At 39.4% G+C, this 213,501-nt stretch overlaps 2 protein-coding genes and 3 long non-coding RNA genes across 8 annotated transcripts; all 5 read left to right on the forward strand.

Moving 5' to 3' along the window:
- Positions 1-18,700: 18,700 nt before the first annotated feature.
- On the forward strand, positions 18,701-44,697 carry LOC121888270. Of its 2 annotated transcripts, none has more exons than XR_006093176.1 (3): positions 18,701-18,757; positions 21,233-21,421; positions 44,381-44,697. It is a non-coding gene; the product is annotated as an uncharacterized LOC121888270 (long non-coding RNA). The 2 variants fall into 2 exon arrangements; XR_006093175.1 differs by lacking the exon at positions 44,381-44,697 and adding an exon at positions 40,550-41,631.
- A 23,272-nt stretch (positions 44,698-67,969) lies between these two features.
- On the forward strand, positions 67,970-149,489 carry LOC121887978 (E3 ubiquitin-protein ligase HECW1). 3 transcript variants are annotated; one of them, XM_042399176.1, is made up of 30 exons: positions 67,970-68,236; positions 76,528-76,585; positions 80,381-80,696; positions 82,362-82,469; positions 84,797-84,891; positions 93,052-93,127; positions 95,646-95,815; positions 109,330-109,472; positions 109,815-109,915; positions 112,327-113,333; positions 114,552-115,137; positions 119,754-119,852; positions 124,638-124,791; positions 125,762-125,865; positions 126,153-126,259; positions 127,018-127,203; positions 127,595-127,729; positions 128,424-128,517; positions 128,750-128,846; positions 132,288-132,371; positions 132,514-132,620; positions 135,039-135,153; positions 137,188-137,301; positions 138,235-138,387; positions 138,806-138,904; positions 139,493-139,622; positions 139,803-139,949; positions 140,195-140,309; positions 140,705-140,903; positions 143,290-149,489. In XM_042399176.1, the coding sequence occupies exons 2-30, from the start codon at positions 76,559-76,561 to the stop codon at positions 143,399-143,401; spliced, it is 4,980 nt and encodes a 1,659-aa protein (XP_042255110.1). In that variant the 5' UTR covers positions 67,970-68,236; positions 76,528-76,558; the 3' UTR covers positions 143,402-149,489. The 3 variants fall into 3 exon arrangements, with proteins under 3 accessions (XP_042255110.1, XP_042255112.1, XP_042255111.1); XM_042399178.1 differs by lacking the exons at positions 67,970-68,236; positions 76,528-76,585 and adding an exon at positions 79,336-79,435; XM_042399177.1 differs by lacking the exons at positions 67,970-68,236; positions 76,528-76,585; positions 80,381-80,696 and adding an exon at positions 81,937-82,192.
- A 2,061-nt stretch (positions 149,490-151,550) lies between these two features.
- stk17a (serine/threonine kinase 17a) lies at positions 151,551-187,007 on the forward strand. The gene is made up of 7 exons (XM_042399707.1): positions 151,551-151,994; positions 166,346-166,558; positions 181,371-181,518; positions 181,879-182,005; positions 182,100-182,148; positions 182,835-183,014; positions 183,617-187,007. Exons 1-7 carry the CDS (start codon positions 151,813-151,815, stop codon positions 183,993-183,995), a joined length of 1,278 nt encoding a protein of 425 aa, XP_042255641.1. The 5' UTR covers positions 151,551-151,812; the 3' UTR covers positions 183,996-187,007.
- Positions 187,008-194,772: 7,765 nt separating this feature from the next.
- Positions 194,773-199,587, forward strand: LOC121888593. The gene is made up of 3 exons (XR_006093280.1): positions 194,773-195,933; positions 197,502-197,699; positions 197,785-199,587. It is a non-coding gene; the product is annotated as an uncharacterized LOC121888593 (long non-coding RNA).
- Positions 199,588-199,716: 129 nt separating this feature from the next.
- LOC121888594 lies at positions 199,717-208,632 on the forward strand. Its single transcript, XR_006093281.1, has 3 exons — positions 199,717-200,252; positions 206,755-207,087; positions 207,727-208,632. It is a non-coding gene; the product is annotated as an uncharacterized LOC121888594 (long non-coding RNA).
- Positions 208,633-213,501: the final 4,869 nt, after the last annotated feature.

Raw genomic sequence — 213,501 nt, forward strand, 5'->3', positions numbered from 1 at the left:
TTTGTTCCTGAAGTAAAGCACCTTATTTTAATATTCATTTAGACTGTTTTTTTAAAATGTTCTCTTGGAGCAGAAAAATCAATCCTTGGGTGCATGCCTGATATTGTCACTGGTGTGCACTAGGCAACAGAATTGAGGACCCAAAATGTAGAACTGGTAGTTCAAAGGAGAGATCAATGTTCCAATAAACAGGCTTACAGTCAGGCAAGAGAGGGCAGTCCAAACAAGCAAACACATCAGAGGGTCAAGGCAGGCAAACAGGTCATAAACAGGCATCAAGTCAAAACACAAGTAGCAGGTAACAGGAACAGGGAAACAGGTACAGGTGGCTGGAACACAATCACACAACATAAATGACATGACGATCTGGGGAAGGGAAAGTGCTGGAGAGCTGGTTATTTACTGAGGGACTGATGGGATAATGAGAGGCAAATGAGGATGATTAGGGAACGAGAACAGGTGAGCAGGTGTATGTGGGAGTCAGGTGACCAGGATTGATGGGAAAAGTCCGAGGGCATCTGGTGGACAGGTGGTGAATGGCAGGTCTGGAAAGTTCCTCACAATAAAAACAAAATAAAAACAACTGCAGCAGCCTTGTTGACAAATACATTATGGTTGCTTTATAAAACTTCAGGGTATTTTTCTGTGCAAAAAACAAGAATGTACTTACAATATTAAATACAGGAGTGTATTGTTAAACAATCTACTGCGCATCATCTGATATATTACTGCAGCAAGCTCACTTTTACAGACTTATGTTCACATTTGTAATGACCTTCATGACTGGCTTTGATGTTCCTTCTTTTTTTATTCGGTTGGTGGTCCACCACTTTGGTCCAGACTGAAATATTTCAACAACTATTGAATGGGTTGCCGTTTTTTACAGAAATACATGGCTCCCAAAGGAGAAAGGCCCACTGACTCTGATGATCCCCTGACTTTCCATGCAGCACCACCCCGATGTCACAATGTCTCCTTGGTGGAGCTCTGATTTCAGCCTGTCATCAAATGGATTTAGCAAAGAAAATCATATCCATGGAGACTCCTAACTGAGCCCTAACTATCCCCCCTCGCTCACTCAACCAGTATTTGTCAGAACTGTGTGGTAGACACAGACAGGCTGAAACACTGAGGGAAGTTATTCTGGAGTCGACATTGTTGTATGCAACATTAAAGTACTCTAATTACTATTTTTAGAATATCTCTGGAATGCTGCATTCTAGACACTTACTTTAAAAACTGTTCTGAATCGCACTTTTCATCCGTTACAACAAGCTGTCCCTTGTTCTGATAATCCATCAAGGAACCACTGTGTTATTTTTGAACACTTTGGAAAAATTATAAAAGCAATCATTTTATGTTTTATGTACTTATTTATCTAATATCGTTTTGGGGAATGAGATCACTGGCAGCTTTGTTGGCGGTCTTTCATCCAATCACAAGTTGTGTAATTGGCTGGTGAACTGTGCGCAAGGAGCTGAACCAATGACAGTGTGTTTTTAGTGTTTGGTGTTCTATTCTGTTTGCAAACTTATTACTGAACAGAAATTGAAATTAAAAAAAAAAAAACAAACAAACATAAAAACACACCAAGAAAAGAATATGGACAGTTTTGATAAAAATGTAAATAGTTCTGTTTTTCTGTGTAATAGAGACTATGAATAGAGATTTTATTTATTTTTTGTTTATTCTTCATCTGAGGCCTTGGTCTACAAATGTGAAGACAGTACACATTTTCACATAGTTGTTTGTTGTAAAAATCACCCAGAAATGAATATGGACAGTTGTGATAAAAATGGAAATATTCTGTTTTTCTGTGCAATTGAGCCTTTTTTTTTTACCTGAGGCCCTGGGCTACAATTGTGAACATAGCAATCATTTGCACATAGTTTGTTTTCGTGGAAAATGGATAAAATGTTGAAAATTGAAATTCCATTTTACTTTTTCTTTTGACTTCTTGGTCTTATAACTTTTTATTATGCCCAAATTCTTCAAAACTCAAAAGGCTTCATGCAAACTGGTTTTCTGAATGAATAAACCTCGAACACACACACACTTACACTTCACACTCTTGTAGCACAGATCCTATTAGGCTGGCAGTTGCTATTCCCAGTGTTTCCTCTGACATATTGTTTGGATCTGTTCCCTGCTGTTTTTTACCAGGCACATAGAGCAGAATGGCCAAGCAAAGACATTGCGCCCTTCTGTTCTTTGGCCCTCTTGGCCTCATTTATGATATTGCCCTTCCTTCTGTCTCTCTCCTACATCACTTCAGTCCAAAGCACACAGGCACTGGACACTGTGCCTCAGGAAAACTGCCCCTATTCTCTATGCAAATCTACAGACCAGTGGCAGCAAGACCATTGTCCTAATTTACAGCATCAACATAACAGAATGTAATATAATAGATTCACTTGGCACACCACAGCCTCCATGCCCTGTCAAGTGATAGCACATCTTCTTCTATGGTGTTGTAGCTGTCAAAGTGGACAAGGTGAAACTCAGTGCTGGGTCAGAAACATACCTAGACTTCACCAACCCACCATAACAGCATTAGAAAATATTTTGAGAGAAATGGCCTGGAGAGTCAAGTCCATGTGAGGAATCAAGTAAAGATGTAACAGAGCGAAAAAAATCCAGTACAGTGTTACAGAGTTTAATGCTACATGTCAATGTGTTTTTGCTTGACACTGCATCCTGCTGGTGCTAGTTGACACAATGCTACACAATGCAGCTATTAGTTTTTACACGACTCTCTTTTCTATCTTTTTTTCTTACACCTTTCTTACAGCACTGATTACTCTAGACTTGTGTGCATCCTCGAGGGGGCCTAATAAACATGATGAATACATTTCCATCTATCGATTCTTAAATGCAGTGTAATTCTTAAAGTTACTACAATGTACTTTCGTTTTGTGTTGATTGCAGCAGCCCCTGTGGACAAAAGCAGTAGTGTTTCCCAGAATGAAGATTGCATTTCCCATGAGCACCACCACCTCGTGTCATAAAGATCTTGGCTAGCGTGTTGTGGCGATCACTCCCACAGAATAAAAAAAAATAATAATAATAAGGATTTGAAAGTTTTGTATCAGTTTGGTATCTGTGCTATGTTCGTGACTAAGCAAATACCTTACATTCATGCTTTAAATATATGTTATGTTTTGGTATGCGATTGCCCATTTTGTTTTTTGTTGTTTTTTTTTTACTTACTTCCACACCCCACTAGTCCAGTCAGCCAGTGAGTTAGCTCCACGTTACCACTCCCTCGGACTCCAGCCTCTTCCGTTTTTCGTACCAGGAGATTTAATTCAGTATGGCGGGAGTCGCCGGCAGGTGAACAGCAGGAGAGAAACCCTTGTGAGTCATCCATGTCCGTAGTAAGCCTATCCTTGGCCATCAGCGCGCGTTTCAGTCCGCGTCGTTAACATCCACCTTGGTTGCCCTCGAGCCGTGGATACTGCAGCCTCTCTTCTTATCTCCACGAACACACCGAACCGTCCGTCCGTTTTGGAAGCGAGTGGAAGAAAGACACAACTTATTTTTAATACTTTTTCTTTTTTAAACATTTCTGTTTGCAGGATGCATAGCGATAAGGTAATGTAGCTGTCTGTGGCTATGTAAGATTAATAACTGTAATATGATAATGGTGAAGCAAAGTAAACTTTGTTTTAGTACTGTACATACACCTGGGTTACATGTAAGGCTGCATTCACACCAAATCCGGCATTGCTGCAACTTCCCACAAGGTTGTGCGGAGGTGTGGGCGTGTTTATTTGTGCTTTAGAACATAACCACTGTGAAACAATCAGAAAATAACGTTTTATTTCTCAGATTCACCCCTCTGTTCTCGCTACCGCCGCTCCCTCTCTTTATTCACTCTCTGGCTCTCACTCTTGTCTTTTTTAAAATGTGTCAGGAAGTCGACAAGTCTAACTTTACTTTTAACAAACAAAGAAAAATGTTCTCCCCTAATCCCAGTAATGTCTCTGTACTCCCTCATACTACAGTGCAACATGTAATGTAAACAAAGGCTCTTCCAGTCTTCGTGCCGCAAATAGTTTCATCTGATTTCACAGGGAATCCGACTCGGTGACGGACATTTAGAATAACTATATAGAAATAGCTAGTCTTCTCGTTGATGGTCTTGTTTGCTTCTGTAGGTCATATAGAGGCATCAGTATTAAATTGAGACTGTTTCATAACCAGTTAAGAGTTCGTTGTAGTAACTGTACATTTTTGGAAGAATTTTAAACCTTCATTGTTTACTGTACCTCCATGTTTATTTGAGTAGCAGTTCTCTTCTTCCCTCACTCTTGTAAGTGCATTGCTGCGTTTCATTATCACCAACTGTAGATCAATGGATCCATAGGCAGAAATGTGTATCGCACATGTGGACAAACAAAATGTGTGCCCACTTTTAAAAACATTGGTCCACAGGGCCACCACTGGTCAAATGTTTTATTATTTTCTATTTTGATGTATGTCAGCAGTGCTGTTGTCTACACTGGACACATTTCAGCCAACAGGCACCTGTTGACACACTGAACATTTAAACCATCTTTCTACACTGGCTGTGAGATGGCTTGTGCTTCACATGCACTTTACATTTGTAAGTGCAACCTGGAGAGTTGTTTTAGAAAATAAATTAATTCCTTAAATCTGCAACATTACTAAAAAGAAGTTTGACTGATCAAGAAACATGAATCAGATGATGGTCATTCTAGACGTTGGAAATAGCAGTTGAGAAAACAGTCTTACCACGAGATCCAGTTAGTAGCTGTCAGGGAATGAAAACATTGGAAGAGGAGTCTGTAAAGTGCTCAGATTTTTTTTTTCTTAATTTGAACATCTACAGTTCCATGACAACTGGGCAAATTTCATCTGCTGATGAAAATCATGATATGACCGAAATCTCCAGAACAGCTACTATATGGACTTTCAGGGGAGATATTTTTTTCTCAATTACCCAAAATGTCTGTTGTAAACATCCATCACAGTTTACAGACAAACCTGCTTCAACTTTAACCTAATGCACTTGGCATCATTGTTTGTGTAATTTTTCCTGTGTAATGAGGAATTATGACCGACATTCATTTTCTGCCATATTTGACTTGTAGTAAATTCACTGTGTTTCCAGATCACAGATACAAATTATGGCCTAAACTACAAAAATAAGACCCATGTTGTAATAAACTAGAATTAAACATCTTTTTTTACCTCATTTTTCCACTTATGCACATAAGCACACATTTATGTATCAGACTGTAAGGTCTGAGTGCAGCAAAAAGCTTCTGTGGAGGACTTGCAGCTGCTGCTATGATTATGAAGTGCTGCATTCAAGGCCAATGTAAACAAGGTTACAGTTCTATGTAGGGTGTGGAGGTGGTGGAGGAGGATGGCAGAAGTTAAAGACTCCACATCCTGTAATTAATAAGTGATTTCAGCATGAATCTGGGGCCTTTGCATTTTGTCCTTGAATATTAATAAAGTCTTGTTCATATGACATATCAGCCAATACAGCAGTGTTGACCTTTCATGATTAGACATGCTGAAGTGTCATGCATGGACATGACGCAGTTTATTCATCACATATTTATTGCAGAACTGATCAATGCTACGGAAGTTGTTTATGAGACGACCTTAACCTAAATTGATTTTTATGTGATACGCTGATTGGGTTCCACATATGTTTTCTCATTATTTTCTGTGAGGGAAATTTTGAATGCTTGTACTGTTTTGGAAGTTGCTTGGCATAAAGAAAGACACATTTCTCGATGAACACAGAAATGAAATAGCAGTTATTGGTAACTTCAGCACAAAAAAATATCAGTATCACCTTCAAAAGCTCAAATTCCCTGAGCTCTTTGGCAAAGTGAGGCTCGGGATTGCTGTGGTCCATACTGATCTCTTCAGGGATGTATATGGTGTACAATGTGTCAAAACAGTTCCTCACTCAATCACAATTATCCCAGGTCATCCTAGAGTCTTTGGTTTTCTCTCACAGCCTCCTAGCTCCATCTATTGACTGTGATCCTCACAGGTTGGGTAAAAGGTGAGGATCACAGCAATGAAAGTGCTGCAGAGAAAGACACAGAGTACATTTCTTTCAGAAATAAACCATGGCTTTACTCTCAGAATAGAAAATCAGTTCTAACCGGTCAAATATTCTCAGAAAAACACACATTTCTGGACAACAGTTCATTCCAAAGTACAAATGAAGTGAATATGAGGCTTCAGCCGTCGGAATTCAGACCAATCAGATGGGTTTCTTAGTGCTGATGTATACAGGACCAGATTTTTACACTCTGAGAGTAACTGACATTTGCATCTATTTTTCAGGTTCAAATACAACACTTTCGCTTTTTTTCTCTGCAGGGTAGAATGAGCAGAAAGTGTCCAGCAACTGAACTCCGTGGCAATGGCTGTTCATTCCTCTGATTAGGTTGATAAAAATTTAGTACGCCATGACTCGAACACACCCTGAAGATTTTATTTGACACTTGCAAGGTGAATTTATAAACATGTATATCAGCAGTTGCCGCTGCAGTTGGCGCCAATACACCTTTTTAATTACAACTCACCATTTTACAACGCTGCAAACACCACCGCTGTTAAGTGTCAAGTGTAATTGTTAAGCATGAATTAGAAAGTTGCACTGTTCTTGTAAACCTGAGTGTGTGTCCTCCTTCCGGAGAATGAAAACACAGCAGCTCTCAAATGATGCACTTACCAGAAACTGAAATGCATTTTTCACCAAAAAGAAGCACTCAGCCTGTTAGTGTTGTGCTGGTTAGCTGTATTCTGCACTCATTGTTGATCTTCAGCTGAATAATCCGAATAGAGTCTATTTGGATTGTTCGGCGGAAGCTTGTGGTGAGGAAATGTGACCCTGAATACATTTAATTTGGATTCATAATGGCAGGCAGTGATGCTGAGCTGAAAGCACAGTGTGTTGAATGCGGTGAAATCCTGTCAAATGAGTCACTAAAACCATTGAAGCTCCAGAGACACTTAAACACAAAGCACCCGAGATGTGTTGGAAAGCCAAAAGAATATTTCCTGAGGAAAAAGGACAGGCTCCAGGCACAACAGAAAGTCACGACAACATTAACAACTCAGTCAAAAGCCACTTTGAAAGCTAGCTGTATGGTTGCTGTTTGTGAAGCAAGAAACCTTTCGCCTAGCGCAGTGGATCTGTGCTGGGAGTTAGTGGGGGAGGCAGTTGCAACCAAAATTCAGTCAATATCACTCTGCAATGACACTATGAGCAGAAAAATTGTTGACATGAGTGATGACATCGAATGCCAACTTGTGGGACAAATAAAGGAAAGCCCATACTTTGCCATACAGCTGGATGAGCCGACTGACGTTAGCAATGCCACTTTATTGTTAGTTTTTGTAAGATACTGCAGGAACAGTAATCTTCACGAAAAATGTCTTGATTGGAAATACTGTACAGGTGTTTGTATCAATGACAGGAATACATCGTGGTGTCGTCAATCAGATCCAAGAGAGGGCACCAGACGCCAAGTGGACGCACAGTTTCTTACACCGGGAAAGTCTAGCAACAAAGCAGATGTCACCAGAACTGCATGAAGTCATGAACATGGCTGTGAAAACTATTGACTATATTAAGAAAAATGCACTCAACTCAAGGTTTTTTGCTGCTCTATGTGAGAGACCTGATGCAGATCATTTGCAGCTCTTGTACCACAGTGAAGCAAGGTGGCTTCAAGAGGACCTGTGCTTAATCTCCTTTTTGAACTGAGAAAAGAAGTCTACACATTTCTGGAAGAGCAACACTCCCCTCATGCTGAGCATTACACTGACGGTAACTTCTGTGTAAAACTGGCCTGCTTATCAGATATATTTGACCAATTAAATCAGCTCAGTATATCAATGCAAGGCAGAAACAGCACTGTTTTTGGTTTCAGACAAAATTGAGGGCTTCAAGAAAAAAAAACTCTTCTTTGGAACAGAAGAGTCAAGGAGAGACGATTTGACATGTTTTGACTCGTAAGTGAAACTTTGGAAGCCTCTCCTCATGTCAACACACCCAGTGCTATAACCCAACATTTGAGTAAGTTTTCACTTAAGTTTGCAGGCTACTTCCCAGAGGACTCATGACATGGAGACCTTTGGTTTTTGGACCCTTTCTCTGTTGATCCTGCTTCAGATGACATGGCTCTGTCCACTGTGTTGGAACTGATGAATGAACTGATGGCAGCAGACAGTAGCCTGAAGCTTAAACTCACACAAGTTGACCTTGCTTCATTCTAGACACTGGCTGCCAGTCAATAGCTCTGTCAAAATGGGCAATCAAGTTTCTGTTGCCTTTCACCACCACCTATTCATGTGAGTCAAGGTTGTCCATTGTGATCAAAAGCAAGGAAGAAAGTGAAAGCAACTTTGAATGCTACTGTGTGTCGGCCTCTCACTCACCCCCACATGGCTTGATTTTGGTCATTACAGCTGAAAGTAGCATGACAGATATTTACAGCCCAGTTTATTTTTTCTCCTTTTTGTCATGTTATGTTTTTTTCTCACTTCTTTGGGAAGGTGGTCCTCTGAATTTTTTAACAATCAGAAATGGGCCTTGAGTTACAAAAGGTTGAGAATCCCCGGAACAGAGGATGTTATGGAGATAGGGAAAGTTGACTAAATATACTTTTCCTATTCTAGCTAACAGCAAGACCTCAGGCTAAAGTGCAATGGCAAACCGGCTCCCATCCCTTCTTCTCTGCTTCCCACAGGTTGTCACTTTTTTTTTTTTTTTTATATTTCATACTTTCTAAAGTATACTTTTTCATACTTGCAATGTTCAGATAAAAGCCCTAGTATTACAATGTACACTATTTGAGAGTTTTTGAGATGTTGTGCAAAATAAAGGCCAATGAGAAAAGTCTTAAAAGTCTGCTTTTGGAGTGAGGAGTTGTAAACGACCAAAGAAAGACTTCAGCCTCTCTAACAGGGCACACAGGGAGAGCAGTTAGCGAGCTGAATCAATATTAAAGCTTTATGCCTCAGGAGCAGAGGGAGGAGAGGAGTGCAGAGAGAGGGATGAGGAGGAGTGGCTGGTGATTCATCAGGAGCAGATACCTTTGCTGGGTTGGATGACTTTTAAGGACTTCCCTATATTCTCGTTCTCCTCCTTGGGAAAGCACAGCAGCTGTCTGCACCATAACCTCCAATCACGAGCCATGGGTGTGTGCCCCCTCACTGTTGTCTCGCAACTCCACTCTGATGAAATCTGCTCACTTCAGCATTTGTTACCGGAGCAGAAAAAAAGTTCCACAGTGCACCTGAAAATGGTTATTTAAAGCGCTTAACTTTCCCAGCAATGTTTTATAATTACCTTGTGCCAATGAAACGTATCTGTTAAGTTTCTTTCCGTGAAAATCCATTCGCTCTAACTTAACAATTCACTTCCCAGCACTTGTTTCCCACCTATAATTTACTGGGTGTTGTTTCACATCAGCAGCTCCTCTGCTAACAAGCCGCCGCTCTTGATTTGCAGCCATGCATGAGGATGTCAGGCCCAGCTCCTGACAGTGGAGGAGGCCACTAACAGGCCCTTTCCCTGATACCTTCTCACCAGCCCTTCACAACATGAGTGTCACTACAGAAAGTCACACTTTACTGCTGTAGAGAGCACTCGGCAGTATGAGCCTGATGAGATTCTATATTTTTCTGTCAACGAGTCTCGTGTGCTTGTGTCTTGTTCCTCTGTGCCATGAAGCTCCATTGATGTCCAAAAACTATTAAAAATGAGCCACACTGTTGCAATGGATGAAATGTTCCTTCACTCAACTGATAAAACCTTTTGCTAATAACACATGATCTTCATCAGCAGCTGAATTTCCTTATTTTTCCTGCTTTTCGGAATATGTTGGCTTTAAAGTCGTATTTCAAAAGTACAGTTCATAACACCTGAGCAAACTCCATCGACTGATAAAGATCATGTGACATGAAATAAAGCTTGAAAACTCCAGAACAAGACTGTCCTCCCAAGAAAAATGACAGAATCAGTCTCTTTATAGAATAATGTTGTTGTGCCTCCAGCTGACCAAACTTTAACCATAATGGTGTAAGATCAGGACACTAAATTATTTTATAAAAGTGATTTGTAATGGTGTTGGACAGGCACAGACAAACAATGTCATCGTGCTGATAGGAACGTCAGTTCAGAAAACACTTCCATGTATCTTTCTGGAGGGTAATGACGATGTACTTTGAAGGACTTGTTGTTCAGAACGGCTTCTAAATGTCAAAAAAGATCTATTAAAAAACTCAAAATCAATTTTTATTATTTTTTATTTTATATTGGCCCACATACGGTTAAGCAAAATTTAATTGGTTCACTTGTTTTTCATCCCAACCTCAATTATGAGCTCTCTGTGAAATCACTTGTTAGTCCTATTGACAAGTTATTTCAGAATATTTAATATTAATATTAAAAAAAGTCATCTGCGCTTTTATCCTTGCCTCAACTGCTGTAACACCTTGTTCACCTGCCTCAGCAAATCCTCTCAAGTTTGACTTCAGCAGGTCTAGAACTCTGCAGTGAGGCTTTTAATGAAAACAAATGTTACGTCAGAGTGGGTAGAGACTGAGCCTGATGGTGTTCAATTGCTGCTTTGTGTCTTTCTTTTCCTGTTCCCTCTTTTCATCAATGACCAGAAAAGTGCTGCCTTCATGCAGACATCCTAACATCACAGGACAGTGTTTCCCCTTTTTTGTAGCCATGGCACCCTTCCATTGTGATTTTTTTTTATTAAAAAACGTCTAAGCTGCGAGCAACCTCAAGTTTGTGACCCCATTTATCTGTAATGGAAGCAGAACTGTCTGTTTAACTCTTTCTCCATCTAATACTCACTCTCCTCTTAAATCCTTGCTTCCTCCAGCTTACTTTTAGGACATAGGTACTTTTAGGAGGATAGGAAGCAAGCAGTAGGCTAAGAAAGACAAATGGAACGCACCCCAGTGGTGGTTTAATGTGCCCTCTTTGACTTGCCCTGAGCATTCCTCCTCAAGGGATCCCCGCTGCCATCTGAAGTGCTGTTCCATTACTCTGAAAACTCCAGTGAATTTCCCTGAGATCAAGCCTTCAAGGGCAGAAGGAGAGAGCCGGAATGCTTTGTCATTTCCTCAGCACAATGCACCATGGGAGATCCAGTGATAAGTGGGCATATTAAAGTAAACAAACATTGTTTCAAGGTTTCAAACTCTGGTAAATAACTCATCTGCAATGTTGTACTTCTTGTTTTTCTGGGTACGTTTTAACGTTATTCATAATTTCTTAATTCCTATGCATGCTTAAATGTAAGTGCTTAAATGTAAGTGCATTCCCCATCATGCATGATGTGCTGCCACTATTACCAAGTGTCCACAGGAAAATGGAAGACATGGCAAACAACTTAACACAGCGTATACACTGGTGTCAGGAAATGGAAAGTGTTTTCTAGAGAGCAGCAGTGAAGAGTGAAGAGATACTGCATTAAGCTGTAGCATGAGGATGAATGGGAACCTAAGTGGCAGACAAATGTGTAAAAAAGGATGTAAATCCACCACACCAGGGGCCAGATGCATAAACGATGTATACACATAAAAGCCATGCATACGTTATTTCCAGCACATAAACTGCTATTTACAGTATAAACACAGAATGTGTGGTGAGAGTGTGTGCACCTCACGCATTCTTCAGACCAGATGTACACATGTTTTTCTCAAGCGATTTCAGGGTGATGTGATGAGATGGAGATGAAAGATAAGGTCAGAGATGGAATCTTTTAGTAAAACCTTGTAAAATGCTAATCAAAGGCGAATTTACAAAGGTAATACTGATGAATTATTTTTGTGTGATTCATTTTATCATTCTTTTCATTTACGTATGTGTCAAGATTTTATTTTGCTGTTAATATTCTTTTCATTTTATCCTCAGTTGCATCACACCTTGTAAAGTCATTTTAGATGTGAGAGCTACAAACTAATCATTGATTACATTTCTGAGATATCACTGCTGATGATGGTTTACTGTCCATGTGATGAATTAATGATATGGATGCTATAAAGAGGCCGCACAGCCATGTGTAATGACAGCTGTTCTGGCTGTTGGAGAACCTCGCCAGTGCAACACAATCGTTGAAACTGCACTTCTTCTTTCCTGTTTGTTTTACACAGCTGGTTAAAGGCGTCTTCATCCATTCATAGCTAAATGTGGGAGGGGAAATGAGGCTTGAACACGTGCCACCAGTTCCACAATCACTGAGATTTATAAAAACATGTGAACCATGTGTACACACGGTTTTATAAATCTGGCAATGCGTATGCATATTTCTTGCTTTGTGTGAACACACAGTTTTAGTCATGAATCTACACAGAGTTTTATGCATCTGGTCCCAGATGTTCGACAGTCGGTGGTGGTAATGCACCAGCAAACGTAGCAACACTGACAAAGGCAAGGAGGAAGAATGTAAGCAAGCAAACATGAATATAAACAATTCAGTACTTCAAATATTGTTAACCTTTGTTTTGGTGGGAAGCAATGAATGTATTTGTGTTTATAAGAAAACTCCACAGGGCACCTTTAATATTTTCCTACCATGTTGTTTTTTTAACCATCCATTCCTTCCAGGAGGTACCCCCACTGCAAATCTTGTAGTCACACCAGATAAACATATTAACTACATATTTTCCCTTCAGCTGAGATATGATGCAATGATCATGCTGGTATTGAGAGCATCCTCACCTTCCTAATAACTGTGTGGTATGGCAACACAGGAAACGGCTGAACAAAGTGGTGCAGGCTGCATCAAAAATCACAGCCCAGGAGCTTCTTATCCCTTCCTGAAATTTACACCGCCCCAGGTTTCTGTAACAGTGCTTATCCAGAGGCTGTTCGCCCTCTTAACTCTCAAACAGTAAAAATGTTATTATACTAGTCCACAGGAGGTGATGGTATCTAGAAAAATGGTCACATCATGCTGGCTTGTGGTGCTTAATTGTATCCCTATTTAATTTATGGCATATTTTTTTATTTTATTTATTTGATTGTGTGACTATGGTTGTTTTATGTGTTTATGTTTTCTGTCACAGGCGAGAACGGGGCAGACTGGTGTAGGACCCAAAAGCAGACTCAACAGACAGACAGGTTAAATGGAAAAGGCTTTAATCATCAAAATGCAAAAGCCAGGCATACAAGTCATAACAGGAAGTCAGTCAAAGAGAGGTGAACCAATCCAAAAGGATCAAGGCAGACAGACAGGTCAAAAAACAGTGTGAAGGTAGAAACCACAGGAAAAGCAGGAACAGATGGGAACAGGAACAGGCAGGATCAGGATCAGAATAAGGTTGGATCAAACATACGAGTCAACGGAAGCAACTATGACGAACTGGCAGGAAATGGATGATTGAGACCGGTGTATGTCCGCTACTGGGGAGCTGATGTGGGAATAGGTGAGCAGGTGGGTGTGGAAAACAGGAAGGAAAGTCATCCGGTGGACAGGTGGAGAATGGCGAGGATAAGGAAGAGAGTTGGGCTGATGACTGAGACAGAAAGGGCAAGGAAGACAAACAAGAATTGTGACTGTTTTGACTGTCAGTGTGGTCATGTGATGTACTGGAATTGTTTAATATGAGCACACCAAAAGCGACTCCTATCGACTATGTTGAGATAACGATAAAATATTGAATCTTTTGTTGTATTACATATTTGCAGCAGTTCAATAACAAGTGAAACCAGATACAAACAAATAATTTACAGCTTCTCTTTAATAACCTGAACTGATTCTATTAGTGTTCATGTTATTTCCACTTATTATTGCATCTTGCCTGCGCATCGTTCCTCTGTTAGTCTCCGGGTGTATATGCAGGGTTTCTTGTAGCCATGTCATCCCAGGCTTCTTGTTGCCGGTCACCCTGTTGGTTTTTTCATCTGACGACCACCAATTCCTGCTTAACATGCAGTGTCACAGCTACAAATCCAAAGCTCAAAACTAGGATTTAACAGCTGAGAGATATAACCCTCTCTAGTCCCTCTCTCTCTCTCTGTCTCTCTCTCTCTCTGTGAGTTTACCGCATGGCCAAAGGGGCTTGACACTGCAACTCATGAAAACACGTGCAAATGGACAAAGCACTCACAAAATGAAGAAAACGTCTTCACAATACCGCTCATAATATAACTTGTTAATGTAAATGTAGAAAACATAAGCAAAATACAGAAAGTCACAAAACAGACAAGACACCTCTGACATTAAAATGTAATTAACACTCTAGTAATAAGACCAGTGTATAAGAAATATCTAAACAAACAATATAAGCAGTGTTACCTGTGCAACTTGCAGTGTTTCTGTATTTTCAGAAATGGTGAGAACGGTGGTGAATTTGTTTCTTAATTTGCTTGGGTGTTATACTTTAATGTTTTTCCAAATTCAAATCTTCCAAGCCTCCCAACACCTGCGTGTTTATACACTAAATGTCACCTCCAAAATTGCAAATTTTCAGGATGTCTCCTTTGCTGTTGGTAATTCTTGGCACTCCTGTATATTCAAGATTGCTGCCTTCAAAAAGCCCAGCAGCTCTCTAGCCTCTGATGTTCAAACTCTCCCTCCTTACACACACACACAATAGTGTCTGTTTCACCGTGTGTAATTATCCATTCACTTTAATGTCAACATTATCAAATGAACAACAAAGTCGATTTCTGATCTCTAATAAAATTGGCAAGTTAAATAAAGATTATAATTTCACCAACATTTAACAGAAAAAAATTACACTTTAAAAAAGATATTACTGTTTGTGTTGTTTTACAGTTTTCAGCTGTGACAGACATTTTTCAGATTTGTGTCGAACACAAACACCAATCTGAACTGGACAAGCGGGACCACACACACTCTCCCACGCACGAATGCACACACAGTTAGTCACTGCCACGTGGATTTTGTGCAGTTTGGTTGTGCTTCCAGTGGTAATATAGCAGGTTGCATTGTGGGTACATGCCCTCCTCCCATGTCATTTCCACACCAAGCAAATTATTCTAATATGGGAGCGTGAAATTATCCCTTAAGGGAGAGACTGCATGTACTCAATCAACCTTGCTAAGACAGCAGAGCGGCTGGCTGACCCTGTGTGTGTGTGTGTGTGTGTGTATGTGTGTGTGTTTCCATACATCCCATAGGTTTTCAGTTCCTGCCTCTTCATCCATCCACACTAACCATCAAACAAAATACACATCAAACTGTGATGCTGCTTCTTGTATAAGAAGGATGTGGAGTTTTTTGGTGATTATAAAATGATGATAATGTAGTACAACTGTGAGAATTATAATACACTATGATCCTCAGTGAGTGACCTGCAATTATGAATTATGATACTTGATCTTATGTCATTATAAAATGTTTTATAACTGTTATGAAGCATTATTAGTGCTTATAACTATAATTATACAGTGGTATAAGCAGGTTATATCGCATTATGAGTATGTTTATAATGCATTATAGACATGGGCATCATAGAAAGTGTTACCTTTTTTTTCTTTTTCTTACTCTACAGAAGGATTTAACAGTAAAAGACCCCATGAAACAGAAGTTAGAGCGTCTTTAGCTTCTGTACTGTGATGTATTTCCCAGTGAAATGGAATATTTGAGCAGTGTACTGTTACAAGAGGGATTTAAATCAAATCCTTCGCATTTGATTGGACTGCTAAAACGTGGGTGGGGCTTACAGAGTTTAGCGCAGTACGGAGCCGCAGAGTGAAACAGAGCTACAGAGGACTGTTGGCTCCACACACACACACACACCTCCCTCACCTGTTGTTAGATCAGGAGGAAGAGAGAGAGAGATGAATGAATTATACTTCAGCCATATTGTTTTGGAAATGAAAACAAAGCTTTTGCCCACTGATATCCAAACACACATCTCCTGCTATCTTTCTCCATATTGCTCTGATAGCTACTACGACCCGCAAACAGTGAATCGTGGTGAAGGTAATCAACAAAGACCAAAGATGTATCTTGCGTATTCTTTCAATGGTCGCCAGAAAAATGATGACAATAAAGTGGATGAAAGTACTCTCACCAAACATAACTCAGTGGACTCAAAGACCGAAACAAGTGTAAACAAGGAAGTATATGACAGCACATTTATAAATGAAGATTTACAAAGATGGACTGCTGTGAGGATATACTTGGGACAATGAAGGCTTAAAAATGTCTGCTCAGTATTAAGAAATGTTGAAAAAATAAAGGAAAAAAAAGAAAAAGAAAAAAAAATTTAAAGTTAAAAAACTGAAAAGAAAATTGGATTGTAATCAAAATTAAAAAGTTTTTCAAGTGTGAAGTATACATTCTGACTTACATATCAAAATCTGCAAAAATATTCTTATCATATCATGATATTGATTTCAGCCTCGTCACTCAGCCCTGCAGTATGTCACATGTGTTTGTGTTTCTAACAGAGTTGTGAACTTGAGATCTTTTTAAAAGGCAAAACATCTTTGTTGAGAAATGTGCTTCTCTGTGTCTGTTAAGCTGCTAATGCTCTGTCACAGGACAACCTTTCCCTGGCGTCCTCCACTAATGTGAGAAACAAGCAATCCGCTCTTAATGAACATACAATACAATCTCAGGTTCAACTGATGCAGCTTGTCAGTCTGGTCTGGTGTCATTTTGGAATGAGGCTGCCAAAAGCTGTTAAGAGAAAAATACTTGACATGTGTGGAATTTCATTAAAATTTCCCGCAAGAATCAATTCAGGTTAAGGACTTCACACACACACAACCACTGGTCAATTGTGCTATAATGCAAAAGTGAAACAGCATCATGTCCACTATGTCAGAGGTGGAGGATGTTAACTAGTCTCGATCCGAGTTTTAATCAAAGCAGAATAGCAATTAACACATGAGCTCGTTGCAGAGTAGCATTCAACCCAAACATCAACGTGCATCAACAACACGTGTCACACATGGAAGATACAGGACATGTGACACACACCCTTAGGCATGCACATACACATACCCGCAAGTACACACAATGTGTCCGTTTCCCGGCTGAACATGTAATGTCAAGGTGACTTTGAATGAGGATCCCATCATACTGTCACAGCACTGCAGAATTCACGCTGCTCCTCTTTAAAAGCTGATTCATTCACAGCTGGAGATCTCCTCCATCGATCCGGCCAGCGTGATCACTTTACTTTAAGTATATTTGATAGAAGCACGGCTGCACTCGGCTGATCAGGAAATCATTGTGGAGCAAACAGACTCACCTCTTAATTGTTTGTAGGGATTTTAACCTCTTCGACTCTGATTTTGAAGAAGTTAGAAAATATTTCCCCAAACTGACATCATGAGATATGTCCTGCATGTTGCCCAGCTGCTTTTTATATTTTATACAGCAATATTCTGGCTCGGTATTCTGTGTTTGTATTATTGTTTTTCAGTGACCTATTTTCATGACCATTCCTGACAAACTAGTGCACCAAGACCACCTCCACCGACCAAACCAAGGACAACAAACAAGGACACATACTACGTACTCAAAAAAATATTGAATAAAAGAAATTTACTGAATTGCAAATGCAGTTTTCAACTAGCAGCAGCACTTTAGAGGCCTACTCCACCTGAAAAACATCCCTGGAGTAGAGACAAAGGGCAATGTTTTATCCCCAAAGCAGCTCCTCTGGAAGCTGTAAACGTTGCTAATGTCTTAACTGGCCCTGATACTGATGCTGTGGAGCATCCACATGACAAGCTATTCACACACACTTTATCCTTTGGGCTATCATCAAAATTGCAATTAGTTATCAAATATAAAACTATACATCTAAAATTTCTCTCTCCTTTCCTTCTCCTCTTTCTTTTTTCCTATAGTGTACCACAGGGGTTTTAGATCTTTTCTTAATGAAATAAATTAATCCTCCGATATTCTAGTTTCAAGGAACTTCAACTCATATTCACCCTCATTAAGTGAGGTAATCAGTCAGTTTTAAACAGCACTTGGCCTACAGCGCTACAACTATCCTACACACTCACACTCCAACTCAACTGGCCAGCTGTCATCACTCACGCTGCAGCATCACGGGTCAGCCATTTCTCACACCTAAACTGTGTGTGAGGAGTGGAGTATAGTGTCACCATTATGTATAAAATAAATTGGATATCACTATGACTGAGGCCTCATTTACACCTGGTGTTAACATGTGATCTGTATCTGGATACACTATTGTCATGGACTCTGTTTCTGGACTTTTTGTATTATGGGGTTTTTGGTGTTGCTCTGTGTGTGTTTTGAATGTGCTCTGAATTACAAATTGTTTGTGATAACTGTGTTTCTTTGTGTAGTGCTTGAGCTTGGTATTGTTTTTCCTTTGAGTCCAGGGCTCTGGTTTTCTTTAGTTTTATCTCTGCCTTGCTTTTGTTTTATTCTTGACGGTTTCTAACCTTATGTTTCTCATGTGTTGCTGTAGCTCTGTTCAGGATGTTTTCTCCTGCACACCTGTTCAGACTTAAGTCTCTTTAGCCTTGCCCTGTTTGTTGCCTGCCACACCCTCATTGTCTTCACTGTTAACCCTTGTGTTTCCCTCCTTTTCCAGTGCCTGCCCCACTCCAGCTGTGTCTTGTTCCGTGATTAGTTCCTTGTGTATTTATACCTGTCTGTTCTTTGTCAGTACATGGTCAATGTACTTTTTTTTTTTTTTTTTGCTCCTCATCTTTCAAGTCAGCCAGTTGTTTTTGTTTTGGTCTGCCAGTAACCAGAGTCTGGTAAATAAGTCATTATTTTCTTCAGTTCCTGTAACTTGCTTGTTGTTTCTGCATTTGGGTCTGCTTGGTCCTCTAATGCTACTACATGCAGATTGCATTATTATGTTAGGTGTGAATGATTTAAGACCCAATTAATATCTAAATATTAACATGTGACATCTGTATATTTTATCACAATAGGGTAAAACATATGTTAATATAGGTGTAAATGTATGCAGAATATGCTATTGGATCATCCAGACTACATTTGGAGGTGGTCTGGCTTTCCCAACTCCAAATAAAGTGCCAGTGTAGTCTGTACAATGTGACCACAACCTAATGACAACATTTTCTCAAGTTTAAAGGTCACCTAATTCTTCTGCAACAAAAGAATTTTGAGTTGTAGAAGTATTACAAACCACTATGCATTGTTTTGGCATCTGATAAGCCTTTATATGCAATAATCTGTAACTCCAACTCAATTTTCTGGATCATATTTCATTGTCTCACCAGTACCTTAAACAACAGGCCCCCACCACAGACAGCAGCCCCTGTTTTAACACGGGGCTGTTTTCGGTCTGAACACTGCTTTACAGACGTGTTTGACTGGCTCTGTCACATGATTTTGGCCTTGCATGTTGTGGCGGTCCCTTATGTATAAGTCTTCAGCTCTGCCTATCCAGTTGGCATTTTGAGATATGATCAAAATGCATGCAGAATGGAGATCCTCTTATTAATACCAGGTGTCAATGCAAAGGCATGCGATCAGCTGTCATTACAGATGTATCAATATACAGATTGCATAATACCAGGTGGCGATTAGGTCTAAATGTTGATGGGAAATCAGTTGGAACAGCCCAGTACTTTCTTATACTTTTGCACTTTATGTATTTTATTTAACAGTAATGTTTTTAATCAGTGTTTATCTGTCCTTTTATTACTTTTTATTACACTGTGCTGTGCACAATGACAATAAAGCTATCAATCACCATATTTCATTTTGGAACCTTGAAGATCTTGACTATAATAATGTGGGTTTGAACAATGCTTGGCACACAACACATGCCAAAATACTTGTAAGTCGATTATTATAGTAAACCTATACTTTCCATAAATATTGTATAGTAAGTACTAGTGGCAACTCAAAGCTCTCTTAGCCCCATACACTACAGACACATGATTGAACATAACATATATAGCTTTTAGATTCCCTCCTCAAGTCCCTGTGGATTTATTATACAAAACCCCCCTGTAACTTTAAGCTGCTGTATATGTCTCATGTATATACACTGACAAAAGGCAGTCCAATCTGTGGAAGCATATTTAGCCAATAAATTATGATGCTAATTTTGATAGTGACCCTGATGTGGTGCAGGGTCCCTCATTACTTTTGCTAAATTTGAGGTTAAATAAACAATGTTACTGATTATCACGTCTATCAATTTGTGGATCACCGTCTATGGTCTCACAGGGTCAAAGTTTCTCAGCTGTTCCTCTAATTGTGTGTGTGTGTGTGTGTGTGTAATACAGGGCGCTGTGGTGATAGATTTTTGTTGCTGTTCTGTGTTCTTTCTCACTTCCAAGTGTCACCTCTGCTCAGTTTTACAATGTGCCAACTACTAATTTCACCTCACAAGGACAATTCAGGTTTATTCTGGTCCACTAGGAAATCAAGTGAATCACTCATTTTGGATAATAGTTCAATTAAAATAGTAATTTACAAAGCTAGTTATTTTTAAATGTGCTCAAGAATTCACAAATGAAAAATGTCAAATTAAAATGGATAATATCATTGACCAGTTACGTTTCTCCATGCCAATCATGACACATCAGGTAGAGACAAACGTGTTTTGCTACTGTTAGCTAGCTAACATTCACTCAGTTAGTGACACAAAATGGATCATTTTTTGAAACAAAAATGAAGTGATAAATTTGGATTCATAATGGCAGGCAGTGATGCTGAGCTGAAAGCACAGTGTGTTGAATGTGGTGAAATCCTGTCAAATGAGGCACTAAAACCATTGAAGCTCCAGAAACACAAAGCACCTGGGATGTGTTGGGAAGCCAAAAGAATATTTCTTAAGGAAAAAGGACAGGCTCCAAGCACAACAGAAAGTCACAACAACATTAACAACTCAGTCAAAAGCCACTTTGAAAGCTAGCTGTATTGTTGCTGTTCGTGTAGCAAGAAACCCTTTACAATCGCAGGGGAGCTTATTTTGCCTTGTGGAAAGAATAAAGGAAAGCCCATTCTTTGCCATACAGCTGGATGAGTCGACTGACGTTAGCAATGCCGCTTTATTGTTAGTTTTTGTAAGATACTGCAGGGACAGTAATCTTCATGAGGATCTACTGTTTTGCAAAGAACTTTCCACAAGACAGCAGATAATGTTATGTGCTGCCTTGATGATTACTTCACCAAAAAAAGTCTTGATTGGAAATACTATACAGTTGTTTGCATCAGTAACAGGAATATATTGTTGTATTGTTAAACAGATCCAAGAGAGGGCACCAGACGTCAAGTGGACGCACAGTTTCTTACACTGTGAAAGTCAAGCAACAAAGCAGATGTCACCAGAACTGCATGAAGTCATGCAGTCAAAGTGCTCCTCAGAGAAGCGGGTGAAACAGGGCTGCCGATCAACACACAACCAGGCGGCATCCAACAAGCTGAGTTTTACTAAGGTGTGTGTGTGTGTGTGAACAATAGGGCTAGTACACCTGTAACATGTCCAATTTTGCAGTTTGGTGATTCACTCAGTTTATTTGACAAGACAGACTTGCCCACATACATCCACAGATATTCTCCCTACACTACCTACGTGTCTGTGGCAGGGGGATACTTTATCAGACCCTATATCAGAGCAGTGGGATTTCCCAGAGTTAACAGGGTTGCTCAATTTGAGTGAACTTTATGAGCTCTTTTTAAATACTAGTAATTTAGTACCAGCAGGACAGCCAATTCACTAGAGGATAACTACCCGTCACACAGTGATGTTGGGGGACTTGTTGTGGTAGATAATGAGTCTGACAGACCAGATGGTCTGTGTAACTCTGTTAATACCAGATTTGAATAATTGGACTGTTCAGTGGATAGTAAAATCTCTGACCAGGGGACAGGACATTGTAACCAGTTTTCTTACCCATCTTGTGAAAATGGTAGATTTAAAATAGTTCTTTGTTTTGTTTTGTTTTTTTTAATCCTATAATAACTCTGCTTTGATCTGCCTACAGGTGTCATAATAGGTGTGTTATAGTGGTCAACTACTAGTTTGGTAACATGCCCCCACCTCCTAGGAAAAAGTTCAAATATAGTGATGGGTCTGGCTGTGATACAAGTGATAATCCTGATGATGATAATGATATTTCTGACTCTGTTGACAGCTGTCATGCTAAGAGTGATCAATATGCTAAGTATCATAATATGATTATATCACCATATAAGTGATGTAACGTAGCATTGTCCAGCAATCAGCATGGTGTTAGAAAGGGAAGTAAGGTAGTCAGGTAATTCTATTGTCCCTGCTGTTGCGATTGCTGGATGGCCTGCAGGCGTTAACGATGTATAAGGTTAGTGTTGCGGTAGACAATAATCTAGGACTTCTACAGTACATGTACAGGCTGTTTAAACACTGATGATGAATACAATGTAGATTTGTTTATAGATTTATTATATAGAAGAATTTCACAAGTTTTACAGTGTAATGACACATGACGGAATTCAGAGTTACGGCAGCACAGGGTAGAAGTGGTGGTGGTGGTAATCGTTTAAACCTGGGGAACATCCCTTACGATGAGATTTTGTCTGAAGGGCAGTTTTTGTACAATCTGAAAAATAGGGGAGACAACAATCTGTGTTTCTCTCTCTGTCTTGCACCTTTTGTTAATGCTGACATGTCCTGGCATGGAAAATTGGAATATGCAAGACAGTTGCACAGCGCCGTTGGTTTTGAACATATGCACAAAGTATCATTCTCTGACGTCGCTAAGTTCGAGAAACACTTGGATGTAAAAATCAGTCTTCATCATAGCTCTGGGCATAAACACCTGCAGTGTTTCCAAACATATGACGCACTACACCCACGAACAATTTGGCTATATTTACGCAATGAGCACTATTATCTGATTGAAATCCAGACAGGGTTTTTAAGTGCCTCCATAAGTCTGTTCATATTGCTATAATACATATGAAACGCCACTATACCACAATTCTAAGCAACGATGCAATGTCTGTTTTATAGTGTCGCAGCCATCCTGGCAATTGTAAATGCGTCTGCAGATGTAAATTCTGTTTCAAACAACACATGCTACCAGACGCTAAACACAATGTCATACATTGTTACAAAGTAAAATACTGTGAGGCATGTGGAAAAATTTACACAGCTGAAAAAAAGTCACATAAGTGTGCACCTGCTGTGTGTTTACACTGTTGCAAACAAAAATTTGAGAGCAGTGTGCCACGAGTGTTTTATTCAGCTGACTGAAAAAAAAACCACAGAGAAAGTACATAATGTTTGATTTTGAGACTCAGTATCATAATGGTAGGCATGAGGCAAATTTTGCGTGTGCAATGGACACTGAAGGAAACAAGTTTTGTTTCAGTAAATCGAAACGTGTGGGTGCTTTTGTTAAACATTGGACAACCAAAATACTGCAGTTACACATTCATTGTCCATAACACATTCGACCTTAACAACTATATTCTGTTATACTTTGTAGAACATGGTATCACTCCCATGGTGATGATAAGGGGTAGCAGGGTCATTCTGATGTATGACAGCGCATTCACTGCACTGTCATACACTGCACTGGATAGATTTGTTCAGTTTTCCTCCCATGCGTTTGTCAAAAACACCTGCTGCCATGGGGTTTGAGGATATGGAGAAAGGGTATTTTCCCCACAAGTTTAACACTAGAGAGAACGATACCCTGATCCTTCCTACTATGGGTATGACAGTATGAGTGACAGTGAGAGAATGTTTTTTTGAGGTGGTATGACACAGTCCGTGAAGAAAAAAATTCATTTTCAAGCAGAGATTCGGCACTACTGCATTAATGATGTGGAAGTGTGGCGCAGGGTTTGTATGATCTCTCGAGTTCACACAACTTGATCCATTTGCCCTCACCACTCGAGAATCTAGCTGTATAGGTAAACACTGTTTCTACCCAAAGAAACTGTGGCTCACATGTATGAGGGTGCATACACCAAGCAGAATAAGACACATTCAGAAGTGTCTATGCAATGGCTCGAATACGTAGCTCATACAGAAAACATTGAGATCAAACATGCACTCAATCATGGTGAACAGCAATTTGGACCATACTTTGTGGATGGGTATAGTGCAGCTTCAGACACCTGCTATGAATTTGCAGGCTGCTTTTTTTTCATGGTTGTGTCAAATGCCATGTTCAGTCTGATGTACATCCTGTCACTGATGTCTCCTATGATGAGTTATATCGCATCTTCAGTGACAAAATAGCCACCTTAGAAACACGTTATAGGGTTCGGGCTGTACAGATGTGGGAGTGCGAATGGACGTCATTAACAAAATCAAACCCTGCTGACCAAACGTTTCTGACCAGATAAAAAAGATTGGAATGCCTCAACCCTAGAAAGGCTCTCTTTGGTGGTTGTACAAACACCATGAAGGTATATCACAAGGTTGAAAATGATGAGGAAAAAAATCAGACACTACAACTTCACTAGTCTGTATCCAACCATTCAAGTGAGAAAACAGTACCCATTTCGCCAGATTATCCATAGGGATTTTGATTCTGTTTAATTATTTTGGGTTTGTGAAATGTACTGTGCTCCCTCCAAAAAGCTTGTTCCACCCTGTACTACCCTACAGGTGTCATGACAAGCTCATGTTCCCGTTATGCAGAAAGTGTGCGGAAGATTTGAACCAGATGGGTGAGTGTATGCATAGTGACAGAGACAGGCGTGTGGGTGTCGTTTGAACTTCAAAAAGCGGTTGAAAAGGGGTACCAAATTTTGGCTATTGATGGAGTGTGGCATTTTCCCCAACAAGACGGAGACATTGTTCAAGGATTATGTCAAAACATTTCTAAAATGCAAGCAAGAGGCTTCTGGCTACCCCGGGCATGTCAAAACACCAGATGGGCAGAAAAAAATACATTGACAACTATTTTGAAAAGGAGGGCATTAAACTAGACCCTGATAAAATCTGTCAACAAGGCGGTCAGGAGTTGTAATAAACTACTCCTAAACTCTGTGGGGCAGATTTAGCATGAGGAGTAATGTCTTTGTGCGAGATGATCACTGAGCCAGCTAGATTTACACAGCTGATGTTCAGCGATCATTATGATGTGTAGCCATTGTTTCATCTCAGATGGCGTGGCAATGGCGTAATGCAGACAGTAGGGGGTCAAGAATTAGAGATGTAAATCTCTTCATAGGGGCCATGACAACTGCCCATGCCAGACTCATGCTTCATGACTTGTTGGATAAATTGCAATTGCAGGAACACGTGTTGTATTGTGACATAGTGTTGTTTTTACATCGAGGGCTGGTGATTGGGTCCCACCCCTAGGTTTGTACCTGGGTGATTTAATGGATGAAATAAATGACTGTGACATGTGTGGCCTCCCCGAGGAAGATTACATCAGAGTTTGTATTAGGGGGTCCAAAGTTCTATGCCTATCGCATGCAACGTGGTAAAACACAGGTCAAATGCAAAGGTGTGACATTAAATGCTAAAAACACATTGGTAGTCACTCACAAGTCATTGGAGGGTCTAGTACACTCCTTTGTGGCCAATCAGAACACTGATGCATTATTTAAGATTCAGAACAAGCTTGCTGTCAGATCAACTGTTCTGTCCCTAAAAAGCAGAAGGGGTGACAATGTTGTTGCGTGTGCATAGGAATTTGTTATATAACTTATCACTAGATTAAACATTTACTCTGTTGTACACGTAAAATTATATCCATGGCATGCACCAGGCTGTATTTTGTTAACACATACAAACCATAGCATCATTACAATCAAGATTAGTTCCATACAAGGTACACCTTTTTGTATATGACATAGAAAAAACACAAATATGAACCACAGGTTCCAGCATGATTATTCTGAACCTGCCGGCTAGAGTAAGATACAGCCGTACAGTTTTTCACAAGGAAATTGTTTATCCTCGATGGAAAATCGTAGTCTGAAGGGTTTCATTGCTATGCAGATGATACCTAAATATATTTATCAATGAAGCCAGATGAGACCAATCAGTTAACTAAACTCCAAGCATACCTTAAGGACATAAAGACCTGGATGACCTGCAATTTTCTGCTACTAAACTCAGACAAAACTGATCTGTGGAACAGCTCCCTGTAGCCTCTTGTAAATCAGCATGAGGTGGAGATGATGGAGGTCTCCGGAACAGCAGTGGAAGAGGATCTGGTGATGCTAGAGGTGTCCATGCTAACAGTGATGGATGAGGTGTCCTGTTGCACAGGACGTACTCTAAAACACCACATTAAAAAGGCAAAAAAAAAACAGTCAAATAAGTTTATCACACATACATGCTTGCATTCTACAAGCGGACAGGATATAAAACACACAAGTAAGGAGGCCAGTTTGCGCACCAAACGATATATCGTCAAAAAAAAAAGGCATTTTCTAATACTTTCATAAGCAGCGTTGATTCTGTCTCTTTTGATATCCTCGTCAACTTCAATAAACACTCTTTGCAGAGACTGCCAGTCGCACCACTAAATAAAGAAAAGGGTTTTAAACCATGAATCATATACTTGAAGAGTAACAGGGTACAGGGTACAGGGTACGTAATCTCCATTCCTCACGGCCTCTAACCGCAATCACCCTCTCCCTATCTTCACAAACACTCATTGACTCATTGTGTCTCAGGAAAACCACACTGGTCAAGGTCTGAGCAGACGACAGAATGAAACAGTTTCCAATCTTCCGGGCAAAGACCCACTCAATGTTTCACCATCCACAAAACCAAAGCTTGCACGGCTACCCACACTCTACCTTCATGCCCACACACATGCCCATTTTCACACGCATGCAAGAACATACCATCTATACACTCAGTGTTTTTGGTTTCAGACAAAATTGAGGGCGTCAAGAAAAAAAAACTCTTCTTTGGAACAGAAGAGTCAAGGAGAGATGATTTGACATGTTTTCACTCATAAGTGAAACTTTGGAAGCCTCTCCTCATGTCAACACATCCAGTGCTATAACCCAACATTTGACTAAGTTTTCACTTAAGTTTGCAGGCTACTTCCCAGAGGACTCATGACATGGAGACCTTTGGATTTTGGACCCTTTCTCTGTTGATCCTGCTTCAGATGACATGGCTCTGTCCACTGTGTTGGAAAATGAACTGATGGCAGCAGACAGTAGCCTGAAGCTTAAGCTCACACAAGTTGACCTTGCTTCATTCTGGACACTGGCTGCCAGTCAATAGCTCTGTCAAAATGGGCAATCAAATTTCTCTTGCCTTTCACCACCACCTATTCATGTGAGTCAAGGTTGTCCATTGAGATCAAAAGCAAGGAACAAAGTGAAAGCAACTTTGAATGCTACTGTGTTTCAGCCTCTCACCCACCCCACATGACTTGATTTATTTTGGTCATTACAGCTGAAAGTAGCATAACACATATTTACAGCCCAGTTTATTTTTTTCTCCTTTTTTGTCATGTTATTTTTGAACTAATTTATCTTGGAAGTTGGTCCTCTGAATTTTTCTAACAATCAGAAGTGGGCTTTAAGTTACAAAAGGTTGAGAACCCCTGATTTAATGGATTACCATATGTGGTCGACCATGGAAAAAAGTCATTTACTACTTTAACATGCACACTATATCTTGATTGGAGCATGGTTGGAAGTAACCTCATTTATCCAATTCACTTTTAAATTTGGAGGATTTTATTACCATAAGGCACTCATATGATCATACATTTTGTGTTGAATATCATACATGTTGACAGTGAACATGGTGTATTTAGTATCATTACTAAATCCAGCTGATCATTAAAGCTGCTTTTTGTGTTTGTTTGCTTGCTTTTGTTCACTTGGAGGCAGAATAATGAGAAAAATGGCTATTTAGCTGCAAAGTTCTCTACTATGTTCAACAGCTAGTTGCTAACTGTGTCTGTCTGCTGTTTGGTGCTGGACTGGCAGTGTACAGTGGGTTTATCAGAGCTTTTTCACTGAAAACAGCTGCCTTCTGCTGCTGGAAAAGGCACATCCTGATTTTGTTCCATAGTGAATTTATTCCAGTGCATGATCATCTTTCTATTCATGATACTTAGTTAGAATTGATACAACAGCCTGCATCAATATTATTAGAGGTAGATTTAGATGCACATTGAGGAGCTGCTTGAAAAGAAAAATAGCCAATGAAATGGTTGGTTGTTGTCATTTAACTGACGGGAATATATTATGTAATGAATGGGCTTCAACATTCAAGATGGACAGACACATTTCATTAAAATACTCAACCGTCAGAAAGAAACTAGATGAAAATTCATGAAGATTCAGAGGCTCCTGAGAGGAGGCAACTGATAGAGGAACTGAATCAAAGAGAATGCATTTGTGATCAGAGATCAAATCTTTCATAACAGCTGAGTAACAAGCTCAGGGTAAACACAAGATTAAGGCAATATTCAAAGGCAGCACTATTTAAGGGATTGTTCATGGGTGTAGATTTGGGTATGGATGGTACAGAAATGTCCCAACCAAATGTTAAGTAGCTGCTAAACTGTCCTTGCCGATATTTTTATTGATCTCAAACAAATAATCTTGTCATTTTAACTCCATACTGTTATTAGTAAGGTCTATTCAGAGTAGCCCTGTTTATTTTTTTACACTTATTGAGATAAGACCTTCATATCTGCAGAACTTTCCCAGGCAGCACTTTTTCAATGCTATGCATCACTTCAATTACCTTCTTCAATTGACTATTTTAAGTAACACTAGAGGCACAGATCTCAGGCAATGTCAGATGTCTGTTTATTTCAGTCCATCACTTTGGTTCAGACAGAAATATCTCAACTACTATTGGAAGGATTTTCATGAAAAGTACAGACTTTTATGCTCCCTGGCACCAAAAAACAGGTAGATATTTATGGTTTTGAGTGACATTTGGATGGATTGCCATGAAATTTGGTACAGTCATGTTCCCTCATTATACTGGTGATCATTTACCTTTTCATTGAGGGCAGTCATCGGGTCAAAATTTGTATGTCCAATACTTAATTTGTACAATGCTTCATGACCTGCTAAATTAATTCCATTCCTATCAGCCCCAGGAGTACTCAGTTTAGCATTTAGTGCCAATTGGCTAAATGTTACCATGCTGTCAGGCTAAAGTGAGATGGTGAGATTAGTAAACATTATACCTTGCTATATGTTAGCATACTAACATTTCCATTTAACTCAAACAACTGCAGTGGCTAAGTACAGCCTAACAGAGCTGCTAGCATGGCTGTGGTCTCTTAATTCTTGTTAAAATGACCAAAACAGAACCATTTATTATACATTATATATATATATATATATATATATATATATATATAAAACACACACACAACACCACATTTCATTTTCTTGTGCAGTGATACAAAGAAACACTTCTTAAATAACTGCACACTTGACTACCTGCACAGGATTGTAATAATACCTATGAGTAGTGTATTCCTGAGACCCACACGATTGCTTAATTCATGATTACCATCATTGTCATTTTCAGTCTTTTATGGCTCCCTTTCACTATTCAGTTACCACAATCAATTGCTAAATAATACAAAAATGGTTAAACTCCGTCAATCACAGAAAGTCCTTGAAGGACTGAGTAGTTCTGTACTTGCCCATTTATACCTTACAGTGTCATTGGGCACTTCAGTGGTCTGCACACATACATCATGGCTAAGCAAACCAACTTTTCCATCCTCTCTTCTGTCAGCTCATGGAATCCTCTTGCATTAGTTTCAGTGTTGGCTGGCACCACATCAAGACTGCTGGACACACCAGTGCCAAAACAGTTTTAGGTTGGATAAGTCCTATCCTCAAGGGGTTCCAAATCCACTGTGTCATATCTCTTGTTTGGATTGCAAGAGTTGCTGAGGCACCATAGGGACAAACTCCAGACAGGGTGGATACAGTACATCTGTTAGACCTGTTCATTGATATTATGGCCTTGGTGTCAGCCAGGGTTAGTTTTAACTTGTTATGGCAGAGAATAGATCAGTTTTTTTTTAATTAAGATTATTTTCTTGGCACTGTAGCATATCAGAAAATGAAAAATTGAGGGTCTGTTTTTCTCACACTCACCAAGAAAACTCGTAAGAAAGATCAGAAGCCACATTCTGAGAAACAGTGAAAACATTTAAAATGAAACTCGCATGCAAATTTGAGAGTAGTACCTTGAATTCAACCTTAACCAACGTTTTCCAGTGTGATGGTGGCAGCGTGATTTTGGCTGGGCTCCAGGAGCTGTCCTTATGTAATTAAAAACACCCTGATGTGGCAGACCTTCCACTAACTGTTGTGAGGAAATAGTAATACGTGAAATTTGACTAAATCTGAGTGTGGAACCTGGCACACTTGATGTGCATGAGAAGAGTTACCACCAGAGAACGCCAAACAATGGACAAACTCTCAACACCACCTCTGCCTGCAAGAATCCTGCATCCCTGGCAAAATTTATTGAAGATGCACTGTCTGAACATTTTCAAGCAGCAGATGGAGTTGCTAAAGAACAATTCAACCATCTGGAGAGAAAAAGTGACACAATGCAGTCTACTCTGAACCACCAAGCTGAGGACCTGGAATCACTCAACACCACAGTAGGGAAAATTGAATCCCATGTGGCAAAACTGGAAACAGACTGTGTGCAATATCAGAATAAATTGTCAAAATATGAAAACAAACTCACCCAGTTTGAAGATCGAGTGAGCAGATACAATTTTCTCCTTAAAAAAAAAATAAAAAATTGGCTCACACCATCTCCTCTCAGTGTGGTATAAAATCCAAACCAAATAGGCAATAAACCAATTATTTTTCAGACACTGTAGGCCCGCAAGGGCTACAGCAATTCAGAGACCTCCAAACCAAATTTTACCTCCAAGGCATCTCCTTCCTCTTTAGATCGTGCCCTTACAGTCCATCCTCTACACAGCCTTTAAGCTAATAATCAAACTAAATTTAAAGGTGTAGTCTCTGGAATGTACAATATCCTGGTGAAAGCCTCTTACAGGCCCCTCCCTTTAGATACACTGTGAAGAAAGGATGGCACTTTATCCCTGTTCCTAAACTGGAAAGTTATATGGAGCAATATATCCTTGTCATCAAGTAACCCAAAACCACCAGATGGTACACTATAAAGTTATCCACAGGGCTTATCTCTCTTCTCTGTATACTATCGCCATGTAATGGTTTGCATCTGTTTCGTCTCTCCAGATCTAATTGTGTTGCATCTTGTCTTCTTTATTTATACAATAAATAATTGATCACAAAAAACAATCAACCTTAAATCATGACCACATGACAGTCATTCATATGTAACATTTAAAACAAAATTGAAACTTATTTGGAAATTATAACCTTCACACTCAAAGCCACTTAATGGATGCTACACTCCTTGACCACTAAGTAGTTAAGTACAGGAATCCTCTGAAGAGACCTATTCTCAATCAAAGGAAGACAATTGGAACACAGATCAAAGTATATATTGTTGGCAAATACAATAGCGTTATGTCTTAAATAATAATGTAATGACCTCTGTAGGGAAATCAGGCTGCCATTATAAAAGTTATTGTTACAGGTTACTAAGAAATCCCATCTGGCCACACTTCAGTGATAATTTTACAGCTGGCCAGTATCAAACAGCATAATGCCAGCAGCATGAGAAAATATCACACCTCCTTTTTGTTTCACCATTATTATATCCACACTCCCAATTCCACACACAAGAGTAGGACACCCTTTTACAAGCTGCAGACATATTTGACATACAGAAGGTGCTGGTAACATTTGCACATTTTCAATATGTCAAGATACTTTTTATTATTCTTGTATAACCCATGAGAAATTGAATTTAATTCCAAAAAAGATATTCACCATTTGAAACAAGTGATACTCGTACCAAAAGGTCGAGCATGTCATCTCGTTCAGCATGCCACCCATGAAATTACTGGCACACTTACCAGCTCCAGTTTCCAGTCTGCTGAGCACCAGCTTCATCTATGAAATACCAACCAGAAGATAACACTGCAGTTCATCACTGCAATCTTTCATTAATGTAATGCACCTCATGATATATACTACATAGGACAAACTGAACAGAAAACAGTTTGTATAAAATGCCTCATAGTCAGTCATAGATTGACTAACTATACACCCTTTTCACTGTAGATATTTTGAGTTTATACACAACAAATTCACAGATAATTAACATTTATGATTCTGTTTAAGTGTCCCAGTAAGCATGCCACTAAAGCATGTACAATATCATAGCCCAAGACCTTGTAAACGGAAATGGACTGCAGCAACTTTCTGTCTTATTAATTCAACCTGTGGTTTTCCTATGACATGTTAAAATGTCTGCAGTGAAAAAGATCTACTATAGAGCAACAATTAACTCCCCATTAGATATGCATTTTTGCATTTCCCGTGCTTTGCATTTGCCTAGTACTCCTTGATTCTTTGGATGTGTCATCAGACATTTATTCCTGTTGTAAAAAGCTTCTTTTTATTGGTACAAGGTACACACTAAACAAATCACAGCATGCAATTCTTTTTTTCTGTAAGCCAAAAGCAGTTAATGCTATGTTTGCACTGACTTCATTGTGTACTTTTAGTGCTCTGCTTTGGATGACATTTAAGACTAAATCCAACCTGAGTGGGCCTAGGTGTTCAAATAAATGAGAACAGGATAGGCTACTGATTTTCATAATGGCCTTTTGCTACAACTATATAATGTCAGAGGAAGGGGAACAACAGGAAAATGTCAAAGGAGTAGCAGGAGGTGGACTCAAATGCAGGACAATACAGCCAGAATGAACTGAGGAATGTCTCTTTAATAAAGATTCAGGTGTGCAGGCACAGCAAAATAAAAAAAAAACCAGACTGAACAAAGCAGAACAGAACAAAACAAAGGATCCAACAAGACTAACCTGAGGGCTGTACTATGAAGCAAGGTCAACATACCCAGGCTTTCTTTGTGTGAGCTGGCTCGACAAACCCTAAACCCGCGATCAGAGATAAGTGGTATCACAATGGTGGGTGTGAACTTTCTTTGTTAACTCAGGCTTTCTGCTTTAGGCTCTGTGCACGTCCCCATGAAAGGGGGCGTTTGGCACGTTTTTTGACTCTTTTCAGGCACAAAATGGAAGGATTGCATGCCAACTGCTTCAGTCAGGAGGAACAGGTCATTATAACGGAGAGCTATGAAGAATATAAATACATTATCACAGCAAAAAGCAACACTGTCGCTGCAAATAAGGCAAGAGAGGAACGCTGACAGAAAATTGCAGATCGTGTAAATTCATTAATTAAAAAAGTAATTCGTTAGTTAATTAGTTAATATACTTATTTTACCACTCAATGCACTCTCAATGATTCCCACAATCAGAGATCTTAAACTTTAATCTTGATGTAGCAGATTTAAACATTACACTCAAGAAGTGCATTCAGGTCTGACTCTGTCCCATAATGAAGGAAATCACTTTAGGTTCTGGCCAAATCAAAGTGAAATTAATATTATAGATTGAATATTATCTGTGATAAATACCAATAGACTAATCAATTTTTTTTGTTCAAAGTTTTACTTCATACTTCTAGTTGTTTTTTTTTTTAGAATTTGAAATACAGTTTGATATATTGTAACAAAATCCCATCCCACAAGTGACCCTAACCTATTGCACCATTACAAATTTACAGTATGACATATCAAATCAATGGTAAGTATGATAAAAGACTAATCAGTTCTCTAATCGTGTTCTAATAGCTGCAGTAGCAGCAGTGTTAAACGAATTTGGCAGCAAATCAGGTAGTTAATGAAAGGATGGCGCTTTGTATTGCTGATTTACTCGGAACATGACCTGCTCCGGACCAGGTTAAGTTTGCAGTATAAGTTACCATGGTGATCTAGTCAGGTTAAAAGAGAGCCACCTTTGTGACATTGAAAACCCTGGCTTTAGGCTCAACATACCTCGCTAACCCACTAATCTCGCTTCGTAGTACACCCCTCTGAAAACCAGGACTTAAATACAAGCTGAACTAATGAAACAAAGAACAGGTGGCAAGACACTAGGACAGCTGGCTGGCTGGGGAAGACACAGGGAGCAACTAGTGTGAAAGCAAACTTCAATTTTGACTTCAAGGGCCTACTGACATTCACTCCAGTTCAGCAAACAGGGCAAAAGTCAGAGGGCAAAGGGCAAAAATCCTGCGACAGAACCATTGCAGAAAAACTCCTGTTATTCCAACTTGGAATATGTGATGATCATGAAGTAATCATGCATTAGTGGCTAACCAGTATGATGGACTACTTTAGGTAGTATTCACACCATCAGTAGCTCCACATGAAAAAACACAGCCCTCTCATTCATTTGAATGCAGGCAGTGCTAGGATCACTTCCCAGAGTGGTAAAATCCTGCCTGTGAGTATTAGAAACTTTATATGCATAAATCTATAACTCCAACCTGACTTCCTGGATTGTATATCATTGTCTCACCGGTACCTTAAACAACACACCCCTACAAACACTTTCCCTTGCATTGTTTTAATGCAGGACTGTTTTCTGTCTGAATGCAGCCTTACTTAAAAATTGGCTTGTGTGGCAGCTGAATAACAGGCTGTAAACACAACATTGTCATATTTTCTCCTCATCGAGTTGATATGGCTAACTTGCCAGCAAATAGTTGCTTATTTACACATCCAGCAGATACAAAGCAACAGTTCTTTTGGAGTTTGTGTTGTGAATGTGAGTCTCCTTTTACCTTTGGTTTTTGTCTCCCACCAACTCTTGACCACCTTTCAAATCACACATTTGACCAGTTGTTATTATAAAAATATTGATTATTGCAGCTTTAAAGTGATTAGTATGTATACTGGCAGAAAGTTTATCACAATATCTAGCAGTCTGTTCTTAAGTAACTTCTTATATAGTCCTAGATTCGGATTTATCAAGGAACTACTTGTTAGCTCTTCATGAATTAGCAGATCTGTTCCTTAGTGGCTACTCTGTATACTCAGAGTTTAACTGTTACCTTTGCAACACATAAGTAGGTCAGCCTTTCATTAATTCCAGAGATGCCAGATGGTCAGTCTCCTCCATCCAGGTGAGTCAGCACACAGTTTTCACAATATCTACAGTCCCATAATTATGCCTTTTGTACTTGAAACAAGTCATCATTCTTGGGAATATTCAAATAGTCTCTGAAAAGGCCTAAATTATACTGATTCACACTGAGCAGACGCAATTAAAGCCCATGTGAATATTACAGGTCAGTGGTTAGGTTAGCTACAGATTAATGGTTAGTTTTATCTCGAGTAGATTCATCTCATTTTTCAATTCACACATTTCACTGAGGTGACTACCCCTTAACTGTTTACACTGTGCAATGCCCAATAAATATAATGTGGTGTGAAACAGGAGGAGAACACTGCTGAAATAATAATGATGAGATGATTAAATATAATTTTACAACTACCATTAGACCCATTTTAACTTTTATTCAGACAGATTCATTTTGCTAAGCATAAAATTACTTTTTCAGGAATATCCTGCTTACATGTGCACATAGTTACACACATTTATACCTGAAAGCTGCTGCAGGGGATTGAGTGTCGTCCCCATAGCAGGTCATTGATGAGCCGAGCACTGCTTATTGCATTCTCCAGCAGTGCACTCCTGTAACACTGTCGGACTCAAGATGGACAGTTTTTAAAAAAGGATCAAAATGAATGCAGCAGAACAAGAGATATCATCTTTTTTTTAAATTTTTTCAAGACTCAAGATTTAGTTTATTGTCATTTTCTTGTTTATTTGCATACACACACAAAAAAACAAAATGCTGTTCCTCCCAGCCCACAGCAGTGCAACAACAATAACACAAAGGATAAAGAAAGTACATGTCTCAGCTGGATGTAGACAACTCTTGCATGTCAATGAGTGACCAGCAGTGATGGGAGAGTGAATCCATTTTGCTGTCCAGAGAACATTAGGCAGCATTATTGTTGGAACTGCCAGTCTGTATGGGTTAACAGTTAGCCTAGCTTGCACTCCTCCGTGCTTGCCCAGCTTCCACGTTCTGTCACACTGTTTTCGATGTTTCCTCTCTGGTGCAGCTCCAGGCAAGGCTGTGGTCTCCTCTGGGTCCACTGGTCATAGCAGACCAAGCCTGCTCAGCTGATTTAGCTCCCAGCCCGTATTTCTCGTAGCAAAAGTCTTTGTTACAAATGTCCAAAACAAACTGATGATCATAGACATGTTTCCCTTGCACTCCACATGATGACACAGACATAGATGTATTCCACACATTCTTCTTCCTTGTCAAAATCTGGTGCCTACATTACCCACAAAACAACTCAACCGCAGACAGTTTAGTCAGAGATTCGCAGGGGTAGCCCATGGCATAGACTAGTTTCTCTCAACAGGGGTGGTACCGCCCCCCAAGGGGCACTCAGAGAACACCGGGGGGTGCTGGAAGCAATAGTTTTGAAAAGGGAGCATTGAGGTGTTCTTGGGTGCGTTTGTGTACATCTGTTTTTAATGCCAATTTAGTCCTACATTCAAATGCACATTTTCACAATTTTATCATTAGACTTCATGGTTTTCCTATGTTTTTTCACAGCGCTGTCAAGTCTACTTTCCTACAGCGCACTTGCTGACTCCCGGGCCACACAGCTTACCTCTGTTTGAGCAGCGCGTGTGCACCAGTGAACTGCCACAGCTCGCATACATGCAGTGTCCACACATACAACTTTGCTGCTGCTGATACTGCTAGTTCTATCTTTCTACATAGAGTTTGACTTTGACAATAGCCATCAAAAATAGAATGTTTGATATTATTTCATTATAAATTTCATTTATATTTAGTTTAGACAGAAAAAGGTTAAGAAGTGTGTGCTCAATTTTGAAAAATAAATAATTTGTGAGGTGAAAGCAGCTTTCTTTCTGACAGGCATGGTGGAGTCTGGTTTGGGTTACTTCTGTGTCAGACAAATACACTCCTCACACAGGACGGGTTGTTTTTACTGATTCTATTGATTATTCCAGCAGTTAAACCCTGCTGTCACCGCTCCAAATGAAGAAAATCCCTCCAGACGACACCAAGTTCCCCAAACAAGCCAAACGCACTCCAACAAACAAACCTCCAAACTAGCTGTCTGGAGGGAAACTGACAACAAATACGGGAAATAAAACCAGATCTCCGTCTGGAAGCAGGTTAAATAACAGGCAGGAGCCCCGGTTAGAACTAATATCACAGAAAACGAGCAGGAGTCAAGAAAAGAATCTCCGTGTGTCACCAACTCTCCACGCTGGAGTTCCCCACCAGAGGGGCTCTGTGCCCCGGCATGCACCATGCAGGCTGACCCACAGTGGTGACACTATATTTTTCTCAGGTCTGTGACATATTCTACAGATATCGACATTGAAACTATAGTCACAGATGAAAAGCAATACACACTCGCAGGCAGTGTGTCCCAGGCCTGATGCTGCTCTGCTAAACGTGCTCTGCTTTCCATGTAGACACAGAGAAACTATGCTGAGTCTCTACTGCGTTTTCAATTTTTGTCATGCTAGCTTCTCTGTCCTATCCTCTACTCTATTTATCGGTGTTTTTGTTTAGCTTAGTTTGTAATGTATATCAAAATTTGGCAAATTCTTGTAAACTTATCTACTGGCTGAAACAGCCCCTCCTCTCAACAGGAGGAAGGACTGATACTGTCTGTCTGTGTTCTTCATTCTTTCTAAACTTCACTCAGTATTTTGATATCAGGATTATTATTTATTTTACTGACAGTTTTTATCTCTTTCCAGTGAGATGCTATTAGATTTATATAATGACTTTGCTGATGGAAACATTACTGTTGCTGCTGTAGAACAATATTTTGTCATATTTAAAATATAAATCTGTTCTAATCCTGTTCTGAACTCATTCTTTTTAAAAAAAAAAAAAAAAAAAAAGATAATAAAAAAACGTTTCTTTAGCAATGAAAAAGAACCAGTAAGAGTACTGATAAAGAACCAGACTGAACTAGAACTAGGCCTATGGATAAGATAAAGATCAAATTTGAACCATACCGTCCCTACAGCTGGCTAGTAGCTACAGCCTGACTATGGGAGGATGAGAAAATCACTGTTCAAATCCATTCACTATAAGCCTGTTTAACCAATGTTCTGTGATTACTATTTTTTATGACACACAGTGCATTTTTTTATAAATATTTTAATGATAATAGTCCAAAGTTATGTGAAAATGCAGTTTTTAATCAAATAACATCAAATTTCTTGGGGGAGGACCCCCAAACCTCATGACCAAAACCCCTGTAAGCCCTTGAACTGGGTTATTTTATTTGATGCTCTCTACCAGACCACTGCCAGTATGGTTATTTAATCAACTGCATAGCATCATAAAATAACAACAATCATATCAAATCATCAAAATGGTGCTAAGAAAGAAAAATGCCGCCAGTATCCCATTGAATACTTCAGCTATGGATACATTTCCTTCTGCTTTTTTCCAGTAGCCTCAGACTTTTTCCCAGGTAGACTGCTCTTGTTTTGTTAATAAGAATGCTTCTTGTTTGGCACCGGCACCAAATTACCACTTTCTGATAGGCTGTTATTTTGTGATCAATAACGAGGCCTAATTAAAGTTTGAAAGTCAAATTTCTAACAGTTGCATTTGTTTGTAAATGTAATTTCTATTCACATGGTGTTTTTGCTCCTTGGGAAACTAATGATAATGATATTCAGACTGTCCATTTAAATCAAATCTGTTTGGCATTCAATGACATGCTTTTTTAATGCTACAGACAAACAGAACAGAATAATAATCAACATTAAATATTCAGGGGAGACAGTTAGCCTACATTTTAATTGATGAGAGGCAGTACACAGGACCAGGACCTGGATAATAGATAGGGGGCACTGGCCCAAAAAAGGTTGAGAACCACTGGCATAGGCCACATAGGTGGTGGCCTAGGGCACCAAATGAGTGGGAGATTTGTTTGTTTTTTTTAAAACCATCATTGTTGCACTTAATTGTAGTGTCAGCTTTTGGGGGGCTCCAATTTAAATCTATCGGGGCTCCAATCTAAAATCTTGCCTAAGGCTAACAGCTAAGTAAAGCTTTATTTATTCTCATCCTCCAGTGTGTGCAATAACACTGTTAAAGTGCAATAGAAATGTTTTGCTCATGATTACAGTATTGAGCAAAATAATCATTTTGTTTATTATCATGCAGCCCTCCTAGGACTGGAGGTAATACTGATACACTATATTTTAGTGTGAATCCACATTTGAAGTTGTAGGACTGTTGTAACATTTTGTTCTATTCTTGTGTGCAATTCCTGTCGATTTGAGTGTTTTTCATATTCAAACTGACTTCAGTGTTTTCTATAATTATATAAAAGTTGTTTTTGTGTAACAGTTCTTGTTGCTGTAAGCACAATTTTATTTATTATTACGTCTACTTATTTAGCTTACCTTCTTTATTAAATTTCAGTTCATTTTGAAAAGCAAGTGTTGTTGCAGTGTTGAGGAGCGATGGGGGTTTGAGGTGGCGGCGGGGGCAGATGAAGTGGGGCTCCAATCTAAAATCAAGCCTAGGGCACCAAAATAGAATAGTCAGGAGATTCAGGTGTGTTATGCTAGTCGCCTGGAGGTGCTAGCCTCCAGCAGAGATGAAGAGCGAGCTACAGAGGTCTGGTAACCTCACTTCCAGAGCCGGCCCTGACCAATTTGGTGCTCTAGGCAAGATTTTAGCTAGATGCCCCTTGCATCCCAGCCAATTCCACCACCAATGTTCATACATTCATAAACAGCACAGCTTTATGTCTTTGAGATTTTCTTTGTTTTTACTTTTGTCTTTTTCCTGTTTTTCCTCCTCTTCTCATCTTTTTCTTCCCTGGACACCAGCAGGCTTTGGTCTTTTTGACATGATATATTTGAATTAGACTACTGATGTTAATCATATCACTTTTAGTCAGTGTCACCCACTAATTCAGATAATTTGCCCATCCCCCACAATCAGGTCAAAGTCTGACTGTGGGGGATGTCCGGGGGTGGGGCTATTTAATAGGCTATGCTACGTAGTTATGGTGTAGTGGGCTTTTTTTTGGTAATATTTAGAAATAATAGTATTAAAATAGTATTATTAAAAAATAGTAAAAGTTTAAAAAAAAATTCTTCTTCCCTCATTTGTGGTGCCTCTATGTATGGACGGCGCCCCTAGCATTCACCTATAGCGTCTATGCCACAGGCTGTGTCTGCTCACTTCTTTCTAACTCCACACACTCAGATTTTTCTCATTTTCAAACTTGTAGTCTTGAGCCCCAACTGACGCTGACTCAAGTGACATCACTTGAGGCAATTTATCAGGTTTAACACAGCTGCCTCTGAAGACACAAAAGGCTTTATAGTACTTTTTTTTTCCTATGCAGTAGTACTCCCCAACACCTGGAAACAGACTTTTATCTGTTTCCTGGAGCTCCCCTTTAACCATATATTTTACAGATAAGAAAAGCTTTTATTTTTGTAACAGTGATTTGTAACAGTTTTGCAAGGTACTGACAAATGATGTCATCCTACTGACAGGGGCATCACACCAGAAAACATCATATTTTGATGTTTTATCTGAAGGACTTGCTTGGATGAAGAGATGAGGGCAAACTCTGCAGAGAGAGCTGGAGAGGAGAGATCTTCACTAGAGTGAAGTGGACTTCAGCTCAGCCGTGGCTCTGCACTGAAACCTCATACTGGATTATAAAATATTAGTTACACATGGTTTACCCAGTTAAATCATTTTATTATTTCCTCTGCTCGCACATGTGATGTCAACAGTCCTGAAAACTGAAAATCAAATATTTAAAATAATCTTAATATGACTGATAGGCAGCAACAAACCATTAGAATCCCTAAACACTACACACTGGGCTGGAAGCTTGGCATTGGTAATGGCTTGATCCTTGACACTGTATGATTTCATCTCTCAATTTTCAACACCAGCAGACCCAGAATGTAACAGACTTGGTCCAACTTGGTCCAATCAGTAGTCACGCCTATATATGATGAACCCAGCAAACAACATGTGTGTCTCATTTATATTGCATTTCCATGGCATTTTGTTGACATACTTTAAGTTTCTCATATAGTCTTTGACCTATTCGTGAACATTAACCTGATTTGACGCATAACTTTTTTTTAATCTACATGAACTCATTTGTATTCATTTCTGCCCTTTCCAGCACAAACATCCTCCCACCACTATTTGCAGTTATACCTCATGCTGTCAGGTGATAGGAGGTTTAGGACTTTCCTCTGCTATACTGAGGCAGTGAAGGTTTTTCTGATGAGTTGTGGTGCAGGGGAGAGGAGGTGGAGACCTGCCAGTTAGATCAGATATGAAAACTAACCTGTAGTCCATTTTTACCTTCATTTTAACTGCAATGTTGTGAGGACAGTCATCACTACAATAAAACACTGAACTGTAAAACTGTCAAAGACAAGAGTTGGCTTCTCACAGAGTACCAGGAGCGTAACAGCATGCCAAAGACTGTGGGCTGAGCCAACCACAGGAACTGCCAGCTCCAGTCTGCCACTGACTCTCTTCACTCACTGGACTCAGTTAATCTATCCTGCTGCATACTGTGCAGGTTAGATTTCTTTGTTTGTTTTGGGGTTTGCTATCTAAATCATCGGTAAAAGGTGTCTAGTTTAGTTTAATGCCTGCACAGTGCTACCTTTATACAACCAGAAAATAAACAGAACTTGAAGGTCATGGAAAGAAGAGGTGTAGTGTACACATACACAAGCACAAACAGCACAAAGGCACAAAAAGTTAAGAAGACTCACTGTAGGTGTATCATGGAAGATGGGAGCAGTTTGTTTATCTGCCATTTAGAAAGGTGTTACACCATTTTGTATGATCCAGATGGGCCCGTTCAATTTGACCCTGACCCATATGCCCAGTTGTAAAAAGGAAAATAACAATAATGGTACTGTAAAAAAAAAAAAATCCCTACAAAAGTTATGGAGACATGCTTGCAAGCAAGCACAGAATCATACTATCGCTGAGGTCCTACTTGACTGCTCACAATAATGTTATCTGTGTCTTAGTGGAATAAACAAACACAAGTGTAGGTTTGGGCTTCTCTCTGTCGCTATCTCTGGAGGAGCATGTTGGCTAATTAAAACATCAACAGCATCACATCTGTTTGTGTATGTTTATTCTTATCAGTCCATCCACAGTTTCTTGTGAGGTTATAAAAAGAGAAGCCAGCTCCTCAGTTTGAGTCAGAAAATTAGACTCAAATGTATATCATCCTGTTAAACGTCAAGTGAAGCAGCCAGAGTCTGCAAAAGATAACCGCATCTAATGAGAGAAATTACCAAAATCACAAACACTGTCTTGATTACTCTAATTCAAACATATTCTATGAAAAGCTAAAAAAAAAAAATCTTCATGGGATCTAGTGTTGACTTTCACATAATTAAAATGAGACTACTGGTGCATGCTTGGAGGCAAAGTCTTCCAGTATGTGCTTTTAATTTGTTTAGCAATCTGTTTCACATTTTTTACTAACCCAACACCCTGGCCGGTTCTACTTTGGTTGGCCTTTGATATAGCTGATCATCAACTTCTTCTAGATCTCTCCATTAAGGTCTTCTGTTGGTTTCTCCAAAAATATTCATGACAGTTTTCCAAGCTAATTCCTAGTCCTTCACACTCTGGTTGTTGCTCTCCCTGCAGTGCCGCATGCAATGAGAATTTGATTTAACGACTAAGGGGCTCTGAAAATGTCCTTTCTCAGATTAAGACCTATTCAAACTGCAGAAGTGTTTCGTGAAAGAGTTTACAATGCCTAGGAAAAAAAAATATGATTGTCACTGAATGTAATTCAGAGTTTTTTTCAGAATTGTCCAATGTCAACGTTATTGTGTGACAGTAGGGTTGATGATGTCCTTGGTTCAATCCTGTCTCTTAGAAAATGTTTATATACTGCTAAACTGCAGCAGCGAAATATTCTGAAGGACACAGAATGCCACTCAAATTATGTTCTCTAAATAAGTAAGACACTCAGTGACAACATATTTATTTATTTATTTAGCTAAAGTATCCCATCTTGCAATACAATATCCACTGGCAGCACTTGGTAAAGGTTAGGGAGGGATAAAGGAAATGTCCACAGTTGTTAACATACAAGTGAAACCACAATCTTTTACTAACCTAAACCAAAGTGCTTTTATTGACTTGGGATTCAAACCGAGGTTGTCGGTCGTTTTGTGTAGCATCCACCTTGATCTCCTCCCTACAACTTGAGTGCGGTACGTAAATATAGTGCTTCATTCTGTTCAAACTTTACATATGAACATAATCCAGGCAGAGATTACATTTGTTAACACAAATTCAGTAGTATAAATATTGCTTGGTTTCATGCTATTCCACCAGTCAGTAGTTGGTGGCAGTAATATGAAGAAATGCCAAGAAACAGCAATTCACCAACAAAGGGCAGGGAAAAGGAAGATTGCTAGCCAGTGTAAACATGGATTAAACTATCCATGTTTCAAAGTATTCAAAAATTTCAGCTTTGTAAATGTTTTATGGGGGAGGAAAGGCATTCAGCACAGTTTTAAGGCCTTGAGGATACACACAATGAGTTTTGTCAGTCTGTTGCCATATTTCACAATAAGGTGTTCACATGACCAAACTATGTAACTTTGTTTGAAAAGGAAAGTAAATTTACCCTAACCGAAAACAACCGAGTAGCCAACATTCTGTGAGCTCACTGTGTAGTTTAATGACAGACCTGCCTGTGGCTGGATGTAAGACATGAGGTTCCACAGTCTGAAGGGACACCCACTGTCTCCAACCAATAAGTGACATCCAGCTGGGACAAGATGCCTCTCCATCAACAGCCTCAGGCCACTCTCCAGCAGGACGCAGGAATTATGAGGTCGACCCAGCCAATGTCAAAAATGTTGTCTCTACCATCAAAAACCAACTGTGTGCTGATGCTGTCTTTTTTGTTGTTTTTGTTGTTGACATCCACATCTCGTATGAAACGTCTCATGTGCTACATTAAGAAACCTGTGAACTGCAGAGACAGCAAGCAGGATTCTGCACAACTTGTGTGAGCAACACAGCATCCCGCAGCCAGAGGAGCAGAGAAATAATGATGACAATGCTGATGATGATGCAGTGGATGCTCATGTATACATGTAGACTGGCATTCAGAGAACACTTCATGCACAAATATTATAACATTTTATCTGAGTGAAAAGAACCTCTGAGCATGACAGACAACACAAAATCATCAAAAACAAAAGTAGTGAACACTGGAATATTTCTGTATTCTTTAGGTTTTCTTTCTTTTATCTTCAGTTTCAAAGACTGAACTAATTTAAAAGCTCCAATTTATTTTACAGTATGAGATGCTGATGGAGCAGGCCTGACAGAGGCGAGGTCTGGAGAGAGAGGTTCTGGGAGGAGGAGCAACAGGATCAGGAGGAAGAGCACCAGCAGCAAACGCTGAAGGCCGCAACTGAACTGCTGGTTTTCAGGGAAGAGTTATAGTTTTCAGTACTTACAATATCCTGTGTAGCCTATATACAATATCTTCCAATACTTGATCTTCAGGTATAAAGATTGTTAGTTTGTACCTCAGCTGTAAATCAGGTCAGGCTGTTTATATTCTATATTTTTCTTATTGTTAACTAATCTCATGTGCAGAGCCAAACCCACAATGAATTGATCTACTTACATTTATGTTGTGTGTCCAAAGCCTGATATATCTTATTCCTCAGTGCCGTAGACCTCAGTTGTTGTCCAAAAGCTATTAACATGTCAATGAGACACAAAATGTGTATTAATCCAGCACTGAAAATAGTCCTGTTACAAATGTTACTAAGCCTTTTTTTAAAAAAAATAAAACTGGTAAGCTGGTTTTCAAGATTTACGTCTTCAACAGGAGTCAATGGGATTGGGGCTTAGTGTAGCAGGCAGGGTAGGGAAGTTTCATGGGATTACTTGACAGTATCCTTTAAATTTAAGTGTATGTATCTTCCCCTGTGAGTAAAACATTGCTATTAGACGGAATAAAATATGCAAATATTCTATCACCTTTGGCAAATATTGATCTTAAATTCTGCCAGCTCAACCTTGCATGCTTGTTCTTCAAATTCCTGTGAGTACTGACTGGAGAGATGGCAGGTGCATTTCTGTTTTTAATTTATTTGTTGTTGCTCAGGAGGTGATCCAGGCATCACATTTTTCTTTACTTATGTTCCTTTATAATAATAGGCAACAAGCCTATTACTGCCAGCCAGGTTGTTCCGGTCTGTTCTCTTCTAAAAACTGGAAATACACACTGTCATTGTTGTTTAAATACATACAGTATAAACACTTTACTAGGAACTTTGTGTGCTTACCTTTGGATAAAATATGAGCATGTATCTAAAACCCACAGCTTGTCTGTTTAAGGCTTTTACTGAACAATGGTCAAGCAACATTACACCTCTTGTGAAATACAGTTTAAAGTAATGGACAAAGACAGCATGCTCATAAAACAGTGTGTGTTGGCACTGTCTGCAATGACAGTTGCAGTCCACAGATTTATGTCTGACAAAATGAAGCACTTGAAAAAGCAGCATGTCTCTTAAATGGAGGGGAAATATTTCTGCAGCAGGAGGCATCAGCTTAAACACAGAGCACAGTACACAAAAGAAAGTGTGACATTTATCATGGGCAGTGAGATAAAACGTTGATATCGGTAATCACATGCTGTCTGCTCTGCTGTGTGTGAACTTTATTTTACTCTGTTCACTTATTCAAATATAATAATATAGGCTGTGTATTCTACTCTGTTATTAAGGAATAAAACATCTCTGCTGTAATCACAATGCCAAATTTTTGACCAGTCCTCCAAATGTTCAATCATAATCAGAAATATATTCATGTAAGCATGTTGCAAAATGGTGATTCAAAGACCTCTCCCCTTAATTCTCTCTGTGACTATTTTATTTTACATCTGTCCTTTTCAAATTTTCATCAATTCAGGCTTTTCTACATTATCTCTTCTGAGGATTTCTAACCATGCTATCAGCTATCAACTAAAGCAAACAATTTAACATAGGCTAATACCTAGACATGACTAATTCTAACCTGACGTGCCATAGATATCCTAATGGACATACATAGCAATATTTCAGCCATTGTGTAGAATCGTCATGGGATTATTCTGATGGTATTTTTGTTTGTAGAAAAATTCTGCATCAGTGTCATGAAGGTGAGTGGAGCAGGTGGACCCAAACGCAGATGACAGCAGGCAGGATCAGATGCAGAAATATTTAATGAAATAATTCAAAACAGTCACAAGGGACACAGGAACATCGACCATGACCACAGGAACAAACACAGATGACTCGACAAGAACTGAACTCAAAACTGGACTATAAATACACGCCAACCTAATCAGGGAATGGGAAACAGGTGACTAGACACAAGGGCAGGCTGGGAGTGATTGGCTGAGGGAAACACAGGGAGCAGGGCAGGGCTGACGAGACTGATACAGGGCAGGTGTGGGGAAGACACAGAGCAGGGCAGGGCTAACGAGGGTAATGCAGGGCAGGTGAGAGGAGGAGCACATGAACACAGGAGGAGAAAACACACAAGGGAAACACAGAGAAAACCAAATCCAGGCTACATAAGTGCAACACAAATGAAAGAGTCCCTCAAAAAGTCCAACTAAAAACAGAAAAAGTCTGAGGGCATCAGATGGATCACAAAAACCAAGGACGTCAAAAGAACAAAAACACAAAGAGTCCAAAAAACACACAAAAGTCTATTCAGGGTGTGACAATCAGTGTATTTGCTGAAACTGCTAGAAAGCATCAACATACATGTAGAGGCTTAAAGCAAACTCAAGTCTTTATTCCATTTTTTTTTTGGCCCCTTGGGGGCAGCGCAGCAAGCTGTTAACACAACACTGACACATTATCACCTTATAGAGTTGATACTGTGAATGTGTTAGCAAACAGCTAGCCATTTACACACCCAGCAGACACAGAGCAACATTAGCTCTCATCCGGAGTTGTGTTTCTGGTCACTCTTCTTTATTGCACAGACATGCACAAACAATCTGACATCAGTGCAAGGTGGAAGTAGAGGTAACATTGCAAATGAAGCATTCATAGCAGACTGAAGCCCTGGCTTTTGACTCGAAGGGAGCATTTTTAAATACATGCTCCTTAACAATTAGTTATAACAATGTATTCACAAAGATAGTTGCCGAGATCTGGGAACACAGAGACACTGAAGTTAGGCAGAGCAAGAAACAAACAATTTCACTGTATACTTTCTGCTGCAACCAGACTTCATTATAGCAATTTCGCCTTCCTCCAAATGTCATTGTTACCAACAGGAACAATTCAATACCAAGAAAATAAGAGAGTCAAGAAGAAGAAAGAGTCAAGGTGTAATAAACCACAATTATCCTTCAATGTCAGCACAACCATTTCTGTAAAAGGAAACGCATTTCCTTTTCTGGGACCATTTCTGCTGCCAATAATTGGATTTACCATTGTACAGAAGAAAATGACTTGTTTCCTGCTTCATGACTCCATGCTTTTGTAAAGTTAACTATGGTTTTGTCCAAATTTTTGAAAGAGTACAGAGTGAGTACCCCCTCTTAAAGGAACCCTGACCAAAGTTTATAAGTAAGTACCATAAAACATATATGAGTGCCATGCCTTTGGCCTCTTCTAGCTCTTCTGGTAGACCAAACCATTAGAGTTGGTTTAGCAAGAAGGGATTTGGAATTTTTTGTACTCCGGAACCAAATCATAGCTTCAGATCAATGGATCACACACCAAGCTTCATCAGAACGCTGGATAATCTGTGTACCTTTGTCCCAATCGATTTCCTATTCTGAAACAAGAACTGGAAAATGAAAAACAGGGTTTTTTAAAAAAGATTTTGTCCCTCAATTAAAAAAAAAAAAAAAAGACACAGAATAGAATTTATAGAAAATGGCCCGAAATTCAGTTTTTTCATTTTCAAGTTTCATTTTTCTTGATAAGAAACCCCCTATCTAGGTTAACATTAACCCTAACCCTTCAACATAATTAATTAACTACAGCTACAACATTGACAGTTCAGTTATACGTAGGCTGTGTCCAACATATGAATAAGCACAGAATGACCCACACAGAATAAGTGCAAGACAACAGTAGTCTGCCTGATTGTCCACTGATTATTTGGTTGAAAATATGCCTGCTGATAAAAGCTGCTCACAAAAATTATCTTCCAGCTCTTGCATCTTTGCGGGTGGAAAAATTTCCCGGTCGTAAGAAATAAAAACCTTGTAGCCTACATATTAACAGAACATAGGCTATGGTTTTGGAAATATTAACTCAATATTATAAATTTTATGTTAGGATGGCAAGAAAGGAGTGTAGAAGTGAGAGCTTGGGGTCACACATGTCACATGTGTTTCACTCCTTTAACCTTTATTTAAAACAAAACCCTATTACAGGATACTATCTGTATCGGTCCATCATCCCAATTCAGCTAAATAGTATTTTAACTCAACTTTTTATGAATTATGTTCAACTAAACAAGTATCCGATACCAAAGTCCTTCAGGTACCTCAAAGGGTGGCTAAGCCATGTTGACGAAACAATAACTAGTGTACAGGTGTTTCTAGAGTGTGCACTGAAACACCAAAACAACTGAGCGTCGTCAGTTGCTGACGTTTCTGTTGTGGTGTGCAGTCGCCTTTATTCATCTTGACAGTGGAAAATAAATGCTCATACACAGAAGTGAAGGCATCGCAGGGCAAATATCATTGCAAGGATATTAGGCACAACCTTCAGTGCCTTTCGATGTGCTGTAAGAACCTTAAAGATCATTTGCTTTTGCTTTGTGGCCTTTTTATCCATTTCTGTGCCACAAGGTGCACACACAGGCAATGTTGTTTGAGCTCAATGTCTGCCTGTATGACCATCATCTTCCTAATTTACATCTTGTCTTGAATTCACTACCAGAGGAGAGCGGATCCATTTTTTGATATGTATATTTACTTTTGCATATTTAGATAAATAGCCTCACAACTACATGCATGCAGTCAGAGTCCTTGTAACCTGTCTTAACTATGCTCTTGTTATTTGGGTAGTATCTAACCAGTTATGTAAAGAAGAGATTTTATGGAAACAAAATAATTACACTTGATTAATAAACCTGATACTGGTTCACTCTGTGTGTATGTGGGGCAAGCATTAAGTTGGTGGCATGCAATGCACCCCTCAGTGCAGACACAGGTTATCTTGCCCCGACTTGCTGCTACTCTGGCTAAAAATCATAGCTAAAAATACTGACAATGAATGCTTCTGGTTCACCATTTGATAACAAACATAATTTAAAATCGCCCCAATTTTGCATTTTGTAATGGAAACTGGATTTTTTGTGTTTGACTCACTATGTGAAAATCCATAATAAGGAAACAATACAAAATTCTATTGTCAAGACAAAATTAATTGGAAAATGGCTCTATTTCCATTTTTAAAACATTGTTACAAACATTGATAATTTAAAAAAAAAAGATAATTAAAAGATTCTAAAAATTTGTTGACCAACATACTGAACACTTTTGTGCAAGAGTGACATCTGTGGGGCAATCAGGAATAGTACATGAGTGGTTGCTCATGGAAAAATCTTGGGCATTTTGCACACTGCCGTTAAATACATTCAAGCTTGGTGAATGGCACAAAGACAACATTAGGGAGTTGCAGTGCTGGCTCTTGCAAATCAAGCCAGCATGCACAGGGAGCTCAGGGGACACCTCTAGCTGTCAGGATGTTAATGCTGCTCAAAGTTAGGCCCAAACTCAAAGTCAGCTAGATACCTGTGGCACACAGCAAGCTGCTGCAGGAATCCTGAATGTGGATGTTTGATAATGTTAGTAGCCTGTAGGGAGCACTGCTAAGACAGGACAGAGCCAAATGGAAAAGGACCAAATGTCGCTCTGTTTCTGCCCAAAAGACACTGAGCCCTCTTGATCACATGGAGATCAAGAAGGCGCCGTAACAGACTAAATTAGTTCTGTATTATTTAGATCAGGAAGGAAGGTCCAAATTCTGCCATTTGGCTTGACAAAAATCAAGCTTTTTGCTAAAATGTTGGCTGCTGAGGATAAAAAGAAAATACAGCAGAGTCTTGCCTACACTTGAGCAGATTCACACACAGTGTAAGTCACATTCGTTGAGGATGTATTTGACATCCAGCCACTGGTGACAGGGGAACAATTAGTGAGTCAAATGCTTGAATGAATACAATATACACAGTAATTGTATGGCCACGTCACATCATCATAATGGACAAAATACCATTGTTAATGTGCAGTAGTCAATGTAAATTTGATTTGAAATTGTGTTTCAAGTGCAGCATGTGACCAGTATGCAAATGCTGTGATATCATTCATGCATCTATTCAACTATTTACAGGCTAATCTTCCTTAATTTCCCTTTAATTCCTCCCTAAGTAGCTTTACATTTAAGAACTGTGTTTGACATGTTATGCTCCATTGTGTGAGTGAAGTACTCAAACTCAACATGCTGTTTTTAATGGCACAAGCATTACATCAAATAGAAAATGCTTGATCTCTTGTGAATCACTTTAGACACAATGTGAGCATGACTTTTATAGGAAACTGGGTCTTATTCACATTACTGTCTATTCTAACTATGGCTTATGTTAACTTTGCACCTACCACTTATGTTGTAGAGATTCGGTTTTGACTGACTGACAGCAAAACCATGTATGTCCAGGAGCAAATACTGAAAAAGATTTTTGGCCAAACTGAAGGATATTTGGGAAATAGGTCTAAAGTTTTTCATGTCTGTGGATTCCAGGCCAGGTTGCCTGAGCTGCAGTTGAACACAAAATGTCTTAAATGGTCTGGTACACATCCATAAGAGAGAGCTATTAATAATAGAGATCACATTAGAGTGTATGGCTATTATCTCTCTGAAAAGTCATGTGGGGATAATGTCAAGGGGACTGGATGGGGGTCTCATGTGCAATTCAGTATTCATGTCTGATATTCGCCTAAAGCAACTCAACAAATTTAGAGAGGATTCAGGTGCAACAAAGGTCCACTACAGAAACAGGAGTTGTGATGTTAGCCCTGATGTGTCAATCTAATGGACAAAAAGGGTAAGAAGTTTTTCCACAACTAGTAGCAGAGGAAGTAGTTGTGACCGGCAGTTTACCGGACTCAGTTCTTCTGCATGTTCTTTAAAGGCTGCAAAGACCACAAGAGAGGAAAGAACAAAAAACAAAGTTCTGATAGACAAATCTGTTTCAGTTTTTGGACTTTTTCTCTAATCTTCGATTTTTGGTGAAATATTGGATCATTTGAACATTTATTGAAATTAAAGCGTGTGAGAAGTTTAGAGGGAAAAATTACTATTTGGAGGAGCTGTTAATAACTCATCTGAAATGTGACCCTGACTACACACTGCTTTTTGTAAGATGTCAAAAGCCAAAAAGGTTGGAAACCACTGGTTTCATCTTTATCAATGTGTTGTATTTAAAAGCTTGTTATATTATCAATTGTGTCAAATCTTCATCTGAAAAGTAACTAAAGCTGTCAAATAAATGTAGTGGAGAAGAAAGTACAATATTTCCCTCTGAAATGTAGTGGAGATGCAAGTATAAAGCATCACACAGAAATACTCAATACAAGTACCTCAAAATTGTACATAAGAACAGTGCTTGAGTAAATGTACTTAGTTACTTTCCATCACTGGTGATATGGTCTAGCTGTATGAGACGATGGGTTTGCCATGTTTCTACCACCAGTTTGTGATAATGCATGTCATAGAGAGGTATAAGTGTGGAGATGTCCTTGAGTAAAAGGCCAGCTTGTACCTGGTGAGGGATATGTTTTTCTCCCATCGTACATTGGTTCTTGTTCCCTTGTGATCTGTCTGTCTTTTAGAAGATCACGCAGGGTAGCTGTTGTGTTATTCCTTACATTTTGCCGGGGAAACAAGAGCAGATCAAGGGAACACATCAAGGGAATCAGGATTGGAAATGTGTTTGGGTGTTGTGTTGACTTTGGATTACATACAGTATATTTGACTGGCTCAGACACATACTGATATGAATATGTTTTAGTAGCAGCAGAAGCAGTATATGTAACAGTTATAGGGAGTAGCTAGGAGTTATGGTCACTATGCACAGGAGGTGTGGTGACTGCATGACTAGACTATCTCCATCATTACAAATCATCTATTAAAAATATCAGTGTTTACCTAAGTACAAATGAAACACACGTCTACACATTAATTTACAAATAAATTATCGACACATTTCTAATTGAAATGATGATGCTTTGATAGAACTAATTGGTTGTTGTGGTTATATTCTCATCACTTGTTACTGCAGGAAACAAATGACTTCCGGCAGTAGGGCTATTAGCAGTGGTAGTATTCAAGATACCTCTGTAAGTATGGAATCAGATTGGCATAAAAGACACTAAGGATATCTACTCATTTGACACAACAACACAGGATCATTTTATGTTGTCTTATCTTCTGGGTGCATTTAAAGTTGGTATTTTCTGCCTTGCTAAAGACTTTTTACTCAAGCCCTGGTAGGATCAGAGAATGGTGTTATATACAGACGGGTGACAAATTAAAGGAAAACCCTGAATAAATGAGTGGAGAAACATAATGAATGCAGATGCTTCCAGACAGGTGCACTGCATGGTATAATTAAGCAATTAACATCCAATCATGCACTGTGGCATGTATAAAAATGCTGAGCAGACCCAGTTGATGCCGATTTTGTATCAACATGGCAAGAGAAAAAGATGTAAGTGACTTCGAAAGAGGGTTCATTGTTGGGGCACAGATGGCAGGAGCGTCAGTCAGATAGACTGCTCAAATGTATAGTGTTTCAATAGGAACAGTCTGCATTTACATCTATGGGAAAGACATCAGTAAATAAGGTCGGAAATGTGGTCGACAGCACACATTTGATGACCATGATGCTCATGCATTAATGCCATATATAAGGAAAAACAGGGGAGCAACTCTTCCTCAGGTGACTCAAGGAAACTATAAAAGAAGGAAGGGTCATTAGGTCATAATACCAATGATCTATTGCTTTGATTGGTGCCAGACTTTGGTACCAGTTCTATTGAAGCCTATGGGATAAGCATGGAGAAGCACACTAAAACCCAACATATCTACATCGTAAGACCTTTGATGAAGAAATGCCTCTATCAAATGAAAGAACACACTTCAGAGAATTCTGACTGATTTTTCCAAATGTGCGCATTTTTGTTCAACATGGCAAATAAAAAAAAAAAGTTGCAAGTAAATTGTCCCTTGAAAATATTGTCGTTTAGTATAAATAAATATTGTTAACAAAATCTGTATTCTTCATTCCTTCTCTCTTCCTTTTATTTTGATCCGGAGGCTGCATTACATATGATTGGCAGGGATAATAAATAGCTAATGTTATGGGAATATCACATATTCAATGAAACGTTTACAACCTCCTCTCATTATTAACTTTGCATCGGTAGGCTGTGAAGTGACCCTTAGCTATAAAACAACAAAGTCATATATTTCATGGCTAATCAAAAACTTTGAGATAAACTTTAAACAATGAATTTGATCATTAGAAAATAATGCATCGTAATTATGAATGACGCAAGCTCTGCTGTGATAAAATCAACACCTGGGCTGTAATCCCATTTGTCTGGTGCCCTGCTCTCCGCCTGGTCATCATATCAAAAACTGTAGGTTATGTTACACAAGGTTAGCTAACAGGCTCAGAGAATTTAGTTAGGGTATTGTCACAGTTTAACTAATTTACTAACATCAGTCTATGACTAACCTTGATCACATATGCATAAAGAGCTCCAATCCGTTATAAATCTAGCAAAACATTAACGTAACTTCCATTCAAATAAATTATTGAATTTTGTGCCTTGAAAACACTTGAAACTAAAGCTAAATAACAACACACCAAAATGCTGGGTGCCTCCATCACCCAGATTGACAACCTGAGAGGGGAGAGATGGAGGAGTGGTCTGCCCATTGACCACTACGCTAACTGCGCCGAGAGCTTTCAAGTGTGGCACCAATGTGCGTTCACGTGCTACAGTGACGTAATGACCCTTCCTTCTTTTATAGTTTCCTTGAGGTGATTGAAAATGTCAATGCAGGACGTGATCGGACTGTGTCAGCAAGAACAGTCTGTCGACAATTACATAGAGAGGGATATTATAGTAGGGTGGCAGTGCATAAACCCCTCATTACAAAGATGAATGCACATTTGAGAGTTCAGTGGTGCAAAAACCATTGGCACTGGTCTGCAGAGATGTGGAAAAAAGATATGGTCGGATGAGTCGTCCTTCACCCCATTCTCGACAAGTGGGCAAGTGCAAGTCTGGCATACACCAAGAGAACGGTACAGGCCTGAATGCTTGACCCATACAATGAACAGATCCAGTGGCTCTGTTATGCTGTGGTGGTGCAAATCAATACAAAGCTGTTCTGAGTGATAACTTTTATCCTATGATGAAACATTTCTATCCTGATGGGAGTGGTCTCTTCCAGGATGACAATGTCCCAATTCACAGGACACGAGGGGTCACTGAATGGTTTGATAAGTATGAAAATGATGTGAATCATATGCTATGGCTTCACAGTCACCAGATCTCAACCCAATTGAACACCTATGGGAGATTTTGGATTGATGTGTCAGACAGCGCTCTCCACCACCATCATCAAAACACCAAATGAGGGAATATCTTTTTGAAGAATGGTGTTCATCCCTCCAGAAGAGTTCAGAGACTTGTAGAATCAATGCCAAGGTGCATTGAAGCTGTTCTGGCAGCACATGGTTGCCCAACATCTTACTGAGACACTTTATGTTGGTTTTTCCTTTAATTTTTCACCCATCTGTAAGTCTGGGGATAACTTTATGACTTCTACCTCCTGTCAGTGCATTTTTGAAACATGATTGGATGCCCACATGGAAGTCAGCTTATTTGGGGGGCTCAGAGTTAAGCCTCTGTCACACCAGAAATTGTCACAGCAAAATCATCTCATCCTTGTGTGGTGACATAGTTGTCGCTGCCCGATCTGAGTAGTTGCCTGATCTGAGTAGCACATGCACAAGTGCATCCGCCATCTTGGACAAACCACATACACATGCCTGACTCAATCATGATTCGCGAGCACACACCCCCTGAACTTTTGACATAGCCTGGCTGCTTTCCCCCTGTTTGTACAACTGAAGGCTTGTTAAAATAAGGTAAATACAACAACTAACCACGTGGTCATATTTAAAAAGTCACACATCTTAACATACTATATTTCTAAAAATACAAGTAACATAGTTTTCATTGTTATTGAAATCAAACATAACTATCACAGCCAAATCATCTATCTTTAACTCATACAGTCTATGCTTTCGCTAGGTTAGCACATGCGTTCATTATGCTAGCAACTTGTAGTTAGCAATGCAACACACCTCTGCTTTTCTCATGTAGAGTCAATATATTTGAATGGACAGCATTTTTCTCACAGGATTGTACATCATCAAGCTTTGCAAGCTGATAAGCTTGCTAACTGTATGTAACATATGGACAGAAAACTTTTCAAAAGCAAACATTATTAGTGTAGAGTTAGATTTGTGTTTTTGGAATTTGTATTTGGAATATTTACATTTATTAAAGTTGGGTTGTATTTATCTGTGAAAAATGTTTAACATTTGTTCAAATTTGTTGCTTTTTTGGAAATCATGTTTTTATTTGTGGATCATGTCACCAGTATTGAGATCAATTTCTCACCATATTTTTGCCCCTCTCTGCTTTAAACTGGTCTATTTTACACCATGGCTAGGCTCAACAGGTATTAATGTCATGTGTGAATAAAGGAGTATCTCAACAGTGAACAACTGTGCTACAGGTTGTCCAGGCAGAAAGTAGTAGCAGTGTGATTCTGTATCGCTGAAATCAGTCATGGGTGTGTGAGGTTACTAGCAGCTGCATTAAAACGAAATTCAACTTCACATGTCCTATCAGTCCAATCAGTCCATCTGCATCAGCAGCTCATCAGTTTGCTTTCCCAACTGCTGATATTATCAGTATCATGAAATAACCCTTCTGCAACTAACTTCTGCAAACTGAGTTGTTCCATAGAAAATCTTTACATGTGTACAGACATCTAAAAAGGCAAAGTACACTATAATTTCAATTGAATCAGTAGAATATGTTTCAAACTGTGACTTTCATGATATATTACATTGTCCTTCAGCAGCAGAGCATAACTCAACACTTTATTGGGTAATTAGGACACACACAACAGTATGACTTTGCAGGGAGCTCACATGTCACAAACAATAAGAGGAACAGATTGATAAGGTGATCTCTCCCAACTCAGGCTGTAGCTGTTGGCAGTGTCCAACATCATTCTTAAAATAATCTTACAAATCTTGAAAATGAAGTAGTAGTAGTAGTTGTAGCAGCAGTTGTAGCAGTAGGAGAACAAACAGAATTCTTAGCAGTAGCATACGAACACCAAGGCAGTGCAGACTGAATAGTAGTAGTCCAGTGTGATTGCCTTCCTTTGTGAGTCTTGACATGGCTTTAGAGGCCAATCCTCGACCCACAAAGTTTACTGCAGTGTGGATGAATGGTGCTGGTGGTGGCAGGTGGATGGGACTCTACATTCTCTGCTGCATTCCTCCTCATGAAGTGCAGAGGAGGTTTGTTTACTGAGCAATGTCCTCCTCCCAGTCAGTGGTACTGATAGAACAACAGTGGTAGTACTGATAGCAGTGGTACTTAAAGGATTTGTTCAGGTTTTTGTTTTTTTTCTCAAGTCTTTCTTAATGCAGCCCTCACATGTCACATAAGGTGATCCCTTCGTAGAGAGACTACTCTGGAAGAAACGGGGGACAAAATCCACAGACTTTGTTCTGTGCAAGACTGCATTCAAAAATTAAGCTAATATGTGCCTTCAGAGTCAGCCAAACTAAGTGGGTGCCTTTGTGCTGGTAGTCACGTGTAACTTTATTTCCAGTGTTTTTTCCTAGTAACAAACCTTCATGCAACAACTAATAAGTATCCCGCTGCCACTGTTCAGTGAGGAAACACAGAGCTAGGACACACAAAGAGGTCATTTCATACTAAAACTCAGCTAAATCAGATAAAAGCAGTTCAGCTTCCACTGAACGAGGACTGTGTATTTCATCTCCAACCTTTTACTGCAGTTCAACGGTATTGTTTCATGGTCACTACTGTCAACAATAATGATCACAGCGACATCTTTCAATGTCCATGTGAGTAATGTAAGAAGATCGACTTGAAAAATCCCAACCTGTCCTTTAAGGCATCAGTGGCACTGCTAGTAATAAATACAGCAAAAATACTAGTAACAGTAGTCGTAGTAGTACAATTGCAGTACTGATAGTAGTAATAGTTACTGCATAGAACTAACAGTCATAGTAGCAGCAATGATAGAAGTTCTTCACCTTGGGATCAGTATGCATGACAAAATAATCACATCTCAAGATCTACTTAATAGCTTTTCACAGCTTTTAACTACATCTGACTGCTGAAGTAGAGCATGAGATGTGGTTAAAAGCCCAGAAAAACACTGAAACTTGAGTTGAGATTATTTGGTCACACAGTAGTAGTAGTAGTAAATACAGCAGTAGCACCAATAGTAGTAGCTAATAGTACTACTGTAGTAGTTAGCTATCTGCTAACAGCAGTCATAGATTTAGTGGCAGTTCTAGCAGTAGTACTAATATAGTTTTAGTAGTGTTATGAACTGGCTCCTTATGCTAAGGCAATCAAATCATAGCTTGGTCTGTTTTTAACTGAAAGTATGACAGAAAGGGAAAGAGCACTGAGGAATCGTCGGGCAGTGGTATGAACATCACTCACCTTGGTCGGCCCCTCTCTACACTTCTATTTCCATTCACAAACACTGTGTGTTTTAACTATTTCCACATTATTTCCATATGGATTCAACAGTCATTTACAACACATGATGTCATACACACTTTTTAAGTACCAGGCTACCCTCAGTGCTCATAAATAAGACAGAGAGGTGCAGAAACAACAGGAGGAGATCTAAAAGGAGAATTAACCCTACATAACAGTAGTTAGAGCAGTAACGCTGGTAATAGTAGCAGCAGTTGTAATAACAGTATCAGAGGCAGCAGGACTATAGTAACAGTAGCAGTACTGTAGTTCTTGGAGGAGTTGTAGTAGTAGTAATTACAGCTAGGAGTGGTAGCAGTGGCTGTAGTGTCAGAGGCAGCAACAATATTAGTCAACTATTCAAAGTGTCAGTAGAAAAATATTGGTATGAGCTTTGAAAAGCTGCTGTCAGTGGAAAGCCTGTTTGATTGTGTCACCTTCACAGCGATGCAGGATTTGAGAAAGAACAAGACAAATACAGAAGCGAGAACAGAGGGAGGGGAGCGGGGGAAAGCTGGTGGTGCTAGGAGATGCTTTGTTCATTGCAGCAGATGCCGTGCCTTACTGCTGCTGGCCAGCACAGACAAGGCAAACCAATACTGTGACTACTCTCTCTCTGTCACACACACACACACACACACACACACACACACACTCCTTCTTCTTATGTAAATACAAGATTGTGCGCTGGTGTGACAGAGGGAGATAGATAGAACCACATGATGTTACAGAGAGCATACAGCGAGCCTTCTCAGTACTTCAAAAACAGTGAGGGAAAAAAGTGTAGCGTTATCAGCAGTGGAGAATGACCATACTGCCCTCTAGTGGTGGGATAACACTGGGAACACTGCAGATGATTTCATCCCTCCCACTACAACAAGATAATGAGTGGTTTCTCTCTATGACACTTTGTTGTTGTTGTTTTCTGTCTTGTTTCTCTCTCTACAGCCTAATCCTCTATGGGTGTTAAAGTGTGGCATCTTTAAAGGAGTGGTTCTACACCCAAGGCTTGATGATAAATACATAAAGTATTCTTTCAAGGATGCCATTAACACATAAAATATCATGTACTTAGGGCTGTATGGGATGGGTGACAAATTAAGGTAAAGCCAACATACAGCATCTTAGTAAGGTGTTGTTCCACCCGAGCTTCCAGAAATTCTTTACTTCTTGTCATAAAATCTCCAAGTCTCTAAACTCCACTGGAAACACAAACAGCATTCTCCCAACAGATGTTCCCTCATTTGGTGTTTTTATGATGGTGTTGGAGAGTGCGGTCTAACAAAATCTCACATAGTAGCTCAGTTGGGTTGAAATCTGGTGACTGTGAAGGCCAAGGTATCTGATTCACATCATTTTCATACTCAAACAATAAGCCCTTGTGATCTGTATAGAATCATCTGCATCAATATGTTTCTCCAAACATTTATTCAAGTGTTTACTTTGATTCGTCATGCATCTGTAGACTTATTAAAAACTGGGATATGGCTCAGTATGTGTCATCCAGTTGTTGCCATTAATTAATTAATTTTAAAGCTACACTAATCAATATTTTTTTTATATTAACAATGGATCAAATGACTGTGTAATGTGAAAAGTGTCGTCCATAGTGAGAATTATAGAATTACCTGATTCTGAAGCTCCCCTGAAGCTATACTGAGCTTTTTAGCCTATTTTTGCTCATTGTTTTTGTTTGTCCCTCCTGCCAACTCCACTCTTATTAACCTTATTTCAGCAATGAAAACAAGCCCTCACAAACCCATTGTGTGCTAGCCTGTTTCCAGAAGAGAAGAAACAGTCAGCCAATCACAACTTTGTAGACGGGTTTAAGAATGGGGGCGTCATCCTCCTACATAGCTAGCTAGCTCTTTCGCTGATAAATGGTGATTTTAAAAAAATGGTTCAGTATCTTCAGTATCATAACCTTGACTAATACTAAACTTTTTTTTTAACATTTTCAACTTTTACTTTGAACTTTTTAAGGTAAAAAATAAAAAAATAAATCAAAAGTTTTTTGACTTTAAAGCCCACATAGCTTGTCAGTTCTTGGTTTTGCTCTGTCCCCAGGTGTCCCTTAATGGTTCCCAGAAATCTCTGGAGGATTAACTGTCTAATAAGGAAGAGAAAATACATTTTAATTACTCTCTGCAGTGCTTTGCATCAGCAGCCCACAGCAAAATATACAGGTGTCAATTTAAAGGTAAACAGACTGGGATCTGGCGCCTTTCACTGAAGTCAAATTAATGTCACTGCTGTAATTAAACCCAAAATACCTCCACATTCTCCACATCAAGGGCCTTCCTCAGCTCACTGCTGTTAGACTGTGATTTTATAAATTAGACAGTCATAGTATCTCACTGTCAGTGAACCCAACAAAAATCTTCAAAGTTTTTTGATGAGACTGTCGTGTTAATCTGGGACCAACCAATATGCTATCACACTGCATACAGTATGTAATATATAACACAAATATTTCTCTATACTGTTCATGTTGAGGAAATCATTCCAGCAGGACAGTGCTTATGTTATACTATAGATCCACTGCAAAGTACGGTATTTAGATCACTTTTGCAGTTTGATGTACTTTTCTTCTTCTATGGGTAATTGAGCAAATGACATGACTTTTTAGCTAGAGGAGTTTAATAGCAGAAAATGTTTCATTAATCCAAAACATCAAGGTAAATGGCTGTTGAAAGGCACTCTGGGAAACACTTCTACTGGAGTAGACGTGTGAGGCAGGGTGAGGTAAAGTGGGTAAGTCAAATAATTATCCCACTTAATCTCAAAGTAACTTCTAGAATAAATTGGCATCAGTAATATACACTGAGTTTTCCTTTAATACCACTAGTTATTATGGGCTCAAAATAGGGTCATAAGTATTATAGCTGTGTATCACCATATCTGAATGTGTGAATACATTTTGCATGAATACATTCAAATGTGCAAATGTATAAAAATATTTTGATCAACTGAATTCAAATGTTTGAATGTGTAAAAAAATATCCAAACAAATACATTTAATTTTTGAATCTGTAAGGAGATCTGTAGCTGTGCATGACATTTAGTGAACAAATGAAAAAGATTCACACAAATAATTTCCAATGTGTCAGGGCATAAAGAAGATTTGCACAAAGGTTTGCAGTTACGCATCTATCTGTTTGTGGTTGAAAAAAGTTCACACAGAATTCAACTGTAGGTGTGAATCCCAAGTTTACAGCTACAAAGCAAACCTACGAGTACAAGTAATTTTGTCCCACATTTGACGCCTCCTCCTGAATGGAGATGGTCTGATATACTGGGGGCGTGTCGACCGAAGCACTGAAAGTACACCCCAACTGAACAGCCTCTGAGCCTTCCAACTTAACGACGCCCATACTGAACTCCCTTGCTTGTTTGTAGGTGTTTTTTAGTTTACAGTTTAAAGCTTTATTTCAAAAAGCAGATAGGCAAAGATTGTCTGTCTGAATGCAGAAACTTGTATCTGTGTTAATTTATAGTATTTGTTGTGCCACCAAACAGGAAAACAGTATCGCCTGCTATTACAGTGCTACCTGTATACCATGAATTTTAAAAATGACAGTCTTACATACCTCATACATGATAAACTTTTGGGAAAAAACAGGACTTGCAACTATTGATGCCTGATATTTGCTTAAAACAAATAGTTGTGGAATAGCAGGGAGTTGAGGACTTAAGTGTAAACAATGAATGAGTTAGATGGGATGCAATGTCGTTGCAAGTCTCTGGAGACCTATGGTATGCATTTAAGAGTTAAATATTGTTTCGATAATGGTCTAACATAATACGGTTCTGGGGTGAAATAATGCTGAATACTTCATGTTTTGGAGAATGTTGCTAAAACAATTATATGAAAACCATTTCGTTCCATTATATAGCAAAACTGGCAAAGCTGAGTATAATCCTGAATGCACTTGCAACTGTAGCCAGGCAGTGATTTAGATCAACACTGCAACATCCTAACAGCTTTTCAATGCAATCCTACCACAGTAAACTAATGTCCTCTGCTGGCAGGTTACAGTGATGATTCTTTCTCTGCTGTTGTTTGCTCAACTGTATGAAATTGCCAGAGTCAACACAAAAATAGACAAGTTATAAAATGTGTGGGGGGACATGGTTATTATGTTGCACCCACTGACAATGTTTGTACTTTTTCTCTTTAACTTTTCTAACAATCATCTACTTTTTTTGATCATCAGCAGGTGCAGAAGCCTTTGGTTTCTATTGTAAAGATGTGCAGAGAATCCAGCAGTTGTCACAGATAGAGCTGCAACTATTTGTCGATTAATTGATTAGTTGATCAACAGAAAATCAATCATCAACTATTTTGATGATCGATTAATTATAGTTTGCCATTTTTCAAACAAAAGTGCTAAACATTTGCTGGTTCTAGCTTCTCATATGTGACAATTATCTGTTTTTCTTTGTCATATATGACAGTAAATTTAATATCTATTGGTTTAGCAGAGAAACTGAACCAAAACAGTAAAGTTGCAGGCTGTAAAACTAAAACAGTGAGCTGAAAGACACTAAAACACTTTCTCTGTGGGTGCATCACTTTGAGCATTGATCCTTTGTTAATATAAAAATATTCATTATTGCAGTTTTAAAGGAATGTTAATATTTTTGCATGGGTGTGTGTTTTCAAATGACTTATTAGAGTATGTCAGAAGTGTCACCTTCCAATCAACTGAACAATCTTCCACTCTGTCAAAATCAAACGGAATTGATTTCTACAGCTATGAATTTAAACTACTGCCAAAGCAAGAACAGCAGTGTTCAGCAGCAGTGGGTATGATTGTCTGGTTACTGGACATCACGAAAAAAGTCATCCCGACTTCCCCTCCTTCCTCCTCCTCCTCCTCCTTCCTCTCATGTCTCAGTCAGTGGTAAGATGAATAGGCAGCTGTTGCTCCTTGTGCTTCAATGAATCAACCTTAATGGTGAGGAGCTGACAGAGGGACCGGGAAAATGAAACCAAGAACTGGAAGGAGGAGGAGGAGGAGGAGGAGGAGGTGACATGTAAGCACGGAGAAGAGAGGGATGGGAGAAGACAGTGAGTGAGTGGAAGTGAAGAGGAATGAAAGGGAATGGGAGATAATGTGAGGGGGTGGAGTGACAGGGAGACGAGAAAATATCAGGAGACTACAAGCGCAGCCAACCCAGGAAGATGTAAATGTTGCTTACTCATTTACATTCACTCTCTCTCTCTCCCACTCTCTCCTCCCTTCTGTCTCTCTTTTCCTCCCACACAAAACCACAGGCAGAATATAAACGGAGTCCTTGCGCAGTGATCCCACAGGCAGCGGCTATTAAAGGTTTTGAGTGTTGTAACAAAGTTCATGTTGAATGGCCCTCTTTGTTAAAACGCTCCCATTGTACTTGGTGATCAGGATCAGTCTTATGAAGTGATTCTTGTTGAATCAATGGAGAGGCAGATGTTCAGTGATGTAATACAGAGGTAATAACAGCTTCTGTCCAGCAGATGCCACCAGAGAGCAGTCCACTCTCTCTGATGTCTGCAGTGAATGATAACAGTGATAAAACATCTTAGAATAAGGTCAAAAGCAGTGCTTCACAACCTTTTTTGCTTGTGAACACATAATGCAAAGTCATGTCTCATCACAGGCTGCACAAGTTGTGAGTGGTCCAGTGTTATTTCGCTTTTTAGACCATTTAATTTGGACAATTTACACAGGCCTGAGAAGTAAACCTATACAGTAATAAACTATACCCAAAGAAAAAAGCAAAGATTAAAGAAAAGTGTGAAGAATGAATGTAACTCTGTCTGTTTCTCTTGTTTCCAACTGAAATTCATTATATGTTGGGCTGATGTTGGATTATGTCATTAAATATTATGCATACAGAGAGGTACTTAGGAGAAAAATCAATTACTTTACACTGTCGACACTTTTCAGTTCTATGACCATTATCAGGTATTTCATATAATAAACCCCAACAGGCTGATGCATACACACCAATCCAGAGGATCAAGCAATCAACCACCCATAAAATAACAGCACTCTAGAAAGGTGAGGACGAAGAGAAAAGAGGATTCACCATATCATATACAATAATGTATGCTAATAATATAATCAACATCCTCAACAAGTGACATCCAAAAACAGAGGACACTTAATACCAGTCAAAGATGTTAAAGCATACTACAATAAGCAGAATAAATAGAATACAGCATAAAATGAAAATTAACATTTTAAATAAGAATAGAGTATTAAATATAAGTGGTTTGGCCAGCTAGTGTACATGTTCACCCCATGTGTCATTAGGTAGGTCAGTTTTGTTTTTGTTGACATCAGTTAAGTTAACCAGTCCTGTTGCTGTATCGAGCTTAGTTTAGGGACCAGTTTAGTCATTAATCACTTTTGCTTTGTTCTTTGTCATTTTTGGGGTAACAAACCCTGTATCATGTGCCTTGCTGCTCGGTCTCTAACACCTTATAAGAGGAGAAGTGCTGACAGCTTTGGTGCACAGTCCTTTAGTTGTAAACAGCACCCTGGGTTCACATTAAGTTGATGATATTTGTTGCCTGATACCTCTTTCTCTCTTACCCTTTCCTGTCTCTCCACTGTGTTGTACTAAATGTCATAAAATTACGAAATGCCTCAAAACATGCCATAAAAATGCCATAAAAATATAATGCCAATCATAGCGAGCTCTGTTTATTGAGAGTACAGGCAGTAAGTAGAGATGTATGAGAGGAGCTCTGTATTTTTTTGTCCTTGTATGTATTGTGTTCAAAGCCTCTGAGGAATGTATACTACTCAACCTGCAGAACTAAACATCAGTATATGTGTATGATATAATAATCTGAGGGACTAAAATTCAGAATGCAGTATTCTATTAGGAAATGTCACAGTTAAAGCCTGTTAAGTGATAATAGTGTAATTTATTGTGAAATATTGCAGTTAAATCTTGTGAAATCCTGGAAATAATTTACAGTGTAGAAATAATCTGATGGAGGAGGGCTGCATCTCCCTTAAAAGTAACTGATGGGATTCATCACCACTGCAGCATTGGGCATCTTTGTTTATTGGCAGGCTGAGCTGCAACATTGATGGTATGATGACCATGAGTACTGCAATGTGCTGGAGAGATGTGATGGTCAAAGTAATGCTGAAAGGTACATTTCATTGTGATGAAGACATCCAGTGTGTGTCCTGAACAAGCAGGAAAACACTTAATTATGCAAAATTTAGATTTGTGTCCATTTGTTGGAATGGAACTATTCAACTTGGGGACATACAGTAACCTACAGTATATCACATACTGAGCAGGCTGGAATACTGGACACAATCAGCTGTCTGTGACAAGTTACCAGAGCCCAGCTACTGTCTTAAATATCTTTTTATGAAGTATTTAAATGTTCAAAGGAGGCAGAATCTCACAGCTTTGCAGCAGCTTTACAAAGTCAGCAGAATGTTTGAGTTCAGCCATTTGCACACTTGTCTTACAGTGACCTCGGTGACCTTGATGTATTTGATTACATCTCTCATGCTGCCACGCTGAAGGGTGATGCACTGGTTGATATAGAGGCTATAAGTCATTATAGCAGAGGACTGCTTCAGTCAGGCATCCACTCCTCCCCTGTCTATCAGATCCACACACAGTCAGATGACTGCAGTCACACATTCTGACAATGACAAACTGAAATAAATGAATTTCTTCTCTAAGATTCTTCTAGGAATGTTTGACAAATTATTGTCCAATAAAAACTACATCTCTCCACATCTAGTGATTTTTATTTTATAACTCAACATGAAAGATGCCTTGTCACTTTGAGAGCTTATACAGCTCTCTTGAAACTCATTATCAATATCCAAATAAACCATCAGGCTTACAAAACTATACCTGTATTTTTGCATATTTTAGTCAGTTTACAGTGAATCGTTTGTACTTTGTTTTCTTTAAAGCACGCTGTTGAGTTCTAGACAGCTGCAGGGTTTCATTTAGTTTTCATACAATAAAAATCAACTTGCAGGGAAATTCACTTGAGACAGGTAATTACACGTACAAAAAAAGTCAAAAAATTTCAGTTAGTATAAGTTTACACAGTGTCATTTAGTTGCTTTGATCCATTGCTAATGTTATTTCTTATATTCCTGTTGGGTTATTTACACAAATTAACAGTATGGTTATTGTAATCCATCCAGTGTTAGTCAAATAAAGTGAAGTTTTACCTTAAAACTGTCACAAATATGTTGTTCTTGTACAAAATGATGCGCAAATGACATTCAAAACCTGTTAGTAACAAATAGTAGATACTAGTAGAACAAGTAGATGAATTATATTAAATCATTAGCCGAAATAAATAAAAATAACTGTCTGGGGTGGTGTTCTACCTCATGAATAGTGGGTAAAGTTAACCCAGTGTTGTGTTGGTGTTATATCAAACTGGGCTAAATTTTGACCTAGTAATTTTTAATGTGTATTGTTGCACAGTCATACAATTAAAACTGTCATTCATAAGCAATAGCACACCGTGATAACATCAACTTCACAAAACATAAACCAAAATTCATTATTAAATTTTTACAATAGGTTACTGAAACAACAGGCAAAACACCTTGTGAACCCCCCCACCCCCTCTGATTCCTGTCAGCTCTCTACTTGGACTATATAATAAAAAAAACTCTCCTTCAACATTGATAAGCTGGTCTGTTTTGTGAAATGAAGGAATTGTAGCACATAGCCAGTGCTGCTTGAAAACAGATTTACTATTTTCATCTGTCTAAAGAATACAGACACTTGAGTAAATTCGTGTTGAGTGCAGAGTCTTTGCATTCATTTCCTCTTGCAATTATTTTTCCATTAAAGATAACACAACAGATGGAGCCGCAGTATCCTCAGAAGCACCACTTTGCTGTGGCTGTATTGACCTGATCCATGTGCTGATCATTCTCTCTGCCTGTTTGGAACTTTCTCTGCCACTTCACCATATTTCTGTCTGTCTCTTCTGCTTTGTCTTTGTGTCTTTCCATCTCTGTTCGACCTTCTGACTTTTTATTTTGGTTTCTCCATATCTCCTGGTTTCTCTGACCCCACACCCTCTGTCCTTGGCTCATCACTCCTTCTTCTTCTTCTTCTTCCTCTTCTTCCTTTGAGTCTCTATATCACACCACCTCTTTGTTTCTTCTCCACCTCTCCTGTTTATTCCTTGTTCCCTTCCTCTCTGTGTCTTATTCACTGATATGGTGCCTCTATTTTTATGATTAATCCACCCACCAGTTTAATTATGACTGTATGTGCATCTTATTGTTCCATGTTAGTGGTTACATTACATCATTTTAAAATATTTTCCATTAAATAAGAAGCAATACCATTTCTGAACAAATATCATGTTTTACAAGTTGGCTCAAATAAAAATTATTACAAATTAAATTTAAAATACAGCTCAATATTATAATATGTCATCTTATCTGGCTTCTTTTCACAATAATAGGATTTGTTATCCCAGCATTATTTCACAACGTCCTTTATTTCCTCCATCTGTTTTTATTTCATAATGCCACTTTCACCCAGTTATGTAATTGGTTGTTGCCAGTAATGGCACATAAAATGCGTAGTAAGAAAACAGTAGTTTAAATGAAATATGTAATTAAAAATAAAACATTATGGCCACCTTAAGGCTGCGTAGTTTATTGTCTTATTCACCAGCTATTTGTAGAAGCTCGTGTTTATGTGACTGAGGAGAAGTTCCAGTAATATGAAAGCCGTGAGACGCGAGGAGAGCAGCGCGTTCGCTGATTGGCTGAGAGGCATTGGTACCCAGCTGCGTCAACTGTGACACATTCATCCTCAACATGACCAGAAGTGGGACCTTCAGCATAAAAGGCTATTTTGAGTTGTAGTCGCATAAATTGATTATTGAACAGAATTTCAGATGACTGACACCGTTATAACAGATGTATTCATCACGTGATAATAATAGAAAACGTATATTCCATCAAAAAATATTGAGCAGAAGCCGTTAACACCCTTCACGGTTACCGGGTGTGTAAAGGGTAATATCGTCAACGACCGGAAGTGGAACGCTGTGGTTTGTTAGCTTTACTGTGGTCCAGAGAAAGAGGAAAGGATGTGACTACAGCTTCTCTGTCGCACGCTGTTTATCTGTGTTCCTCCTGCTCTTTACCGTCGAAATGCAGCTGGTTGGAAATTAGCAGGCGTGCAGCTCTTCAGTTCTCATCCTCAGCTCTGGAGAATGATCCACCGGCAGCTTATTTTCTCCCAGGTATGTGCTGTGCAGTGTTGCAGTGTAGCGTTAGGTGATGTGTGGCCCAGCGCTCTGCAGCCCGCACATATCTATCATGTACTGACTGTCACTCTGTGGAGGAGGCGATACGCCCAGTCCTGTTCAAAACACGGGCTGATTAAACGGGATTTACCGACAGCACATAACAGTTGCTTCATAATATAGGTTGTCTAGGTGTCTCTATTCAATATGGAGCACATACCCCCAAGCACAACTTTAGTGAAATGGGTTTTTTTTTAGAGGTGATTCCCCCCGCAGCTTCATTTTCTACAACCAACACACGTCACTCTGAAAAGTTGGTTTTATAAGTAAAAAAAAACATCATTCATTGAAGGTTTGCGAGCTATCGGACGTGCACCGAATCAAACAGCGGATGTGAATCTGAGAAGAGCTCGAGTCATCTGTCATGTAAGATGTCAACATGCGGCAACAAGCAATGTATCATTTAAAAGAAGTCATTTCTTGAATAGGGTTTGGTTTGATGTGTCGGCGCTGGAGATGGCAGGGCCTGCAGCTTCGCCCCAGCTGCTCTTCATTTAGGATTTACTACGAGTCCAGATAGAAGGAGAGGCTCTCCCCCCTCCCTCTTTGTGTGGGGATTCCCATCCTCAAAATCCTCTTAAACACTCGAGCATCACACGACGTGTGTAGGCCCATTTTCCTTTTGTTTTCATCTATGTTGTTATCATGCAAACCGTAAGCCTATCATAAAAAAACAACAAACGTGACTGATAGTCTAAATAAACTAGTACTGTAATATAGGCTACATTTTAAAAGTATTTTCAGGAAAAGCAACATATCCCTTTACATAGATGTGACTTTCAGTTACAGGAGTAAATTATGGCTTTCAGTTGGTGCCCATTATAACACAAACCTCTACCAAAATACAGAAAATTTTTTAAATATTTTCAAATAAGCCATTTTCTCTTTAAATACCATTTTCCGTAATCTAAATCACTTTTACACTCTTATTTGTTTCTTCTGAAAAACTAGGCTATGAAAAGCTTACAGAGCATGAAATCAATTCCGCAAACAACAAGGAGGGTAAACTGGGTTTTGGTGGTTTTCCATTCCACTCCATTCCTGGATGCCACTGATTTCCCCTAGCTATTTTTAATATGCTCATAAATATGCATATTTTCTCTAGCTACGGTTTGGTACCAGTTCAGGATGCTATTGTGCAGTACATGCATTGTAAGTGAGATTTTTAGGGGGTTTTGTTAGTGTTAAGTTGGTCTTGATTGTTCGACTCTGTAATAAAGCTCTGCAGAGGTTGGCACAAGTCCCAGAGACACTCTCTGTTGTCTATGAGGAATATTAGTCCTATGACAATAGCAGATGCCCAGTCTCAGAGCTTTGTAGCCATTAAAATAGGTGGCAAAATAACACATTCACATAATCCCTGTAAGCAAGCAGACATTTACACTAAACAGTAGTTGACCATTGACATAGTTTACATTATACAGGTATGTGAAATAGAAATATTTAGTCTAAAGTTTTGGCACATGTAAATAATGTCTTAATCATTATGTCCTGAGTTGTGTAGATGAGATTGTTGGTGCTGCTTCTCTCTGTGCATTACCAAAATGAGAAAGAGCAGCAGTTTGACATTGACAAAGACTGTTTTCTTTGAGTGACTCAGCCTCTGATACAGAAGATACAGCTCCGATGTTTCTATCACACTGGCTCTCATCAGACTAGTGTAGACCCAATTGACAACACCTTTTTCCCTCTTTGTCTGTGTTAATGACAGAGTTGGAAGCATGATGAACAGACAGGTGTAGTGATTCTTAACTGAGACCCTTACTTACCTGAACCAAAACTGAGACTGGTCTCAAAGCCCAAGATGACTCCTTCAGATGTCTTGTTTTGTCTGACCAGCTATCCAAAAGAATCAGATATTCAATTTTACAATGATGTAAAACAGAGAAAAGCAGTAAATCCTCACACTGGAGAAACTGGAACCAGCAGATGTTTTGTATTTTTGCTTGAAAAATGACAGAAAGGATTAATCAATTAACTTGTAAATGATTCATTTTCTGTCAGTCAACCAAGTGATTAATCAACAATCCGTTTAAGATGTAATCAAAACAGTGCTTTTCAGTATTACATTACTGCATGTTTTACTACTGTGATCACAGGGTAGGATGTTGGGATACTGGGTGAATGGTTTGGGGGGGATTAGTGATGGACATAGTGATGGTTTGCCCAGATAGTTAGGCTGACATCAGAATGTGTTCAACATGGTTACAAATTGCTAACTTACTGCAGAGCCTGGCGTCAATCAACAGGATTTATGCTGAGTTGAAAGTAAAATAACACCAAACAAGAATTGCTGGAGACAACACTTTACTTTGTAGTGTGCTGATGAGGCCTGTATTGTAGAAGGTTACAGAGAAGCTCTTCCAAGAAATCTTTGGTGCCGTCCAGCTTGATGAACTAGTTGAGTTTTAACCAAGGTTTGAAGTTGCTCTGACTCGACATTTTGAACAATTCTTGCTGCTTTTTAGCATTGACAGCTGAAAAAGGCAGAGACAACCATGTGGTGTATGATTAAGAGTTATTATCCATCCATCATATGTCTATCACAGTGCACACAGTGCATGTTAAAGTCATATAAAGGAGTAGAATGTTTAAAATCTGACCAATTTATTGCAGAATCTAATAAACAGAACATTCTCCTAACACTTGGTATAGTCTTGTGAAGAAGTGACAGAGTCCTGTTACAGAAAAAGCACACATTAATACTTAGAGGAGCTGCCGGCTGCATTTATAATGCAGTGCTGTATATAGAGTTTGTATTGATTCACAGCGTGTTGCTCTGTGCAGCAGACACTCTGAAGCACAGAAGGGAGACCTCCTCCCTGTATGTTGGATGAGTGATTAGTGTTAGCATTTGTTTTATGTGCTTTGCATGTTTTATGAAAGTCAGACTTGTTGTTTTTGAAGAATGGAGATTTGATTTGTCAGATTAGCATCAGTGTATCTCTGCCTACAGTGTATAGTTGTTGTTAGCTGCTGTGGACGTGGAACAGCAGCTCCATCAGACACTGTCAGACTGTCTGCAGCCTGACTCACTTTTACCAACAGCAGACTAATATGGATACATCATTGTGTTTAAACACCATAAAAGAAGCCAAGACTTTAATTTGATATAATTTTATTTTCAGTTTACAGTTTTCACAATTTTAATAGGGGTGGAGGAGAGAACTTGATGTTTTGGTGTTTTTTTTATCTGAGTGACTGCTACATGAGCACCAGACTTACCCAAATGATTTTAGTGAACCCCTGACCTTTCTTTCTACTCCTTTTTTCCCATAATTTCCATAAATGCACAAACAAATGTTGAATATTCTAACAGGTCATTTGATGATGATGATGATGATGATGATGATGATGATGATGATGTCACCTTGTGCCTTAGGACACTGTGGGGTCCAGGGACCCCCAGAAGTCTTGAGGGGGTTTTAGGGGGTCCCCAGCAAAAAGGGGAATCATTTATTTTAACTATAATTTCATCCAGTGACAGAGTGTATGACTATTGTGGTCATGGGTTTCATACACTGTCTGTAATAAAAATATCGAAAAGCCAAAATCTTATGAAATGGGGGTCGGTGGTCTGATTTGTGTCAGTTTAGGGGTTCTTGAAGTGAAAAGAGTTGTGAACCACTGCTTTAGGATATTGTGACAGCTATCTTTCAGCGTTTTTTAATGTTTTATTGACCAAATGATTAATTGATTAATCAAAAAATAATGGTCAGATGAATCAATAAGGAAAATAATTGGTAGTTGCAGCACTAGATCAGCCTGCTCATATAAACAGTTATCCTACCAGTGAAGCTTATTATTATACAGTAGAAGCCAATTGTGTGGCTACTACGGGGAAATATGGGGCCATAAACACCGTGCACATAATCAGCAGAGTGAATGAGTGTTTCTTTCTCTGTTGTGCAAATTTTTTACACCTTAATATCTCTTATAAAACAATTGTTCTAAAAATCTCTAGAAGAAGAAGAACCCTAGAAGAAGTGAACCCTAAATTCACGTGGAAGATGTTTTCACTGTCCTGGGTTTCAGGGAGATAATGAAATATTTCACACTGAATTTAATACAGTCACAGTTTTTTGCTGCCAGCTACTAATGACTGCAAGGCCCTTCTGCATCGACTTCACGCTCAGCTGTGGTGGTTGCTGCTTGGTTGTAAACAATGACGTCACCCAGATTTACCCTGGTGTGCTTGCAGCTTGCGGTGGTGAGGAGCGCTGATTGGTCTGCTCTTCATACGCAACGGCTTTTCTCTTCATAAACGTATCCGTCGTCTGTGTACTGAGGTTTCATGTCGTGCTGGAGGCTGTATGTCTAGCTAACAAGCCACTTACAAACCCCTCTTTGAGAAGGGCTGACCCATAAAGAAATCAGTTAAAAGTAATCCCTGTAAAAGGCCTACACTCTAATGAGAAAGGGACGTTATTTTGTCCACTACTCAGCAAGGCACATAATAAATGGGACACAACAACAGTGAAGAGGTACGCTTAACCTTCTTTTCTCAAACCCTGTTCTGTCATGCTTGGTTGCAACTGAGTAGCAAAGGTTGTACTACATCATTCAGTCTGTGTTGTGGCAGATACATTAAAAGTCCTTTAAACCTGACTCTGAGTGCCCCCAAACCCATAATACACACTAATTCTAAGCAGGTGTTGAGTATGTAGCGTGGTGGAAAAGTGACCAAAAAAAAAAGTTACAGTTTGATTAATGTCTGACTTTGCATGTATTTTGAAATTTGCTGTTCGATATAAAATAGTAAAGTATGTTGTTTTGTTTTTTATACTAAAAAACAGTATACTATGAAGATTAGCATGTAGTACTAGTACACCTGTCAGCACCTCTAAAGCTTATATCAGGTTTGATTAATATACAGTGTCAAAACAACATGTTGCATGTTGCACACTGACTTCCTGGAATCTTGTCGTCACCGTGAGGTTGCCAGGCAACCAGGGCAGACTCCACAAGTACTAAAAAGGTATGCAGTGTTATGTGTGTTAAGTGTTTTTCTATAGAATCATGAAAATATGTATGGCACCATTAATCACTATCCAATAGCAACAAAATCTGATCCAATTATCTCAGAACCAGTTCAGGTTAAGTTCCACTGGCAGCAATGCAGTACTGCTGAAACAGTATATTTATGTGTAATACTTGCACAATGGTTTTCTTTTTAAGTTTTTTTTTTTTTTTCATGAAACACATCAGCACATAAAGTGCATATCAGCTTTCACTTGAAGTGTAAAACCACAGAGTCATATGGACAGCTGGATTAGATCATACAGTAGCTATGGTTACTCATCATTAGTTGAACAATAAGCTGAAGGAGGGTTACCTTTGGAGATCATTACTGAACCAGAGCACTGGCTGATCTCATTCCCCGGTAGAGGCTGTCCAGTCTCTCCCAAACCGCCTACTCTACATGTGCGCCGAATTAATAATCGCGTCGTCTTGATCGCAATTATACTGGTTAATTACGCGAGTGTCAGAGCAAGTAGAAAGGACAACTGGGATATTTCCCCGGAGATTATCAAACGTGTGTTAGTGTAGCTAACTATGGCACCATAGTAATATGGTACTACATGACTAATGAGGACTGTGGGGATTTGAACATGACCGAAGCAGGAGTATGTATAGTTACATATTTGCATATGTGTGTCATGGTGTGCAAACCGTTGTGTCTGCACATTTCTATTACCACCTCCCCCTCTAGTTATAGCTACACAACCGTTGCTGGAGTCTGTTAGAAGATAGCTGAAAGATTCATTCATGTTAATTGTTAGTTACTTAGTCAATATATACATCATGAAAAGGATAACAGGAATTTGTTTCTTGCATTGCTGTTCTAGCAGCTGATTCAGTTCTTATTATTATTATGTCAGGCCGTCCTCACACTTGCAACAAAGGATTTCTTGATGTTATTTTTGAAATAGAAATCAGAATACAGTTCAGTTCAAGCTGATTCATTTGACCTGACCAGTTTCAGTTGGCACAAAACATATCCTGCAACAACAACAGAAGGTATTGACCACCTATCATTGGTTAAAGCTCAGAACATTCAAGCCATGCTACCCGTGTTGCTTCAACATACGAGCACTGTTTCCTGAAAGGCTCTTACTGAAAAGCAGCATGTTGAATTTGCATTTTCGACATATTAATATTGAACACACCTGCATTTTGATCATTTTTGCACAGCAGCACTTTGACTCCATGATGCAATGGATTCAACATTTGCATTTCTTTTCCCCAAACTGGCTGATGCAGTGAAAAACACCAGGGTTAGAGTTAAAAGCGTTAAGAATTGTGTGTGGCGTGACTGTTGGGACGGCAGATGTTTTTGTGATTGTGTTGTTGTCCAGCCGTATGATAGAATTTGTTGTTAGTGGATTTGAATCTCATGTATATCTGACATGAAGACTGGACACGGACAGTGATGGAATGAAATAGAATAAAACAAAAAGCATTTTAATATAATCAGTAGGAGTTGGGAACACTGCTGTTGTGTGCAGCAGTAAGCTGAATTACTGGAACTGGGTTACATGGTCAGAAATGCATTTCACTTTGGGTGCTGAGCAGCGATCAAAATTCTTTCATACAGGAAAATGTAGAAATGAAAAGCATACAGTGAACTTGGCTATATTAAAACACAATATTGAGTATTTGGGTTATTTCACAGAAAATTTTAAATCTTAGGACAATGACAATAATCATCATCAATAATCAACATGGTCTTTATTGTTTTTGTATGGAAACACACTGTAGTTTGTGCTTGTAGGAGGGGCCACATGTATATAAAGCCCATCAGTTCAGTTCATAGCTGATGGTTGAGAGTTGAGTGCTGAGTTTCCCTGGTTCTTTTGTTTTTATACATTTATTTCTGTATATAGATTTTACTGCACTCACACTGCCTGTCCTGTTTGTCTGTTAAAAAAGCGTAAAGAAACCATTCACATGGTCGGGTTTGGCAATCATAAAATCATAAAATCTGTAGGAGCCAGAACCAATCATATCTCTGGAAGGAGGCGCCAGTGACAGACTTCACTGTTCTGCCTGACAGCACCCGCTAACAATGTTTAGGTATGTAATGGGGATTTTGTGAAAGAAAGTGAAGCTTAAACCATTCATGGTCGCTGGGTGGTGAAAGTGGTTGTGTGTGTGTTTGCTTCTCAGCTGATCATGTGTGGGTGAGCAGGTGTCATGTTGTAACACAGGAGTAATCAGATGGTTACAGGTTCACTAGAATGAAATACAACATCATACCTCTCTGTGTTTACGGTTGTGTATGAAGAGGCCATGTGCTCCTACTGGTCCTTTATTTCATTTATATTTACCTTTTATGTATTTTATTGGTGCCAGAAAATTACAGCATTTCCTACATAACTAACAACTGACACATCTTGTTTATTACTTCCTCTGACATGCATACACTACTGTATGTTTCTGTCCAAGCTGCTTGAGACGTGTATCCTCTTAGATTTTTTCTCTATGAAAACATATAAGATAATAGTGGCTGATTTATTACTGCAACATGAAATTACATCCATCCCCTTATCTATCTGCAACGCAGCTAATTATGGTCATTTAAAATCACTATAATGTATTTAATCTTTGATTTTGACAGTGTACTGAAAAATAGAATATTTGAATCATTTGTGAATAATATTATTGATGTTTTGATTCATTGCACATTCTGTATTTCATATGAAATCAACTGAGGGTTTATGTCTTCTCATACTGCAGTGAATACAGCATACAGTCAGTCATTCTGCCTCATGCCCTTCATACCAGATGTGGCTCACATTCACTGGACTGCTAATATTTTCTTCCTTTGCAGGCAATGCAAACCATGTGACCATCAACTGATGCACATGATAACTAATGGGATGTGTGTTTTGTTGCTGTCTTGAATATCTTTTAAGTTGAACATCATTAGCGGCTGTGATGTTATGTCTGCTCGTCGCTGAATATCTCTGTTCTCCATGTTTCTATGTAGAGGTCATAATGTCTTTGTCTCTCTGTGTGTTCCCTCTTGTTTGTCCATTTGCTCCTTCTCAATAATTCATATTTTTATCTGAAAAAGATGAAGTATGAAAATGATGATGATTTTTTCCCCCCTCTAACATAACTGCACACAGATGCCATACTTGACTTACACCTGCTGCATTCACTGCCTGTTTTTTTGTTCTGTGGTTTGTAACACGACATCCCTCTCCTCCCCCTTCCCTCAGGTTTTGGTCTGCTTTGGGTTGACTGGTCATTATGCTGATGCAGCTCTGTAGTATCAAGGTCAGTGCCCCCCCACCCGCCATCACGACCACCCAGCACCTGCCCATTTGCCTGCTTTCCACCACCCAGTTCCCAGTTTGTCTGCAGGATTCAACCATTATTGGGAAGGCTGGTGTCAGTACCAATATATATATAGTATATTTTATATATAGTATATTTAATACATTGTGTTCTTATATTCAGTATCTTCAAATCATGTTAATCATGTAATGTAAACTGACTGTATCATATCCTGTTTTTCACAAAGACCAATATTTTTCAAATCAATTAAAACACACTGTATTGGTATAACACTAGGCTGAATCCATAATGATGCTGTAGTTTCACTAATACTTCTTATCACATGGTGACTTAAGCAAGCACATGAAAATTGTGCTTTGCATGCAGACAACCTTTCTTCATCACTAACTGCACGCACAAAGTGCTTCAGCATTTCGACCAATCCGTCAAGGCTGAATGAGCCGTGCCATGAAGCTCCTTTCTAACTGGAGCATTCTCTGATCTGATCTGAGATCTCAGGATGGGGAAACTCTCCTTTGCATTTGGACTGGCGGGTAATGATGCTGCATCTTGTTGTGATCACAGCATCTATGCTGAGCAGACACTGAACTCTTAGCGGGTCATGTCGCACCTTTAAATCATGTTTACAAGTTCTGAAAGGTTCATGTTCACAGGTTCTTACAGTCATTAACTGAATCCTGTCTGCGACACTGTATTACAAATAGGATTACCAATAAAGTATGTAGATTAATAGGGACTGAACTACAACAGGAAAACATATATGCTATTGTGTAATAACCCTCACCCATAAGACCTTTTGACCTCATATCAGGTGCTGAATAATATTTGTCCAAAATTACCTCAAAGTTGTAATCATTAAAGATCCCCTCCAGACATGTATTACGACATATAAAAATACAGTAATGGAACAATAATGTGTGTCTGATATGGTTTTTCCACAAAATAGTATAATTACCACATTAAAATCCTCATTTTCCCTCATTAAAAATTCCAGAATCTATGAATATGCAAATACTTCACTGTAAAATCCATCCTCAGGGTTTGTGCACTGGAGGCTTCAAGTTTCCACATCTCACCTGTGTGAAGCATTGGACCGAGATTGGCTAATCTATTTAAGATGTCACAAATCATGCTCATTGGCATACACTCCTTAAAATTTGATTTTCATTGAGCACAGAGAAACTTTCCACTTTCAGCAGATGAATGTGAAAACAGCCCTCTAGTGTCAAACTACACAGTGAAAATCAAACATTCAACCATAAGAACAAGAAGAAAAACATATTTTTGAGAGGCGGGGGACCATAATATTTCAGTCCTGGTTGACTAGGTGAAACCTGGTTCCAGGTTCATGGTGCATTCCACTGACAGTTTAATTGATACGTGTATCAACCACTCGGGGCAGCAAACCTGCCTCGAGTAGCTAAACCGTCAGAAATGCAAGAGACAACAAGCAACTCACATGTTTACAATGAAGCTTAACAAACTACGGCCTGAGATTTTTCATCATGTAACATTGTTTTAATAAAGACTAAAGAAAGATAGTCACCAATGACCTCTGACTGTGACTGTTGTGTGAATTATGACAAACTGGCTTGCACTATAGGCATGCCAGCTTTGGTCCTCTGCATCACGTCCAGTACACCTATGCATTGTTTTCAGTGAATCCCTTGTGCGATGGTATGCCAAACCACCTTTTTCACAGCATTTTGACTTGTCATAGTAGGAAAAGCACAGGTGTTGCTTCTATTCAAGCGTCCCAGTATGCCGTGACAATGATCCAGTATGCACAATACCAAGACCCTGACACTGAGCCAGCTAAATGGAATTCAGCCATCATATATATTATCCTTTCTACCTGTGTTATTCCATCTGTGAAATGTCATAATGGTTTCTGTGAAAAAGGCATATTGACCCTTTGCTAAGCTCTGCTCCCCATATTTATATGCATCAGTGCCTGTCAAGCAGCAGTGCCGGAATGAGATTTGAAGTAGGAGTACATCCAGCTTTGGATGATGTAAGAGTCAGGATTGGACCGATACTATTTCAGCCATAACTCTAATGTATCTCACCTCGTAAATGGTCACATAATTAATGTTACGCAACAGCGTTTGCACTGCAATTTCTTTCAAGAATAAAACATGAGGCGCTACTTTTGCTGAAAAGAAAGTTTGAAAAGAGGCTATGATGAGCCCTGCTAACCTGACATCTAAACAGGCAGAATATGGAGTTATAAGCGACCAGTCTGATGTGTGTAGAGGTGTGTGTGATTATACCGTAGCAGCCTGGTGTAGTTTTCAGGTAATTTAATGTAGATAAACACAGTGAACAGCTGTGCGTAACAGCACTGCGCTCTGGCGCAGCACTTCTCAGAGACTGCAGGTTTATCAACATATCAGTCCTGCTGCCTTCAGATGCTGCAGGGATTTAATGAAGTGAAGAAGCTTTTCATACAGTATAAAGCCACTGTAAGAATCACCCACATTCATTTACAGATATATACAGATGCTTTATCCACATTAAATGTTATTTTCTGTGCCGATTTTAGTTGGAGAGTGTTTAATTGAAATAACTTGTTTATATTTCAAGCATTATTGCAGCACATCTGCAGCAAGTATTTAGTTTGCTCTTGTTGATAAAATCACCAAAGTGGCAGCAGAGTGACTTTGCTCCAGAAACAGACGTGGTTCTGAGACATTTAAGACCCATCCTCCACAAAAACACCAAGAACTTGCTTTGTGCTGCCAATTTGCGTGTCTCACCCCGGCAGTTCACCGTGCATGTAGCGCTGTGCACCACAATACCACACAGACAGGCAAAGCAAATTTCAAGGTCAGGAAAATACCAAACTGTCCGCTGTGTTGTGATTATGATTGGTTTTAAAGGTCCAACATGTTAGAGTAGACTTAGACATTATCACTGTGACCATAATACCTGGCTTAGACGTTACCACTTTATTACCATAATGCCTGAAAGTGGGGGGGACAAAAAGTCTATTCCAGTGCTAATGCTGTCAAGTTTTCCACTTCTAATTTTGCAAACAAATTTGTAGTTTACAATAATAATGTGGGAAGATTTACCATTTAAAATTCTTTTTAATTTTTTAAACAATGGCTATTAAATTTCCACAGACGTAAAGAAATCCAGGCTTCTCATTTGTAACTGATAAACATTGATTATGTAGGACTAACTCTTGTGTTTTACACGTGTAAAGCTATCTTGGGTTACTGGTTTGGCTGTGAAGTGTAAACTTCCACCAATCCAATAAAAATCAGGACAGAGGTGCTAACTTTACTCTAAACTCTATAGTGGCTTCTTGGCTCTCTCTTGAACCTCTACACTTCGCTCATGTATTAATGGTTTTGGAAAGACAAAAAAGACACAACCCTTCAAACTTCCAACTCCATGCATACTGCTACTGGAGAAATCCAACGCTTGTCAGGCTCGCTGTGCCAAGTTATGGTTACTATGTTAGGAATAGACAATCACTGTTTGGGTGAGGGTTTATGGTCTTGTGGAAAAGGCATACTTCACTAGTAACAATGAAAACTAGTTCATAGAGAGAGACATCTGTAAGTGCTGTACTTACAGATGTTGCAGTGCACTCAGGCATGTAATGTCATGTTTAGCTTAGAGAAGAAAACTCTAACAAACACCAATTAGGTGCTTTCTCATTTGATTTTCTTTATCTTCAGAACAAAGCCTTATGTTTTTATTTCTCTATGTATTTCTCTATTTCTATTTCTATTTCTCTTCTTGCTGTGTCTTGCGTTGTAGAACTTGTACCAGAATCGGTTCCTGGGCCTGGCGGCCATGGCCTCCCCGACCCGCAGCAGCCAGACCCGCCAGCGCTGTAAGGATCGTCACAGCTACGGTCCAGACACCTATGCTGTCAACGGTCTGAACCAGGAGGCCTTCATGCTGGGGCTGTCACGCTCCACCAGTGACACTGATCTGGTTTCCCCAGACGCTCGTTCCACCCTCACCATCAGCTCCTCTCACTACACCATAGGCCAGTCTGAAGACCTGGTGATCACATGGGACATCAAGGAGGAAGTGGATGCTGGGGACTGGATTGGAATGTATCTTGTAGGTAAGTGAGACATGGCATGATGATGAATGTAAAAATGGGTTAATTGAAGTATATTTAATGACACTAGCCTGAAAAGTATTTGGCCACAGTTTGTTCCATTCTTCAATGAGGGGTGACTTATTGTAATGTCTAATAAGGTAATAAGTATGTATAACACAATAAAAAATGTGATAAAAACTGATAACATAATAACATGCCCATAATGTAATAGAGGGTTGAGCACATAAAATGATAACATTTTTATGTCTAAGTAATTCATTGTGTGATGGTTATTACTAGGGATGCACGATATTGGATTTTTTGCCGATATCCGATATGCCGATATTTCCAACTCATTGTGGCTGATTGCCGATGCCGATACCCATATATGCACATATTTTTTTCCAGATGGCTGAGGAGACTATTATGCATGCAAGCATAGATTGTACTAAGTATGATCAAGAAAGACAATATAAGAAGGAAGAATTTAGGAAGATTGGAGTTCAGGAGCTCAGCATTAACACTTTAATGAACTTGCCAAGTGGATCAAGCAGTAGAGTTTTCTTTGAGTTCATTAGACAAACAGGATTAATGTGCAGGATTTAATCTCTGGTCTACAGTCCGGAGCAGAAGGTGGTGGTAATGCACCTAATGTGCTGGTTTCCAACTGCTGTTATAAACCAAAAAGATGTTTTTTTTTCCAAAGAGAATGGTACATCCTGTCAGCCGAGGTGTTTCCTATCTGTGCAGCTGAATTTAGCAGCTCCTCCCTTGTTTCCCACTGACGGTCCCGGTGTTTCCTCCGCAGGACTCAAGCTTGTCAGTCAGACCCGCTGCTTCTTCCCACTTTAAGCTGAATAACAAACCGGGGCTCCGTGCTCTGGTTGGATCCACATGGAGAGCTGGGGCTAACGTTAGCTGAGAGGCTAGCGGAGCGTTAGCCACAGCATGCCCAGAAGGAAGCACAGCCAGCTAGCCTCTGCTAGCCTCCACTGAATAACAAACCGGGGCTCGGTGCTCCGGGTGGATCCACATGGCGAAATGGGGCTAACGTTAGCTGAGAGGCTAGGGGAGCGTTAGCCGCAGCATGGCCAGAGGGAAGCACAGCTAGTTAGCCTCTTCTAGCCTCCCAGCTAACGTTAGCCCTGGCTCTCTATGTGGATCCAACCAGAGCACCGAGGCCCGGTTGGTTATTCAGGTTAAAGTGGAAAGAAGCAGCGGGTCTGACGGGCAGCTTGAGTGAAGTGGAGCCTGCGGAGGAAGCATCGGGACCGTCAGGGTGAAACAGTCTGTGGAGGGAAGCACAGTCAGGTGGCGGAGGAGAAGGCAACAAATCGGCTTCTCATAATTGGCAGAAATGGCCGATGCCGATATGTCATTTTAGAGCTTTTATCGGCTGATACCGATGATGTGCCGATAACATCGTACATCCCTAGTTACAATCGCTGGTTAAGATTGAATGAGATTTGTTGATGTGGTGTTGAAGTCATTTGAAGTTCAGGCACCTGAAAGCATTGGTACAGTAGCAAATGAAGGACACTCCACTGACATCTCTGCATGTAGAATCAAATGCAGATTTTGTTACTGAGTGTAATGGGACATGAAATATAAAAAATCTACTTCTTCAAAGAAGTGTTGAGGGTTGAAGTAGCAGTGTTGTTTCATCAGTTTCATCTCTCTTCCCAGATGAGGCTTTGTCTGAGAACTTTCTGGACTATAAGAACCGAGGAATCAACGGATCTCACAAGGGACAGATAGTTTGGAAAATCGACTGCAGCTCCCACTTCAGTGACTGTAAGTAACAAAAATTCTCCCAAGGAAACTTACCCCAGGGAAATTAGTTTTTCATTAAAATCAGATCAAGTTGAGGTCTTCCATAAACAGCCCATATTGTACTGTTCAATGAATTTGTACCATTTGATCCAAGTTGTATTAGCTGTTTTATAATATTTTTGCCAATTTCTCTTTGGAATTCTGCTTCTTCAGTTTTTCAGCCAGGTTCTATGAGCAGTCTGTCACGTCAGTGTTGGTTTAGTCATAAGCCATTAAAATCAAACCATCTGCGCATTATTCCTATAAATTACAAGTCACATTGTTATATGGAGACATTCAGTGACTGCTTAAAGGTGCCGTAGATGTTGCAGTGTTACAGAGTTCAGTCCGCTTTGTCAGGAATAAAGAGAAAACCGTTGCGTGTTCACACTGACTTACGTCAAACTAAGCTGTAAACATGAAGTCATATGGACTGACGGGTAACTCATTCATTGGACGGTTTTGGTGATGTCATCCTGCATCATCAGTGCTAAAATGATCTACAAAGAAAATCTAATTCTGGTGAATCACACCTAGTCATGCTGCACTTTACTGAACCTGATGTCTTTATGTATCACTTCACAGACATTCACTACTTGGGACAAATGAAATTATACCAAAAATCATAATGACATGAAAGTGTTTTCATACTCTGTATGAGTTGAAGCCCAGTCTGTGCTGTAACAGTCTCTGGAAAAGCAACACGATTGCTTACAGAGACACATCATTAGAGGGAGGAAGAGAGAAAAGGTGCGGGGAGACAGTCACAAATGGTGCACAGTTGTTGTGTTTAGGGACATGGGGGATTGTGTGTGTGAGTGGGAGAGACTATGTGGATGCACACAACAGAATACATTTATCAGCATGAAGCTGCCCAGGTGTTTCCATTTAGGAACACCAACCTCTATTTGACAGGTGGAAGTAGCTTATAAGCTGTTATGTTAAACTGTTGCAAGTATTCATACTTCCCCTGAACATTTATTCTTGTCAGCATGGAAAAGCATCTGAAATGGCATTTAAACGATATGACATTAAACCAACACTAGCTGCAAAGACACCTTTATTTTATTCAGGGAAGTTTTACTGAGAGGCAGCCTCTCTTTTGCAGCAACACCCACGGTTACACACATTCACACCTGCAAGCTGACTTGTAACCACAGTCTGATCAGATGGTCACTGAGCAGCTCCACTGGAGCAGTTGGGGGTAAAGGGCTTTGCTCAAGGGTGTTATTCGTTGATAAAGATAGTGCTGATGTCCCCCTGTGCTGCAAGGAGCATTACCTTTAATGACTAAAAACAGTTAGCCAAGCTGCAGTGATGCATCACACCAAATGTTCAAACTGTGGATCTGCTGTATATTTACTTTATTTTGTCACCAGCATTTAATGGTCTGATTAACCCTTCCCAGTGTGTCCTTATGAGGTTTTTCTTTTCTTTAATAAATCATTTAACGCTGTGAAAATAGAAATGATAGCTATATTTTTGCTCCTCCTCTGTTACACACTTGCGAAATTAAGACATACTTTTATACATTCAGTCACTTGCATGCAGTGTTGCTGTGTGTTTCCTCTCTTCTCATCAAAGCATCTGAGTATGTCTAGCCAAACAAGCAGAGAAACATGGAGCTTTACTATGACCTTAATCTCCTTGTGTCCTCAAGCCTTTTGCTGTTTTTTTTGCTCTACTTCCCCTATTTTCTAAGAGTACAGAGTCCCAGAAATGATAAATGTCACCAATCGACTATCACTGATAACTTCATAAATGACTGAAGTAAAATGTATAGATCATAAAAAAGGATTCGATTTTTTTCTTTGCCTCTAACTTTTTGATAAAATAAATAAAAGTATTAGCTTAAAACTGAAAATCATCATTAAAGAATAATATACAATTACAAAATTTCATTTAGTTCCATAAATGATTCAAAAGCCACTGAGGACTAGACAGACATTTCAATAATTACCTCTCTGTTTTTCTCTCTTTTCTTCATTTATTTTTCTCTCTCTTATACTGCACAATTCAATGTGCACAAATGCTTGTACTGATCAGTGATCACATGGGACATCAACAGGAAGTCATTGCTGAAAAAATACAAATGAAAAATTGAATACCACAAATAAATAAATCGGGGGAAATAATGTAAAATCATCACCATCAACCATGTGCGGTTTGTTGTTTTACGGGCACATTTTAAAAAGCAGGTAAAGATATGGTGAAAGATTCAGTGTTGATAAAAGAAACTAACTAGAATTTTGTCTCCATCATTGCCACCTCCCCCCCCCCCCCCCCTCCCATCCATGTGTCGTCCTCAGCTGAGACCCAGGTCTGCTTCAGGTACTACCACGGTGTCACCGGAGCACTGAGGGCAACCACACCCAGCGTAACCATCAAGAAGGGCTCTGCACCTGTGAGTCTCACCACATCTCATAGCTTAATTTTGACATGTGCCGCTCTCTGAAATTCGAACAGCTTCATCAGTAATCTTGTATGTATTTACATGAACAGTAGCATCCTGGTTACCTGTCTTTGCTGTCAAACTCAATGTGTATAAGGGGAGTGGGCATGTGGATGGTGTAGGGGGGAAAAGCACTCATCTACCACTGCAGAGACCTGGGTTCACTCCCTGGCAGCGGTGCTTACAGCTTGGCCAGGCAGCCCATTGAACACAATTGGCAGTGTTTGCCAGTGAGAGATAGTGTCCTTGTCGCTACAGTAGCTACTCCTACTGGTTGGTCTGCGTGAGGAGGTAGGGTTAACCTCTGTGCCTGTAACTCTCTTGTGGTGAAGCTCCGATACACAACTGCATGTGTGTCAGTAGTTCATTGAATATATTCTCTCTACACTGCTCAGAAGAATGCATTTATCTACTGGTATACAGATCAGTACCATCAATGAGTTCAAGGTCACTACATAAAGTAAAGTTGTTTTGTCTGGAGGTAGAAGTACTTTGTCTTATGGGTAATATAGGGCAAAGTACACAGGTCATAGGTCACCTAGTGTTGACAGTTCAGTTCAATTGAGCATTTCTTATTTCAGAATTCAGTGCTTGCCCATGAACAGGAACATAACCTGGTGAGCAGTTGAAGAGTCAGCAGTCATCTGCATAGAAGCTCATTGTCGTGTCTTTATAATCCAAATAGAATTGAATATCTACTGTATGGCTGTTTTCTGGTTTGGCATGTTCTTATTAAATGAAACCCAAAAGGATATTACCCTTGATGGCCACACAAGAGTTGCCTAATTTGAACTTTAGGTGCATTTGGTTGTTTTTTCTCTTTCTCTACAGGCAGAGTCACCACATGCAGTAGCTAGGTCATATATTGTTTTTCAGAATAGGTTGTGTTATTCAGAAATGTCATCCATCTGTATGCAAGTTGTACTATACACGTTTTAGAACCATAAAGTATCACAAAATGTATCAGTTGTTCCCATTTGCATTCTGCAACTGGTCTTAAAATTAAGTTTTGTCTGAGATCTTTACAAAAAACTGGACATCAACACATCTTTGCTTCATGTTTTTTCCTACAGGATCTCAGTACAGCTGTTCCAAAGTTGGATCTAGCAAGTTGTTTTTCTACAGAGATAAACAAGTTAAGCCTGTTTGTGTCATGTGTAATCATTGCAGTTAGGTTTGAGACTTTTGCATCAGTAATTAGATTATTACATTACATGTAATAATCCCTGCCAAATACACCAGTATAAAACTGAGTGTGTGTTAGTGCAAGTGAGCTGTTGTTCCTTTGTTATTTTAAGCAGATTTTAAACAGAGAGAGTTGTCAGTGAAAAAAGATATATAAGAGTGTGTACGATTGTGTGTAGTCTATACCCATCATTGTACTGCATTTGAAACTGTGAAGTTATGAAGGGTAAATGTATTCATTTATGCACAGATCTCTATATGTTTCTATCGATTGTCAGTTTGCATTGAGGTGAAGAAATAGTCCCATGGCTTTATACCACTAGAGATAGATGAGATACTTCTTCATAGCTTTTTTGTTTTGTTTTGTTTGAGAAAAAACAGAAAAACTAAGTAAAATTGCTGATTTTTAAAAAGTACAAGTACATCCAAAGCCTTTGCAACAGTTAATGTAATTTGTTATGTCCACCCCTGCTGACTGGCTGATTTAGTGTCAGCTGTAGTCCATTTGTGGAGAGTCAGCACCACAAACAAGTGACAACACACAATTAAATTGTGGTGCACCATAGGAAGGCTGTTGGTTTGATTTATCATTGAGACTGTGGTCACAACCATACTGTCTGTTGTGGGATATCGCCATTCATTTTAGATGAGTCTTAACTCCCACAGTTCAGTCAGCTTCCACATTTTCTATTAATCATCTTGGCTTATGCAGTTCTTGTCCAACCTTTTATCTGGCTATGCATATATTTTGATAATTTCAACCACCACTCCCCACCAATAAGACAAATATAGACTATTGCCAGCTTTATCCTTAAAAGGTTTGTGCATATCAAAGATATGTTACCTAAAGTAAATACATATGATTAATTACAAGACAAGTATCAATTGACAATATGTTCTGACTTGACACTTAGTACTTAATATCTATTGTAACAAAGGGGAGAGACCTGGTGATTTGTCCCTTTGAGACTTTTGATTCAGTATGCCTCTCATTGCTTGAGGCATCTGACTCTTTCACAACCTTTGATATCTAAACCTGGTCCTGCCAGATAGTGCCTGGCCATTGGATAAGCAGGTGGGAAGTGCATAGCAATGCTCAAAAACCCTGGGAAGTTGTCACAAAAAGAATTGAGCAATACCACAGTATATCTATATTGTCATTGCCCTTCTAAAGCCTAGATCAGTCAGACCGTGGTGTCAAGCAGGTGTCCAGCTGGGCGATTGGATTTCCATGTTTGCCTTCCCATTCTGCTGTTGTGGGCCGCTGGAAATGCTGATGGGCCCAGAACTTGATCTGTTCTTACTTCCTGAGGACAAAGGAGTAAAAATAACCGCTATTGGAAGAGAGACAGGGAAGGAAGAGAGGAGCAGTGATAGCAGAGGAGAGGCCAGTCCGGGTAAATCATTCAGGTTTTTGGAGGCGAGAGGTAAAAACCACCGGATCAAACTGCTGGAGTTTGACACAACAAAAGGAGAAGGTGGAAAAAATAACCAGAGAGGAGATGGACAGACAGGAAAGAAGTGCAGCAGATTTGTCTGGATTGACTGTTGTCTACTCAAGCAAGTCAGAACTGTCAGACGCTGCAGACAGAGAAGACACAGCGTTTGTTTGTGTATGTATGTGATGGACGGCATGTGTCTCCAGCTGGGACTGCTGTCTCCCAGCCATCCTGAGAGGAGGAGCGGGAGGAGGACAAGGCTCAGCTGGATAGCCTGGGTAAACATAAATATTCACTCATGTCTTTCTCTTTATTCACACATGCATAAACATGTGAAAACTCCTGCATGTGTATGATTCAGTTATTTCCTTTTTTTCTTTAGTAATATTGCAGTAGCATGAGAGACATGAGTCTGTAAGCTGTCAGTTAACAGAAAAGAAATTCTCTATGTAGGTTTCTCACCATTATTAAGTCAATGAAACAATGTGGAAAGGATAAATAGGTCTTTGGCTGAATTGTGCAAGCAGCCACTGCTTAGTTTTGTGGTGTCACAATCCAAAAATGTAGAGTCAGTCAGTCTAACATTCAGAATCTAAACTAAGCTAATCTTCTGAAGTATAATACTGTACAATATATGATAAAATACAGTAGGTTGATAGTTCCTCATAAAAAGTAGTGTAAGTTTATGATATGCTACTGTAGTAGCATATCATAAAATCATAAAATGTCCCTACATTGTTAACACTGAACTATAGCCCTTGTTAAGTAGTCTGATACATCAGTTCGCTAATACATCAGATTATGAATAAAAAGCTAAGGTGAGACATGAAATTAATATATTCTGGGAGTTGTTTCAATATAAACTAAGACTACAGCCATGCTAGCAGCTCTGAAGCTGTACCTAGTCACAGTGGTGCTTTGAACTAAATGCTAACGTCATCATGCTAACGTTCTCGCAGTAACAATATTAACTTGCTGATGTTTAGCAGATAATGTTTACCATGTTAATATTAGCTAATAAGCACTAACCACGATGATGGGAATGTAATTTGTTTTGCAGATATTTAGTCAAACACCAAAGAGTTGGACGGATTGAATTTTTGACCTGATGATGGAGGTACAGGAAATGTCAAAGTCATTAGGATTCATCTTTTGGGAACCAAATGTTTGACTAACCAACTGACACTGCTATCCCCAGAGCAATGCTGCTAGCATGGCTAAAATTTACTTTGCAATAGACTTTGCAAATCGAGACTTAGGGAAATCATTTGATTATGATGTGTTCATAGGTTATTGAACAAGATATTAGGGCAGAACAGATATGCGTGTGCATTATATAACAACATACTGGAAATGCAAGGTTGTAAAATTATTTGCTGGTATGTAAAATATATTGTGACAAATGGCCTGAAATATTCAGGATGTTTGCAATGGGCAGACATATCACCTTTATTTTCATGTGCACAAGCTACATGTCATGGTAAACTTACTTACACGTTACTAGACGTATGTCTTTTCCTATGTCTTCTAAGATATAGGAAAAAGAAAATAGTGCCCAGCCTATGGGGGTTTGTTTTTTGAGACCATTAACAACATTGAGTGTAGAAAACACACTGCTGACATATATTGGCCAATTTTCCCTTTTTACAGACAAACATTTTTGACAATAACTTTGGTTATCAAAATTGTGATGAACGCATTTGTTGAGGCAGAATATTTAACATTTGAACGAACGAATTATAGCAGTAAATTTATAATAGTGAACTTCAATCAAAATTCAGTCAAATATAACATAAATGCTATTGCAAAGTTTCTGAACGTTCGGAAGCGAAAATGCAATAAATTCATGTGCATAAATTTTGCACAGTAACAATTCACTGTTTTCCTTTTGTCTTATTTTTCTCTCTGGTCAGCATTGGAACAGTGATAACGAATTTTGTTTTTTATGCTTCGTAAGTGGGCCTGTGATGATGCTTCGTAAGAAGCATAAAAAGAACTTACTAGGTTTGTCGAATGTTGGCGAGGAGAAGAAAGGATGATGAGTTTCACCAACTGGCAGTGTATTTGAGAAAGGATGATAATGCATTAATTTGTTTACAAAACCACTAAATCTTTGAGGAAAAATATAACTTTCCTGTTGTGTCATTCACCTTAATCTGAACAAATATGTGCTTCAATTTGTGGGCCTGTGATGATCATTCTCTTAAGATGTTGACGAGGTAGATTGAAAAATAGTAATAATCTCATGCTTCTCCCTCACCCTAAATCTCAAAAACAGACACTAATTAGTCAAAAGCACATTTATGACAAATTTCGAAAGAACCAACAGAACTCTTAAAAAATTTTTCAATGCATGAGATTGCATCTTTGGTGGTCAAGACGCAATTGGACAAATACAAGGAAAGGATTTAACTACCTGCTTGGTATTATGGTGGTGCAAATATCTTTGACATGAATTTGGACTTGGGAACTACCTTAAAGATAAAAAATACACCATGAACTGGTTAGACTCCAACTACTGCAGTGTAGTTCAGCTCCTAGATGGTAAATACCACTTGGAAACTTGGTGTCCTGATAAATTTCTCCAAATAGTTTTTGCTCCTAAATGTCAGAACAACTTCATGATTCTATCTCTGAAGAGCATGTACATAGCACCATAAACCAGTGACCACTGCTGAGGGATCCATGTTAAATAATAGCACTTCACACACCACCCCCACCAGACCTTTTCTCAACACTGAGCTGACACGACCTCCCCTACCCTGCCCTGTGTCTCTGTTCAACCACACTAACTGAGTTAGTTCACTTAGCCTCTCTGTCTTAAAAGGCTTTAGGGTGTATTAAAATATCTTAAACACACACACACTGAGGTCGGAGCCTTGGTGTATCTGACCTGTAATCAGATGTGGATCCACTTTGTAAGTGTGGGCTGTCTCTTTCAGGCTTGTCATGGTTGTGTGGAGGTTGCTTTTATTGTGTAAAAATCTCTCTCCTGTTACATCATTGAAGATTCTTGCATTATTTAAAGGATGGCTATAAATTATACTGTTCCCTTTATATTTTTAAAGAGCCTTTTGTCTGTCTTCACTTTCTCCAATAGAAATGTCGATTATATAAAGTGTGCTGCAGATGGATGAAGTTGTCATCTGGTTTATCTGTGAGATTAGAATCATTGAGGAGACCCACGCTGGCACTTTTCTCCATGACTGTACTCAGCAAGGCAGATTAGCATCTCATTAGAATGAATTGGTCCAAACATCTGTCATTCCCTTTATCCCTTTATCTTGTTGTTTTCACTGGCTGTTTGTGTTTCCAGTCAGTTGCATAAGCATTCAGAGCTCATTCAGAGCTTTTGTGAAGAAAAACTGCAGTATTTTGGAAGACTGACACACTGGCTGTTTGCGGTTTTATACTTTCTTTATTTCTCATTTTAACTTCCTGTGGTCTTATTGCTTTTGCATTGATGGTCAACCAAACTGGCAATTTGTCTAAGATGACACTATAATCTGAGTCACTGTGAAATGGGAAGTATCAAAATAAACAAATACATCTCTTATTTTATGCACAATAAACTACATATTTACATGCATATGTAACATTAATTGTTACCCAGCTATCACCAGATTGAGGATGTCTATGTCAGTCAGTTTGTCTGCCTGTCTGTCTGTTCAACAGCATAAAGTATCTTATCTACTATTGGCCAGATTATGATCAAATTTGGTATGTATATTAGTTGGTCCCAGACCATAATTTCTAATAATTTTGGTGACCCCTTAACTTCTTCTGACACCCTTATCTGGCCAAAATGCCGCTCTTGTAGCTCTGTGAGGCTGTACATTTGCACAGCAGTGCTTTGCTAAATGCTAACTAGGGCTGCAACTAACAATTTTCATTATTGATTAATCCGTTGATTATTTTCTCATTTAATCAGTTAGTGGTTTGGTCTATAAAATATTAGAAAATGGTAAAAAAATATCAATCACTGTTTCCCAAAGCCCAAGATCCTACCTTAAATCTCTTGTTTTGTCCACAACCCAAAGTTTCAGTTTACTGTCACAGAAGACTAAAGACGCCAGAAAATATTCACATTTAAGGCTCTGCATCCAAAAGACTCTAAACAATTTTCTGTCTGATTAACTAATTGACTAATCGATTAATTGACTGATCGTTGCAGCTCTAATGCTAACATTAGAATGCTAACGTGCTTGCAATGTTGATGCCATGCTGATGTTTAAGAGGTTTAATGTTTAACATATTTAGCATGCTAGCGTGCTAACATTTGATAATTAGCACTGATAACCTGCTGATGGTGCTGGATGAAAAGGGATCAGCAAAACTATCACAGTTCATCGTGCAGGGAACAGGAGTGTCTGCACCAAATTTAACACCAATCCATCCAACAGTTGTCAAGGAATTTGGTTCTCAACCCAAAATGTCAACTTGCTAGGAGCTGTAAGGGATCCTTAAAGTCATTAGGTTTGATCCACTGGGAACCTTGAAAGCCTGTACCAAATTTCATGGCAATCCATCCCATTTTTGTCAATATTTTGCTCAAAACCAAAAATGTCAACCTGCTGGTGGTGCTCAACAAAAAAGTCAGGGGATCATTCAATAGACAACCTCTAAGATATCCTCTGCTGCTAGAGGACATTCATTTGTAGCTGTTGCTGTGCTGTTATATGAATCGGTTTTGTGTGTAACACACATACAGCAAAACATTTGGTTGGCCTGACACAACACAGCTGTATTCACAATCTCCTCCACTTCTTTCCCTCTCCATCAGCTCCTCTGTCTCCCCTCCCATCCCCCATGCTCCTCCTCTTCCTGGCTGTAGAATCAATGTCGGGATAATGAAGACAGGGTATTGATCGCACGACGCTGTCAGGCTTGGAGCTTTAAAATAAAAGCTGTGTGTTGAAATCAGACTGGACGTTTTGTCCCTACTTAAACATGTAGTCGAAATCCTGTCATGTCTGACATCTTTGTGTTATTGCACATTGTTACTTTTTCCGCACTACTGGCTCTTTACATAGTTTCTTATAACGGAAACTGCCAGTAATGCATTCATTTAAATATGATTGTTCTCTACATCTACGTTTAAACTATATAATCCTTTTTTACAAGAGACCAATAAGCATATACTGTATGTCCATCTGTATATCTGATACTCAACCTGAAAATATAAATTGTATTTAAATACATTATATATCTTTATTTCTTTACACTTATAAATATATTCACAGTATATTTAATTACTATTCATATTTGCTTTTCAGTTTTTACAATTGTATTCTTTCTCTGCGTGTATATGGTTATTCGTTACTTGTATACTGTTATTTGGCTGCAGTGACCCACTTTCCTTATGGGCATCATTAAAGTTTCATCTTACAGGAAAGCGAGGAAGACGCTGGTGTAGAAGAGAAGGAAGCTTTGAGTGTGTTTTCATGTTTCTCAGTTCTGAACTCATTGTCTCTATCTGTGTCTTCAGATATTAAAGCCAGTGGTTAGTCCTGAAGTCAACCATGGACTGGGCAACAGGAGACTCATTAACTTTTCCCTGTCAGGTAAGCTATCAACATCTGTCTTTTTACTCCTACACTCAGGGCCCTTCCATCAATGTTTTCACACACTCTGTCCTCATCTGAACCTTCTCTTGACCTGCAGCTCTCTTTAGCAGCGTCTGTCACTTTACTGTTGTCTGTCTAAAAGCATCGATAGGCTCAAATCACTGCCAGCCCAAGCTTATCTGAAGTCAATCTATAGTGTCCAGTTCTTTGCCTTTTACTAGAGAAAATTGAGTAACTCAGTCCATTAGACCAAAAAAAACCCTGAAAAAAATCTATGATGTTGCCTTGCACACATCCCTGAAGTATAAGACAATATCATGTTCATGTCATAAGGACAGAAATCAACTGGAACTTAGTCCCTCATGACCGTCACAAATGGTGGATATTCAGGTATTACATACTGTCTCCAGTCACTTGGAATTCAAAGAACCATAGTAATATCCATACAGTAACTCTTGTTTGAGTGTGTGACTGACAGTAGTTGGCAGAATGCTGGATTCAAGCAAACTCAGAGTTAAGTTGCTTATCAAATGAGTAATCTGATGGACCTGGGTCATTTAATTAACATGTTTTCTGATAGAGAAATCTATTATACATTATAATGTCATAATCCTAACAACTCAGACACAGAAAACAACAAAACAGTGACAGTAAAGATCAACTACAGTCTTCATTGGACTTTTTCAGAGGACAATACCAAAGAAATAATGTGGTCTTGGCAGAATTCTCCAATCTCTCTAAAGTCAGGAACAGTTTTCTGTATAAGAGCTGCACATACTGCATGTAAAATACCAAATCAACTATATTATGTTTTCATGACTACTATTAAAATTTGGTAAAATGCCATGTACTCTATGTGCACAACAAGGATAGAACACATAACTACACTATTAACTATAACTATTAACTACTTATTGTAGACATTCAGAATCAGCAGATTGTTGTCTCACAGAAAAATCTGTGGGGCGAGTTGGCACAAGTACTTACATGTAGATATGATCAGAATGCCTAGTTTGAGTAATACATGAGTTTGAAGGCTTATCAGATGCTAATCCACTGCATAGTGGTTTATAATGTTTCATATATTCTACAAGGATTGTGAGATTCCCTGTATTTGATTGGCAGTACATTGCTGGATGAATGCTTTCTGGAGCTGCTTGTCTCAGAATCCTTTCTGTTCCGACACAACGGTCTCTTTGAAACGAATGACGAGGCTGCTTTTTAATACCGCTGTCGTCGGTCTGAACATGACCCTAAATATTGACAGAAGGGTTAACCGTTGTTCACAGTGTCAAACTGTCAAGTACTGTTTCTTTCAATCAGTGGAAATATTTTACTCACCACACTCTCTTTGCTCTTTGTTAAACTCTGAATTTTATCCTAGCAGAAACATGTCGTTGCTGCTGTTTGGCCCCTTTTTTATTCACTTGCACTTTGCATAATTCTGTTTGTGCGTGTGATGCATTCAAGCAAAATTGACCCCTTTTGCATATTACGATGGATTGTGTGAGAGGCTCCTCATCCGGTTGCCTTTACAACTCAAAATTATGCACATAAAAATTCAATTTCAGACCCAAAAAAACCAAAGACAAAACGACCTTGATACAGTTAAAGAAATTCAATAAAGGCATATCACAGCAGTTTCAACTACCCTGTACACACCTCTCTACTCTGCAATTATCTACTCATTTGCAATGACCTGCAGCACAAACTCAGATCTCTATGGCAACACGACACACCAGCAGACCTGTTATGTCTTTCGCTCATGATTGCATTTTTCCAGTAATCTTCTGTATTAATAAAAGTCTATAATATTCCTACAAAAAATTGGCTGTCAGCCTCACAAGTACTTCTCTCCAGCTGGAGGCAGCTCTGAGCTGGATTCATCTTTCTAGAAGAAGGATCAAAAATGTAATTAAGTGTAACTCTATTTCTCTGGATTTATTATTAACGTAAATCAATCATTTTTGGCATACTCATAAATGTGTAATCAAAATGTACAGAAAAAGTGTGTTGGTGCAGCTTCACAGTTCTGTCATCTGAGGTCACATCCAGGGCCGTAGCTGAGATTTCAGCCCAAACAACCACTAAATGTCTTTTTATAGTTACAATTATACCATAGCTGCTCAATCTGGAAGTTTTATTTAAATTGAGAACAGATAATGTTGTTGTTTCCAGAAAACGTGTATAAGATATAATTGATATGTCATATAAAGTGTTATGAAGGTCTAAAATGCTGTTTCAAGTCTCTCTCCATACCGTCGAATAAACTTATTGTAGAGAAATACTGAGTTCTTTATTTATGTTGCCAACATTTGAGTTACATTTAAATATATTTACTCTAAATTACTGGATCTTAAAACAATTCAACTGTATGGTAGATGCAGCCCAGAGTATCTCCCTTTAATTTCATAAACCCTTGAGTAAAATCAATTTTTTTTTACTAATGATACAACAATTTAAAGATATGTCATGTCGTCCCTATTTCACATAACCCCCTCCGTCTTTGCTTCAGACCTCCAGGCAGTTGGTTTGAAGAAGGGGATGTTCTTCAATCCCGACCCGTACCTGAAGCTCTCCATCCAGCCTGGAAAACACAGCATCTTCCCCTCGCTGCCGCACCATGGCCAGGAGAAACGCTCCGGCGTGGTCTGCAACACAGTCAACCCACAATGGAGCACAGAGGTACGTACATAAAAAACTCACACACACACTCACACACAGAGGACAGAGAGAACACTTTGTCTCTCACACATGCATTTAGCCATCTCCGTGCTATATTTAGAAATGTAAATTATTCAAACTTCATTATCTGTATCCATATTGCTTCCTGTGTCATCTGTGTTCTTCATCATACACGCCAAATACAGTCCTCTGTAAACCAACTTAAAGCCTCACAGACATTTAAAGTCTCCTGCTGTTATTGAACAAGTAGAAATGAACAATTGCACTTAGAACAAAGAGAAAGAAGCAAATGTTCAGAATGATTCTCATTTGGATGGAAGATGGATGGCAGAAATATGTGTGCATGTGTTCTGTTATCTGTAGACAATGATTGTAGCTGACTGTGAAAGGAGCTTGAAAGCAGGACTCCTGCAGTTTTTAGTCTTTCACAAACTGTAGATTTTGGGACCTGATTGTGATTTAATGTGTCTTTTGTTGATGTATATTCAATATTATTCACATTTCAGGCATATGTTTTCATTTTGATATTTTAGTCTCATTTTCATACATTTAAAAAACGTTATCCTCTAAACACTCTCAGACTATAACTGTCACCATGTTTAATGTGCACAGCTGGTTACAGGTGGTGTTCTCATCTATCCGGAGATTAGCAGAAAATGAAACGTTTATCTGTTTATATCAGACTGTAATAGATAACACACAGTGCTCGTATCACTCTGCTCTGCAGTAATACAACAGACTGACTCTCCACAGTGAATCCAGTTGTCATTAGAAATTCTGGCAGTTGCTCACTTCATTGTTCCTGCTCACATAGCATTACCACAGCTGCTGAAGCTGGATTCACTCACCTTCTCACTGAAATACACTTCACTGTTTGGGTTTAGCTTGAGAGAAGAGCTCATTTTTTTGGATAAGATTATGTAAAAATATTCTCTAAGTGAACATTTTCAGGAATATTTAGATGGTTGACAGTCAACATTAATCCTGCGCTCATTCCTACTAATAACCAATTACATGGATAACGACTGAAAGTACTGTTGTGTCACACCAATTGTGATTCTACAGATGCATACAGGTCGTTGAATGAGACTTTGGATTAATACAGTAATCAGGCCATTTGTCTATTTCAGAAACCCTGGTTTAGCTGTTTTTATATGCATGGATGGAGAGCAAACAATAGTCCTCCTTCAGCATAGTTGTCCAGGACAATTTGTCATTGAAAGTATGTTCTAAAATTCATAAGTTTCTAGTATAAACACAGAACAACAGACCACACAGAAGAGGGATGAGTGGGTGCGCCTTTGGTTTCAGCAGTAGAGTAAGAGGATCAATCTAATCCATGGAAATCACATTTGCTTTGTGGAGAAACAAGATCAGTCTATTGATTTTCTTATTTAGGACTTTTCCTTGGAAAAACGTCCGTTTCTAGAAAGTTCATTGCCAAATCTATTCTGTTGTAGACATGGCTGATGGCTGATTCATGGCATGAGCAATGGATTTTGAATATAATAATCTACTAGACTAGAGGAATTTCTAAATACATAAAATATTTCAAACATTATGCAAAACAATATTATACAGTATATTTGTCAGGGCTCAGCTGGAAAAAGGTCCTGAAGATGCAGGCTAGATGAGTGTTTGAGTTTAAAATATTAATAAGTGATAATTAAGGATGTCTTTTAAAATAAAGGACATTGTAACCTGTTTACAGTGATTACACACATTAATGTATCTGTTTTATTCTGATTTTAGTTGAAAACAGAAGTGGTCAGCTTTCCCGTGGGTGTTATTGTTACAGTTATCTCATTCCAGGCATTTATTATAATGTCCTACACTCTTGTGTCAGTACCACTTTATTCCAACCATCTTGGTTTATTTCCACCATTCCTTAATGATCTTTCTACTTATAACTAATGGTTCATAGTTTCAGGCGCAATGTCATAAGAGGAACATTTAAGGTGAGTAATATCACTAATGTCAGCCCCTGTCATATAACCTAATACAGTGCTCTAGATTTGCTAGTACATCATAATCAGTGTCATTGAGGGCTGCTGTCATTCCTGCCTCTGAGTAGCCGTCAGTATGCTCTATTAGGACAAATCAGAAAGAAAAGACCAGTTATTTTCATATTCTAACTTTCATAGCTAATGTGGACTAATATCCACATCATTCAAAACCGTCTTTTACAATGATTTGTTCCAAACCCTCCTGATGAGAAACCTCTTGACAGATTATCAGGAGCAAAAGAGATATTATACCAAACTGTATTATGTGTTATGAAAAAAGATTTCAACAGTGAGGTGATCATGGTGGTATTATTATACTTATTATACTTATACTGTCGTCATAGTTAGATTGTTATATCATTAAAAAATTCCAGTTGAGGATTTTTAGGACAAATAATAAAAATTCAAAAAAGATTGAAGTGTATAACTGTAGAGGAAAACTGTGTGTCTGTTTTTATCTATCTTTTACTGTAGACTGATTTTTACTGGAACTCATGATTCAATCAGGTTGAAAAACCACAGAAAAAGCTTTTTTTATGAAGAACCAATCAATCAATCATGTTTATTTGTTACCTGTAATTATATAAGGTACAATCACAGTAAAATGTAATTCCACCAGTTCCTTCAAGTTGCGCATTTAAAAGAGTTTGAGTGGAATAGGAATAGTTGGGGTGGGAGTCTTAAGCAGTGACCTCATTCAAGATCCTAGTGGCCTGAGGGCAGAAGTTCTTCCTGAGCCTCTCGGTGCTGGCCTGGTGTATCCGGTAACCTCATCCTGACCGCAGCAGGGGAATAGGCTGTTATCCAGGTGGTTGGGATGATCTCCTAGCCTTTTTCTTGTAGCACCTGTTGTAAATATCTTTAGGCAGGGTAAAGCACCACCTATTGTATGTTCAGCCAAATAAACCACTCTGCAGGGCCTTGTGGTCCTGTTTGGTGCTGTTTCCGCACCAGTAATGTTCCCTGTCAAGATGCTCTCAATGGTGCAGGAGTAGAAATTCCTCAGTATTTGAGGGGATACACGGAATTTCCTCAAGCGCCTGAGGTGAAACAGTCTGTGCCTTGCCTTTCTCACCACTGAGTCAGTATGCAGCGCCCAGGTCAGGCCCTTGGTGATATGGACACTAAGGTACTTGAAGCTGTCCACCCTCTCCACCGAGGACCTGTTGATATTAAGTGGGCTGTAGTTCCTTCCCTGCTTCTTCCCAAAGTCCACTATCAGCTCCTTAGTCTTGCTGACATTAAGGAGTAGGTTGTTGTCCTGACACCAGCAAGTCAGGTCCTCTACTTCCTTTTCATTGTTGTCTGTGATCAGACCCGCAGCTGTGTCCTCGGCAAACTTGATGATGGTGTTGGAGTCGAAAGTTGCTACACAGTCGTGTGTGTACAGGGGGTACAGCAGGGGGCTCAAAATTCAGCCCTGGGGTTCCTTGGTGTTAAGGATGAGGGTAGAAGAGGTGTGTCCACCTACCTTCACCACCTGGGGTCTGACCGTCAGGAAGTCAAGGATCCACATGCACAGTGAGGTGTTAAATCCCAGGTCCTTGAGCTTTGTGATGAGCTTAGAGGAAACTATGGGGTTGAACGCTGAACTGTACTCAATGAACAATAATTTCACATAGCTCTTTCTTGTCAATATGAGATAGGGTGGTGTGCAGGATGTGTGTTATGGCATTTTCTGTTGATCAGTTGGGACAGAAGGCAAACTGTACTGGGTCCAGTGTGCTAGGTAGTGAGGAGCAGATGTAATCCTTGACCAGCCATTCAAAGCACTTCATCACTACAGAGGTAGGTGCCGTTTGGCGGTACTCATTCAGGCAGGCTGGTCTTGTTTTCTTGGGCACAGGAATGATGGCAGACTCCTTGAAGCACGTGGGTATGACAGACTGAGCCAGGGACATGTTGAATATCATTGGGAACACTGGCGCTAGTTGGTCAGCACATAGTTTGAGGGCCTGCCTACTGATACTGTCTGGTCCTGCTGCTTTCTTGTTGTTCACACACTTGAAAGCCCTCCTGACATGTTAAGAGAGGGTGATAAGTGTGAAAGGTGCACCCACCCATCTATTAACCTCAGCTTCAGCTGTTTGCTTGCTGACTGCCGATGGCCACAAAGTGAGCATACAAGTTGTTTATCTCCCTAGTTAGAGATGCATCAATCTTACTTGTCTGAGTCTTGCAGATGTACTCAAAACATTTTGAGTACAGATGCTCAGAGCTCAGATGACCCATATTCATACCCATTGGACATTGGCTCCAATAAGCCATCTCTACTTTGCTCCAGATCCACCCCAGTGGCTCTTTGTCCTTGGAGCCCAGCCAGAGGTGCCCTCCAATAGCATTGTTGCTATATTATCTTTTATTTACTTATTTATCTATTTTTTTCTCTTTCCTCCTCTGGTTAATTCTGTCCCCCTCTTATGCTCTGTCTCCCTCTGTCACACTGAACACTCACCCACACAAACACACCTACCTAAACGCATGCATGTTGCAATAAGGAAATCTAAGCCAAACTTTATGCATTTTTCATTTATTTGTTTATTGGTTTGATTGCTCTTTTGTAGTTCTTGTTATTGTAGCTGCTGTATTGCGTTTTTTTCTCTCTTTTTATATCAGCTTGTTTGAGTTTGGTTTGCCTATTATCTTGTGCTCTTTCATATGTTGCTTGTTTTCATAGAAAATAAAATTGAAAAAAGCCATCTCTACTTTGGGTCTGCTACAGTTAATCAACTGTGTTGTCATGTGGCTCATGAATTACTATTATATTTCTTTCATAGTTATTGTTGACCTGTTCTGTAATTCTGCATATTTCAGAACAGGTCTTGAGGGAGATCATGAAATGAGAGAGACTAATGACTGATGAGACTAATGAATGGACAGGTCAGACCATAACAACACGGGAAATTACTCCACGTGTTTGCATAATCTTAAGCTGTTTTCTGTGTGTCTCAGAGTGCTCTACAGCTAGCTATCCCCCTGCACAGTCTCTACTTTTTATTATGCCCCTCAGGAGACTCCATACTCTGGAAAAGGAAAGTAGCTTAGAGCTGAGTGGATGCTGCCAAGAGGGACACTGCATTAAATCAAACAGCTTCCATGTTGAGTGGAGCTCAGCTTGCTTGGCTATAATGCACAGTATAACTCTAATGGGTGTCCATAGCATGCTGGCTCAGTCAACACACTATTCATACTGCAGTTCAGGACTGCGCATATTTAGGATGTGATACTGAATCATTTTGTACTAAAATAAAAGGTTGACATATTAAAAACATTCCATGGAAAGAATGGATCCCTGAGAACTTACACTATCCTGGAAGGTAGAATGTAGATGGAATAGAATACTTTTTGAAGATGTATTCTATAAATAGTGATGATATGATGTTTTTGATATGATATTTATCTTCCTTTACCATAATATTGGATCAATATTGACCTTAATAGCATTTATTTCTAGTGTGCTGGATCCAATAAGGATTGATTGATTGTTAATTTATGAGAATGATACGTAGAGTTTCACTTTTCTGCAGTCTAAGGGAAGTTTTAGAAGCTTTGGACATGGATAATCGTCTGTACTTTGATTGAATACTCCAACATTTTATTTAAACATTCATTAATGAGGTAATGTCAAATATTGATCCAATCCAGGAGTTAGGTGCAGGCCTCAGAGATCCCCTTATAATTGTCCTGCATGTCAAAATGAAATTAGCTGCAGTTTTTCAACTGAGCTTCTATCGATATCATGTCTAGATACTTTTAGTACTACTTTTACTTTTACTTAGTTTTGTGTCTGGGAACCGCGCACATTTTCTGTGTGAGTTTTATTTAAATTCAGTATGCTCCTTCACCTCAGGGTACAATGAGCTGGCCTAATGGTCACATTTGCAATTGGAATTTTCTGTGAATGGACATTTTGGAAATTGGTTCTGAAAGAAAAGCCTGTGGAGTTGCAATGTGTGACTTACAGTGAGAATGGAGATACAACAGGAGCAATCACCCCTCACAGAGGTTAAAATCAGTGGATGCTCAGATTTGATCTGAATAATGTCATTATTCATATAATGTCAATTTATTGTTCAAATGTAATGGAAATAACTACAACCTTAAAAGCATTTTAATGAATAGGCTTACATGACATGCACCTATCTTGCACTGCTGTTGAGTAAGGTCCACAGTCCTAACCCCAACTATGACTCCTGTTTTAATCCTAAATGCTTCCCTACAGTTACAGTAATTGTAATCCTAACCCTATCATGAGAAATATAACCCAGACAATGAAATCTCCAGTAACTATTATGACATATAGGGTTTTGTCCAGTTTAATGGGACCAGTGGTGGGTTTCCCCCCTTGGTATGATTAGTTTGGGCAGATCTCAGCACATCAACTCTGGTGAGGACCAAAACAATCACATCAAGACAGTTTGGTCTCATTCCTAACACAAACAAATTCTACAGTGATCCGATCTGGATCTGACCCAACTACAGTACAAGGCGTACTCTGCAGGTTTGATCTAAATGGCTCCTGTAGCCAGGTGCGAGTTGCATGCTGGGATGCGGATGAGTGAATCAACAGTTGCTAGCAGTTAGCCGGAGAATGGATGAGCAACAGTATGCCTTCTTGATATTTGGACAGATAGAACCTTCTTTCTGTGTTTATATTCTCATGCCGGCCCCAGACACATCTGACCAATGAGAGGAGTGAATGTTCTCATGTGACTTTTAGTGATGCATTTTGGTTTGCTTGAATATTTTTGTGTGAAAAGAAACCAAATCAAGCAGCAACTACCACGTTGAAGTCAGTGCTGAAGTACCTTCAAGTGGAATGCCAACAACAGCCCACAACTGACTTCCATTCAAAAAGCATCAACTTAAATTTTGGCCCTCTTATAAGTGTGCTGGTGGTCATTTTGAAAATTATTGCTCCATTAATAAGATTTAAAGACTTATAGTAGCTTTGATGTCTGCCATGTGGGCATTGATTGACAGCTGTGATTGACAGTTTGGCTCACCTGCTGCTCTCCCCAGCTCCAGGACTCACACTGAGTTGGATTATTGTTGCAATATTTCACAAAGTTTAACATTACTTGATTACAATACCTGCCCTATTAGCACAATCCAGGTAAAGCTAACATTAGCCCAAGTGGTTTTCCCAGTAAACTAGTGTTAGCTTGAGTCCAAGGTAGCGCAGCGTGTTTCCAGAGCATCTTGGCTCCAAACAGAAAAGATGGCGCTGACCATAAGGCCTTTATTTCCTGAGGATGTGTGCACAGCCAACACAGGGAATGTATGGTAACCAGTAGTCACATGCCAACTAATAGCTAAAAGTACAGGAAACTCACTATATCTATCTTTATACATATACAGTTTATGGGGAAAACGCAAGTTTACCAACTCATCCACGGGGTTCAGACCAAAGCAACTGTATATCAATGCCCTTAATCACAAAGACAGTTATCAAGAATAAATTATCCAAAAATACTATTTTTAAAAGAGGGGCATGCACATTTTATAGACAAAATGTTAAACTATAATATTACATCTAAAATAGTGGTGTGCAAATAGCAGCCCACGACCAAAATCAGGTCCTCTCAAAATGATTTTGACCCCTAGTGACGCTTCCTTTTTGGCCACACCAAACCTCAACATGCTAACCTTTCCATAAATGTAGTGTAGATATAACATTACAAATATAAAACCCATTAGACAGCCCATATAAAATGACCTTTATCGCTGTATAAGAATCAATAGCTTTCATATGGAGAGAGGCATGAAAACTGATACTGTGTCTCATTCTTGTCAGTTGCCACACTTCAGCTCACACTGATGAATGGATAGCATGTGGCGTACATACCTACATATCTACTTTTTCATATGTCAGAGAGATAATATCTTTTATCAGAACAGGCTCTGGCTTACAGTTAGTTACAGTAGTGCAGTAATAATATCACTGGGCCCCATGGCAGAACTGAGCTTACTGTACATCCACATCAGCTGCTGTAGCTGTGATCCTGACTGAAGAATCATGTACACTAAAGTGATCTCCTTACCTCCTCTCTCTTGCTCAATGATAGTGACATCAATGTGCCATGTTTCCTGTAATATCAGGCCAGGATGGAATAGAGGTAAAGGACACAAAGCTGTAATACTATGATGGTTATATGTTCTGTGCAGTATGGTGAAGAAGGAAAAAAACATTGACTTCTTCCAGGCTTTATATTCGTGTAGTTCAACTCTCAGTTGTCATTCTGATGAAATGGTGCACTGTACCCACATGCAATACAATAAAAGCATGTTAACTTTTTTTGTGATACAAAATACATACCATTACATCATATGGATTAACGTGTACCCTATCCTCTATTAAATTACTTAGGACAGTCATATATCACACTATATATAATCTTGTATTAAACTGCATGTTTAAGTCATATTTGTTTATTGTGGCAGTAACAGCCATTCAGAAGATCTTTAAAGCAACTTAAGCATCAAGCTCCGATGGTGGAACTTTTGCCAAAACATGTGACCGTGATGCAGGTCGTCGATGAAATGTATCATGATCATCTATCCTGTGCTCATACACACCCTCCCCCCTCCTACCATTAACACACTTAAAATCATTAAGCCACAATTTCAATAGAGAAATCATGGCACTGATCTGCTAAATGTATACGTGTATTTACAGTAACCAGGTTACTACAGTTGTGTAAATGCACTGACTGCCAGGTTATGACATTGGAAATGTAGAAGCCAGTGTTTTTTGACTCATACTAGGCACTAAAAGTCAGGACATCTCTGTCTCTGCTGCTTTTGACTTTTCTTTTGCAATCTGTCTCTTGCAAGTCTCCAATTTATGGAAGAGTAATACTATATTGGTGTAGTACCCCTTTAAAATTATGCATGTGATTGAGTTTTCTCTTTTTGAGCATACATGTGATTAATTGTATGATCACTTGAGAGCTGCTCTTAAAGGTCCCACAACACTTTCTTGTGAGTTATTTGATCAATGTGTCTTATTCTTTATTAGCATGAATCAAAGAACTTTTTTTATTGAACAGTTTCTTTAAAATACATCTCAGCGTCCCTTATTCCTCCTGCTGCTCCTCTACTCATCCCATCTTCTCTTCATACCTCTCTTCCTCTTATTCCTCCTATCCTCTCTTGTCCTTCTCCTCTACAGCTTCATTTCACTGCTCTTCCTACAGATGAACACTTCTGCTGCAGCAACACACACTCCCTCCTCCTCCTCCTCCTCCTCCTCCTCCCAACCTTTTCCTCTCTTGCTCGTTCATCGAGTTTGTCCCGCACCCTGCACGCACAAACACACACTTATCCTCTGTCTGCTCCCTTCTGGCTCATCTTGTAAATTATTCACTCGGACTCCTTTTCATCCTCCTCCTTTATCACCATGCACACTGATTTCCACAGCCTGGCCTTTCTTGCCTTCCTCTCCTTATTTCTCTACCTTCTCAGCACTACAGTGTCACCACATTTCATTTCATCCCATGCAACCAGATGCATTTTTGAAATTTCAATGTGCTCTGTCCCTCATTTCCTCCTCCCTACTTGCCCTGTGTTCCTCCATATCTGTTTCCTTTTTATGTTTGTCTGTCCTCCAGCAGGACTGAAAAGTAAATATCACAAGCCACTTCAACTGTAGAACACATATTTACAGTCAACCACATCAGAAAACCAAATACAGCCAGTATGATTATACACACACACACACACACACACACACACACACACATTGACTGACTTGCTAAAATACAGCTCAGTTGCACTGTCAATGCAAATTTCAGCATCAGTCCCTTGGGTGAAATATGATAATGGCTGAAAACATGTAGGATAAAGGAAGAGTTCAGTCAAAACTTAAAGCTCTCCACCAGTTTTACACATGACAATCAGTTTATTCATCATGTTTCTACTCATTTAGACTCTGGCCTGTGAAAACATCGTGTCTTCTGTGCCTGAGTCTGAGTCTGTGCTTTGTCAAGTGTGATAAAATAACCCTGTTGATGTCATAGTGATGTCATCGGGGTTATCTCAGTTTGGGTTACAGAAAATTTGTTACAGAAAGAAATAATGTGTTTTTACATACTAGTGTGTTTGGATTCATGCTGTTTTCTGGCCTCTGGGAGTAAGCACAATAAATGAAATTTACTTTACAAGGAAAATATTATATGATGCTGTTAAACCCAACAAGACAGAATAGCCAAATTACAGTAATAAATCTCAGATCATAGAAGCACTGTGAGTCTGCTTCAGGCTTGTTCTGTACCACAGCGGAGCCTGTCTATTGCTGTAAAGAACTGCCTCAGAAAGGTTCCCTAAAGCACCAGACTCAGATGTTTACACATTTATGATGTTATAAAAATACCATTTTATAAAAGTTCTTGCAGCTCTATGCTCAGAATTTGTTAGAAATTGTCTAAATAGAAAGATGAAGTAGGTCCATTTAGAAAACATAACATGCATTCTCACAAATTTATTTACTCTACCCAGGCATGGAGTTGTTTTAGATATCTGCTTGTGGACTGGAGGTAATGGTTTGTAAGACAGAGGAAGTGACAACATGTCAGTGGCTTTGTTAAACAAGAAACAGTGTTGAATTATACACCAATATAATTATTGTGGGGTTTGTTGTACAATGTTATTTATGATTAGTTACGTAATGTTTTAACAAATCATTTTCTTAAATAAGAGCCAATATATACAGAACCGCTCAGAGTACATTTTTGCTGGTCTGACTCACTTAAAAATTCTAAAAATGACATTTAGTTCCATGCATAAACATTTCCAACTGATTTAATAGAGTTCAAGAGGCCTCCTAAGTCAAACTGGATGTCTGCATAACATGCACAGAGGCAGAGGACACACACTTTTCATATTTTAGAAATATACAATTATTAAAAAAACAAATACCCACAAAACATGAAAAAGTTAAAATCATCCAGTTCATAACATGATGGATTCAGCATGAATACAATCAGATGCACAGACATAAGTGTTATTGTTCCTAAGTCCACAGGAGGTTAACACATTAAATGGTTAATCTATTATATCACTTTTAACTGCTTAATATGAAGCTCCTCATGCCTGCTCTTCTTAGGACTATCAGAAGTTTTATACATATCAGCCCAAATAGGTAGTTTGTGGTACTGTAGTTATCCAAATTTTCAATAATTATATAATTAATACCAATAAAAAGTAATAGTAATAATACTATACAGTCATAGTTAACATTTACTATAATAATAATACTGCAGTAGGTATATGTGCAAAAGTACCACTAATGACGATTACAAAGTAATAAGTAATACTAAGACTAGAACTCCAAAGACTAGACCACACTGACTTTAATTTAGAGATTACTACTATATACTGCAGTGATCTAAAGGAGTTTGTGAGTTGGTCTGTGTTGTAATATTCTTCCTGCTTAAAAAGATGTTTAGAGCAGTCTGGAAGGAGAGCTGAGGATAAAGAGGAAGGAAAGAGGGATATTTGTGTTGACACACTGAGTTGCTACCTCTTTGAATTATTCATGTGTTCACGTTTGACCAGGATACAGTTTGTTTTTGAAGGGCAGTACTAGTGTGGATGTTTTTGGATTAAAGCTGCTAATAGCTCATACAGTAATTTGCACCAATATTCATTCAAGCATTTACAAATTTTGATACCAGAAATGAAGAACCATGTCTCAAAGGGCTTTAAGCTGAATTCACTGTTTGCCTCTGAATTTTATTTTTGGAAAGAGTGGCAAAGCGTTGGAGGATTTGGACAGTTAAATGCCCAGACTCTAAAGTGACTCTTAAGAAGCTTGGACTGTGATCAGACCCCCACTGAGAGCGATGGGGGCGGAGGGGAAGGGAGGGAGATTATTTATTTCATCAAAACTAAAACCACATACATCTCTAATTGACTTGGAGAAAGAAGAATAAACTCTAATTTAGGCTCTGGAAAGATATCTTAATCCATCATAACGCTGTAGCTTCAGTAAAGGAGACCACAAATTGGCAACCGAGTAGTAGTAGATAGGCTTCCAAACCCAAACAGATTTAGAAAGAGATGAACAAGCTTATTCTTCATGACACTGTATCAACAAAAAGTGAACATTATAAATTGCACAGAGAGGGAATTTACTGCAGGGTTTTGTATTTAGTGGTATTACAGTGTACAAGGCTGTATACTGTATTTTTTCTGGTCAGTTGAATCTGATGACAATCTACAGTCTTATGAGCAGATTGCCTTGAGATTGACCGAGCACTTTCATTCACCCCACACAGTGAATACTTTCCATTTTGGACACTTCATGAGTTCATTTAATGGGCAGGTTTATCATGAAATGACAAGCACATTTATGCTAGCCCTAAGCTAACCCTGTCTCTGACAAAATACATTTATATACTACTGGTATTTCTTTTCAAAGTACTTTATGAGGAAATGTAACAGCTGTAGAAATGTGATATTCAAAGCCAACAAAGGAGTCGTAGGGAGGAGGTAGGGGTGGTTTGGAATTTGATCCAACAACACCACGTGGGGTGCAAGACACAAACTGTCTTTCTCTGTTCTAACCTTAAATCTGAGTTGAAGACATGTACCTATGAGCATGATTTGTAACATCAGAACTAGTTTGGAGCCAAAGACTCTTGGGGGAGCTATGCCTCCCCAGACTCTCCTGTAATTTGAACACAGATGTTGGTGATCACTTAACTTTTATCTAGTGTCATCGTTAGATCAAAATTTTAATTTGTCAATTACTTTGGTTTAGTGATGCACCAATCCAATATGCAAGATTAGTACTGATACCGATAATGGCTTGTTAAGTGGATCAAGTATCGACTGCATGTCATCGATCATTAAATACAGTTACTTGGTCAATGTCATTATAAAATTCAGTATTTCTATTATCAGACACATTCTTTGGGTTGGTTTTATTGGGTTGGTACTTGGTACAGCAGATACTCTGTGTTTATAATTCTGAATTGGTACTGAGAGAGACAAAGTTGGATCAGTGCATCCCTACTTTGGCTTATGACTAAATACCTGTAAAACTAATGACATGCTCATCAATCTCAGCGGCACTTTGTGCTACATGCTAATTAGCAAATGTTGGCATGCTAGCACACTAAATTAAGATCATAGCAGTGGTGAACATTGCATGCTAACTCACGGAGCTGTTGGCTTTTCTGTAGACTGTCTTGTCCAATATTTAACCAGCCAATACATTGAGTTTAGATTATATTGTCAAACACTGATTGAATATCTTCCTGTCACATTCACTGCAAATGTTTTGTCTTGTTAGTTAATAGAAATGTTTTCTTGTTGGGCTGCATTTTGATTGCTACAAGATAAGGTTGCCCTAAACTATTTAGACTTTAATATCCTCATAGTCTGCTATCAAAGGCTAATATACTGGCAAACAGACACTATGATCTAAATGTAACAAATATCAAACATCATCCCAATACAATGACACTGAGCAACATGATCTGTGTTTCTCTGTTTCTCCAGAGGTTTAACTTTGTGTCTCTGCCCACTGATGTGCTGGAGATCGAGGTGAAGGATAAGTTTGCCAAGAGTCGGCCAATCATCAAGCGCTTCCTGGGGAAGCTCTCTGTCCCTGTCCAGAGGCTGCTGGAAAAACATGCAATTGGGTAAAACACGCATACCACACACACTCATGCATTATTGTTGTTGTTTGAAGTTGGATTGCAGTGGGACCGTGTTCGTCATCAGTCCAAATATTACTCTAGTGCTGGATGATTCATGTCTGTAGAGGTGTGGAAGCTTTCCCACATACACAAGCCCACACAGACAGTCGATGAGATAAAGGGTGTGGGTGGTTGTAGCCAGTTTGAATCTCTTGTGATTGTCTGAGTTTAGGTATTATTTCAATAGCTATGTGTACATATGGCTGCATGTCCTTGCTGGTCAAAATAAATAAAACTCAAGCAACTTCTCTTTTATTCCGTCTGTCACTGTCTTTTTGTCTGCAGGGATCGGGTGGTGAGTTACTCTCTGGGTCGTAGGCTGCCAACAGATCACGTCTGTGGCCAGCTGCAGTTCCGCTTTGAGCTGACATCCTCTATTCATCCAGGTACTTAAGACATCACGCCATCTAGCAGCCCGGACAGACATTTTCTCAATCCTCCCTTTGGCCTTAAAGAAATCTGCTGATATTTACAGGCTGTAAAACCTTGCTCTTAAGTAATCTCTCTCACCAGAGGAAAAGTGCTTTGAAGCTCTTTTAAAGCATCAACAACTGGGGAGGATGGAAATATTTCCAAAATACATATTTCCTACTCATTTGTTATTAGTTGTGCAAGTACACTGCCTTTATAGTACCTTTCAATATCAAAGTGAAAACATCCCTTTGAATAGGACACACCTAAGCCATCACTGGTGAAGCCAATTAGTTTTAGAAGTCACATATGTAGATAAATAGAAAATTGCCTGTGTGGAGACAGGGGGTTCAATTGAATGTAGTATAAATACATCTGTATATGTGGTTTAAATATAACTGTATCTGGAATATCCAACTTTTGATGGGCAATATCATAGCAAAACTCCACCATGAAGACAAAGGAACACTCAGAGCAACTCCATGACAATGTGATTGTCTTGTATCCATTCCCTGACTTGTGTTTTCAATTTCAAAAGATACTGAAAATCTCTTGGAGTGCAGGATTGTTGAAGCAACAATAGTTGGCTTAATTGCTTCATCAGTTGTAGTTTTATGGGAGAGTGACTAGACACCATGTTACATTGCACATAATCATAAACATAGCAAACACAACATGAAGCATGACGGTGGCAGCATCATGCTGTGGGGATGCTTCTCTACAGCTCTGTGAGCGTAAAATGAACGTTAGAAAATCTGATGCAGTCTGAGAGAAACCTGCATCTTGGGAGATTTGTTTTCATTCTGTCATTCCTGTTTAAGCCACAGCTTAAACAGGAATGACTTCAAAACAACAATGTTAATCTCCTGAAGTGGCTCAGTCAGAGTCTAGTATTTGTGACTGTTCACTCACAATCCACATGCAACCTGACAGCTCCAGCTGTTTTGGAAAGAAGAACGAGGGGAAAGCGTGTAGATGTGCAAAGCTGATATAGTCCTATTTACTGCTGCCAGAGGTGCATCTACTGAATACTGACATGGAGAGTTGATTTCACTTTGACATTAACTGGTATTTTTCTGTTGATCAGTGTCATAAAAGCCACATTAAATCTACTTTGATTCAATGTTGTAAAAAAAATTGAAACAAATAAGGATGAATACTTTTTATTAGCAATCTAATTCCTGAGGATGTATTTAGGGTTATGTTAGTAATTACCTTGTTCAGTATGGCTATGCAATATAAAGAGGATAAGAGTTGGCCTGGATTCAGACAGCTGATTGCTTTTTAGATCTAGTTCCAAGTTGATGAAATACTTGTATCCGCTAAGATGTGAAGCTAACAAGTCTCACATCAAATTTTGTTTTTTTATTAACAGAGAGCAATGTGCATCACTTTATCTGGCTGAAATACAAAATATTACCTGGAGATGATATTAGATTATATTAGCTGTTCCAGTTAATGTTAGTTCTGTAGGTAACTTGACTAACTTCACTTTCTGTTGTCTGCTTCTCTGAGAGCTGGTGTCTGTATTGGGCTGGTGAAACTGTAAAAATAGCTAAATGCGTCACATCAACTGAGTAACATCAATATTTTAAGCTTATTAACTTGATAGTAAATCAGGACTTATTTACTTATTTTAAGTATTTGGAGCAAGTAGCTTGTGAGAAGTAAGTTGTGCAGACGTAAGCAGACTACACTCGTTATTTATGTATCAGACACATATTTCATTAACTCATATCTTCTGCTGCTCATTCAGGTTTCATAAGTCAAACAAAGACAGATCTCATTTGAGCCTGAAAGTCTGTTCTCCAGCATAGAAATAACAGTTTGACAAACAAACCTTAACTCAAGGTCCTCTTACAAGCTTTTTCACAGAGTTTTCAGTCACAGACTTGTTTGTATTTATTGATTCACTGATTTTATGTCCTCACCCACTGTAACAGGCAAAAAGAATCTGCCTGTAGTGAAACAGATAAGCTCACAGGCAGCCTTGATCAATCAATATAGATACTGTTAATATGTTCAGGACATATAAACAGGAGATTTGTGTGATTTAAACAGCTTTCTGTGTGGATTACGCTTCACTAAATGCACCAGAGGAGAAAAAAAATAGACTTGGAGCAGGGAGACAGGGAGTGACGCACACTTCTGGAGAAAACTGATGAATGTGGCAAGTTTTCTTAAATTGCGTGTTGAGCTACTGAAGAACTAATCTGTTCATATAAACAATTCTTCCATGAGGCCAACTGATCTTAAAATTTAAGCTTTTCTTTTTGCTTTTGGACTCATCCATTGTTTTCACAGTCAAGTTATGTATTATCCTTTAATAACTTTCAGTAGATTTGTCCTCGTTGTCCTTCTATTAACAGCATTGTTCCTTTCTCAGATGATGAGGAGGTCTCACTGGTCATAGAAGCAGCCTGCCCTGAAGGACAAAACGCAGCAGATGTCAACCATGTTCCTGATGCGGCTGATGATGACACGCTAAGTGTGGGACCCGACATGCCTGACCTCCCTCTGGATGCCCCCCCTGACCCTGAGACCTCTGCCCCACCGGCCTCCACAGCTGAAACCTCCACAACTGAGGAGGTCCAACCTGCTGAGACGGAGGAGACCGAGGTGGCACCAGAGATGGAGCAAGGCACCATGGAGGAGGAGAGCACAGTGAGGGAAGAGCCCCCGTGTACTGAGCCCCAGGCGGAGCAGGAGGATGAGGGCCCAGCTGAACAGCAGGAGGAAAACGCTGGAGTGGGGGTAGAAGAGGGAGCAGGGGAGGAGAGGCAGCAGGTGGAGGAAGAGGAGGAGCACAGAGAAGAGTGTGCATCACATGTTGAGGAGGAGGCAACAGTAGAAGAAAAGGAAGACAGGGAGGAAACCCAGCCAAAGCCAGACTCTGACAATCCTGCAGCAGGAACTACAAACAATGAAGCTCCTACCGCAGAGGCTCCTGCAGAGGGAGCCATCACATCCCAGGAGGCCCCTGTAGAAACAGCTGAAGGGGCCCCTCAGGAAGTGACAGATGGAGGAGAAAGACACTCCACCCCCTGCGCCTGCCAATCCCTCTTCACAAACTACAACTCCCATGGTCCCTCGCGGCGTAAGAACCGCCCCTGCTCCCTGCCAGTGTCAGAGCTGGAGACAGTGATTGCGTCAGCCTGCGGCGAGCCAGAGACGCCACGCTCCCACTACATCCGGATCCACCACCTCCTCCACAGCCTCCCCTCGGCCCAACAACGAGCTCCGAGCCAGGAGGAGGAGCCCGGGGAGGGAGAGAATACAAGCACAACTCAAGACACCACCTCCACATCACCAACACTTAAAACCTCCAAAGACAGAGAGGAGGAGGGGCAGGAGGATGAGGATGAGGAGGATACAACCCAGTCTCCCTCTCAGGTAGGAGCCACAGATGGACTGTCAATAAATACACACATGGGCATGTAGAATTTAGCAGATAGCAAAAACTACACTGATGCCTGTAACTGACACAATCAGTCGAATCACATTTTCACAACAGACAGTGGTGGAAGAAGTATTCAGATCAAGTAGCAATAATGTAAAAATACTCCATTACAAGTAAAAGTCCTGAATGAAAAATCCTACTACAGTAAAAGTACATAAGTATTATGAGCTTGATGTAGTTAAAGTATTGCAGTAAAAGTAGTGGTTTGGTCCCTCTGACTGATATATTATTATATATGACATCATTAGATTATTAATAGTGAAGCATCAGTGTTAGAGCAGCATGTTACTGTTGTAGCTGCTGGAGGTGGAGCTGGTTTGAACTACTTTATATACAGTTAGCTACTTTAGTCCAGTGGTTCCCAACCTAGGGGTCGGGCCCCTCCAAAGGGTCAGCAGATAAATCTGAGGGGTCGTGAGATGATTAATGGGAGAAGAAAGAAGAAAAAACAAAGTTCTGATACACAAATCTGTTTTCAGTTTTTGGACTTTTTCTCTAATCTTTGATTTTTGGTGAAATATTGGATCATTTGAACATTTATTGAAATGAAAGCATGTGAGAAGTTTAGAGGGAAAAATCACTATTTGGTGGAGCTGTTAACAACTCATAGACATGTGAAATGTGACCCCGACTACACACTGCTTTTTGTAAGACATCAAAAGCCAAAAAGGTTGGAAACCACTGGTTTCATCTTTAACAATGTGTTGTATTTTGTATGTTATATTATCCATTGTGTCAAACCTTCATCTGAAAAATAACTAAAGCTGTCAAATAAATGTAGTGGAGTAGAAAGTACAATATTTCCCTCTGTTGTTATGTCCTGTTATCATTCACTGTCCATCACAGTCTCAACACAAGAGTTACTGGCTCTCAGCAGCATGCCACTCTCTCTGGTATCTGCCCTCTGAACACCTGCTATTAGGAAGAACTTCCACCTTGAAGCTTGGAAACAAATCAAAATGACAAATGACAACCTGTGAATGTGTGTCATAGCTCCATTCAGGGTCCTCCCCTCTGTAAGCTTCAAATGGCCTTTTAGAAACCCTTGTGTGTCCAAAGTTTGCTACAATTCATGGTTTTAAAAACCAAAAATGGTTCATATGAGAAACTTTACTTACTGCCCCTTTAAATCTTTCTGTGTTTTTCTGCAGGTCCCAGAGTGTCCAGGTCCCTGCTGCCGTCGCTCTCTTCCCCGCAGCCTCTCCATTGAACGCCTCTCTGAGCTAAACCAGCTCCTGGAAGGTGAGGGGGGAGGAGGAGGTGGAGGGCAGACAGCAGTCAGGAGGATCTCCCCCTCCTGCCTGGAGGGCGAGGAGGGGGATTCCAGTCACGGAGGAGGAACTAGAGTTGGCGGGAGCAGCCACAGACCCCCGGGCGAAAACGAGTGCGAGTTCTGCGACACCTCCTGCTACAGCACTTCCTGCTACAGCACTTCCTGTTACAGTACATCATGCTACAGCAACTCAGGCTATGAAGGGAGGGGCCGCTTCTGCAGCCACACCCGCCTCTCCTCGGTGGACAGCAACCGGCTCTCCGGCAGCACCGTGTTCTCCTCGCAGGATGAAGACGAAGATGAGGAGAGCGCCTTCGAGTCGGTACCCGACGCCGGCAACAGCCCTGAGGGCCAGGAGGGGGGCGGGGCAGGAAGAGAGAGGAGGGCGGGGAGATGGAAGGAGTCCAGGAGAGGAGAACATGGGGAGCCAGCAGTGGCCGGGCCCAGTGATAGGAACAGCATCGGTGAGATAAAATATCACTTTCCTATTGGTCCTTCTTAATTAATACTCACTGCATTGGTTTTAAAGGAGATGCTACTCGGTGTTTCTGACATGCACTTCATTACATAAATGTGGTCACAGTTTTTCATGTGGAACTCATGAATGAGTGTCAAAGTGTTTCTGAGCTAATGTTATCAGCGGCGAGGCTATTAGCCTGCAGGTTTGAGGGACAGCTGCAGGGAGAAGGAGAAAGAAAATGTGACTAAATATGAAATAAAGAGAGAAGTCATAGTTAAGAGAGTCACAGGGAATGAGTACTAACATGAGAGTGTGTGTGTGTGTGTGTGTGTGTGTGTGTGTGTGTGACAGAGTGAGGGGGAGAGAGAGGCAGCCTGTGTGCCTGTGTGTGTGTGTGTGTGTGTGTGTGTGTGTGTGTGAGAGAGAGCCACACCAATCATCAGACCATTAGTCTCACTGAATCTGAAGCTTTCATTCATGCCAGCTCCTTACAACATGAATATGCAGCAAAACACTTTACAAACAGCATGTATGCAAGTAGAATTACTGTAAATTCTCAAATAGTGGTCGTAGCCTTTATTGAACTCCCAGTGCAAGTCCTTAATTCCTAATTTTTTATATTTCCTGGTTTAAAGCAAATTCAACACTTCCTCCATGTTTACCCATTGTCTTAACAAACATACAGAGTACAGTTCATGTGGAATTCAACAGTGGTAACACTTTACTTTAAGTCCCCTATAAACAATAAAAACAATTAATAAGACTATAATGGAGGAGTCCACAGTAGTTATAGTTGATGACAAATACATTAATAAACACTTATATCTGCCTACAAGTATACTACCAGACAAAAGTTTGGAGACACTTTCCCACAATTTAATAAATGTTCCTATACTTGCTTATAAATGCTAAACCTCACCACTACTTGCACAGGTGTGAGAGGTATCATTCCTGTCTTTTCTTGTTAGCTTTTAATGTGAAAAATCTGCATGAATAGTTGAGTTAAATAGACTGTAGCTTAAGTGATTGAAAAAAAAAAACAGCAAAGGGGAAGTGATTAGAGATGATCAGTGAATCAAATCAGTAGTTCTGAAAAGGAAATCAGAAGCAGTAGATTGGTTGGTATTACATGACTGTTTTTGTAGTGCTGTGAAAACGTACATTATAATTAGCTATTAAAGTAAAGGCAGATCCACCCTGCTGTTATATGTTGGTGCTGTTGATTTTTTGAAACTTGGCCACCCACTTTTATTTGAGAATTTACTGTAATATCTGCTGTCACACTGTGTAAATTCTATTTTCAGTCTGATAAATGATGATATTGATCAGAAACTTTATCAGGGAATTCATTAAAAGAAGAGTTACAGTAGAGAGGATCCCCCATGCTCACATTATGTTAAAATGTTATTGTTATTATGAAAGCCCAAAAGACATTAACATTTAACAGATAGATGATAACAGAAATGTAATGAATCCCGTGTGAAAAGGAGGTAAGATACAGTACAGATAAAGCTATGGACACATATGTTGAAACATTTTATGTTAATTTAATCGAAGTAATAGCATGATTTCTAAATAAAAATAACATAACTAACTTCAAAATGCTTAAACAAGCTGCATAATGTCAGTAGAAAGATGAACACCTCTTCAGCTTCTTCATATAACCTGCAGTCAAATGAGTCTGTTTGACTGGCCTTGTTTTACTGGATAAATTGTCATATTTTATACTGTATTTGTACATTTTTTACATAATGACTGTTGTTCACTGTGATAGAAAAGTAGGTCACATACACACACACACCGACAGTCTTTGCAGAAACAAAATGAAACTCCTCTGAAACGCTATCGGCACTCTGCCAGACTTCCTGCCAGGTTTGCTCTTTCATATGGCTTTCCTTTCTGTTTTCCCTCCCGCTCCCATCAACACACTAGCACATGTGCCACATAAAGTTGTTTTTTTTTTTTTTTAATTCTGAAAATAGAATTTCATGCTTACCCTCAGAATGTCCACACATTGAGGAGCCAAGATCAGCTTCTGGGTTTTATTAAAAAATCATATCTGGTCCAGTCTTTGGTGTTAATGTTGTGTTATTATGAATATGATTGAACACAATATGATTGAACACAGATGAATCAGTGCATATTTATGAGAAAGCCTTTAACTAGATTTAGCATGACAGACCAGAGCCTGTTTTTTATTATCGTTTTCACGGGTTTATTGAGTTAAAAATGTCATCACTTCAGAGCTTAAACCTCGAGTTCACACTCATTCAACTAACCTCTGTCAGGTGTAAAACACTGTAGCTGCTGTGATGCAAATTGTTGTTGTAAATGCAGCGTTCGGAGGAGAATTTTTTGGGTTTTCCACCTCCTCTAGCAGCATGTAAACATGGTAGAAGACCAAGGAGCAGCAGAGTAAACAAAGAAGTGAGTGAGTAATGCTGTGGTAAGCGCTGTGTTATTTTAGGATTAAACTGTTGGAGTTTGTGTTGGCCTTGTGGGTGTGTACTGAACAGGAGGATTTAAAGCTCTGTGCTGAAGTCAGTAAACATTTGCAGTCAAGTCCTTATCAAGTCAAAAATGAGCTTTATAAGGAAATGAAGTATATCTGAGTTGATTGAGGCACATTGTGATCAGTTTTGCTCATTTTTAAAAGGTTATTTCAGACATCTCTACTCATAAATTGGTAACATTACTCATAGTGATGCCGTTTCTGTGACTTTTCTTCATGCTGTGATGACAGTGATGTTTCTGCCTTTTGCGATGATGAATCTCATGTTAAAGATATTTTTCTGCTGCTTTGATGGTGATAATGTTTCTACCCCCTAATGTTTCTGAGAGGGAATAATGTCTCATTAACGTGATAGCATTGAATGGATTACGTTCCATCAGTCTGACTCCGGCTGGTCTTCACATCTCAAAGCATGTTGTGTGTATACTTCAAGTTCCGCTTTGCACTGACAGGCATTCTCCCCTCACCTGGATCACACGTCCAGACTGCCAGTGAGAGTAAAAACTTATAGAGCCAGTTGAGTTTGGTGTTTGGGCTGATTGGTTCTGATGTTAGTGCAGTGGTTCAATCTAAATCTCCAACCCTATCACCAGACACAATGTTGATATTAGTCAATTCTGGAAAACCCTGGTTTATGTTCAATTTGAATGTTTTTTAAATGATTTCTTTCTATAATCATAGCACATGGCATATAAGGCATGGTTAAAGCTGCACTAATCAATATTTTTAATATATTACACAGTGGGTCAAATGTGGAATGGGTTGCTTGTAATTGATGAATGCGCAGCAAATTCATCATTCATGTTAAACTTTCTCCTTGGACACATCGTGTAGTGTTTTCACTAAATCATTCAATCTTCATAATTATACAGTACTTAGAGGTATTAATATGAACTATCAACTATATTATCACCTTCTCCCTTCTTCACTTTGTTCTATTTTACCAAGACATAACTTTATAAGACTTGGAAGAATAACCAGAGCTATTACAAATGAACTGAATCCATACCTGCTTTTAAAATAACTGGTTTAAGATCATTTTTCTGTACATGCACTAAAATGTGTTATAAAATCCCACATCACATCCGAAATTCTCCCTTCTTAAAATTTAAACATTTACACAGATATTTCCTTCTGAAACAAAATTCTCACCACTAACATCTCAATAATCAATATTATTCCCTTTGAATTCTGTTTAACTTATTTTATTGATAATTCACTCTTAAAAATAGGTAATTATATATATATGAGGAATATTTTTTTGTGGAATTTGTTTACTTTTATTCTCTGCCTGCCTTGTTTCATATTTCTATTGCTTTTGTCCCTGCAGCTCTAGAGAGCATTTTAGTGTCTTTCAGCTCATTGTTTTGGTTGACAGCCTGCTCTTATCAACCTCTGTTTTCTGCTAAAAAGCTCTGCTGAACCTACTGTACACTACCTGCCCAGCACCAAACAGCAGACAGACAAAGTTAGTGACCAGCTGGTGAACATAGCGGAGCATTTAGCAGCTAAAGAGCCAGATATTTCCCTCCCAGGAGTTGGTAGAGAACAAACACAGAGCTAAAAAAAAAGTTAGCATCAGACTCACATTTATCAGGTGGACACATACATGGCTCTAAACGATTGCTAATGTCGTTACATTCAGGTGCATGTGTGAACAGGCAACAGTTTGCTAACATGTTAGCCATTTCAACATTTTAAGGTGATAATAGTTTTGTGTTTACAGCTTGTTTCCTGCCCCCAAGTTGCCATCAATGAATACTGCTTTAAGGTTAGGGCTAGATCATGGCTATGGTTATAAACATTAACTGTTGGACTGCGACTGGATGCAGACTATGAACTCCCCTCTATACAACCTGGATGCGCTACATCCATGTTACATACACCACCCATCCTCCACACCCTGACTTTCCACTTCGCTACCATTGACTTTATATAAAGATTTATATACAGTCAATGCTCACCACATAAAGAACACACTACTGCCCACTTGCTGGAATGTGGGGATTCCACATCCTAAATGTATGGCGTCCAGTCTGACAAGTGGTATAGTGTTATCCCCAGCCTTATGGTAACTTACCCCATACTGTCTCTCTGATGTCCTGTAGGCTCAGGCTTCTCCCCTCCTGTTGGCCATCTTCCAGTCCTTCGACCCAGCCATGACCTAAACCATTTTCCTGCAGCCACTGACCAAGCCTTACCTCCAAGTAAGAACCAACACCTCCCAGTCTTACTCTGGAGTCACACCTTGGTTTGCTGTGTGTGTGTGTGTGTGCGTGTTTCATTCAAATGCATGCTGCTGTGTATGTTTGCTTTTCAAACATATTCTGCCTCCTCTGTGTTTGCAGTCATCATCTCATCCTCTCTTCATGCAAACCCCTTTATGTTTAGATGTACAGCTTTACACTGCTCTGCTGCTTGCACTCTGTATTGGATGGTTGAATGGCTTGCTAGTCTTTTGCTGACTCAGAGCGGGAAGATCAGCTGCCAGAAGGTCCAAAATCCACTTAGCTGTTAGATCATCACCCAACAGGGAGTTCTTAAACCTTTTTCTGTCGTTCTTCTTATGCAAACACGGAACACGGAGCACACAACCTGAAGCGTCTGGAAAAGCGTCTGGAAAGTGTGTTTGTCCTGACAAAGTGTCAAATCAAACCAGCTCATTCATCTTATACAAAAAATTGCTTCAACAACAACAAACAAGCTCTGTGTGTGTGTGTATATTTGAGGCACCTGTTAATTTTACAAGCTAGAAAAGTTGTGTAACGTCACATGTCAGTAACAAACAATGTCACTGCCAATTCTCAATTAATTTGGAAAAACGCACTTGTTTTGAATCTAGTTCTGGACAAAATTAGCAGCCCACACAAATATCCTTCTTCTTTGAACCTGGAAGTTTTATAGTGGAAAATTAGCCACTAATAAGCCTTATAACTGTCAATCACATACCAAAGGAGACGCTCAGTCGAGAGCAGTCTTCCCTATTTGGATATTTGTTTGTGTGATGAACTGATCAGGAACTGAAGATCGTCAAATTGAAGTAAAACAAGAACATTGGAGCAATTAACAGTTGTTGATGGCATTTCTGAGAGCTGATGGTAAGACCACAAACACACACTTACAAATTAATGATTTTCAGTTTCCTCTACCTTTTTAGCTATGTGTTGGCATGTGCATGATTGCTACCCTGCATTGCCTGTGCACACATCCTCAGAAAGGCCCTACACACCCATGGTGAAGCCACATGGGTGTTTTCACTTATTCTGCCTGATTACTCTTTCTCAGAACAGTGTGGGGGCGTTTAAAAGCTGTTGTTGACTGACACCTCTGAGTTTTGTTGCAACTCTTTGCATAGAAAAAAGAACATATTAAATGTTATTATTGGTTTGAGAAGTTTGATGACTTCATGTAAGCATAGTTCTTCAACATGAGCAGAGGTCTAATCAGCCAGAATAAGTGGAAACACCTCCACAAGATGCACTTTAAAACAATCTGATGGCTTTTGTCTGAAACAGACAACAATAGCAGCTGTGTCAAAAAGAAGAAATATTATTTAGCTTATAGTTCAACTGATCAATCAGCCTACAACTGATATAAGTGAATATTTCATGGAGAGTTCTTAATGCATGCATTCTGCACATCAGTATCACGACTTACCCATAATTCCAAGGGGCAGTGACAGTCAAATTAAAGCCAATAATTAGAAAATTAAAGCAATTTAAAATGCGAAAACAGTGTCTGACAGGTGTCTATCAGATGCTGAGAGTGTCAGACATGGGAACGGCCAGAGACGAAAAGTAGGCACCATCAATGGTACCATCAGGACCCTTTAAAGAGTAATCAAATACACTTACTGGTAGTGACTCAAGCAGCTGCGTTGGGGCTCCAGTGATTGCAGTGATTCAGAGGGACTTTGTATCCACATTAGGATAGACTGTCTATGATCTATGCTGTAGAAGCTTCAGTGCTGTTGGTGTATATTCTGATATCAAGGATCAGCTATATTGAGAAACTGCTTTTTTTCCAAATTGATTCAGTTTGACATGAAACTCATTTTTAAGAGTTTGACATAATGCACGCTCTTGTCTCTGCAGACTTCTGGCTGCCACCACTGTGAGCTGGGACCTATTATGACTGTTTAGGGTTATTATTGTTATTATTATTATTGTCAGTTAATGCCCACACAGCAGGAAATCTGGCAGAAATATCATTAAAATGATGGAAATTGACAAAAACAAATCAGCATATATAAGTGGGAACTAGAAAGTGCAGAGTATGTTTACTTGATGAATCATTTCTTTTTTTTTTTTTTTTTACTTGTATTGCACAATTCAGAAATGCGACATCTGTTATTGAAATCACTAATCATCATTCCTCCTTGACTTTCACTATGTTGAGGCTGATCACAGTGCAACAACACAGAAGCAGTGTGAGGAGCAGCTGTGTTCAATCTTCTGACACTATAGACTGGATCCATTTACAACACTTACAGGTGCAGGATTACACTTACATCTAGTGACACTCAGCTGATCTTCCAGTTTGAGCAGGAGAACAAAGTCCCCCTCAATCACAGCCTCATTTCTACAGACTCTAACTGAACATTATTAGATCACATCATCACCTCAGATCTGACCCAAGGCACCTTCAGTCTGATTAAATGGAGCAGGGCAAGAAATCCATGGTTGCCTGAACACTGACTCCTAAAATATGCTCACTGGTAGTGAGAGGCTGTTTGTCTCTCACTCTCTCTGTGTTTGTGTGTGTGTGTGTGTGTGTGTGTGTGTGTGTGTGTGTGAGTGGGCAGAGCAGTAGTGACATCCAACAGAGGGTTTTTCTGTCCTGAGGGGGCAGTCTTCATCTTCCTCCTCCTCTTCCTACAGCAGTTAGTCAGAGCTGAGGAACGCGGCCCTCGTCTCGCACATTCACACTGTGGCCATTTATGAGCCAAATAAAGTCATCAGTGTGACACATCAGTCAGCCACAACAACTAGAACAACAGGTTTCCACAGAGGTTCTTTAAAAGTGCTTCTGTCAAATCTCCCAAAACCATTAAGCCAACATAAGTTAATACAATCAAATAACAAAGATTACAGTCATCATTAAGGAATAAATGTTGCCAGTTTTGACCTTCATAAATCATCATTATAAGCTACAAACCTTTTGTAGTAGAATGTAATAATCTTCATCCTGTCATTATTATTTCTACCTGTACCAGTAGATTATAGGAAATACCTGAATTTACTTTATTTGCTCAAAACTGAACTACGCTGATTTATAATATTGTCAGACTCACGGTGGACAGTTAAAAAGAATCAAAATCAATGCAGCAGAACCAGAGATATCATCGTTTTTATTCCATGCATTCATCCTCGTCACAACCTGGATCCTACATTACCCACAATACAACTGGACTTGATTCACTGGACTGGACAGATTCACATGAATTATGCTAGTAGCAGCTAATGTAGCCTGGAGCTGCTAGCCTCCAGCAGAGATGAGGAGCTACAGAGGTCTAGCTAACCTCACTTCTTTCTTACTCCACACCCTCAGATGTCTTTCATTTCAAACTTGTAGTCTTCAGTTCCAACGGAACATTTTCACCACAGCTCTATGAATAATTTTGCATCTTCAGCTCTTGTTTTGGTTTTACAGCCTGCAAATTTATTATTTTTCTTCAGTCTCACTTTGTTTCCAGCCCTTGACAGCTTAAGCTCTGATAGACCCACTGTACACCACCTGCTCAGCATCAAACAGCAGACACAGTTAGAGACTAGCTGGTGAACATAGAGGAGCATTTAGCAGCTAAAGACACAGATATTTTTTCTGGAGTTGGTAGAGACCAAACCAGAGCTAAAGGAAGAGTGAATATTGGGCTGCAAATGAATGCTAATGTTGCTCTGTGTGTGTGTGTGTGTGTGTGTGTGTGTGTGTGTGTAGAATGGCAACTCTTGGCTAACAAGTTAGCCACAATAACTTTATAATGTGATAATATGTCAGTGTTATGTTTCTAGCTTGCTCCACTGCTCCCACGTGGCCACAAAAAGCTATCAATGTAGGTTGAAGGTCTCCATTGCAGACAAAAATGACTTGATGAGATTTTTCTAACCTCTAATCCAAGATGAATTGACTTGTTTTGACACATTTAGAATTGATTCTAAATTGATCCTGTATGTCAGTTTGCTGTTTTCACCAGTGGTGGACACAGTGTTTCATGCACACTTGCAGTAACTGTATTCCTGCACTCTATTAACGGTTTTAGCTTCTTACAAAATGGAAAAATAAGCTTATATTCTCTTATCATTTAGGCTCAGATCCAACAACCAATCAGCTTGTCAGAAAAGACCTGCAAGTCCTGTTGATCTCCAAGGCAGGCATCAGACCATGCATGAAAGGATTAGTTACCAACTCAGTGTTGGTTATATGACACACAGTATCAACATAGTGGGAAAACACCCTCCATACTCCACCTCTATTTGTCTTTGAAACAGAAACTCAGTTCCTGTGAGTGGATGCTGGACAAATATAAGCAAAAAGATTTATAATTGAGGGATTCTGAAATTTGGAGTGAGTGATTTATGAAACTGAAGATTTACTTGCTATTTTAATAACATAGTATAATCTATTAAACTACAGATTACTGAGATAAGTAATGTTAATGAACCACAAAATACTGTTTGTATGTATGTCAATTTAACTAGTTTAGTGAGTTATATAAACCAAATGTTACCTTCAGTTATACAAGGTTAACAGTGTGATAAAAATAATGCAATGAGTCTCATTATGTGCATGTTTAAAATGGAGCTTCATATGTTAAATCATATTAACTATCACATCATATTTTTTTCCAAAGAGCACATGGAAGAGTAGAAGGCAGTATGAATATTGACCAGTACAAACCAGTTTACATCCAGCTAACTGAAATGTGATTGACAAACATATCCTTCACAACGGAATAGTAATGCAGCTTCTTCCTCACCTCTCTGCTGCCACAGACTGGGAAGCTCGCATCGACAGCCACGGCAGAGTTTTCTATGTGGACCATGTCAACCGGACCACGACCTGGCAGAGACCCAGTCACAGCGGCAAGTGTAACCACGGCATCCCTCGATCAGGATCCACACATCAGATGGAGCAACTCAACAGGAGGTGAGACCAGCGTTGCTACAGCACAGAGAGGATTTCATCTGAGAAAGTTTTTATTTGTTTCTTTATTTATCATCTCCTACACAGTCTGTCTCTGGCATTTCTTTGTTCATATCTAGTTCACTGGAGAAGTGAAAAAGTATATTTTTGCACTGCCTATAAATAAAAAAAATATAAAATTATATTACATCTAAACTATGATTTTAAGTGTACAAAACAACCACAACACAAGGTTCATTCAGTAGTTGTTCTGGAGCTTTGCATTTCGATGGAGCAGGTGAAGTTTCCCCGTTGACATGATTGTACTGTAGATGTTCAAATTCCCATTTTTTTGAGAACTTTAATCACTTTAATAACTGGAAAAATATGGGACTGGGTAAATGGATTTTTAAGCCATTAAAAGTAGACTTTATTTTTGCTTTCACGTTGTAATTAAAATGCTAAGCTGAGTGTTGCACAGAGTTCTTTTTCTCAATGTTATGCATAAACATATACGCTATACTGTATGTTAAAAATATCACACCTGAATGAACACCTGAACATCAGATTCTTGTTGTGTTTTTGTCAACTAAATGATTTGGAAGTGAAACAATGAGGATGGATGAGATCAGAAGAGAAGAGGATGTCTCAGTCAGTGCTGTGTTGTAAGCTGATACATTATAGTGGAGTTAGGCTGACATCTGCTGACTGGTGAAGGAACTCAAAGCGTCAGCCTCTGTTTGTGCAACACACATTTCACGCAAAGAAGTGCAGTGCACTGCATATCCGGAGATAAGCTCATAAAAAAACATGCAACACATTTAACATTATGCAAAACCTCCACATATTACATAAATGCAAGAACTAATGAGTGTTGAAAAGAGATAAATCTGTCTTTGTTAGCCATGACGACACCCTTTAAGAATCCAGTAATACTCCACAAGCCAACATGTTTCATCCTTCATGCTTAGAAGACCACTGGTTGTTTGTGCAGGTACCAGAGCATCCAGAGAACCATGGCCACAGAGGAGGAGGGCGGCAGTCAGAGGTTAGAGAGGAGCAGCAGTACAGAGACAGACACTGATTCTCCTCCGACAGGTATAGCACTCATCCTCCCCCCACTTTAAAGTATCCTCTCTGTCTTATTATAGCATTATTCCTGTAGGCTTTTATATTGTTTTCCCTCTCATTTGTGTTTACAATAACCTATTTTCACAGACTGAAGACATAAATAGTGGATTTCATTGCAATTGTTCATGTTCTGGTGTAGTACTTTCACACATTGTAATGATGTAATTATGATAGATGTTTATTATGTCAAAATCTCCTTGAGTAAATAGTTTAAAAGTACTCAGAAGTATACGAAGTGATTTATCTGTCTCCAGGCCCCGCCTCCCCTGTCAATCACCAGAAGATCAGCCATCTCCTCCAATCACCTGCTGTCAAGTTCATCACACACCCAGAATTCTTCACTGTGTTGCACAGCAACTATGTGAGTACTACACTCACACACCTGACACATGGCCTGTGAATGAAATCTTATGGTTTCTGTTCCAGTAAAATGTTCAGTGTGCTTCAAACATGTCATCTGACCAAATCTAAAGGCAAGAGTTCCTTTAACGGCTGACTCTGTCAGACAGTCTACCCTCTCACTTCCAGACATGTGGCTAATAAAGCAGGATGATTGTTGTTTTCTTAAGTTCTAAAAATTGTCGCCATATTGCTGCTTTTATGTTGTTGTTTTCAATTAACTTTCAATTGGACATGGATTACTGCCAGCCGCTCTCAAGAGAATGTAATGGCTGCATGGAAGGAAGGAAATAAACTGAAACACTTCCAGCTTTCTAATCATTGAAAATCACTGAAAGTGCTCATTACTCACAGTGAACATATAACTTTATTATTTATCACAATCAAAATCTTTCTGTTATCCTCTAATTTCCTGTCTGTGTCTCTACTATCACTATCAAATAAAGAATACAAATAAAAAATGAAAATGTCAAAAAAAAGTTTTTTGTCATGATCATTTTAACCAATCCATAACTATCTACACGCATACTTTTGATAAAATAGAAAATGAAGTATTTAATGCAAAGCACATACACACACCATCTTTCCTACACACACACACATACTCACAAAGGCTCACCTGAAATAAAATATAAATAGCATTTTCTCCTCTCAGCGACACAGGACTTTGTTCACTTTTATAGATATAAAAGTAAACATGCAGCTGCTTTGTCTCTCCAGGCAGCCTACCGGATGTTCACCAGCAGCAGCTGTGTGAAACACATGATCCTGAAGGTGCGTCGCGATGCCAGAAACTTTGAGCGCTACCAACATAACCGAGACCTGGTGGTCTTCCTCAACAAGTTCGCAGACACTCAGCTGGAGCTGCCGCGGGGCTGGGAGATCAAGACTGACCCCCAGGGCAAGGTAGGACACCTCCCACATGCAGAATGACCCTTCCATGGATGTATGTGAGGAGATGGATTTACTTATAGTCAGCAGTGTGTCATACATGGAAAGACTAGCGAAGCAAAATGAACCAAGGACAAAACACTGGACTACCACTCATGTTCAGCTGTATTTTAAGCAGCATGAACACCAGAGAAGGTCATTCACAACAAAAAGACTCCATCATATGGTTAGCTGAAGCTATATACTGTATATTAAAATGCACACACTCTCCAGAGCATTGTACTGAATATGATATTATATTGTTTTTCTTTTGGAGCTATTTGTCAAATCTAAATCTGAATCAGAGATCATTTTAAAATCTATATCTTGGAGTACAAAGTTTGCATCACTTGTTTCTGCTTCCCAGTCTTTCTTCGTGGACCACAACAGTCGAGCCACGACCTTCATCGACCCTCGCATCCCTCTGCAGAACGGCCGGCTGCCCGGCCATCTCGCCCACAGACAACACCTGCAGAGACTGCGTAGTTACAGCGCCGGGGAGGTACTAACATGACTGGAGTTTCTGCTTATTTCCTGCCCTCTGTTACTTTTTGGAGTGTTGTAAAAAAAAAGCAGCACAATGAATGTAGTTTGAGATGCTCTTCATAGGATGATGATGAAAAAGATTATCAGATAGCATGAGCTGATGCACGTTTTACTCCATATTTGTTTTCTGTATGTATAACAGTAGTTTAAAGGATCAAGTCTGCTGTTATTAACACCGAATGCCTTGAAAAGACCAAAACCAACAATGTGTTAATACTTTCTGACTTTACTGACATTCATCTTTAAAAAAGGTTTTTAACAAACGTTACTCAAACAGGAGGAAATAGTGTTTTTGTTGGGGACTATTTTTAGCTGCGGATTAATCCACATTTAGTGCTCTAGTGAGTATTTCTGGCAGCAGGACAGTGTGTGTGTGAGTGGGATTGAATCAAAATAAACAACAGTGTGTGTGTTGATGGTAATGAAATGAAGGAACATGTGGCTCATTGATGTGTTTTTAATAGTTTTTGGATGACAGTGGAGCTGTGTGGCACTGAAGTATAAGACATATCAGGCTTTGATACACACACCATACTTGTTAATACAGTTGATAAATTCATTGTTGATTTTGGAATGTAAATGAAACAATGGCCTGGTCACTTGAGGGAGTATTAAGTCATGAGAAAACCTTTGTTGGTGTTTCTCTCCAGGCCTCTGATGTGTCCCGGAGTCGTGGAGCTTCTCTGATGGCCAGACCTGGAAACAGCCTGGTCGCCGCCATACGAAGCCAGCATCATGCTCCATGTAGGCGCTGTCATAACATCCCATTACTAATGAATATTTACTGTGTCAACACTAGCTAGTGGTTGTGCTTCATGTCATTTTATATGCTGCAAGATGTTAATGTGGTCACCATGTTGGATCAATTTGAATTTTTCAAAAATGCATTAATATGAGTTTACAGTCCATAAATCTAGATTGAAGAATGAATTAATTCTCAGCTGTGGTGATGTGTTCTCTGTCTCTCTCTCACCAGCTTACAATGACAAGATTGTGGCCTTCCTTCGACAGCCAAACATATTTGACATGTTGCAGGAGCGACAGCCCAGCCTGAGCAGAAACCATGCACTTAGGTATGCTTCTTCCTCAAAGAACTAAATAAGAATGAATAAAGTCTGTTTAGATTTTTTTTGTACTTCCGATATGTATGTAATGAGGGTTCCTGGTTCCTTGTTCCTGCCTAAAACAGATTTATCTGAAGCTAATGGTAACGCCTCAACAGTCTCATTTAGACAGTTCAAATGTGTAGTTGTTGTTTTCAGAGATACAGTACTTTAACTACTCAGTACCCTTTTGCTGTTCAGTGTCATAAACAGAAACATATATTAGTATTATTACTGCTACTCTGTCTTCCTCCCATTCTCCTTTTCTTGTTCTTTTCCTTTTTTTCCCCACACATATATTTGAAATCTTACCCACGTTCCAGGCAACAACTATCTAACTAGATAGTCAAATGATAATGCTATAACCATTACAGTGGAGTCTATATATAGTTGTTATGACTCAGACTCAGAGAACCACTCGCTCCATCATGTGGAGAATAAGGAAACATGTCTACTAGATGTCTTAGTATCTAATCCATAAAATGTCTTTTTTAAGAAATTTCTTGTTCTGAGTGCATAAAAACATCAAGACGTACCATGAAATGTGTTATTGATGACAAAGATGTTTCATAAAGGCAGCAGGTGTTATATTATTCAGCAGCACTGCATGAAAAATGAAAGCAGTATCAAAAAGTGCTGAAAAAGTAAGCGTTAGCTCACTTAGTTTATCATGTCAGGCCCTGAATAATATTCCTATACTATTCATGTAATATACTTTATATTCTCATATATAATTTCTAACATCAGTGTAGTATTTTTTGCAATATTATATTTCTTTGTTAGCACTATTGTATTTCATGTCTTTATCTGATTTTGCATTTGTTTTAATTTATCATATGATGTAGTAGCATATGTTGTGTTGCAGCCAATCAGCAGTGAGTTTATATATCAGTATAATATCATAGGGACCATCTGTCCTGTCTACACACTCTGTAATAATCATAACTACCCACATCATGATCAATACCCACACACACTGCTATGACTTCATTCCCTCGTTACCACCAGTTACTGCTGAAAATCACCAGCAGGCTTCAACACTATTATATTCTGTAGAAATAATATACAGAACTGGAAATGATAATCTAAGTGAACAAATGCCCACAACAGTTTGTCAGTACTTGTTGATACTGCTTTCATTTTTCATGCAGTCAGGCTAAATAATATGACACACCTGCTGCCTTTATAAAATATATATTGTCATTAATTACAAATGTTCTGTCCTGCTATTTGTATGCACACAGAGGAGGAATTTAAAAAAAAAAAAAAAGTTATTTAATGAGATCATCAGTCAGATTTTTGTGCTGATTTTTGTCAGCAGCTGGAGGTAAGTATTAGTTAGCATCTAGTATTTTCTTGCACTGGCCAAATACTAGTCTTTCAGATGAGCAGTGCAGCAGAGCAGTGTCTTACAATTAGGCCTATATCTGTCGAACCAGTAGATGTACAGGAAATATCATCATTAGCCCAGTACTGTCTGGAATGAGTTATATAAAGTCTCTTGTCTCTGCTCTCGTTGTCGCTTGTAAGTCACATTGGATAAGATGACTCCTATGCTCTTGAGCTCCTAGCCCTGCGAGTTGTTTTGAATATATATTTGATATTTCTCAAGTGTTTTTAATAAGTCATACTACCAAACTGTCAAGAGTTATGGATGGCAATTGCAAGAAGTGATTTTTAGTGGATTCCCTCTGCCCAGCATGCTCCTGCTGGAAGCCCTTCTGCTGCTTCCACTGCAAGTTGTTGGCTGGCCCAAAACTACAGAGCCTGATTGAACTCTGATCAAACAGTCTGAATTCCAGTGGGTCTATTGAAGAGCTGGAGAGATTTATTGAAGTGAGTTATCAAAGTGCAAACGGAAACATGTCCCAGAAAGATAGAAACTTTGGGAAAGAGACAAGAAGAAGATCCTAAAGGATATCAATGAGGATTCCAGACCCTCCCCAGGCAAAAAAAGTGCATTCTGACAGTGTGGGAGTGAGCCAACGATGGAGGTAGAAATTGCTTTACTGCAATCCATTGATAAAAGACTTGCAAAGCTTGAGATATTGTCATGAGAGAGGAATTTGGCAAGCTCAGAGCGAACCTTGAACATAGTCAGATGCAAATTGACGATTTGATGTCTGGGAATGTGGTGCTAAAATGCTCCGTGCAAACTGTGGAGAATATGGTGGCTGCTATTGAAAAGGAGAACAAGCAGCTGAGAGAAACCTTGCTGGACTTCCAATGCCGCTCCATGAGAGACAATATTGTGTTGAATCCTGGAGGACACTGACTGTGAATCTGCTGTGCGGCAATTTCTGATTGAACAGTTAAAAATGACGCTAGAAACAACTCAGAGCATCACTTTCTCTCACATTCACACAATGGGTAAAGTTTCTGAGGGTTGGCCGTGAGCCATTGTTGCTCGATTTGAACATTTTAAAGAAACAGAACTTAAAAGCAAGGACAAGGAACTCAGGAATACATCCTTTGGAATGAACGATCAATATCCTCCTGAGATAAATGAGAAGAAAAATTCTTTATCCATCTATGAAGGTGCATTCAATGCACTTACCTCACTGAGTGTTGACAAGTTGTACATAAACAGCCAGTTGTATAGGGACTCGAAGGTTATTCTGTGGTTATTCTAGATCTGTGTATGGTCTGATGGGTTGTCTAGTCCTGGACTCATGATGGATCTTTTGTTTAACACATCAAAGCCAAGTAGGAGACAGGTACATTCAATTGACTTGTCATTGTTGAGGAAGGGCTTGCATTTAGAACGTTAATATTTGCAGCTTGCCATAATATGCTTATTTTAGCCATAACTAAAATGCATTTAGATGCAAAATGATGAGAAGAGATAGGAGCATGTATGTAGGAGGAGTGGCTTATACATTCAAAATCATATTTACCTTCTAAGGAGAGATGACCTTTGTGTTGGTCAAGCTGATGTAATATGGGTATAAAATATAGTTGCCATATCAGTTACCAATGCTTATTGGATGTGTTTACAGATCTCTCAAATCAAACATGTCCTGTCTGGAAGATCTGTGTAGCAGCATAAATAAAGCAAGAGAAGAAAACATGGAGGTTCTCCTATTGGATGACTTTAATATTAATAAGAGTGATACAAAGAATACAAATAGAACTAACTTAAACCAAATGGTTACAAGTGCAACAAGATTTTCCACCAGAAACCATGAGAAAATTGAGACATGTATTGTTTTGATTTTTAGCAGTTTACCAGTGCAGTGTTCTGAAGGATGTTCCATTCCTGTGGGTTGGACAGATCACAATATTGTGATGATGACTAAAAACACCAGAGTTCCCAAGAAATCACTGTGTATGATTATCAAGAAAAGTTTTAAAAATTTCAACCAATGTGAAGGATTTATTTTAGATAACAGGTCATTGTTTACTTTTCAGGGAGAAGATCCACTACATCCGGACAGAAGGTACCCAGGGTGTGGAGAAGCTGTCATGTGATGCAGACCTGGTCATCCTACTGAGGTAAAGAACCTCATTCCAGTATCAACCCAACATCTAGTTTGTTTTTCTGTAACGTTCTTACAAACTGCTGAAATCACAAATACCTGGACTATAGTGCAAAGAACAAAAGTCATCTATGCTTTTTTGTCTCCCGTCCTTGCAGTTTATTTGAAGAGGAAATCATGTCTTATGTTCCACCTCACCCCATCCACCCCGGCTTCAGCTTCTCTCCTCGCTGTTCCCCCGCCTCCTCGCCTCAGAACTCTCCTGGTAGGTCCTTCAAGCTGCCAATCACATGGCAATCACAGCTGCCTGTCATTAATATGAAGCCCGACTGTTTCTTTGACTCAGAGAAAAACAAAATAATGAAAATAATGAAACATTCCTGAACTACTTCAGTAATAATTCTTGTTATTGCAGCAAAGTGGTTTGTGTCAAACACACAGTTGCATTATGCTTCATACAGACAATACCTACATAACACAGTTCAAGTTTAGTTTCTCACTACAACTGTACAGTTAAAACAAACATTTCTTCAAAATCTGGACATTTTAAAGGAGCACTACACTGATTTTCAGCCCCTTTCCAGATAGTATCCACAGCCACTGGAATGTATATTATTGGTAGAATGTAACTAAGTACATTTACTCAAGTACTGTACTTACATTAAGTTCAATTTGGAAGTACTTGTAGTTTACTTGAGTATTTCTATTTTATGCTACATTATACTTCTACTCCACTACAATTCAGAGTAATGTTTTATACTTTTTCACTACATTTATTCAACAGCTATAGTTACAATACAGATTATTTACACACACAACATATGATTGGTTCCTAAAATATAACTTGTTATAAACTACCCAATAATATATAAAGTAGTTAAAAAGAGCTCCAACCTGACTAACAACTATGTTGGACTGTTGTTTGCATGTAATTGAATGAGTTACAGCAGACTTGTTGACATTATAGTATTACTCCTTTTGTCCCTCCAACATTTGTAGTTGAAAACCACATTTTTGCCAAACATCACTTCACAGTATATATAATGTACATACAGACAACATTATGGATAATGTCACATTTTATACCATGTTATCCAAATGAACTTGTATGTGTTCACCACTGAGGAAGCAGGTGTTCAGGCTGTGACCAGCAGCAGATCCAGTTGGGACAAGAAGACTGAGCTGCCACCACCAACATTAGTGGTTTGGGATTTTCCTGAGTGGCAGATATTGAGATTTTCTAAGCTTTTTGCCCCTCAGTCCACCCACATCCTTCACATACACACATGAGTTATCTGCCTATCACCTGATGCCACAGTAATCAGTAGGCAGGTAGTTACTCACATTTGCAAGTGAAGTGGATGCACTCTGGAGAACTGTTGACAGTGAAGATGCTCAGTAATCTAGCATGCTATCTGAAGCCCTCTGCGGGTTTTGTTAGACACACACACACACACACACACAGAGAAACTCCATAATGGTAATCATTGCTGTTTGACAGAGCCTGCTGTGCCATGTTGAGGTGCACTAATGTTATCTTAATGAGCTCCAGTAGATCTCAAGCGGCCCACAAGTGTGTGTGTGTGTGTGTGTTGGGGTGTGCATGTTACTGATGGAAGGTTCTATAAAGGGAAATTGGGTCACAGCAGGGAAGCCTGGCTTGTAATAGTGCTTTATCTAATAGTTGTCTATTGTCTTTTTGTAAACCTGACCTGGAAAAACAGTAAGAAATGTTGTTGGCTCAGCTGAACTGCTCCACATCTTACATTCCCAGTCAGTCGAACTGTAAGAAACATCCCTCAGGGTTCATTCCTTCTCTTATTGACTATTAAAATGTTATTTTTTTATTTTCTGCCACTGGTGTGAGATAATCTGCACGATAGTCTTACTGTTATACTGTATATTATTATTATTGTTGTGCATTTCAGGGTCCTTTTTATCTTCTGCAGATCTTTAACATGCAGTCCACAGTTTTATCTCATCCCAGCTCAGGTTTCTATGAATATCAATTTTACACAAATAATTAAGATATCATGAAATAAATAGTCATATGAATAAATACAGATAAAATGCATAATATGTCCATGAAATTATATAAAGGAAAAAAGCTACTCAAATTTTAAAACTTGACTCATGGATCAAATGTTATTTCATCCTGCTTTTGAAGAGGTCAGAACTCTAGCAACAATTAGTTGTCTCACAGTTAAGTTCTTCTTTATATGCTACGAGATTTGCTGGGATTTTGACCTCTTCATTGTTATTGTAAAAAGCAGGATAGAAGCAGTGTTTATTGTTGGTCATTTGCTTCATTCCACTAGTTATTTTTTCAGAATGCCTCTTTTCATTGCAAATTCTTTGATTGCCATGTATGTGAGATGTTTGCTAATTCAGACCAAAGCAACAGCCAATCACAACAAAGTACCCTGTTTGATTGTTAGACAAAAACTCAGTGATGGAAAAATGGAATGAGTTTTAAAAGTTTAAATTGGATTATTTTACAATTTCACTAAAAAGAAATCACAAAGGTTATAATAAATATTTTGTCTGTATCCCACTCCTCCAGCCTCACTCTCCACTTTTAAATCGCTATTAAATATAATACACTTATGCAAAGACCTTTTGATGTTATCTTCTCTCTTATCATTTCTTTTATGTTTATTTATTCTTGTCTTTGTGTATGTAGGCCTGCAGAGAGCCAGGGCTCCAGCTCCGTACCGCAGAGACTTTGAAGCCAAACTAAGAAACTTCTACAGGAAATTAGAAGCAAAGGGCTACGGCCAGGGACCAGGCAAGATCAAGTAAGACTGTATGCAAACTACACACATGAATCCATTTATTGTACCATCAAAATAAAACGGATCCATTAGATTGTTACAGCAGTAGTAAATATCCTGATATTAGTTCTGACACAGCTGACACTGCTTTCTCCCCTCCTAACATTTTTGAGATAATTATAATCCAGTCCCAAATATATGTTTATTTATCATCTACATCTATATCTATAGGTTACAGCCCCACAAATCCAAAATGCAGTAACTACATATTTGTTTGAAATTGACTTTAGACCAGAATCAGAGTTTTTGACATCAGTTTTACCATATCAAAATTATTATGCCATAGGAATGTGTAATTTTCGGGGAAGAAACCCCCCAAAAAAGCTGTAAAATTTTCAGAAATTACAAAACTAAACAACAACTAAGGTAAAAACAAAACTGTGCAGAATGTACTCTAGTTAGTTAAGGCTACTCAGAGGGCAGTTATAGCTAGCCTTAGCTGAAGCTACTTTACAAACTGTTAACTGCAATTGAAAATCAATTTTGATACTTCAATATCTTGGTAATTGAGTTTATTGTACCACATAAATAAGACAGTAACTAAATCAAACATAATCTAACCCTAACCCATAATGACAAAAGGGCAGTGGTGGCCTGAAGAAGTGGGCTTGTGACCGGAGGGTTGTTGGTCAGTCCAGGATACTGTTGGGTGGAGTAAGTGAAAAAGCAGCACTTGCCAAACCTTCATTACCAATGTGCTCTTGAGCAAGGCACTTTATCCCAACTGCTCCAATGGAGCTCCTCAGTGGCCAGCAGCTCAGACTGTGGTTGTACTGGACAGCTTCCAGGTGTGAATGTGTGTAACTTTGTGAATGTGATCAGGACATTCTTGCAAAAGAGAGGCTTCCTCTCAGTGAAACTTCCCTGAAAAGGTTTTAAACTAAACCAAACAAACCATTTAAATCAAAGGACTCTAAAATCTTTTTTTTTTAAAAAAGCTAAATCAATTACACCAAAAAAGGTTAAAATAAATTCAAAAACAAGTATGGGCTATAAAGGCTCTAAAGAAATCTAAAATGATATGAATGAAATCTAAAATGATTGAAAATCAAAATTTAAAGGATATGTAAATAAAACTCAAATTACAGTAACACATGTTTGGAGAAAAACCAACGGATGGTATAGAAGGAACTTGCAAGACAACAGAGCTTCACTCTGCCCCGGCCTAATGGAGGAGAAACATCCTCCAGAACATTGCAACATTGGCACGAATTATTCACAAAGGATAAATATAGAGCCCAGTTTTTTGAAACACTCCAATCCAAACTAGGATGGAGTAATTCACTCACCAATCTTTGAAGCAGTAATGGCTATTAACTCAAATCCTAATTAGACAAATTTGTCAGGGGACATGAGAGCCCAAATTTTATGGGGAACAGGAACCCACACTTGGGATCAAGGATGGTTTTGGAGAGGGGTGCCCTCTCTGGAAATCAGGGCCAGCATTCATGGACCCTGCATAAACCCCTCCCTCTTTAGGCAATGGGGTTCATTCAAGTTTTCCATAATGAAGAAGAGTAACACCAGATAAACTAGTCCTTCTAAAAGCTAACTAGCCTAACTTGAATGCCCTAACCTATCTGAGATTGCCCAAACATAGAATACAGCATCTGATTTTATGATTTTTCCCTCCTGTTTTGTTGGGAAGTTAAGGTTTTATTAACTTTAACATATATAGCTGTTACAGCAATGAGGACAGTGAGGTGATATCCTCAGTGGTAGCTTTCTTGGAATGTAGGTTTCAGTATTGAATACATTTCGATTTAAATATTTGTAGGAATTAATTTCTCCACCAGAACTTTGTAGAGAAAGCTTTGAAACTGAATTTAGACCTACATGTTAGGAAAACAAATGCACAGAAACTGAATTGAATAAAATATGAAAAATGTTCCAAGCATTTCATACTTTCTTTTGGGGTCTGGTCAAAGTTTTTGTTAGGGGGACTTGTTCCAGTGTGATGTATAAGCTCCAGTGTTTGAGCTGTCCTGGTTGTTGTAGGTTGCTGATCAGGAGAGAACACCTGCTGGAAGGAACCTTTAACCAGGTGATGGCGTACTCCCGCAAAGAGCTGCAGAGGAACAAACTTTACGTCACCTTTCTGGGAGAGGAGGGGTGAGACACAACAACACACACGCACACACTGTAACACAGCTAAATGTGTTGCAGTGCAGTAGGTTATCTGCTAATCTCAAGATTTTGAGGCCAAAAATTATGCGATTGGAATTGCCAACATGCGTTGTTTTTTTATCCTGTTTACAATATCTTTAAAGCTGCACTAGTCAATGTTTTTATGTTAACAATGGATTAAATGACTTAGTACAATGTGAAAGGGTTTGCTCATAATGATGAACTCACACAGAACTGTTAGCCGAACTTTGTCTTTTCTCTAAGCTCTACAGAGCGTTTTAGGCTCTTTTAGCTCTTTGTTTTGGTTTTCAGGCCCACAACTCTGCTCTCGTCAGCATTGTTTCCAGCAGCAGCAGACAACTGTTCTTAGTGGCTAAGCTCTAAAAAACCCACTGTACACTACCTGCCCAACACTAAACTGCAGTCAGACAGAGTTAGCAGCTAGCTGTAAACATAGAGACAGATATTTTTCATAGTAGTTGGTGGAGACCAAACCAGAGCTAAATGGAGAGTGAATATTGGACTTACATCCATCAGGTGGACACAAACACAACTCTAAATGAATGTTAATGTTGGTCTGTGTCTGCTGGATGTGTAAATATGCAACTGTTTGCTAACACATTCATAGCAAAATGATATGTCATTGTTGTGTTTACAGCTTGTTTGCTGCTTTAAATGATGTGTATTCAGTTTCTCTGTAATATATTCTTGGTGAGGTGTTAAACCATTTGAAACATTATTTATAGAGTTATAGGACATTAAAATAGACTTAATTAAACTGTCCTCTTTGTTGGAGGTGGATAAATGGAAGAGATCTAGTTTATTTAATAGGCCACAAGAAGGCTATATTAGTGTCCAAATGTACCATGAACCAAATGTGTAAAACTGTTTCCTCCCTCTGTCTTCTTGTGTCCTCAGATTAGATTACAGTGGTCCGTCCAGAGAATTTTTCTTCCTCTTGTCTCAGGAGTTGTTTAATCCGTACTACGGTCTGTTTGAATACTCAGCCAACGACACTTACACCGTTCAAATCAGCCCCATGTCAGCATTTGTTGAGAACCATCTGGAATGGTAAGCTGTTCACACACACACACACACACACACACACACACATGCATGCATACTGTGTGACCATAATGTCCTCAGTTTGATTCCAGCCAGACACCTTTATTGCCCAAAAAACTGAAATATATTTTAAAAAGTGTAACACTTGATTCTGAGTGAATAAATGAGCACAATATTATTTGGTCTCTGGCTCTCAGATGTCATGGAGAACAAGCTCAAATTCCTTACTGTCTAGAGGTGACACTGCCACTCATACTCCGACTTTCATCAACTCATGAGTTTTGTATAGCTGCTTGTATCCTCTACATTACACCTTGTACCCTTGTATTTTGTATCAGTCCAATTGGCTCCTATTTCATGTTCATGTAACAATGTCAAAGTTTTCTATAACTGATTCTATTGCAAATGTTTCCTGCGTGTCCAGGTTCCGTTTCAGCGGTCGTATCCTGGGCCTGGCTTTGATTCATCAATACTTGCTGGATGCTTTCTTCACCAGACCCTTCTACAAGGCCCTGCTCAGACTGTTAGTACACACATACTCACACACCTGAAGTATTTATCATGTGTCATTTACCTCTTCACTTTCAATTCAGAGGTTAAAAACAGTAGAAGAAAATGCATGTATTCCAAACAACTCATAAATGTAATTGTGTGTGGGTATAAGTTTGTTTTTCTGTAGACACACATACATGTTCTTGTGCATGTACAAGAGGATGCACACATAGGTGCTTATAAATTCCTGCGGGGTGCCCAATGTAGCTAGATTTCTCAGAAACAACATTGAAATAGTACAAACTGATGGTCAGAACATAAACCTTTGTAAAGAAATTCAAGTGTTGGACAAACAGAAACTCAGACCTGATAATAGCGCTAGATGGAAACTCAAGGGATCATCAGAGTTAGATAGGATGAGAAGCTCAGAGTAAAGCCACTGCTCCTTCATGTCAAAAGGGGCCAGTTGAGGTGGTTTGGGCAGCTGGTTAGGATGCCTCTCTGGGGGTGTTCTGGACACGTCCAACTGGTAATAAACTAAAAAGACAAGGGCCATAAAGCTATATGTGTATGGTCTTTGTCTTTTCTTTTCAAAAGCTGAGCTCTGTGTGTCCTACAGGCCGACAGACCTGTCTGATCTGGAGTATCTAGATGAGGAGTTCCACCAGTCTCTTCAGTGGATGAAAGACAATGACATCACAGACATCCTGGACCTCACCTTCACTGTCAATGAGGAGGTCTTCGGCCAGGTCAGTTTGTGTTTCTAGTTGTGTTTGTCACTGAGGATAACAGCTTCAGCCATATATGATCAGGTGTGCATGTAGAGCTCTTATTTTCTCAATGATAGTATCGTTATATATACAGTATATTTTCTTAATGACAAGCTTTCACTGCTTTGATGACTTATACTGTTAACTAACTGTTTCTAGGTGACAGAGCGGGAGCTGAAGTCGGGTGGCTCCAACCTCCAGGTGACTGAGAAGAACAAGAAAGATTATATCGAGCGGATGGCCAAGTGGAGGGTGGAGAGAGGAGTGGTGCAGCAGACAGAGGCGCTGGTCAGAGGCTTCTACGAGGTAAACACCTATACACAATACTGTCAGCTCTCACATGGTGTGTAACGCAATAAAATGAGCTTATAAAAGCCTTTGTTGTATGAGTAAAAATTCACAGTAAAACCATTTAGTCCTCATTTAGTCCATATAGCCTATGCCTATAGATGTGAATACATCATAATACACCCATGCACACACACATTAATGCAACCACACACCCAAAGGCAACTGAAACATTTACCTGTTTCTTTGTTTTTCCATTCCAGGTGGTAGACTCCAGGCTGGTGTCGGTATTTGATGCCCGGGAGCTGGAGCTAGTTATCGCTGGTACAGTAGAGATTGACCTCGGGGACTGGAGGAGCAACACAGAGTACAGAGGAGGTGTGTATGCATAAAACTGTACCTAAAATTCTCATATATGTACAGTAGTCTTAACATGCAATTCTGGTATTTTTCAACTTGCTGTATTTCCAATAAATGCGGACATTGTGATTCTTTGGGTCATGCTAACTTTGCGCTCCCTTGTAGAGACTGGGGGGAAACAAGGACTCATGTAAAACAATATGAATGGAGGCATATTATTTATACAGTTATAGGACTAAATGGATGCGGTCAGTCAAACTGCATCATGTCTTTAATGTTGGAGGTGGATACATCTACAGTATTTTTCCATCCAAGGTTATATTACTGTTACCTTTGATTACTTGTCTGTGCATAGCCCTTAACCTGAGTTTATTCTGATGTCACATGTCAACTCCCTGACTTCCACTCACTAGGTTACCATGATGGTCACATAGTGATGCGGTGGTTCTGGGCCGCCGTGGAGCGTTTCAACAACGAGCAGCGTCTCCGCCTGCTGCAGTTTGTCACCGGGACGTCCAGTGTGCCCTATGAAGGCTTCGCCGCCTTGCGGGGATCCAACGGCCTCCGACGCTTCTGCATCGAGAAGTGGGGCAAAGTTACCTCCCTCCCCAGGTATCTAACCCTGAGAACTGAGCTGTTTCCTACAGAGGTGGTTAGGGTTTCTTTTGTTGTCTGACAATTGGATGTCACTCTTTTGTCACACATTTTATTTATATATCCCAATATCACAAATCACAAATTTGCCTCAATAGGCTTTACAATCTGTACAGCATACAACACCATCGGTCCTTAGACTCTTATAACTAATAGCAGGTTCTGCAGCTAGTTATTATAAAAGTACCCTTTGTTCTTATCAGAACCAAATATAATTGATGCAGCATTTGAATCTCTAGTTTTGAAGTCTGTGTCAGTGTAGCTGTGATGGTCCAGGTGCAGCAGCAGTGTTCTGTCGTGAACACACTAAAACAGAACACATACGAGCTGCTGAAGAAAACCTCTAACAAAATTCTTAATCTTTAAACTTTTAAAAACAAAGTAGTGGATGCTTGAAGATGTCTCACTGAAAGTTTGCTTCAAAAACCAAATAATGCACAGACTGGAGTGTGGATGCTTTTCCTGAAATTATTCATCAGGCTGTTATTTGGGCTTTACTTCATTTTTAAATGTTTAGTTATGTGATGACTTTATTAAAAAATAGATGTATATAATTCCACCTCACAATACGATCTGAGCAAAAGATGAGGGCACTGCATACACATATTTCATGATGCTTTATGTAAAAGCTTTGACATTGTTCACATCAGTTCATTAAAATGTTCCAGCTTAGCATAGTAGCTATTTTGGTATTTTCCCTTCCCTGCGGTGCAAGTAGATCTGAAATTGTGCAAGGTGTGTTCCTCTCTGACCTTACAATAGGACCTTAATTTAGTAAACAGCAGTTCAAAGTGAGCGTGTTCAGCAGAAACAGCAAGGTTCAAGTTTCACCGCAGAGCAGCGAAAAGTGCCAGAGTTTGACTTCATGGACAGAGGAAGCTTCTGCATCAGCAGTTATACTTCTACTAGTAACAGGAGGTTTGAGATGTGTGTGTGTTGGCACAGTTGACGTGGTGTAAAGTTACACTGTAACTTTTGAAAGTTATATTTTCCTATCCTTTAAACAAGTTCCTGAGTCTGTGCTTTGTTTTCAGGTTATAGTGACAGGGTCCTATTGTTACAAACACTGATTGGTCCCTCTATCAGTTCAACTTCTTCATGGGCAGCTATGGTTTAGAAGTCCTCTAATTAAGTTTTATTAAGTGTTTTTTTTAGTGAAATGTGTTCTCTATGCAGCATTTCTTTTAATCATTTTTTTCTCTTTCAGGAGACATTGAACCTTGAATAAATTAATGTATAAATGTACTTGGAAAATACCACATATGCAGTGCATGTAAAAAAGTGTTCATCCCCCTTAGAAGTTTTCATGTTCTATTATTTTACAACATTGAATCAAAGTAGAATTGATGTGGCTTCTTTGACACTGATCAACAGAAAAAGACACTTTAATGTCAGAGTGGAAGCAGATCTCTACTATACAATGTGATCTAGATTAATTACAAATATGAAATACAAAATACATGTTTGCATAAGTATTCCTTCCAAGTCAGTATTCAGTAGATGCATCTTTTGCAGCAGTTGCAGCCTTGAGTCTGGGTGGATAGATCTCTCAAAGTTTCACATACTGAAGTTTTTCCTCATTCTTTACAAAACAGCTGGAGCTGTCAGGTTGCATGTGGCTTGTGAGTGAAGAACCAGAAATTCTAGACCCAGACTGAGCCACTTCAGGACATTAACATTGTTGTTTTGGAGCAATTCCTGTGTATCCTTAGCTTCATGCTTCAGCTCATTGTCCTGCTGTAAAACAAATCTTCTCCTAAGTGGCAGGTTTCTCTCAGATTGCATCAGATTTTCCTCCCGGAGTTTGTGTATTTTGCTGGATTCATTTTCCCCTACAACCCTCACAAGCCTTCCAGGGCTGCAGAGGGACACCCACACACTGGGGATGCTATACTTTTCTGCACCGTAGATGTTCTGAAATATCAAACTGAGGAATCCATGTTGATCCCTCATTCTAGCAGCTTATAACACAGCACTGAAGGAATGAGTTTGCATTAATAAAAAAGCTCATATAGTTGCACCAACAATGTTTGTGCAAGTGTTCTAGATTTTCCTAAATGTTTATCAAAATTAATTCAAAGTTCAGATGAAATTTAATTGCTTTATTGTCTGCTACAGCATACATATCCGCCATTTAAATAACATGTCTTGTGTTCTACTTTTGATAGAAAAAAAAACAGAAACCAAACAGGAGATCTTTGTTTTTCGGTGTCATGGTGGCGCCCCCTAGTTTTGGATTAATTTGACAGAAGAAAGATAATTAATGTGATGTGGACTTTGGGTATTCCCTTCCAGCTATGACTCTCCATACTCTCTAACACATCTGTTTGTTTCTCTCTCTCAGGGCTCATACCTGTTTTAATCGTCTGGACCTGCCTCCATACCCCTCATACACCATGCTGTATGAGAAACTGCTGACGGCTGTGGAGGAAACCAGCACGTTTGGCCTGGAGTGAGCCAGACAAGCAATCAACACTGCATCTCTTTCTGTGTGACACTGGCTGGGCCAATAGAGGGAAAAAAAACTCTTGGGCTTTAATGTATGGTAAAGATTCCTGGATTGTGCAGACTTACTGAACAAAGCTTTTGGTCATGTGGATATGTACGTCACTGTTATGGTGTGGTTATGTGTTAGTCTCTCACTTAGCTATGACAGCACCCAGCACTTAGGACACCACAGCAGGACTACTGTTATTTTTATATTAATCATGAAGACCGGAGAATATGACCCATAGAATGGGTACTTAAAAGCAAGATCATTTAAAGTTGCATGTACCAAAATGCATCATCCATTCAATGATTAAAAAATACCTACAGTGATAGAAAATACTAAAAAAAAAAAAAAAAAAAAACTACAACAATTAAAGAGCAATGTACAGAAAGTAAGACAAATAATAGCGACACAAGAGCATATAAACACATTGAAAACAAGAACTTTGTATAGGATCTATAATCTATGACAGCAAAATACTTGACAACGTATTGAATTAAATTAAAGATTTTTTCTCATACCCGTGTTGAAAATTTGAATTCACAGAAAAGATTCAAGTAATAAATGATAGAAAACTTACAGTATGCAGTATGCACATATACTGTAAAAACAAATAGAATAAAATCAAAAAGAAAAAGAAAAGAGAAGCATTAACAGAAATAGTAGATATGCGTACATACACAATCACTACTGCACAAATAATGCAAACTGTAATAAATACACAATTTAAATGAGATTAAACAGATATACAGCATATATGTATATAATTTGAAGGATGACATAAATTTGTCAATATTTTCAGTGAATTCAAACTGAATGCAAATGTGTGAATATAATTATTATAAATAATAATCTAATTGCAATTTGTCAGGTAGTTTGCTGCTCTTATACATTCAGATAAATCTATGTGTGGCTTTAAAGAAGTGGTTCAAAGTATGATGAAGATTTTGAAAAGACTCATGCAAAGTCTAGTAGCCCTGATGCCAAAGGAACAATCATGTCTGTTTTTAATCTGGAGAGCCTACAGAGATCATAATGTACTTTTTCTGGACTGTGGTGGGCCAATAGGAACCTGCCTGAGGATCTGAGACTGTGATCTGGTTCATAGGATACATTAAAAGAGGACACTGGGGGACATTATAAATAAGAAGTGTGATGTAGCTTGGTGCCAGACACCAGCCATCCCAAGACCTTAGGGCTGATCAGTATAACCTTACAATCAAATCTAAAACTACAACCAATGTTAAGATAAAGGCATAAGTCCATATTATACTTTTGCTCCAGTGAGAGCTGTAGCCTCTGCATATTAGACAGAGGAGAGGAAATTTTGCCGATAGACAAGAGTAGACAGAGGTGCAGAAGTCTGAACGAGATAAAAGGATTGATTCTTTTCCTAGACCATTTAGCTTTGGGAACCATGGCTTTTGAGGAACCCATCACCTTGTGTGGTGATTTTAAAAAAAAAAAAAAAAAAAAAAAAAAAAGCTAGACTGTCAGTACCACTATGCTTTATTAACAGAAACACCTGGGTGTGAGGACAAAACGTAAGTCTGCAGATAATTCAGTGAGTCCAGGAAGGAGCTTGTAAATTGCTGGGAGGATCATTCTAAATCTGATCCCTAGCTGGACTGCTGAAGGGATAAGTTGGTCTCAGTAATGTACAAAACATTTATTTAAGCCTTTTTTACACATTCTCTGGTTTTGCTCTCCGTTAACTATAGCAATGAATTTTCTTTTTAAAGCAATCTCAATATGTTTTTTAGGTCCCGGAAGTCTTTTAGGAAGGGTCTAGTACACTGAGGGTAGGGAAGGACTGAAAGGGTATTCTATAAACACTTCATCAACAATGCTCCTTTGGTCTAAATCAGATACAGTACATCAACAGCAAATCGAGGTTAAGGGTACAGTATATCCCTTTAAATGGGCCGGTTGTCTAATGGACAGTTACAGACTTAACAACTACTACAATATTTCTCCAATTCTGATACTCAAGAAGTATTGGTATTGGTTCCAAGAAGGCCTAGATCCGGACCCGAACTTTTTGTAAGTCCAAAGTGAGGACAGCATCTGGACACGGACCTTTCTGTTTCTCCTCTGAATGGACAGCCATGTTACTGACAAACCACTCCAACAATCTCTCCAAGCTTTCTTGCTCTGCAGTACTTTCAAAGACAATGATGTCACATCTCCTGTAACAAAGTAGCCATCAACTCCAACACAAGGGCTTCTAGGAGACTGTGGGAGATCCTGTTGACCCAGCAAACAGGTAGTTCACGATTCCTTGAAGACGAAGAATGCGCATGTGGACACTGTGTTTTCAGCCGGCTAAAGGGGACTTTCTATAAATCCTGTTTGCCAGAGTAGTGCTTAACCTTTTAGCATCTCTGGTCCTGCTGTTTGAATGGAAGCTGCCTGTACTCTTATTCATGTCTTCCACTAATGAACTTCTTGTCTCTGACTATACCATCACCATGGTGTTGTTCTTTGCATGGAGCAGGTACTCCAACATCCGAACCTTTACTGTCTCTCCTGAGAAATGCCTAGGTTCAAACAACATGACTGGTACAAAGCGGCATGTAGGTCTCCAAGGGCCTGCGGTCATTGGTTTGGCCTCCTGAACTGATCCGGCTCTTTTGGTATAAACTTGATGTGTAGAGGGGACAAACCAGTGTAATATATGCAATAGTTAAGACATTTACTTCAGTCTGTTCCACAATCTACCATGTTCTTTCAGACAAAGACTGACTGCAATGCACCCTCAAACCCTTGTCTACACATCTCTAGTCCAGTAGTGAAACTGTGCCTCAGTTACTTACTGCCTCATACAGTACGTGGCCTGTGGGGTTGTGGTTGTGCTTAGTAGTTAGCACTTGAGCCCCACATAAGGAAGGTCCTTAGTTCAGATATTTGCCTTGGTTCTTTCTGAATACAGTTTGCATGTTCTCCCCATGTTCATGTGGGTTTCCTTTCACACTCCAAACTAAAGTTAGGTTCATTGGAGTCTCTAATACCCCATTTACACTTAGCCACTTCATGTGTCTTAGGCAGATAGCAATCTGACATAAAATAGCTGTGTTTAAATGCAACTAGGAAGCGTTATAGCTCAATTGCAATCCGATTGCTCAAACCGTAACACCTCAGGAAGGAGTTTGAAATGCATGCTAGCCAGATGTTGACAGGATATAATATCATCTCTAAACTTTCCAAATGTTATTGGCCTGACTTGATTCGATTCTGATATTAAGTCCTTCTGGGGGTGTTGTGACGCCAGAAAAATGTATTTGGTGTTTTGAAATGCCCTGTATGGACACTATGCCAAAATGATTTCACAGCCCAACACCGTTCCTGGGGACTTGCAGCTGCAGTGACACTGACAGTAGTCATCTTTCTCCCTGTCATATAAAAGTGGCAGGAAGTAAGCAGCTCCAGTGATTTCACCACTTCATACAGGCATAATGTGCTGTTTGTAGAGTTTATCTGAACCCCAATCAGTGCACCCATTGAATGATCTATATAGTTTGGAGAGCAGTGTGAATGATAGCCGGCAAAACCTCTGTCTCGCTTGTCTTGCCTCCAATCCATGCAAGTGGTCCATGTGTTTGCGGTAGTTGGTGGAGAGTTGTTCGCTAGCATGCTAAACTGGTTTTCAGCTCAAATAATTCTTCTTTTGATGTTTTTTGGCTGTCACCATTTTCACACCTTCAGGTGCATTACCACCACCCTCTGGACCAGAGTAGGGCCTACCCAGCCATGCATCTAATGCAGGAAAAGCAAGACGGTTGCGTAAACCATCTGGCTAAGTGTAAATGAAAGTGCATTAAATCGCATCTGGACTTTATTCAAATATAAAACCCAGATTTCCTAGGATTTATGTCCAAAAGATGATTTAACATCTCAGTTTATGTCCAGTGCCAACTTTCAGTGCCAATGAAGTAGTGCACCCTTAATGTTGCAAGCTGAAAGGTAAAGGTGTGGAGGTTGGGATGTTGGATGGATGCTGAGTGTGTTAGACTTTTATGCAGGAGACCAGAGTTTATGTCCTTTCACAGACCTGCAGTTACCTTTTGCCTCGTCATTAAACCTAACCTCAATCTCTCCCTAACCTTCACCCAAATGGTTTTGTTGCCTAACCAAAACTATAGTTTATTTGCCATAACCACAGTCTTTACCTAACAATAACCATAGCTGCCATGTACTAATATCGTACAAAGTGAGGAAATTTTAAAAAATTGTTGGCATTGAACATAATCCAAGTTTTCATCCAATATCGATAGTCTGGTAATTCAGTAAGACCCTTGAAATTGTAAGTGTGAATGGGGCTTAAATTACAGATAGGGTTAAGCATTCATTTGTCTGTCAGCACTGAGAGCGACTGGCGACCTGTACAGCTTGCTTCCCTACCATTCACCCAAGGCATGCTGGGATAGGCTCCAGCCCCCCATCCCCTGACCATGACCCTGAATTCAACTTAGTGGCTGTAAAGAACAGATTGATGTCACACTTCTAGATATTTGTCGCTCAGAGTTTGGCAACAGCTGAACTTTTCACCAACATTAACTATCAGCAGCCGGCTAGATTTCATGCTTTGTTCACCACATGACTGTTTTATTGAACAACATTTTAACACACAGGATCAAATCTTATTTTTTGTCATTTACATTTGGAATACTACTGAATTAAACATTTCAAATGAGTAATATCACTTAAATGTTGCTTGCTCGCTACAGAAACGATCACAGTGGTGTAATGTGGCTCTACAAAGCAACAGAAATACAGGATTTTCCTGTTTAAATCTTGCAGAAGTGTAGACCACTATATATATATGAAGACTGGGTATAGCAATTTAAGAATGAATTTGAAGAGAATCCGATCTTTAAGTAAGTCTGTAGTCATCCTTGGCAGTGGCCAGGCCTTATCCACACATCTCTACAACCAAGAGGAAAAGGCTGATAATGTTGCATCTTCCCCAGCTTTTTTTTTTTCTACAATCTTTTGTACTGTTATTTATACTGTATTGTATTTATAAGTAAAGGGGAGTACTGAAGCTTTCCTTGAATGTTTTGTTTATTTGCATTTTTTTTTTTTTGATGGTGTGGTAAGAAGCATGAGTCAAAGAGTTTGCCTTCACTTTTGAAGCCTTTGCGTTTTGATATGTGTCTTTTTCTATTATCTATTAAGCTAGCTGATTACTTGTCGCTCAGCGCAGGAAATGTGCTACCTGTTTTTGTTTCCATTTGGCTCACAGTGTTTCTCTATTTCTGTTCACTTTCTCTGCTGGCAGTGGCAGTTTCATCATTAAGATTCTGTCAATGTTTTCAGGAATGTTTTCTTCCATGTCACAAACGTCTTACTGTACTATGTCATACATTTTACAGCTGTATGTATCCATCAAGTAATCTGTGCTTTGCAGTTTGTGACAACAAATGACATGCATAAAAAAATATGCATGGATGTAATTTGTTGAAAACGTTAAGACAGCATACGTACGTAAGTCTTGTTTTTATTGGGTTGATGTGTTGAATACACACAGTTGACCTTGAACACTGATATTTATTGTGGAAAAAGAATGGTTAGGAACACTCCCACAACAAACACAGAAACATAAGTGCTTTGATAGCAGCTATTATAGAAATATTTAAATAAGCTTTTGGAAAAGTAAAGAATCATGAGGTGTCTACAGAATGGTATAAGTGGTGGAAAATTGTAGTTGCTGTTTGGTATTTGTGTCTTTTTAAGCTATTTGTCTATTTTCATTTTTAAAAGCATAAATTTAACAAAGGGAATATCTGAATGGCTGGATGGATGGTGGCAACTTTTCTGGGAGGTGACACTGAAGCATGCATTTTTTTGTTTGTTTTGTTTCTAGTTTTGTGTGTGTATGTTATACACATACAGTATGTACATAATGTTGAAAGGTACAGTTCTGATTTGTATGAGAACGGGTTGCTAAATACTCAGGCTGTGCTATCGCTCCACCATACCATACCACTGTTTATGAATCTCAATAAAAAGGTCATTTTGTTACTTTGCTGCCACTGTGTGACTATATTGTAAAGAGCTAGACAAGTTTTTGAAACTACTGTCCAAAACAAAAATACAGTTTGACAAAAAATCCTATAAGGTCTACTAACTTTTTTTTTCCAGAGCTCTCAGCCACATCATTGGGCCTTCATCAGAGGACGGAGTTTGGGAAAAAACAATCAAACAAAATTAATCTTCACATATTTATATATAATGTACCGCTGGCCCATCACCAGCCACTCTGTGGAAATTGGCCCTTTTTAAATGTGAAGTCTCTCTCAAATAAGAGTCTTATTCAAAATGGCTTTATCTCCTCCACCCTCCTAGATTTCTTGTTCCTCACTGAAACTTGGTTGGATTCTGGTGAATAGAGCCAGCTGTGGCTCTGGGGCCATGTAAGTGCAGTGCAAACTCCCTTTGAGCCAGAGTGTAGGCATGCTGCTGTTCTAGGAGTTCAACTGGAAGATCTGGAATGTTGGGAAAAACAGACCCAAAAATCTGAAATTTGATTTCAATTTATGCATTATGTAGGGGTGAAACATGTTAGTTTAACATTTCAACAGTGCATTTCAGATCACAAATCAAGCAAAATGTTATTGGTAGTCTGATTTCCTATCTACTGCCTTTGCCAGTATGAAATGAAACACACTGTATATTCTTACATAAATGAAGAAAACCTCCCAGAATAGTGGTCAAGCTTTAGCTGTAGTTCTTCTGAAATGTTTTTCTTTTTCTCTTTTAAATCATCTAGCAGTGAATTTATAGTTCATTTCTGTCTTCTTTGTGCAGCCAGTGCATTAGACTGGCAGCATAAATATGGCTTACTAGATCTCATTTAGGCTAGCTAGTACGTATAATCTCATGAGCACAAACACATCCCAGCTGATAATTTTAAAAAAGTAAATAATACAAAGAATGAGGTCATTGTTGAGTAAATATCACATCTACCTCTAGTCACGTAGTGCTTTAACAATTATTCAGTAAGGTTATGTTTTCATTAGGCAGCCATCATCATAATAGTGTCAGGTCATTTTCAGGACAGCTTGAAGTAATATTTCACGTTCATTAACTTATATAACAGTAAAATACACTAAAGTGGTCTACTCTTGACTGTTGACTGCCACAATATGGTGACCATGCAGATGCATGTCAAATTGCTAACGCAGTATCTACATTTCTATACCTATGGTTTTGTTGGCTGACTGTTACTGACATTTAAGTCGGATATCATTCTGACCCTAACCCTATGATGCCATCCAAATGAGTCAAATCAAGTAGATATCTTTAAACATTACGGTCTTTTCAGTGGCAAAGTTCCTCTTTTTGTTACTATACTTCCACCACAGCTCAACAGGTCTGAGGAAAACACAAAGAGGGAATTTGATGCTTAAAAGACTGTAAATGTGTCAGATATCCACTTGATATGACTAACTCAGACTGCTGAAGCCTCATATAAGTCTCTGATAAACTTTTAAATGCATTTTTGCACAAAATGACTGTATGGACACACTGAGGATTTTTGGCCTCCATCACCTACATTAAAAGCACATTTGAATGGAATCTTTTAATAGCCAGTATGAACAGGAGGAATGATTACACTGTTCATATGGACACCTGACTGTTGTTTTACTCAGGTTTACCTGACAGAGCGTACAGTGTGCCTCAATTTCAGCTAGTGCTAGAGTTCTCCAATAAAACTGTTATTTATTCATTTTATTATTTATTTAAAATTACTTACTTATTTTTTTTAATACTGAACATTTTGAGGCTCCATAATGTTAAAATACTGTAGGAACATGCCTTATCTCTCTTAGAAAAACAGCTTTATTGAGACAATACGAGCTAACAGCACTTTGTGTGTAGGCTACAACGTCCAGGAGACTAAATCTGCCAGCAGAGATTCCTTTCATATTCAGTTATCCAAACAAAACATTTTACCAAAGTCATGTAAAGATAAAGATGTAAAGATTTCATATAAATGCAACAGAAAGCGCTTCGCTTCACTATCGCTCCATTGGCCAGTCCGTCTGTCAATCATCCCCAGCCTCAGTAAGTGAAGCAGAGCACCGGCTCGTGCTGGCAGTGAGCGGAGAGCGAGCTGAGGACCGCAAGTTCAGACTGAAACTTCATCAAAATGAGCTGGTCAGCAGCGTTATTTGATAGAATATTAAACCATGCTGGTGCTACTAACTCCAAGCTTTCCAAACAGTGATATTTTTCTGTCGCACGAATGTTTTTTTGAAGTTGTCGCTCAGCGTTTAGTCAGTTGTGTTGTTTAATATTAGTGTGCTGCTGTTCGTGAAAGTTTTCAGAGTTTAAGCTAACGTTAACGAACCGCTCCAATTAAACGACGCCATGATCCCTGAACGTCCCGGCGCCGGGGACGCGAGGAGCCGGGCCCGCCACCAAAACAGCCCGGCAGCCGAACCGAGCCAGAGCCGCAGCGTCGGCGGCTTGTTGTCCCAAATCAAAACCAGCATCAGGAGCGAACCTTTCACCGACCACTACACCATCATCCCCGGTAAAGAGCTCGGAAGGTAAGACAAAGTGTTGGAAGTTATCGGAAAGCTTAAGTTAATTAAAAATACATATTTTATTTCTGTTTATTGTTCAAGTTGTGTGTCGAGGTAACGTGGCACCACCGGTTAAACAAGACAACATGTTGGACCTCGCTGTTTGAGGGTAAATATGTACCTTTTGAACAGTGTAGGTGGACGAAATTCCTTGTTGTTGTATTTGTTGACTTGACAGGGCAGTTAGGCTGTCTGCCAGGCTCCTGTATCCATGACAACGATGTTTTGGACTTTCTGCCTCACTTAATTTTATTATTATTATTTTTTACACAGCCATATTTTTCAGTCTAAACCTCTCTGACTTTTACAAGTTACTCCTCTTATCATGCGAAGGTACTCTGTTTACAACAACGACACAGTTTATAACTGTCTACTGCATGACTGGGAAGAGGTGAATAATTGCTTTGATTTGTAGAGATATATCTTTTTTTTTCTTGGTGTAACAGTGTTATTAAATACAACTTGCTGCAATTAACGGTTGTTTTCATTATCAATTAATCTGTCAATTAATTTTTTGATTAATCGATTAGTTGTTTGGTCCAGAAAATGGTGAAAAATGTCAATCTCTGTTTCTCAAAACTCTAATGTCTTGTTTTGTCCACAAAGATATTCAGTTTACTATCATAGAAGACAAAAAACCCCAGAAAATATTCACATATGAGAAGCTGGAATCAGAGAATTTGGAAATTTTCTTCTTTTTAAAAAATGACTCAAAATTAAAATGAATTGATAATCATAACGGTAGCCTACTAACTAATCGATTAATCGACTAGGCCTAGTTGTTGAAGCTCTAGAAGTCAGACAAACTGAAATAAAAGTCATCCGGTCAGAAAACACATCTCTACATATCCTGTAAGATTCCATTCAGGACCCAAATGTTTATTTTCAGCATTACAGTCCAGAGACAAACTCTTAGACACACAGGCTCTATTTGTCTTTGGCACTTGGAAAGTTAAATCCAGTCCATTGTTTGATTCCGGGGATCTGGCAGCTCTGCACCATTCTGAACAGCTAATGTTTCACAGGATTTCTTAAAGGTTAATTATTATAGGAAATGCCCTCCATCCTGTAGGCTCAACTGATCTTGGATACAGCCCCTAACAAAGTCACAAGGCCAATCCCTTTTTGATTAGAATATGCTTTTACCATGACTAATCAGCCACAGAATGACTTGAGTCACATTGTCGGTGTGAATTGCTTCTCTGTCAGCTTTCTGACGGAGCAAACAGTATCGTGGCTGTGTGTGTTGACCCAGGTACAGCCCCAGAGATGAGAGCTGAGTTTAGACTTGGCTGAATCAAAGTTATTTCAGCCCAACAATCTCCTGGTATACAGCCATGTTAACTCTGTGTGTGTGTGTGTGTGTGTGTGTTTGAGTCTTAGAGGGCCTCAACAAAGGTTGAGTTTGTGTGTGTGTGGCTTTGCATCGTATGACCTGACATTGTGACTGAGATTAGCTGCCAGAGCAACATGAAAGGTTACATTAATCTGCAGCACCACTCTGATCTACAGCATTGTATTCGGCAGATCAGCTGACACAAGTTCATGCGTTCAAATTCATGTACACAGAGGCGCTACGTTGGATCTTGTGTGTTGTTGTGCTAGGAATCCACTAGGACTGCAAATAACTGCTATTTCCAGTATTGATTCATCTGTTGGGTTTTTTCTTGATTAATTGATTAGTTGTTTGGTCCAGATGGTGAAAAATGATGATCACTGTTTCCCAAAGCACAAGATGACGTCCTCAAACTGTTTTTTTTTTTCAGCAGCAGTGCTGTTGTGTGTGTGTGTGTGTGTGTGTGTGTGTGTGTGTGTGTGTGTGTGTGTGTGTGTGTGTGTGTGTGTGCGTGCACAGAGCCCATGACACCAGTGGCAGTGGAATAACTTACAGCTAGCTTAGATCTGTTACAGATAGGTTTATCCATGTCCACACAGTCATGTGTGTGTGTGATGATTTACAGGAGCTTTTGACACCAGCTTTGGAGGTCAAGATAAGTGTCATTGTAATAAATGTCAAAAGTGAAATGCTTCAACACAGCTGGGTGGTGTAGAGATCCTCCCCCAAGAAAATGTGATGTTATTTAACTAAAAACTATGCATTTTCACCTCATTTTGGACCATTATCTTTACAATATTTATAAATGAAAGATCTATTAATAGATTTCTTTCACAGTACAGTCAGACATTAACAAGAATGAAGTAAGTGCTACAGCAAAGTCACTATATAACCTCAATAATGTCTCACTGGAAACTAATCTAAAATGTCAGTAGTGAAGTTTAAAAAGAATGAAGAACACAGACATCAGTCACTATCAGTCAGTCATCCTGTCATCTGTCTTCCTCCCTCTGCTGCTGCTGCTGATGTGATTCACTGCTGCAGGTAGTGCTGCTAGAGGAGAGGCTGCCATCTCAGCCAGTAGCTAAGTTTACAAGAATCTGACTAGTTTTAACCCAAAGCAGGCCCCACTAGCTGCCTACCACAACATGTGCATGCAGAGTCTGCATATCACCTGCCTGTGAACATGCACGTGACGCAGCTGCTGTCATAGATAATATTGCCTGGATGCTAGAGGCAGGTGTTGAGTTACGTGAGGCGGCTTTTGATTGTGTGTGTTCCTGTTACCAGCTGGTTAAAAGTAAACAGTTATTGTCACAGAGCTGGTCTGTGCCTTAAAGTAAGACATGCTTAACACACACAACCATTGACTGTATATAAATATGGATGATGTGTCTCCACTTCCTGCCGCTATGCAAAAGTGAAGCCAAAATATCTCCTTTCCGGGAGCTGCCATCTTGCTTGTGTGATGTCATTTGGAGCCAGAGTCTGCACAGTAGAGGCAGTCGGGACACGCCCCCTCAGCCGTCCCACGGCCTGACAGAGGCTTGAGAGTGGCCGTCACAGCTGTCAATCATGATATCACACCCCTTTTTATGTTCTTAACTTATCATAAAAATGAACACTTGTACAAACATCAGCATGAGAAGAACAACATAAAATGACAGAAACCATCTCTGGGATAAATGTATTTGACGTAGCCTATACTTTTATTTTGTAGTTTGACTCATGTCCCATCCACTAACATGGAGGGGGCGGGACTTATGAGCTATACTGCAGCCAGCCACCAGGGGGCAATCGAGATGTTTTGGCTTCACTTTTGGGGAGCTGTCATGACGTCCATCTTTATATACAGTCTATGCACACAACACACACACACACACCAAATTAATAGCATCCAGATGTATCTGTACTTACATCCTGCTGGCATTTGAACATCGTTATTTCTAATGACGGTAGATGACATATAAATGACACAATGTCGCTCTCTTCAACGACACTTCCTCCGGAGGAACGCTCATCTCTCTCGTGACTCTGTTGTACAATCAAAACAGCAGCATGTTGTTTGTTCAGCTAAGTCAACCAACTGTGCTGTGGGCATGGGCTGTTCTTAAAATACTGCCATATGATTGGTTACAAATAGCTTTGTTCCTGTGATGTGATAGGCTGCATTGTCAGACAGTGTTTCCCAACAACAGTTATAAGTTTTATGTTATTATTAGATATCATTTATTATGCCCAGTCCTAGCTGAGGCTCAGGGGTGTTGTGATATTTTAACCTGGTAAACTGATGGAAAATCAGGGAGAGTTCCATGTTTCTGTCTAAGTAACATCGCTCTAATGTCTTGAAGTCATCCGTGTTCCAATGAATACTCATAACTGGAAGACTACTGGCTACAGCTTCACCTTCTTGTTGGAGTAGTAGTATGCTACTCAGACAAATCAGTTTGGGATCTAGTCCAACTCTGAACTCCCAGCTCAGATGATTATTTTCTCTTTGCTCCACTAGACTTTTCATTCTGAGTGTGGCTGAAGCTGTTTACAGCTTTGGGTTTTTTTAGCAGGGACATTGTTCTAGTGCTTAATCAGTGTAATAACAGATGAAGGGGTTGCTGTTGTTTGGCCATACAACTTGTGTTTACTCCCTGGCTGACTCTTAGCCACTTCCCTGCTTGAGCCCCCTGAAGTCAGCAGTGGAATTCCATTTATGAGACCTTTTTTTTTCAGATTAAAGGCTTGGTCGTAAACTGGGCTTTGTCCACGCACCTCTCTGTGCTGGTGTGTTGTGAGTATTAGTTTTTACCTGGACACCATCAGATGTATGAAGAGAGATATTGTGCGTTACTTATTAAATTCCTGAATTTTTTTTTGTTTTGATGATGACAGTTTATTTATTCACCTAGCTGTTGTATAGAAAGTTCTGTCACATTATTCCGCTGGTTTGTCTCCAGCTGTAAAGCAGAGCCTAAAACTGAAGCATGATCATGAAACAATCATGCAGAACATTCTGCCGGTTACAGAGCGTTCTAGCAGTGTGTGTGCGTGTGTGTGTGTGTGTATGTGTGTGTGTGTGTGTTTATAAAGTGTGAAGTGTGATGTGCATGGTGAGCAGTTTCCGGACTGAGATGTGGATAGATGCTGCCCAGCTCACGCCTCTCTGCCCAGTTGCCCTCCCAGCATTCCTGCTCTGTGGGGAAACTCCCTGCGTGTGTGGACTAAACCACTGATTGTGGCTCAATCACTTTCTTACTGGGCCTACGAAGGAGGATGTTCAAACTCTAAACAGACAGTCACAGGACGTCAATTCCTCGGATCAGTAAAGACGTCTTCCTTCTGCCTGTAGAAAGCAGTTATCAACGTCTGAGCACTGATAATAAACTTTTAATGTCCATTTTGCTACTTAACTATCAGTTGATATGAAATAAAGAGTGCCTCCATGGCCACGTACTTCAGAAGTAAGCTCAGCTAGATCATGATGTGTCAGGGTCTGTCTGATGGATTGATTGATTGTTATCATGGCATTGTTCTGGGTCATCAGACTAGTGCATCAGCATCTTCCCTCTCTTCATTCTTCAGGACCATCTATATGAAAGGTGCTGTTGTTATAAGAGTAATGCAGCTGCTTTAAGAAATAGAGCAGCGTGTAATGTGTGCGGTGTTGAGTGAGTAGGAGTCTCGTGCATGAAAAACGGTTGCTGTTTGACTCCTACTAGCTGGCTACTTCTCATGTTGAGCGGGTGAGGTTGGCTGAGGATGGAGGGGGGAGTTTAAAGTAATACCCTCCAATACGTCTCTGCAGTGGGAGACCCAGATGGCCCGCAGCCAAGCTCCTTTAGTGGCTACGACAATGGTGATGCAGTCAGTGAATTCCATATGGTTAAGACCCAAAGCTTTTTCCATGATGGGACTTAGTGACAGAAACGGCCACTCTCTTATTAGCCCATATGGTCCTGGGCAGAGCTCTTTAGTGATTGAACTCCCCCCCCCCCCCCCCTTCTTGCTTGGCTATCACACCAGGAGCCCATCCTCATGACTATGGTAACATTGCTAACATTACCATTATTTTTCAATTTGATTTGTTCCAATTCACATCCAAAAAAATGTGTTTTCCCTCTGGAATTGTATTCTTTGCAGGGGAGTAAACTATGAAAGATGAAATCTCTGCTGATGCTGTGCTATCATCTCCTTTTCATGACAAAAGCCTTTTTTTTTAATGGATCTGCCTACAGTATGTAGAAATGACTGGAATATTGTTATGATTTTAGCATCTAATTATTAAAAATGCTGCTGAGACTTGGACAAGAACATGCTGGGGTTTGCTGCTAACAATTTGATTTGACTATTTTCTGGAATGTTGAAGATTGGAATCTGTAGCATGGAGTGGGTGTTTGGTTTTGCTTTGTGATTATTAAAAAAAAGCAGTAGTGAAAGAACAAGAAAGTAATGACAGATGTATTTCAACAAAGGGAAATAAAGAAAAAGAGAGAGAGAGATCGATGTCGATATCGTGGTGAACCGCCACAAATAAATCAATGTATGGGAACCACTGAATTGACAGGAGGATGCATACTGTCACCAGGCCTGGTGTGCACATGGAATCTGTTGATGCTAGTGGGAGTGTTTGGCCCCGAGCCAGTGAAAATCTTTATTTCATTAAATGCATCCAGAGCTGGCACGGCAGCCTGTCACAGAGCCCAGCTATGAACACAACCAGAGATCCACTGACAGGGATTTTGAAAGCTGATACACTGAAACTACTGATGGCTAATGTTTTGTTGTAGGTGTGAACACATGCTGTGCACCGAGCTATTCCTTAAAGGAGCCACGCTACTTGTAAACACATTTTAGTTTGGATAACATCTTTTAAAAGACTTTTTTTTTTAAAAAATCCCTGATGCTTAGGCCTGGCGGGGGGTCACTGGCGGAAACCCTGATATATAGCGCATGGGACATTTACATTGTCCATCAATGACAAGGATAGGGAAGCACTTCCTGTTGCCAACAATAGCTGTGTCTAAATTCAGGAGCTGCATCCTTGAAAGACAAAATGCATCACAGCGGTGCGACCAAGGCTGTCTCATTTCGAAGGCTCCTTCAAATGCCGTCTGAGAAATGTGGCCTTCTTTGCCCGAATTTGGAGGATCCAATGGATGGATCCTTCACAGCCCAACGTATCCCAGAATGCATTTCACACCAACCGACAGCGGTGATGGCAGAGATTTTGAGCCAGACTAAGCTGTTGTAATTTTTACTGTCACTTTATTAAGTTTTAATATTTTTTCAGGTGAGAAAATAATCATTTAGATTCCCATCATGTGGTCAGTTTATCCAAATCACGGCTGTTTTTAACTCTGCTGAGATGATGAGCTGAACGTCCGTCGTCATCCAGGGGAGAACATGATCTGATGAACTGATATATGACATCATTCCTTTTGGAAGATTGTTGGCCTCACAGATGAAATCTAACAATTGTAGCTGCCACATTAGTTTATCTGAATGTAAAGTGAAGCTTCATGTTTTTACTGGACAGAACAACAGTGTACATACAGACAGATCAGTCTATATTACATGTTTTATTTTATTAAGCTACATAACAGTTTTCATTTTTATTCTAGCTACATTACAGACTCAATAACATAATTGACTGCTTCTCTCAATGAGGTTATATTTTGTGAGAACAAAAATGTTAGTGGAGGTTTGAGTTGAGATTATTTAAGTTATTACTCAGTGTATTACCTTCACTTGAGTGTGTTTAGATGGATGGTGATGATGGTGATGGTTGCATTAAGTTGGAGTTGTTGAATCCTGTAGCAGCGACTTTTCTTGTCAAGTTTTACAAACTTGAAGATCCATCTTCTCGAACAACCGCCGGCCATTTTTCATGTAAGCAAAATACTCCCACACTGACGATTGAAGGTGTTTTGGTGAATACAAGGCTTCAGTGGTGGGTCTCTCAGCCTTTGCCAGAACATGTTTCCTTTAGCTAATGTAACTCCCTCAAACATTAGTGAGGGGAGTTGCTCTTGTGACAGCATGTGGAACTTGTTGCACCATGGCATTTTAAACCTGCAATGTGGAACTTTTACATATAAATGAACATCTGTTACATTCAAGCCTTTGCCAAACAAGTTCACAGAATGCTGATTAAGCCCATCACCAACAGATAAATCTCTGTATTTCAAAGTATACACAGTTTTTAATCTGGTGTTGGGTTTGACATTCCTGCGCTGGCTGGATGAGTGCATACTGAGCATGCTCTATGGGCAGAGAATGCACACTAAAGACTCTCGCGGCTGAGCGGCTAACTTCCTGTTAGCCCTCTGCTAACTTGAACGGGAATAAAATAATTTAATCGTGCTGCTCTTCTAGACTTTCCAAATGTTATCGGACTGAATGGATCAAATTCTGACAGTGAAAGGAGTCATTTGGCGGGGGGGGGGGGGGGTTTTACAACAGCAACGTTAGCAATGGAGTAGGCTACAGCAGAGCCAATGATGTAAACACACGTCAACTGTGTTTTTGTAATGATCTCACTGCCAGAAGGAGGAGACAAAAGTCCTGCACTCCAACTTTAAGCTGCTACACCAAGTTTGTTTTGGTTCTTGTAGTCTGCCAGTTGCACCTATGAACTTTTTTTTTTAACACAATTGTCTAGTTTTGTTTAATTTTCCTCACAGTACAACCATTGTTCATGGAAAAATAAAGTACCATGATGTCTCTTTTTACAGAGTGAGAACAGAAACACTCGCTGTAGCTCAGCCTTTACGGTTCCAAAACTGTGACATTCTAAAGCGTGGTTAATAGTGAAATTGGTTAATTGCTGCATCCTTACTGAAAAAACTCATTAGTTGCAGCCCTAGTATAAAATTTCAAGGGCAGTTTAGCAGGCAGATACAGTGTTTGAACCTTGCAACTATGAGTTGAAAGCTACCTAAGTATGATTTCATTTCTCTCGCTGGTTTAACTGGGGAATAACTCAGCAGTGTCACAGTAAGTATGTTAGAGTAAGAATGAAGCTGTGTGTGAGATGTGTAAATCTTCCATTAGTAAACACTTACAGTACAACTAGGCCATGTTTGAAGCTATAAACAGCTGCTGCAGCTCTCCATTAAACCTATTGTATTCAAACTTTATCAGCATGTTAATGCACACAAGCACAACTACAAGGCTTTCTGCTGCAGCTTGTCTTTAGGCTGTGACCTCCCAAAGCCATCCACTCCATCCATTAGACTGCTTCTTTACATTCAATGTAACCGTGCCATCACCTCTGGCTTGGTCTGTGTATACACAAACACACACACACACACACACACACACACACACACACACACACACACACACACACACACACAAAAGCCATCTCTTTCAGGGTGTAGTCTGTGAATGAGGCTGCTGGCTTTGGAAATGTGCTGACGCTGCTTTAGAAAAGGCTGTGGTGGCCCACTATGGTTTCTAAAGAGCAGGCCCAGACTCCCAAACCAAACAGCATGTATCTGCTGTTCCCAGGCATGACCACACCCACTCCAAAACACACTGCTGCTGCTGCTGCTGCTGCTGCTGCCACGGCTCTTTAAAGCACCACCACCTAGAGAAGGATGCTAAAATAAAGAAAAGTGGAAAAATAAAAAATCATAGCTTACTTCTGTTTTTCAATAATCTAACTGTGCTCCCACCACCGTAAAACAAAGAAGTCCAACAAAGAATCACTCAATCTAACACTGCACAATCAATCAGTCTGGTGTCAAGACACCACACAACTACACGCTCTTCTAGCTGTTCAGACACATCCGTAGGCAGATTGATTTGTAGAAAAATGTGAAATAGAAAAAATCAATTTTACAAGCCATTATGTTGGAACACATTCACTGTGTATGTATGTTACAGTACATAGTGCTAAAGGCTATGACCAGCCCTCTGTATGCATGGATGAAATACAGGCCTGCAGCAGTCTCTTTCCTGATGCACTTTATTATAACTGTGTTATTACTAAAACCAATTATTTCACATTTTTAGCTTGAGGAGTTGATCAGCCAGCCCAGTCACAAGTCACATTTACTCCAGTAGCTGTGTACAATCAGGATTTGTTTGAATAAATGAAGGATTGACTCAATGAAATGGGGGAAATGCCAGAAGCACTGAGTCAAGTGGACAGAAAGGCCTCTTTGAGAGCAACAGCAAGGCGTCATACTGCAGGATCAACGGCCTCCTTCACACTGTCTAATGGAATGACATCCCAGAATGCCAGAATGCCAGCTTTTCATAGTTTCTCTGAAATGTCTCTAGAAAAAAAAAGTCTTAGTCATGTGTGCTTACATACCTGTTTAATCTCCCAGTAACAAAGAAAGACAGTACATGTGCTGTTATGTCCTGTTTGTGTAAATGTGTGTTTAAAAGGCAAAGCGAGAGGCAAGTGGAGGTTGTTTGTGTCGGGCTGCGATAACATTGTTCAATGTTGTAATGACGATATGACTTGTGATAACAAAATGCACGTGTGCATATTAGCTATATTCCTGTCTGTCTACTTTGATATGCTGCTAACATGGACCCCAAACATTGAATAGCCTATGCACACTGAATAAAGAAATGACAGAAATGATTTCAAACATGCTTTTATTGAACACATTTTGCACATGAATACCCAACCAATGAAACAGAACATTCATTTAAAAAAGGCATTATAACTATTAGAAGTTAAGGTTTAATTTCCCCTGCTCCTTTTAAAATCATTTCTTCTAAACTCAACAAAAACATCTCTTTCCATACAGTGTTGAAATAAATACATATCTGGAGAAAACAACTTAAATTATTCAATGAATATAAATGAAACATGGCAATTTAAAGTAAGTGTAACTCCTGTTACAATCATCAACTCCCTCGACTCTACCCAACAAGTTGCAGAGATTTATAGTATGAGAGGGAAAATAGAAAAAGAGTAAAGCCTCTAAATCAAGAGAAGATTTGATCAAATCAAATACTCAATGGGAGCATTCCCAAAATGCACTGCTCATCTGACATGTTGTATGTCCTGTTGTCCAATCTGTAATCAAGACTGCTGTTCTCTGTTTTGAACTCAGAATAGATTAGACCAGCGCACGGTGATTAAAAGATAATGATGACACCAAACCATGTTAGACATCTTTCAGTAAAGTTAGCTCATACATCAAGTTAGGGCCAGGGTTCAGCTACTGGGATTGTCTTATAATAATTCAATTTATGTGTCCTTTGTACTTCATTTTTTTCAAAAAGTGACAGCCTTATTTCAGTGAAAGTATTCGTTGTATAAAGACTTTGGTATCAAATTGATCAGGGCTGCACCTAACTGTGTTTTACATTATCTATTGATCAGTAGATTGTTCTCATCAGTAGTTGATTGGTCCAAAAAATGTCTAAACTGGTAAATAAATAAATAAAAATGACCATAACAATTTACCTTAGCCCAAGTTGAAATTGTCAAATTAAGTGTTTTGTCTGACCAACAGTCCAAAACCCAAATATATTGTGTTTAATGGGAGATATTCATATCGGAGAAACTGGACCCAGAGAATTTTTTACTTTAAAAAAACTTGGATGATTAATCAATTATTGATTATTGTCTGTCCACTAATTGATCAGTTGACAAATCATTTTGGCTCTAAAATGAATAAAGTACTTTATTCATCTCAATGAGAAATTGTGGAACTTTTATGGAATGATGAAACATGTTACCAGAGCACAAACCTTCAAAGCCAAAATTTTAAAAAAAAAAGAATATAATAATTATGGATCTGTTTGACTGATCAAGTTCTGGACAAAATCTTCACATGCAGTTTATCAAAGCAGTTGCATCGATAAAAGAATAGTGTGTAACACATGTATAAATGTAGTAATGTGTAGCTCCCAGCTGCATCAGCCTCATGACTGTCACATGAGGCCAGCTGAGGATGAAGCAGCTCCATCCAGTGCTTCAGGCCCGCCGCTGCTCGTCATGCTCTGCACCCTCATACACAGTCTTTATCATTGTCTTTCAACGTCTCAGCTCCTCTTCTTGCTCTTAGCTGTGGTTTGGTAAAGAATGACGTGAATTACTCGTGTGTGTTCGATATTTTTTTTTGCTCTTGTTCTGCAGGCCAGCTAGTTCTATGTTTTTACTGCCCCTGTAGCACTGAATGATTATAATAGTCTTCTTTGTTAAAGTTCTAAGAACCCTCAAGTTTTGTCAGGTTATATTAAAATCCATTTGCTCTGGACTTTTAATGAGTCCTACTGTATGTAAAACTCTTTTATCCTTAAAAGATAGAGCTGTACATCCTGCCTGCAGTGACAATGATGGTGCTGCTAGTTTACAGAAGTTGATTTCATTGGGCAGGTAGGCAGTGCAAATGTCAAAGTTGAAACTTGTCCATCTTGAGAGGACATGGTTTCACCTCGGCAATGGAAACAAATATGCTTATTATATGCTTTAGCAATTGAAATGTCAGTGGACTGAAGTTGAAACGTTAAAGTGAAACAAAAAGACTGTGGATCAGTGGTTTTCTGTGCCTTTGCTGGCACATTGGTGCATTTATTTGCACTTTATGGCCTCCTATAGATCATTTATTGTGTTTAATGTGTGCAGTGGGGACGAACTCATGTGCCTTTAAATGGTTTTTACCACTCTGACAGCCCGCTACATCAGTGGCTTTCAGTCCTGATTGAATGGTTTCATTGTTCAGCCAATCAATTGTGGTGAAAATCAGGTGTGTGTAGAGCAGGGAGATGCTGTATACAGTGCTTTGAGTCCCTGGGAGCAGGGTTGAGAACCACTACCTTAGCTACACATCCCAACTTGTAATGAATGAAAAAGTGGTGTAAACCTTAAGTGTCTTCTCACCGTTTTAAATCAGAATAATGTATCTTTTTGTCACTGTGGCACTGGAATGAGAGGTGAAACATCACTATTGGTTCTGTCCATGCTGACAGCAGATCCACAGAAAGAAGAGAGTATTTGCTGGGTCACAATACCAGTCTGTATCCACCACCAACCCCCACAGCCTGGGTTATTATCTCGCTCTACTGTATAAATTACCAAGGGCAGCGTGAGCTTGATATATATAGATTTCAGCTGCTCTGATACTGTTTCTTTGTCTGAACTTTGTCCTTCTAGTTGTTTTTTTAGTGTCACCACAGACAACTTCTCAACTCACCTGCTGTAGTCTAGAGGCTGTAGTGTTTTATTTGTATGATCCCTGCTACATCAGTGATTACACTGAGATGTTCTATTTCCAGTAAGCTTTATATCCCATCCTTTATTTACTTCAAGTCACAGAATGAAGCCTAGCCACATTTAAAGACGCAGAGAGCAGTTTCGGTGTGTCAGTGAGAGTGAAGCTTGGCTGTGGCTCGCTCAGGTTCAGCTAGGGTGCTGCTGCTGATTATTGGAGCATCGACTTGCCAGCAGTAGCCAGAGGGAAGGCATGATGTGGGCTTGTCATCTCCATCACCAGCTGCATTTCAGAGGATTTCCCCTGGGCAGCATGCACGTGTGAGCACACACACACACACAGTTATGTGGTCTTCACATGAGAGCACCTTCCAGCCTGAAATAAAACTGGGTCAGTTGTGATGGAAAAAAAAAAAAAAAAGGGACACACTGCCAGCAATGTCCACAGCCAGGTCCACAAAATGTCTTTTACTTATGTTTTAAACTCAGCATCTATACAGCTGTGTTTCAAAGTTAGTCATCCACTGCTGATACTCTACCACTTAACGATTGACTCTAATAGATTTTGGCAAATAATGATAGCTCTTTAAATGCTTTATTCTTACATTAAATGAAGCATATTCTGCACATTTCCCGGTCAATATTTTTAATCTAGAATATCTTTGTATGGTTTACAGTTCAAAAGACTCCTTATTTAACTTCTACTTGTCCTTTATGCAGCCCCTCAGTTCAGCCTCTGTCTGAAACAGGACGTTTTAGGCCCCTTTCAAGAGAAGTGTCAGGGTTTCTTAGCTCCTGGACTCTGGAACAGCGTTCCATTAAGAGAAGAGAAATCCATGCACATCTTAAAAAAAAATTGTTTTCTTTGGCTTCCTCTTGATTTTATCATCTTAATTTGTTGATTGTACCCTTTATTCTTCTTTTTATATATTGTCTCTTCTGTCTCTTATCTCCTTCTTTCCTGTTGCTTTCTCTTTGTAAAGCACATTGTGATCCCACAGATGTCTATGAACTGTAGTTACATGCACAGTTTTCCTGTGCAGTGAGTGATTATAAACCACAACAATAACTAACTTGGTCACACCAGCATGCACCTGTTCCTTCAACCTCATCACATCTCTCCTGCAGCCCTCCACAGTTAGTAAAAACCTCTAGTTGAGATTATCCAGATAAACTGTTGGCTTGTTTCCAACCTGTCTGCCTCGTTTCGCCCCGCCTGACTCCGCTCAGTCAACATCATGTGTGTGATTTTGTGTTCACTTCTTGAAAGGTAACACACAATCTTGTTACAGCACAAAGGTAAAAAAAAGAGGCAGAAAGTTTTTATTTTCCAACCGCCTGATGAAAGCATTCCTCATCCAGTCACGTTGGCAGCAGTTTAAGTATAAATGCTGTGGACATAAAAAGAATTTCAAGGCAGTTGGTCTTGTTGATTAACATTAAACAGAATAAATGAGCCTGTAAACAATTAGTGAAGGGACATTTAGCCCTGACTCACATTATATCTTGATGGGTGACTTTCTGGTTTGTACTTGTTAAAATGAGAGTGAGCTGTCAGGATCGCTGCATTATTTCTAACAATTAAGGTCTCATGAACTAGAACCAGAATTCAGAAGAAAGATCTGTCTTGTCTTTATTTGAAGGAATACGGTGTCATTGTCTCATTAGAATTAGACTGAACTTAACGAGCCATGATGTTTTCTGTGGTATGTTTGAACAGTCCAGGGGTCCTGCAGTTTCATTCTTACTGTAACTAAACAACATTTAGTATACAACACTGATGGTCTTCTTGTCTTCCAGGGGCAAGTTTGCTGTGGTCAGGAAGTGCGTGGAGAAATGCACAGGTCACGAGTACGCCGCAAAGTTCATGAGGAAGAGGCGGAAAGGCCAGGACTGCCGGATGGAGATCATCCACGAGATCGCAGTGCTGGAGCTGGCCACGGCCAGCCCCCGGGTGGTCAACCTCCACCAGGTCTATGAGATGGCTTCTGAGATGGTGCTGGTCCTGGAATTGTGAGTATCCAACCTGCACAGAACAACAGTACACTCAACACTTAAACTTGTGTGTTTATGGGTTGATATGCCTATGAGTGTGAGGGAAATATGGTCACCTTAGTCTGGAATGATGATCCTGGATATCTGGTATCATCAAGTTATCAGCTGGCTTTGTTTACTCTGGGTTTCCCATCCAGGTATGAGTGTGTTCACATGAATTACAAGCAATCATTACAACCATCAGAGGATGACTTTAATATGATGAAACAGTGATATGAGCTTGCATTATATACAGTAATTTTAAAGTACATACATATAAAAGTACAACTATAAATAAGGACTGGAATATTTACATGTATGATAAGCTGCATGGCTGATAAGGTATATTTGACTGATGTTGCATTTATAATTAACAGACTTTCTAAGTATCACAAAGTCACCTTGTGTTATCCAGAGGTGCATGTTGGTGGAAGAAGAGATTAAAAGCATATGCAGTCAGGAATCCTGTCGGGGATTAAAGAAACATATTAAGCTGTATTCACTATTTATGAATCTGTTAGTTTGGTAAACTAACTCTCTTCTTCTTTCTTGCAAAAGATTGAGGCCTCGTGTATAATGATGGTTGTTCCATCAGCCTCCTAATGCTTAGAAATAAACATGATTTTTACATGAATTGCTTCAAAAGTTTGTGAGTGTGAACTAAAGTAAACACAGGAACTAGCTGCCTGTAGCAGCATTATAGCTAACTGTAAAGGGAAGTACATCCAGGGCAGCTTGCACATGGGTTTGTTTACGTCTGAGGCTGTGGATAGCTTAGTAGATGAAATAAAATGCTTCATGTCTGCAAGTTTCCAAATTGCAAGGATAAAACGACAAGATCCACACTGAACAGTTTTCCATGCATAACCATTGGATAGCAGAGACTTCCATATTATAATTCCTCACACAGTTACGTGTTGTAATCACATTTTTCTTACCGTGTGGAGCTGAACGTTCAGTCTAACCAGCCTCGCTCATTTCTTCCAGTTAATTTTGTGGAGGTAAAACCGTCTCAAGGACGACAGTGTTGATAAATGCTGTGAATCCATGTGTAGTAGTTACACAGCTGGGATTACTCTCATCCGTGGATACTTCTAGATTTTCCAAGTCTGGCAGCAGCAGGTCCCTCTCTGCATTTCAAAGTTTTCCTCTTCATTCTTCAGGAGAACACTGAGTAACGTTACTGTACGTTTACTCTCTTTACAGTCCTGTTGCCCTTCTGCATATCATTCTTTGTTTTTCTTCTTTCATTTGTTGTACTCCGGCTCAAATAAATACGCTTGTGTTTTTTAGTTTCATTACAGTCCAACCGCAGTGAAAGTCAGCCTCGTACATGTAAGCGTAGCGGCGTGCGCGGATGACTATGTGGGTGGTTCGGTTAGCCAGCAAACTGCCCCAGATACAGATCACTATTCAGTTGTCCATAATGCTGCTACAGGCGGCTAGTTCCTGTGTTTACATTTGTTAAGACTCAGAAACAAACTTTTGAAGTGATTCATGTAAACTCCATGTACTCCTGACAGTAGATTAGCCACAATAAACCTATATACAGACCCAGTCATGCAACACATGAATAAATCAATAAATGAATACTGTGAAACCGCCCAAATCTTAAAATATAACATGATACCAATTTGTGTGAAGCACAGCACAGTTTTTTGTAAAGTTATTTCCCTCTTCCCTGTCATTCTGTGGGGGGGTGTTCATTAATGCCATATTCACTTCCTGTCAGCTCTGCACATGCTCTTCACCTGCTCTTTGAGTGTGATTATTGGTTTTTAGTTTGTTTGATTGCTGTAAGGCTGTAGTTGGATCTAATATTTTTACAGTGTCCAGCAGTGTTGTTTAGAATTGGGTCCTCTATGTTTCTGTCAGACTGTAAAGGTTTGCACACTGAGATTCGGTTTGCCTGTGACTAAACATAGAAATACCACAGGAAGTAAACAGTGTGAGCAGTGGCAATGTAGCCGCAGTGCTCCAGCAAACAATAGCTAGTGCCTCGCCTGTATCACCCTGAACACACCACAGATATAAAACATTAGATGTGACGTTACGTTATAACTCATGGGATAACCATCATACCTGGGTATTGTTTACAGTTGCCACCTATGGGCAGCATCTATGGTTGTCAGCTGTGCAGCACCTAATTGCTTTACCAAAAGGACCAAAGAGACCAGTGAGGCTGGCATCACTTTCCACACGTCAGTACAGAGTAGAGGAGAGATCTATTTTTTACATATGGGTCAACCAAAACTACAAAAAGCTGGTGCACTAGGTGACTTCACTGTTAGCTACAAAGTAACAAACCAGCTGAGTTCTAAGTCTAGCTGTCAATCACACTGATCTAGTACTAATGTTAGTTTAAATGTACAGCAGGTAATTATCCACAGTAATGAAGAATATAGCAAAATGAACTGCAGCCAGCAACCGGAAATGAGACAATACACTTACCGCAGCATGTCAGCAGCATGTGCATTTATATTGCAGACAATGATTTAATTTTTTCAATTTTGTCTTAACTTAATATGTCAGAAGTGTCTTTGGTATTCTGAATGGCTAATATGCTACATTAAGCAATATCCTTTATATAGAATTACTAAATAGATTCAGTATTATGGCAGGCAGTTATAATCAGAAACAGACCCACTGTAATATATTCATATATTTATTAATGTCATACATTGTACATTAGGCAACATATTTCTCTCTCTCTCTCTCTCTCTCTCTCTCTCACTCACACACACACACACACACACACACACACACACACACACACACACACACACACACACACACACACACACACGTGATTATGTATCGGTTTACTACAGTAACCGCACCAGTTGTCGATGATCTCATCTCACTGGTCATGCCTGGGTCATGCTTGACCTGGTTTCCATAGAGAGAGAGAGTGTGTGTGTGTGTGTGTGTGTGTGTGTGTGTGTGTGTGTGTGTGTGTGTTCATGGTTTCCTCTCTCTCTCTCTGTCCTTGTCTCTGTCCCTCCACATGCCATATTGGATTTAGCCTGCATCTCTTTACCATAGTGACATCCAACCCTACCCCACCCCCCATACACACACACACACACACACACACACACACACACACAGATGAGAATCCTCAACCCTCAACAGTTTTCAAACTGGGCAAATCACTAAATTAGATGGTATTGACACATTCTGGATCAGCTCATCACTGACACACATAGATATGCACTTGAACATGGCTGTGAGTGTGTAATGCTGACATTACCACCACAAACATACACTTTTACATGCACTCTATGCTGGATGGGTGCTACAAGCGATAAATCAGTACAAATGTCCAACAGGGCTCTGTTCAGTAGTTCATTTCGTGGCAGCAGGTCAGATTAGAGGTGGTGAGAATGCACTGTTGAAACAGGAAGTCAGCTGGATTTACAGCTGTATGCAAAAGTTTGGGCACCCTATGACAAAAAAACATATTTTGGTGTTTTTTTTTTAATTTAAAAGATGTAAACACAGTCTCTCTAGGATATGGAAAAAACACCATTTTCAAGAGTTCCAAAGTCTCAAATTGTTTTTACTCTCAGACCTTAATCAGCTCGTTAGGCCTGAGGCATGTCAACAACTGTCATTTGGAAATGTCAGCTGGTGCCATTTTCAAAGCTTTACAAATACTCTGACTCTTTAAACTTTGTGCGAACACTCAGCAACCATGAGTTCCTCTACGCAGCTGCAAGGCAGGGGAAGACTACAAGAAGATAGCAAAGCATTGTCAGCTTGCAGTTTCCACAGTGTGAAATGTAATTAAGAGACGGCAGGTTAGGGGAACTGTGAAGGTCAAGATGACATGTGGAAGACCAAGAAAACTCTCAGAGAGGACTGCTCATATGTTGGTCAGAAAGGCACATCAGAATGCCCATTTAACTGCAAAAACCTGCAGGAAGATTTAGCAGACACAGGACTGGTGGTGCACTGTTCCACTGTGCAGTGATGCTCGCACAAACAAGACTTTCATGGAAGAGTCAGTAGAAGAAAACATTTCCTGTGTCCTCATCACAAAATCCACACAAAGTTGCACAAAGTTACTGAGATCTCTCAGCCGACTGTCGGCTCTCTGTCTCCCAGCACTCATTTAAAGTGAAAGACTACTGTTTCATTCTGGGTGTACATTAACTGAACTTTTACTGAACAGCCAGAATCATCAAGCTTGTAATGTATTTGTATGAAATCAGTCTGCCTCTCTGCTTTGATTCCGTGTTTGCGTGGAGTCAGAGAAGAATAGACTGCTGAGTACCAGTGCGGATTGTAGTGTTTTACAGGATTATGTGCTGTCAGAGGCACATGCCATACAGTGCAATCTGTCCCGTTAAGGAGATCCCATAAATGCCCCTTTAAATGCTCCAGTCGCCCCAATCCTTCCCCCACCTCAGACCATAATCCCAATCCCAGCCATTGTTCATAAAAAGGATAATCCCAGAATTAACTGCTGCCCTGCATGAGGATAGTGCTCCTGGTCACAGACAGACACAGTCAGCTGGCACATAGTCATACACTCAAACCACACCGACACAGGGGGATACTAAAGTTTGGCTAGTGTTGTTATGAATCCATTATCCCAAAACTGAAAAAGTTCATCAAGGGATGGGAATAAGTGATGTGAGGAATATTTGAATGGAAATTAACATCATGATCATTCATAATTAGGCCCGTGTATCAGACAACAGAGCGAGTAGCACTGGTTATGTATGATGATCAGACGTCTTCCCAGTTTTAAGATCCTTTAAAAACATGTTGCTGCATGTCTTTAGGACAGTGTTGAAGGAAATGAATTTATACCTGAAGTTGAAGCATTGAAAGAAGTTGAAGTGGCAGTTGAAACAGAATCAGTCAGAAGTGGTGAAATCAGCCTACAAGACGTTCAGATTCAGTCGGAGTTCAAACTGGAAAGTTGAAGTGTTGTTACAATATGACACTTCAACTCCTTTGAATATTATTATATTACAGTACATTCCATTTGAACTTCCACTTCCATTTAATTCAACTAACTTTGATCAAACACGCTCAAATATATGAGCATATGATGCATTAATTTGCATCATATCTGTTAAATCTGTACTTAAAAAGAGTGGCACCGTTATCACCTATACATATATATATATATATATATATATATATATAAGCTTGTTGTTTTGATCAGACCCTGATAACACTTAGGCTATTAACAGCCAAAGGAAATGAAATCAGTTGAAGTCTGGCTGATAGGAGGAAGTGAATGATAGGAATAAAGGGATGAGTGTCTCTGTGTGATCACCAGAGCTCGTGTCAGCACCATTCAATCCAGAGAACCCCCCCCCCCCCCCCTTTTTTTTTTATATCAGGAGGGAAATAGAGCAGAATGCTTTCTTTCTTTCTGAGGAGGGATGTTGACAACATGCTCTTGTCTCTTTTTTTTTTTTTCTCCCCATCTTTTATTTGCCAGACAGCTGACAGATATTTCGGGCAGTGGGGCAAATGGTGATGAAGGATAGATGGAAGAGTAGATGGAGGCGGGGGGGTCAACTTGACATAGAAAACTATTCATGCCATGATAGGAGGGGAGGGAGGGGAGGAGGGTTAGAGGGACTGGTGAGGAAAACGGGCAAAGCTTTTTTTCAGGCTGGAAGGGAGAAGAAAGAAAGACAGAAAGAGTGAGTGAGAGGGATGAGAGAGTAGGGGAAGAGACAGAGGTGAGAATGGTGTAAATGAGAGGGTGATGGAGGGAACTGTTAAACAGAAAGCGGAGGGCATCTAGAGAGAATGAATGAGAGCTCCATGGCCTCATTGCTGGCTGAGCTCCAGCTGGGAGTTCATTATGTCAGTTGAGCCACAAGCGCACGTGACCAGCCAAAGCATGGCCTCTCGCCCAGAGAGAGAGTCATAAAGTGGGAAAAACATTGGAATGACTTGTAAATATTCACACTTCAATAACTCACACTGTTATTGACGGTTTGTGTTTGACTCCTGGTGAGCTTTGTCATACATAAAGGCCATATGTGTCCATATAGTGTATTTTTCTTAGCGCCAGCATCTTTTTCCAGGCAACCAATCATATATTAGATAAGACGGGACTAGTCACCCTGGTAAATGGTAACCAAGAAAATGGAGGAGAAGCTTGTTCTGGCCATGTCTGTCTATCCTGAGCTTTATGATTTGTCAGATAGAAACTATCATAACAAAGACAGAAAAGCCGAGCAGATTGACTGAATGTTGCTGGTCAGTGCTGGTCTATGTTAACCCTCTGTTAACATAGCATTAAGTTAGCTATCTAGCTAATGTCATTCTACTTCCTTTTACATATTGTCACTTATCTGATTATAGGTGAACATTGCCAATCAAAATGGAAATACTTGAGGGATAAATATAGAAAAGAGAGAAAGGCTGAGAAGGAGAAGAAGAGTTTTTTTTTTTTCTCTCACCGCACAAATGCTTCATCCCAGCGCTCCCCAGCACCCTGCCAGCACATTTCTGCTGGAGAAAAACACTATATGGAGACATTCCTTAAGGCTAGCAGTGTTCTAGATATTCTTCTTACTCACTAAATCCCATGAAAAGACCAAAACCAACAATGTTTTAGTCCAACTTCTCAACCCTGCCTGTAGCACTTGCCCCCCAAGGTCTCTGATTGCTACTGAAGACATAAATCTTTGAAAACAGCTCACAGACGTATAGTTTCATTTTTTTTTAAAAGGTTCAATAATTTCCTAATACAGCTGGTCACTGTAGTGTTTAATGTTGCTCAGGAGAAAATGTTAAGCAGGAGGAAATAGTGCATTTGTTTGGTCATATCATAATGTTTGCAGAACATTATGTGTATTTTATATATGAATTATTGTGTTATGGTCAAAAACGTGTTTTGTGAGGTCACAGTGATCTTGACCCTTGACCACCAAATTCCAATCAGTTCATCCTTGAGTTCAAGTGGACATTCGTGCCAAATTTGAAGAAATTCCCTCCAGGTGTTCCTGAGATATCGTGTTAAGAATAGGACGGTGGACATACGGATGGACATACGGATAGACATATGGACATACATATGGGTGGACGGACAAACATAATAATAATACCTCCGGTGACAGCTGTCGTCAGAGCAGAGGCATGAAAACACTCTAAAACCTAAGGCATTGTTTCAATTTCTAAAACCTGAGGGTCTTCTGAAAAATTGACAGAATTGTCAAAGTTCACTAAAACCTTTATTTCTCAGCCTCTGTAGCAGATAGAAGCATGAAATAAAAACCATTTGAGAGGTTAATCTTTTACCATTATCTATCACCTTTGCCTTAATGTTCATTAACATTTAAAAAGTGATTTGTTTATAAGTGGCATTGTAAAAAACAAAGTGGCTGTGTAAGAACATAACTCACTGTGGGCCATCTTCCTTCTGAACTGAAAATAATAACAAGTGTGCTTGTTGTTTCCAGCCATATTTTCAATAAAACAAACAAACCGGCTGTGGTAGCGCAGTAACTATATCACAGTTTGTTCACAGCATATGTTATCCTACTGTAACTGAAGATGTTGATGGACATGCTTGCCAAAGATCTCGATGTGTACAGCCTCATTGCACTGTCTACAGCCATAGACGGTGGCATTGGCACGAGCATCAGTGCCACTCCTTGACTGTGCACACTCCCTACAGGCCCTTCTTTTCTGGGAGAGTTTCTCACAGTCATGCTCAGATGTGGCTCCCTGAGGTACTGTTGTTTGAGGAGCACTCCTTGCTGTCACTTGGGTAAAAAGTTCCTGTGCCAGGTCCTCCAGCCACTCTTTGTAGTCACTCTTGTACTTGGCTGTGAATGTCTGTCCTCCTGTACACTTTGCAGCAATGTATGCATTGTAGCATCTGACAGCCAAGAAGAAGAAGAGGAGCCTCCTTCACCATTTCTTTGAGTGATACTGGAACTGATAATTTCCAATCATCTGATCCAGCAAATCCACACCTTTCAAGTGTTTTTGGTAGTCGGAAAGGCATGCTGGCACTACAACCTCGGTTTGGTTGTGGTCTTGCTTCCTTCCATTCACTGACCCTTTCTCAGTGGGATCATGGTAATTAGACAGTACCATGACAGCCTTGGTGTCCTGCCAAACACAGAAAGTGAGGTCGTCCTTTTGAGCCACTTTGAATTCATGTTTGTCTGACGAAGCTTGCTTGCTCAGCATTGTATTTTTTGGGAGTCCCTTTCTGTTAGCACGAGCAGTGCCACAGTCAACCAGTCCATGGCTCTTCATGTCCTGGAAAAGTTAAACCCTGAGTAGAAGTTGTCCATGAAAATGGACAGATGAGACCCAGAGTAGGGTCTGGCTAGATCCGTGACGCCACAGTGAGCAAGACCCTTCTCCTGCATCCCCTCACACCTTGTGTAGACTTGGAAGTCTGTGATGTAGCCAGTGGAGTTCTCTGCCATAACCCATACCTTGATACCTCATTTTGTTGGTTTGAGGGGGAGATACCGACAGAAGGTGAGTTTACCCGTGAATTTCACCATGCTCTCATCTACTGACACAAAGCCATTCACCTCATAGAGTGACTGAAATTGATTTGTGAGGTAGCTGAGAAACCATCTTAGTTTCTACAGCTTGTCGGTCCAGTGGTCCACGTCATGTGCTTGGTTATCTTGTAGGTGGAGATACAGGTAAGTATGTAAGAAATTATCATCATCATCATCATCATTATCATTTATTACCATTATTATTACTTAGTTGAAATCTGTCCCTTGACATGGCAAGGGTAAATTTGTCTGAAAAAGCCACTTCTTTTGTCGCCAATAGTCTCTTCTTGCTGGTAGCTGAAGAATGCTCATAGTGACACACATCCCACTGAAGGCTTTCATTTCTTTCACTGTAACAGGTGTCCACTTACTGCTGGAGTTTCGCTCCTGCTTTGGTCCGCAAATGAATTTGTCTCCATCACGAGTCACAACCACAGCTCCTCAGTGAAAATTTTGGAAAACACTTGTAACACTATTGCATTGTAAAACAGTGACATCATATAAAACGTGCTGATGTCGCATCCTGGTCCTAAAGGGATATGCATCCATTCTTAATGGGTTAATAGTTTTTGAAACAATAGGTTAACCATCATTGTGGCATGTCTTCATAAATCTTACAGTGAAGGTGTCAATAAATAAATAAAAAATAATAAATGTATAATGATTCTTAATTACAAAAGTTCTGATCAGTCAGGAATAGGTGTGGTTTTAATATTAATAGCTATTACACACTGTGTGGGCTAAAATGCACAAGAAGCCCAATTCTCCTTTACAATAATCCACTACATGTTTACAGTCAGGTAGGCAAGATGGATGATTAAGATCACTGTATATGATGATATGGTGGCATTAGAATATGCCAGAAGCCACCAAATTTGGGCTTTTACGGCCAGAATTTTTCTACGGGGGTGACCCCCTTAGCTGGCTACTTTTTCCCCCCGGCTGGCTACTACTCCATATCCTTGTAGAGAGTCCTGTATTCCAACATAGAAATACTGATTAGTTTGTGAGGCCTTGAGAAAAATGGGTTTCGGTGAACCTGTGTGTGTGGGAGGGTGTGGACAATAGGGGCCCACAGCTCATTTTGGCCCCGGGCCCCATAGCAGGTTCATTTGGCCCTAAATGTAATTAACGGTGATGTCAGCTTTCAGGCAGTTGGACTAATGTGGGTCCATTGCTTGAGTCGGAGTTGCTGAGGAGCACTTTTCTACTGTAAATGAAGCCATTTCCATGTGGGAAACTCCAATTTGCTGGACATGAATACATTATGAGTGCAGGATGGATGGTCGCTCCGAGGCATTCACTTGACCTCACTCTGACTTTATCTCTCCCCCTCTCTCTGTCACGCACATTTGTCTCTTTGTCTCTGCTGTCCTTTGTGGACATGGTTTCCTGTCTTCCACTGATCTATTTCTGTTGGGGCATTTCTGTCTTAATGTCTTAATTTTGACGGAACAATTTTAGTTTGATTGATAAGTCCCATTTCTGCATTCTTTGTGTCTCTGTGAGGCATCCCTGTAAAGGAGTATCCAGTAGTTTCATACTTGCCTTGTATTTCTAATAAGGGCTTCCTTCAGATAACAACACATTCCTTCCATTGTTTTTCGGGTATGTTTGTGTTTATGGTATGACTGAAGTAGGTCAGATATGAAGCAGATTATTTAGGTCAGCTGACACTCACGTTTCCATTTTTTTTTCCTAACTAAACCATCTGAGGTTGAGTGTAACGGGTGGCAGATCAAAGCTGGATTGATCCATTCCCACAGCACTGCTCTGACAATGATTTCATTAATTACATTAGCAACTCGCCAATCAAACTCTGACTGCCCTCTGGCCTGCATGAACCTGACCTCTCACTGGGCTTCAAAGCCACTGTCAGGCTTCAGGGGAAATACACAGGCAGCAGGCCGATCTGCTTTTGTTTGGGATCATATGAATGGAGGTGATGTGTCTGTTTCTGTTGCCGTAGCTGGCCCATTTAGTGAGCCTGCTAGGTCATTGAGGTCCTCTTTCAAAATGTTTATTCAAAAGTATATTCATCTTAATTGATTCATTTAGAGAGTTTACTTCTGTTTAGGAAGCCAAGCATGTGGCACAATATGATGGAAATATAATTACTGCGTTGGTTCTGTTCAATGGCAATGTGTTTTCCGGGCCAGGAATTGTTACGTTCTTTGTACCACATGGAAGTTGTAGGGAGATGGTTGGGGAGGATGTTGGGAGAACGTTTAATAGGACAGCGGAGAGTGGAGTTTGCATCATGTGTCCCACATGTGGGTCAGCCAGTGAAACTTGCGTCAAGGAACGACCATTTATAATGGTTACACTGTTAGACTTGTGGTCCATCATTTTTTTCCAAAATCTAAAAAGATGATGAAGTTTTTTTTATGATTAATCTGGGTCACTGCATCCAACTGTTGTTAGTCAAGAAAAACACTGAGCAGCAACTTGAGATGTGAAACCACCGTAGGATTGCTCTAAAATGAGTGCAGATCAACATATTTCAGGTTTAGCACCCCAGAAGCTGAAGAAAAAAAATGTGGTCTAAAACGACCAGTTCTCATCAATGGGTCTACGCCTCTCACCCCCTTTTGGAGGTATGAAAATGGAGCAAATTTTTTGCAGAGCACCTAGAACCATCAAATTGTAGGTGCTTAATCTTGAGCCCAAGGAGCTCATCTGCTCCAAATTTGGGGTTTCTAGGTGCTCTGATGCCTGATCCGTGGCTGTATGAAATCTGAGAAATAATGGGCAAATTATAATATAATAATTATGGGATTTGCAGTAACTTTTCTGGGGCACACAGAGCTTTTAAATTTGCCACACTGTACGCTCTGCCCCCAGGGATGAATGCCTCAAAATTTCAGCTTTCAGAAATGAATAGTTTTGGACATATGACCCCTCAAATGTCAATGTTAAGGTGTTGCCAGTGGACAGAGCAATATGCCATGCTAAGTTATTGCCATTGGATCCCCGTCAATACCTGGAGACTGAGCCATCTTGTGGATGGGGGACGTGTTGCGCTGAAAGCGTCGGAACTTTGAACAATCTTAGCTCTGTGGGGGAAGGGGCCAGAGCTCCCATTTCTCAACCATGTCGATCTAGGGAAAAGCTAGTTTATTTAGGGCCTGCTCCTGGATATTTAGGACCCTGGAGTACCCAGGCTCCATGTTAAGGTTTGAATAGTTGCTAGTATGCTAGTTCCCTAAGGGGGGACAGACTTGTATTAGAGATGCGTCCTTATTTCTTATGTCCTGTTCCCAAGTTAATGCAAACTCAACACTTCCTCCATGGTGACCTGTTGTCTTGAAACAGTATAATGTCCATTTCCACAGCACTCATTCTATCAGTACAACAAGAGTTGTGTCAGGTGTTCCACTTTGTCTTTCTCCCAGAATGATGTTGAACTACCACAAATGAACCTCAACACTTCATCCAGAATGTTCACATTAATTTTAAGCAGCCTTTTATTTATTTATTATTTGTGTACACTACAGTACTCTGACAGCATGAGGTAAGAAAGACTTCTAGACCTTTGGTTTCAGGTTTTACACACTGCTAACCCTGTATAAAAACTAATCCGACAGGTCACACTTAAATAGATTTATCTTTGTTGTATGTTCAGTAAAGCTCCTTTGTGTCAGACCTTCCAAAGCAGAGCAGGTAGATTAGGAAGTGTTTTGTCGTTGTTTTCATATCAGACTGGATTAGATTCTGTCTGATCCTCTGAGGAATCAAATTTCATTCCATCAGTTTAATGCAAATGCAGAATGCAGCCACATGTGCAGGTAGGTGCGTGTGTGTGTGTGTGTGTGTGTGTCCCCACAACGGTGACACAGATTAGAAGCCGAACACCTTACACACATACATTCCCTCAGCTGAGGTTGAAGTTGATTTATCATAAATCCTCTTCTTGCGTGCTCTGGTTTCTGGTATTTCCTCCATTCACAGTATCCAGCATGTTTTTAATCCACTAACCATCAGTTATTGAATGAATGATTCAATAGAGATTGATGTGGTGAGGCTTCATGCTAGCAGGAAGGTAAAGCTTCTTTATTTGAAACATTAAAAGAGAATAACTATGTGTTGTAGTAATAAACTCTTAGCATGTATGAATCTGATGTTACATTAGCACCACTAACTAAATTATTTTCTTGGAAGTTACTTAAAATAAAACTCGATGGGAAAAGTTAGTTGTTGTTTTTTTTTAATTGGTTGAACTGATCCTTTATCTGGCAGCACCAGACCCTCACAGCAACAAAGAACTGAACTCTGTTGGAGGACCAGATTCAGAAATTCTGGTTTAAATTTAAATTGTCAAGAAAATCCAGATTGATGTTTGAAAGCTGGTTCAGTTTGTTAAACTCAACTTTACAATTAGCTCTGATTTTCGGAGCCTTCTCTCTGTGTGCTTTGTGTAGGTTTCCTCTGGACTAAACTGAGTTCAGATACAGAGGGAAAGTTTACCCACAGAGATTAAAGGATAATTCAGGTGTTTTACGACTTCCTTTTTCATTTTTTGCAAGTTTTGTCATTGTTTCTATCAGCCATGATAACACTATACTCACTGCTGATATCACAGCACGTGACAGAATACAACAGAACATTGAGAAATATGTTTCTGAATTGGTATTTAAGAAAAGATCAAAACATAATCCGAGTCGAGGGTAAATTTCCCTTTAATAATTCATGAAATGATCATAAGTTTACTCATTTATTTTGCTTCATGTTTGCCCTGAAATTCTTGTATCCTTGGCATTTTTCACTTGGCTGCCAACAGCGTGACCAGATGAGGAATGCTTCCATCAGATGATCTGAAAGTAGAAGCTTCCTGTCTCACTTTACTCGGTTATGTTACACACACAAAATCGCCTGTTGTTGTGTGTTTCGTTCTCTTCTAGCTGCTCGAATGAAGTTGAACAGGTAAAGAAACACGATGATCAGACAGGTTGGAAACAAGCCGACAGTTAAACCAGATTACTGTCTTAAACACTTTATCTGGAAGTCAAATGAAGGCTCCCGAAATGTTGGAAAAACTGTCTCTGTGTACAACTACAGCAAGTACGAGTCAGTCTGCAAACTCTGATGGATGTTTACAACCAACAGTCTGAGTTTTCTTGACCCATCAGACTTCTTTGTCACAAAAATAAGGCTGTAATAAAAATAAATAAGAATGATCTATGGATAAAGTTTGCCTTGACTGCTGCTCTGTGTGGTTCCTGCTTTAATCAGTGTGTAGAATGGAGGTCCTGTGGGCAGCTATATGACTTTCATTAACACGCCTCCAGACTGTGTTGCTGTGTTTGTGTTCGCTCCAGTCAAAGTTAAAAGGCCTTTTCTTCTCACCTTGAAAAAGCAAAACACTCCCTGATCCTTCCTCCTCCTCCTCCTCCTCCTCCTCCTCCTCCTCCTCCTCCTCTCCGCCTTCCTCTGAGATAAAGCCTAATTCAGCAGCACCCTGAGGGGACGTCTTGTCTATTCCTGACTGCCCTCTCTCTCGCTCTCTCTCTCTTTTCAATCATGCAGCCGTTCTAATTGAGTTTATCCATCAGAGTTTATCTCAGGTCAAAAGGAAATGACGGATACTTAAAGGAGGGCACTAGTTCAATTTTTCTTGTTGTTTTTGGGTTGTTTTTTTTTTGGTTCAGACAGTTTTGCTATGTATTTTATACTCAGCAGCTTGTTTTTGTTTTCTTGGGGGTTTTTTTTTGGTTTTGTTTTGTTTTTGTCACGTCAGAGGTGGAGAGAAAGTGACCAGTCAACACTACAAATGGCCTTGTTCAAGTCAAGCTCATAATTAGTTTGCTATGTTTGGAGGTCCTCTGCTATTTCTGCCACCGCCTCCAGCAAGTCATAACACATACATACGTTCACACAGTAGGTCTAGAGAGGGATTTATTTCCAGTGTCTTGTGGGATATGCCAAAAAAAAAAAACCCCTGACAAGTCTCATAATCATTTTGGTAAGGTTGTGGATGAAATGGGGAACACAGATGCTAGTTTGGGTTTCCTGCGGGTGTTACACTCCACAAACACATGCAGGTCAACTGGAGACTCTAAATTACAGATTTGGTGTGTTTGTGTGTGTGTGGACCAGGTATTCCTCATGTTGTGGGGATATTTATATATATAAAGTTAAGGTTAGTTTAGGGTTAGGCATGTGGTTGTAATGGTTAGGGTCAGGAAATGAATGTAAGTCAATGTAATGTCCTCTGAAGTGATGGAAACATGACTCTGTGTGTGTGTGTGTGTGTGTGTGTGTGTGTGTGTGTGTGTGTGCAGTGCGGCTGGAGGTGAGATCTTCAACCAGTGCGTGTCAGATCGGGAGGACGAGGCCTTCAGCGAGGAGGACGTGAAGAGGCTGATGAGGCAGATCCTGGAGGGAGTCTCCTTCCTTCACCAGAACAACGTCGTCCACCTCGACCTGAAGGTCAGTGGAGACACACACACACACACATGAAGAACCATGTCAGACACAACAAGTATTATCATGTGTAGTTTTGTGTGGAGAGGATCTTTAATGATCTCCAAAATGAAGCAGTTAGTTAACATAAAGCCTAACTCTCTCTCTTTCAAACACAAATGGCCATGACCAGATCCATGTGTCTGATGTCATTGATAGGAACAGGATATACCTGCTAGCATTTTCTAAGCATTTAGCTGACAATCGATTTTTAGAAAGAGCAGTTGAAGCCTGTAAAAAGTCATCTGTCAATATTTACTCAGTATGATGTGGTAAAGCCTCTGATGAATTATGTATCCTGTGTAACACTAACACGTCTGCTGTCAGCCTCAGAACATCCTGCTGACCAGCAGCTCTCCTCTGGGCGACATCAAGATCGTGGACTTCGGTCTGTCCAGGATGGTCTGTAGCCACCAGGAGCTCAGAGAGATTATGGGAACCCCAGAGTACGTCGGTGAGTCGGTGCTCAACCTCACTTCTACTAACACTGTTATTTGCACTGATTCAGTTCTGAGTGATAACTGGTGTGTTTGTGTTCTTCTCTCCAGCTCCTGAGATTCTAAATTATGAGCCAATAAGCACAGCAACAGATATGTGGTAAGAAAACTCCTGTCTGCAAGTGATGAGATGAATGAACAGTGCTACTCCCTGTGTACTGATGAGTTCCTCTTCATGGGGAATGTCATCAACTTTTGTTTTCTGTTTGTTCATGTGTTTGACTCAAGTTTCTGCTCAGCTTTCTTACCACCCCTCTAACTTGGTGCCCCCTAGTGGTCGTTTTAATAAGACAATGGCAGACAGAGACCCCCAGACTCACACCATCACACACAGATTACAACTCTTTTTTTTTGTATTTTTTCATCATAATCCCATAAAAATCTAATAAATTGAGGTTTTAAAGAATTTTGATTGTTTTTGTTTCAGCACCTCTTTGTTTCTGCCTTCAGTCATTGTTGGAAATATAAATACAACTTATGATAAATTCATTTTCTCTCTTTTCTGGGAATCCTGATTTGCTCATGAGATTAATGTAACTGTGCAGTTTGTTGACGGAGCAAACTACCAACCTTCTAGTTTCCATTTTGTGGAAATTTCAAAGGATTTCTATCATTTCCTGTTTCTTCTGGCAGGTCTCCTGCTTTCTTTTACTTGAAGTACTTAATATTAAAAGTTAAACTGTGTACAATATCTTCTAACCTTTTTGATGTGGTAGGATTGTGTTTTTGCTCCCATGTCACCCTGCTCTAACCTGGTCTCCACTGTGCTGCATGTGGTGTGTTCAGGAGTATTGGTGTTTTGGCCTACGTGATGCTGACGGGAATCTCTCCGTTCCTGGGCGAGGACAAGCAGGAGACGTTTCTCAACATTTCCCAGCTCAACGTGAGCTACAGCGAGGAGGAGCTGCAGCAGCTGGACCAGTCCGCCCTGTCCTTCATGCAGACTCTGCTCCGCAAACAGCCACAGTCAGTCCAAAAGCTCACTTGTCCAGAACACATATAAACTTTTGTGATTCTAGCATCAAAAGGTCAATAAAAGAGCAGACATACACGTTAGAAACACTTTGAAAGCAGCTCTCTGCATTTCTACACAATGATAATATGAGATTCAAACCACATTGTCCGTGTCTGTCTGGTTGCTCTACTCTCATTGCTTGCTTTGGAGAATAGTTGACAGTAATATGAAGAATACTCTGCCGTCAGCGCTCATGGAAAACCGCCAATGTCCCTTTATGTTTGCTTTAAAAGAAAGCAGATTATTTTGATGACCAGCTAAAAGACAGAAATAACTGCAGCACTTTGATGATAATGAGTGTAATCTTTCTTGATGCTTGCAGCAGAGACATGCTCTGTTACTGTAGTTAAAGCTGTGTGCTTGCTTGTAAAGAGTCAACACTAACTGCTGGACTCTTGTACTTATCCATACATAAATAAAATCATAAATAATAACTACTGTATATTAACAAAAATCTCTGGAAAGTTTCCATCTTTGAATAATGGGTTTATTGATAAAGACTTCCATCTGTATTCATGTGTGTGTGTGTGTGTGTGTGTGTGTGTGTGCGCAGGGTTCGGGCCACAGCGGAGCAGTGTCTCAAACACCCCTGGCTTCAGCCCTCAGAGCCTCAGCAAACCCAGACGCCGGAGGAAATCCTCCCAGTGGAGCTCCAGGAGGCCCCCAGCACCACCAGTAGCTCCGTCAGTAGCCCTGAAACCCCCAGCAGCACGACCACAGCCGAGGAGGAGGAGGAGGAGGAGGAGGAAGGCTCGGTGACAGAGGAGCTGATAGTGATGGCTGCCTACACCCTGGGCCAGTGCCGCCAGTCCTCCACCTCCACCTCAGAGAAGGAGGCCCTGGCAGCCGAGCAGAAGGCCATCTCCAAACGCTTCAAGTTCGAGGAGCCCTTCAGTGCCCTGCAGGAGGTCCCCGGAGAGTTCATCTACTGACCACCACCACCACCACCACCACCACCACCACCACCCATCACATCCACCACCAACCTCTGACTGCTGTCTGAAGGGGAAAAGTTAGTGTTGTCACAGTAACAGAAATAAACCTTCTGATTATACAAATTCCCCTCCATATATATTGTATGTGTACAAAATCTGATTTTTATATAAGCATCTACTCATATATTCCTCCCATAATGCATCAAGGCTAACCTCGCTTGACACGCACACACACCTCCCACCTCCTAAAAACAGCTCCAGTAGGTTTATGTGTCTTGTGTTTCATTTGGTTTTTTTTTTTTTCTTTCACCCCTGAATAACTGGCCAAATGTAGACAGTGTGATACGCAGAGATAGTTCCAGAAGCTAGGCTAGAGTTTGGAAATTGAACTTCATCAATTTTTGGTGTTGAAGAGTGAGGTCTTCTTTCTACAGCTGCTATTTTAAAACCAACTTTGAACAATCAAAAACAGAGAGAAATTTATCATAGAAGAGGCAGAGAGATCCAGATGTGCACCTTTCTGGACTGGGCCTTCAAATTTGTGAAGGTGATCTGTGAGTGCACAGAGGGGAAAATGTACCATGAGACAGGGCTTTACATGTTAATAGATGCCATGGATATTCACCACTCCCAAACTCTTGACATTTATTATTATTATTATATTTTTCCTAACAGAATTTACATTTTGTGAATTCACAAACTGTGTGCAGTATCAAGCCTCAAAATAGAAATAAACAAAAATTTTAAAATATTGAGATTTTTGACTTTGAAAGCAGAGCTTGACTAAACAGCATCACCGCAAAGTCTGTTTAGTATATTCTTCTGGAGCTTTCCATCATTATCTTCCTCAGTAGATGGAGTTTGCACAGTTGTCTTGGAAACATTGAATGCCTTTGAAGGACTCTCTGAACTACATTTCCATGATAACAGTGAACATCATCTGCTCAGGAAGAGAGTGTAATACTACTAAAAGCTCCAGAACAACTACTAAATGGCTTTGTGAGAGATTGTTTTGTTCAAGAAAAAAATTCTTCAAATAAATATTTGTGCTGTATATCTAAATTGTGTCTAACTTTTTGACACTTATAATTATTATTATTGTTGTTATTATTATTATTATTATTATTATTATTGTAAAGTCTGTGAGTCTGCAAATGCAGCATTTGAAATGAACCAGATAGAAACCAAGAGAAGGAAATGAATGCAGCCACAAGACTGATTGATCAACATGTGGGTCCAGTTTCAGTGTTCAGCCGCCAGATCCTCACAGAGCAAGTGCAGGAGGACACATATTTCAGCTCTTTACACACATGCACACACTCAGTGTAAAGCTGCAGTCCTCCACACTTTGCCTGACAGAGAAGAAAAACCTCAAGGCTGAAATCACTCGGTCTATATTTAATCTCAGTTCTGTCCTAATGAGAGCTTTGCTAAGACTAAAAAGTCTGCTATATTTACCAATATCAGTTTTTTTACATAAACACAAACATTTTGATAGTGTTATTAAAGTATTGTGACCAAGATATGTGCTGAGTGGACATTTTACTGTGTAAAAATAAACCATGTCATAGAGACACTGTTTCTAATTGACCTCATATGCATATCGTAGATATTTCTCTACTGACATTTCTTATCATTGAAAATACTTCAGGAATAATTCCTTACAGGCTTTGCATTGGGTGGTCAGGTCATCTATTACAATCATGGAATGTACAATTTTGATTGTATTATCTGGCGTATACTATGGTCAACTGGCAACACAATCCAGTATGTAATCAGATTAAAAAGTGCTTCATTTACTCATAACTAATTTGTCATCTGGCTTTTAATATAGTTTTTATAGTTCCTGTACCTCAGAATTCCTGATGCTAGTGTTACTAGGCAACATCTTGCTAAAAAAGAAAGAATATGTTTTACACGGCTGGGTGAGGAGTTTTAAAACCCTTTTTAACATGATTGATTACACAAGTGTTTTTAGCTTTAAGCCATTTAGCTCTGTAATTCTCACTACTGCTGTCCTTACCTTTAATACAGGTGACATGATAGGTGTCTGGCAGGAAGATGTTCATTCATTTCTCAGAACCAGTCAGAATTCTTAGTATCAGATACTGATAACACTGGTCATTCTGTAGACACTGAAACTGAACCATCATGTTTTCTCAGTGACGTCTTGTTTGTAACGTAGAAACAGACAAGTCAGAACTAACAAAACTAAATTGTACAACTTGTCTGCTGGTGTAGAATGGTAACAGTATGTGACGGGGTTGGCAGGTGTAAGATAACACTGAGAGTTCCACTTTACCAGGTTCAACTCTCTATAGTATGTAAAGCTTCTGTATATAGTTCATACACAGTTCCAGTCATCATATATCTGCATTTGTACTCATGACTGAAGGGGCTGATTTGCAGTTGAGACTGTTTGAGACACTATTTAAAAAAAAAAAAACAATAAGAAGAAACTCACTTTTCAAACTTTTTCCATGATTTTTGAACTCATAAGCCAAATCTTTGTTTATTTCTGTCCATTTCCTTGTCTGTGCTGCTTTCCTCTGAACAGAACCAGCTCTTCCTAACTCAACCTCATGCGGTTGTTTGTATATTCTCTTTATTTTGTATTTGGTGCCATGCTTGAAGAAAATATGTGATGATTTTAGCTCTTGCTGTTTTTTTTTATTATTATTTCAGGTGTTTCTGTGTAATATTGATGATGATCTCTAAAAACAGCATTTTGGAGTTTTCTGATTCTGTGTATATGATACAAATTGTTAAGTTTTATTAAACAGTATTATTGTTAAAATAGCCATGTCACATATTCCTCTTACATGAAGGACTCACCCTGCCAGGGTTCAGTCCTTCCTGAAGCAATAAATGACATCATTATAAACTTGTACATGTAGACAGTGAGCACTCTAGACTTTACATTTGTATCTATGAAACAATAAGCTCTGTTACTATTGGAACAGATTTGTACATGAATGTCACGTACTGTAAATAAACATCTCAAAATTGTGTAGAGAGTTATTTGTGATCAGAATACAGAATGAAAAGTCTGCATTGAAGCCGGCTGTATTGTCAGTTAACCAGAGAAGAAGAATGTATAAGAACGGAGCCCCTAACATGATGTGAGCCAGATAAATTAATCCTGTTCATTCCAGTTATCGGTTCTTCAAACACAGTTTGAGGTTACATTTGTTCATTCTGCAAAATGTTTTTAGACATAATAAAATGGCAACTTAGACCAGACTGGCACATATGGGTAACATTATTTTTTTTTCTTAGGATGGCAAAGTCATGACACACCCTCCTCTGCCTCTGATTGGCTTACCCTGATATTCTTACCTTGACCCTAACCAATCTCACTCCTCATGCCTAAACCTAACCAACCCGACCAACGAAGGCAATGAGTATTAGCCAATCAGAAGCAGAGTAGGGCTTGTCCTAAGGTCATAACTATGTCATCCTTGGACAAAAGATTTGGCATACAGGTACTTGACAAAACATCATGGTCACGCCTCTTTTTGGGAGATAGAAAACTTCAGGTTTTATAGATGTCAATGCAATTTGATGTGTGTTAAGCTGAGAACTTTAACATGAAATGAATGTAAACAAACTTGTTAAACAAACCTTTGTTTTATAGACATGTCTAGTAATCATCTGGTACTTTGCCTGAGTGTTCATGATACCTTAATAAATTCAGGTTGATCAGTCAGCCATCATACACCTCCAGCCTCTCTCTGTCCAAGTGGATCAATGACCGGACATAGTGTCTGTAAATAACCACCCTGTTAATAGCCAACTGATTGATCTAGACTAGGCTGATATTAAGTAGGATACAACATTCTGATGCTGCTATAACGTATGACTACAGCAGTCCCCCATTCAAGCTAGCTATCCATCAGTGCTAACTGTCACCAGCATCATTTAGCTATTTACCACACCGGCGGTGAATCTAAAATCTCAGTGTGAAAGCTTCTGGTTATTAATACGATTGTTTCTCGTTTCTTATTAAGCATAATTGAAATGATAGAAGCTAATTAATATTTATTGTCATCAAAAAGGAAATTACACTGCTACCAAAATGAAGAATTATCATTCACATTCTTCAGCAGTGGATTGGTGCAGGTTATTCTGGATCTGGATTTGTGTGTTTATTTGTTATACAACCTGCTACACAACAGCTTTTCTGCATTTCCCTGTTTCTCCCATTATGTGAAGGCCTGATTCTTTCCCCCAAAAGGAGGCGCAGCCTTGGTGCTTGGCACTTGATGACACGATGCCAGTCTGGTCTGAGTAGATGATCATCATATGATTGGCTGAGTACTGATCATGTGACTGCGCTTAAATTTAGCAGGCATGGGACTACTTCACATGACTTAATAAGTCTGACACATTTCATGTTTAGTCATCTCTATTTCAAGTCAAAAAAGTACCATGGAGTGGTGTGTCTGTGTCTATGTGTGACAGCAGCTGGCAGGCTGGCCTGTCCTTACAGCAGAGCAGAGTAGTAGCAGTAACAAACTTGTACTGGAGCTATGTGTCATGGGCAGACAGTGTGTTGCTAGCAGTGGTATTGAAGAGTAAGGACCACACTGACATCTAATGGGTCTGAAGTGACTAGGGTGACAGATGGGAATGGGTGAAATTCAGGACAGGGGAAATGGAGTGGACATAGCCTCCAGTACACATTCAGTGTCAACCAACAGTAAAACATGTGAAAGTCAAAACTCAAAGCTAAATTTATTTTTGTTCATGAAGTCAACTGTCTGTCCTTAGGAAGAAGAAACAATGACTGTGTTGTATGTAACAGTGTATAAATCATTATCTGTTATATAAAATTCATTTTATTTGATCCATTTCATCAGTGCGGTGCCTCTCACATCTGTCTGCATGACGCACAGATCACTCCTGCATGGCTGCCTGCAGCTACACTACACCTCCGTCCTCACAGCTGCAACTTATGTTTCATTTTAAAAAAGAATAAATTCAGAACAGGATTACAAATCGTACATATTTCAAAAATAATAAATAATTTGTTTCTAGAGCAGCAATAGTAATATGTACCTCAGAAAGTCACAATATAATCTCAATAATACCTCACTGGAAACAAATCTAGTATTCCTGAGTTCAGTTGACTCACAATGTTTATATGCAGCTCAGCTAAAATTTTACAGCATTTTCATGTTGAAACAACTGAACCAATGACCAATGGTATTAAAATGTATAGAATAACATAGAGTAACATCAGACTCTAACTCTGATAATTTATTATTATTATTAAGATCAGTTTGTACAGATGGATAAAATAGAGAGACATATTGGCTCTGAGGATGGTATGAAGCACAGTGTCCTGGCTGTGTTTACATGAACCATAACACAAAGGTGACAGGTATGTTAGTTATTTTAAATGTTTTTTCAGCAGCTGAGATTGTCATTATGCTGTAGGAGTTTACAAACACACTTTTTAGATATTTTTAATCATAAATTCCTCCCACAGTGGCGGCTGCACCAGCGTCAGAAATTAACAGGGGCAAAAATCTCCCAAAAAATCTCAGAATGCCCCTAGAAACTGTGGGCAAAACTGGGGCAGAAATTACTCCCAAGTTTTCAGAAAAAAATAATTTTACATTTACCAGTTTAGGCCAATATCCTAATCCTACATTAAACCATCATTTTATTTTCATTCAGTTCATTTAATTTCTATTTCCATCTCTAACACACCCACACAAACAGCGCTGTTGTTCACACTATGCTGCTGTAATGATACCTAGCAGAGGCCAGGCAATCCTGCACCTGCAGTGAAGTTAGCTGCTGTGATGGACTGCTACCTCATTAAAAACGCTCCAACTGTTAAAGAAAGCGACCCAATCCTGGGACGTCACCAACACCACCAACCGCAATTAAGACAGCAAGAAAATTTCCACTTCTACAATTGAACAATGGAAAATAGACTGGCTTGGTATTGAAGAGGTGAATAAGATGACTTCTGGAAAGTATGCAGGGCTCACCCACCCAAACCTAGCCTTGGACAACTAAAAGCTAATCACGACTTTGTTAAAGGAAGCAAACAGGTTAAAAAGTATTCAGCTCATCGTCACCAAACAAGCAGGTCTTATCAATTTGCTTATGGTAAGTAACATTAACACTTACACTAGGGACTTTAAAATGTCTTCGGTCTGGCGCATTAGCTAACATTAGTGTTAACAAGTTTGCTAGCTAACGTTACCGCCTACATGTGGGTCTCGCCAACTGGTGGGTTGATCAGTGCTGTTGACTAACGTTACTGAGTTCAATACATCAAGTCAAGCAAGCTTTTTGGTCTCAAATCTAGAAGATATTTTTTCAGTCTATAATGTTATTTCATCCATGCTCCAAACATCAGCAAGGCTACATTTAGAGATGAAATAAAGCATGCTAAAAAAACTTCAGCTGAAGTGATTTCCAGAACTGCATCAATAAAGAAGGAATATTACACTCATTGTGACTCTTTTGACAGTACTTGTAGCTACTATTCTGTAATTTTGCTAAACACTTGAGGCTGTGGAATGCAACACATCAGACCTACAATGATGAAATCATCAAAGTTAGACCGGTTTTGACTTGTAGGAGATCTGAATATGACATTATCCCTCCAACCACATCTTTTGCTAAACCTAATTAGATCAAGCCCATTAAATATTGTCATGATCTGATGATCATTATCTTATGCTGCTATCCACTGGTTTATATTGAAGACTCTTCCTAAATAAAATCTTGGCCTGCATTGTTTTGCATTTTTTTGCTTTTCATATGCTTGTTATTGAGGTTAGAAAATGTAGACAATTATTACAAATGAGATGGCATTTACTGGGGTGGTTTTGGTTACACACGGTGGTGATTACTGTCTGCATTTTAATCTGAGCTCATTTTACATTAAACAACAGCAACTTTAGGCACTATTTACTACTTTTTAAAAGTGCCCCTAAAATTTTGTAAATGCTCCAATTTTTTTTGACAGTGGGGGTAAAAGTAGCCTCCCAAATATTTTTTAAATTTCCTACACTGGGCTGCACTCTTCATCATCTGCTTTAAAACAGGTCGAAGGACATCAACAATCCGTCATTTATGTCTAATCAGTGCAATAGACAAGTGAAAGACATCAATAATGCTCTTACATATTTTACGACAATGAACTGGACATTTTTAATAACTAAAAGCAGGAATTATAGCCTATAGCCCAAGTGATTAGCATAATATTTTCACGGATTCAGAGGTTAAAGAAAAAAAAATCGATTGAGCTACTAATTCATGTAGACAAGCCTAATTGATAATTTATTGAAAGGGTTGAATTTAGAGTCTTCTCCGTGATATTATGAATTATTCATGACCATTTGGCAGCACTTCAAAAGATACAATACATTCAGTGCAACATTTTTCAGTATTACTGTGTCACCAAGTCAGGTTAACCAACGATCAAGAGAATGTTCCTAAAAGTAAGATATTATTAAACTCTAAAATTGCTGATATCATAGTTAATTTGAGATGTTACGGGGAAGATGAGTCATCGTTCAATTTGAAGCTTTATTAACCTATAACGTTAGCCTAAATCAGCTTGGATTCCCCACAGTCAATCATAATTGGGCAAGAAAATTTAGTTTGAACTGTCTTTTGGGCATTTTTTTTAATGAGAAATGGATTATGTATGTGACCTATAAAGTTATTACTAGGGCTTAAATAATTTACCTTTTTATATTGAAAAGCATATTCATATGGCATGTCTTCTCTTTGCATAATTTCCTGTGTTTTTACTTACACTTATATTTTTCACTGTTCTCCACAACTATATGCTACATTCAGGACTGGAACTGAGCCAGGGTTTGAGCTTGTATTATAAGGTCTTATTATACATCCATGGTTGAGCTCTGAGAGCATTCAACTATTACAAGCCTACCATTCAATGCAACACTGTCTTTTCCTATGTGACATGCCCTGTCCCTCCAATTTGTGCAGAATTAAATTAGTTTAGCAGAGAGTGAAGGCTTTGTGAATATAGCTTGTGTTCAGGTCTTCACTGTGCCCTTATCCTGTGAGGTTTTTTTTAAGTTTATATCTTAAATAATAAACTAAACTTTAAAATAACAATTTCATTTAGTTTTCTTCACAGAAGTGAATGAAATGTTGAAATATAGGCCTAGTGTATATTTGAAAAAAAAAAAAAAAAAGAAAAAGTTCTTACACCCCGTGAATCTTTGGCGACCCCTAGTGGGAGTCGGGACATCCGGGTTGGGAACCATGAGAACCAGTGCATCATAAATAATTCAGAATAGACATTTTAAATGTTAAAGATAAAGAGCTGTCCCCACCATTTTTGACTACTCCCTACAAGGTAAGTACATAACAGCCCAGGCAGGAAGCATCGATGCAAGTAAGTCTTACCAGTTTCACAGTCTCACATGATCATAGATTCTCAAAAAAAGAAACACAGAATGTGGTAGAATAATGACTTGTGATGAGTTCTTGTGATGCATGAGTCATATGACAGCTATTTTGTGTCTGATGTTTTGAATCACATTTACACTGCCAAGACATGAGATAGTGACACAACATTAGATGAAGAGGCATAGCAGATGCCAGATAAAAGTTCTCAGTTGCTTTCAGTGGAAGAAAAATTCAACAGTTGTCACAAAAAAATGAAATTGGAAAAAAGGAAAGACTAAGAGACAAAGGAAAAGAGTAAATTCACTGTCTTAGGTCATCAGTGAGCTGAAGCAGAAAAGCTTGATTTCTTCTGGATGTGCAGAGATGCTGGGGAATCGCTTTAGTGGAGTGCCAAAGGAAATCCTTACCAGACTGGAGCAAGGGAAGAAGTCCAAAGTGTCAGAAGAATTGTGATCATTTGCAATGACTGCACGTCTATTCCGCTAAGGCTTATGCTTATGTGTGTGAAAGTTTTGACCTTGCCATGCCCCATCCAGATACTATCTGGACCTGGTACAGCAATATCTCTGCAGATCCAGGATTCACAAAACCATTATTTTCTGCAGTACAGGCACAGGATGGGAACAAAGAAGGTAAGGAAACAATTTGTGCCTTTAGAAAGCATGTGGAATGATCTGCAGGGAAATTCCATGAATATGTAGATGTTGGTTGTGGCTCTGTTGATGACAGCTTGCCACCAGCAAGAGATGCATTGGTTCTCACTGCTGTTGCTATTGATGAATCTTGGAAAATCCCTGTGGCATACTTCTTTGTTGATGCACTGACTGGTGAGGAGCACGCTAACATCATCAGCAAACGACCTCTGTCTTCACAGCATTGGAGTTCACACAGTATCTTTGACCTGCAACGGACCATCATGCCATTTTGCCATGTCAAAAACACTTCCTACATCCAACTGATTTCTCACAAGTTGTCCACGTGATTTTGGATGTGTGCCACATGGTGCTCAGGAACACACTGGCTGAGAGAGGTTTGCTTCATACCCCAAGAGGAAAAATTAAGTGGCAATACCTTGTGGATCTGAACAAACTTCAAAAGACACAAGGCCTAAGACTGGGAATCAAGCTAAAGATGGCACATACAAGGTGGGAGTGACAGAAGATGAAGGTAAAACTTTTCAGAGCAGTGTGGCAGATGCTCTGGAGTACTGCAACAAACATCTACATTTGCCACAGTTCAGAAAATGTGAGGAGACGGTGGACTTCCTAAGAACCATCAATGCCACTTTTGATGTTCTCAACAGCAGGCACCCCCTGGGTAGACAAAGCACCAATGAGGACATAAAATAAAGAAAGCGCAGGAAAAAATCCTGAAAAAGTGGAAAAGACCCTTCTGGATCTCAAGGATGAAAAATGAATCCCTATACATTCTGGAAAATGATAAACCTGGTGGAAAAGCCAGATACCCAGTGCTGATATCTCCTCACATACAAGTGCAGTCAAGATCACCTGGAGCGTTTCTTTTCCTCTGTCAGAGCAACAACAATCCCACTGCAAAACAGTTCACAGCTGTCTACAAGTGTCTTCTGGTTAAGCATCAGATAAAGATTGGAACAAGCAATTGTCTCCCCAGGGATGACACCAACCCTTCCTTCTCTTGAAGAATCGTGGAGGTTTGCAGAAGCCATCAGCAGGAATTATTGCCATGTGTACAGAATCAGAGTGTTGTTTTCAGAGGATTTTGAGAACAACCTCTTGCAAGCTTCTCCAGGGACATGGCCTAGCATCAGCTGTTATGAATTAAGTGCTGAATTACAGTGCTGACAAAACTCTGTTCCCAGGGCCGCACAACCACATGTTTGAAACCACTGTTGAAGGCAATCATGTCCACTACTTGGTGGAAATGGCATCCTCCATTAGAATGCACCATTAGGCAAAAAGAGATACTGAAAAGTTCAAAAAAGATCTTGTTAGACATAAATACACCAAACTGGTCCATTTTCACCATCAGTACTGTACATAAATTAGGACTGCTGTGTGTATGTGTGGTCTGTCATAGACTATTTTTTGGGGACACATTTCAGACATAGGACCAGTTAACTAGGGAAGACTTGTCCAACTATGGACAAAAGCTGTGTCCCCAATTGGGGAAAAGATGATTTTTGGGTCAGTGGTTAAGGTTAGGTTAGGATTAGGTAAGTAATGGTTATGGTTAGGGTAAGTCTCCAGGAAATTAAAGTCTATATATATATCATGGTCCCCAGAAGTGACCATGAGATATATATATATATATATATATATATATATATATATATATATATATATATATATATATATATATATGTGTGTGTGTGTGTGTGTGTGCGCTTGTGCTGTGGTTGTTGGGAAAAAAAGGTTTTTGTTGTAAGATTTTATAGTAGATATCAAAGAAATTTCTAGTATTGTAAAATGTTCTTAGAGTTTATTGCAATAATCAGTCTTTGTAATAAAATGAATGTGTTGTATAGAAAACTGCTAATAGTTCAGGTATACCGAAAAAAGTTGTTGATTATTTGATACATAGTTGATCTGATTAGACTTCAGGTTGTGCTTTTGTTACACAATAAAACATTATAAAATCAAAGTTCGAGTGTCTTTATTCTTCAAATGCTTGTGTTTTGTCTTGGAAATGTCTAATTGTGGTCTTGTCAGGGTTTGTCTTGTCCTTGTCTGGTTTTGTCTTCCCCCTCTCAGCTTGCACCTGCCGTGGTGAGTGGGCTTTAAACTAAGACAGGCCTTTATTGTGTGTGTGTATTTGGAGTAATAGTATTGGTAGTAAGTGAATAATTGCTCACAAAATGCTATAGAATAATACATTCGGAATTACATTAACCTATCCATGCAGAAGGGGTAATTAAATACGTGTTAAGTTATGTGAAGTTAATACAATCACAATTGAAAATGAGCGGTGCTTGTTCTAGCGACTGTTCTGATAGAGCTGATGTGAACAGGAGTAAAGCTAGAGCGAGCCTTTGTGATGGACTATAATTTTGCCACACTAAGGCAGTTTAAGCAGCATTTGCTTTAACCTAGCAAGCATCTTCATTCCTGAGACAACACAAATGTGCATAGTGTTCTCGTACACAGTAGTGACTTCAGAAAAAAAAACTCGATTTTTCTGGGCTTTGGAAAAGTTTTACAATGATTAAACCCCCATCACTTAAAAGCATACAATAAAAAGAGTAATAATTGACCATGTTTATAGCTGCAGGTGTCCTGTCAACAGTTTTACAGACGTCTCTTTTACGATGGTGGTCTATGGGGACGATGCTTTTTGGGCTGCATGGGTATTTTTCGCTGCAATACCATGAGTGGTCACTGGGAAAAACTGGCTGCAAGACTGAGCAAAGTCATTGTCATCTACATCACCACCTCAATCTTCTACAACTACTACCACATTCACCACCTCCTCCAGATAGTCCATCATAACTGGCGTTCCCAAAAAGGACACATTGCAGGCTGAGACATTGTGGTTTACACAGGTGGGTATTAAAGAATCAAGGAATTATGATATTTGATTATTTGCTTATGATGTTTGATTAAAGGCCACAGGCCCTATTTTTATTTTTAATTTTAGGGATGTTTGAGACACCATTGTTTAAGATGAATCATACATGGGTCACTGCCAAAGCATCAAGGTCACTAAATGATATTGTTAATTCAAACAATGGTGTAAAAGTTCTGAATTCGGTTAAGATCAAGGTGGAGCCTAAAAATAGGCTCCGCAACAGGAGTAGTTATGAAAGGTACATAAGATGATGTTTTATGATTTTGCATTAGCTTTTCCATCCTAGGATCGAAGCCTCCGTTTGCTCTGTATTACACTTGATGCACAGTAAACCTATTCACATTGAACTCTGTGAACTCTAAGTTTCAAGTGTTTTACTTTGAGTCTGAATTTACCTGAGTTTTTGAGTTTAAATGTTATGGTAGACCTGAAGATTTAATGGCCTATCTGAAGATTTTCCACCACAATGGGCCTGATATGGAACATCTGCAAGGCTGAGCTCTGTTAAGGCCTTACATGATGTGGCCCACATATGGCTGACACACCAAAATCATCATAACCTTAACTGAACCATAACATAGCCATGAGTATTATCCCAGAATGGTCTATATTTTGACTCCTATGTATCCAAAGAATTTAGGAAGTCAAATTAATTTTAAATTTAAATCAAAATTTAAATTTTTACCACTGCTAGTCAGACATCTTAAAACGGGTAGTAAGCTAACTAAATGGTTAGCTGCTACTTACTTTAATTAAAATTACTGTGAATACTTGGACGTTTCCCTGTTTCCACTCATAGTATTATTACAGGTAACATTACAGATAACGTAAATTAGCGTTAGAAATTGCTAATATTAGCTATGCTGACTCAAGTTGCCATGTTATATAATGTAACACTCAACAACAAAATGATAAAATGACTGTGTATGACTTTTTTTTTTACTTTTTTACTTCCTTAGAGTTGTCTTCCAGAAAGCAGAAAATTCGACAGTGGAGTTTGAGCGTTGCTCTCACGTATACGTAGTATTTCATCCAGTCTCACGATGGAAAGAAGCGCTGTGATAGGCGATGTCAAATGTCAGACCGCGGCGTTATTGGCCCAAATCCAGTCTCACATTGGACAGTGAATACCATGATTGGATTATGAGATTAGTTTACACAGACAGTCTTTACCCAAGTAGAGCAGCTGCCCCACTAAGGCCATGGATACCACATACTCTCATGACATACTCGTGAGATCAGCACACCTAATCATATCTTATGAGGAGGTCATTGATTGGATCAACTGAACACCCCAATTATGGCCCAGTTTCAGTATTTGCACAGGTGAACCCTAAACGAGATATTGTTCAGGTTGAAACACTGTGGAAAAGCAATAGAAAGAAAAAAAAAAAGTATGTAAATTGTACAGTGCATGTTTTTCTTCAAGAGCAAACAAAAGACCTTAAGATTCCGAAGTCTCCATTAACTCTAGCCATATTATCTCTTGGAATTAATTATATTGTAATGCTCTCCACTTCTGCCTCCTCCTCCTCCACCTAGCCTGCAGTGTGTGTGTGTGTGTGTGTGTGTGTGTGTGTGTGTGTGTGTCCCTCTCCCCTTCCTTGTGTCTGTGCTTCATTACAGGAGTGGAGACAGGTGTGCCGGAGTCAGGCAACCAGCTGCCATCCATCATTAGTCCTGCATGAATATCTGGTTCAGCCTCCATCTCATCGCCAGATCGTAGACTCTGATACCACAGTCAGTCACGTTTCTAGCCCTTCAAGCCTAACTACGGTTCTGTTGCTAATCAACATTGCTAATACCCTTTTCTCTGTGCCTGTAGTTTTGCCTCCTCCTGACTCTGGCCCCTGTCTCCAGCCCTTCTGCCTCGTCGGCGCAGCACAACACCCTGCTCATGGGGGAATCCCTCTGCCTGGCTCCCCTCAGCATCCCTTCTGCCTAGCTTCACGCCAAAGTCTCAGCCCCCGGTTCCAGCTCCTGCTCAAGCCCTTACCCCAGCCTCCCAGCTACCACCTTGCAACAAACAATCTCCCAAAACTACTCACTGCCTCAGTTTTCTGCACTTGGGTCCACTAGCCTAGCCCCATAACATATGTCATGTGGTTGCTACAAAATAAGAAGAATCAAGAAAAGAGAAATGTTGTCTATGATAAAGAAGAAGCCAACCAAACAAACAGACAAAGGATAATGTGCTTATTGTTTGTCATCAGCTAAACAAGGTGTGCAAAAGTCTGGGGATTGAGCTCAGCTTTTGTGCACTGTTTCATCCACAGACAAATGGGCTTGTTGAAAAACTAGATGGAACAATACAGAGGTAACAGCCCTGTAATTATATATAATCATATCATATATATTTATGATATTGTGAACTGAAAATGTATTTGAAGCAAAGCAGCCTACATATTTATGTGATAATACTTTTCAGGGTACTGTGCAAACTTGTAAACCAGTGTCCAGAGAGCTGAGATATGTATCTGGACACCTTGATGTTTGGACTGAGGACCAAAAATCACATCGCATCACTATTAAATTCTCCCCATTCTTCCTCCTGTTTGGGACAGAGGTCTGCCTCCTTAGTGAGGTTCTGGAGCAATACAAGGCTGGGTTAGTGTAGAACATCTACAATTAATCCATAGTTTGAAAAACAAATTGAAAAAATATACCTCATTGAGAATCAGTGTCAATGTTTATTATATGCTATGCAATAAATATTTTCATAGATGGGTTGGGGACAGTATACTTTTCAGTATTTACTTTCTGCCAACATTTTTATTCAAGGTTGTAATCACTACTGAATGACTATGCTAACAAAAATATAATTTTTGCCATTACTGTTATAGTGATCAGGAGTGCTTTGAGATTGTACAGTTAGTCAACATAGAGATAAGTTTGTCTCATTCCCACAAACTTTAAAAATTAAAGTTCTATTTTACAGAATGACATCAGCATGACCAAGAGATGGTGTTGGAGGTCATTAAAAGGCAGGATTCCATTTTCACTTGTGTGTGAAAATATAACTGCAGCTCAAAGCAATACAAGATGCCCAAATCTGAGAAACAGGCATGTTTTCATGTAGGAGACAAGGTGCTTCGGAAAAATATTCGAAGCCAACAAAGAAAGGTTGGGAAGCTGGAGAGAAACTGCACTGGTCCCTTTACAATATTTGCCATAGAAGAGCTCAGACCTAAACCTAGAGTCGATGACCTCTGAATTTTCAAAGCCCTGAATACCCCATAGAATTAAATCCCAAAAAGGACAATTAACAGTTACACCAACAGCCCTGGCCCTAACACCACCATCAGTCACGTCGCTGATTGCTGGGTTATTCAAAGTTTAATAATATTAAATGTTTGTGCACCAAATTCGACACTGCTCTCCCTTGGGTCCCCAGCCATACACCTGCCAAGTGTAGAGTCGATTGGAAGAAGGGTTCAAGACATACGCAAAAGGACTTACATACAGACATATTCCTTCCTTTGGTAGAGAGGTGTGAAGGATGCCTGGGATGGTCTAAAGGCCAATGTTCTGCTGTCAAAAATTGGGCCGTACAAGGTCTTTTATAGGGACGCTGGCCAAACAGGGCCTGGATTGGAGCTTGAGTGAGAGGTAAAAATTTGTTTTTTGTGAAATAAAATTACATTTGAGAATTAATTACTACTAATTAATGTGGATTATGTTTGAATAAAATAATTGTTAACTGCTCATTTTAATTAGAATCAATTTTACAAGGTCATAAATGCCTACTTGGCCATGCTGGAGTATTGACGTCACATCTAAGGTGAGGGCACTTTATATAGATACATTTGGAATCACTTCAGTATGGAAAGGAAATATTCCACAAACGGTTCCATGATTCAGGGTTACACATGCTGGTAACGGTACTTATGTTATGGCTTGCAAGTCAAAGCTTTTGTACTGTATTTACATTATTTCAGTGGGATCCCACACATTATAAAGTGCTGTTTGGTATTGTGAATGAACACCATCACTGGTTCCTGGTTGTAAGTGTTGCTTTTTCAGCAACTGAGAGCACATATAGACATGTTACATATATAGTATACCATCCAGTAAAAGATCCAGTGGTTGTTTTAAGTTTATGTTCAGCTCTGAAAATCCTTCAACTTACACCTTTATGCCAAAATAGCTAAATGTGAGAAGATGTCATATAGTAGAGTTTTTTATTTTTATTTTTGAAGACCATACAGGCAATATAGCCATCTGGAAAGAGGACACTCCTGTTGAATTCACAAAGACAAACTGCTGCCAAGCTGAAAAGGTGCCAGGAACAAGGTACACTTTAATTATAGCTTCAGATTTTAAATAACCCAGTTAGCACATATTACTATAGATGCAGCTATACATCATAATGGAAATTTGTTGTAAGTCATGTTGGTGTCACAACATCTGTCAAACTAATTAAAATTAGATACTGTTTTGTGATGTATGTGCATTGTACTGTATGCACATTGTATCTGCTATTGACACAACAGTCTCTATACTTGCAACTTAATTCACCTTTGGATATTTTACAGCAGATGACCTTCAATAAATTTGGGAATATCTTCACTCTTGTACCCTAAATAGTCCCCCCCAAGTGGCAAGCTCTGAAGCACTAGCTTAAAAAACACTACTCTCCCCCAGTTGTCATGAAGTAGCAGTAATGGGTGGAACTAAATGTAGAGACTGGAAAGCAGGAATGAAGAAAACCGTCTTTATTTCAAGACTGGCAAGGCAAAGAAAAGCAGGGTTAGCTGAGTTAACTGAATCCAAAAAAACAACTGAGCAGGCAGCATGGAAACTACATGAACACAACAGGACCAAACAGAGGATCCAACAAAGAGTGACTGCAAACCAAGACTTATATATGCTAATTGAACTAATAGACCACATGGTACAGGTGGCAAGACACAAGGATAGGCTGGGAGTTATTGGCTGGGAAAGACACAGGGAGCAGGGCAGGACTGACGAGGCTGATACAGGACAGGTGTGGGGAAAACACAGAGGAGGTCAGGGCTAACGGAGGTAACGCAGGGCAGGTGAGAGGAGGAGAACATGAACACAGGAGGAGTGAAGAACACGTTACGGAAACATAGAGCAAACCAGAACCCAGAAAACACCACTCAACGGCCCAGCATAAACCAAAACGTCTCTGAATGAATGAACTTAGAAACACAGAACTACAAGCTAACCAATAATCTAATAGTCTTTCCAAGAAACAACTCAAACATGAAGGAGCATAATGATGCATAATGCGACACAGGAAACCAAAAGAACAACTACGAGTCCCAAAATCGGCGCCCATGTTAACAGGTTACGCCTGGGACACACTGGTTGCGTTAGCAGAGCGTGTGCGTTTGTGTCGCTGAACTGCTGTCTCTCTCACGCTTGCAGCGTCCACACTGGAAGCGTGTCTGCTGCGGCGCTTCTTCCACTGGCAGCCCTATCTTTCTCGCTTTCCCTGTCTATTTCTGCTGAGAACCGCGCGCATCACACTGAGAAAATAGGCGAGACCTCAAATCTCTAGATGAAGCGACGCAGCAGTCTCACGCGGGCAATGTGGCTGCTCTAACCCCTGGGCCACACTGGATGCATGAGCAAGGCGTGTGTGTCGCGGAACCTCTTGCTTTTCATTTTGGCGCCAATGTTAACAGGTTAGAGCGGCCACACTGCCCGCGTGACACACACGTCTCACGCGAGGCTGCTGCGTCGACGTTCTGCGAGGTTCTGCAATGCGCATACACTGCTCACGCATCCAGTGTGTCCCAGGGGTTAGCCTGCCACGGAGCAGGCTAGTTCTGCTGACTAAGTCACCATGGTTACTGAGCTGGGACTCATATAAGCTGCAGTGATGGAACGGAACTCTCACTTAAATTAGCAAGGCTTATTGAAATAAGCCAGGTTATCCGTTAGCCAGCTTGATGGAATACCCCCCTGGTGTCATGGACTCATGGTTTTGGGACTCGTAGTTGTTCTTTTGGTTTCCTGTGTTGCACTTCTGTTCAGCACTTGGTCATTTGATTATGCTCCTTCATGTTTGAGTTGTTTCTTGGAAAGACTATTAGATTATTGGTTAGCTTGTAGTTCTGTGTTTCTAAGTTCATTCATTCAGAGACGTTTTGGTTTATGCTGGGCCGTTGAGTGGTGTTTTCTTTGTTTTGGTTTGCTCTATGTTTCCGTTACGTGTTCTTCACTCCTCCTGTGTTCATGTTCTCCTCCTTTCACCTGCCCTGCGTTACCTCCGTTAGCCCTGACCTCCTCTGTGTTTTCCCCACACCTGTCCTGTATCAGCCTCATCAGTCCTGCCCTGCTCCCTGTGTCTTTCCCAGCCAATAACTCCCAGCCTATCCTTGTGTCTTGCCACCTGTACCATGTGGTCTATTAGTTCAATTAGCATATATAAGTCTTGGTTTGCAGTCACTCTTTGTTGGATCCTCTGTTCTGTCATGTTTATGCAGTTTCCATGCTGCCCGGAGAAAATAGGCGAGACCTTGAATTGCTAGATGAAGCGACGCAGCAGCCTCGCGTGAGACGAGTGTGTCACGCGGGCAGTGTGGTTGCTCTAACCTGTTAACATTGGCACCAAATTGAAAAGCAAGAGGTTCCGCGACACACGCCCTGCTCATGCATCCAGTGTGGCCCAGGGGTTAGAGCAGCCACATTGCCCGCGTGAGACTGCTGCGTCGCTTCATCTAGAGATTTGAGGTCTCGCCTATTTTATCCGCGTGATGCGCGCGGTTCTCAGCAGAAATAGACAGGGAAAGCGAGAAAGATAGGGCTGCCAGTGGCAGAAGCGCCGCAGCAGATACGCTTCCAGTGTGGACGCTGCAAGCGTGAGAGACACAGCAGTTCAGCGATGCACATGCACTGCTGAGGTTCACGCATCCAGTGTGTCCCAGGCGTAACGGTCTAGCTTAATTTAGCTGCATGTCAAAGAATGTCCGACGGACGGAAACAGACTCTCAAAAGACGGTTCCATCAAGTGTCTTTTTTAACTCACATCACTTGTCCGTGTTTGGAAACATAAAATAGAGGAACTGTGAGGGACTTTTACAAAAATACTTATGTTTTTTTTTTTTTTTATTAAGTAAATCCCCATTTTATTCGTGGTCTCTTCTGTGTTGGAGTGAACTCTTTAATTTAAAAGCTTAGCATTTATGATTTAAGAAATAAAAGTGTGCCAATGTTATTTCACTCATTTTGTTCAAACTGTGAAGACAACAAGAAAATTAGGCTGCAGGGGCTGCCATCAATATATGAATGTATGCAAGGTGCCAACCTGCTCATCAGGAGTGATGTAGCACTTTTTAATTTGTCCAAAGTGCTTTACAGTACAATGTTTCTAATGCTCACCCACTCACACACACATTCACACAGGTAGGAAACACTTAACGTGACATAATTGTAAAGGAAAATAATCCAAAAAAATCCAGTAGGGAAGATAGGAAACACTTAACACTGAATAATCCAAAATCTGTAAATCCCAGTAGAGAAGAAAGGCAGTAGTTTAGTTAATCCAAAATCCACTGCAAAAAAAAAATTGCAGGAAAGCCATGTCAATCACACAAGCAGTGAAGTTCACAATCAACTGTCTATTTAGCAAATGACAAATCCCCATCACCCCCCCCCCCCCCCCCCCCCCCCCAAAAAAAAAAAACGTTGTTGTATGTTTTTAGTATGTATCTAAAGTACTCTACTTTGAAAAATAATTTGTAAAATAATACTGGTTTTCCACAAAAAAAGTTCAGTTATATTGTAGTGGCCTCACAGGCCAGACCGCATATGTCTCACTCTAAGGAACAAAGGGAGTCCTTAAGAGACTCAGTCTCCCAGAATCCTCCAGGTGCTTCACACCTGGAGTGGGTTGCACCAACTGGTCTTTACCAAGCCTGGTCCTAACTGCTAAGTCAATCTTTGTTAAGACTAGATTTCAGAATGGACTTTAGTTGGTTGCACTAACCAAACTTAAGCCTACTCTTAACTACGCCCAGTCTTATGTTGTGTTCACAACGAACGCAAAGCAACTTTTTGCCTTGTGTTACTTGCGCAAGTTTGAGCACAGGAACATTTGTTTATATTCGCATAATTCATTCAAGTTTGGCCACAGGATAATTTGTGTTTATTCGCCCCAAACAGCCAGCAAGCAATGGCAGGCACCAACTATTCCCCACCCGAACAATGGGAGCTGGCCAGTGATTGTAGCTCAGCCTGCCTGCTATCATAACAGCTCAGTCCTCCTGCTAACAGTCATACCGGCACTTATCTGTAAACAGTGAGAGATACATTATCAACTCTTCTCTGTTCGTTCTGCTGTGATAAACTGCATTAACCTGTCACACAAAACTCCCCCCAAAAATCTGTTTATTTACTGCACTTCCCAGACAACAACTACAGACCTTAAAGCGGTATGAACCCAAAATAAACTTAGATTTTGCTGTGATTTAATTGCAATAAACGAATCAAAAGGATGGAGTTTTCAGTAGATTTTTAAATTTGGTTCTGAACTACATTTTAACAAAAAATAAACAAACAAAAAGCAATCATGATAATTACGCTTACAGGTACTGATGATTTCTCAATAATTTACATGTTCTTATCCAAAATCATTATTATATCAACATTTTTTCAATTGAGACATTTGTATGAGAGTTCATGTATGGAGTTTAAGAGTAACGGTCATGATCCAGCTCACTGTGACTAAACTCTACTTCTGCAGGTTTGAGCTTTAAGACCAACTGATGTGACAACAGCTGCAGATAAACTTTAAAACAAATGTGAAGAACTTTTTTGTTTAGCCTCAGTCATTCTGCAGTCAGAGGACGGGTTGGTGCTGAGCTGCAAAATTACATCCAGTGACCACTAGATGGAAGCAGCAGTCCTTCTACAAGAGATCATGTATTCAAAACAGAGTGGAGGATGTCATTATAATGCTTAGTGTCAGAGTCAAATATTTGCTAGAACAGAAGAAAGCATTCAGGGACTAGTTATATGTCAAATGTCAGTTTCAACAATTCAACAGCATCAAGTATACATTTATGAATTAAAGCATGAAAGTGTGAATCACAGTTACATGACTGTACAGTAAAAACAGACAGTTCAGTGAAAACAGACAATATGGACGTGTGACACACAGAGGCATTCTTAAAGAAAGAAATGAATATATGAAGATATATGTAATAAAGACAGAATTATTGTAACCCAGCTGTGAACAAATGTTTTAATTTAGCATTTAAACATAGAGAGGTTTTAAGAGAGTTCACAAATGCAGCGACAATCCAGGAATTTCTCTGTAACCAGTCTGCTCCACAACATGACTAACTGAATCACAAACAGGAGATACTGAGCGAGCAACACAGTTGTCTAAAAATGTAATTTTTTTCCCATCACTACAAAATCTCAGCCGGACATTCTCTGTAGTTGCCTATTTTCATTTAGCCCTGCTGAGACATGGACACACTTAAGTGTGTGCAACTTCTCTGAGACACTTAATGTGAGTACAGTATGTACCATGTGTCAGTAGGAGTGATGTTGCCAGGCAGCCGTGGAATAAAATTGCGCACAGATGCATTCACACACTCAGTGTCATCATGAATCCTTCACTAGGGAAACAGATGCTGGGAGTTAATGTGTATAAATGCTTGTCTCTATATAGTGTCACTAATAAAACAGCACTATATGGTGTCAAGTATAGTGTCACTAATTAACCTGACACCAGTTACCCTCCTGTGACACGGAGCTTTGTCTTTAGCACACACACACACACACACACACACACCTACAGTGCACAGTGTTTCCTCAGCTGGTCACAGTGGCAGCAGGGTGACAGTGGGCATTAGTCAGCTTCTGTCTCCTGACAACACTGCTGTTTCACAGCTACAAAACCTTCAAGACATGAACACAAAAAACATAACTGATGCTTAGATAACCCATAATCAATCTATGACTCACCATTTCATCTTTGCAGCACCACTGTGCCAAGCTGATTCAACTATTCTTTCAAGCGCATACAGTGAATATTCAAAACCCCACACTGCTGACAGTTTACAGAGACGTAGAAGCCTCTATGTGTAGAACGTTTACATGCTTATACTGTAGCTATATCATTCAAATTAGAGCTGCAACTAACAATAATTTTCATTATCTATTTATCTGCTGAATATTTTCATTAATAATAGCTTTGTCTATAAAATTGTGAGAAAATAGTGGAAATGTTATAATTTCACAGACTCAAAGATCTAATATTTTCTGACCAACAGTCCAGTCAGGAAGGTTGTATGATAAATGAGTTGGTCTAATGAGGGTGCACATTGACAAAATAACATTATATCCATTAAAGTTGGGTTCAGTTACATTGAATAGTGGATTATGGCTGATGTGAGGCGTCCATGTTTGTTTGGTGTTTGTGTACCAAACATTATGAGACAAATCTTTGAGTCATCCGGTCATAATCATACCTTACTAAATTGACAAACTCACTGTATGGATAGGTTGCTCTTCAGTTTTGCAGTTTTCTTTCATGGTTTAGACTGATACAACAGTTGAATTCTGGCAGTGCAAACCTGCTCGACCGCAGTTGTAATGTTTCTAGGGAGGCCGGAATGGAACAGCAGCAGCACACTGAATTACTGAACCACAACACAATATCCACAGAGATAAACAGGCAGCCTTGGAGAAAGAAAGTGAGAGTCGAAATAATAATACAAAACTAAGATTGAATCAGCTTGACTACAGGACAAGCTGAAAACACAGACAACCAACAGATGAGCTTTGAAGACCATCAATCTTCCATCAACAGGTGAGGAACGGCAGGAGAGAATCTGAGAGGACGGAGCACAAACAAGTCAACACGCTGGGTAAGAAAACAAATGTCTACCTCGATGGACACACAGCAGCGTTAGTGTAATTCAATTCGGTCAATTTGTAGTTTAATTTGTATTTGTGAATTTTATCATTTAATAATTCTGTTGAGTATTTGTCCATTTTATCTTATCGAGCTATTTTTATTTACCTTTTTTTTTTTTAAATACTTCCTGTGGACATGATCTTGCTGCACCTCGCCTCTACTGTACCTCCTGAGGGGCCAGATGTGCAGGACAGACCAGAAGGCAATTCATGTGTATTATCTTGGGTACATCTCAAGTCTCTTATATGTCAATCTTTGCTTTAACTGGAAGTTCTGGTCCATCATTTTGAAGGCCATCTCAAATTGGATGTTTACCAAACTCTGCTCAGGTTAAAAGCATGCAAAAACACTGGTGCAGATCATCTTGACTCATGTCTTCTTCATCACCTTCATCTGTCCACATTTAGCACATGTCTCCAGTCTCAACAACTACAGTCCACTATCTAAACTTCCTTTCTTAGCAAAAATCCTAGAATCATTACGCACCTTTATTGATTCATTAAACTTACTACAGCCACAACAGTCTGGTTTTCACCTGGTCACAGCACAGTTACAGCTACAGTTTCAGTCATTGAGAACATTGTGTCCTCCCTGGATAAAAAAAACTATTTTGTACTGCTCAAAAGCATTTGATACCATCAATCATAAAGTCATATTCCATAAACTACAGTCTATAGGTTTAGATGAAGCCATTCTTAATTGGTTCCACTCTCAACTCAGACTGTTGTTGCTGATGGTAGTCAGTTAAGCCCTCTCACATCAGAACACAAGGGTTGCTACAGGGCATGGTCCTTTGCTGTTTACGTTATATATAAATAACATAATTCTATCTAATCAATAATTCAATGTCTGTTTTTTTTGCAGATGATACCCAGACTCGTCTTCAGTCTGCCTTTGATGCTTTCCAATTATCTCCTCTTAATCACAGACTAGCTTTAAATGCAGAAGAGACCAAGTACATGGCGTTCTCCTCTTCCACCAGTGTCTCTATCCTGCCGTTACAACTTTAGATGGCATGTATATTACTCTTGCTGAGTCATACAAATACTTAGGAATTTGGCTTGACAGCAGACTATCGTTCAAGATTCAAAAAGATTTAAAAATCAAACTAGGCTTCTTGTATAGAATCAAAGAATGTATGTCTTCTAACTGTTAGACTATTGTGCAGTCAACCTTCATGTCTGTCCTTGACTATGGAAATATTCTGTATTGTCACGTTGCCCCATCTGCACTTCAGCAGTTAAACCTTGTGTATTATAGTGCATTATGCTTTATCGCAAATGACAAATTTTGTATTCATTATTGTTCTCTGTATCACAAGGTTGCTTGGACTTTCTTATGGTAAATGGTAAATGGACTACATTTATACAGAGCCTATTTAGTCAGTTCAATTCAATTCATTTCATTTCAATTCAGTTCAATTCAATTCAATAAGCTTTATTAGCATGACTGTCAGATTAAGAATACTGCTAAAGCGTCAAGGATAATACGGGGATAATAGGATAAGCTTATCATTAAATAAAATAAAATCAATGAATAATTAAAAAGAACACGAAAATGTGTGGGGGCATGTGTGTATGCATGCTTCTTTGTGTGTGTTTGTGAAAGATTGTTAGATGAATGAAGATTGGGCCAATCTAACTTTATAAGTAGTCATTAGACCACTGTGGTTGCATGTGTGTGTGTGTGTGTGTGTGTGTGTGTGTGTCTGTTTCAGCGTCTCTGTCCTGATGCCGTCAGCTCCACCTCCTCCAACCACTCAAAGCGCTTTACACTACATGCCAACATTCATCCATTCAAACACACATTCATGGCACACACACACTGATGGCAGAGGCTGCCGTGCAAGGTGCCAACCTGCTCATCAGAAGCTCTAATGCTCATTCACACACACACACACACACACACACACACACACTCACACACACTGATGGCACAGCCTTCAGGAGCCATTTTGGGTTCAGTATCTTGCCCAAGGACACTTCAACATGCGGACTGGAGGAGCCGGAGATCAAACCACCGATCTTCTGATTAGTAGACGACCTGCTCAAGAAGACAATAACCATCTCATGATACATGATGTTGTACACTGTTAAAATAATTCATGAAAATCTGCCAGTGTGATGCATCAACAAAAGAAAGTTGAAAGAAAAAAAAAAAGGAAGTTAGGTGTAGATTTTTGTTATCAGTTACTGATTGGACGCTGCTGCTGATCAGACTGATCTGATGCATCACAACATCACTGAGTGGAGACAAATTACAGATTAAACTCAAGTGTATCACTCCCAAGTTTTATATTTTATAACCATGAATGAACTTTCTTCATTTATTAGGAAGTTTCTTCTTTTCATGTTATTTGTTCCATTAACTTTTATTATGGATACAGTTAAATTCAGGGAATCTGTCTGTCAGTGAGAAACACTTTTTGAACACATTTATATTTGACATCATTTATCATCATTTCTATTCAGTCATGTGAGGCTGAAAGTTCCTGAGCATCAGATTTGATATGAGTTACATCATTCAATTTTCCCTGAAACATTTAGCTTAATGAATAATTTCCAATGTTCTAAAGACACTCTAATCATATTCTGGGTTATTAAATAATGAATTTACAATCAGAATATCAATAAATACAGACACAAATAATGAATAAATAATATAAACACACTCTGCCAGTAGAAATGGTTCCTGTGCCTCTGAGCAGGACACAGTACACAGTATAAATACAGAATGCAGGTTTTTATTCATGTGCAGGTGTTTGTTGAACAGGTAACAGGCTGCAGAGAGAAACAGCTGCTGGCAGTGATAACTGTGAGCCTTTATTAGTATTAGCACAGTGCACATCACTCCATCAGAAGTCTGTACAGCTGTTAAAGCCGACTGACAGCTGATCCAGCTGTGATCAGCTGCCGCCGTCATCAGAAACACGTGTCACTTCACAGGACGCTTCAGAGGAGAGGACGTCTCATTTCTCTAAAAATGTATTTCCTCGTTTCCTCTCTCTTTGCGTGGTTTCCTTACGCCTCTCCTTGCATCTTCGGTGGGAGGGACTTAGACACAAAGAAAAGACACATGTGAGGGAAATGTGGATGCAATTAAGAGACTTGCATTAGCATGTGTTCAGACATTCACCTGGTTTTACTCACCTGAGCTCGATGGCAGGACTTGATGCTATGCAGAAACAGAAAACAGTAGGGAGACTGAGCTGCTATTATTAATGTTGATATTGTTTGACATTGATATGATTATTCATCTGTTGATCTTTCATTATTCAATTGATATTTCCATTTTGCTTTTAGTTGACTTTGCAGCAGAACCACTTCTGTCTGTAACACTGTTACAACACTTTGAGTCAGATATCATTGGTCATTGCTTTCAGTTACACGCACAATATATTCCTGCTTTGTACCATAACTTCACAACATTCTGATTCTGAACTCTGATTGGCTGGAGGAGTGTAATATTTTAGATTGCTGCACATCTCTGATGTATCAGCCTCATCAGCATTGTTTCATCAGATTGAAGTTCTGACCTGATGATGATGGTAGATGAAATTCAGGAAAGTGATAATTATCCTCAGGGGGACATGAAAGTTTGCGATCCATCCAATAGTTGTTGAGACGTTTTCCTCAAAACTACAATGTCAGCATTCTGTGGAGTAATGCACTCCACATGCTGTAGCCCTTGCATCATGTGATATGTTTTAATAATCACATGGCTTGAGGATGAGCCCCGTACATAAATAATATGTGTGAGGGAGCTTAGCCAGATTGTCAAGGAAGGCGATAAGAGGCAGAGACTTGTTTAGTGACTAAAAAAGGTGATTTATTCTGAACAGTGTAACCAAAATCTAGTGTTTAAAAAAAAAAAGAAATGAAAACAATGAATCAAACTTAACTGGTTTTACTGAGGATAACTCAACACAACTTATTAAGCCAGGCAAACTTAGGCATGCTCACGTGCACACAACTACACAGACATCCTGTCTTTTCTTTCTGCCCTCTCAGAGCAACAACTCTCCTCTTAAAGGACCAGTGTGTAAAATTTAGTGGCATCTAGCAGAACAGACTTTGTAGAAATGGAATATAATATTCATAAGTATGCTTTAATTAGTGTATAATCAATGAAAGAATTGTTGTGTTTTCATTACTTTAGAATAGGCCCTTTATATCTACATAGGGAGAGGGAGTGGGTGCTCTTCTGCCATGTTGCACCGCCATGTTTCTACAGTAGCCCAGAAGAGACAAACCAAACTCTGGTTCTAGAGAGGGCCTTTTGCATTTTTCTTGAGTTTCGCGGCCATTGTAGGTTCTCTTACACGCTTGGAAAGAAGGGAGAGGTGTATTCATTTGGTTGCAATCTACAAACTCACCACTAGATGCCACTAAATCCTACACACTGGTCCTTTAAATAGGCCCTCTGATCTGTCCAGATCCATATTTCTCACAGGGGTGTTCATGTACTTATATGACAATATCACTTGTATCAGTTAACATTGTTTACACACACACAGTTGCTCATTTTACAGTGTTGGGTGAATTTTCTAAATTTCTTTTCTAAATTCTTTTCTAAATTTTTTTTTTTTTTTAAACAAGTACCTCACACTGTACTCCATATAGCGAGGTGTCTATGTGAGCAGGTATCTATGTTGCTCCATTCAACTTCCATGCACAAAAGAACAAGTGAACTAGAAATGACCAATTAGGGACCCATGGCAACCAAGGGGCCCCAAATGAGCAAGTTAAATAGATGAAATTGGTTTTTGCCCCCCTTGTTATTGAGGGTACTCACATCTGCAATAACATAGTTTTGGTTTAACATGTTTATATGGTGAATGTTTTAACAAACAATACTCTTTTTATACCTCTAGAAGACATGAAAAACATTACCATTCATTTGTAGTCATATTTGTGCCCACCTGATGAATGTAAATCCCATATTCACTGTCCTTTAGTCTTGTAGCTCCGTTTGGTCTCCACCGGCTCCTAAGAAAAATGTCTGGCTCTTTTGGTGTTAAATATTCCACTGTGTACACCAGCTAGTTGCTCAAATGTCTAGTGTAGTGGAAACAGCACATTAGCACAGCAGTAGCAGCATCCACCCTTTTCTAGACTCTTTGATTGTCCTCAAACCAGACAACAGTTGGTGCACATATTGACTTCTATGTGCCCCCTTGTCTCACATTCCAACATTCACATACATCTATGTTAGCAAAATGGCAATTTAGGCCAGAAGCCATTGCTCTTTAAATCTGAGAGATTGACCAAAAATCTGCCAACAAACAGCCAAATGGATCCAGATATGCAGCATTTCTGTTAGAGTATTAAGTGTTTTAAGAGGTTTAAAAAATCATTTTAATAACATGAAGTAATTTTCATCCAAACATTTCATGTATTCACTTGGTTGAACTGATATTGCTGTCAAATAATATGCCTGTTTGTGTCTGCATGTTACTGATAAGGGAATTGTTTGCTGAGATGGTTTTAGTCTTCTCCTATGAAGCATAATGGGAAAGAGGGCTGATTAGATGTGGCTATGCTGCAGCCACTTGTTATTTGGCAAAGAGATTGTATTGCATGAGAATCAGCGGTAGTGCTAATAAGAAAAATCTTCAAGGGAGATACACAGACACAGAGACACTCTCACTGTTCAATCTCTCATTTGTTCCTTTGTCAGTGGTGCCCCCAGACAAATGAACCCTGATGTGGTAATTACAGGGTATCAGATGATGTAAACACTCCAGTCCCTGTAGCAGAGATTTGCAGCACAATTCAGGATCATTAGTCAGCTTTTTCACTGCGTAATTCTGTGGGTTACATTACCATTGTAAAGAATCAACTGCAGAGTACTGGTCTAGTATAGGACAGGGAAATCAAGAAAAGGAAATAAAGTAAAATACAATGCAAGTTGTTATATGTATTTTCTTTTGCATTTACTGTGTCATAATTAAAAGGAAACATATGTCTAAAAGAAAATTGTCCAGGTTTTTGTCTTTATTAACTGAATTAATTGTTTTTCATTGGCACATGAATTTTCCGTGACACATTAAAATCAAATCACAGCACAGAAAACAAAGTGAAAAGGTTTATTGCATTTTAGTGTTGTCCAGCAGAGGGCAGTGTAAACCTGCCAACACTGCATGCATTACACAACATTTTAATGCATGGAAATTCATGTCACAATGAAAAACGATTTGTTTAGTTATTAAAGACAAAACTGTCACAATATTTTTTTGCCATTTAATTATGATGCTGTAAATCATATAAAAAGGAAAAATGTGTGTATGTACATATGTATATGTACACTGTATTGTATATTGTATATTCTTTAATTGAGTTGATTGCATTCATTTTTTTTTAGTCATTATAAGTCTTCCATAGAAAGGTAACAAAAATACACATAAAACAAAATACACAGATAAAAGCATAAAGAGAGTACACTCTCCATGTCAAATTAAACTGAACAGGTTCCTCCATAATCCCCATTAATGACCATCTGATTTATGATGCTGGTATGAACAGAGGCAACAACAGGAGACTGAAGGATGAATGTGGCCTTGAAGACGATTTTGTCACTTGAGATGATTTGGGCTCTTTGTCATATCAGTCACATTAATGATTGATCTATATCTTTCAG

The sequence above is a fragment of the Thunnus maccoyii genome, chromosome 21 (genome assembly GCF_910596095.1).
Source record: "Thunnus maccoyii chromosome 21, fThuMac1.1, whole genome shotgun sequence".
NCBI lineage: Eukaryota > Metazoa > Chordata > Actinopteri > Scombriformes > Scombridae > Thunnus > Thunnus maccoyii.

Coding starts and splice junctions, on each gene's coding strand:
- LOC121887978 (XM_042399176.1), top strand. CDS start 76,559: ATGCTGATGCAGCTCTGTAGTATCAAG. Junction 127,204..127,594: donor AGACTGACCCCCAGGGCAAG/GTAGGACACCTC, acceptor TCTGCTTCCCAG/TCTTTCTTCGTGGACCACAA. Junction 127,730..128,423: donor GTAGTTACAGCGCCGGGGAG/GTACTAACATGA, acceptor GTTTCTCTCCAG/GCCTCTGATGTGTCCCGGAG.
- stk17a (XM_042399707.1), top strand. CDS start 151,813: ATGATCCCTGAACGTCCCGGCGCCGGGGACGCGAGGAGCCGGGCCCGC. Junction 182,006..182,099: donor GGGAACCCCAGAGTACGTCG/GTGAGTCGGTGC, acceptor TCTTCTCTCCAG/CTCCTGAGATTCTAAATTAT. Junction 183,015..183,616: donor CTGCTCCGCAAACAGCCACA/GTCAGTCCAAAA, acceptor GTGTGTGCGCAG/GGTTCGGGCCACAGCGGAGC.